This window comes from Haliotis cracherodii, unplaced genomic scaffold, assembly GCF_022045235.1.
Source record: "Haliotis cracherodii isolate W230 unplaced genomic scaffold, xgHalCrac1.p SCAF_6, whole genome shotgun sequence".
Classification (NCBI taxonomy): domain Eukaryota; kingdom Metazoa; phylum Mollusca; class Gastropoda; order Lepetellida; family Haliotidae; genus Haliotis; species Haliotis cracherodii.
The window spans coordinates 16,576,903-16,865,260 of NW_027266319.1; the positions used below are offsets into that span (position 1 = coordinate 16,576,903).

General features: G+C 40.9%; 11 protein-coding genes across 15 annotated transcripts; 4 read left to right on the forward strand and 7 right to left on the reverse strand.

Moving 5' to 3' along the window:
• Positions 1–19,272: 19,272 nt before the first annotated feature.
• Positions 19,273–22,588, reverse strand: LOC139445247 (serine/threonine-protein kinase pim-3-like). Its single transcript, XM_071226388.1, has 6 exons — positions 22,412–22,588; positions 22,187–22,293; positions 22,023–22,070; positions 21,447–21,810; positions 20,384–20,560; positions 19,273–20,158 (listed from the first exon to the last, which is right to left on the reverse strand). Exons 1-6 carry the CDS (start codon positions 22,464–22,466, stop codon positions 20,001–20,003), a joined length of 909 nt encoding a protein of 302 aa, XP_071082489.1. The 5' UTR covers positions 22,467–22,588; the 3' UTR covers positions 19,273–20,000.
• A 17,663-nt stretch (positions 22,589–40,251) lies between these two features.
• LOC139444696 (OTU domain-containing protein 5-B-like) lies at positions 40,252–62,852 on the reverse strand. Its single transcript, XM_071225624.1, has 9 exons — positions 62,243–62,852; positions 56,026–56,119; positions 54,342–54,406; positions 53,282–53,438; positions 52,112–52,260; positions 51,335–51,529; positions 48,568–48,772; positions 47,710–47,841; positions 40,252–46,168 (listed from the first exon to the last, which is right to left on the reverse strand). The coding sequence occupies exons 1-9, from the start codon at positions 62,705–62,707 to the stop codon at positions 45,978–45,980; spliced, it is 1,653 nt and encodes a 550-aa protein (XP_071081725.1). The 5' UTR covers positions 62,708–62,852; the 3' UTR covers positions 40,252–45,977.
• Positions 62,853–67,140: 4,288 nt separating this feature from the next.
• LOC139445325 (ras-related protein Rab-7a) lies at positions 67,141–76,442 on the reverse strand. The gene is made up of 5 exons (XM_071226448.1): positions 76,346–76,442; positions 72,408–72,476; positions 70,760–70,886; positions 68,758–68,976; positions 67,141–68,271 (listed from the first exon to the last, which is right to left on the reverse strand). Exons 2-5 carry the CDS (start codon positions 72,458–72,460, stop codon positions 68,053–68,055), a joined length of 618 nt encoding a protein of 205 aa, XP_071082549.1. The 5' UTR covers positions 72,461–72,476; positions 76,346–76,442; the 3' UTR covers positions 67,141–68,052.
• LOC139446280 (EEF1A lysine methyltransferase 2-like) lies at positions 73,737–90,463 on the forward strand. The gene is made up of 7 exons (XM_071227634.1): positions 73,737–73,802; positions 78,002–78,132; positions 82,270–82,335; positions 85,607–85,727; positions 86,251–86,358; positions 88,151–88,385; positions 90,293–90,463. Exons 1-7 carry the CDS (start codon positions 73,737–73,739, stop codon positions 90,388–90,390), a joined length of 825 nt encoding a protein of 274 aa, XP_071083735.1. The 3' UTR covers positions 90,391–90,463.
• Positions 90,464–92,997: 2,534 nt separating this feature from the next.
• Positions 92,998–135,519, reverse strand: LOC139446800 (constitutive coactivator of PPAR-gamma-like protein 1). 4 transcript variants are annotated; one of them, XM_071228132.1, is made up of 16 exons: positions 134,632–135,519; positions 115,828–115,907; positions 113,535–113,644; positions 113,232–113,338; positions 111,892–111,947; positions 109,526–109,607; positions 107,299–107,393; positions 106,237–106,356; positions 105,049–105,205; positions 103,970–104,234; positions 102,553–102,661; positions 101,442–101,648; positions 100,190–100,421; positions 99,262–99,497; positions 98,631–98,788; positions 92,998–96,915 (listed from the first exon to the last, which is right to left on the reverse strand). In XM_071228132.1, exons 1-16 carry the CDS (start codon positions 135,350–135,352, stop codon positions 96,903–96,905), a joined length of 2,748 nt encoding a protein of 915 aa, XP_071084233.1. In that variant the 5' UTR covers positions 135,353–135,519; the 3' UTR covers positions 92,998–96,902. The 4 variants fall into 4 exon arrangements, with proteins under 4 accessions (XP_071084233.1, XP_071084231.1, XP_071084232.1 ...); XM_071228130.1 differs by having other exon boundaries at positions 100,196–100,421; positions 109,451–109,607; XM_071228131.1 differs by having other exon boundaries at positions 99,262–99,482; positions 109,451–109,607.
• On the reverse strand, positions 122,173–123,400 carry LOC139445241 (postacrosomal sheath WW domain-binding protein-like). Its single transcript, XM_071226380.1, has 3 exons — positions 123,344–123,400; positions 122,734–122,931; positions 122,173–122,298 (listed from the first exon to the last, which is right to left on the reverse strand). Exons 1-3 carry the CDS (start codon positions 123,398–123,400, stop codon positions 122,173–122,175), a joined length of 381 nt encoding a protein of 126 aa, XP_071082481.1.
• Positions 135,520–139,454: 3,935 nt separating the features above from the next.
• Positions 139,455–190,029, forward strand: LOC139444814 (copine-8-like). Its single transcript, XM_071225778.1, has 21 exons — positions 139,455–139,552; positions 150,180–150,220; positions 155,314–155,357; positions 161,071–161,174; positions 161,636–161,675; positions 162,310–162,380; positions 167,976–168,007; positions 169,354–169,382; positions 169,503–169,606; positions 170,229–170,333; positions 173,307–173,348; positions 173,749–173,824; positions 176,080–176,136; positions 176,651–176,712; positions 177,668–177,820; positions 180,073–180,148; positions 180,889–181,016; positions 181,540–181,642; positions 182,858–182,915; positions 187,931–188,004; positions 188,289–190,029. Exons 1-21 carry the CDS (start codon positions 139,476–139,478, stop codon positions 188,487–188,489), a joined length of 1,677 nt encoding a protein of 558 aa, XP_071081879.1. The 5' UTR covers positions 139,455–139,475; the 3' UTR covers positions 188,490–190,029.
• Positions 190,030–206,890: 16,861 nt separating this feature from the next.
• On the forward strand, positions 206,891–218,175 carry LOC139445143 (tafazzin-like). The gene is made up of 8 exons (XM_071226243.1): positions 206,891–207,040; positions 208,855–208,983; positions 209,813–210,025; positions 211,908–211,949; positions 212,798–212,860; positions 215,113–215,165; positions 216,106–216,183; positions 218,019–218,175. Exons 1-8 carry the CDS (start codon positions 206,932–206,934, stop codon positions 218,121–218,123), a joined length of 792 nt encoding a protein of 263 aa, XP_071082344.1. The 5' UTR covers positions 206,891–206,931; the 3' UTR covers positions 218,124–218,175.
• Positions 218,176–230,826: 12,651 nt separating this feature from the next.
• Positions 230,827–240,047, reverse strand: LOC139446043 (uncharacterized). The gene is made up of 2 exons (XM_071227308.1): positions 239,957–240,047; positions 230,827–232,961 (listed from the first exon to the last, which is right to left on the reverse strand). The coding sequence occupies exon 2, from the start codon at positions 232,942–232,944 to the stop codon at positions 231,673–231,675; it is 1,272 nt and encodes a 423-aa protein (XP_071083409.1). The 5' UTR covers positions 232,945–232,961; positions 239,957–240,047; the 3' UTR covers positions 230,827–231,672.
• A 111-nt stretch (positions 240,048–240,158) lies between these two features.
• LOC139444640 (uncharacterized) lies at positions 240,159–275,839 on the forward strand. 2 transcript variants are annotated; one of them, XM_071225560.1, is made up of 4 exons: positions 240,159–240,181; positions 248,350–248,452; positions 254,098–257,049; positions 269,510–275,839. In XM_071225560.1, the coding sequence occupies exons 3-4, from the start codon at positions 254,178–254,180 to the stop codon at positions 272,893–272,895; spliced, it is 6,258 nt and encodes a 2,085-aa protein (XP_071081661.1). In that variant the 5' UTR covers positions 240,159–240,181; positions 248,350–248,452; positions 254,098–254,177; the 3' UTR covers positions 272,896–275,839. The 2 variants fall into 2 exon arrangements, with proteins under 2 accessions (XP_071081661.1, XP_071081662.1); XM_071225561.1 differs by lacking the exon at positions 240,159–240,181 and adding an exon at positions 240,360–240,426.
• A 5,691-nt stretch (positions 275,840–281,530) lies between these two features.
• Positions 281,531–288,185, reverse strand: LOC139444628 (NADH dehydrogenase [ubiquinone] 1 alpha subcomplex assembly factor 3-like). The gene is made up of 5 exons (XM_071225542.1): positions 288,027–288,185; positions 286,867–287,059; positions 284,997–285,063; positions 282,476–282,576; positions 281,531–282,116 (listed from the first exon to the last, which is right to left on the reverse strand). Exons 1-5 carry the CDS (start codon positions 288,083–288,085, stop codon positions 281,853–281,855), a joined length of 684 nt encoding a protein of 227 aa, XP_071081643.1. The 5' UTR covers positions 288,086–288,185; the 3' UTR covers positions 281,531–281,852.
• Between the last annotated feature and the right edge of the window lie 173 nt (positions 288,186–288,358).

Below are 288,358 nucleotides of genomic sequence, written 5' to 3' on the forward strand. Positions count from 1 at the left end.
ACTGATTAATGAAAGCAGAGAGGCAGACAGATTTATTGATGTGGACATGGAACTGAGACCCCCTCCTATTATAAAAGTGCAATCAATTTGACTCGCTTGCAATATATAATGAACTGTATTTGTATCATTTGCTTAATTGAACGCTGCTTTTCACATCCTTACATAACGAAACTGGTTGAGATACTCATCAGTGTTATACAAACATAACAAATCTACATATCCTTCTGCTGATTTCAATGTATGTTCTAAATAGTATGTATAGAGACCACCGCCCCATTTTAGCCTAGTGTAGATGTGGAATTTTACCTTTGTTTGTTGAGACAGGCAGATATTCCAAGCCTCCTATACCACTATCCGAGAGGTTATTTAAATATTGCAATTGTGACTTGGTGGAAGATGAATGTCACTTTTTACTACAATACAGTTTTTCATGAACATTTACGGTATGATATATATATTGTGCAGCTGAAGAAAACAACCGAAGTTTTAATGTCATATGTGAAGAAGAGAAATTTATTTACTTAATGAATTCAAACGTTTTACAAAAATTGCTTCCCACAACGCTTTTTAAAATGTTTAAATTGGTTTTCACAATCATCTACATAAAAGTTTTCGAAAAATTAATTCATTTTGTAGACATTGGCCTGCAAACTTCCAAGTTGTGTGATTGTCTACCAGTCGCCTCCAAGCTCCGCAGTGTCTGTGGACTACTGACCATTCGTGGTCACTCTGGTCAAACAACGAACAACTATCTAAATATACAGAACAGCTAACTTCGAACTTGAAGTTCTGAGATATATTTGTTAAAATTTTCACAGTTGCTAGATAAGAAATGTTGGTGATTGGTAAGGCGACCGTATGGTCGCCCATCGAGTCCCAGCTGGGTCGTTCTGGTCCCCCGAGTTATCTACTGTACGAACAACGTACATGTACTTACTATTTATACCTTTCCTGGATAGAATGTTTGCTGTGCTTACAAACAACATATAAGTATAAATACCTTCCTTGGAGAGAACGTTTGATGTTCTGTATCGGCGGATAATGAAGACGTTGATGTTTCATGTTTATATATTTATATTTTATTACATTTTTATTATATCAAATTTATATAATATTGAATGTTATTTTATTATGTGTTTATATTTGCCATTTTATGATTACGAACAACATAATTTTTTTTAAATTAATATCTATACATATAAGTCTATATCTTGCATCAAAACAACAAGGATCATAATACCTTCCCTTGAAAAAAATGTTTAATGATTTGTTTCGGCGGATAATCGAAACTGGTTATTCTCTGCGTTGACGTTTTATGTTTTACATTTACATTTTTTTAAATATTTTTATAATTATATTTGTATCATATCTATCATTAATTCATTAATGTTAATTATTATTTAATTTTATATTTATATTTACAAGAAAAATATTAACTATTCATAAGTTCTGGAGAGAATGTTCACTGCTAGAAGGAAGAACATATTTAGTGATCTACCCATGCGGGCACCCCTCCACGTCGGGTTGGAACAGACGGGTGGGATAGATGGGTCACACTTTTAACCCTGGGAAGCGAGCAGGATAGCCAAGTGGTTTAAGGCCCCGTTGTGAACAGTTGATTTTTAGCCTTGCCAGAAGGCGCTGATCGTGAGTTCGAATCCCAGGTTTGACCCGATTATGATCCTTGACTTGACAGCACCATACCTGGGCTTGTGGGGGGCGACAAAGTGGCAAACGTGTACGACAATGTGACTTTGGGATTTCCTCCCCCAATAGGTTGACGCCACGTGATATTACCCACAACGACCGGAGCGGAGTGCAAACGAACTCACAGATGGTAGGCGTGTTCATAAATGAGTGCATAGTTGTGAGAGTGTCTGATGGAGCGTATACGTGAGTGAGTGAGGGGGGGGGGGGAGTATTTGTCAATGTCTCATTGAGTGAATAAGTGAGTGAGTATGTGCGTGAAGAGCGGGAAAGCCAGTGGTGTGGACATGGAAGAGCCCACCATTACTCCAAGCACGCGTGCTTGGTATTCTCTCCCACGGTAAAAGGGTCCCCCGTATATAGGGACCAAGGATTTCCCGTGGGTGAGACAAGCATGAGGTATAGCGGGTACACGTTCTTCAGACTTCACACAGGAGGGAGCCGGGGACTGGAGATGTGTTCTGACCTGGAACGCTTATGGGGAGAGTGACGCATGAAGGATGGGGGGACTATACAATTCTGGAATCACGACGGGAGAGATAGTGAAGAGTACTGGTGACCCCACTTAAGTCCCCCTTGAAGGACATGACGTAGATAGACCAGCGACTCCCTTATAACTAATATGTCTATTTGTAGAAGCGCGCGATATCTTCAGTACTTGTACTCCAACATTAATCTCAGCCTATTGAAACCTAAAACTAGTCTGTCGCAAGATAGATAAAAATAACGGCAAACTATTTGTGTCAAAATAAACATAATGAGTTTCTCCGTGTAGGTCCATGTCTTATCTCAACGATGTGAATCTATGACGTATTTGTAACATTCACTCTTGAAATATCAATATCGTTTGATTAATGCCTTGAAATATAATTTCATTATTTTTCATAATAGAATCATGGCCTGTGACGTTAACCACTATGCCTAACCCTGTTGAATCAGAATAGAAACGTCTATTAAAAGTTTCTGAGGGTACATCTAAGTCAGTGATAACGTCCACACCCACTTCAAGTACGTCCCTTGGGAGGTCCTCGGGTGCAGCCTATACACTTCGTCACAGGGGCGGCGGGATAGCCTAGTGGTTAAAGCGTTCATAGGGGTGAAACGTCACGCCGAAGGCCCGGGTTCGATTGTACAATGTGCACAATGTGTATTCCCGCCGTGATATTTCTCGAATATTGCTAAAAGCGGCGTATAACCATACTCACTCACTCATTCTTATTATACAGCTGATGGGCGGTCGGGTAGCCTAGTGGTTAAAGCGTTCGCTCGTCACGCCGAAGACACGGGTTCGATTCCCGACATGGGTACAATGTGTGAAGCCCATTTCTGACGTCACCCGCCGTGATATTGATAGAATATTGCTAAAAGCGGCGTAAAAGCATACTCATTCATACAGCTGACTTTACCAATTTTAATTATCCGGTTTTGAACTTATAAATAAATTTGATTACTAAATGCAAATATTCCACAATAACAGTAAACCATCTCCCCCCTCCTGATCTGTCCCGGTGGGGGAGGAGCGGAGGGAAAAGACCCGTTGACAATATAAAAAATACCATTCACCCTGATGAAATGTGTGCGGCTGACTTCCCCGACGCAAACATCCCCATCTGTGACGCGGGTCGCGCCGGCTGCTGCTGCTGCTGCTGCTAATGTAATGCTAATACGCAGCTCATTGCCACTTGGCATTGTCACCTATGAACAAATCACCACTACAGCTGACACCTCTTTTTTCTCTGAGATTTTTTGAAAGGTCATTTGTAGTTGTTTATGACAACGCTGACTAGAGCCGTCCGTTACAACAACGACTGTTTCCTGGCTCGGAGAGCGACACACCTTCATCAATATATAGACCGGCCTGGTATCGTAAACATGTTTGCGTGTTTTGTATATTCACGTTCTAGTCATAGAGACAAACCTCTCTGTTTAAATGATCAGTGAAGGGAACTGCCATAACGCTAGGTCACGTGGTCCATATGAACGCCATGAAAAGTTCCTTCACCGTTCTGTTTTTCTCATAAAGTTATATTTGTGGTCCCAATAAATCATGCGTTCGGGATGCCTTGGAGACATACACGTCTATTTTGGTCCACTAGGGTTATTCTAAGACAACGCACCACCCCAGGCCAAACCCGTCCCCCCCAACGTAAACGTATTTTTACCTGAATACACGGGAGATTCGCGGTGCCTCGGTAGAGCAGGGGAATAGAATATAAAGAACAAATGCCCTCGGGGACGGACACTCCTGTATAATACATGCAAAATAACATTTGGCACCACGAAGTAGTACCGGTATCTTCAACAATGAACCGCACGAAAGTACCAAGCAATGTTCTTCATGGGATTTACAATATGTCTAAAATATGCATGTAGTTTTTAAACCAGGATTGTCAGGAAATCTGACATGTGATTAAAATGATTGATGTGAACATTTTTTATTAGTTTTGGATATTTCTTTTTCCGATGCTTATTACCAGTTTTGGAGCGGTGACCATATCTGTTACTTCTTCATAAAAAAGTGTAGGGCTTGTAAAATAATACGCCACGGTGACTGAGTGACATACAAAGGACATATTTGTAACACGTGCTTCCCATACTCAACTTATATTCAGAGTGGGTAAATCTAACTGTGGCTGGGTCGTTGTAGACCCCCACCCCACTCCTTCCCAATTTCCCACACATCTCAGTTTCAAGGCTGTGAACACGTTCACGAAGTTTCATTTAAGTCGCTAGATATTGAACTTGATTTTACTGTTGAGATACAGTCCGTCTAAAAGTCTGTAGCGCGAGTGGGTGCGGGTGTAGGGGTACGGGTGGATGTGCTGGGTGTGCTTAACGGTGACTGTGGGTGGGTTGTGTGAGAGATGGAGGAGATTGACAATCAGTCCATTCAGCCGGTTCATTTCTTTGAGGTCACGTGACACACCAGCTGTGAGGATGCGTGGTTGATGAATATATCAGGTCGTCGAACCCTGGTTCTACGGGGACTGGGTCGTTTTTTGTCTAGTATCACCGACGTGTGAGCATCAGTCTTGACGCAACAACTGTCATGGCTGCGCATCACACACTGGCTGTGAGTTGTCTGATGTCTGACGGCGGTGACATTACATCCACGGTTACATCACACAACAATAGGCGAACTGCGACGTGGCTGCAGGGGACTTAAATGATGAATGTCAGGTGAAAAAAACAGGAATACACTACGGTTTCATGTCAGATTATAGGGCCGGGATTGGGCTCTGTTTGCCTCAAGCAGCCTCAGTCAATTAATTCATAGTGCAAATCTGAAATACAATAATGAATTGTGTGTAAGTGTCGCCATTGACCTGAACACTGACCAGACAGTGCCCTCCAGCCAGTAATTAATGCGCAGAAATATGTGACACTTTTATGAATGATACCCATGACCATAGTTGCAGCATCCAGGCGCAGGAAGGATATATTCATATCATTCACATATCCATATATATAAGGAGAGGGGAGAGAGAGAGAGAGAGAGAGAGAGTCTTGAAATAAAGGTACTCGAGGGTTTCTTAATTCTCGTGGATTCACACATTAGTATCTTTATTTCAAGGACTCTGGCTGAGTTATAGGTACATCTGACTGACATTTGGTTGCAACTAGCTGAGTTGTAAGTTCATCTGGCGGAGAATATGGTTGCACCTAGCTCAGTTATAGGTACATCTGACTGACATATGGTTGCACCTAGCTGAGTTATAGGTACATCTGACTGACATATGGTTGCACCTACCTAGGTTATAGGTACATCTGACTGACATATGGTTGCACCTAGCTCAGTTATAGGTACATCTGACTGACATATGGTTGCACCTAGCTCAGTTATAGGTACATCTGACTGACATATGGTTGCACCTAGCTGAGTTATAGGTACATCTGACTGACATATGGTTGCACCTAGCTATGGTATAGGTACATCTGACTGACATATGGTTGCACCTAGCTCAGTTATAGGTACATCTGACTGACATATGGTTGCACCTAGCTCAGTTATAGGTACATCTGACTGACATATGGTTGCACCTAGCTAGGTTATAGGTACATCTGACTGACATATGGTTGCACCGAGCTCAGTTATAGGTACATCTGACTGACATATGGTTGCACCTAGCTAGGTTATAGGTACATCTGACTGACATATGGTTGCACCTAGCTAGGTTATAGGTACATCTGACTGACATATGGTTGCACCTAGCTAGGTTATAGGTACATCTGACTGACATATGGTTGCACCTACCTAGGTTATAGGTACATCTGACTGACATATGGTTGCACCTAGCTAGGTTATAGGTACATCTGACTGACATATGGTTGCACCTACCTAGGTTATAGGTACATCTGACTGACATATGGTTGCACCTAGCTATGGTATAGGTACATCTGACTGACATATGGTTGCACCTAGCTATGGTATAGGTACATCTGACTGACATATGGTTGCACCTAGCTAGGTTATAGGTACATCTGACTGACATATGGTTGCACCTAGCTAGGTTATAGGTACATCTGACTGACATATGGTTGCACCTAGCTAGGTTATAGGTACATCTGACTGACATATGGTTGCACCTAGCTGAGTTATAGGTACATCTGACTGACATATGGTTGCACCTAGCTGCGTTAGAGGTACATCTGACTGACATATGGTTGCACCTAGCTGCGTTAGAGGTACATCTGACTGACATATGGTTGCACCTAGCTCAGTTATAAGTACATCTGACTGACATATGGTTGCAACTAGCTGAGTTGTAAGTTCACCTGGCGGAGAATATGGTTGCACCTAGCTCAGTTATAGGTACATCTGACTGACATATGGTTGCACCTAGCTAGGTTATAGGTACATCTGACTGACATATGGTTGCACCTAGCTGAGTTAGAGGTACATCTGGCTCGTATATAGGTACACGTGACCGCGGTCTGCTAACACATAATACACGTGGCACAGATACGCCTGTACGTATGATTACAAAACTCAAGCACTATGGGTGTGCCTTGTTTAATGCAAGGCCAGTTATTGAATATGTATCGTGAGACCTCAGTGAGGGCTTTTGATCCAATCCTTATGACGTCATAATCTCATTTTCTCTATTTACATGTGTCCATCACAACATGCTACGCGCGCACCGCGTGACCCCGGCGTCGTGTCGCGGCACATTAACTACGATCTATTAAGGTATGTGTATAAGTAAAAAGTAATGGTATGGCTTTAATCTCCGTCTATTCATGCACCACGTTGAGCGGGATGGTCGCCATTGTTGTAAGTTGAGTTTTAATTTGATATGGCCGCAAGTCGGCATCCTTGATGTCTACTTATTATTACCAGTAGCTGGATTAAGGGGGTAATCTGGATTATCAGGGAGAAACGCGTACCGAAAATTAAACCTCGGATCACGTGATATACGATAGTGGCCCAAGGACAATCTGCTGGAATTACGATAATCTTATTAGCCTGGGTGCATCTGGCGGGAATCAAGGTACGGGGGGGATATAACAAAGGCCATTACTGGAAAACAATCACGTGGTGGTCAGCGAAGGCCATGGTGGTCTCGATGAAATCACGTGCCTCGGACACAGGAAATAATGGGCATGCAATTGATGATGAACTCTGTGATGGACTCTCTGATGACCTCTACTGTGACCTCTGTCTTCGCCAGGGCGGAGGTCCGTCTCCAGGTTCAGTGTCATCAGTAATGGAGACTCTGAAGTAATGAGGTTCACGCGAGACTTGAACGAGATTTTCTAAATATGCACACGGACAGTGGTTACACAATAATAACATGATATGTAAACATGGGTAACATGAGGTTTACACACAAATAACATGAAGTGTTACATGGTTCAACAATAATAACATAAACTGTCTTGTGTGCGTGCGTGCGTGTGTGTGTGTGTATGCGTGCGTGCGTGCGTGCGTGCGTGCGTGCGTGCGTGCGTGCGTGCGTGCGTGCGTGTGTGCGTGCAAACGCACCACAAAACAACAAAAAACCAAAGGGATGAACATCACAACATAGCAACATCCTCCCGGTCTTTCGCCCAGTCCCTTGAGAATATAATAGAAAACGAATAAAACTCAAGTCTAGAATGATTTGGCAGGTCTAGCATGCCTCAGTCTTTAAGCATTGTTCTGGGCTCCATTGGGATTTTTAGTTTTAGTTTGTTTATAAATTATATATAAATAAGAGTATTGAGACTAAATTAGTCTAACGTCCTCCCATGGTGTCACGGAGAATTACTGTAATATCTTAAGTATATATGTGTAGGTTCAGGGACAACACAGTTCCACAATAACTCGCCATTGTCAGAAGAGACCTAATATCGAATCACTTGATGTATAAAGTATCAATGTAAATACACAAATATATTTAAAACGATAAGAAGGCGGGCTGGCTGACTTTACATATTTCTAAGTGCCATAGTTTATTTTGCAATTGAAAATACATTATAGTTGTAAAAATGCCGATATCTGCGGGTACCTTTTGATGATGTGGGCAGTGTGGTGATGTAGGAGATTTTGAGAACGTAGAACAGGGGATTTTTTAAATTTTGTTTTAAACAATGACACTCATCACCTATATGAGGCATATTACAGTTTACACGTCTGCAAGTAGTGTCAGCAATTAGTCGCTATTGTCCACATATGCTGTCTACAGTAACTCCCTATTGTCTACTATTGGTGTCACAGTGACTCCCTATTGTCTACAGGTATCGTCACAATAACTCCCCATTGTCAAGATGTAAGGTTTCCCCGGCAATCGGGGATATAGACAGTTGACAACCTCCTGCTATCAAATAGAATACCGTTTACTTACTAATGACAATCAAGTTAAAATTCGGGATTTGAGCAATCAGGAGAGGAAGCTATTGTGATTTAATTTAGAGCCTTGTCACTGCATATAGCTGATACCTGTAAATTCAATTTGAAACCAAACGTATTAAGAGTATCAAACACGTTTAAAGAACTAATTAGAAGTATCAAACACGGTTAAGAACGCAATGGAGGTATCAAACAGGTTTACAGAACCAATTAGAGGTATCAAACGTGTTTAAAGAATCACAGACCAAGTGAATTTAACGTTTAACTTTGGCACCGGCTGATCAGTATCAAACAACACGCATCTATACAACTAATACAAGATATCATTGTATGGTCCACGTGTACAAGTCGCGGTCAGCGTGATACTGGACAGCTGGCACTCTTCGGCCACGAGGGACACACGTTATGTGTGATCGAGTAGCCATATACACTGGTCCCTGGGTGAATCATGCTGACTATTCTATAATCATTTATGCATTCTGGAAACGACGCCATATAATGATGTGGTCGAGTATAATGAGGTGACTGGAATGTATGATTGTTCTCGTGAATGAATAGTAATAGCTTATAGTTGAAATGATTCCAGCTTGAAGTGCTCCATATAGAGAAACTACACCGAAGCACGCAACCTTGAAACCTTCTGTTGAATAACAGTGACGTGATTGACGTCACGCGTGTCCTTTGATGGCTTCAGTTACCGCGGGTAAACAGTCCAGTGTATATTCTACACACAATGAAGCTCTCACGATATATCGGATCACGGTAGATAGAGCACATTAGGGAAAATCACTTTCTTTGCATGCACTTGTGTGCAGTTCACGATATTTGAAAACGTGGAAAACAATCGTGTCATTGTGAACGCCAGACAGAAGAGACGCGCGAAGATCATGTTAGAAATGGCCTTGGCAACCCATGCTTGTCGTAAGAGGCGACTAACGGGATCGGTGGTCGGGCTCGCTGACTTGGCTGATGCATGTCATCGCATTCCAATTGCGTAGATCGATGCTCATGACGTCAATCACTGGATTGTCTGGTCCCGACTCGATTATTTACAGACCGCCGTCATATAGCTGGAATATTGCTGAGTGCGGCGTTAAACAAACAAACAACTAGCCGGAACAATAGTAAAATACGTCACAGTGTATTTGAGAATACAATGTGACAGGCATTATCATTACCGTACAATAAAACACTACAGGGAGAATAAACAATGAGGTGAGCACTGTACGATAAACAAGGACCACTAGTCGTTTAATTCTTATATGATACCTTAACATTATGTACAGCCTCTCTAAGGATGTTAATAAAATGTACAAGTTATAAAAAATATTTACCCATATTTTAATAATGATGACTCCCTGAACAGAATCCGACCTCGGACATGTCGGACAAGTCCATTTTATGAACAGGTAGGTTTGGTATTGGCATTTCCCGCATGTTCTCACAATCCTCACGTCGACTACCTGTACCTTTTCTCCCAATACCGAGTGTCATATCTCTCCCACTTTTGGATGCGATCCTTCGACCATTGCGTTTATCTGCGTAGCCAATCAACATCTATGGGAACAACTCACTTGACACCTCCTTCACAAAAATAACGTCGTCCGATATATGACTTCATCAAGTTGCAAGCGCATATTCGAATCTCCAGAAATGACTTCATGGTAGAACAATGTTTTATCGTGAAATAAACCACGCTTCGTTCTTCATTGTTCATTGCGATATATCGATATCATATATATGCGAATACACAACGACAAAACTGTACACCACATTGCATATATGAATACATAATGACAACACTGTACACCACATTGTATATATGTGAATACATAAAGACAGCGCTGTACACCACATTGTATATATGTGAATACATAAAGACAGCGTTGTACACCACATTGTATATATGTGAATACATAAAGACAGCGCTGTACACCACATTGCATATATATGAATACATAAAGACAGCGCTGTACACCACATTGCACATGTGAATACATAAAGACAGCGCTGTACACCACATTGCATATATATGAATACATAAAGACAGCGCTGTACACCACATTGCACATGTGAATACATAAAGACAGCGCTGTACACCACATTGTATATATGTGAATACATAAAGACAGCGCTGTACACCACATTGCTTATGTGAATACATAAAGACAGCACTGTACACCACATTGCTTATGTGAATACATAAAGACAGCACTGTACACCACATTGTATATATGTGAATACATAAAGACAGCACTGTACACCACATTGCTTATGTGAATACATAAAGACAGCACTGTACACCACATTGCTTATGTGAATACATAAAGACAGCACTGTACACCACATTGCTTATGTGAATACATAAAGACAGCACTGTACACCACATTGTATATATGTGAATACATAAAGACAGCACTGTACACCACATTGTATATATGTGAATACATAAAGACAGCACTGTACACCACATTGTATATATGTGAATACATAAAGACAGCGTTGTACACCACATCGCATATGTGAATACATAAAGACAGCACTGTACACCACATTGTATATATGTGAATCCATAAAGACAGCGCTGTACACCACATTGTATATATGTGAATCCATAAAGACAGCGCTGTACACCACATTGTATATATATGAATACATAAAGACAACACTGTCCACCACATTGTATATGTGTGAATACATAAAGACAGCGCTGTACACCACATCGTATATATGTGAATACATAAAGACAGCGCTGTACACCACATTGTATATATATGAATACATAAAGACAGCGCTGTACACCACATTGTATATATATGAATACATAAAGACAGCACTGCACACCACATTGCATATATATGAATACATAAAGACAGCGCTGTACACCACATTGCATATATATGAATACATAAAGACAACACTGTCCACCACATTGTATATGTGTGAATACATAAAGACAGCGCTGTACACCACATTGTATATATATGAATACATAAAGACAGCACTGTACACCACATCGTATATATGTGAATACATAAAGACAGCACTGTACACCACATTGTATATATATGAATACATAAAGACAGCACTGTACACCACATTGCATATATATTAATACATAAAGACAGCGCTGTACACCACATTGCACATGTGAATACATAAAGACAGCGCTGTACACCACATCGCATATGTGAATACATAAAGACAGCACTGTCCACCACATCGTATACATGTGAATACATAAAGACAGCACTGTACACCGCATTGTATATATGTGAATACATAAAGACAGCACTGTACACCGCATTGTATATATGTGAATACATAAAGACAGTGCTGTATACCACATTGTATATATGTGTGAATACATAAAGACAGCACTGTACACCACATTGTATATATGTGAATACATAATGACAGCACTGTACACCGCATTGTATATATGTGAGTACATAAAGACAGCGCTGTATACCACATTGTATATATGTGTGAATACATAAAGACAGCACTGTATACCACATTGTATATATGTGAATACATAAAGACAGCACTGTACACCACATTGTATATATGTGAATACATAAAGACAGCGCTGTACACCACATTGTATATATGTGAATACATAAAGACAGCGCTGTACACCACATTGTATATATGTGAATACATAAAGACAGCACTGTACACCACATTGTATATATGTGAATACATAAAGACAGCGCTGTTTACCACATTGTATATATGTGAATACATAAAGACAGCACTGTACACCACATTGCATATGCGAATACAGTGGGACTAACAATATACAGCACATTATATTGGTGAACAGAGTGTGATATTCACCATCCGTCACATTTAATTGGTGAATACATGACAGTATGGCGTTTGCACAGTAATAAGTATGACTGTACTTGAAAACATTCGAAGATATGTTAATTATAGTTTCTCTTATATGTCGGTTTCCGTGACAGCAGTGGTATGCACGCTGTGTGTATTACAGTCCAACAGAGATGACCCACAGCAGGGCGCCATGCCGTAGGACGAGAGAGAGAGAGAGAGAGAGAGAGAGAGAGAGAGAGAGAGAGAGAGAGAGAGAGAGAGAGAGAGCGGGCTATGCGAGACAGTATAAAACCATATATGATCACGTGGTTGACCTCTGCATGTTTTTCTTTTGTTTTGTGTGTGTGTGTGTGTGTGTGTGTGTGTGTGTGTGTGTGTGTGTGTGTGTGTGTGTGTTTTCTTTTTCTCGCTTCTAGTGTCTTCTTTAAATCTATGAATAGTTTACGCATTTTAATATACGCTATAATATATATTATTTTTCTCCTCTTCTTCTTTCTATCATTGTGCATCACCCCAATATCACATCGTCTCTGCCCTACTCTTAATGTCAAACAGCTGAATCAAGGTCAGTTGGTGCTTAGTTTCAGTATCAAATTTCACTGAATACACTCAAAGAAGAGTAGAGAAAATGTGGGTTTGCAATTATCTTTTGAAATCCTTTACCGATAGGATTCGAACTCGTGTCCTATTTTCCACCCTTTGAGTGGGAGTAAGCTCCTTAACTACAGCGGCGGGTGTGAGTGCGCGTCAAAACAGCGATCGATTTCGTGTACATTGTGTTCTTAATGTCTATAATAATACTAATAATGTGTCGTGTTGTTAGCATACGTCCAGTGTTAAAGGGTTCATATCGAAGTAATTTAACATTTGGTTGAGATAGCCGATGTTATATGATTACAGTGTCCATTGATAATAGCGAACTCTTCACACACACGGTAATGTAGATAGAGTTAATGTCAGGGTACTCAAGCTCTCAACTTGACGTATTTACGCTGCCACCAACGCACGCTGTTGTCAGAGGAGTATTGAAATGAATCTTGGTGTCATAGCCGTGTAATGGACCCTGGGTGTTCAGAATGTCAATAAGGGTATCATATTTCAGCCGCTAATTGCTAGTTGGGTTAAATTGGCTGGTGGATTTCATTGATGACGTCATTCTCCAGGACATATCCCCCCACACGTACTTCAGGATCAGGGGTGTACATATCAAACTTGTCTGTTGACTCGGAAACAGAAAATCCAGCATGCAGACACCATTGTTACGTCATTTCCTGTTTGAACGTATCGAGGCAAATATACACATATGTGAATGGGGTTTAATGTGAAAATATCGTATTCTGTTTTGGGCTGGTTTTATTGTTCCTATGCGCAGCTATCCTTGAGTGCATAGCCTTCTATCAGACGGGAGCCCCGTCGAGAAATTGTCAGGATGTATTGAAGACCCGACTCTCCTTATGAAATCAAAAATAGTTTCTGAACTATAATTATGTATAAAAAGCAGCGGAAATTCCCGCTTAACCACAACGGATTGACGGTTCAAGTTATCTTACGGAATTAAAAAAGCACAGTGCCCCTTCCTGAAGTTTAAATGGTGGACCGCGAACCCCTCCCACGTGTTGTCATGACTTCCGCTCCCCATCCCTCCTCAACGCCTGCACGACACTCGCGACTTCGTACTCTACGACCTCGACTGATTCACAGCGCCATCTGCTGACTACTTCAAAACACGAAATTAAATTCAAATATTGCGACAAAGAGTCCTCGATACAGATTAGACATAAGTACTTTTGGCAACGCAAGTCAGTGCTCATGCGGAGGCAGTCATCTGGTTGGTAGGGTCACCCCTAGGGCATGCGCACCGGGACAAGTCTGTTCATTCATGCTCAGTGATGCTCAGCCCCGTGGGCGAGGGGCCCCGGATTAACATGCGCCGCTGGGTAGAGCTCGTCACTGGGTAGGGTGACGATGCTCCCTGTGTGTACCTGTTTCTGTCAATGCGGCACCCCCATCCCCTTGAAAACAGAACTACAGTCGGATAACCGGATCAAGGATATATATGCATATAAATAAATATGTTGTATACATCTGAAAAAAAAACGTTCCGAGTTTGAATTGAACGCTACTGGGATCGAGTTAGCCTTGCTCCAAGGCTGGACTGAAAGATAAGTCCATATATGTGTCGTAATGTGTCAAGATAAGCGGACTGTACATCTAAGGACGACAGTCTTTCACTTGTTCTTATTACTTATAAAATCTAGAATTATTATTAAAATTAATAATTCTAGGATCGAGTGAAAAAGCGAGGATGTCAACAAGGAGAAAATAGAACATCCTGCTTGGTCTACTTTATCTTTGTGTTGCCGACAAACACATACAGGATATGACGTCACGCATCCCGGTGCGGTCTTACTGTGACGTAACATGTGCGACTCATTTCTTCAACTACTGAAATGTATTAATTATCACTTATAATTCTGGCAAAACTGAAATGAGTCTAGATGGAAAGTCGTGGTGATGAGAACTAGCTCAGCTTCCTGAACATCTCCTGTCCTGGTTTCATATTTGTTTAAATGTGCAGGCGGGTTTCAATGGTGATCATTTTCGAGGAAAAGTGGCGTCACTTCCTTGTATTGGTTGGCAAAACCAAATATCAAACACCCACGATCACGATTGATAACACATTATAATGATTACATTTACCCATTGGAATAAAAATAATGATATCAATTTGAAAATGACTAATGCTTCCATTTGATACACAATCTCGGCCAATCAATATTGTTACAACTCGCAGAATACATGTCTGTGGTTCTATAAGGTGCTGGAACGCTAACTTCAAACCATACGTCTCATAATACAGATTTATACTGTTCAAAACAACTAGGGGATATGAAAAGTTAAATCCCCATACACAGAGATGGTCATGATCATAACTATATACTGAACGACAGAAATAAGGGAACGGTAAATACATATGTTAACAAGACATTTTGTACCCGCAGTTATCCTTGAGATTTATCAACAATGTAGAAAAGATACAATATACTTTACTTAGTGACTTATTTTATTTACTCAAAGCACTATTGTTTGTTTAGGGTTGTTTTTTGTTGTTGTTTAACGCCTTACTCGGCAATATTCCAGCTATATGACAGCGGCCTGTATATATTCGAGTCTGGCCAGACAAGCCAGTGATTGACATCATGAGCATCGGTCTACGGAGTTGGGGTACGATGACTTTGCCAAGACCACGTTCTAACTAGGCTGTTCACGTGTTTCGAAGCTCTATATTTTCGGGGAGTGGGGTAGTCTTGTTGTTTCGTTCCCTCGTCACGCTGAAGACTCAGGTTCGATTCCCGACATGGGTACAATGTGTGAAGCCCATTTTAGGCAACCCCCGCTGTGATGTTGCTGGAATATTGCTAAAAGCAGTGTAAAACCTATACTCACTCACTCGAAACACTATTACTGAACACAGTAGTAAACACTAATCAATGATATTTCTGCCCCATATTTGTAGCCATCAGTATTTTTGACGAATATTAGAATGCAAAAAACATCAAATCAAACACAATATACCTCGTGTAGGTTTACCCAAAACATGAAAGTTAGTCTGTCTTACAGACCCTGATACAAATATGTATCAAATACAGCCCATGCAAGTCTAAAATGTTTGGCAAGTCTAGATCACTGCAGTATCTGAAAATGAAGAGAGTCACTGGGCTCCTTTTTATTATATTTTTATTAAGATAACTGAACAACTGGTTTTTTTATGTACGATATGTTCATTTCAGAGACTAGATGTTAGTCTACATGAAAGTCAAGAGACAAAAATATCCTAATTTTCCTTTCGGGCGATAGCCCCTCGTCATTGCAGTCGCTAATTGTGGCGGTTTTATTGTGAAAGTTTACAATTTATGGTATTACCATTTATCTGTTTTCGTATTTGTACCCAAGTTGTCATTGTCGATTTATCGTTGATTTGCTAGAACAAGATTAGGAACAGATATTAGGCTTCATCACAACACGACTGAACAATTTCTCTCTCTCTCTCTCTCTCTCTCTCTCTCTCTCTCTCTCTCTCTCTCTCTCTCTCTCTCTCTCTCTCTCTCTCTCTCTCTCTCTCTCTCGTAGTGCTTCTTTGTTTGAGAGCATCGACTTTCGGCATCAGTTGCGCTGTTATTGACCGCAGGTGTACAGATCACTCACATTCAACGCTTAACAACCTGTATTTTCTGGAATCAACGAACTGGTACGCGGCTTTGAAATTTGCCTGAGGAAAATGGAAAACCATTCCATGTCTTATATTGATTCATGTTGATCTAGATCTTTTTCTGCATTGTGCGATTTTTCATGGGAGATTACGCTCACAATTCGTTGAATGCCGCTCTTATTTCACAAAACATTTAAGCTATGTCATATTGTTTATGACAAGTATACAGCGTTTCACCATTCACCAGCGACCCCACTGCAGTGTTATGGTTACAATGACCTACTTACGAACCACAACACAGGCTGTCGCCTACTGCGCAGGTCACCAAACGTCCTTGACCTAGCTGTGCATGTGACAAGCGAGTGATACATGTAGCTGTGACGTCACAGTTCTCCAGGATTCATTGATTTCTCACGATAGGAGTTGTACTACACGACATAGGGTTGAGGAAGAAATCATGTTTCATGCTGAATATGGTCAATACTGATTTCAAACAAAGATATACTTCCTTAATATGTTTTGTGCAACCAAATCACACAAGTAGTAGAGGTTGGGATAGAGTTTATCTTGGGGAATTTGATTTAGCAGTTAAAACATGACTGCATTGCAGCTCAATCACACGTCAACACATTGGATTGTTATTGTTCAGACTAGCTTACAATAACGCCGTGTGGTGTGTTTTATTGAAAATTATGAGGGAGTTTGTGCCAGAGTATTTTTTGTTTGTTTATAAATTAACTTCTTCTTAATCTACGTTGTTATTAACACGGAATGGTATCTTTACATATCATCTTTACCATTATATCACAAGTAACAGTCAGATCAGATTTCGAGAAAAATGGCGAAATATCCATGTCCTTCAGATTTGTGATCACAAAACATACATTTTAAAACAAAACACAAACCCATCACGTTATCATAAAGGACTTGTTACTTCTATGATGCTTTAGAAGTTGATTGTGGTTAACTTGTATGAACCGATCCGATTGTTTATTATTTATAACTATAACGCCTTTCTCAAAACATGTAAAGAAGAACGTAAACATTCAAAATTGCACAATAATATTTTAAAATAGTATAACAAGCAGGCTTAGAATGGTATGGAGTTTGGTCGGTTACCTAAAGATTGTTGGTTATCTATAGGTCGTGATAGCATCTCGGAGGGCGATGACATGGATCTCGCCTGCAGGTATGTAGGTATGTCAAAGATATGTTTAGAGTTATATATAGAGGAGCGCCTATCCCGAGCTGGTACATAACAGTACGACGGGTTCAGTCTAGACTTGCACAGGTCTCTAAGGCAATAATTAGTAGTTCAAATTTTAATTTCTAGATGACAGAAATATAAAGAACACGGTGTCCCTATAAAAGACCGTACTGTCCACTTATCTCGACGTGTCCGTTTTTAGGACAGAATTACTATATGTCCATTGAATTTAAATTCAGATGCGTCTCAAAGCAAGGCTAGGTTCAGCCTAGTTACCAGATATACGAGCAACACGCCTCACGAGGGTGACTGGGATGTCCCATATGGACTGTGGAAATATATCATTAAGTCCTCGGCTAAATATGCTGTCTCATTCACTTCACCTTTGGTCCACATACCACCGCCGACACTGGCCTCGGTCACCCATCCCACGTCAACATATGAATGTAGTACCACATGTGTGCTAGGCTTGTTATAAAACGGTTCGCTCTCCTGTGTTCACTTTTTATTAGATATTTGTCCTTTCCTGAGTATTGTTTTGAAATGTTCTTGGTAGGATCAAGGAACCATACACTGCACATCAGGCATAAATCTAGGGAGTGCCCTTGGGCGTTGGCCCCATAAATCTTTAAAAAAGATCCACACTTTTCAAAAGCAGTGGGTTGGTTGGTTGTTTTGTTGTTTTATGCTGCACTGAGCAATATTCCAGCTATATGACGGCGGTCTGTAATTAATCGAGTCTGGACCAGACAATCCAGTGATTCATATCATGAGCATCGATCCTCGCAATGCATCAACCAAGAAAGCGAGCCTGACCACCCGATCACGTTAGTCACCTTTTACGGCATGGGTTGCTGAAGACCTATTCTACCCCGGATCTTCACGGGTAGAAGTGGGGCTTTTTAACATATTATTTTGGCATTACAGAAATTGTTCCAAATTTCACTTAACATTTAAATGGGCCCACATCAGAAAATTCCCCGATGGTCCTTGATATATTGTATGCTGGGCATTTAAAAATGCACCTGTTTCTTAATGGAATTTTTTTCAGCACTAAATAGTATCAAGGTGAAAGGTTCGGGTGAACATTCTGTAACATTTCTTGAGTAGCATAATCCGCATGTTGTGATGCCCCTGTTTAATTATGCTACTGTTATGATTTCCAATATTGTAGTGTTGCAACTGTTTACCTCAAACTAGTTCACGTTCAGTTCATGTGAAACTGCTTGGTGTAATACAAATAAATGTTAATTGAGTAAACAGGTCCTTCCCGATATACACAATTCCTGTTATTGAGAATGTAGCAGGGTTAGACGTGATACTAGCTGTCCCCAAAATCTATCTACTACGTAGTTTGAAATGACCTGCAGACTAGTTAGATAAGATCAATGGCGCCCACACTTGCAGCTGTTGTGTAACCTCGCCCCATTTAAGGTGTTATTGTAGCAAAAGCCTCAGCTAAAACCAACACGTAAATAAATTCAAGTTCATTTATTTCTTTTCTCATTCTTTTTTCTATAAAAATACATTTATGTACATTTGGAACACAACCAAACCGACCATAGGCCGCTGAATAAATACAGATGTACACAGCACACATTCATTCACACTTAAATACATTCACTTCCCTCGTTACAAACAATAAATTATTTCCAATTGATGATAACTATGTACAATGAAAATCATGAAAATGATATGAGAAATAAGTTAAGAAACATTTGCATCTGGAAGAAGTGGTATTTCCCAAGCAATTGTCGGTAGATACATCCCGGCTCTCCACCATATGAAAGTCTGGTTACACCATGTCACTGACATGTACCCGTTTTAGATACATCCCTCACTGGGATGATAATAAGTTATTAAGTCACTGGTTCAGGTAAGGATGGAATGTAATGATCCATCTTTCCTTTGTCGTAATCTGCATTGTTCTTGCTGCCTTGCACCCCTTGAAGTCACCCGAAGTCAAGTGGAATTTGAAGAGGCAAAAAGCACCTTAGAATGTCTTCTTCTCCTCGTAAAGGAACGTTGCATTGAAATGGCAGTGTTGGATGGTCACTGTTGACCATTGACTCACAGTATGTTCATGGGCCAGCACAGGCAGGCATGGCGACCCAACCTCTCCTCATTTGGAAAATGTGAGGTGGGCGTGGCTGGTTGCCGTATTGGTTTATCACATTGCACTTGGACTAAGAAGGCAGCCTGCGTCATATACTCTCTTGGCTGCTCATAGAAGATACATCCATCTCTTTGTCGTTCTTCTGAGCATTTCCTTGCCTCATCCAGGGGTGGTCAAGGATCTGTTCAACTGTTGGACGTTCTGATGGCCGGATGGACAAACACCTTCTGATGAGATCTTTCACTTCTGTAAAACAGAACAAAATACTTAGCTATATATCTTAAATGAGTACACTTTATAAAATAACGCATGTACAACTACAAATATTGTTGTAACATTGGGTAACTAATTTCACTACAGATTTGTAAAAAATCTTTTTTTGTTGTTCAAAAAGCATTATTTTCAGTTAATTAAACCCTTTTTTACAATTTAACCGACAACACAAACACATTGAAATGTTTATATACACACCTTGAGAAATTCTGCCTTTAAATGTGAGCTCAGCTTTGATGATGTGTTCGTCAAGTTCAAATGGAATATCTCCGCAGACCATGTCGTAAAGGAGGATGCCGAGTGACCACACTGCTGCAGAACGCCCATGGTAACGATGGTAGCGAATCCATTCGGGTGGGCTGTATACACGTGTACCTGAAGGGCAAAGATGACGAGTTGAGTTTCATTCACATAAAATTCAAAGTCAACAGTCAAGAGACAAAACATGAAATAACCCCACCCAAAAACACGCCCGCACCTAGTGACCGCCCACAGATACGCGGCTTGTTAAGGTGACCCATTCGGTCGCTCAACCATAGCGAACATATGTGCTGTGAACCGAAGCCTTATAGTACTTTCAGACAAGTCAACCTTTTGAAATTGATAAGAAAAGGAAGGTCGGGGGACAAAAGGGGAGGTCACCTTGCCAGCGTGAAATTTAAACGATGACCGGACATGAACGCGGCACAGCCTACCAGGACGTGGGGGGAGGGGGCGAAGCAGGGGAGCCTTTCAAAACAAACGCCGCACCTACAGCCAATCACCGCGTCGCGGAAGACCCGTTGACTGCGAAATCTAGTTTTCCGAGAAAGCCCACTCACAACTGGGTCTTGGTACATTCCCCGCATGCCCCTTTTCAAACGTCTGTTTATTGAACCTCAACATATTCGCAGTTAGGAAATCGACCCACACACCCAAATGAATATAGTAACTGCACATACGGTAGCCCTAATTCTCATGTTTTTAAATATCCACATTTAAAACGAGACGCTGTAGGCCTATAACATATGGTAGCAGTGGTGTTACACATGGCGGCCCGCCCCACCCCCTGCTCTTGTGGAGGAGTGCAATACGATAGGCCTATCGGAATACACGCAAAGGTTTGTCCCAGCCATAGCGCTAGTTCACAACGACCCATATTTGGCGGTAGGACTACAAAGGGTATATATATATAAGTAAATCCAATATACATAGCCTAACATAATAACCGAATATTAGGTATCCAGGTTGAAACAATAAATCCAATTCGAGGAACACTCACCATCAAATTCACAATAAACAGTGTCTTTCAGGAATGCTCCGGAACCAAAGTCAATGAGTCGCAACTGTCCTGTTTTTAGGTCTACGAGAATATTTTCATCTTTGATATCACGATGTATAACTCCTGCACGATGTATACTGTTCAGAATTTCCACAATTTGTCTAAAGAAGTCTCTTGAACGATCCTCGTTGAGAGCACCCTTCTCAGTAATGTAATCAAACAAGTCTTTCACAGGCTCTGGTCGCTCCATAACTATGATAAAACTGTCCGGTCGCTCGTAATAATCCAGAATACGAATAACACCATTCACATGTTGAACCTTCCTCAGGAGGCAGATCTCCATGGGTACAGCATGTCCATTTATCTGTGAAAATAAACAAACATTCATATAGCAAAATGTAATTTATAACTATAAGAATGTATAAACATAGCAAAGTTAACGACTTACTAACAACATCGGGTTAGAATCATTGACCAAAAATGATCGTGACCACTGGTCTTCAAAACTGGCAACGAGCCAAGCACATGGGCTTTACTGAAAACATGTTTTAGTAAAAATATGTTTCATGTACATACCTGGCCCCATTCTGTTACTTTCTCCTTGTTGACGTGTTTAACAGCAACCTGAAGACAGAGAATCAAGTAGATATGAAGATCAAGCAAACACGAAGAGGCTGACATATGTCTGAATGCGGAGAGACAAATGGACGCGAAAATGGACAATGTTTTGCTACACTTACAGGCAAATTGTCTCTTCTTCGGATCCCTGCATACACTGTTCCAAATCCACCGCTACCAAGAACTTGGCCGATTGTGTATGCTTTCTCAAAGCTCTCCTTTTCTTTGACTGTAAACAGAAAATGAACACGTTATGTGGTGGTACACGCCTATCAACAGTGAAGCCCTAACAGAATAAGCTCCATCACTACGAACAAACTGAAATCGACATCACTTCAATGATTTACCTTGGCGATCTTTTTCTCCTGGGTATAAGTTAAATCCAAGTTTCCTCGATAACATTTTCACACCGTATGTAAACACGGCGGATATATGTCCGGTTAAAGTAATGTATCCAGAGAGAAACAGCACAGTGTTGCTCGATCGAGTCTCTGTTTTGATCTGTTCATGTAGCACACAAGGCTGTACTATGAACGTTGAACCCACTTGGGCGATGGCGCATTAATCCCGTACTACGATTGTCTGGGTACGGCCCACATTTGGCACATGTCCAAACAATTTTAGATGTTTTAGTGACTAACTAATTACACACAGTGATGTGTATGTAACCTTTCATATGCAAAAGTACTTTAAATTCGAATAATTATAACTGTACGTATATGTTTTGTCGAACCAGACAGGGAACTATATTGGTGCGCTTTCAAAACAAAGGTAGTGAAGCGGTTTCTTGGCCGAGCGCCAGCATGTCCTTAGATTGACGTACCACGTAGCTTGTACATTGCATTCACCAAATTCCTTTCCTTGTCGGCCAATCAAAATCGTTCCCGCCTTATAAAATAACCAATGGTTATGTGGGACTTACCACGCGGTAAAAGCCCAGCAGTAGTTGTAGTTCATCTGGCCAGTTGGTGCAAACAAACGTAACGTGGGTTTTCTTAGCGGGAAATCAGGCCCCAGACAGGGAATTCAATACTATTATGTACTCACAACAAATCGCCTAAATTTAAGTTATGCGCCATTTCACGTTTTCAAATCTAGAGAACTGAAATCATGTTTTACCTCAAAGTTTACTTTCCTTATAGATTTGTTTACATATTTGTATGGTATTTCAAAAAATATACATAAAACTATCCCCCACCGACACAAATGAACCGGTTAAAACAAAAACAAACAAACCCAAACATACAAAGGCTATTAATATATGATTTTATTTTGTGAGGAATTGGATATTGTGTAAATGTATGACATGTACTTTTGCACGTTAATTTCTAGATTTATATAATTAATTATTTAAACGTTAGAAAGGATATAACAAGGTCTCTCGTACCTGAAGCTACCGATGTGGAGAAAAAAACAGTTGACGAAAACAAAGAGCCGTTTGTACTTGTTTTGCCTACAATCAATGTAATTAGAATATTCATCCAAGCCCAAGCGGTCTCATTCATTAGGTACAGGATGAATTAACAGAATTATGCCATTAAGTGCAGTTTTCACAACAAAAGACGCTAGAGCCTCCAAACTGCACTGAGTGCTCTGAGCTGGGTGCTGGGTGAGCTTCAATTGTTAAAAAGGATCGATATATTACATCGATCGAATCTGGTGTTATGATAAGCTAGGACTGATGCGTTGCTAAGTGGGTTCCCTAGGAGCGGCCTAGTCGGGTGTTTGTTGTTTATCCTCTAAGCAGGAAGGCAGCGCTACCCTCTCCCTTCCCACGGTCGACTCAAACTCAAATGAAAGCAAGATTATACGCCGGGTAGATATATGTAGTAGCTAAATATAGACGTATAGACATGTCTATAGTACACAACTAGACGAGCGGGTTACGTTCATTCACGGGCAAAGAATATACATTCTTTCAATGGGTCATAAACTTAACCCTCTCCAGTGTACGTTCACATACTTGAAGAGTGAGTGTTTGGGATCTCGATACGCCTAAATTCAAACTACATCACGATCATGGGACGGTTAGAGTGTGGGGACGTGAATGATATCAAATATGGGGCTTTTATTATCTAAAAGAGTTGACATAAAGCATACCATTACCTTGTGACGTAGTTTTGGGTGCCATGTCGGGTACTTTCTTTGTCTTGAAAGGCATTATGGCGATCTGAAAGCCAAAATCGCATTTCTTTATTCATAAAAAAAATTAATGAACTGATTTTATCTTAAATAATTAACATGACTCAATAAAGATTTTAAGTACGCCTGTTACGACAAATCCTCTTCTCGATGGGCATTTGTAATAGGTATTTGTGATGAAAAGCATTCTCGAAACAAAAACACATGGCTTATTCATAAACCAAACATCGCACGAAAATACAACTGAAGTTATGATGTTGAGAATAAAAGTGTTTTAAACAATGTTATATTCTCAATAAATATTGAAAATTGGATTTGTCAACAGACCCGAAGTCCTCCCACAAATATTGTGTTAACAAGATGTCATAGTTAACCATTCACAACCCACTGTGGATGATAAATGGTTCATCATATTCATGTACATTTAGATGTACTTACGAAGTGTTATAATAATTAATAAATGTGATGCTATTAATTTATAATCATGTATTTCTGTAACGATGGAGGAAAATACGCATGTTGTATGTTGGTTTCTTTTATCATCAGGCAAATGTCAACACACTATCCAGTAATGTCGACACGTTTTCACACAGTGTGTGGGTAGTTCATATCTCTGGCTGATGCGCCGTTACCAGGAAGTTCGTGGTGCTATTCACAACTGCAGATACAAATTACGGAACATTTCCTGGTTTGTTACAACAGTTGTGATCATGTGTTATCTTCCTTCAGATGTTAAGAGAGTTGAACTACATTTTCGAATATACTTCCCAATGAAATGCGACAAGGACACAATCGTCTCATCGAAAAACACCAATCAATGAACAAGCACGACCTGTAGATAACGGCGTCAGTCAACTAGTAAAGGAAGGTAATTTAAATAATTTTATGGGAATGCATGTTTGAATTTGGATTCGATCCATTTCTTGTGTGGAATTACAAAGTTTCAGTAAATAGAACGAATGGCAGATATGCGCTAAATCAAATATTAAACAGTAAAGCTCAGCTTTGTTAGACAAACAGTTACACAACAGCAAGAGCGCGATCGTTCGTCTCACAATCAGCGTCACATTTAATTGACAGGTGTTATGTCAACACGGAATGTATATCACCGTGCAAGACATGATTCACTCGCTTGATGCGATGTTCTATCCTGTTTATGTACCAATTGTGACAACACCCGAGACTGTTAGTCAGTGTCAAAGTGCCTTTCTTGAGGGACATTTGCGACTCAGTTGGTTCGGCCGTGAGAATACAAACTATATGTATTGTAAGTAGCTGTCACCGTTTAAAATTGAAAATATATTAATATAAGAAAATAGAAATCATATCAATACAAAAACAGAAATTAGGGAGGGACAGGTCAGCCGAAATTGTTTAGGCAGAAGGCGACCTCTTAAATACTTAATGCAACACCAACAACATCATCGGCTGTCATTGAAATTATGAAATACGTGACACGGAAATACAACCTGTCTTCTGAATCATTAGTTTTTAATTGATATTGACGCATTTATATAACCACAGTTCAGGATATGAACTACTATTTAAGTCTGCATGTTTTACCTTACATAAATATTGAATTAGTTCTCTCTAAATTAGATCTTCAAGGTCACATATATATGTAAATTGAAAAATGACGTTTCGATTTCATTCAATGAGAGATTGCTTGTCACGGGCTTAAAATAACAAGTTGTAAGGATTAGATCCTAGTGCTATCCCCGAAACAAATAAAAACTGGGCATACGAATCGAATATGGCCGGAGGAGTTGCTTCCCCTTAACTGCAACATTATCTTATGACGGATTTCCCCCACATCAAATACATGTTTCCGAATTCTTACTTTTCCAAGAGACTGTAAACAGAATATGTAAATTACATTAGAAGATCATTAATATCTATCGGAAATAACGTGGACCTGTAACTGACCTGACAATACCGGATATGTATTTTTATTAATATAATAATACAATGCAATTTGTTACAAATGCAAATTTAACCCCTGAATCTTGCCTATTGAAATTCATTAACAGCCTATTTGAAATAAACACCTGTGTTTCAAAATCGCGCAAGTCGGGATACAGAAAGAGTTTGGCAGTAATCATTATCCAAAAAAAGATCTGCAAAATGTCTCCGGGTGAACGGACAACGGGAGACAACTCTTCCCTTTAAACTATCTTGCCTCGAATTTCTGCAAAAATACAATCATTTCTTGTTATACAAACCCGCCAAACCTAACTTTTAACAAATATGCGTTAATTGAACATGAGTGGGCGTTGTGTTTTCTCGCCCCATTCTGTTAACACATTTCAGCAATGATGAAACCACCAAAGGATAAAGACCGCCATCGTGGTCCAATGCATAGAGCGTCTGCATGGAGAGCGGAAGATCGGGCATTCGATAACCGGCCACGTCATGCCAAAAGACGTGAAGCGATGGTACTTGTTGTTACCCTGCCTGGTACTCGGCATTAAGGGGCTAAAATAAGGACTGGTCTGCTCGGAGTCGGTATACTATTTCTGAGTGGAATATTCATGTTAAACTGCAGCATGGTATCTCAGTGGGCTAGCTCTATAGCCCCGGGGGGTTCTGTGGATGTGATGGTTTTCACATATGTTTATCCACAATAAACAAATTAAACGATATGATCTTTAAAACTTGACGAACAGCATTAAAGGGGCTAAAACAAGGACTGGTCGGCTCGGAGTCAGTATACCGTGTCTGAGTGGGGTATTCATGTTAAACTGTGCCATGGTATCTCAGTGGGCTAAAACAAGGACTGGTCGGTTCGGAGTCAGTATACCGTGTCTGAGAGGGGTATTCATGTTAAACTGTGCCATGGTATCTCAGTGGGAACTAGTACATACAGCCACAGCCACAACTCCCATACTTAAACACTGGCTTACGATAGTCGTAGTGCTAAGATCGCTTTGTGGAACGACCCACTGCGCCCACTTGCACAAAGCAATCTTATCGCTAAGATGATCGTAACTCCAATACTTTAACACTGGCTAACGATAGTCGTAGTGCTAAGATCGCTTTGTGGAACGACCCACTGGGCCCACTTGTACAAAGCAATCTTATCGCTAAGATGATGGTAACTCCAATACTTTAACACTAGCTTACGATAGTCGTAGTGCTAAGATCGCTTTGTGGAACGACCCACTGGGCCCACTTGCACAAAGCAATCTTATCGCTAAGATGATGGTAACTCCAATACTTTAACACTAGCTTACGATAGTCGTAGTGCTAAGATGGCTTTGTGGAACGACCCACTGGGCCCACTTGCACAAAGCAATCTTATTGCTAAGATGATCGTAACTCCAATACTTTAACACTAGCTTACGATAGTCGTAGTGCTAAGATGGCTTTGTGGAACGACCCACTGGGCCCACTTGCACAAAGCAATCTTATCGCTAAGATGATCGTAACTCCAATACTTTAACACTAGCTTACGATAGTCGTAGTGCTAAGATCGCTTTGTGGAACGACCCACTGGGCCCACTTGCACGAAGCAATCTTATCGCTAAGATGATCGTAACTCCAATACTTTAACACTGGCTAACGATAGTCGTAGTGCTAAGATGGCTTTGTGGAACGACCCACTGGGCCCACTTGCACAAAGCAATCTTATCGCTAAGATGATCGTAACTCCAATACTTTAACACTAGCTTACGATAGTCGTAGTGCTAAGATCGCTTTGTGGAACGACCCACTGCGCCCACTTGCACAAAGCAATCTTATCGCTAAGATGATGGTAACTCCAATACTTTAACACTAGCTTACGATAGTCGTAGTGCTAAGATGGCTTTGTGGAACGACCCACTGGGCCCACTTGCACAAAGCAATCTTATCGCTAAGATGATCGTAACTCCAATACTTTAACACTAGCTTACGATAGTCGTAGTGCTAAGATGGCTTTGTGGAACGACCCACTGGGCCCACTTGCACGAAGCAATCTTATCGCTAAGATGATCGTAACTCCAATACTTTAACACTGGCTAACGATAGTCGTAGTGCTAAGATGGCTTTGTGGAACGACCCACTGGGCCCACTTGCACAAAGCAATCTTATTGCTAAGATTATCGTAACTCCAATACTTTAACACTGGCTAACGATAGTCGTAGTGCTAAGATCGCTTTGTGCAAGTGGGCCCTGGACTCTTATCAGTTACCTTATGCAATTGGATCTGCGTTTAATATTGAATGTTCAGCTTGTTTCACAAATACAATGTACTCATTATAATCTTTTAACTGACACACAAATTTGACCTTTTAATTTCAAAAGAAAACCTATGTTTCAACGTTGCTAAAACCCTCTGACATGCCATCTCTGGAAATTTATATTGTGTGCCTTATTATCTGGTGAATTATATTTTAAACATATTTTTACCTTTTATGTGAAGAAAGGCATTGTTTCATAATGTACACACTAGAGCCTCCTCTAAGAATGGCATATTACAAGAATATGCATTTTAACCCGTTAAAAATATTGCTGGACATAGAGACTTAAATAAACTAGCTGTCCTGAGATTTTCAAGTTCTCTATTTGTTACCATAAACTCCTCACAGTGGTACACATGTGAGGCAATGATACCGTAAAGGACAAATTATGGACATACATTATAATTCAACCTTTCGCGACAACCATTTCAACCACATCAAATATGCATTTGATAAATTTGTTCAGGAGACAAAATACCCTAGTGGTACTGGTTGTGAACAGACTATAAGGCCTAAACAAGCAGGAAAGACTCCGACAACAACTAGGTAAAAATAGGGAGTGAGGGAATGAGTATGGTTTACGCCGCTTTTAGCAATATTCCAGCAATATCACGGCGGGGGACACCAGAAATGGGCTTCACACATAGGTAAAAATAACATTCTTTCAGGTTATAAACAATTACACTAAAAAATGTAATGGAGTTCGTCGCCTACAACTCCAGATTTATCAGTCTTTCAGTGAGTGAGTGAGTGAGTTTGGTTTTACGCCGCTTTTAGCAATATTCCAGCAATATCACGGCGGGGGACACCATAAATGGGCTTTACACATTGTACCTATGTCGGGAATCGAACCCGGGTCTTCGGCGTGACGAGCGAACGCTTTAACCACTAGGCTACCCGAGTCTTTCACTGAAAGTATACTGTACCAACCGCCTACTTCAACAGGAAGTTTGGTATTACTGCACGGAAGTTTTAATATAATACGATATCTTATCGGTTAACCAAATACACAGAGCTCCAAACACTGGCGTTATGCAATCATACATCTTTACCTTAGAGGATAAAGTCGTATAATTACGCATCCTTGATATAAAATGAGCAGCCACTATTTGTTCAACCCTACTAAGTAGCCATGATTTATCAGTCAAGATTTGCTCTTTCCAAATTTATGACAAACCACACTCATTTAAAATACTTCTAACCTAAGTTAGCCAATGTGGTGGACAACTATTACTTACAAATTTGCCATACAAAGTATCCTACAAATGATGATAATAATAATAAAACAAGTAATTAAAAAGCAATTACATAATTGCACGCAGACGAACTGCATGTTGCACTGCAGTGATGTTTGGGCCAGGCGGTGGAGTGGCGTGATTAAATCATTAAACAGATGAATGCTGAGGTCAAAAGGGTACAGATGCTTTGGTTACATCAGAAAATCAAATACGTTCAAGTAATAAAACAGGGTTACATGAAGGGATTACATAAGTCAAGATTACACAGGATGTATGAGCTGTTAATGCCAAACCGGAAGATGGAAACCACCATTTTCTCTCTTGATCGTAAAAAATGTTATTTCACCCGAGCACATGAAACATCACCTACACATGTTTTTAGCCATTTTAATTCATATTTGTAACTAGATCTAACATACACCATGCACCGAAGAAGGGCTTCCGGAACATAATCGTCATATTGCAATTACTGATTACAGGAAATTCTTTTCACATGCAGTGAATCGTGATGCAGTAGATTTGATCGTCTTCCGACATGATTCACACAATAAACCATGTTTCTTTTTATGCGTGTGCTTGAAGCAAAGAAGCAGGTGTTAAATGGCACACATGACTAATTAATTGTCATGATTCAGAAAGAAAAAAAACAATAAAGTCAAATTGGTACTAGTTGGTTGGTTTGTCGTTTGACGCCGCACTCAGCAATATTCCTGCTATATGACGGCGGTCTGTAAATAATCGAGTCTGGACCAGACAATTCAGTGATTAATATCATGAGCATCGATCCACGCAATTGGGATCGATGACATGCATCAACCAAGTCAGCGAGCCTGACCACCCGATTCTGTCAGTGGCAGTCGCCTTTTACGGCAAGCATGGGTTGTTGAAAACCTATTCTACCCTGGATGTTAACGGGTCAAATTTCGCAAGTAACTTATAAGAACTGTTCATGATTGCGTCTACTGTTACAATGAGGCGACTACTAATTCGTTAGATCCGCATAATAAATCCAGAAATCTTGATAGATCCCACAGGCAGTGTGAGTGAATATGATTTTACATCGCTTTTGCCAATATTCCAGGAAGTACATCCAGTACGAGGCGTCACACATAGTGTGTGCATGCGAACTCTCAGCCTGACGAGCGAACACTGATTGTGATTGAAGGGGGTAGGTTTAACGCCAGTTTGAACATTGTGTCAACTTTTACAGCTTTGGTGACATCCACGACTATGGATATTGTTTCTATAAGGAAGGTAAAAATTCCAAAATGTGTAATATGACATAAAACGTACCTACATGTGATTGCAAGTTGTTTCATTAATTTATCGAAATCATTATACGATATATTAACTTATATTGCAATGCATTCTCGGCAACAAGCAGCTGATTTTAGGATACATCGAAACCCCTCACCTTGATTTCAACCTGAAGTGTACAACGATATCAGATCGACATGTAACATTCTACCGTATCTAACTTTCTGTTTGTTGTTTAACGCCACACTGCGTAATATTCCAGCTTGGAAACAGTATATTGACTCTAAGCCGACCAGTCCTTGTTTTATCCCCTTAATACCGTGCCGCAGGTTTTAAACCGCCTTGTGAGTTTTTAACAGTATTCCAGTTATATCACGGCGTGTCAGCTTAATGTGGGAGGAAAGCCCGAAGTGATGCAGGTCTCAGACACCACGAGCACGGGTATGGTGCTGACAAACCTAGAAACATAATCTGGCCGAACCGGGATTCGAACCCACATTCATAGGTTTCTGGCGTGCCCAAGGGACGCAACTCTGAAACTCAAGATTATATTGTTTAATTTGTATATTGTCGATAAACATATGTGAAAACCAACATCTACAGAACTCCCCGGACCTCAAGTGAGTTTGGTTTGACGCCGCTTTAAACAGTACTTTAGTTATATCACGACGTGTCTGCTTGATGTTTGTTTGTTTGATGTTTAAGGCCGCACTCCGTAATATTCCAGCTATATGACGGCGGTCTGTGAATAATCGAGTCTGTATCAGACAATCCAGTAATTGATATCATGATCATCGATCCACGCAATTGGGATACGATATCAACCAAGTCACCGAGCCTGACCACCCGATCTCGTGCGCGCATGGGTTGCTGAAGACCTATTCTACCCCGGATCTTCACGGGTCGTCTGCTTGATGACCCGTCTGATGGATGACCCGCATCAACCAAGTCGGCGAGCCTGACCACCCGATCCCGTTTGTCGCCTCTTACGACAAGCAGTGTTAAAAACAACAAACAAACCAAAAACATTCACAAATACACGTTTTTTTGGTCTACTTCGTGACGGCGCCAAATTGCAACGTAATATGTTTTGACCGGCTGGTTAAGGAGTCAGATACATACGTCAATGTCGACCAGCATAGTGACAAAGCAATTATCTTAGGTGAAAATATCACGCACGAACCGTCATTACATAACACGTGATTTTGACATTGTGTCTGGTTAAAAAGTGACAGGATCTACTTTCAAGGACTGTCGTTCTAATCATTGGATAGCTCAATACAAAACACAACCACCGAATGTCGTCAACGGCAATGTTAACGAATACACTGCAAGCGTATAGAAGTTGCATACAGAAGGGCAGCACTTGTACTACCAATGTAATAAGCACACTGGGTTATCCAGTATACAACATCGATAATTATCATATAGTGGAATAAAGAGGATTTAACGCCGCTTTTAACATTTTCCCAGTTATATCGCGGCGTGTCAGCTTAATGTGGGAGGAAAGCCCGAAGTGATGCAGGTCTCAGACGTTTACCACTTCGGTGAAACCCACGAGCACGGTATGGCGCTCACAATCCTAGAAACATAATCGAGGCAAACCGGGATTCGAACCCACGATCATAGGTTTCTGGCGTGCCCAAGGGACGCAAATCTCCACAGCGAATCGCGGCGCTTTAGACGACTAGGCCACCCATGCTCCCCCCACCCCACCCACCCGAGAATAAAGATAAAATCAATTGGATAATCGAGGTTGTTCATAAATGTGTTCAGTTTGATGTACACTGATACATTTGGTGAACAATTCCACGGATCAAGAAGTATTTTACTCATGCTCATTGGTCGTAATTAGTAAAGTTGTTTTGAGAACAGGTTATAACAGGTGTACTATCGCCTCAAAACCTCTCTAATCACCGCACAGTCTGGCCTTACCACTGCGAATAACTTGGGACAATTTGAGCCGATCACTGTGTTTGGCTTTTGGCCTCACCTCGAATCACGACCTCAATACATTAAAGTGATATATTTTTCAAAATATTCCTGTTCCATATGACACATATTTGCCAACGAAGATTGTTTTACGATTTTATCCCCGTTTCTTAGAAGTCCTTATCTTGGCTGTCCAAAGAGTTACCCAAACCTGCTCTATGACGCCATCGTTAGAGTCGAAATGGGATACGGCTAGAGCCATCGTCCTGTTGGAAGACTGGCGGAGCCAGATTAGGAGAATAAAGTGGATGCTAAAGGCAGTCAAAGCCACACTCGGGGATAGTATACGTAGCCATGGCAATGACTAATTTGTGCACTGGCGCCTTCATTTCATCCCGTATTGCCTCAGAAGTACAACATGACTTATTGTGGCCTTTTGGAAGATTACCCACCATGATGACACCCTCGGCATCCCAGAACATGGAGGCCATAGCCTTTCCAGCTGATGGAACAGTCTTTGCCTTCTTCGGTGGTGGTGATGTCAAATTCTGGATCTGCTTCCATGTATGTCCGTCAGAAGCTTTGGAACCAAACGAGCAGACGTTCTCCATTGTCAAAAGCCTACTAAATCTTGCACTATGACGATCAGCCATTCACCGTCGGTCATCACCATATAGAATGATACTGTGGATCATTTCTGGTGTTGCTGACGTGACAGGCGTTTCAAGACGGAGGTCGTCGTCAAGGCTGTCCCTGCCACACTTAAACTCTGCTGTCCACCTCCTAACGGTGGCATGGGAGGAGGCATCCTCCCTGGTGATATCTTCATGGACGGCTTTTGGTGCTAAGCCTTTTTTTCAGCACTTACTTGATCATTGCACGTTCCTCAAGTTTGACCATTTTCAAAAGGTCACAGATCCTTTGGGTTTTTTTACGGACTTGTCACAGCGACACAATTGGCTCAACTAACTCAAGTGTTTGTCCATGACGTCATGCTTGTACTGTCCACAACAAAAGATTTCACAATTCCGAAAGTTTTGTTTGAAGCAAAGTAGCAGGTGTTAAATGACACACATGACTAATTAATTGTCATGATTCAGAAAGAAAGAAAACAATAAAGTCAAATTGGTACTAGTTGGTACTAATCGAGTCTGGACCAGACAACCCAGTGATTGACATCATGAACATCGATCCGCGCAATAGGGATACAAAGACTTGCATCAACCAAGTCAGTGAGCCTGACCACCCGATCCCATCAGTCGCCTTTTACGATAAGCACAGTCGCCTTTTACGGCAAGAATGGGTTGCTGAAGACCTATTCTATCCCGGCTCAGAACATTATATAAATATATATATATATATATACATATATACCTTTCGTCAAAGTGGCTGCCTAAAATAGACGAATTCTTTTATAAGTGTTTGATGTCCTCAAAATTGCCAAAACTAATACGAATTGGTAGGTAATTCAACAACAATCATTCACGTAATATGCATCCCTGGTTGTGATTTCTTGTTTTGTTTGATGTTTAACGCCGCACTCTGCAATATTCCAGCTTTATTTAAATAATCGAGTCTGAACCAGACAATCCAGTGATTGACATGAGTATCGATCCACGCAATTGGGATACGATGTCAACCAAGTCAGCGAGCCTGACCACCCGATCCCGTTTGTCACCTTTTACGACAAGCATATTCACCCTTTACGGCAAGAATAGGTTGCTGAAAATCTATTTTACCCGGGATCTTCACGGGTCGGCTGCTGCATGTGGGGGGAATGCCGGGTATTATGTTTACCCCTTTGGTTGAACCCACAAACCTATAGAAACATAATCGGGGGAAATCGGGGATTCGAACCCATGTTCATAAGTTTCTGCGGGATGACACAAACCCTACCAGATCACATTTTTTAATCTCCCGATCCTGATAATTGTCTATCAATGAGTGAATGATTTTGGTTTGACACCGCTTTTAACAGTTTTCCAGTTATATCACGACGTGTCAGCTTGACGTGGGAGGAAAGCCGTAAGTGATGCAGATATTTGACGTTTACCACTTTGGTGAAACCCAGAAGCAAGGGTAGGGTGCTGACAAACCTTGATAGAGAGATTTTAAACCACGATCAATAGGGAAGTCTAGCGTGCCCAAGGGACGCAACTCTTAAAGGCAACTGAAAAGGAATACATGTATATCTGAATTGTATATGGTGTAAGATGAGTGGGAGTGCATGCTGTAATCTGATTCATACTTGATTGACATACTTCGTTAAAAGGGATTGTATCCCAAAAACCTTCTATAATTGTCTATCAAAGAGTGCATGGGCGGATACAGCTTTTTTGAAAAGGGATTGTATCCCAAAAACCTTCTATAATTGTCTATCAATGAGTGCATGGGCGGATACAGCTTTTTTGAAAAGGGATTGTATCCCGAAAAACCTTCTATAATTGTCTATCAAAGAGTGCATGGGCGGATACAGCTGTTTTGAAAAGGGATTGTATCCCGAAAAACCTTCTATAATTGTCTATCAATGTGTGCATGGACGGATACAGCTTTTTTTAAAAGGGGGGTGCACAATTAGGATCTATTTATTGTCTTTGGTGGTAATTTATATAATTTCTTTAATTTCACTGCGTATGAATATTTTTCTTAATGAATAACTAGATTTCTCAATCACAAATTTGAAACAAACCCGTCCCTTTCGACTTAGTGCAATGGAAAACACACGAACTGAATGTAAAGAGTGACCAATATGATCCCAAATCACGATTTGACATGTCAAACACGAGCAAAACTTCCTTGATTTCCAAATGTTTTGCATCGCGATTATTAGTTAGTGGGTATGATTTTACGACGCTTTTAGCAATATTCAAGCCATATCACGTAAAGGGGCAACAAGAACCCAGGTTGCGCTCCTGATGGGAAATAAAACTTGGCCAGATAGCGTTGTTAGCGTAATATTTGTATAGAAAAAAATTACACCTGTGTATATAGAGTGAACCGACGCCGTTATAAATATATCAAGGACTGCTTCTTACCTCTAAAATTCAAACAAACTGATTGCCGAAACGTGCTTCCTACACGCCTCCCACACAAATCTTATGTATTGCAAAACAGGATTACATACCTACCTGAGACAACGGTAACAGCAAATACTTTCTATGTAATATATATCTGTAACCAGCGACCAGGTACTGAAATATCCATCAAGTTTTCGTGCTCAGTATCCAACCAAACCTTGCCGCCACAACTTCAGATTAAGACATGTCACTAGTGTATAATAAGACCGACATTCCGTCGGGTGTCATGCACGTGCAATACGTGCCGCCCGCTTGGCATGCCGTGCGTTCAGCTGTTGACGGGCGAGCGCTTCAAGTTTTCAGTGGAATTATCCTCAGTGTGACGTCACATTGGGGGCACGTTCTGTTCAAGGTATCCGGTCAAGCTGTGGTAATTAAGTCCAAATGTCCTCTCTGTACCTACGCCTGCAGAAGACTGGTATCAGTCTCTGTTTTATTAATAAAGTTAGTGAGTGAGTTTGATTTTACACCGCTTTAAGAAATATTCAAGCAATATCTGGTGGGGGACACAAGAAATGGGCTTCACACATTGTACCCATGTCGGGTTGCCTAGTGGTTAAACCGCCAGTTACAGCCTTTCAGCACCCAAATCGGCTTCCCACTTTATGTTCTAAACATTACATTCCTCTGCCACATACAATTATGGATAAGGGGTCGTGTGGCCCTCTGCCTCACAGCTGGGGACAGCGGACAATTCTCAGGTCCAAGGCAGCATAACATATTAAAACACTTGAAATATAACAAAGCAGATCTCACTTCTAAATTATGTCTATGTATTTTTATATATATATATATATATATATATATATATATATATATATATATATATATATATATATATATATATGTGATGGCTATAGTGGCATGATCTCTTGTCAGGTCAAGTCAGAGCCAAATATCACAAAATCATACAAATACATTTAGAAGCTGAATACAAACAACATGTGTACCATCAGAGACCATATAATCTATTATATCGCAGTTCATTAGTGGTGAATATGTGTTATTGGTGCATATTGTACATATGGCTGCTACGGAACATCGCAGGACAACAGGTCTGTGGGCTACAAATTTGATAATAATGAAACAGTTACTGCATAATAAGAATATATCCAGTCAAAGTGCATATACTAATCAAATGACTTATATACATTAATCACGAAATAATGCTCCTTGTAAACCATGTCCGTTTATAGAACAGTTACATTCACTATATATACAATAACAAAAAATGTATTTACAAAACGTAAGGTATACAAATTGAAGTGGACTCCCCTATTCCCGGGGAACAGTACATTGCAAATCAGCCAGATCCCGAGGGTGACAATCGAATGGAGGAGGGCACATGCCCCTACTGTTTTATCAAACTCTGTGTAGCCACCAACAACGGAACAACCAGATGGATGGGACATGCGCTCCCACCAAGCCCTAATAACTGCACCATCAGAAAGGCTCTCTACTATAAATTCTGGAAAATAATTGACAACTGTAACGGGTGGAAAATACCAGAATATGTTCAAAAGAAGATGAGACTGGGAGATGGGGAGCATGTTGTCTTCCATCACAGACAAATAATGCCGGAATGTGTGTTGTCACTTGTGCGAACAAAATACCCAAATGGGATAAATGAGCCATATATGGGACACAAGTGGTGGCGAACTGACTTTGTTATTTTTCTCTTTGTATATATATTATCATTGATATTGAAAACACAATTAATTTCTTTGGGGAAAATCAAAATTTTGTAAAGCATAACACAGTAATGAAACTCTTGGCATCATGTAGCTGACTATGGCAATACAGAATCAGACAAGTGATTGTGATTTGTTTACATAAAGAGTGTAATTGCTCCTATGAGGTCAAATGTGTGACTTGTGCTGTGTCTCAAAGTTGACAGGCTTTCCGTTCCCTCCTGGAGGAAAAAGTGGCGGTTTAAAGCATTTGCTCATCACGCCCAAGACTCGGGTTCGATTCCTGACATGGGTACAATGTGTGAAGCCCATTTCTGGTAAAGCGGTGTAAACCCATACTCACTCGCTCACTCACTCACTCACTACAATGAGATAGAGGAATGCGGCCCAAATCGCTGTAAGGAGTTGCGTCCCTTGGGCACGCCAGGAACCTATGGTCGTGGCTTCGAATCACTGTTTCAAGGTATCTTAGCACAATAAACTTGCCCGTAGTTTCACCAAAAGTGGCAAACGTCTGAGACTTGAATCACTTAGGACATTCCTCACACATTGAACGGACACACCTTGATATAACTGAAATGCTGTTCAATGCGGCGTTAAACCCAACTCACACACTCTTAGCGCCACGACTATCGTTAGTTTGTGTTAAAGTATAGGAGCTACTATCGTCTTAGCGCTAAGATCGCTTTGTGGAACGAAGCCTACATGGTGGCTACCACCTGTGGCCTGTCATAATCACTTGCTGGTCGCAACGAGTTTCAGTGTTCGGATTTCTGAATGTGTTACAGAAGATTGAGTTCTGCGGCCAATCAAACGAACGCAGGATGACAAGCGAATACGCACATAGTGGGCCTATTTAGCATGTTGAGCCTACTTTTCTCAAAATGACCAAAAGTCAAAAGTAAAACCATACTCACCAACTCTGCCACTGCCCAAACGAAGCCTGAACACTGCCGGCTGCATTGAAAGATATTCACCCAGACGCTAGCCCCAACTGCCTGTTATATTTCTAGGGGGCAGTCTCCCTTATTTCAGGTGGACAATACCACATACGTCTGCTGGGCAATCTCACCAATTTCTGGTAGGCAATCTAACCTATTTTCGGTTGGCAATCTCACATACGTCTGGTAGGCAATCTCACCTTTCCATTGGGCACTTTCTCTTACTTGTAAATGACAATCTTACCTACTTGTGGTAGGCAATCTCTCCTACTCCTGGTTGAAAGGGGTTGGAATACACTTGCAGAAAGAATGATCGCAAGCTTTGCTTGTTTAATAAAATTAACTATGTAACCCCTCTTACTTGTGTGAACTTTAACCAAATACTGTTGATGAATTATCTGTGTACAAGCTATGAAATGAACGAAATATATCAATACCATTCAGTTGAAAACATATTTGGTCGGTCATTTGTTCCGTCTGCTATAAAAATATGGAATGATTTGCCCGTCAGTTAGACTCCACTTCTCTAAGCTCTTTTAAAAGCAAAACCAAAATCCAGACTAAATGTGCGCCTTCATATTTTCCTGTGGTTTGAGGAAGTACAATATGTTGCTTACAAACTTACACTACTCATGCTCTCAATAAAGACGTATTATTAGAATTGGTTAACATACAGCTCTACCTGTATCTGTAGTCCGTGTGAACAGGTTTATCACTACTTAACAGAACGTCCATTTTATCAAACTGCAAGAAATATGTTTCACTGCGTAACTGAAATTTGTAAAGACAAGCTAGTCCCTGATTTATTATTGTTTAACGGGAGCTCCCATCTCAGCTTCGACGACAACGTACACTTGTTTCACTGTCTATAAGTATAACAACTGCACTAAAAGATTTAAATAATTGTAAAGCTGTTTCCTGCTGCTTCTCTATGTATGTACTCTGTCCTATGTACATATTTAAATTGTAATACATGTATTATAAATCGCTAATCATGTAATGGGCTTTCTAAGTGGAATAAAATATGTTCAAATCAAAACGCTTCTGGTGAGCAATCTCACCTATTTCAGGAGGGCAATCTCACCTTCTTGTGATGAATGACCTCACCCATTTCAGGAGGGCAATCTCACCTACATGAAATGGACAATTTCACCCATTTCTGATGGGCAATCTCACCTACGTGAGATGAATAACCTCACCCATTTCAGGAGGGCAATCTCACCTTTTTTAAATGGGGGCGGTCGGGTAGCCTAGTGGTTAAAGCGTTCGCTCTTCACGCCGAAGACCCGGGTTCGATTCCACCATGGGTACAATGTGTGTAGCCCATTTCCGGTGTCCCCCACCGTGATATTCCTGGAATATTGCTAAAGGCGGTGTAAAACCGTTCTCACTCACTCACTCTTGAAATGGACAATCTCACCCATTTCTGGTGGGCAATCTCACTTACTTGTGATGAATAACCTCACCCATTTCAGGAGGGCAATCTCACCTACTTGAAATGGACAATCTCACCCATTTCTGGTGGGCAATCTCACCAACTTGTGATGGACAATGTCACCCATTTCCGGTGGGCAATCTCACCTATTTGTGATGGACAGTCTCACCCATTTTTGATGGGCAATCTCACCTACTGGTAAGAAATCCATCTACAAGCAACAATGACAACAGAAGAAATGGTAATTTGCAAGTCAATGTTTATTTGCAACTAAGGCTATGTTGACCTAGACAGTGAGAGACTGCCTGCCATATGCAGCAGCATGGCAGGAAGCAGTGGCACCTGGGCCACAGATAGACCAGGCTCCTCCTCCAGCAAGGGGCCGTCACTCCACCTGGCTGACCTGCTGCATGCCCATTGTCACAGGGAAATAACAACAAAACAAAGCAAGTCTCCCCTTAGTCACATCCCCCTTCCTCAGACAAGTGTCAACCATCATATGGTTAGTCCATCAATGGCAGAGATCCTTTTAGGTGCAAGATCAATTTCCAAATTTAGGTAAGAATTATTAATCATATCAGTTTTCTCCTTGACAAAGGATCATTTTCTGTCAGAATATGCACATAAACAAATAGAAAATCATAAATATGACACAATGCATTTTCTACGAAAACCAGGCTATACAAGAAGGACTTTGAGAAGGGCTTCGTCAGTCATGCAAACATTGGGCAAGTCTGCAACATAATTTGTGGATGTCGAAGTGTATTTCGCATTAAATTTAACATGCTTGGCAGTGAAAGGCATTTGCTAAAACATTTAGTGTGTAGAATGTTCATCATAATTCGTAAAACACAAACGTAGCTTTAAAAAACCCAAAGCAGCCCTGATCTTGCACCTTGAAGGGAATGGCTTTGTGTTTTGAAACATGGTGAGAATGGGTACCCTTCAGACACCTCCATGGATGTGTCTGGTGTTCATTCTTGGGTTTAAATTTCACCTGTTGCACTATGGCTATGCACAAAGTCATGTAAAACATCTTCAGCTGGTCTACGACTACAGTCTTTATCAGAAGGAGGATGAACTGTGGGCATGATGTGCAAACTAAAACTAATCATCTTTCTGATGCATAGCACTCATTTGAAATAAAATCACAGTTTATTGGGAAAATAATCCTTTATGAAAAAAAAGAGTATTCTTATATTTGATAGTAGTGAAACTTAGATAATTCGCTCAGTGGGAAATATCATTCATGAATCAACTATAATTACAATCAAACACTAAAAATCAAATCCACCTACACCCCACCATACATACAAGTGAAACAGATACACCTACTGCAAATGGTCGACTTTTGTTTACAGAAACTTGTACCATGTGTCTCATGGGAAATCCTTAGATTCCATATAAATATAAGATACAAACATTACAGAAAAAACACTTCAAAATTGACAGAAATTATACATAACACTTGAAATGAAGACAAATGTTTTCTAGAATGTGATTTAGCTGCTACAGTTATTCAACCTTGAGACACGAAGAAATCCCGGGCTGCTGAGACAACCTGCTTGCTCCTACTCGTGAGTCCTACTTCTGTCCAACTTTTTTGATTCCACCTTATAATCAATCTCATCACAATCACATCCACCATCTCCATCAGAAATTAACCCCCACACAATGCACACAAATGACCAGGCAAGTAGAACTGAGGTGACAGTGACAGAAGCTATGACCACAAAGAGTGAGTGAGTTTGGTCTCAGTATTTCAGTTATATCACTGTATATACGCTTAATGTGGGATGATAGCCCAGATGGGTGCAGGTTTCAACAATAACCATTATGGTGAAACCCCTAAGTATGGGTACAGTGCTGATGTAGAAACATAATCAGTCAGAAATCAGGATTGAAACCAACGATCATCAGATCCTTGTCTACTTCAGGATGAAAGTATGCTCCGCAAGTTGCCTCACCTTAAACGGCAGTGCCCCCTTGACCACCATGAACAAGGGTAGACAATTATTGTGATATGCTTCCTCTACTTGCCGCAGCACAGAAATACATCCATTTTTCATCCAATCAAAGGGCAACAATTTTCTGCTTTGCGTCCAGAACCCACCTTAAGAAAATTCTCTGTCATATCCCACATGCTTGTCATGTCACATATATTCGTTTTTGTGTAACTATCATCCAAACAAGAGCAGGAATAAGTGTCTTCCTTCAATTATTTGCATTTTGGCTAAAGCCCAGGGTTCATCTTCATTGGTTACTGCCCCTGGAGCATCTCTTTTACTGGATATTGCCTTAGTGAATGCCAGCTGTGTCTCTTCTCCACTGGCCTAAGCCTGGTCCACCTTCACTGACTAACTCATGCCTGTTGTGCATCTGCGCGATTGGCTGAGGGCTTTGGTGCATTAATTCCATTGGTTAATGCCAGGTGTGCATGACCTCCACAGATCACTACATATGATCCAGAGGATAAACAATGGCCGTGTGCGAAATACGCACCAGTCGGAAAGCGCACGTTAAATCTCCAAAGTAAGTAAGTAAGTTACAATGGCCATGTTGGAGGCACACATCACCTTTGGAATCCTAAGAGACAGGAATATGCTTTCATTTCATTTGGGGTAAAAGTCATTTCAGTGATGTTTATGAGACCAAGCAACAATCATCACAAACATTGTCAAAATGATCACCTTCTTCAGTGAAGACATGATACCAATGAAGTAAAGATCACACTGGCAGCCAGTAAGTTTTCCATGGTATTGCAAGGTGAGAAGGAGTAGGAGAACTTCTGGAGCAATAAGCTGTGAGATGCTAGCCTGTAAGCTGTGCTACATTGATTCAGAAGATGAGTGACAATGTGATGAACTGTTCCAAGGACATTTGAGAGTTCAGATGAAGCTTCTTAATGTGTGATGAACGGTGACAAGGACCTTTGTTAGGTCAGATGAGTAAGTGAGAGTTTGTCGCTTTGAACAGTATTTCATAAAATATGGCAAGTCAGCTTTCGGAATTGCGAAAATCATACAGGTCTTCGATTTTCACCACTTCGGTGAAACCCACAAGCAAGGGTATGGTGCTGACAAACCTAGAAACATGATCAGGGTGAATCTAAACCAAAGACCTTAGGTTTCTGATATACCCAAAGGATGCAACACTACACAGTGAATTGCAGCACCTTCGACCACTAGACACCCCTCTATCTTAGTTCACGTGAAGCTTCCTGATTAGGATGTATTATGAACAGATCTTTGACCTTAGTTGAGGTCAGATGACCTTGTCTGTATGCGTAGTGAATATATTCTTAAAAAAAACACAACATTTTGACAATCATCTCTACATACGAGCATACCAATGTGATCTTACACTTCTGAATAGGTTCTGTGGTTAACAAAGTTCAGACAATCATATCCTGTACACAAACATTAACAACCTCAACATATATAAAGGTGTAGAGCGAACAGTGTTTATTTATTTCAATGTCATTTCTTTGGAAATAAAATAAAAATATAATAAAAAGTTTTTCTTAGAAAATTATCAATATCACTATTTGGATGCATAGAATACAAAATTTTATGGCGATTATTAGCAGTAGCCATGTTTGTTCACAACTGAGAATGAATGATCAATTATGAATGTGTAGATTTCTTACACAGGAGTCCTGCTAAACAAAGCATCAGATGATGGTCTGACCTCGCAGTTCAACTAGAGCCAAGTAGAATGATATAACAAACCAAGGACAGGGTCCACTGCCCAATTGTTTATAGACATCTGACCCAAGGGCCATATAATGACTACTAACTGGTGAATACAATGGGTTATACAATACCCTCTGACTGTTGAATACAACGGGTTATACAATACCCACTGACGGTCGGGTGACCCATAAGTTCCTACAATATTTCACCCATTTAGTGGCATGATCTTCCCCATTTATTTGTAGGTGACCTAACAGGACATGACATCTCAGTTTTCTCCAGCTGGTCACTCCAAGGATCACTGACAAGAAGTCCTAAGGATCACTCAATGCTCAGGGACTGGTGACCCCATGGACCACTGACCTGTGACCTCAAGGACAACTAAATCTCACAGATTGGTGAAATTCTACATATCAAATCTAGTTACAGATCTTGTCCATTCCTGAAAATTTGGATTATGCAGTACAAATTATGTCTTGCAAAAGTTATTTTGAGACAGTAAGGATGTACAAACTCTAACCAACACAAGTACCAACTGACAGGATAGTTGTGTCCAATAAATGAGAGACCCTCAACATTAAGGCTTTTAAAACCATGGATACATGACATTCACAGCTTTTAGAATTCAGACTGTCGACGAACATTAAGTTGTTTTGACGCCTTTTAGCTATGGACATACACAACTACCCTGAATATGTACTTTATAGGTTTTCACAACACAGTTTTGGGATGTTGACTTCAGGCCAAAATAACACGGCTGAAAAAGCTATGTCTGTTTAACATGGCTGTTCCATGCACACTCTTCTACAATCAAATTCACTTTTTCATTTTCCGTAAATCAAATCAATGTTTCCTCCCATGTGGGCTGGTTGTGGTACCTTTCAGCTCATGAAAAGGGCAAATACTGAGTCATTGATATTGCCACTTTATAAAAACTATGTTGAGAAACTTGCATGAAAAGTTAACTGACAACGTACAAAAAAAAGACAACAATTGCATAAAGTTATTTAACTTAACATAAATATATTAGAAGGTAAGTGTGATGAATGTTGTACTGCAAGAGCTGACGTGAGTTGTAGAGTAGGGCAGGTGAGCTTGAGCAGTCTTCAAATTAGCTTGACATGTAAGCTCCATACACTGTTGCAGTTGAACCAACCACCAGGAACCAATGTTCCAAATGCAAGCTCGAAACACTGCTGCAGTCAGATCCAATTCTCTGGACCCACTTGAACAAAGTTAATTCAGCTTAACTTTGTAACCATCTAACATAGACCTACTACAGTTTAACGCTTAGATTTCTTTGTGCAAGTGGCCCAGACAACTTGCCTACAAATACAAGCTCCAAACACTGCTACTGTGTGAACACACACTCTGATACACACTCCAAACACTCTAGCATTCAGAACAACCATCTGGAACACATGTCCCCAACACAAGCTCCAAACACTGAAGCATTCAGAACAACCCTCAAGGGCACATGCTCCCAGTACAAGCTCCAAACACTGAAGTATTCAGAACAACCTTCAAGAACACATGCTCCCAGTACAAGCTCCAAACACAACAGGACTCAGAAACAACCATCAGGAATACATGCTTCCAGTACAAGCTCCAAACACTGCAGTACCCAAAATACAAGCTCCAAACACTGCAGCAGCCAGAACTACCCACCGCCAGGAACATGTCATTACAAGCTCCTGCACTTTAAGTTGTTCTTGTAGGGTACAAACAATTCCCACACTACCCTGCTGACCCTTAGAGATCCCCGTATACCTGGAACCTAGCAGGATTGCAATCCAATCTCAACATAGGTGAGCAAATTTATCAAACTTAATAACTGAAAAAAAAAAATGAAAACCTTGACAAAAACCTTCGTAACAGAAAAGAACATAAAGAGATAGCCTTCAGTTATGACAAATGCTCTGGTTGACACTGACATCAGCATCAGTTTATATAATGTGCGATAACACTCACATGTAAGAAAGTTCCATCTTTACATGTATGCACAAATCTTAAGGTTGAACAACACATACAGAGCAGAATCCACTGCAGTTTCACCCCGATACTTTCACAGAGTCAAGAACAGAGTTAACTCTTGCGGTTTTAAATGCATCAGTTCGACGTCCTCCCCTAACATTGGTACAAGGAATATGTAAATTACACAACAGAATACCCAGTTTCAAACCCCATGTCCCCACCACTCCAGCACTGAGTACTTCTGTGTTATGTATATATAGAGAGATAGAGTATAACAATAGGTTATATTATGATACAGGTGTGGGCGTGTGTTAGCTTGGGTCGTCGTAATGGAAGGATTCACTAAGACCAGGCGTGCTGCAGCTGGCGATGTCATCCAGTGGGGGAAGGATTGGGGACTGGCTGGCTGGGGTGTTGTGCTTCTTGAGACTATCCAGGTACTCCTGCTGGGACTGAGCCATCACCTGTGCCAGGATGTCGTCCTCGTCCCACTCCGACAGCCCTGCATCACAGCAATACAGATGGAAGATCAGACCAGGTTGATACGACAAGCAAGACGCATGGGGTACCAGAGTTTCTTGGAATCACCAAAAGTTTATCATTGAGGAATACAAGATGCAGGGAGTACTGGAGCCAATTATGTTCCTTGGAATCACCACAGGTTTATCAGGGAGGAATACAAGAAGCATGGAGCATGATTTCTGTGTTCCTTGGAAGGATCACACGTTTACCATTGAGGAATACAAGACACATGGGGTACAGGGGACTTTTGAGTTCCTTGGAATCATCACAGGGTTATCAGGGAAGAATACAAGAGACATGGGGTACAGGGGACTTTTGTGTGCCTTGGAATCCCCACAGGGTTATCAGGGAGGAATACAAGCATGGGGTACAGGGGCAATTTATGTTCCTTGGAATCACCGTGAGTTTATCAGGGAGGAATACAAGCATGGGGTACAGGGGACTATTTTGTTCCTTGGAATCACCACAGGTTTATCAGGAAGGAATACAAGAAGCATGGAGCATGATTTTTGTGTTCCTTGGAAGGATCACACGTTTACCATTGAGGAATACAAGACACATGGGGTACAGGGGACTTTTGAGTTCCTTGGAATCATCACAGGGTTATCAGGGAAGAATACAAGAGACATGGGGTACAGGAGACTTTTGTGTGCCTTGGAATCCCCACAGGTTTATCAGGGAAGAATACAAGAGACATGGGGTACAGGGGCCATTTGCGTGCCTTGGAATCATCACAGGTTTATCAGGGAGGAATACAAGACACATGGGGTACAGGGGCCATTTGTGTGCCTTGGAATCCCCACAGGTTTATCAGGGAGGAATACAACAATCAAAGGGTACTGGGACATTTTGTGCTTTAGAATCAGGTTTATCATTGAAAAATGCAACCATGAGGTACTGGAACTATTGAGCTTCTAGAATGACCACAGGGGCTTATCAGTGAGAAATATAAAAGTCTTGGGGGACTATTGAGCTTCTAGAATCACCACAGGGGCTTATCAGTGAGAAATATAAAAGTCTTGGGGGACTATTGAGCTTCTAGAATCACCACAGGGGCTTATCAGTGAGAAATATAAAAGTCTTGGGGGACTATTGGGCTTCTAGAATCACCACAGGGGCTTATCAGTGAGAAATATAAAAGTCTTGGGGGACTATTGAGCTTCTAGAATCACCACAGGGGCTTATCAGTGAGAAATATAAAAGTCTTGGGGGACTATTGGGCTTCTAGAATCACCACAGGGGCTTATCAGTGAGAAATATAAAAGTCTTGGGGGACTATTGAGCTTCTAGAATCACCACAGGGGCTTATCAGTGAGAAATATATAAGTCTTGGGGGACTATTGGGCTTCTAAAATGACCATACAGGTTATCGATGAAGTGTTTCATTCTATTTAACCCCTGGAAGCACCACATAGATCTATCATGAAGGTATTCCTTCATGACTTCTGGTCTGTGAAGCCAAGGCAAATAGCAAGAAGATATATGGATGAGCTATTGCTTACAGGCAGACAGAGAGCTCACCTAGCATGGAAGGGGGGATTTGATTCATGATGGAAGTAGTTTCCTCAAAGCTTCCTCCGACTGCGCCAGGCACCTCAATGTCTGCTATGTTAGGCAAGAGGGACTGCTCCACCTTTGGAGACTGGGAACAGCCTGTGAGAGAAAGAGGAAGAAACAAAGTCAGTCTCTCAATGTGTCTCCAGCAAACAGAAGTAGCTAGACTGATCTTGGTTTAAATTTGAGCTAATTCCCTAAAAAAAACGTCTAACTTTTGTTGAAACTGATTTGTCTGAGGATAAAAACAACTGATTTGTCCATAATTTCATTGATTAACAACATTCATGTTTTTTTCTTTATCATAAGGATATTCACAGAAGGGAAACAACTCTGCCTATTGCATTGTTTATACCATCTCAAGGCCCTTCTTATATAGCACAATACAATCAGTGAGTGAGTTGGGTTCAACACCTTTTTGAACAGTATTTCACTTATATTACAGCGATGTATTTTGGTGAAACCTACAGATGTGGTGCCGACATTCTTACAATGTACTGATAGATATTAAAAGAAGGAATTCTTGCCATAACAAATTGCTGCCCAAACTTTATGACGTGACAGTCATCTCTGTCAATGATAGAGTCTGATCCAGAAAATCCAGTGATTAACATCACATCAACACATTTGGAATAGGATCGCACGCATCAACCAAATGAAAAACAGGGAACACAACATCCTGATCCCGCTTTTCTCATCTTACAACAAGCGAGCATTTCTGAAGGCTAATTCTAACTTGGACACCACGGGTTTGATAACGGCTGAGTAGTCTTGTTTAGAAAAGACTTCGTAAATGTCTCCAATAGGGGAGATAACTACACACACCTGCAGTAGGCATGTTGGGACTGGCCATGTGAGGCAGGCTGTTGTCCACCCCATCCAGCCTCTGGGGACTGTTCTGGGTGGAGTTCTGTCCACTACGGACTCGTGGAGACCGTCCACCCCCACGTGTCTCAGGGGAGCCAGCCGACTCATAAAGGCTGTGGCTGTACTCGCTGGAGGAGCTGCATGTGGCACTGGCTGAACGGGCCTGCAACAGATGTTAGCGTCACATCACCTTATCATTCACAATAGAAACCAAAAAATAACAACAACAACAAGAAAACAGCCGAACTAGGCTGGAATTCCTGGGCTCGATCGTAGCGCCACCAGTGCCAATTACGGGTTATATCCTTTCTATGCCTCTCCTATTGACCAATCAGATTCCACCTCTCGTATCACTTACATTTGTTTCAAACAAAACGGTGGCGCCCAGTCAAGACGATCTGATCGATAATCAAGATCTATATTGTGATAAAACGGGTCTTATATCGCGAAGTGCATCACATCACGTGAGCACCTTGATTAAAAACATGAAAAGATTTAGAAAATATCTGTGACAGTTAGCGGTGCACATGCCTTACAAATCCTGCAGTCGACCAAACTCTGCATGACAGTTTATGAACCGGATTTCGATTTCGGTGCGAGATTTTGATTGGACTATGCATAGACTCGTTAGTCCAGCCAAAATGTAACTCCATAATACCAGCCTAGTTCGGCAAGGGTGGAAACTGGACTTTTATAGTCAGTTAACTCACTTGCCTCAGGAAGATGGTGTGAAACTGAAAGGCTAAGTCTTTGTATCAAATCTACATTTATATCAACTTGTTCCTAAACCTTGTCTTTATCTTATTTTTAGGCTTCATATATATCAATTCTCTCTCAAATAAACTGCCACAGCAGGTAGGACCCCCGCCCCACCCTCCTGTATGTCACTGTGGGGTATGTACCTCTCCCTGTCTGTTTCTCCTGTCCCCTGAACCACTGCAGAAAGGATCCCCCCTGCCCCCTGTGTGTCACTGTGGGGTATGTCACCTCTCCCTGTCTGTTTCTCCTGTCCCCTGAACCACTGCAGAAAGGATCCCCCCCGCCCCCTGTATGTCACTGTGGGGTATGTCACCTCTCCCTGTCTGTTTCTCCTGTCCCCTGAACCACTGCAGAAAGGATCCCCCCCGCCCCCTGTATGTCACTGTGGGGTATGTCACCTCTCCCTGTCTGTTTCCCCTTTCCCCTGTGCCACTGCAGAAAGGATCCCCCCCGCCCCCTGTATGTCACTGTGGGGTATGTCACCTCTCCCTGTCTGTTTCCCCTTTCCCCTGTGCCACTGCAGAAAGGATCCCCCCCGCCCCCTGTATGTCACTGTGGGGTATGTCACCTCTCCCTGCCTGTTTCCCCTTTCCCCTGTGCCACTGCAGAAAGGATCCCCCCCCCGCCCCCTGTATGTCACTGTGGGGTATGTACCTCTCCCTGCCTGTTTCCCCTTTCCCCTGTGCCACTGCAGAAAGGATCCCCCCCACCGCCTGTATGTCACTGTGGTTGTGACCAGGGGTCCGGAAAATTTAAAATCCCAATCGGACATTTACATTTATGCCACGCCCCCTTCAAACAGCGTGTTTTAGTACGACTTTTTACACACAAATTACAAGTTGTTACGTATTCATAATATGATGAATTATGAATTGTTTCAATTTAAATTGTTTAATTCACCGGACAATTAATAACAAATAATATCATTTTAGATATATATGGAAAGCATACGTTTGTTTCTGTTATAATAACGATCTGTCAACGTAGTGAACGGTCTAATTAATATTCATGAGTCTGCTCAAGTGTACGCGTTGTAACATTTGGATCGAGACTATTATCCCATATTTGGTTATCACGTGACCTCACGGGAAAAGTTTTTTTTTAAGCTAAAGATTATTTAAAAACAAGACAGATAATATAATCATAAATCCTAAACTATCGTTGATAGCAATAGTTATTTGAATACTTTTTCATCTGTACTTAATTATTGACCATAAACAAATTTGATATCGATCGTCACAGAAAGCAAAATGGCGGTCAATCAAGATTCAATATACGACTAGCTACTGAAAACAATAAAATCTGCAAATCCTCGTTGTATGTCAACCAAGTGAAAGTCGTTAGCCACGACTTACAAAATGATCATTCAGACTTTGAGGGTTTGGCAGATCCGCTCGACTGATCTGCATCGGTCGACTGGCTGTCGTCACGCTTTCGCTTCTTGACTGAGGTTACGTATCGTAGCATTGTGAGGATAATGAGGTACATCGATGATGCAAGGTATTTGTGTACAGTTGTAAACACATTTAACTCAAATTAACAAGATGTTCTCAGTAATAAATCCTCGATTAATCAGTGTCAACTCAGTTTATTGCCTATTACAGTGATTGACCGATTGGACTATCATTCTAGGTACGATGTATTTACAGCAATCAAAACAAACAAAGCTTGTCAGTGTAGATAATCTTCATTGTGTTACAACTGCAGACAGAAATTGCTCAGTCCTAACTGTTGATCATGTCCGGTCAAATTTAAGAATGTCCGGACAATACTTTTTAAAATGTCCGGTAAGCAATATTTTAGACCGTACATTTGAGATTCCCAATCGGACATGTCCGGCGCATATGACGGTTTCCGGACCCCTGGTTGTGACTCACCCCTCCCTGCCTGTTTCCCCTTTCCCCTGTGCCACTGCAGAAAGGATCCCCCCCGCCCCTGTATGTCACTGTGATTGTGACTCACTCACCCCTCCCTGCCTGTTAGCCTGTTTTTCCTGTTCCTTGAGCCACTGAAGATATGACTCCCGCGCCACCTGTTCCTCAATGGTCTCCTGTGTCAGCTCCCAGTCTGTTTCACGAATCTTATCCTCCAGCATTGTCTTCTCTATATGGGTGTTCTCAGACATCTTCACTGCATCTTTCATCTGGTTCTTGTCAGCAAGCTAGAAAAAAGACGTAACAATCAAGTCTCTATAAGATAAACCAGAGAACCTTTCAGATTTGTGACTAATTGCTAAAATCTCCCTTGTTCATTGAACAATAATATTGAGGGTCATCAATACACATACTTAACTCATACTTTTTAAACAAAGACCAAATCCAAAACATTAATTGCAGACACAAAGCTTGAGTACGTCCAACCCACCCTACAATACTCACCCTAACACCCCCACCCTACAATACTCACCCTAACAGTCCCACCCTACAATACTCACCCTCACAGTCCCACCCTACAATACTCACCCCAACAGTTCCACCCTACAATACTCACCCCAACAGTTCCACCCTACAATACTCACCCTTACAGTCCCACCCTACAAAACTCACCCCAACAGCCCCATCCTTCACTACCCAACCCAACAGCCCCATCCTTCACTACCCAACCCAACAGCCCTATCCTTCACTACTCACCCCAACCTTCACTACTCACCCCACCCTTCACTACTCACCCTGACAGTCCCACCCTTCACTACTCACCCTGACAGTCCCACCCTACAATATTCACCCCACCCTTCACTACTCACTCCTGGTTGCAGTCCTGGCAGCCCCAAGCCAACACCAATTGTAGCTTTGTATGGATCAACGACCGAGTTGTAGTGAACACCACCATGGTAGCTGATCTTGATTGGCTCATTGTCTGTCTTGTAGGCACTGTGAAACGTGTTGATTGGTTCTGCAAACATGAAACATCAAGCATACCCCTTCAAGTATCACATAGTCTGATCTTTAATTGCATGAGAATCCGTGAAGATCCTGGTTAGAATAGGTCTTCAGCAAACCATGCTTGTTGTAAAAGGTGACTATGCTTGTCGTAAGAGGCGACTAACGGGATTGTGTGGTCAGGCTCGCTGACTTGGTTGATGCATGTCTTCGTAATTGTGTAGATCAGTGCTCATTATGTCAATAACTGGATTGTCTGGTCCAAACTAAAATTATTTACAGTAAGCCATCATAGAGTGGGAATATTGCTGAGTGCGGCGTTAAACATCAAACAAACAAATAATAGTGTGAGAGTGAGTGAATTAGATTTCACGCTGCTTTTAGCAATATTCCAGTAACATCAGAACACCAGAAATGGGCTTGACATGCTGTACCTATGTCGGGAACAACCACTATTGAGTGAATTAGTAGGTTTGGTTTAACTTCTTTTTTTGTTGTTTGTTTGTTGTTGTAACGTCGCACTCAGCAATATTCCTGCTATATGATGGAGGTCTGTAAATAATCAAGTCTGGACCAGACAATCCAGTGATTGACATCATGAGCATCGATCCACGCAATTGGGATACGATGACATGCATCAACCAAGTCAGCGAGTCTGACCCCACAATCACGTTAGTCGCCTCTTACGATAAGCATTGTCACCTTTTACAGCAAGCATGGGTTGCTGAAGGTCTATTCTACTCCGGATCTTCACAGGTCGTTTGGTTCAACTCTGAAGTTTGAACAGTATCACAGTTATATCACAGTTCTATTACAGCATGTAAGCATCATGTGGGAAGAATGCCTGAAGTGAAGTAGGCCTTAAACGTTTATCAATTTGGTTAAACCCACGAGCTTGAATATGACACTGACAAACATAAAAACATCAGGGCAAACCAGGATTCAAACCCACAAGCATAGGTTTCTGCCACACAGAAAGGGATGCAACTCTGCAACAACCACTAAAACACAAGTTAGATGCTTTAACTCCTTACCAATACTGTACTGGTAGACCTCTATTGGTCGGTTGAACAGTTCACACATGGCCTGCATTTCAAGGTGGTTGCCATGGCAACTTTCTATCCTCTTTCTGTTCAAGTATGTTGTAAAGTCTTCAGTAACATACTGAGAAAAGAACTCAGCATTTTTTTTCTGAAATGTAATCATTCATCATGTTCATGTCAGAATACATTCGCCATTTATTTCATTGGATTTTCAAAAACAATCTGATATTAATGAGACCTTTCACTCCAAAACCATACCTCTCTGCATGAGGATCTCCACAGGTTGCAAACTGTATACATCCTTTATTATTCTATAGTGTTTCACTTATCACATAATCTACAGTGTTTGATTCAACATATAATCTATACAGTGTTTGACTCACCATATAATCTATAGTGTTTCACTTATATAATTTACAGTGTTTGATTCAACATATACTCAGTAGTGTTTGATTCACCACATAGTCTATAGTATGTGACTCATCATGGAACCTACACAGTTTATGACTTCCCAAATAATCTTGTGTTGGACTCCCCATATAATCTACATTGTTTGACTCACCATATAATTTATAGTGTTTGACTCCCCATAAAATCTATAGTGTCTGACTCACCATATAATCTAGTGTTTGACTCACCATATAATCTATACAGCATTTGACTCACCCAATAATCTGTTTGACTCACCATATAATCTGTACAGTGTTTGTCTCACTAGATAATCTAATGTTTGACTCACCATATAATCTATACAGCATTTGACTCACCCAATAATCTAATGTTTGACTCACCATATAATCTATACAGTGTTTGTCTCACTAGATAATCTAATGTTTGACTCACCATATAATCTATACAGTGTTCCTCTCACTAGATAATCTAATGTTTGACTCACCATATAATCTATACAGTGTTCCTCTCACTAGATAATCTAATGTTTGACTCACCATATAATCTATACAGTGTTTGTCTCACTAGATAATCTAATGTTTGACTCACCATATAATCTATACAGTGTTTGTCTCACTAGATAATCTAATGTTTGACTCACCATATAATCTATACAGTGTTTGCGTAGACAAGAATGCATCTCCTGGTCTCCATACACCTGGTCCGCTGAAACACAACAAATACCTTCTGAATTAGATTTCCATGTGCACGAAGTAATCAAGTCCAAACACACAAATGTAATGATAGAACCAAGAATACAGACAAATGTCTCAATAATATCACTAATCTTTCTCATATTATCACCCTGCATGAGTGAGTGAATGTCAGTAATAATCATGATAATATTCTCCTATTATACAGCCAACATGATTTGTTTGTTTGTTTGTTTCTTTGTTATTTAATGTCGCACTCGGAAATATTACAACTATATGACGGTGGCCAAAAAATAATCAAGTTTGGGCCTGACAATCCTGTGATGAATAATGATAGCAACAATTCATGCCATCCGGTAACGCTGACATGAAACCAAACAAGTCACTGAGGTTAACTGCCCAATTTATTTGATCACCTCTTACAACCAACATAGGTTGCTGGACAGGTATTTTTCTTGGATTCCAATCTAAGTGGCAAACCATGAAAAAGTCATCATTTTATCAAAATTGGGACTTCTGTGAAAAGTTCTTTTTCAGATTAGGAGGTATTTTAAATTGCTTAAATTGCTCAATGTGATAGTGCAAAACTGAGCACTGAAGCCTTCTCGGTCCTCTTTAATGGTCCTCTTATCAGTGAAATACAAGACACCCCAACAAAGCCATAATATTGGGAATCACTGGGAATTAGTATTGATATTGGCCGATGACTTGGGGGCACATATTGTTCTCTGAGATGGTCCAGGTAAATCCCTGCTACGACCTATTGTAACCCGGAATCCCATGCCAGGAGCCAGGCACACAGTGGTTGACAGTATGAGCAAAATACTGTCAGGGTACAGCCGATAACACATTGTGACGAGCTGCTCATCATTTCAGTTGTCTCTCGCAGCTCACACTGGGTGCTGGGGGCCTAGACTTGGTCGGGTGACAATGTGGAGCAGCATGAGAACATAGCTATGATTACCCTGTAAGTTTGTTTGTTGTTTAACGCCGCACTCAGCAATATTCCAGCTATATGACGGCGGTCTGTAAATAATCGAGTCTGGACCAGACAATCCAGTGATAAACATCATGAGCATCAATCGACACACTTGGGATTGATGACATGCATCAACCAAGTCAGCGAGCCTGACCACCCGATCCCGTTGTTTATGTAACAACTAGGATGGGTTGCTGAAGACCTGTTCTTCCCCGGATCTTGACGACAGTGTGTGATCTCCTGCATGCATGGGAGTGAACTTGACACTCCATACTGTCACATGTGGGGCTTTCAGAACAGTACATAATATATGACGGATCAGTAAAGCTCCTAACAAACAGCATAAATAAAAAACCTATTAAGATCCCACTTAGAACTGGTCTTCGTCAAACCAGGCATGCTGTAAGAGGCGACTAATGGGATCGGGTGGTCAGGCTCGCTGACTTTGTTTATGCATGTCAACATATCCCATTTGTGTAGACGGATGCTCATGATGTCAATGACTGGAGTGTCTGGTCCATATTCAATCATTTACAGATCACCATCGTGTAGCCGTAATTTTGCTGAGTGTGGCATTAAACAACAAACATACGAAGCATGAATAACAAACCAAAGGTCCACACCGATGTACAGGAATATATAAAGTTTCTTACCGACTGCCCTGAATAAACAAGCACCATCCTCCTTCATCTTCTTTATAAGAAAACCTTTCTTTTCTTTCATAGCATTTTCAAACCATCTCTCCAGCTGAAACAGTAGATAGACAGTTCAGCATGTAATTGTTTCTCCTGAATTTTACCTATCAGTGTGTGTTGCATGGATCAACAGATCAAGGTAAATGTATCATATTAATTCAAATTGTTACAATAATTTGTGTTTCTTAATTTCTCAAATGTTAGTCCTAAATATGACGGGCAATTCCACCTACAAAAAAGAAATTATAATAAAAAAATAAAAAAACGATATACAGTGATACCAGTGCATATTCTACCAGTTGACAATAAAACATACCTACTAAAATGAGTACAATGATAACTACAAGCTTAACCTATACCAATGGTAACATTATCATGGCAAATTAACTGCTTTTCTTAAATAAAAAGGTTGTCATGGTTATGAATTCAAAACAGAGTCGCAAAACAGTCATGTATCATCAGGATCATTGCACTTCCAAAATAATACAGAGAGCTGGCTGTGACAAACAGTTACAGTATCGCCAGACTTGTCAGAGGCCTGTGTTATGCTGACATACAATCGTTTAGAGTTCTTGCACATTCGGTTTACCAGCTTCTGGGAAAGGTTACAAAAACAGTTTGTCACATAATCTGAAGCAGCTAGCTGTTGCTGTTACGATGCCAATTGCTATGCCTTGAAAACAGTGGAATACATTTATCATTACCATAGGAAGCTTTTAGTGAAAAAGATGCTGCAACTTTCTAATGACGAACTTAGTTTATTATTTCTTAAATGACAAACACACTGGTGTCATCACTGGTGAGAAGATGCATGCCAAGTTTCAGCTTCATCAATACCGCTGTATCTTTCAAAGGTGATGATCAGAGGTACAGATAAGCAGCATATTTGCGTAAAATCTTAAAATGTTTACTAATTTTGAGAAAAACCCAATAGAGTGATGAACAGATGAGTGAAAAAATATTGGTTACCCAATGAAAAATGTTTAAAACCAATTAAAATAGAAACCCTAGAGTAAAAACTCAACTGCTCAAAAAGTTATCTGGAGCTCTGGATGATGGATGTCACAACAGACAGACATGCATTGACATCAGCTCATTTGGGCTTCTAGCCAACAACAGCAAAACACTGTCTCAGGTGTTGCTTGGTGTTCTTTCCAAATCTAATCAACTTACACAACATTCCATGAAACGAGGAATTTCCCATCTGAAGACTAGTTGATAACAGTGAGTCACTTATAGTCAGAGAGAGTGAGTTTGGTTTTACGCCACTTTTAGCAATATTCCAGCAATATCAAAACGGGGACACCAGAACTTGGCTTCATACATTGTACCCATGTCGGGAATCGAACCCGGGTCTTCGGCGTGACAAGCGAACACTTTAACCACTAGGCTACCCGACTGCCCCTACACTTATAATCAGTACAAGGCATGTATTACTATGGATCAGAGTTACACACGGCCACTAGTCTATCAGCCTTAAAATCTTGAAGGACGGCTGTTTTTTCAAAAAATCTGGTTATGTTACATAAACATATAGCATACACCATATCTATACCAATTGAATATTTCACAAGATATGAACAATTTTGTTTGTTTCACAGACTTTATCACTCTAAATGCCAAGATGCTGAAGGCCAAAAAACTGAGTTGAAGATTTATTTGGACCCGTTGAGGTCAGTCAGGAAGTAAGATCCCCATCCCCAAAAGAAGAATTTCTAAAATTCATTTTGAAATTATAATAAACCTACTTGTGTCATTCTGACAACAATGTTCAAGTGAAAGTTAAAACACAAGTTACAAGTAGATGTTAAAAGTAATCATTCTTTCCACATGTCCTGTCAAAATCTGTATGTTATTTTTTTTCCCTATTTTCAAAAACATTCAACAAGGGATATCACCGGCCTCACCTAATGACGAATGAGCATTCAGTCCAAGCAATCTGAGCTAAGGTATTTCTGAGTTACCTGTAGTTTCATTGTTTCCTATCAGCAATTACTGTCTCATGTTATACTACGGTGTATATATATACATGATTTCAAAGATTCATTGATGAATGTTCTTTAAATTTGCAGTCAGCAACTATCCAACTATATAAAGGACTCATGGATGTCTATGAATAATTGAGCGTTGATCACACAAACCAGTGGCCAGACAAGCAATTTGAAGACAGTATTTTTCTGCAAAAATGCAGCAATGCTGGCAAAATGTACAGCGGACTTTGTTGGATTAAGATTATGTTGTAATAAAATTTTAACAAAATTCTAGGGATGTGTATTGCCTGCAATTTTATATTGTTTAAAATGCAACAACTAGGTGTATATTGTTAATACAATATCATTGCCAATAGTATACTGCTATGTTTTCTTTCACTTTCAAACTGCCCTTTATTCTTTAAAAGACCAAAATAACATGATACATTGTCATTTCCACTATTGTCACTGTTAGAGGCTCGGCTGCCCCAAGTAACGCTTAATCAAGGGAGGTAACACAGTATGTGCGTTCAATTATCAAAAGTTGAGTGATCTGACTCAATCAAGATTACCACATGTCTGGCAACCATGGTTGATTAGATTCAACCTGAGTTAACCTGTGTTAATCAAGGATAACTTATGGCAGTACCCGATTTAAAACTCATAAAATAACCCTTAGATGCAATATATATTACAATACAATTGTCTGCCAGGAGAAGGAGAAACAACAGCCATGTGTATTGCTATAGCACACAACTATGGGAGGTTAACAAGTGCTGCATTGCTTGACAAAGCTGTCATTGTACCTTTCCTGTATAATGCAAGCATAACAACATGAAAGGTCAAAATGACGAGTAGAACATCAAACAGAGATGCAAGATCATCATGAACTTGCATTATTGATTCTAAAGTTAGATCAGCAATCAAAAGTTTAAACCATTACGCATATCAGAATAAATATATACTATCAATACAGTGATCCCTCGCTTCAGAACTGCCGTTGGAGTCCAAATAATTGTAGAGCGCTATAGACGATCAGTGGTTTAACTGAGATGGAGTCGTAGGGGGTAGATAATCAACACAACGGTACATGCTCTGCCTACCTAACACGATCTATGCCACACGTTTCAGAGATTGAAAAAAAATATGAATAGTAGTTGTTTACGAGTCATAGTGTAAAAATAGATTTAAAAGAGTGTTATGCACAGTAAAAAAACACATATCCATTCACCAAATTCAGGTGAACCAACAGGCATAACAAACTTGGTCAATAAATATATGAAATTTAAAATGAAACATCACTTGACATACTTACCATCTAAATTGTATTTCCTGCACTCCAAAGCATTTTATATATGCAGAGATTAAGATTACCGTGTGTAGTTAGTTTCTCGTAAACTAAGCCAGAAATAGCTATCTGCTATACACACAATTTCTCCCAATCTACTGGTGATACAGTAAAAAACTAGCCAATGACACAACTTCAAAGCATTTTGATGCATATGGTTGGAAGAAATTGTGTCTGAAATTATAATTTTATCAGGAATAATATATTCCAATATCATGTTATTTTAGTTGCAGCTTTTACTATATATATTTAAAATTATAAGAAACATAAATGTACCACTTAAGTTCAGTTGATTGCCATTGCAGGATATTTTTTACATTATCGGCTTGGCCGGATAACCGGCCTACAGTGTCTGGGGATTCGATGCTTCTTGGCCGGATAACTGGCCTACGGTGTTGAAAGAGTTAATAATTTGAACAGTCATCGTTGGGACTTCCCACATTACATAGTCAAAATGCCATAAATATAACTGTTAACAAGTCATGGCATTTATGATATATGTATCCATCCCTAGTCAACAAGTTCATTTCAAGGCGTCAGTAGCGGTATTCTGACTGTGGTTGCTGTAAATGACGACGAGTTGCATGATCTACGGATCACTTCACACACAATATTTTAATGCAATTTTTAATAACATTAATAAACTAACATAAAAACTAATTCCAAACATAAGTCCAGACACACAATGAACATGTCTTTATAACAATAATAATAGGATGAAATTGTGTACTTCAGATAAAAAAAACTTCACAAATATTTCCGGTGTAAAGCGCTCTTGGTGATCAACTGGTGATGTTTTTTGGCGATGGAGAAAGAACATTGTGTTAGTGTAAAACTTGAGCTCATTAAAAAAGTTTGTAAATTTGTGAAGCCATGTGTTACCGCTTGCTATTACCGAGTTACTGCTGTATCAAAGAGTGCAATCGCGAGAGCACATTGTACCTAGTTGATTAATTTTCTTGATTGAATCAATAAATGGAACTAGTTGGCCATAACGATGACAACACTTGGGGGCTGCTATCACACCCCAGGCCGGTCCAGGGGTTCAGTAGGTGTGGATAACTTGGACAATCAGTTAATGTGTAAACATTAGGAAAACATGTTTAACGTGGGTTATACCTTGGTCAACACAAGTTCACCTGGGTCATCCAGGATTTTCAAACCAAACACAAGTTGTGACTATTTATAAGTGCATACAAGAACTATTACTCTGAGATTAGCTATAACAGGATGATTATAATACACATTCATCCAAGGAAATACATTTTTTTCAGTCTGTGCCAAATACTCTTTTACTTGCCCCGACTCATATTTTGGCATTATTTTCAGTAGCCTTCATGGTTTAAGATCAGTTTGTTTTCTAGGACATTTGACTGATGGTCATCCAGAATGTCCACAAGATTTTTTTCAATTTTGTTAATAATATACATGTGAGTGAGTTAGAATTTTGCATCGCATCAGCATTATTTCAGCCATATAGCAACTAATGATATACAAGAATGACAAGGGATCGGTATTGGAGGTTTCAAGTGTTTCACAATATTTTACTATGCACAAGGCTGTATTATGATACATATCACAATATATTGTATAATTCTAAATTTTGAATTCTGAGACAATTTGAAATACCAGAGTATGAATTGAAGTTTATAAATGGAACAGAACAAAACACTGGTACAACATAATATTTACTCATAGTCATTCAATAAACATGCATGGATTTACGCTCCGGGTATTTGGCAAGTGTATAACAATGAACACACGATAAAAATCGTTATTTGAAATCACCCAAATACCGAGCATTAAAACATGATATTGTGATACATATCATTGAAAGAATGAAGTTCAATTTAACGAAATAGTGATAATAGCGTGCACCCTAAGCATGCTAAGAATGATCGAACCAAATTTTAAAGTTAGAAGACTCAGGCTTGGGAAATATTGGCTTAAATCGCAGACTGTGATCATGGTTATTAACATAATTTTTCAATATACCAAGCCCTCTAATTCCTATTGCAATAAGTATTGTGGAAGGTTTGTTATCACGACTGATCAGTAATACCATGCAGTCTGACAAAATACTTTTCATATCAAGTGCTTATCACAGTGCTGGCAAAATAACCCAGATCCTGTTTTCATTAAATGAAATGTATCTATGCATGCGAGTCATATCAACATTAGCGTCATGACAACTGCCACAGCTGGGAAATGGTGATTTCTATTGTATCCTTGCCATACAGTAAAACCTACATTGACCAAAGGTATTAACGTTTGAAATATCCCATTTAAATCTCATTGACATTGATTTGAATACATACCATAACTCTTACTTTGAACAATGTTGAAGTCTGGAGATTCTATGTTCATCAACTTACAAAAGTTATAACATTTAATTGAACCTGATGTGCAGTGAGGTAAATCATTCCGGTATCTTGCAATATGGCTACAAATAACATGTAACAGTGAACTCATATATTCATTGGTTGTCACCATTACCATACATGTTATTTCATCATGATTCACATATTGATCGACATCGACCACAGCTAAACGGCTTAACTTGTATATGTAGTAAACCCTTAGAACTTTCATATATGCATGTTATCGTTATTATTAGGCATACATCATGTTCACTGTACCATACCATATGATAACCCAAGCATTATAATTGTTGAATAGATTCTATGCTGATGTTTGTTTACTTTACAATTTCGGTCAAATACATCACTATTTTCATCTTATTACCAAAAAAATAATTGTACTCTTGCCCGGCTTGTAAACAACTCATAAGACACGAAAAAAATTAAAATATTTTAACATCTTCCTGATCAACAGCATTTTTTAAACATAAGGCTACCTCCTTGATGTCCTCCGGCAAAGTGGGTGGACTGTGTTCATCTTCACTATTGTACGGGTCCTCACATTCCTGGGAGGGTCCTTCAGTTGGACTGTGTGGGGACAGAGGGGGTACATTCGCGGAATGACCCCTGTGCTTCCTGACAGTCCTGTGTGGCGACGACCGATGACGCCGTTTATTATGCGACGATGTCAACGACGAACTTTCATGGTTCTCGAATGTCCCACCACCAGGATCGTGAGTTGGAACTTTTTCTTCCCTTGACGTTGAAGGAAGCCATCTTGTAGGTGAAGTTCTTCCTCTAGCACCTTTCTCGTGTCTTGTTTCACTGGCGTTAGCGTGATGGTAGTGAGAATGTGAATGGTTGTGGCTGTGAGAATGGTTGTGTGTTGCTGTATGCGAATGGTCGGTTGTTTCCGTATCAGACTTATCTTTTGACTGTTTCTTCTTTGGCAGAATAGTCATCTTATCGCTTGAAAAACACCAAAGACGTTTCTCTGATAAAAGCAGTGCCTGCCTGGTCTATGTGTAAAGTTGGCATTTACCGATATCCTTCAAATATTGTACATTTGTGAAACATAAACGACAACTCCTCACCTAAAATGGCGTCCACACGTGACGTCATTTATTTTCATGAAAACTGCCATCTGGCGAGAAAGCAGAGTGTGCAACACGAACGTTGAGGGTTCGTATCCCGCCCTGAACCATTTTTCATTTTTTTAAAACAATTTCACTTTTTGCCTATTTTCAAACGTATAGTATAATGTTTCTGCTATAAAATATTAACTTTGGATGTTACATAACAATTTTCGTGGTTCTAAATGCAAATCAAAAATATATTATCGATCGCTGAAAACGAAATCGGTATATGGCCTCTGCTGAAAATTACAGGCATCATTCATGGCATGATTCTGTAATCCTTGAAAAATTACATTGTAAATGCAAATGATTGACAGATATAACTATATCCGGACCATCAGTAATTGAAATCAGATCTCAAAATCAAACACACAAAGAAAGTCCTTCAGCATTTTTACTTTTCACAGAGATCAAGACATTTAAATATTGTTAAGACTATGATATACTTCTTTTGAGTTTAATCTTTAATAGCAAATTTCTCAGTATAGTGTATGTCCAAAAAGACCATTCAAAAGTTGATGTAAAATAATGGATGATCATTTCTGAAGTGCAATGATATCCCCAAGATGTGACCAATCCACAAACAAGTTCTACATAATGGATGTCAGTTTTGATCTTTGCCTATGTGTAGAATTATCAAATAAGAGGTAACTAATAAACATTAATCATTTGAATAAACATACAGTCTTCAGTGTTGGTGGTTGGGTAAAATATGTTTGACATGTTCATCACATATAAATACACTGAAGTTTTATTCCCCACATGTACAAGAAACTGAACTCGGGTAACCCCCCCCCCCCCCCCCCCCCCTACCCGGGTACCCGCTGCAGGTCTCAAGAGATAGGTACAAAATGTCTGATTGGGAAAAGTTTGACCGCAGCCCAGGAAAAAATGTACTAAGATACACGTATGAAACTATCTGGTTATGCGTACACGGAAGTTGACTGAAGTTTTATCTTTATTCAAACATAAAAGTCAGAAGGATTGGTTGCAAAGTCAGAAAGAAATGCGAACATTAGTGACTTGTAGCGTAACCATATACAGCTGTAGATCATTTTTGTCATTTAACAGTATATCACATGACTAAACACGCGTCCGGGATAGTCCTGTGGGTAACCGGTCTCTTCTCAGTACCCACCCGACCCGAGTACCCGAGTTACCCGTACCAGCCCTACTAGAATCTGTACTTTGCTAAGAAAGTGTTATCCCAAATATTTGATACATCATGTCATCTCTGAGTGCCATGACCTCTACATCCAAATGGGACATCCACCGAAGGAACGTGTGCACTGTGTGGGTTTTCTTTCCTTGAAAGCCAAATTTACAAATTTAGGTGGAAAAGGAATGAAATTGAATTGGCCTTGGCGATCTGGCATCCGATTGGCTCTTCATTCATCGCCTTGACAGTCAAAGTTAGCTCGGGGATCACCTCACCCGACATTCTATGAGTGTGTCCTCCGATCTACATGAAGTAGAGGTAAGGAATGGGAGTGCAAGATCTGATTACATTGAGATAAATTATTTCACCATGAAAACAATATGTGGAGTTTTATTACCCATGAAAACAATATGTGGAGCATTATTCCCCATGAAAACAATATGCAGAGTTCAGTTTCTCACGAATACAGTATGTGTAGTTGTAGTCCTCATGAATACAGTATGTGTAGTTTTATTCCTCATGAATACAGTATGTGTAGTTTTATTCCTCATGAGTACACTATGTGGAGTTTTATTCCTTATGAGTACACTAAGAGGAATTTTATTCCTCATGAGTATAGTATCTGTAGTTTTATTCCTCGTGAGTACATTGTGTGTAGTTTTATTTCTCAGGAGTACACTATGTGGAGTATTATTCCTCATGAGTACAGTATGTGTTTTATTCCTCATGAGTACACTGTGTAGTTTTATTGCTCATGAGTACACTATGTGGAGTTTTATTCCTGATGAGTATAGTATCTGTAGTTTTAATCCTAGTGAGTACATTATGTGTAGTTTTATTCCTCATGAGTACAGTATGTGTTTTATTCCTCATGAGTACATTATGTGTAGTTTTATTCCTCGTGAGTACATTATGTGTAGTTTTATTCCTCATGAGTACACTATGTGTAGTTTTATTGCTCATGAGTACACTATGTGGGGTTTTATTGCTCATGAGTACACTATGTGGAGTTTTATTGCTCATGAGTACACTATGTGGAGTTTTATTCCTCATGAGTATACTAAGAGGAATTTTATTCCTCATGAGTATAGTATCTGTAGTTTTATTCCTCGTGAGTACATTGTGTGTAGTTTTATTTCTCAGGAGTACACTATGTGGAGTATTATTCCTCATGAGTACAGTATGTGTTTTATTCCTCATGAGTACACTTTGTGGAGTTTTATTGCTCATGAGTACACTTTGTGGAGTTTTATTCCTCATGAGTACACTATGTGGAGTTTTATTCCTGATGAGTATAGTATCTGTAGTTTTATTCCTCGTGAGTACATTGTGTGTAGTTTTATTTCTCAGGAGTACACTATGTGTAGTTTTATTCCTCATGAGTACAGTATGTGTTTTATTCCTCATGAGTACATTATGTGTAGTTTTATTCCTCGTGTGTACATTATGTGTAGTTTTATTCCTCATGAGTACACTAAGTGTAGTTTTACTCCTCATGAGTACACTATGTGTAGTTTTATTGCTCATGAGTAAACTATGTGGAGTTTTATTCCTCATGAGTACACTATGTGTAGTTTTATTGCTCATGAGTACACTATGTGTAGTTTTATTCCTCATGAGTACACTAAGTGTAGTTTTATTCCTCATGAGTACACTATGTGTAGTTTTATTGCTCATGAGTAAACTATGTGGAGTTTTATTCCTCATGAGTACACTATGTGTAGTTTTATTGCTCATGAGTAAACTATGTGGAGTTTTATTGCTCATGAGTACACTATGTGTAGTTTTATTCCTCATGAGTACACTATGTGTAGTTTTATTCCTCATGAGTACATTATGTGGAGTTTTATAACTCATGAGTACACTATGTGTAGTTTTATTCCTAGTGAGTACATTATGTGTAGTTTTATTCCTAGTGAGTACATTATGTGGAGTTTTATTCCTCATGAGTACATTATGTGGAGTTTTATACCTCATGAGTACACTGTGTAGTTTTATTCCTCATGAGTACACTATGTGTAGTTTTATTCCTGATGAGTACACTATGTGGAGTTTTATTCCTGATGAGTATAGTATCTGTAGTTTTAATCCTCATGAGTATAGTATCTGTAGTTTTAATCCTCGTGAGTACACTATGTGGAACGATAGTTACGGGTTTAACGACTGAATCCATACAATCTAGTCCCATCTATTAGCCATTCCAGAATGTTCTTTTGTTTAGGTTTCAAATTTGTAATAGAGAATTTGTCAAAATACGTTGCAAAGCGTAGACGCCAATTTTAAATAAGTGCCGTAAAGCAAGAGAAAACTGCCTTCTGATTGGTAATTCCATTGGTCAGTCAAATTTCGTGCAAGGTCGGTTTGACGTGACCCGTAATGAGATGTCCTCCGATCTTTGTTTAGCGGCAGCGAGATTGTACCATGCCACAGTTTAACATGAATACCCCACTCAGACACAGTATACTGACTCTGAGCCACCAGTACTGGTTATATCCCCTTCATGTCCAGCACCAGGCAGGTCAATAAAAAGTACCATGTTTTCAAGGGCCAGTAAAGTGAAAGAAATAATTGTGATATTTTTGCAAATATAAAATTTCCGAAAAAGTCAATTTCCCAGAGAAAAAACCTCATTATATTCGTAAAAAGTAGGCAAACAACAAACTTCTCATCAAAATTATTGTGTATCTCTAGCTTCAATGGGATAAGGCTCTTCACAGCCACTAGGAAGTACTGCCCTACACCTCCGCCATCTCGTAGACATTTCAATATTTAAGTTCACTTTTTAAATTTTGAATTGAAAATTTATCAAAATAATTTTCAAAGGTAGTCTGGAATGGAAGTTGCCATTTTGAAACTAGTACCACAAAGCTTGAAAAAGTTGCTCTCTGATTGGCTAATATCGACTTCCTGTTAGTCATTTCATTGGTTGGTCTAAGTTTGTGAAAGGTTGTTCTGACCTGACCTGTAATGGGGTGTCTAAGATCATTGTAATGTGGTAGCAAGCACTAATATCTATTTTAACAAGATTGCCTATAGAGACACACAGTACTCTATCATACACACCACACTCCCACTGAAAAAAACCACACGAACACAGACGGATGTAGAAAGGTTTCCTTTATTTTGAATGTAGTAAACTATCAACAAAAGAGAAAGTAAAGTTGGGGAGTTCTGTAAAGAGACTGATTAGTCAACTGGCTGACCATGATATATTGTGTTTTGTGATGCATCCAGCAGATATTCATCCAGCTGAAGGAAGGGAGATAACTCTAACCAAAGCTCACAGATATTGAAGGAAAATGTACAACTGGTCATGCGGCATGTCTTACAAATGAAGCAGCAAAATAAATACATATGATACATAAAATTTCTCTAAGTTCAGTAATCCTACCTATATAATCACATTGCATGTACAACATGGAAAATATTTCTATATTTTCTCATTGCCTTGCCCCGAGCCAATCCACAAAAGGATTGGTCAGTGGCAGCCTTGACCTTGATGTAAAACATGCAGATAAGCAATATTATCAATGGATGATTTGTACAGTTCCGTTTTTTTAGTCAACAGAGTGTCATTATTAAAATCACTGAAACGTGCAAGATGACAGTCATGTCACATTCGGAGGTATCATAAGCATATCCATACACATTTACTCGTATGCACAAAGGCCAAAACCACCTCACAGAAACGTGTGAAGCCGTTTTACACAGGACACAATAGTGCGCAGTATTGTCAAAGTTGCCTTTCTCTTGCTGATCGGAAATACTCACGTAGAAATGGGGGATTAAATAATATATATATATATATATTTCCTAAATGATAAAATTCTTTGAGGATTCCTACCAAAGTATTTCTGAAACCTGGACAAGAGAGAGAGAACTTTGACAATTGGTCAGTCATCCCATTGTATTGGGCTGTATGGTACCTCGGCAACCAACATCACTATCCTGTAGCTGGCCGGCTGACCGAGCCACCGAGTATCGGATCAAGTCACTAGATTGCCAGTTGTTATTAACATCCACATCCTTCCCTTGGTTTGTTCTGTTCTTTTGTTAACACGATCTGGTCGGGGAACTCGTTGTACAGCTCCACCTCGGACTCCTGCATCAGTGCGTTCTTGGCCACTGTCTGGAATGCCTGTTCCACGTTGATAGCCTCCTTTGCACTTGTCTCAAAATATGGTATGTCGTTCTTGCTGCTGCACCAGCTCTGGGCCCGTTTTGCCGACACCTGAAACATCCACATACCCCTTGAACAGACAATTTAACAAGCAACACCCAGCCCAACGTGACCATCAAAGGATCACATCAGAATCAACAGAGTGACTGTCTGATAGTCAGAGAGTGGAGTGAGAGAGTTGGGTTTAACGCCGCTTTTAACATTATTCCAGTTATCACGGCGTGTCAGCTTAATGGGAGGAAAGCCCGAAGTGACGCAGGTCCCAGACGTTTACCACTTTAGTGAAACCCCAAAGCACAGATGTGGTGCCGACAAACCTTGAAACATAAATCAGGGCGAACCAGGATTCGGACCCACGATCATAGGTTTCTGGTGTGCCAAAAGGAGTCATGCCCTCATCAAAGAGTGGAAGTTCTGGTACTCTATGAATTGAAGGAAACTTGTTGATGGCCAGGTATAATACTTGTGTCAAGAGGGAGAGCTCTACATGCACCGAAGATCACACTTTCATACATTTCTCGGTCCCTGTGAACTTACCGCTCTGTTTTCCAAGTCTATCTTGTTGCCAATGACTACGAAGGGGAAGTGTTCTGGGTCGCGAGGACTTGCTTGTATGAGGAACTCATCTCGCCAGCCGTCCAGATTCTTGAACGTGTTTGGCATGGTGACATCAAAGACGAGCACACAGCAGTCAGCGCCGCGGTAAAATGCTACCCCTAAGCTCTGGAATCTCTCTTGACCAGCTGTGTCCCATATCTACAGCAAAAGACAAAAAGACACTTTTTGGAGGATTGACTAAACCGGATCCAACAACATAATCTGCAGAAGTGACTTTCATGTTATCTACCTTGACAGTAGATATCCCATAGATCACTGCTCATGATCTACCTGCATACGTACCCTTCCCAATCTATCTACTTATTACTAATCTCATTATATACACCCCTGGATACCATCTTGCCACACACCTCTTTCCAACTTTCCCTTCCCCATCTACCTGCATCTCATCCACCCCTTCATCAAACATCATCCACCCCTGCATCCGACCTCATCACATTCACCTGTATCCAATCTCATCACATATACCTGTATCCAATCTCATATCTACCTGTATCCAATATCATCACATCTACCTGTATCCCATCACTCACATCTACCTGCATCCAACCTCATTCCCCATGCATGCCATCACATCTACCTCTGCATCACATTACCTGCATCCCATCTCATCTACCTGCATCCCATCTCATCTACCTCTACATCACATCTACCTGCATCCCATCTCATCTACCTGCATCCCATCTCATCTACCTGCATCCCATCTCATCTACCTGCATCACATCGCATCTACCTGCATCCCATCTCTTCTACCTGCATCACTTCTCATCTACCTGCATCCCATCTCATCTACCTGCATCACATCTCATCTACCTGCATCACATCTCATCTACCTGCATCCCACCACATCTACCTGCATCCAATCTCATCTACCTGCATCCCATCTCATCTACCTACATCCCATCTCATTTACCTGCATCCCATCTCATTTACCTGCATCCCATCTCATCTACCTGCATCACTTCTCATCTACCTGCATCACTTCTCATCTACCTGCATCACATCTCATCTACCTGCATCACATCACATCTACCTGCATCACATCTCTTCTACCTGCATCACTTCTCATCTACCTGCATCCCATCTCATCTACCTGCATCCCATCTCATCTACCTCTACATCACATCTACCTGCATCCCATCTCATCTACCTGCATCCCATCTCATCTACCTGCATCACTTCTCATCTACCTGCATCACATCTCTTCTACCTGCATCCCATCTCATCTACCTGCATCACATCTCATCTACCTGCATCCCATCTCATCTACCTGCATCCCATCTCTTCTACCTGCATCCCATCTCATCTACCTGCATCCCATCTCATCTACCTGCATCCCATCTCATCTACCTGCATCACATCTCTTCTACCTGCATCACATCTCATCTACCTGCATCCCATCTCATCTACCTGCATCCCATCTCATCTACCTGCATCCCATCTCTTCTACCTGCATCCCATCTCTTCTACCTGCATCCCATCTCATCTACCTGCATCACATCTCTTCTACCTGCATCCCATCTCATCTACCTGCATCACTTCTCATCTACCTGCATCCCATCACATCTACCTGCATCCCATCACATCTACCTGCATCCCATCCCATCTCATCTACCTGCATCCCATCTCATCTACCTCTACATCACATCTACCTGCATCCCATCTCATCTACCTGCATCACATCACATCTACCTGCATCACATCTCCTCTACCTCTACATCACATCTACCTGCATTTAAACTTGCTACGTGCATCCAAACTCATCTGCTAACCTGCATCCCATTTTATCAACATGTTTCCTATCCCATCTTCTGGCTGCACAACCATCTGTTCCAAATCCACCTACCTGCATCTCCTTCATCTCCATGATTAATTGCCTATCCATTCCAAATCCACCTACTGCCCACAGAGGCTGACCTACCTGCATTGTGACCAGCCTATCGTCCACCATCACCTCCTTTGTCAGAAAGTCAGCCCCAATTGTAGCCTTGTACTGGTTACTGAACTTTTTGTTCACATATTGATTCATGAGCGACGTCTTGCCAACACTGAAACAAACACCACAGAAAGTTAATGTGTGAATGAGTGGGATTTTCCAGCAGCACCATTGCATATAGGCTTGTTTGTTTGTTTGTTCTTTAGCACCTCACACAGAAATATTCCAGCCATATGATGGCGGTCTGTAAATAATCAAGTCAGGACCAGACAATCCAGTGATTGACCTCATGAGCATCAATCCACGCAATTGGGATACGATGACATGGATCAACCAAGTCAGCAAGCCTGATGACAAGCACTAGATTGCAAGCACAGTCACCTTTTACAGCAAGAATGGGTTTCTGAAGACCTGTTCTACCACTTTTACACAAATAATTTTATCTAACGAGTGATGTTTATGTTAAAGAACAAAAACATATGTCATAGTTAAATGTAATAATTTTGGTTTTCTAGTGGACTGTGGAACCATACATGGGTAAAGACTTTACGACAAGAATGGGTTGCTGAAGACCTATTCTACCCCGGATCTTCACGGGTCCATTGCATATATTGGAGTCAGAGGGATGAATATGAATATTGGTACATACAACCTCAGTACTCATGTTGCTTTAAGAACATCTCTATGCCTGATGTTCAAAACTGTTACACAAATGTCAGCACACAATATCAATGTATGAAACTGCAAGATAACGGAGACAAGACACAGTCCCAGTACTGACCTGCCTTTTCCCGGGCAAGATACTGATATCTGACAAGACACAGTACTGACCTGCCTTTTCCCGGGCAAGATACTGATATCTGACAAGACACAGTACTGACCTGCCTTTTCCCCGGGAAGATACTGATATCTGACAAGACACAGTACTGATCTGCCTTTTCCCCGGGAAGATACTGATATCTGACAAGACACAGTACTGACCTGCCTTTTCCCCGGGAAGATACTGATATCTGACAAGACACAGTACTGATCTGCCTTTTCCCCGGGAGATACTGATATCTGACAAGACATAGTACTGATCTGCAATGCCCAGGAAGATACTGATATCTGACAAGACACAGTACTGATCTGCATTCCCCAGGAAGATACTGATATCTGACAAGACACAGTACTGATCTGCATTCCCCAGGAAGATACCGACATCTGACAAGAAACAGTACTGATCTGCATTCCCCAGGAAGATACTGATATCTGACAAGACACAGTACTGATCTGCATTCCCCAGGAAGATACTGATATCTGACAAGACACAGTACTGATCTGTATTCCCCAGGAAGATACTGATAACTGACAAGACACAGTACTGATCTGCATTCCCCAGGAAGATACTGATATCTGACAAGACACAGTACTGATCTGCATTCCCCAGAAAGATACCGACATCTGACAAGAAACAGTACAATACCCAGCAGCATCCGACCCATCCCCAGGAAGACTGACAACCAGCCCCAAAACTTTCAGGCTTCATTTCAATAATTCATATCTACCAAGAGTTAGAACAGTACAAATATTGACTTGCTTTCCCAAGGCAAATGTTAATAACTGACAAAGAAGAAGCAGTATTAATACTGACCCGCTATCCCCCAGGATGATAACCTTCAGGAGAACCTTCTTCCGGGATGTCATTTTGGTACGTGGCTACCTGAAAAATAATAAAAACTAGTTATGATATTTCAAAAAGATCAGCCTTGGGCAACAGCTTAGTTATAAATCAGTGATATTTGACATTGATGCACTGTCCCCCCCCAAAAAAAACATCAGGACAAATCTCCAATTGAAAAATCCATACTTGAAACTATCAAGGAATGTCGAAGTATTCAGATCTGCACACCTACCCCAGTGAACAGGCAGGTACGTAACACCACAAAATTCACCTGCACGCAATGAACCAGAGAGAACAAATCCCAAAATACATAAACCTTAATTTTATCAAAAAGATTCCATTATGTCAACTTAAGTTCAATGTCTTTCCAGAAAGTGGATAACTATTCCAGCCCTTTTAGCTCATTTCCTGGCAAAAGAAAAGAATAATTTGATGGCAAATCTTCACTTGATTGATGACATGTTGACAACCCCATCTCAGAAAGTGCCATGTTGGCAACAGGTACTGCACAAACTCACATCTACCAGCAACATAGCGCCATGTCTAACAGAGATAGTCACCATGGTCAGTGCCCAAACTTTTAGAGTGTGAGTGTGTATGGTTTTACGCTGCTTTTAGCAATATTCCAGCAATATCACGGCGGGGGACACCAGAAATGGGCTTCACCCATTGTACCCATGTCGGGAATCGAACCCGGGTCTTCGGCGTGACGAGCGAATGCTTTAACCACTAGGCTACCCGACCGCCCCCGAACTTTTAGAGGCTACTAGCCCAAACATGGCTCTTAGCATCATTTTCAGAAGACTGGTGTTATTATATGGATTATTATTAGCCCAAATAGAATTTAACTAGACACTGGCTTCATAGTGGCTAAATCGCAGAATGGGGATACATACTGGGTATGAGTCCCGACACTTGTATCTATCTGGAAGGATCACTTGTTTTACATAAAAAAAGCTGTATTCAACTCAAAATGTCCCCTCCACCATGTCATGATACAATATTTCACATCATACCCAGAACATACATATGCAGACAAAATACTGTCAACTGGGTAGCAATAGGATCAGTCTGCAACTTTAGCAGCTAATCTGAACTCTAACTAGTCTTAGTCTGATAAGAGACAATTTGGGGCTGCTAGACATGTTAGACCCAGTATAGACTGCAGACGATGTTCACACTACAAGGATGCTGATCAACTGTGCAGCACCAACCTATGATTATTGTGACAGAATTAATCCCTAATCACAGCTCTCAGAGATGATTTATTGATTGGGACTTTATGTCTTGTCACAAAACATGCAGCGACTGTCTTGTAGCTGGTATGAGGAGACTGAGTGCAAAGCTCTGCTGACTGCAGCAGAAGTCAGTGACATTCCCAAAATGGAATAAAAAAATGTCCCAATCCATGTTGATATAGTTATTCAAGCGTGATGGCTTTGTAGAGGTGACTTGCATTTCACAGATAACAGGACCTATAAACAGGAAGATTCGTAATGCTTAGCCTGACCACCCGATCACGTTACTCGCATATTAGGACAGGCATGGGTAGTTTGAAGACCAATTATAACAGAATTTTCCAGGGTTAAGAACCTTGCAATCATCTGACTATACCTACCATTTCAGTCAAATTAACAAGGTCAAAGATCACTTAATAATGACCCAAAGAGACTGCCGGGGACCGGTTTCTTGATTATAACTTTTTAGATAGAAACATTTACATAGAAGACAATGTTTACACTTTGCAGGGCTCGATTTAGCTATATAAAACATGCACCAGTGCAACCTATTATTGAAAAATGCAACATAATATTTACCACATGCATGTCAAACAATTTAAAAGTTTGTGTTTGACTAACCCTTGCTTGTCACACACAATCAATTTTGAACAAACTCAATTCCTCTAAAATGTATTTACTATACTACATCACTAATCCCTGTGTCATGTGTAATTTGTCATACTTTCTTGGGCTTGACATCATCAAACAGTGGGTACTTCAAGATTGTGTGCTTATGTTCCTATTATGTTTTACAGCAATGCATCATGAATGTAAATGATTCTGGCAGCAGACCAGACTACGTTTGACAACTTGATGGTTTTGTTTGGTGCAACTTGGTTTGGATGTCAACATGCACCTGGTGCAACTTAAATAAGTTCCATTAATTGAGCCCTGATTTGTTTCTAGGATGCATTCAACACATTCAGCAAAATAGCATGGCCTGTAAAAATTAACACCATCTGACACTGCCTTGGTCTTATATCATCAGCCAGGTCACAGAGCCTGACACCTGATCCAAGTCAACTGCCTCTTACAACAAGCGCTGGGGACTTTCTCTTATCCATGTTCCAACAGAGTTGAATAATGTCTAAAAAAACCAACAACTCTTAATGCAGTGTCATTGTGATGACAGCATAACCATATTGCAATAAAATTGATAATGATCGTGATGACAACACAATATGCAGGGGACACATGCATGTATAACGATACCAATTTAATTTGTAACCATGGTAACTGTCCACAAAAGAAACCTCTATAAAAAATCTACTTCACATTATAATGAAAGACATTTCAAGATAAATGTAGGAAAAGAACAAAAATCTCAACCACTTTCTATAACATCAGATATTTCATTGTAACCCTTGTGTCAGGATCTTGAGTACCCACTATGACATTTTGTTTATCAAACATTTTCTTTTGACTAAAGTCTACTCCTAACATTTAACATCAATAATTAACATAAACAAAAATAGGGTCATCACCTATCGTTCCATTAAGCAACAACATACAAACTAGGGGTGTCACTGATTGGAAATTTTAGTATTGATATATCGGCTCAAGAGTAGTAGTATGTATCAATTAATAATAAAATTAGCTATTCTGTATGTGTATCTATAAAACATTCCTATCCATTTATGCAGAGCTGCAATTATTGACTTAATGTGAAATATGAACTAGGTTGATCCATTAACATGATTAACTGACTAAAAGTTTAAAATTTAATTTTCTGCCTCTTCATAGTCCATCTGAACCATTGCAACCTTGATAAATGTAAACATTTCTGTTGCAATAAAATATCAATCTAGCTTTGATATTCATAAATTTGTATCGACACAGATTCAATATTTGAAATTTACCATGTGGTAGTAATATTATATAAATGGACATCACCACAGTACAGTTTAAAGTCATCCAAATAGGAAGTAAGTCCAAGCCCATTAGTAAGAGCAAGTCACTGACTGCCTGAAAGTAATTTATGAACCTGATGAAGATAATGTTAATTGTCTGGTCTACAATACAGTCAACAATTAAGAGTAACCAAAACATTTTTCAGTTTTATTTCAGATATTATTTTTTCAGCCTCGGTTCATATAAGTCACATGATGAAGCTCACGTTAATCAAAGAAAATGGAACAGATAACAATACACACTTTGACAACCTTATCACCATACCATACTGCTACGGAAACATCAAAATCTTTCCGAAGACTCTGATGAGTATGTGTGTGATTGGCACCATTTTTTTTCTTTATAAACAACGCATTATGTAGGCCACAATACAAGGTTGAGTTGTCTGTTTCAAGAAGTGCCCGGAGTCGTATTTGAAACATACGCAAACTATATCCTCGTCGACTACTGCCACTAAGCAGTTAAAATCGGCACAAATACATTCACCTCTCGATACAGAGTTGCCAATATTAGTGGTCATTTCTGTTGACAGGTCATGATAACCACCTCATATCAGAAATATTACATTCAGTGGTTCACAAATCTCTATCAAAACCTCCCACTTTTTAAATCAAACACTAAATCGTTATGTGTCAAAAATACAAACTGATTCAGCCCATTTTCATAAGAATTATGGAATCATCACAAACTACAGAGTCTATAAATCAACACCCTTACCACAAGATCTCCGCAGTGTAATTTAGATCAGAACTTCATCCACAGAAATAAACACCCTCCACAAAATGGCGAGAAGTCTCGTGATCATTTACGTCATTTACCCACAACTCCGTTATATGCTACATTCATACGACAAATCCTATACGCCAGTCACCATCACGAGTTATCTATTGATTTCATTGTGTGAAGGCGACAAAAGTTGATACACGACGTAGTAAAACTGGCAAACAACAATATGGTGCTAGGATAATAACCAACACATTGAAAGCATCTTTTAAATATATTGTCGAGCGTTATATCATGAAAAAAAACCCAACTGTCCCGAAATTCCTGTATAAATACAACAGAGTCGGTCACTATAGATAATGATGCACTGATAACGGCTTCAATGAAATAATATTTTTTTAAATATTAAAACCGATTTTATCTTTTACTTTTTTCCCATTTCGGGAAATACCACCCTGGACATCACCGGATTCCGTGAGAACGGGTACATAACACCACTGTTTTAAGTTATTTTGTAACAAAGGACGTCAATATTCGTGAGTGAGTGAGTTGGGTTTAACGCCGCTTTTAACAGTATTCCAGTTATATCACGGCGTGTCAGCTTAACGTGCGGGGAAAGCCCGAAGTGATGCAGGTCTCAGACGTTTACCACTTCGGTGAAACCCACGAGCACGGGTATGCTGCTGACAAACCTAGAAACATAATCAGGCTGAACCGGGATTCGAACCCACAATCATAGATTTCTGGCGTGCCCAAGGGACGCAACTCCCAATATTCATGAACTTACCATCTGTACCAATGATTGAAGATGTAAAACGTTTATGGTTAACGTTTTGTTATTGTGTGAAACAGACATATATTTTATTTTCAAACAATACAGAATTTAATATGTTATCAATAAAAGTGTTATGTCTTCATGCTCTTCTAACTATCCGTCAAAGACTTTTGACAACAAATGTTCCCATATTTATTCATTGTGAAATACCATCTTTAGCTTCACCAACCTATTTACTTTTGTACGTTTTTTAAACTAACGACTTCAACACGCACTCAAACGCCTCACTGCACGGCCAAACGTTCCTTCAGCTGCTGGTAACAGCAGAAATAAACAGGCAATCAACACCATGCATGATCTGATCTAGAAGTAGATTATATAATCCCTGGATTGTTTGAGAGTATACGTTATAGACTCGGCGTTTTAACAAGCCGCAACGCACGAAGAAAGACTGATGAACGGCTTTCTTCGCACGTGCACTTTGTAGGAGAAAGTTTGAGGGGTGGAGGGTGATGGGGAGGGGTGATTGGAGATTGGCCTCTAAGGACTGTATCAGTCTCCCCGGCTGACTACGGCACTGAAGATAGAACTCTGTAATTGTTCATCTCTGCCAACCCCCTTACCCCTTGTGAAAATCTTTGGCGACTTTTTCATGACAATGACATCCCCACACACCCCCAATAAATTACCAGTTCCTAATTAATCTCATAAAAGAGAACCCGATGCCCCGTGGAATAATATATAACAAGTATGTATATGGCCTCTGATATAATTTAATATTGTTGATTGAATAAACGGAAAGCAGCGGTAAAAAGGTAACCAGATGAATTTGTCTGATGGTTGTTGAGTATTAGAATGAGTTGCCTACCAGCTAGTACACTGCTGTCTGCTACTTCCGTTTCTCTGTAATTATCTTCAACATGGAACCAAACACTGGGACGCAGGCTAGTGATGTCACGGGCGATGACAGAGACTTTCAGTCTTCAGAACTTGGAACAAAACAATTGTAATAACTTCTAACGCGCTCTATGAATATTTGTGACGCACAACACCCCGCGGCTTCAGTTAAAAATAGATTAACCATGTGGTCGATCACATGGTACGCTATGTGTGGAGGTGAAGTCATCTTGTCATTGTCACACGTGGTACTTTTGTGATAGGTAGAGACTCGACGTCGACGGGCATGTGATGTGCTGCACCCTGCACGCTGTTACTGTAGTGTATTCTCATAATCTGAGAAAACAGAATACGATATGAACACAGAGGTATGCCCAACACGAACTTGAATGTGGGCGGGGCAGATGCAGTTCTATTTGTTATAGTCCTCTATTAAAGTGAATGGAATTTTATTTTACGTCAGTGTAACCAAATCAAAACTACAGTTGCAAGTATCCATGTTGTTGGGTGTATCGGGACTACATTGTCACCAGCTGATCACAGCTCCATATTGCTCCTATAGTCCTAATTGGGGTGCGCTTTGACCTATTCTACTGTAGAATTCCCTAGAGTCAATTTACAGGACTTTCTCATGTAAAACACATTTTCAATCTACAGATTTGGTGTATCCCCGTATTATGGGTTTTTGGACGCTTAAGAAACATTTATAAATTTCTATTTAATCACAAGAACAACTGTAAAACATCTCACTTATAAAAGACGACTCTATCTAAAAAACAGGCCATCATCTGGTGTGTGTCTGTATGACACCACACCCCTTGTTATGGCACGAGTAATCGCGATAAACATTGCCATCCGAAAACATATTCCATCTGAAAACGTATGATCCAACAATACTAAAAGGCAAATGGCTTGGGAACTTGTGGGTACGTTAATTTTAAGTATTAGTGAAACTGTTTATGATCTTAACACAATCATGTCTTTCATAAACCTGTCTATGGTATCACATTGTTCACATGTACTGGTGAATCATCATTGTCATTGTCGATGACATTCCTAACTTATCAGGCCTTGTCACATCTACCATGCTTCCTCCAATAAAACACCTGTCACAATGGAAATGGGAAGTTTCTATCTGAGACATTCAGTCAATAATAGCCATGGTTTCCAATTAATTGGATATATTTTTGAAGTACTGGTCAGTTCCTCTAGGTCCTGTCCCTTTTATTAATATCAAACACATAGTTCAAGGTATAACATAGATTCAGAATTGCAATTCTGACAATGCTGTTTCAGAAAAACTATAATTGTTCCATTTGTACTCCCACATGGTATCTAAAGGTCACTTCCACATGATATCGACAGGTTGCTCAACATGATATCAACAGGGTCACTTCCACATGATATCGACAGGTCGCTCAACATGATATCAACAGGGTCACTTCCACATGATATCGACTGGTCACTTCCATATGATATCCACGGGGTTACTCCCACATGAAAGGGGCAGTCGGGTAGCCTAGTGGTTAAAGCATTCACTCGTCACTCTGAAGACCTGGGTTCAACAGGGTCGCTCGCACATGATATCAACAGGGTAACTTCCACATGATATCGACAGGTCGCTCAACATGATATCAACAGGGTTACTCCCACATGATATCGACTGGTCACTTCCACATGATATCCACGGGGTTACTCACACATGACAGGGGCAGTCGGGTAGCCTAGTGGTTAAAGCGTTCACTCGTCACTCTGAAGACCTGGGTTCAACAGGGTTGCTACCACATGTTTTCAACATGGTCACTCCCACATGATATCTTCAGGGTCACTCCACATGATATCAACAGGCAACTCCAACATGATATCAATAGTCTGTCTCTCTCCTTCCCTCACTCCGTCCCTAGCGGTCGGCTTTCAGGGGCTAAAACAAGGACAGGTTGTCTTGGAGTGGGGTATTCATCTTAAACTGTGGCACTAATGCACTAATCTTGAATACAACGTTAAACCCCATTTCAATCACTGTTATGTTGAAGACCAGTTTACTTTGATTGATGTCCGCCTGTTCCATGTGTCTGATGTGTAAAGGCATTGTTTGGCGAGTGGTGTCTGGGCGACAGTGGTGAGGAACAAGGAAAGACAGGAACGACTTCCTCAGTTGATTAACACACTGTGTCCTGAGTCTGTGCCATGGTTGCTGAACTAGAGGCATATACATATTTATATATAGAATGTAAATCTGGAAATTAATGTATCTCCAAATTATGATGACCCCTAACCTAAAATATGACTCGACATCAATGCGACTCCCCACACCCCATCCCCAGTGGAATGATTCATATCCTTACCTTAATCCCATCAAAAAGCAAATAGCACCACCTATTAACACTGAGTAGAGCACTTCCATAAAAAACAATAAACAGTGTTTTCATAAAAACAACATACAGTTTATATGTTTACTCGGTTGACTGGCATTAAGGAAGTTCAAAGGCAATAAAATAATTGAACCAACAACAATTCACTGATTGGTATGCGGAGAAAGTGTCAACAATCTTGTCTCGAGTGGGTAGAACTCTTGACCCCAGCAGTGATAACTCACCGGATGCCCATTGTGTAATTCTTATTCTGTGAATGACATTGCAATATACCTGTTATAACTGCTGCTCAATAAGCTGTGTTTGGACATCCCAAGGATATACCCTCAGAATGGTTTTGACACATTGACTAGTCATTAAAGGTCAAGTTCATCCTTAAGGTCATCCTCAAGAACTCAAGAAGCATTTACAATATGTCAGTGAAACTTGGTACTTAGGACGTGGCTATGATCTGAATAGGTTGTTAGTGACCTATATAAGAGGTCAAGGTCACAGTGAAGGGTTCATGAAGCATGTTTGCCATTTTCACTACAACACCTTTTAATGTCTTATGGCTGTAGGGGTTATTTTGTTTGAATACTTACGTATGACATGCTTTTGATATCAAAAGTAGGTCACTGGAGATATCTCGGGGATATCACATCATGTGGGAAATTTGGCTTAGTGATATGTGAAAGGTCAAGGTCATCCTCTAATTCAAAGCCTGAAAAAAGTTTGTTTACTGCCTCCACTTGAGAATGGACCCATGGTTGTTGTAAAAGGCGACTAACGGGATCGGGTGGTCAGGCTTGCTGACTTGGTTGATGCATGTCATCGATCCCAATTGCGTGGATGGATGATCATGATATTAATCACTGGATTGTCTGGTCCAGAATCAATTATTTACAGAATGCTGTCATATAGCTGGAATATTGCTGAGTGTGGCGTTAAACAACAAACCAACCAACCACTTGAGAATGGTGTACTGTAGGTGAATGAAACTTAGTACATGTCATCCTAAGGCCAGACTCCAGATCTGAATAGGTTGTGGGTGTCATAGAGTTTGGTTGTCATTTTTACTAAATGCCTTCTTCTGCAGAATTGTTTTCAGTTTCATGTACGTCGAGTGGTCATATCATTTGAATACTTATTTATGACAGAATGTGGCAGTCTAATGATCATAAGATGATAGTAATCAGTGAGTTAAAATTTATCGTCGCATCAGAATTATTTCAGCCATATAGCGACCAATCTAATGATATCAGTGGTAGGTCACTGTGACCTACTTTCAATGAGATGCATGTGCCACATATAGTGTATATGCTGGATAGCCCTTTGAAATGTTTTTTCCTTGAAATACTTTAAACTGATGTTCAAGATCAAATTCACAAGGTTATAAACTCACAATTATGTTATGTTCACTGTAGTAGGATGAGTGAGTGAGTATGGTTTTATGCCGCTTTTCGCAACATTCCAGCGATATCACGGTGGGGGACACCAGAAATGAGCTTCACACATTGTACCCATGTCGGGAATCGAACCCGGGTACTAGGCGTGACGAGCGAACACTTTAACCACTAGGCTACCCGACCGCCCCGTAGTTGGATGAAATGTGGGGCGTATCCTTTGGGTGGGGCATTGAATTGGTAAGGTTCTTAGAAAGTCAAGGACTCTGGAATGGTCTACAACTATATTTCAATGGAAAAGAAATCAGTTCTGTAAATAGTCATACTTGGAAGGGGCAGTGGTTAATCGCCTAGTGGTTAAAGTGTTCCCCCGTCATGCCAAATGCCTGGCTTCGATTCCCCACATGGTTATTATGTGTGAAGCCCATTTCTGGTGTCCCTTGCCATGATATTGCTGAAATATTGATAATTCTGTTCCTTCTGTTCCAGCTGGGATGATGTCTACATTCGAGACTTGGACAACTATAACGACTCGGCAGAAGTGGGTGATATATGGTGAGAACAAGTGTTGATATATATGGTGAGGACAAGTGTGTGATATATATGGTGAGAACAAGTTTGTGATATATATGGTGAGGACAAGTGTGTGATATATATGGTGAGGACAAGTGTGTGATATATATAGTGAGAACAAGTGTGTGATATATATGGTGAGAACAAGTGTTTGATATATATGGTGAGGACAAGTGTGTGATATATATGGTAAGGACAAGTGTGTGATATATATGGTGAGAACAAGTGTGTGATATATGGTGAGGACAAGTGTGTGATATATATGGTGAGAATAAGTGTGTGATATATATGGTGAGAACAAGTGTGTGATATATATGGTGAGGACAAGTGTGTGATATATATGGTGAGGACAAGTGTGTGATATATATGGTGAGAACAAGTGTGTGATATATATGGTGAGGACAAGTGTGTGATATATATGGTGAGGACAAGTGTGTGATATATATGGTGAGAACAAGTGTGTGATATATATAGTGAGAACAAGTGTGTGATATATATTGTGAGGACAAGTGTGTGATATATATGGTGAGGACAAGTGTGTGATATATATGGTGAGAACAAGTGGGTGATATATGGTGAGAACAAGTGTGTGATATATATGGTGAGAACAAGTGTGTGATATATATGGTGAGGACAAGTGTGTGATATATATGGTGAGGACAGTTGTGTGATATATATGGTGAGAACAAGTGTGTGATATATATGGTGAGAACAAGTGTGTGATATATATTGTGAGGACAGTTGTGTGATATATTTGGTGAGGACAGTTATGTGATAAGAATTAATCATGCAACTGTTGGTGACAAATCCCCCAGGTTAAAAAGTTATGTTTTTTTGTTTTTTTTGTTGGTCTTCGAACACAGGAGTCCATCAGTGGGTGGGTTTTATTGCGTTATGTCAAATTAAATACAACTACATTATAATGATGAAATAGCGCTGACCAGGCGGTATCTGTGAGGCGTAAGTCAGCGAACCTGCATTGATGCTGTCCCTGACCTCTACAAGGCATTCCACATTTAATCATATGGCCTCTATCAGTCTGCCACATACACAAGCCATACCTGTATGGTCAGCCTGCTGTACTCCTCATCTCATCCACAATGCCATGCTTCAGTAGCCAACTCTAACTTGTATCACAGGCAGCTGACCTGCACAGGACTCTTTGCTGCTGGCCATGGCAATTATCTCAGCTGCTGTTGTCTAATTTGTGTTGACAGCTCTGAGACTTTAGCCACTAGTCCGTAGCCTGAGTCTGGTAAATTGTCTTTCAGTCTGGTAAGCTTTGACATTCAAGTCTGTACATTAATATTGAGATCTACTGAAAAAATAGCATCATTAGACAGGTTTGGGCTAATCGACTCAACAGCTTTCAGCAAAGACTGCTGTGATTATTTGGATATATATATTTAACTTACTTAATCTGGGAATATAAGAACTCCCTTTTAAAACCTGTGTCCCACCAAAATACCAGTGATAGATCCAAAACTTCTGTTCACATATCGCTGCTGTTGTTATTCTGTGTTCACGTATCGCTGCTGTTGTTATTCTGTGTTCACATATCGCTGCTGTTGTTATTCTGTGTTCACATGTTGCTGCTGTTGTTATGTGTTCACATGTCACTGCTGTTATTCTGTGTTCACATATCGCTGCTGTTATTCTTTGTTCACATGTTGCTGCTGTTAATCTGTGTTCACATATCGCTGTTATTCTGTGTTCACATGTTGCTGCTGTTGTTATTATGTGTTCACATGTCACTGCTGTTATTCTGTGTTCACATATCGCTGCTGTTATTCTGTGTTCACATGTTGCTGTTAATCTGTGTTCACATATTGCTGCTGTTATTCTGTGTTCACATGTTGCTGTTATCCTTTGTTCATGTGTCCCTGCTGTTCTGTGTTCACGTGTCGCTGCTGTTCTGTGTTCACATGTCGCTGCTGTTGTCCACATGCTGCTGCTGCTGTTAATCTGTGTTCACACGTTGCTGCTGTGTGTTCACATGTTGCTGCTGTTATTCTGTGATCACATGTCGCTGTTGTTATTCTGTGTTCATGTGTTGCTGCTGTTATTCTGTGTTCACATGTTGCTGTTGTTGTTATTCTGTGTTCTTATGTTGTTGCTGTTATTCTGTGATCACATGTCGCTGCTGTTGTTCTGTTTTCATGTGTTGCTTTTGTTATTCTGTGTTCAGGTGTCGCTGCTGTTATTCTGTGTTCAGGTGTTGTTGCTGTTATTCCGTGTTCACATGTCGCTGCTGTTATTCCGTGTTCACATGTCGCTGCTGTTATTCTGTGTATTCTGGTGTCACTGCTGTTATTCTGTGTTCAGGTGTTGCTGCTGTTATTCTAAGTTCTTATGTTGTTGTTGTTATTCTGTGTTAAGGTGTCGCTGCTGTTATTCTGTGTTCAGGTGTCGCTGCTGTTATTCTGTGTTCAGGTGTTGCTGCTGTTATTCTGTGTTGACATGTCGCTGCTGTTATTCTGTGTTCAGGTGTTGTTGCTGTTATTCTGTGTTCTTATGTTGTTGCTGTTATTCTGTGTTCACATGTTGCTGTTGTTGTTATTCTGTGTTCTTATGTTGTTGCTGTTATTCTGTGTTCAGGTGTCGCAGCTGTTATTCTGTGTTCACATGTCGCTGTTGTTATTCTGTGTTCAGGTGTCGCTGCTGTTATTCTGTGTTCAGGTGTCACTGCTGTTATTCTGTGTTCAGGTGTCGCTGTTGTTATTATGTGTTCCGGTGTCGCTGCTGTTATTCTGTGTTCACATATCGCTGCTGTTATTCTGTGTTCACATGTTGTTGCTTTTATTCTGTGTTCACATGTTGCTGCTGTTGTTATTCTTTGTTCAGATGTTGCTACATTTCTTGCTGCTGTTGTTATTCCATGTTCACATATTTCTGCTGTTGTTCTTCCATGTTCACATGTTGCTGCTGTAGTGTTATTCTGTTTTCACATGTCGCTGTTGTTGTGTTATTTCATGCTCACATAGTGCCGCTTTTAATCTGTGTTTACATAGTTCTGCTGTTGTTATTCCATTTTTACATGTCACTGCTGTTACTACGTGTTCACATCGCTGCAGTTGTTTTTCCTTGTTCACGTGGCATTTCTCTTTATATTCCGTTATCAAATGGCGCTGCTCTTTTTATTCACGTTTACTTTGGGCTGCTGTTGCGTTATCCTGTGTTCACGTGGTAATTCTCTTGTTTTTCTGTGTTCACAAACCTCTACTGTTGTGTTACATGTTCACTTCGTGTGCAGGTTCGGCGAGGAGAGTCAGACGCGGGTTGTCCAATGGCTGGAGGAGGACTGCGAGGATGTGGACACACAGGACGCCATCTTGGACTTGGGTTGTGGCAACGGCATGATGCTGGTTGAGCTGGTAGGTGGAGACTCCATGCAAGAGTGAGTGAGTCAATCTGGCTTGGTAATATTCCATCCATAACAGGCGACACCTAGACGAAGTTTCACACATTGTATTCATAGGATTTAACAAACCCCATGTGTACAATAGGATAAATGTTTTTGTTTGTCTGTTTGTTGTTTAACAAACTCAGCCATATTCCAGCTATATGACAGCGATCTGTAAATAATCGAGTCTCGACCAGACAATCCAGTGATTGACATCATGAGCATTGATCCACGCAATGACATGCATCAACCGAGTCAGAGCCTGAACACCCCATCCCGTTAGTCCTCTTACGACAATCAAAGTCGCTTTTTATAGCAAGCGTGGGTTGCTGAAGATCTATTCTACCCCGGATCTTCACGGGACCTGATGAAAACAACGGTCCTTGAAGTAGACTAAGCCTGTGTATGCTGAATATAATGGAACTTTTTCTCAATGTCGATACCAGGGTCTTATGTTGAGTTATTTCCACCAACATGAAGGTTTGGTGTTTCAGCACAGAGAGGGGTACAGGGACCTGACTGGTGTTGACTACTCTGAGACTGCAGTACAACTCGCTCGCAACATCGCAGACAAAGAAGGAATGGCGGACATCAAATATGAGGTTAGTTTACCTACAGTTGTAATACTGGGCTACTGGCCACCTACAGCTGTTGTTATATTGAGGTATGGCACACCTACAGCTGTTGTTATATTGAGGTACGGCACACCTACAGCTGTTGTTATATTGAGGTATGGCACACCTACAGCTGTTGTTATATTGAGGTACGGCTCACCTACAGCTGTTGTTATATTGAGATACAGCACACCTACAGCTGTTGTTATATTGAGGTATGGCACACCTACAGCTGTTGTTATATAAAGGTATGGCACACCTACAGCTGTTATTATTTTGAGGTAAGGCACACCTACAGCTGTTGTTATATAGAGGTACAGCATACCTACAGCTGTTGTTATATTGAGGTACGGCACACATACAGCTGTTGTTATATTGAGGTACGGCACACCTACAGCTGTTGTTATATTGAGGTACGGCACACCGACAGCTGTTGTTATATTGAGGTATGGCACACCTACAGCTGTTGTTAGATTGAGGTATGGCACACCTACAGCTGTTGTTATATTGAGGTATGGCACACCTACAGCTGTTGTTATATTGAGGTACGGCACACCTACAGCTGTTGTTATATTGAGGTACGGCACACCTACAGCTGTTGTTATATTGAGGTACGGCACACCTACAGCTGTTATATTGAGGTACAGAACACCTACAGCTGTTATTGTCAGGTAAAGAACACCTATTCCTGTTATATTGATGTAAAGAACACCTACACCTGTTATATTGAGGTAAAGAACACCTACACCTGTTATATTGAGGTAAAGAACACCAACAGCTGTTATATTGAGGTAAAGAACACCTACACCTGTTATATTGAGGTAAAGAACACCAACAGGTGTTCAGGACAGAAACAGAACAGTACAACAATAGACACCTACACCTGTTATATTGAGGTAAAGGACACCTACACCTGTTATATTGAGGTAAAGAACACCTACACCTGTTATATCGAGGTAAAGAACACCTACACCTGTTATATTGAGGTAAAGAACACCTACACCTGTTATATCAAGGTAAAGAACACCTACACCTGTTATATCGAGGTAAAGAACACCTACACCTGTTATATCGAGGTAAAGGACACCTACACCTGTTATATCGAGGTAAAGGACACCTACACCTGTTATATTGAGGTAAAGAACACCTACACCTGTTATATTGAGGTAAAGAACACCTACACCTGTTATATTGAGGTAAAGAACACCTACACCTGTTAAATCGAGGTAAAGGACACCTACACCTGTTATATTGAGGTAAAGAACACCTACACCTGTTATATTGATGTAAAGAACACCTACACCTGTTATATCGAGGTTAAGGACATCTACACCTGATATATTGAGGTACAGAACACCTACACCTGTTATATTGATGTAAAGAACACCTACACCTGTTATATTGAGGTAAAGGACATTTACACCTGATATATTGAGGTAAAGAACACCTACACCTGTTATATCGAGGTAAAGAACACCTACACCTGTTATATCGAGGTAAAGGACATCTACAACTGATATATTGAGGTACAGAACACCAACAGCTGTTGTTATGTTGAGGTACAGAACACCAACAGCTGTTGTTATATTGAGGTACAGAACACCAACAGCTGTTCAGGACAGAAACAGAACAGTACAACAATAGTCACAAATCTATCAGTATTGTTCTATTTTCCCCCCTCTCAGTAACCCTTGATAATCTCCCTCATAAAATTTGCAAAGTTTGTTTTGGACAAGTTGCTGTGTATGTAGACATGTGCAAATGTCCACTGTGATTCCAGACAGCTGACCTGACCACTGATGTACGAGAGGGGGCGCTGACATGTCGGTGTGGTCACTACAAGATGTGTGTGGACAAGGGCACGTATGATGCCATCAGCCTCATGCCGGACAATGCACTGACGGCACGGCGGACGTACCGGGCCAACATCAAGCATCTCCTCCGGGCAGATGGTTTGTTTGTGATCACGTCGTGTAACTGGACCTGTGAACAATTGGAGGAATTTTTCTCTACAGGTACAGCTTGTTAAGGACACTGTTTGAGGTTGATCATGTACAGGACAGTTGGGGTAACTGTCGGTGTTGGCTTGCATTGCCAGTTATCTGAGGTGCTGGAATCTGCTTTGCAGAGTTGCATCCCTTTGTGTACCAGAATCCAGTGGTCGTGGGTTGAATCCCTGATCATCCTAATTCTGATCCTCGGTTGTCGGCACCATATCCTTCCTTGTGGGTTTCATCAAGTTCATCAACATCTGAGACCTGCATCACTGTGGGCTTTTCTCCCTTGATTGTTGTAATTTAGCTGAAATAGTGTTCTCACTGACAGTAGGTAGCCCCAGTTAATATCCAGGTCTAGTGGTAAAAGGGTTCGCTTGTCACTCACTCACTTGTCGCTACACACTCTCTCACTAATATCAAGGTTAGAATTAGTCTTCACCAATCCATGCCTGTCGTAAGAGGTGACTAATGGGATCAGGTGGTCAGTCTCGCGGACTTGGTCACGTCATCAAATCCCATTTGCGTGGAACGATGCTCATGATGTCAATCACTAGATTGTCTAGTCCAGACTCAATAATATATGGACTGCCGTGATATAGCTGGACTGTTGCTGAGCATGGTGTTGCATATATGTCATCTTACTGGGATGCAAAGTATACATTGATACTACTGGAGCACGCCAGAAGCCAAAGATTGTGGGTTCGAATCCCGGTTCGCCCAGATAATATTCCCAGGTTTGTCAGCACCATACCCGTGCTTGTGGGTTTCACTAGAGTGGTAAACATCGGAGACCTGCATCACTTCGGGTTTGCTTCCCACACAAAGCTGACACACTGTGATATAACTGGAATATTACTCAAAGCAGCGTTAAATCAAACTCACTCACTCAATCATATATGCTACTCACTAAAAGTTAAAGAACACCGAACGCTTTCATATTACAATAGTTAATCTGTCATTCATATGAGTAATATATGAACACTGTCAAGTACTTACAAGGTTATTCCCAATCACCTGTTTTATTGTTTTATTCTCTTCATGAGGTTTTATTTCCTTGATTCCAGAGATTGTTTGGTAGGAAGATATGAAATACAGATACTGTATTTTATTACTTGCCCGTGAAGAGATCACCCGTTTAAACATACAGCTGCATTACACATTGTGTAATACCAAAATGCGTGCTTATGTACTCTCGGAACACGTTTCACGAACAAATATTGAAAGCTCTCAACATCCCTTTGCTTATTCAACGACATTGCGTGTGGAGATGATAGATCTCTGAGAGGAGCTTATGCACACTCGATGACCCCAGCAACCTTGTTGCTAGGTTGACGTCACATGGTATTGTTTCGCCGAAGGATCTTGCAACACAATTCCACAAATTACGTCATCGGGTATTGTGACGTCATTGTAAACTTTGAGGTGCAAGGCCCCGTTCCACAAGGCGATCGTACGGTAGCGCAACGACCGTTGGTGTAAGTTAAAGTATATGAGTTGCGATAACCTTAACGCTACGATAATTTTGTGGAATGGACGCCTGAATTCTAAAGGTGGACCGTTGGATGGTATTAAAGTCATACGTTTCAACTTTTGACGTATTTGAAGTATTACTGTGTTAAACTCAGTTGGATTATGCCGTGGATCGTGTAGGTGTCAGCATATTTACACTCAACAGTATAATTCTAAAAACGTTATAAATAGCAAGTAATAAATAAAATACTAAACTCGCTCCCGTGTAAAACCAATTTTATGAAACTCGTGAATAGCTGTGGTATCTGACTCACTTTCGCTCGTCAGATACCAGAACTATTCACTCGTTTCATAAAATTGGTATTACACGGGAGCTTGTTTAGTATTCTATATTTATTACCTTCTTTGGTGAAGACCTAAGTTACCAGTACAAGACAACTCTGTTTTTGTTTCAGATTTCTCTCTTGAGTCTGTGATACCCACACCAACATTTCAGTTTGGGGGCAAAACAGGGAACACTTTCACCTCTCTTGTCTTCAAACCCAAGTCATGATGTACCATGTAACATTTATTTGTATTAAAGAAATCTATTTGTAATCAGGGCTTTGTCATGAGGTACAATAGAGTTGGTTGGTTTGTTGTTTAACGCCGCACTCAGCAATATTCCAGCAATATTCCAGCGGTCTGTAAATACTCGAGTCTGGACCAGACAGCCCAGTGAGTGATATCATGAGCATTGATCCACGCAATTTGGATCGATGACATGTATCAACAAGTCAGCGAGTCCGACCACCTGATCCCGTTAGTCGCTTTTTACGACAAGCATAGTCACCCTTAAGGTGCAATAGAGCAACCGTATTTTAATATCTGTTGTGTGAATGGATTCATCCAATAGGAGTTGTGTGACGCTTGTGAATTGAGAAGCTACAGTGTGTCATTATACCGACGGCATGAATCTTTGCTCTTGCTTTTGACCACTGGGTCGTTTGGACCAGACTGGAGTATTTACAGGCTCCTACACTGTGTAGTGAGGAATTTGGATCAAAATTAGTCCCCAGAAACCTATGATTGCAAGAGGATGTTAATTGCATTGGATGGTCGGACTCGCACTGATGACATGGTGTGTTTCTCATAACATATTTGGGTAGAAGGGTCTTACCTTGACCTACAATAATAGGGGTCCAAAGAACACCCAGTTACAAATTTCACAATCTCATTTAAATCAGATCTTAGTTCTCGCTATCGCCAAACAAAGATCTGAGGACATCCCATTAGGGTTACGTCAGAACGACCTTTCGCGAACTTTGACCAACCAATGAAATGACAAACAAGAACTCGACATCAGCCAATTAGAAAGCAGCTTTCTCGAGCTTTACGGCACTCGTTTCAACTTGGCGACTTCCATTTCAGACTACGCTTGAAAAGTATGTTGACACAGTTCTTGATTAAAATTTTGAAAAAAGAACAAACAAACATTCCGAATGTCTAATATATGGTTGAGAGTGAATGGCAGTGCTTCCCACGTACTGTGCAACGCATCCGCCGTTCAAATGTTTATCCCACTGAAGCGAGAGATAGACGATAATTTTGAAGGGATCAGTCGTACAGGCCTTAAGTGTCATTTGGATTACCCTGTGTTAAACGTTTTCGAGGTTGCAAAACAAGACAACACATTCAGACTGTCACTTTCATGATCTGGTAAACGATGCTTTGATTGGTTGGATGAAAGGTCGTTCTGATGTGACCCGTCATGGGATCTCCTCAGATCTTTGTTTAGCTGCAGCAAGAACTCAGATCCGATTTTAATAAGATTGCAAATTCTCAAAGGTTATTGTAGGAAATGAGGGTCCTGTAAAGTTATGAAATGGTGTAGTTACTGGAAGTTGTGTACTAGTTTTTCTTGTCAAGAATTTGGTACAATGAATAACGCAAATATATATTTTTTTCTGCCTCCATTCTATAATTTGTGCGTGTAAAACTCTGGGTAGAACGAGGCCGATGCCAGGATGTGTACAACCTTCCCTTCCATGGGTGCCAAATGTTAGTGTAGTTTGTATGGCCATCTGTCAGAGGTGGATTTTTTTAGAAGTCGGTGTGGTGCATCACTGATCAACGCCTTGGGTGATGCTTTTACATGATAGGAAGTTGTGTTTGGATGCTTCCCAACCTATCTTAAGGTCAACTTTGCACCCTCCTTGGGGGATTTTTGGTACATACATTTGAGTTTGTTGTTGTAGCAGCACCATTGTCTTGTGAAAGTTGGAACTTGCATTGATAAAAGTTATCGAACAACATATTTTGTGTTCATTCTTTGTGATGAGTATTTCTTACTAATCAGAAATCTTTACTCCCATGAGAAATTTCAGAAATATTACACTGTCAGCCTAATGTGTGTTTTTGTTCTTAGACGCCAAACTCCACAATATTCCAGTAGTATTGCAGCTGCCTGATAATAATGAGTGTTTAATATTGTGAACAATGGTCCACGATGTCCAACCAGGTCAGCATGACTGATCACTCGATCCAGTAAATCGTCTCTTACGACCAGCACAGGTTGATGGGTACCAGTTCTATCCCAGAATCCCCACAGGGGTGTGAGGAAAGCCCAAGAGACACTGGACATAGATCTTACCACCCTGGGGAAACACACAGGCACCGTCATAACTGGTTCGGATTGGAGAAAAAAGTACCATAACCTGCTCATGACAGGTTAACGAAACACACAAGTTGCATAGCAAATTGCCACACCTTCGATCACTAGACCATTGGTTTCAATGTGTCATGGCTCAATCGGATGTTTGCTGCTTAAAGCCATGCTCAGCCTTATTGCAGCTGTGACGACAGCCCATAAATAATCACATCTAGACCAGACAATCCAGTGCAAATCACAAAGCCTGAACATCCAATCCATTAGGTTGCCTCGTACAACCACCATAGGTTGCTGGGGTCAATTGTAACCCGGAATAACAGGGGTGTCCCAGTGTAGATCATAGCTCATGCCCTCGACCATTTGTGTGCCCGATACAGAGATTATTTACAGGCATAAATTATTTTTCACTTCAACACTGTATTGTGGTGTGAAACATCCACAAACTATCCCTCCCGTATGCAATAGGCGGCGATTCACAGCATCAGCACAAGATAACACTTGTTTTCACCACAAAACAACATTTATTCAGTAACAGACAAAACCGTACCACTGTTTTCGACAACCCTGGGCTAACAGTTCCCTGGCCTGGTCCAAGCCTTTGCCGTTTTTTCTTAAATATTTCACAGATACAGATTTCTAGCTGTAAGGAATCAATAAAATACCTCTATACCGGACCTGTCGGGCAGTCCCTGGCTCAGCCTATGTAGCATGTGTCGGACACATAGACACCCTACCACATTAGGACAGGGCTTAAGGTTTTGTCAGGGGAGATAATCCTTAAGGTCATTACACCACCGGGTGTTAACTCTGCCTGCTTGTCAGTATCCCGAGGAAACAACGTGGGAGGGAGTTCCTCGAGACAGACAAGGACTGCCCAGAATCTTAGTCCAATAACCTTCAGACAATTCATAAACTTCAAAAAGTGCTCTGCTGTAGTGTACTTTGTTGACTTGGAAGATCTCAGGAAAATCAAACATCACAATATATGCTACAAAGTCCCTAAAGTTACCAGCTTATATCAATATTCTATCTAGGTGAAGCAAAAGTCAAACTTGATACAGTGGAGAGAAAAAATCATGACAATTGAATACAATCTCCTTAAGTTCTTCAATGTAATGTAGTAAGGAAACACCCTTGCATTAACACAGCCAAACAGTTGTCATAGTTGGGCAAAGAACTGGTTTCTATAGCAACCATACAAGTAACGAGTACGAAGAACTGTTTCAAAGGATACCCCCGTTATTGTTATCAAGAGTGAGTATAAACAAAATGAAATATTTAATATATTTTCCTCATAATCATCATTATTAGCATTATGATTATTCACATATTCCTATAATAATAAAATTCAGAAATACAAACATAATGGCCACACATGCAACATCTGGGACAGGCATTTTAATTGTCACCACTACACGGAAAGTCCAACATTGTGCAATTTGACTTAAAAACAATAATCAGAAAAGCAAGCATGGTTATATGCAAGATCAAATTAGAAACTCACACAATATGTCAAGAAATTAAAAAATATTAGCATCATGGAATTACAGGTTAAGACTTACTCCATTAGGATTATCAGGCAAAAAGACAATCTGACTTGCATCAAAGTTCAACTACAAAGACATTGAAATATTACATCGTACCCTTAATATGTTGTCCTCAACTATTTATCATGCAGTTTAGTCATTTCAATCTTAAAAATTGGATCCATCTCTCTCCTCTTGGTATCCAGAAAAAAACCTTGAATCAGGTGGAACAATGACATAACACATTAGGGTACTGAGAAAAATCAATCAATTTAACACAAGAATATATGTAGTTCATGACCAATAGCTAAGTTCACATGCACATTACATTATTCAAATTCCATGATGCTTGAATAATTATTCAAATATTTTCACATTATCTAAGTCCTGGGCTATCTTATTTCCACACTAGGTGTACATAAAGTTACTGTCACAATGAGTTCTAGGGCTACAAAGCTTAATGATATAAGTTTGAAAAGATTACAATTCAGAGTATATGGGGTATAGTTTTCATGATGTACTAAAATCCTCGGCATGATACAAGTATCAGCACCCCGATATGTGGTTCAACCTTCACCTTTACTCATTAACATTTTAAAATATTCAACTCGTACATCAATAGTATATCGTGTAAGATATGAAAACACAACTTGAATATTCCAATTATTTTATCGCATAATAAACTTGACATGAGAATAATAAGTTTGAAAAGATCCCCTTTTTCATTCTTAATCCTCTCTAGGGGCACATCTCTGCTTAAAAGACATCTTTCAACAAAAACTAAATTACTTCGTCCAAAACCCATTGGAGGCTGGGTCGAGCCTGATTTAGACATCTGAGAGGAGGGCAAGTGTGTTTTCGCCTAGCATTTATCTCTCATTAGACGTCTTATCAAAACATTTTGTCTTGCGACAATCTTACAATTATCTTGTAATTCGAAAGTAGGAAAATCCGCTCCTAACCTTTAGCCCTTGGGCCAGATATCAACAGCAACAAGAATAATCATTCGCGGTGCTCGTCGAGGCACCCATAGTAAAGATGGTGTTGTGTCTCCGCAGAACAGAAGCTCACCTTACAAGGAACCTTGTGGTCGAGTCTATTCTGGGCAGGCTTACATTTTTCATCAATGTCTTAAGTTTTATAGATTCCTCCATCCCTTCGGAGGCACTGTAGCTTTGTTGGCACGTGGCCGGTGAACTTGCTTCCTTAGTTTAATCTTGTCCATAAGACCTGATCTATGTTTGTATGTTTGTCTCAGTACAGAGCAACTCTGCATGTTTCACGCAATCTTCGAAGTACTAACACATTTCTTTCTCACCTTAATAGACCTAGCAATCACTGTTCCTGTCTGTTGTGGAACACTTTGACCCGATATCTGAGAAAACTGGAAAATTTGAGGACCAACAATAAGATGAAATCTTACACCTTGCTTGCTTGACAGAGAGCTGGAATCTTCATTGAAATCATTTCTTGTAGAAATTGTCAAGATAGCCATCTGTACCAAGGACACATCAGTGTCGGTGGGTATTGAAAGAAAGAAAACATCTTGAATCAACCTGTCCATAGAGACAAACCTGTATGTTAAGCGTTTGATATTATGAGTTTAACCACGGCTTATGACCAATTTTAACCTGATTTTCTTCAGAGATCAGAGCAATGCCCACATTAACCTTTTCTTTTCCTCTCAGGGAGAAGTCCTTGCATCAACCTGTTGTTCCCTCACACATGGAGAAGTCCTTGCATAAAAAGCATGAAAGGAACATTTCCTTGTGGGGGAACTTCTTTCCTTCTGTTGTCCGTCCTCCTTCGGTAAACACTGCCAGATTGTACAAAAACAAATATGAAATGTACAAAAATAATACATTTCTCTGTATAAAAGTCAGTCAAAAATAAATCCGCATCAGTCACTCCTCTCCATCCATACAGTTGCTTGTCTGTCCACCCCTTGCAAGATTCCATTTGGCGTTCACGCTTCTTACAGCGCTTCCAACATTGGTAAAAATGTAAATGCATATATTGGGCAAAAACACCCAAAAAAAGTTGTCCATAAAGTTGATAGCACTGACTTTCCTGACGATAGTCTCATAGCTGATGACGGTTCGTCAAATGCTGCTGTGACTCAATCGAGCATCGTCACTGTCGCGGCGGCGGCACACTCTTCCTCAATGACTGCTCCGTTTAGAGCACTTGTACAGTGTCCTTCAATGGCCGTGGGTTTCTGTCTGCTTCAGCAGCCAACCATTGGTATGTGGAGATAACCCTCTCCGTAACATGTTCCCGTTACACGAGACAAATAGGTGGTGATGAGGCCACGCTGAATCACAAGTACCCTGATCAGCTGCGACCGGCTTCTCGGCTTCGACAGATGCTTGTGTTTGTGGAGGTACAGGTTTTTTATCAATAAGAGTCAAATCCATCATAAAAATTCAATATAACATAACAACAGAAATATAAAGTAACAATTACTGAACTTGACTCAGATTGAGGCTATGGTCTTGTCGGACTGAGAACTTTCTCAACAAGCCATCAGAACGTCTTCACACTGATCATCTCAGATTCCAAGAAAATACTTTCCATTTCAAATTCATTTCTTTGAGAATCAATATAACTACAGATGGCTTGTCAGTTTCCTGGTCAGACAAGACAGAATGTAGCTCCACAAATACCGGCCGTCGTAGGGGTTGGGGGTTTGGGAAAGAAAAGACTGTTTGGGCAGTGTTGTTAGGCTGGGGTATAGATCGCAGTGTCGCCAGGCGGTTCAAGAGGCAGGTCAGCTTCAGTGGTTTTATTGTCCTGCTTGGTGGTGTGAGCAGTGTGGGACGAACTGGCTGCCATGGTAACATCGTCCCTGCCACTGCAACCTCCTGGCGTCCCCATGGTGGAAAGTGACTAATCCACATATCTGAAAGAACAAAACAGACTTAAACTAATCTATCAACAGAAAGAGAGAGAGAGAGTGGACAGTTCAACACCTTTTTTAACAGTATTTCAGGCATGTCAAGGCATGTCCGCTTGAGGTGGGAGAATTGTCTAAATGATGCAGGTCTTAAGGCATTTACCACCTCATTCTACCATGAATTTCGAATTTACTCGATTCTGATTGGTCAATCAGAGGCTTTTAAATAACAATAAACCCCCTCTGATTGAAACAGCTGGTTTGACGGCGGCATCACCGCGGAAGCTAATATTCATAGAATAGTACTTTTTTCAGTCATTGTCGGTAGGCATATTTAAATAATTATATCTACAATTACAGGTTACAAAATGCACAGATGCGGTTACTACAATATTCAAAGGATGTGTGGCAATACATTTCATGCAGAAAAAACACGACAGAAATCTACAAAGGGAATGTATTTACGTTTTGAAGACAACAGAGAGCTTGGAATTTTGGCACTTTTCTATATACGACTGTGATGTCATATCTTTTGCGTCACAATGAGCGATATGACGTCATAATGGTGACGCCCGATTTAGAGCGAAAGCCTTCCAAAGCTTGCTTTGTTTTCTTTAGGATGCCCACCTCATGTTAGCTCACCAAGTTGCAATGGTTATATATATGCTTTCAATGCCTGTCATATGTTCGAGTGAAGTATTATGGTGTAAACAAACTGCTTTAGGAAATACTGCGCCATATTTTGTTTGGTGATTCCTTAATTCAGATCGATAACCCACTCAAAACACTGGACTCAACCCATGCCTCTTCGCTCAGTTCAGCTCACCAAAGAGTTCCCGCTTTATTTAGTCATGGTAGAATGGATATAAACATACTGTGTTTTCAATGTAGAGCTTGGTTACCTGTAGATTTAACTGCGCTAAATTTAACATTTGAAACCTCACGCTGCGTGTTCGGTTCCAAATTCAATTTAGTGTGGTTAAACATACTGTAAGAGCTAGGTTACCTGTAGATTTATCTCCTAAGTGAAACCCACAAGCATGGGTATGGTGCTGACAAAACTAGAAACAAACAGGGTGAATCTGGGATTCAAACCCACAATGATTGTAGGCATCTTTCACTGGGCTACACATGGGTTCTTCTGCTGCCACAGTTGACCACAGGGACCTCAAACAGGTCCTGATCTGCAGACACAGCGGACTACAGGGTCTTTAGACACTTTTTGAATTTGATATCAGACCTTATGCAAATCCATATCAATTTCTGGAAAGATTCTTCTATTACATGAAATACATTGATATCTTACTGTCATCAAAGCTCCAAGTAGAATATATTTCGCAGGGTCCACATGTACAAAGCGATCTTACAAAAGCAGGACTTTGTCGCTTAGTCGTGTTAGTGCAAGTACCTATCTTTATGCACCGTAGGAATAATCAGATCAGTTTGATCAGTTATTTATTTTACAACAGGGATGCTCAAGAGTGAGTGAGTGAGTGAGTGAGTGATGTGTGCTGCCGCTTGTAGCAATATTGCAGCACAATCAAGGCGGGGTAACAACACTAATGGGCTTCACACCTTGCAACCTACGAGAGGAATCAAAACTAGGCCTTCAGTGTGACGAGCTAATGCCTTATGCACTTGGCAAGCCTACTGCCCCAAAAAGATGTGAAGGAGGGTTTCCTTCCCATACACACAAAAGCTCTGTTGCCGACAACACTCACCCCGAGGAGTCAACAGTAACTCCTCTTCCACGCCCCGGCCCTGGCATCGTCATGGGTTTCCCAGCACGCCCACGCCCACTGATGCGGGGTCGGACCCGGAGGGGTGCACGGCGGACTGCTCGGAAACCACGACCTGTGCCCCGTGCAGCATACATACCCTGAAACAGAAGCAAGCATCTTGCTGAACTGCTCTACACGTCTACAGTTACTGACCTCCTAGCTCAACAAAATATGGTCCAACATTCCCAACAAGTTTCAAAAAGAGTTTCCCAATAAGCAATGTTTCAAACTGCGTCATTTGTTGATGATTAATAACAAAACTGATAACTTTATGGATAATAAATTCTAGATTACTGCATTTAGCAACGTTTTGATGTAGATTATTACTCCAGCTTGATAACAGAGTAAGAATCTACATCGAAACATTGTTAAAAGCAATAAATCAGAAGTTGTTGCCCATAAAGTTAAACGTTTTCTTACTTATGTGATGTTTTGGTAAACAAATGTCTAGTTTAGTTTGGAACCATATAATAAATGGAACACATATGGGAACACACTAAAAGGCAAACATATGTACCGACATATTTTTACATAATATTTACGAAACTGAACTACAAAATAAATGTCTCACCGGTCTGTACGTGGGTCTGAGGCCACGCCCCATACTGTAAAGGGCTGGACTGCGGCCTCTGATAGGTCTGCTTGGGAGGTAGCCCCGCCCTGGCATGCCGCGGCGGCCCACAGACATGACCTGCGGGCTCATGCCGCCCCGACCCCCGCGTCCGGCGGACAGGTTCGGACCCCAGCTGCCCACCACAACTCCAGCAATCTCTAATTGGCCTCCTCGGGAATCTATTGGTGAACGGCCTGCAGGCAAAAAGAAAATATCAAGTTTCATCGACATTGATTTTTCCTTTAATAAACTGACAGGTTGGATTGCTCAAAACTATACTAAGACTATCGTCAAGGTCAAGTATCATCTACAGCTGTTTGCTCTCAGCTAAATTTAACAGCTTATTTTTCGTCAATAATTGCTCACGGTTTCATACTCTCATTAAGGTGGATTACAATGCAATGATGTACATTAGTCAGTGAATGTAGGGAATTTAAGCAACGTCTTTATCTCAGACAGTGAGTGAGTGTGTGAGTATGGTTTTACGCCGCTTTAAGCAATATTCCAGCAATATCACGGCGGGGGACACCACAATTGGGCTTCACACATTGTATCCATGTCGGGAATCGAACCCGGGTCTTCGGCGTGACGAGCGAACGCTTTAACCACTAGGCTACCCCACCGCCCCTTATCTCAGACAGACTGCTCATCTCCCCATTATGTTTTTGGGTCCATAAAAGGACAACACACAAATACAACATTACTTTAATAATTAGTAGGACTGCTAAGAGAGAACAGGGAGAAACTATTAAGATGAACAAAGGTGGTATATTAATTCATCATGCAAGAATGTGGCTACGCATACTCAACTAAATGAAAATGTGGATAAAAGAATAAAAAGAAAGAAAAGCCAACTAAACCCGGGAGGATGGCTAAGTGATATCACCATTACCAAGGATGCCTCTTCCTCTGCCCTTCTGAGACTGTGGGCCCGCCCCGTGGGGCGGGGCACCACGCCCACCTGGTCTGTATGCCATGTGGCCTGGGTGGCCTGGGTAAGGGGGGAAGGGGTAGTGGGCATACATTGCTGCATTTGGCAGCAGGGGCTTGGCAAACTCCACTCTCAGGTTCTCCATGATGGCTTGCCGCATCCTCTCTACTCGGAGCACCTGGTCCACCTGAAACACCACAATGTGAAGGTCATCAACTCGCTCTACTTGCTAAATACCCGAGGAGGAGCCTCTGCCCCAGTTTGAATCAAGGAGGAATATTAACATCATCCAAATATTTTTCTCAAACACATACTTGACACACTTCAGGAAAAAGGATGTGATTAGCTATAGCTTGCTTATGATTCCTCCCACGACAGGTCAGTTCCAGGAATAAGCATGAGGTACTATTCCAGGAGGGATTACTCCAGGCCGGGAATTAATGTGACCTATCGCTTCAGAAGTCATTTGGAAGTATTTGACATTACCATGGAATTTGCAGTTTCACATTTATTTCTATACAACTCAAAAGAAGTTAAGGATCATCCGATTCTTTCACATTGGTAAAGTTAATCTGTCATGGCATGAGAGTAACTATTGTAATATGAAAGAATCAGGTGATCCTTAACTTCTTTTGAGTAGTATAGTTAAATTACAGTACATGTTTCCCATGGCACGTCATGTCTGATACTGCAAATATGAAATATTTAACTATCTGCACAAAATTAGCAAAAATATAAACTGAACCACTGAAACAATTTTGTGACAAAAAAAACACAAAACCCAATGAGGTGTATTAACTAAAAACGCAAAAAGTGAGCAGGGCTCACATATGCCCCAGACCTTAACAAACTATGAAAACGCACCATGGAATTGGGGAAATATTTTTCACCAAACCAACAGAAAACAAAGAAATTTGTAGGTGGTAGTGAGGCCTGAACGCATGTAACATTGCAAAAATGTTGTCTGAGTTTGAATCCTCATTCATGTTGTCATACATGGACATTAGCTTCCAGTCACTTGATACTTATCATGAGTCAATATACACTTTGCATTTCGAAAGTGTTTCAGTTTCAACGTTCAAGTCTGGACTCACAACAGTCTTTGCTCGAAAGTTTGCTAAATTAATAAGTGCAAAAGTCTGGAAGTCTCCAGGTTGTGCTTGATGATAACCTTCACCAGCACATAAGAACAAACCCGCCGTCTCACCTGTCCGTCGCACATGTCAATGAGTGGAGTGTTGTTGTTGGCCTTGAGAAGTTTGAAGTGGAAGAGTTTCCCGTCAAAGAACAGCCAGGGACAGCACATGGTCCAGGGAATGGGGGCGCCGCACACGTCATTGGCAAAGATGGCTGTCTCGACGCCAGCCATGAAGAGCGAGGCAAGCTGGGCTCCCCGGGGCTGGATGGTGGGGAGCTGCAGAATGAACACATCCATATAGAAGAGGACAACACTTTGTTGTTTAATGCCAACTCAGCAATATTCCAGCCAAACAACAGAGGCCTGTAAATAAGCAAGTCCCGACCAGACAAACCTGTAATTGATATGGGCAATGATTCATGCCGTCGAGCAAGATGAAAGCAATCAGGCTCAGCAAGTCTGACCATTGTCCAATCCACTAAATAGCCTCTTACGACCTGTAAAGGCTGCTGGGGTTTAATTCTAACACCGAATCCCCACAGGGAACATAACCTTCACTCACAGGGGTTATTATTAATAAGTATCACGATACCTGTGTTAACTGGTGAAATATCTAGATTGATCCCCCGGTCATAGAACTGGAATATTGCTGAGTACGGCGGTACAAGGCAAACAAAACAAATAATGTAAATAACAATTTCCGATTGGGTAACTAGTTTGAGATCTTGTTTATTTCCTTGTTACTATCACAAAGTTTTGGTTTGGTTTGTTGTTTAACGCCGGACTCAGCAATATTCCAGCTATATGATGGCGGTCTGTAAATAATTGAGTCTGGACCAGACAATACAGTGATTAATATCATGAGCATCCATCCACGCAATTGGGATCGATGACATGCATCAACCAAGTCAGCGAGCCTGACCACCCGATCCCGTTAGTCGCCTTTTACGACAAGCATAGTCACCTTTTACGGCAAGCATGGGTTGCTGAAGACCTATTCTACCCCGGAATCTTTACGGTACACTATCACTAAGTATGCATCGTGATAACGTCGTCATGATACTGATTGTATCATACAAAGATCATCTGGGCTTACTACTTTACTCCCAAACCACAAGTCCAAAAGAAGTTGTGGACAAGTTGGATATTTAACTGTGTCCACCTGTGAATGGTGTCTCACCTTGAGGTCCTGCATGGTCTGCACATCGTGGAGCAATGGAGAGACGGCCATTGCCAGGAATGCATCTAGCTCCTGTCGCTGGAGAACTCGACCGAACTGGAGGGTGTATCTATAAAAAGCACAACAAAATATGTCACTTAGGTTTAAGGCCTAAATTTAAAACAAAAGCATTGGTTCTCAGGCAATGACTTTTGAAAATATAGTGCATGGTGGGCGGTAGTTGTTTGTTTTAGCGTGTTCAAACTAGTATGTAACCAAATAAGCAGTTGTGTACTATCAACCTGGGAAACTGCGTCCCTAGATAATCAAACATACAAACTCCTATTGCTGCCATGAAAATAACACGAGATGCGCAGTAAAGCAGTTCGCAAAATACTTCACATGTAAAGGGAAGTAACTCTGATATATTGGATCACATTGTTTTTAAGCATTAGGACTTTTATGTTTTGAAAATGGAAATAAAAACGAAATGTGCGACAGACTTTATGATGATGTGCTTGAGAACCAAGCCTAAATGAACCCTTCACCTGTTGTCACATCATACATATAGGCCTCTAATTGTCTATCACATGCCTTATGGATTTATTAAATAAATATAAACAAGACAAGAAATCCCGTGTTTTTATAGAGTCTGATCAAACGATTTTCCAAGTGAATGAAATGAAAACTTTAATAAATGTTTTCTTTTCATTGAGAGGAACATGGTTACCTCCCTTCCAACACTGACGAACTTAGAAATATTTTTGTCATAACTGGAATAACACCAACTGTGGTAAAAAATCCCAGTCCATATTTGCTAAGTTTCCTTACAGTACAATGTATGTCTATATCACACTCCGGCGCAGTGGGGACTCAGCATAACACCACTGCCACAGGCTAATTTGCATATCTCGTGACCGGACTTTTCTCTTGTTTGTAAACAAATGCGCTTTTTCAGAAATCAGTATAGCGCGGACTAATGCAAGTTTTGGGGGCACTTTACATATTGTTTTGCATAATTATATAGATATGCTACTACAGCTGCGACAGCGAGTTGCATGACAATACATATTTACCAGGTACACATCAAAGTGACCGTATCGCTAGCTCTACGTAGGGCTTCGATGACAGCACGTGGAGCCGTACAACCAATGTAAACAAACGATAACTATGCAAAAACAAGTAGATTTTCACGTATTAGTATCCTTTCTTAATGAACCGTAACCATTCTTTGACATATGTTTATGAAAATGTGTAGACTTGTCAAACATGAAACGGATGAAAAGCATATGCAATATCTTGAATGAACTGTGAAAGATGTGACGAATCGTGACATGGCGCTGGCCTGTGGCAGAGGTACTATGCTGGCTGGCTGGCTGCTGGCCGCATGGAACTCTGGGTAGGAGAGTGTGTCTCTATGTCGTTACTTGTGTCATACCTGAGAACACAGCACATGATGAGGAGGTGCTGTGGTACATAATTGGTGTTCAGCATCAAGGGGGAGTCACTCTGCATGCAGGTGAGGAAGGCGCGGAGTCTGCGGTTCTTATCGTCGGCTTGTTGGCCCAACCACATGCGCTCGATGCTTGGTGTCTTCCATTCCACAGGCTTTGCTATAACAATCTCAAATGATGGTCGGTTGGTGCCTCGACGGACGATCCATTCTTTTACTAACACATCGAAGGATCTTGGGGGTGCCTCACCTGTGATAAGATTACGAGGGAAAGATTTTGAATAAATTTGTGCAGCAGTCAATATTTTCGCTGCAGTACATAACCTCAAACTTTTCTCAAGAATCATCAATACTTCATAGGTTCGTACACACAACATTCCTCCATCACGTGTGAGAGGACAGAATGAGGTGTAGCAGTCACAAGTCTACTGAAGACGGGGAACGAAAAGAGGCCACGCATAACTCATGAAAGTCAAATGTGTTCTTCTCTTACTGTACATGCAAACCTACATTAGAGCCCTACATTTGCCTGCTACATACACAATGGGCAGGGCAGGGCAGGGCAGGGCAGGGCAGGGCAGGGCAGGGCAGGGCAGAGGTGATGGTGGAACAAAAAGTTAACATAATGAATTGATGATGTTTCTCATAGGAAAAATATTTTATAGTCAGTGGATTTCACAAAAACTAAACCAAACACTCTGGAGAAGTTCCCGAGTGCCATAAGAAAGTATGGAAGAGATCCCCACTGCCCTAAGTGGGAGAATTTTCAGGAACTTCCCTACTGCAAAAGTATGAGTTCTCTGATGAAGGTCACCACGGTTAAGTTGGAGCTCTCTGGAGAAGTACCCCACTGCTAAGTTGGAGCTCTCTGGAGAAGTACCCCACCTCTAAGTTTGAGCTCTCTGGAGAAGTACCCCACCGCTAAGTTGGAGCTCTGTGGAGAAGTACCCCCCCGCTAAGTTGGAGCTCTCTGGAGAAGTACCCCACTGCTAAGCTGGTGCTGTCTGGCCAAGATGCTAATTGCCTAAGTTAGATCTCTGTGGATCAACATTAACAGCACTCACCCTGTTCCTTGCTTTGGTTTTCATGGATGATCTTGAGTTTGTTAAGATTAAATAGAACAGAGTACACAGTCTGTCTTATGGGGCGGTAGAGGTCGATGTAGGACGGCAGCTCACGGTTGGTGTCGTCCTCGAGGATCACAGGCAGCTTGATTTCACACTGCAACGAGGAAACATCCACCACCTGATCTCACTTTCATTATGAGAAATACATGAAATACCCTGGACCTGCTCCCTCCCATTGCTTCATTTCTGAAGTGTTGTCAGTTGCCAATTTTTCTCACATTTAATAAATGAAGATTCGCTGGATAATGGAGGATGATTCTTGCAGGTGACCATGTTAATTACCAGCAAACCCGGTGGGAAGTCTTATAATAAGAAACATTGGCAAACTGTGCAACTAAGTATTTGTTTTGCATTAGATCATAGTACAATATCAGTGTCCTCATCTAAATCCACACCTCTGTTTTACAAGTTTGGGCTTCTGTTTCACCCTCATTTGCAACAATGGTAGCCACTCTGGCTTCTGTTTCTGCCCTCTCTGGCTAGTTTCCCCCACTCTTTCTGCCTTTCAACATCACTCTGGCTACTGTTTCCCATCATCTGGCTACTGTTTCCCATGTTCTGGCTACTGTTTCCATGTTCTGGCTACTGTTTCCTTGTTCTGGCTACTGTTTCCCATGTTCTGGCTACTGTTTCCCATGTTCTGGCTACTGTTTCCATGTTCTGGCTACTGTTTCCCATGTTCTGGCTATTGTTTCCTTGTTCTGGCTACTGTTCCCCATGTTCTGGCTACTTGTATACCTTTCTGGCTGCTTTTATACCTTTCTGGCTACTGTTTCCCATGTTCTGGCTACTGTTTCCCATCATGTGGCTACTGTTTCCCATGTTCTGGCTACTGTTTCCCATCATGTGGCTACTGTTTCCCATGTTCTGGCTACTGTTTCCCATGTTCTGGCTACTGTTTCCCATGTTCTGGCTACTGTTTCTCATGTTCTGGCTACTGTTCCCCATGTTCTTGCTACTTGTATACCTTTCTGGCTGCTTTTATACCTTTCTGGCTACTGTTTCCCATGTTCTGGCTATGGTTTCAAACATTCAGAATACTGCTTCACCTGCTCAAGCTACTGTTCCACTGATTGTGGCTACTGTCTCAACCAGGCAGGCTACAATTTTTTCTGTGCAACTCACTTGTGTAAGTAGCTGGTATATCCAGGAAGACATCAGCCCTTTCTGATGGCGCTCACTGGCAATACGGACGATCTCTGGTGTCACAGGGGGGCCCTTGTTATCAACATCATTTGTTCGTCCCTGAAGACAAATTTCAGCATATGAGACTTCATTCATCATCAGTGAAATTACGGAAACACAATTTGATAAAAAATTTCCCCAGCCATAAAGGTGTGTCATTTGGATTCTGGAAGTCTTTCCTTAGTGAGTTAGTTTGGTTTTTACACAGACTTTAACAATATTCCTGCAATATCATGGCAACCATTGTACTAGAGTGGGCAACCGGGCCTTCCTTGTTGCAAGTGAACACTTGAAGCACTAGGACTCCCTTCTTTCACTATCCCATAACATTCCTAAGTCGTGCTGCAACACCAACCATCCTTGGTACAATTCAGATATGGTGTTTGGCTACATACTCCACTTTTGGTTCATTGCCAATGGATACCTTCAGTTTAGCAAAGAAAGATATAATGCTATTCAGTATTTTTCAATATCCCAAATTATCAAATCGCACCAGTTCACCACTTGACTGATCTGTATAGCAAGTTTCATCCTGAAATAAGTAATCTTTTTTTAGTTCTGCCCTGAAACGACCACTAGTCTCATTTTCAGTAAATCCAACTTGTCATTGTAAAGCATAAATAAAAAAAAAAACACACACACACACAAAAAAAAAATCATTAAAAGGCACCAGTTCATGGAAGACTGATCAGTATAGCAAGTTTCATCGAGAAACATTTAACGGTTTGGGAGTTCTGCTCCGGAAACAAGCACTACTCTCATTTGCGGTACAAGTCCAACTTGTCTTCATGAAAGAAAAAAACTAAACATTACAAAAATACAATAATAAAAATCCCAAATCATCAAAAGGCACCAGTTCACCACTAGACTGACATGTATAGCAAGTCTGGACAAGAAATATTCAACGGTTTAGGAGTTCCCCTCCGGAAACGGAAAACGAGCAGCTGACAGGCACCATGCTGAACCACTCCCTGCTTGTAGGTGTAAGTATGGGGGATGTACCTTGTTTGGCCACCCTCCTTCTGGGCTGAGTCGACAGGTGGGGCTAGAGCCACTGCTGGAGGAAGACGAACCCAACTTGTCGTTGCTGTCTACACCTGTGTCAGAAACACTCAATAAAAGTACAGTTGAGAATTGTTAACCTGCACAGGGAGGTTTCTGTCCACTCCCCGGTTAGTTCTGTTGGGTCCTTCAGTCCCATCCTACGCAGAGCTAGTGTGTTGGGGACCCACTTCCAACATAACAACTGACCATTTGTTCTGGTGAAACAACATTTCTTTTCTTGCTGTATTAACTTAACAGTACAATTAATCCATAAACTAAAAATATATCTTCAGTTGATTTTACCAAAATTAAAGACAAAATGAGTTGAATAGATCAAGAAGAAAAGTATATACATCTTGGTGACGAAAAGCTACTTTCCACAGGAAGCAGAAAAAAGCGGGTCAATTTCTTTAAAATTCATAAGACACTAATGATCAAGAATAGGAGATAAAAAGTGGCATGCTCAAAAACTGAATTCAACTACAAAAGCATGCTCTTATATAAAAGATGAATAAAAACAGTGGGGGGGGATGCAGGGATCAGCATTGAAGGCAGAGTGAGTGAGTGAGTGAGTGAGTGAGTGAGTGAGTGAGTGAGTGAGTGAGTGAGTGAGTGAGTGAGTGAGTGATGTTCAGCAGTATTGCAGCCATATCAGGGTAAGTAACCTAGACCGGGCCAGGCAGGTGATGGCAGCACAGACCAGCTGCTAGGATACAATGTTACACAACCAACCAGATCCCTGATCCCAAATGTGGACGGTTCGGCACTTACAAGTGTTTCTGCTCAGATGTTGCCATGGAATTTGGGAAAAAACTCAACAGACGAAATAAACAGCAAAACAACCTTGAAACCAGGCAACTTTCCTTCAGAGCTCCATCAAAAGTAATTTAACAGATTTACTAGCCCAGATAGTGATAACAAAGAGAGACCTCCACTATAAAGTTTACCGGGGTCGACACCATACGTCATATACAACTAGTCCAAACTTCCACTTCGAACTAGTGGATAAACAAAATGACAAGATTTGGGGAGTATACAACTAGACCCTCCAGATTTTAAACAAGTCCCAGACTAGTGGTGTGTTGTATACTGCAAAGTCTGAAATTCTACTATCCCCAGACAAACTAGCGAACACACGTGAAGTTGCATCCTCCCAAAATTCAAAGGACTGGTCACTGATTACAGCGTAAAAACAGCCTACTCCTCCTCGACATCCTTCCTCTGCACAGGACACAGGCATCGAGAGAACCAGGTGTATCTGTAGCCAGTGCATGTTCCGGTAGATGGTGCATTTACTTCAACACTTGTTTGGTTTACTGTGGAGCTATGAAGAGCCTGGCTTTCTAGGACGTCAAACAATATGCCAAAAAAATAGAATCTCACACTCACACACACAGACACAGACACACATATGCATTATATGCCTATGCAGAGCAGAGTACATTAATTAGTCAAGAACAATCCATGTACTGAAGATTTAGTCATTGAATACTGCTTACTTTTACATCAGCATAACTTCTTAAAAGGTTCAAGAATAGACATTGTCCTTATCAGAAGTATTTGCAAAGTGACTTGGCCAAGGATCACGATGAAGAATCCCACTTTTCCTTCGAGCCTCACATTACACTAACAACTTTATCCTTTACGATAATTGCCATGACAACAACTGTCTGCATGAGGAACTACACAGATGGTTAGGATGGAAGACAAACTGTATGAGGAACAGTGAAGGTTATGTACAAGCAGCAGTCTGAGAACTGTACCAGCCGTCCTGCCCCACTTGGGGAAACAAGCTTAGTATTCCCATTGTGTCAACTACAAATAGGAATACACAATGCCTTTAGTAATGTTCGAATTTTGGATGGGACTCAACCCATAAAGTACTAGAATTTGTCGTTTACTGAGAAAATGTTATCATAAATATAACATTTGTTAAATGTGTCAACTAAGCCTTCTCTACCAATCCATAACTTTTCTCTTGTACTTAGTTAGAAACATCTGAATTTACTCGGCTGAGCTGTGACGCATGTTTCTCCATACAGTAGGCTCGGAGGCCATAGTGGTCAGACTGCTGCCGTGGACATTAGTTAGGATGCACTGCGACTATTACCATTGAACTGTAGATGGCGATTGTTCATGCTTGCATCTCCGCTACTTCCGTAGCCATGCCTCCGTCCCAACTCACCGAGCGCGTTGTGATGTGGGGGATCTATCACTATTTGAGGGGCAGGCTGCTGGCCAAGACTGTCCCCATAACCAGATATTTCCTGTTTCACAAACATAGATCAGATCATCATAAACATGGCCACATTATCATAAACAAGGACCGTATCACTATAAACATGAACAATGCCATTGTAAACATTGAAAGTTTATTACAATCTGTGACAAAACCTTTTGAGACTACCAGCTTCATTTTCGGTAGATTTTACTGATAAAATAGACGAGCTTACTTTTTGTTTTTGTTTGTTATTAAAAAAACGCACTCAGCAATATTCTAGCTATATGACGGCGGCCTGTAAATAATCGAGTCTGGACCAGACAATCCAGTGATTGACATCATGAGCATCAATCCACACAATTGTGATACAATGACATGCATTAACCAAATCAGCGAGTCTGATCACCTGATCCCGTTATGCACCTCTTACGACAAGCACAGTCGCCTTTTGTAGCAAGCATGGGTCGAAGAAGACTTATTCTACCCTGGATATTCTCGGGAGCTGAGCCTACTAGTCTTCACAGAATATTACTGGACTTGGGCTTCAGACTAGTGGCTAAAGTCACAGACTATTATCATAAATATAGATTAAATATAATAACTAAATTTATTTATCACAGCTCTAATGAGCAGTATGTATCATACTGATGATGTGGAGGTGGTGGAGATAGGGATTGCACTGTTTCGCAAGGATATTTTGGTAACATGCTCTCTGTAAATATCTTCATTCAGGCTTTTAAATTTATCATATTTCAAATGCAAGTTTAAAGCATGTATTTTGTCGCTGCATGTCATTAATGAACAAGGGAGAAGGGTGGGACCGATATGTGCCACGCCATATTCGTACGCTAACACGGACCTTTGGTTCCTGCAAGCTAACAATTCCACAATAGCAAAAGGTATCATGAGAGTGATATAGATGTTTTTTTAGTAAATCTCTGAGGGGTAAAAAAACTCATCTAGAACATACATATAGAGTTTGAGGTAGTTCTTTGCCAGTGCGTTCAAAATCTATTTTATAGTTTCAACAAAATCTTTTGCATGCACTGTTGTCTTTTCATAGTGAGTCAATGGGGTATCGAGCATAGTATGCACTTTTTATCACCAACAATTACAGCTGAGTGCGCATAATACACACCTACAAACTTTTGATGTTTTTAAGTAATAGTGAAAACACAAAACACAAAATTGGAATTTGCTGATCAATGATAGTTTCAGATACAATTTCTTCCGAATATTGCATCAAAATTCTATTAACTTATATTATTGGGTATGTTTTAACTGAATCACCGTGGATCAGGGAGAAAATGTGCGTACAGCTGCTTGCTGTTTCCAGCTTAGTTTACGAGAAAATACACTCAGTAATCTTAATCTCTGCATATAAACCAATGCCTAGCAGGACAGGCAATACAATTTAAATGGTTTACAGCCAGTATACATATCACAAACTGGAGATCATGTAATTATAATGGCTGCATTCAATAAGCAAGAATGTTGGCTGGAGGCAACCATATGAGTACATGATATCAGTATGGACTGCTGATAATATGGACAACTGTATTGTCACAAAACTAAGCTGGTTTTTGCTGTTTCTTCGACATGATGACTAGACTAGTCTACCCTGCAGACGAGGGACACATTGCATGATTTGAACCTACTAGCCAATCACTGTTCGGAGTTGTGAGCGCAATTTAGCTCAAATCCATTTGTAACAATTGTGAATTCCAAATTTTGATTCATCATTTTTGTCTGTAAACTTTAATGAGTTTCTTATATCATTGTGATGCACTGTTAAAAGCAGACAAAAAGCATTGTGTGCAAAACACGGAAGCAAAATATATTGTGCGTGTTTGTTGTGTTTTATGAGTGAAACAGGCACATTTCTGCACAAACGCGAACACTGATATATGCCAAATGTCTCCATATTTAAATAGTCTCGCACACAATGACATACAGTTTGTTTTGAGGTTTGACCTTGTTGAGGTAAGACTACAAAAACAGGCTTCCAAGTCCAATATTTTCCAAAGGAACAAACTGGCTCCTAATATTGTAGTTTCCTTGCAGCCAAGTATTTTAAGAGTCAACAATTTCCAAACCAAAAGAAGAAGAACTGCCGGGCTTCAAATTCACGTTTCACTCCTATATGAGTAAAATAATCAATACAAATGAGCATGTCCTTCAATGGGCAATGCCCACTTCAGCAAAACAGAACACAGGTGAAGAAAGTGGGACAAAAGTGACGTGTCTAGGTTTTTGACATGGGGTGGGAACCACACAACTGCACATTATAAATCATGAGAGCTGAGATGTTGAGTGTTGCGTCTAGTTACCGCATGTCCGTTCTGTGTCCCGGGATAACTGCCCTGCTGCCGGGGAGAGCCAGGCACTGCAACACAAACACACAAACTCCATGTTCGGCCACAACTTCATCATCATTACATAAACACACTGTGAAGTCACTGCCCCAGGCTGTCACATGTCTTTCCATGGACTTATCTTAGTTAAAGTGTTTATGATGGGCAAATTGGGACAAGTTCCATATTCTAACAGTGCATTCAGCGTTAGAAATTGGCACTAGTCCTGTAGTCCTTACCAAACTGCCCAATAGTAAAGGTATCCTAAGGACTAGTAGAAATTGGTCCATTTTAAGGGTTTTGATGTATGTTATAATTATAAGGACTAGTGGACAAAAACTGTTAGTTTCTAACCCTGACTGCATTCAAGGCCATATTGTCCCACATGCACAGCCATAAAATATTCAGATAAAACTTATGATAACCTGACAGAGGGAATCATTAATTCCAATTTAGGATTTGTTATTACATTTGCTGCAGACTTGGTGGGAATGTCTACAGAAATCCCTGCTGTCTCTAGTGGTCTGGATCCAGAGGAACACAGTGGTGAAGCAGATCCACATGATGCTGTCTGTAGCTACCGCATCCTTACAATGCCAACACAACACAGTGAAATTGATAACATCAAGCTGTAATTATTCAGTGCTGCGTCAGGTTTGTAAATGGATAATCTAATTACGGTAACACCTTTTTTGGCCCAAAATGTCATCATCTGCCCACCCACCATAATTGAGCCATCATGACTTCGCACAGGCAAACTACAGGTCAAACTGGTGTTCCACAAATGAAGGCTATAAAGTACTCGATCTATAAATCAACCTATTTCTCTAGAATATATGCATTTCTGTGGGCAGTGTGCCAGCTGGCTTGTGCAGGATATTGGCCCACTGGCGTACACTTGATCACGATACAGCTGCCTAGTGCACAGCAGCGCAACTAATATTCTTCTTATTTTGGATTGGGCTAGTACCATGAAGAACGAGCACACTGGTGTCTGGTGGGCAGGGCAGGGCTGGCGCGAGCTAGGGTAGGGTAAAGTAGAGGAGGGTGGGGTGTAACAGGGTGGGGTGTAAAAGGGCAGGGTGGGGTAGGGCAGGGTAAAGTAGGGAAGGGTGGGGTGGGGCAGGATAGGATGGGACAGGGCAGGGTGGGGCAGGGCAGGGCAGGGCAGGGCAGGGCAGGGCAGGGCAGGGCAGGGCAGGGCAAAGTAGGGTGGAGTGGGTTGGGTTGGGGCAGGGTAGGATGGGACAGGGTGGGGCGGGGGCGGGGAGGGGCAGGGCAGGGCAGGGCAGGGCAGGGGACACTTGTCTACTTACTCTTCAGCCTGGGTCTATACTTGAGGAAACCCTCCTGTGTTCCATTCAGGTAGTACTGGACACTCTGCTTGAAGCGGTTGATCAACTCAGCCTTATTCTTAGTCCCCCTGCAACACATCAAGCAAGTAACAAACATGTAATTAATTAATCTCCGAGGGAAGTGACATCATACATCAATAACAGGGAATCATGACAACCAATTTGTGACCTGCAACCCCCACCATCCTGTTATACAACTCCTATTGTAAATCAGTTATTTCAAACCTGTCACAAGGACACAGTGAAAGAATGAAATCCACTCACTTAAAGACGACTTCCCCAACACTGTCAAGATTGTCAGTAGCAGGAAGATTGCGGATGAAGTCCACTGTATATTTGATGGTGGAATTTTCAAGGCGGTTGTTCTGTCCACGCTGAAAACATCAGATCAGATCAGATTGAGAGACCAAACACACACAGACCCGACACATTTTATAACACCCACAGATCTGACACATTGCAGCGGTAGAATTACTAGAAATTGGCACTTGTCCTATAGTCCTTGTCAAACTGCCCAAAAGTTAACGTATCATAAGGACTAGTAGAAATTTGCCCTTTTTAAGGGTTTCGCTACATGTTATCATTATAAGGACTAGTGGTTGAAAATTAACAACCCTCACAGATATGACACATTGTATAACACAGAGAGACCTGACACATTGTATAATAGACCCGACACATTGTATAATACAGATCTGATACATTATATAACACAGACCTGACAATGTATAACCCACACAGACCTGACACACTGTATAACCCACACAGATCTGACACTGTATAACACACAAACCTGACACATTGCACAACCCTCACACATTGTATAACACACAAACCTGACACATTGCACAACCTTCACAAACCTGACACATTGTATAACACACAAACCTGACACATTGCACAACCTTCACAAACCTGACACATTGTATAACACACAAACCTGACACATTGCACAACCTTCACAAACCTGACACATTGTATAACACACAATCCTGACACATTGCACAACCCTCACAAACCTGACACATTGAATAACACACAAACCTGACACACTGTATAACCCTTACAAACCTGACATTGTATAACACACAAACCTGACACATTGTATAACACACAAACCTGACACATTGCACAACCCTCACAAACCTGACACATTGTATAACACACATACCTGACACATTGTATAACACACAAACCTGACACATTGCACAACCCTCACAAACCTGACACATTGTATAACACACAAACCTGACACATTGTATAACACACAAACCTGACACACTGTATAACCCTTACAGACCGGACACATAGCGTAACTCACAGCCAGCAGTAACCATGTGCGTCACACCTACAGCCAGAAGTACCCATGTGCGACACACCCACAGCCAGTAGTTCCCATGTGAGACACACCCACGGCCAGCAGTAACCATGTTCGACACACCCACAGCCAGCAGTTACCATGTGCGACACACCCACAGCCAGCAGTTACCATGTGCGACACACCCACAGCCAGCAGTAACCATGTGCGACACACCCACAGCCAGCAGTAACCATAAGTGACACACCCACAGCCAGAAGTTACCATGTGCGACACACCCACAGCCAGGGGTAAACATGTGTGACACACCCACAGCTGGCAGTAACCATGTGTGACACACCCACAGCTGGCAGTAACCATGTGTGACACACCCACAGCCAGCAGTAACCATGTGTGACACACCCACAGCCAGCAGTAACCATGTGCAACACACACAGCTTGCAGTAACCATGTGCGAAACACCCACAGCTGGCAGTAACCATGTGCGACACACCCACAGCTGGCAGTAACCATGTGCGACACACAGCTGGCAGTAACCATGTGCGACACACCCACAGCTGGCAGTAACCACACCCACACACGTACGTCAGACACACCCACACACGTACGTCAGACACACCCACACATATGTCAGACACACCCACAGCCAGCAGTAACCATGTGCGACACACCCACAGCCAGCAGTAACCATGTGCGTCACACCCACAGCCAGCAGTAACCATGTGCGACACACCCACGGCCAGCAGTAACCATGTGCGACACACCCACGGCCAGCAGTAACCATGTGCGACACACCCACGGCCAGCAGTTACCATATGCGACACACCCACGGCCAGCAGTAACCATGTGCAACACACCCACAGCTGGCAGTAACCATGTGCGACACACCCACAACTGGCGAACGTCAGACACACCCAGACGTACGTCAGACACACCCACACGTACGTCAGACACACCCACAAGTACGTCAGACACACTCACAAGTACGTCAGACACACCCACAGCCAGCAGTGTGTGAAACAGGGTTTCAGATTGGTTCATTTTCTGATTGTCATCCAAAATGTCCTCATTATTTTTTTTAAAAATTAGGTAATGACACAGTCGAAAGTCATGAAAATGTCCTGGAGTCATTTATCTCTTGCAAACCATTGACACAAACCTACAGCCAAAAGAAACCCATGTAGACATCCCCACAGCAGTAACCATGTCAGACACACCCCCAACGTCACCTACGCTCACCTTGACCGGCTTCCCTCCCTCAGCAGCGGCCAGCTGACACCGGAAGTCATACAGGTCATCATCAGTCAGAATGTGATTTCCTGTAACATAGAAACACATCCTGATTTTAGTATGCCATGGTCATCATACGACGAACAAATCTTTTCAGAAATATTTTACATGCAGAGATTAAGATTACTGCAACTGTCTACCAGTGATTCCTTTAAAAAATACCCACTATCATAACTGAAAAGAATTGTAATGCAATGATCAGAAAAAAAATTGCACCTGAAACTACTACAGTACAAGAAAGTATATATTTAAATATTGTGCTAGTTCAGATGCCGCTTTTACTGCATATATTTTACATCAGTAATAACCTGAACTGCTGAAGAGCAGCACTTGGGCAAAAAACAGCAACAATTTTTTACACATGGAACAGTTTGAGGCTTCTCATGGCTTTGCTATTTTGATCACAAAAACAATGTAGTGACACATAATAGTCAAAACTACAACTAATGACTTTATATAAGCCAAAGTATCACAAATGAATGAATGAGTATGGTTTTACGCCGCTTTTAGCAATATTCCAGCAATATCACGACGGGGGACACCAGAAATGGGCTTCACACATTGTACCCATCTTGAAAATCGAACCCAGGTCTTCGGCGTGACGAGCGAACACTTTAACCACTAGGCTACCCGACCCCCCTCCAAAGTATGACAAGTATGATATTTCTCTGGAATAAAACATTTGTTGATTTTACGCTGCTTTTAGCAACGTTCCAGCTATATTACAGAGGAGGGGACACCAGAAATGGGCTTTACACATTGTACCCACATGGGGAATCGAATCCAGGCCTTCAGTGTGACAAGCACATGCTCTGACCACTAGGCTACACCACCGCCCAAACACTTTTCATAAACCGACAGTGTATTAACAGGACTAACATGTGTATTTCAGGTGTTACATGCTCAAGGTAATGTATTGGAATTGGGAAAAATAATCAAGTCATTCATTGTCTTTGTGCACCTAGCACATCCCCATCTATACAGCTGCATTTTGTACACAAGAAATATGTTAAAGCAAAAGGTCATTCTTGTCATGAATGATTGCAGAGCTCGAGATAAGCTGCGTATCTGCGTGAAATACGCATCAGAAATGCAGAAATACACAGTAAAATATAATCTAAGCATATCAAATACGCAACAAACATTACAGATACGCTACAAAAATCAAACTTGTGCGTATCATCAAAATATTGTGAAGTAACCCTGCGTATTCGATTAGCAAATCAGCAACTTATTTTGAAATTATAACGGGCATTCCGTCAACCTTGCCAAACTCCACGATGACCGTTACATCATGATCATTTGCCATCACACTTTCTTGTGGAAGTATCGTGGTATTTTTTAGTCCTATAAAGCTCTCGAACCCACACGACACCAGTTTGTAGGGACTAGATGAATAGTGTTTTTAAATATTTAACTTAAATACCCACATGTGTAAAAACTAGTGGGTAACAGAAATTTGAATACGCAGATAGAATTACTGATACCAAATGATTTTAAAATGCATGGGTAAAATACCCACAACACCAACACACATCTGGAGCTCTGTGATTGGTTGGTTGGTTGGTTTGATCTTCAACGCCTCACTCAGCAATATTCGGTGGTCTGTAAACAATCGAGTCTGGACCAGACAATACAGTGATTAATATCATGAGTATCGCTCCACAACATCGGGATCGATGACATGCTGCACATTGCATCAACCAAGTCAGCGAGCCTGACCACCCAATCCCGTTAGTTGCCTCTTACGACAAGCATAGTTGCCTTTTACGGCAAGCATGGGTTGCTGAAGACCTATTCAACCCGGATCTTCAAGAGTTTGTCATAAATGAAAGTGATAGGGTCCTTATGGTCAAACTTTCACATCAATGAGATCCTTAAGCAGAAAACCTGTATTCCTGATACAGCATCTATCAAATTAGTAGAAACTTTTCGAGACTAGAAGGTTTGCCAGTGTACATCAAAACAAGGACTAGCAGTCTGTGGCAAACACATCTGAGTCCAGCCCAAACTTGTAACTCCAGATTCTTCTGAAGATTTGACTATACTCATGCCTCAGACTAATGGCAAAATCTGCAGACTGCAACAGTGACTTAAACAAGCCAGTTCAAATTGAAGGGAGTTGTCCAAAAGCAAGCCTTCCACATACATTTCTGCAGAATCCAATTATTCCAATCAAGCCAGCCTTGACTAAAAATAGTCCCTACGTAACAGTGTTAACTCTGAAGATCCAGAGTGACTGATTCAGAATAGTCCATGGAAAGCTTTCTACTGGAGCCAGAGTATCTGGTGCAGTCTGAGGCATAGAGCATTTAAATCCACTGTGTGACAACCAGATGAATGACAGTAGCCATAACGCTAATTGTCCTTTTAAGTCTGCAACCAAGCTCCTCTTCTGGAGGTCACCATGACCTTGATGTCAGATCTGGGAGGATTGTAATCAATTTTGACAAGGTCGTCAGGACAAGTAAGGGACAGGCAGGCAGCAAGATGACCCCAGATCCTAAACAGAACCTATCAGTGAACCAGAAAATGTCACATCTACCACCATCCCTTTCTTCTGTAATAGCTGCCTTATTATACAAAACATTAACGAGGTTTTTTTCTCATTTTCGGACATGTGTACATCTTATTTGAGAATATTAAACACGCAAATACAGCAGAAGATTCTGTATTCAAATATTTCCATTTCTCCAAACAATCAAAGCCAATTTGGTCATGTCCATTTCTGATCAAGATTTTCTATATGTGTGTCGATTATCTACACTTTACATATTTAGTAACGTTCACAAGCAATAAATTAGAACCATGAAGCCAGATGAGGCTGCAAAACTAAACAGCCAGCCACAAAGCGAGTTTGACATTAGTGCAGCTTCACTCTATCTTTAAATAGAACACAGCAGTCAACCATTCCATTATTCCAAGATGGCGGACAGTGTCTGCTGCCGGCCTGGCCCAGGCTTGATTGCTCTCACAGATTTCTACTTCTTGCTGTTCTGTCCCTCAAATCAATAGCTGGGAGAATCAATGGATGATGCTATCATTAACACACTGCGATTAAGATGGGGGATGAGGAGAACTCAAGTTGGGCTCAGAGAGTGCCAGCTGGCCTCTTGGCAGACGGGATATATACAGGCATAGGCAGTCATGAGCACTGTATTTAAATACTGGATAATGCAACACTAGAACTGATAATTACCAACTGTATGCCCAAGGGGGTTCTAAACCTGGTCCAAATGTCCCACCATATACTGATGAACACAATTGAACATTTCATAGGAACTGGGACAGAAAAAATTACCCTACAGTGACCACAGATCATACTTGGCAATAGACTGATCAATGACGCTGCAAATTACGTAAATCAAATGAATGTTAAGTAAGTATTCCTGGACATGGACTCTAAAAAAAAGTGTACAGAAATCAGATAAGGAATATGTACAAAAGATATCTGGGACTCTCTAAACAGTACACACTCAAGGGTAGACACTATTAGTCATTTCCAACTTGTCCAGAGCTCATTTTGGACGTGTGGTATATGCAAAATAGAAAACAATCATTCCCTCTCTATTTGCAATAGACTCAGATTAACGGACCAGTGGCCATGTCTAACCCTGCATACTGGGGTTCTGGAGGTGTTCCACTTGGGCACAGCCAAAATTATATACATTTAACAGTAGGGCCATGACAAGGGCTTCTGATATTCAATCTTAAGTCAACCCACTGCTGGTGCTGTAGTATGGTAGCGATACTGGACAATTGACAACAGTGTTACTTTTTCAAATACTGTATCCAATTGCGTGAAATCTTTGCACGTAACTACAACTACAAGCCAGACTAGTGGCAGAATATTGGCCTCTGAGTGGTTCAAGATAAATCCCTGATGCTGCCCACTGCTGTGATGGACGGTACACACTGGTTTGGTGGATGGTGGATGTTGCCCACTGCTGTGATCGACGGTGAGGTGAGGTGAAATTGGGTTTAACGTCGCGTCAAAGATTATCGCACTTATATAGCGACGTGCATGTACATGTGTGTGTTTGTGTGGCTGCTTGTGCTAGTCCGGACAGATGCCGATTTATAGTGCTAGCTCACTGAGATACCATGCCGCAGTTTAAAGTGAATATCCCACTCAGACACAGTATACTGACTCCGAGCCGACCAGTCCTTGTTTTAGCCCCTTAATGCTGAGCGCAAGACAGGGTAACAACAAGTACCATCTTTTAACGTCTTTTGGTATGAAGCGGCCGGTCGGACGTTCTACCAATAGACCACAGAGGCGGTCTGTGATTGACGGTACACACTGGTGTGGTGGATGGTGGATGTTGCAAACTGGTGTGATGGTGTGGTGGACAGTGAACACTGGCATGATGGACGGTGCACACTGGTGAGGTGGATGTTGCACATGGGTGTGGTGTAGTGGATGTTGCACACTGGTGTAGTGGATGTTGCACACAGGTGTAGTGGATGTTGCACACTGGTGTGATGGTGTGGTGGACGGTGAACACTGGCATGGTGGACGGTGCATGCTGGTGTGATGGTGTGGTGGACGGTGAAAACTGGTGTAGTGGATGTTGCACACTGGTGTGGTGGTCGGTGCACACTGGTGTAGTGGATGTTGCGCACTGATGTGGTAGACGTTGCACACTGGCGTGGTGGATGGTGCACACTGGCGTGGTGGATGGTGGACACTGGCATGGTGGACGGTGCACACTGGCGTGGTGGATGGTGGACACTGGCGTGGTGGACGGTGCACACTGGCGTGGTGGACGGTGCACACTGGCCTGGTGGACGGTGCACACTGGCCTGGTGGACGGTGCACACTGGGGTGGTGGATGGTGCACACTGGCGTGGTGGACGGTGCACACTGGCGTGGTGGACGGTGCACACTGGCGTGGTGAATGGTGCACACTGGCGTGGTGGACGGTGCACACTGGCGTGGTGGAGGGTGCACGGTGCACACTGGCGTGGTGGACGGTGCACACTGGCGTGGTGGAGGGTGCACACTGGCGTGGTGGAGGGTGGACACTGGCGTGGTGGACGGTGCACACTGGCGTGGTGGACGGTGCACACTGGCGTGGTGGACGGTGGACACTGGCGTGGTGGACGGTGCACACTGGCGTGGTGGACGGTGCACACTGGCGTGGTGGACGGTGGAGGGACCCATGTACTGTTGACTTCCACCCATTGTGTGAGGTTGAATCACCAAACATTTGTAAAGGACATGTACCCTTGTACTATGAAAAGACAGATTACCTCCCCAGCAGTATCAAGGAATTTCAGCTATTTCAGCCACAACTTCTAATCAATCAAGAGACTGGCAGTGTTGTCAGCATAGATCCAGTCTAGTGTGTTGTGGGTGGGGAGGGACACAAAGCTAGCCTCCTGAGGCCCAGAGAGGTAAGGTAGTTGGGGCACATCTATCTCCAACCTGAAGTGACAGGATCAGGTTACACATTCTCCAGCAAGTAGCTGCTCACCTCCCAGGACAGTCCTGTGTCGGGCAGAGCATTACCTGCCAGCGCACACAGGCTGCACATACATACAGCACCCACGAGTATTGCATCACCAGTGAACCATTTCTTCTGCCTCTGCCAAATGGAGGACAATCTGTGGGAATGTTGCTCCTTCACCACAAACTCCTATCAATGAAATCTGCCATCAACACAATCTTGTCGCCTCCATTAATGCAATCTCTTTATCTGTAAGACTGCAACACTACATTTCCCCTCAGCATGCTCAGTGTGATCTCACTGCCTCCCACTCTTCCAGCATGGCTCCACACTGCTTCTGCATTATCTCTCCCACCTTTGATCTCTCAATCATTGAGATCCCAACCATATCACTAGATTTCTAATAGGAATACCTAATCCTGCAAAGGTCTCCCAATCCCTGTAATGTGTCTCCCCATCCCTGTGGTGTGGCTCCCCATCCCTATAGTGTGGCTCCCCATCCCTTTATTGTGGCTCCCCATCCCAATAGTGTGGCTCCCCATCCCTGTGGTGTGGCTCCCCAATCCTAATAGTGTGGCTTCCCATTCCAATAGTGTGGCTCCCCATCCCTGTGGTGTGGCTCCCCATCCCCATAGTGTGGCTCCCCATCCCTTTATTGTGGCTGCCCATCCCAATAGTGTGGCTCCCCATCCCTGTGGTGTGGCTCCCCAATCCTAAAAGTGTGGTTCCCCATCCCTGAGGTGTGGCTCCCCATCCCTGTGTTATGGCTCCCCATCCCTGTGTTGTGGCTCCCCCATCCCTGTGGTGTGGTTCCCCATCCCTTTAGTGTGGCTCCCGAACCCTATAGTGTGGCTCCCCATCCCTTTATTGTGGCTCCCCATCCCCATAGTGTGGCTCCCCATCCCTGTGGTGTGGCTCCCCATCCCTGTGGTGAGGCTCCCCATCCCTGTGGTGTGGCTCCCCAATCCTAATAGTGTGGCTTCCCATTCCAATAGTGTGGCTCCCCATCCCTGTGGTGTGGCTCCCCATCCCTTTATTGAGGCTGCCCATCCCAATAGTGTGGCTCCCCATCCCTGTGGTGTGGCTCCCCAATCCTAAAAGTGTGGTTCCCCATCCCTGAGGTGTGGCTCCCCATCCCTGTGTTATGGCTCCCCATCCCTGTGTTGTGGCTCCCCCATCCCTGTGGTGTGGTTCCCCATCCCTTTAGTGTGGCTCCCGAACCCTATAGTGTGGCTCCCCATCCCTTTATTGTGGCTCCCCATCCCCATAGTGTGGCTCCCCTTCCCCGTGGTGTGGCTCCCCATCCCTATAGTATGGCTCCCCATCACTATAGTGTGGCTCCCCATCACTATAGTGTGGCTCCCCATCACTATAGTGTGGCTCCCCAACCATATGGTTTGGCTCTCCATCCCTGTGGTGAGGCTCCCCATCCCTGTGGTGAGGCTCCCCATCCCTGTGGTGTGGCTCCCCATCCCTGTAGTGTGGCTCCCCAGCCCTGTGGTGTGGCTCCCCAGCCCTGTGGTGTGGCTCTCCATCCCCATAGTGTGGCTCCCCATCCCCATAGTGTGGCTCTCCATCCCAATAGTGTGGCCCCTAATCCCTATAGTGTGGCTCCCCATCCCAATAGTGTGGCCCCTAATCCCTATAGTGTGGCTCCCCATCCCAATAGTGTGGCCCCTAATCCCTATAGTGTGGCTCCCCATCCCAATAGTGTGGCCCCCAATCCCTATAGTGTGGCCCCCCATCCCTGTGTTCCAGCTCTCTACCTAATCACCAAATCCTGCAGCAGGCTCCCCATCCCGATAGTGTGGCCCCCCCATCCCAATAGTGTGGCTCCCAATCCCTGTGTTCCAGCACGGTACCTAATCACCAGATCCAGCAGCAAGTTCCCTAACCTAATAGTGTAGCTCCCCATCCATGTGGTGTGGCTCCCAAGCTCAACAGAGAGTGGCGGCTCTCTACCTAACCACAGATCTCCATCTACCCGATCCTGCAGTGTTTGTCTCAGCTACAGTTGCCAGACGGCCCAGACAGGAATGCTGCAGCTCCCCTGCTCCTCCAGCTTTCATTGTTGCAGATACAGTGAGAGCATTGCAAGGGTAGGCTCGCCAGTAATGAGCACTAGGTCAATGCATCGCAACCTTCACCTTTGGTATTTGGGTTTAGGACCTTGCTGTGTACATTTAAGTTAAACAGATGTTAAAACTGTCTTTCAGACAAAGATGAACTAAAGGGAAAGCAAAGTAGAAACACTTTTCATTTGGAAAATCTTCAGTTTGGAAGCAATAACCCTGAGAATTTATCATGTTACGCAACCTGGAATCTGAGATAAATTAGTTGGTACATCCACGTGCCGAAGCTGTCCTGAGGCTGGCGATGTCACGGAGAAGCCTGGAGTTCGCATTGTGTTTGTACTGTTACTTTCAGTTATCGTCATCACAAACATACACAAGATGTTACCAGTACCCGATATCATGTTGTTCTACACTTCCTTTCTCAACCTGAACACGCAAAACAATTCCATAATTTCATCTGCATATGAAACGAGAGCTGGTGGATAAAATTTCCATAATTTTAAGCATCAAAGTGGTTTTTTTTGTCTACCAAGAATTCATCGTTAGTGGCAATTTTTCATATTTGAAAAAGTCAGATTTACATTTTGACACATTTGACTATGATCTCACTGGCATATCAGATTGTTTGTTTGACGTTTAACGCCACACTAAGCAATATTCCAGCTATGACGGCGGTCTGGACCAGACAATCCGGTGATTTACATCATGAGCATCGATCTATGCAATTGAGATACGATGACATACATCAACCAAGTCAGCAAGCCTGACCACCAGATTCCGTTAGTCGCCTCTTACAGCAAGGATGGGTTGCTGAAGACCTTTTCTACCCCGGATCTTCATGGGTCCATATTACATTTAATATGATCACAAAAATACAGGGATTCAATATAATACCAGTCAAGGACCCTGACTTTCATGCTTAACTTAACACTGTTAAAGATGTCCCAAGGACGAGTAGAATTTCAGGCTTTTCAAGGGGTTTCTGACTTTTCAGGCTTGTAAATGTTTCAGGGATCATAACATTAGTTAATGCTATGGTTTCCATATTGTAATGTACGAATACCCACAAGGTACAAAGTCCCTACAAACCACTGTAGTGAATGAGGTTTTGAGAGAGGTGAGCCTCATACCGCTTTTAACAGCATTCCAGTTATATCACCGCATGTCAGTTTAATGTGGGAGGAAAGCCCAAAGTGATGCAGGTCTCAGATGTTTACCACTTTGGTGAAACCCACTAGCACAGGTATTGTGCTGACAAACAAAATCAGGGGCAAATCCGAATTCAAAGCCACACTTATAGGTTTCTGGTATGCCCAAAGTAAGCAGTTCTACACAGCGAATTGTGGCCCCAGAGAAGACAAACAAACTTCATCACATCAAGTTATACACATGATGTACATGGAGGATATATCTGCAGAAATACACGACATGCATAGAGGTAAGGTGTTATTGGGTTTAACGTCGCGTCCAAGGTTATTGCACTTATATAGCGAAGTGCACGTACGTGTGTGTGCGTTTGTGTGGCTGCTTGTGCTAGTCCGACACTAGCTTGACACTGAGATACCACGCTGCAGTTTAACATGAATACCCCACTCAGACACAGCATACTGACTCCGTGACGACCAGTCCTTGTTTTAGCCCCTCAATGCCGAGCGCCAGACAGGGTAACAACAAGTACCATCTTTTAACGTCTTTTGGTATGACGCAGCTGGGGATCTAACCCCGGTCCTTCCGCTCTCCAGGCAGATGCTCTACCACTAGACCACAGAGGGGGTCCCATACATAGAGGCTATATCTGTAGAAATACATAGGATGAACACACAGGATATATATGTAGAAATACATAGGATGTACATACAGGATATATCTGTAGAAATACATCGGATGTACACACAGGATATATCTGTAGAAATATATAGGATGTACATACAGGATATATCTGTGTAAATACATAGGATGTACATACAGGATATATCTGTAGAAATACATAGGATGTACATGCAGGATATATCTGTAGAAATACATAGGATGTACACACAGGATATATCTGTAGAAATACATAGGATGTACATACAGGATATATCTGTAGAAATACATAGGATGTACACACAGGATATATCTGTAGAAATACATAGGATGTACATACAGGAAATATCTGTAGAAATACATAATATGTACACACAGGATATATCTGTAGAAATACATAGGATGTACACACAGGATATATCTGTAGAAATACATAGGATGTACACACAGGATATATCTGTAGAAATACATAGGATGTACATACAGGATATATCTGTAGAAATACATAGGATGTACATACAGGATATATCTGTAGAAATACATAGGATGTACACACAGGATATATCTGTAGAACTACATAGGATGTACATACAGGATATATCTGTAGAAATACATAGGATGTACACACAGGATATATCTGTAGAAATACATAGGATGTACACACAGGATATATCTGTAGAACTACATAGGATGTACACACAGGATATATCTGTAAAAATACATAGGATGTACACACAGGATATATCTGTAGAAATACATAGGATGTACACACAGGATATATCTGTAGAAATACATAAGATGTACACACAGGATATATCTGTAGAAATACATAGGATGTACACACAGGATATATCTGTGGAAATACATAGGATGTACACACAGGATATATCTGTGGAAATACATAGGATGTACACACAGGATATATCTGTAGAAATACATAGGATGTACACACAGGATATATCTGTAGAAATACATAGGATGTACATACAGGATATATCTGTAGAAATACATCGGATGTACACACAGGATATATCTGTAGAAATATATAGGATGTACATACAGGATATATCTGTGTAAATACATAGGATGTACATACAGGATATATCTGTAGAAATACATAGGATGTACATGCAGGATATATCTGTAGAAATACATAGGATGTACACACAGGATATATCTGTAGAAATACATAGGATGTACATACAGGAAATATCTGTAGAAATACATAATATGTACACACAGGATATATCTGTAGAAATACATAGGATGTACACACAGGATATATCTGTAGAAATACACAGGATGTACACACAGGATATATCTGTAGAAATACATAGGATGTACACACAGGATATATCTGTAGAAATACATAGGATGTACATACAGGATATATCTGTAGAAATACATAGGATGTACACACAGGATATATCTGTAGAAATACATAGGATGTACACACAGGATATATCTGTAGAACTACATAGGATGTACATACAGGATATATCTGTAGAAATACATATGCCGTACATACAGGATATATCTGTAGATATACATAGGATGTACACACAGGATATATCTGTAGAAATACATAGGATGTACACACAGGATATATCTGTAGAAATACATAGGATGTACATACAGGATATATCTGTAGAAATACATAGGATGTACATACAAGATATATCTGTAGAAATACATAGGATGTACATACAGGATATATCTGTAGAAATACATAGGATGTACATATAGGATACATTCCCGTACTGGGCTTCATGGAAGGGGTAGAGAGGGCTAGGACTACGGGGCTTATCATGCTCATTTGAAGAGTGTTAATGAGTGAATGTTGTAACATCAGCCATCACTATTCTGGCCACATCGTGGCAACCAAAAGGTTTCCAGTCTTGGCCAAACAAACCTTGGACCAGAGCATAAACAAATCACTAACAAACGAGCCACAATGACCACTACGTCAAACATGTCATCTTAACTATCCAATATGTTTCTGTGATAAGCTTTTACTTGCTTATTGTTAAACACAACACAGATATATTGTGCCTGACAATACCTCCAGACAAGGGTTCCATTCCACAAACCGATCTTAGCACAACAGTCGCAATGCAGTGTTAAGTGATTGATTTGGCGCTAAGATGTGTTTGTGGCGCAAGACCCATAGGACGCCTCTTCTGACAAGCGTAGCGCCTCTTCTGACAAGCATAGCGCCTCTTATGACAAGCATAGAGCCTCTTGTGACAAGCATGGGTTGCTGAAGACCTATTCTCTACCCGGATCTTTAGGTTTCTCACCCAACAAAGACTTGTAATCTCCAAGTACCTACAGACAAGATAATTCGCACTGTTCCCCACTTCACTATGTAAACCTTAAACTAGTCCTACCCAGCATGTAAATCTCACCAAGCAACATTATATATCCAGACGCCTTGAAAAGTTGGTTTCACAGAAAAGTTTGACCTATCCAGGGTTCGACTAATCCGGCTCAACCTTATTACCACCTGAGCTATGCACCAAACAGGTACCACATATTATATAAATGTTATTTACATAACATGTACGAAGAAATAATAACAGAAGCATGTCATATCTTCCTTTATGAATCCATATGCATTTTATTCAAATGATACAAACACTAATTTTTGCAGAGTTGTGTTTTTTGTAAAATTGAGTTTGACTTATCAGGATAAGTTAAAACTTATATACAACAGCTCTTGGGGCTATAAACATGATACATAGAGACGGGGACAACCAGGAATTTGACACATCTACTTTGGTCATATAGGTTGCATACAGTAAAAGTTTGCCAGGACCAGACATAGTTCGACTTAACCGGGAATTTGGCCGCTCCGAGTTCGAGACACTGGCATTTGACAGTATATAAAAATAAAAATGCCCTCTCACCTCAATTTTGAAAAAATTGGATGAAGATCTAATTCTTTTATTTTGCCCTTATTTCCAGTTTTCAATCGGGTTGGTCACAGTCAAAAGTATTTGATCAGACTCACACAGATCCATACAGGACCTACGTACATGTATATCTAAAGGCTCAACTTGTTTCCTAACAAAACTGAAACCAATCTAGTGATAAGATAGCTAATGAGACTATGTGCCTACCACACTGATTTTGTAGTTGTATATATCACAAATACACAACATTTGCAGACCATATAAATATACTACTTCAGGGTTACACCTTGACTTACGAAACCAATATTTTTGTTTGTTTGTTGTTTAACGCCGCACTTAGCAATATTCCAGCTACATGACGGCAGTCTGTAAATAATCAAGTCCAAACCAGACAATCCCGTGATTGACATCATGCGCATCGATCCATGCAATTGGGATACAATGACTTGCATCAACTAAGTCAGCGAGCCTGACCAACCGATTCCGAAAACCAATATTTAATTTTAGGGGTCTTTGCAGGCAGTTTGGTAATCGTGTAAAGTAATGACAGGGTGTAGTATACTGTAAATATTGTTAATTACTTTAGAGCCTGGAATGAATCAATGATCATGTGGACAGAGGTTATTGGATGAAATAACAGACACCCATCACCATGATCACTGTTTTGATGAACAGTAGGTACAAAGACTATTACTGTGCATCCTTCGGGACGCAGCATTTTTTTTTCTGCCTCCATTCTCTACATTTGTGAGAACTGACGCATATGTGCGTCGCGTAAAACCCTGCCACTTAAAAGTTGAGCGAGTGAGTTAGGCTTAACACCACTTCAACAGTATTCCAGTTATATCATGGCATGTCAGCTTAATGTAGGAGTAAAGTCTGAAGTGATGCAGGTCTCAGATGTTTACCACTTTGGTGAAACCCACAAGCATGGGTATGGTGCCGACAAACTTAGAAACATCATCGGGGCGAACCGGGATCTCCCCCAGGATTCCCCTAACATTATAGAAAATAAACTTGGACTAGCTGGCTAGTGTCAATTCCTAATAAATAATCTAATAGCTTTGCATAAGGGACTTTTATTTTGCCAATTACAGAATCAATAAATGGGAAATGGCTTTTATACATAGCTCACATTATTTGATTGAATACAATCATAGAATACTTCTGAACATAAGAAAAATAATTGTGTTTCCCTGCTCTGCCTGCAAGAGGCATTTGGTTTGGAATTCTACATAAATCCCTGACAAGACACTAGCTGGTTTAGGACATAATGTCACATCAGAAGTATTGCGTCACACAGAGTGGCCACGACAAGGCCCCATGGCAATCAGAAGCATTGCAACAAGGCCCATGGCAATCGGAAGCATTGCAACACAGTTACCACTGAGGCCTTCATTACTGCAATATCAATTTGATCATGCTCATTTGTATCGATGTAAATAAACATGTATTATCATACACAGATGACTTTGGTCAGCAAGAGACTTGGTTCTCTAGCTCACAGCAGCGTAATCCCATCGTTACCGAAGCGACGGAAACAGTGATGTAATCAGATTGGATTTCCCATATACCACCGCATGTTGTGGATGCAGCTTGTAAATGTAGATGATGGCCATGCCGATAGTACAAGAATAATATCAGTGCATAAAATTCCCCCAAATGGACTGACAACTTTGCAAAGTTACCGGACCAGACAAAATGTTGCCAATATAGAATTTTCTGTACAAATGAACACAAGTAACAAAAGGGTAAATGTAAGAATAGTACCGTTTAATGTTAGTTCTCAGAAAATAAACTGGTGGATTGTCAACTTAGTTACTTTAACTCGTTGAAAATTTTATTCATCAAGTTCCAAGTCTGATTCATCCATATCTGAAAACTCGGATCTATAACTACAGAACAGCTGATAACCCAACGATATAGAACATATGCCCATTGCTAGGGCATTGCCATTTGGAAACATTACCCAGAGCTCCATTTACACAGGAAGCATCGCACTTTTATAGAATACTAGTTCATGCACTGTAATATTTAGCAATATTCCAGCAATATCACAGCGGGGGGACACCAGAAATTGGGCTTCACACATTTTACCCATGTCGGGAATCGAACCCTGGTTTTCGACGTGACTAGCTAATGCTTTTAACTACTAGGCTACCTGACCGCCCCTTACAATGATCCAAGTTACCTGTCATGACTACTATGGATGGCTAAAACGATTGATAATCAGAATTATCATCAATAGGAAGAAATATTAACAATTATTGATATGAAAATTGTGTCATCGATAATATCTTACACAAACTATTGTGATGAAATAAATTAAAAAAGTTTTTTACCAAAGCAAACTTGCTTATGACAATTGCCGAAAGACTTTTTATTATATCTTAAATGTCCATGAAGTAATCCATACATAAATGTGTCACCACATACCTGTGACGTGAAATATGTTGTTTTGTCTGAGCTTTTTGCATATTTGGTCATACTTCTGATATTTATCGATAATTATGGTTATTTAGTTCACAATGATTGATCTGTAAGATTTATATCGATAGCCAGCCCTAATGACTACCCAATCCAGTGAGCCGCCTCTTACGACAAGCATGAGTTGCTGGGCACCAATTCTAACCAGGAATTTTCACACGGCTAGTCTGAAATAGACTCATAAATAAAAGTAAACATATCAATTCAATTACATAATCCATCTGTTTACTTGCTTGAAAGAGACATTAGCACATTCCCCAAAACATGGCTTCATAAGATTAAACAAAATGGTGAAATCCATTAGTCAGTTCTATTTTTATCGACACTCGAGTTCTCATCACCTAAAGATTTTGTCATGGATCTATAAACCCCTCAAATTGTAACTTATTACATTACCCATATTATAAGGACTTCTGTCCTTATGTGCCCAATTTCAAACACTGAAGTGAATAGCATTTTCAGGTTTGTTCTGTTGAAGTCTGGTGGCCACTGCAATCTTCAATTGACATAATTTGAACAAACCTCAACAACCACCTCAGACATATTATATCTAATAGGTGTACATCCCCAGATCACATTGTACAAGCACTAACGATGCTTGTCTTGGCTTCCTTCACGTATGGCAATGTACTTAGGATGTCCTCTGCAATCGTGTCGCTCTACTGGGATGGAAGCTATCTATAGATGTAGCCCAGCTCATAATCAATATCAGTTATCATAAGCTCCATCTGCCATCAATGTAGTGCATATCAGGACATCGACTGATATAGTGTTAATAATTAGATCCTCAACACTCGATGATAGACATTCCAGAATGAGCGTGTTACATGTGATCAGTTTTGCAATTGTAATATACGACACAAGGACCACTCGATTCTTTCATATTACCATAGTGATGGCATGAGAGTAACTATTGCGATAATACTAATATGAAAGGATAGGGTGGTCATTAGCTTCTTTTGAGAAGTATGTCATGGGAGGAAAACCATAAGTGATGCAAGATGTACATGTTTACCACACAATTATCAAGTTTATTGAAAGTCTTCAGTCAAAGGATCATAATCCAGGTGCTTCAGTGGTTGACAGTGAGTGAGTATGGTTTTACAGCGCTTTTAGCAATCTTCCAACAATATCCCGGCGGGGGACACCAGAAACAGGCTTCACACATTGTAACCATGTCGGGAATCGGGAATCGAACCCTGGCGTCTACGGTGTGCAAGCGAACATTTTAATCACTAGGCTACCCGACCGCCCCCAGTGGTTGACAGTATGAGTAAACTGCCACAGTCCTGGTATTCTGACACGATCAGCCAGTGCATGCATTGTAACTTGCCGATGCTCTTGGTTGGCTCTTATGACTGAGCATTCCATGTCTTATCTCCACTGAGGTCAAGTTTTAACCTCCGACATAAAGCTGGAGTGTTAATAATAATATATTTGCTTTCAGCTCAGCTCATTACAAGGGCTGGGACGCTGGGTAGACACCATTATTATTATTAAATTATACATTTATATACCCCAATTATCCAGGTACTTATATCTGTTAAAATGCGGTTTTATTTGTTCATACAAATATCATCATGATCATATCCAACTAGTCCGGAACTCATTTTGGACGAGTGGTTTATGCAAAATATCTAGATTTTGGCAAAAAAGAACTAGTCCCCCTGGACTTTCAATAGTCTCGGACCAACTGACTTGTAGCTGTGTCTATGCCTGAGTCACAAAATGATCTGTATCATCTCTGTATCATGATACAAAATCTGTCTGCACCTTTGACCACTTATCCAAAGCCCAAATTTATAATAATTCTGTTCGTTCAAGTAAGCTAAGCTTAAGCGAAAAAGATGTCACGTTGGGTTATGTAGACTCCAAAGCATTTTTCACAGACAGCAGCACGACTAACACGAGCTGCTGATAAAATGTCAACAAGACATGAGAACAACTAAACTTGTTTCTAGAGGAACATCGCCAATCTAAGGGGCATGGCCCCCTCCCTCAATAACAATTTAAATGGAGAATTAAATAAGTGCATTTAACATCAGTCTGAGAAGAAAAATCCTTGAATTCCGGGAATCCAAGGAAAATTCCCATGTCTGGTTAACAAATATTATTTTGGTCCAGTATCATTCATTAAGCCAATCACTGAAAAATGCTGTACAACCACAATACTGATTACATAGTTACTACTTATTGTATAAACATATCAGTAGCAACATTCTACCTGTATGCCACTGCTGCCTATAAATCATAATGACTAGACCTGGCAAACCAGTGACTGAAAGCATGAGCATGGATCCATACATTGGAGCATAATGACAGGTAATTGGCCAGGTCACTGAGGCTGGACAAATGATCCATTTTAGCTTACCTTAATTAGGACAGACTACAGAGGACAGACCAGTTCTACCCGGGAATCCCCACTGGTCCAAGTTGGATAATCAGACTTACCGTATTCGACGTAATAAGCGCCCAGGGCGCTCTCAAAATTAGCAATAGGAGGCTCTCATTAGAATATCACTCTAGTGAAAAAAAACAGAGTTGAAAGATAGATTTCGTGGTTTATGCTGACAGCCTGAAATGTTTATATACGACAGATATATTTTTCCAAAATTTAATTGCCCATAATTGAGGGTGAATATTGCACACGAGTGGGTATTATACACGAATAAATAGGTCTTGTGTACATTGATCAATCGGAAGGGGTGCTAATTGTGATTGTTCACTAGCCAATATATTAGCAAATATCGCCGTGGGCGCTTATTACGTCGACTACGGTAAATGGTATATGTAGCTATGGATCCCTTAAATTCTGTTTAACATTAGGGTTATGACAAGGAAACAGAATTTTACTATAGGCTTCGGCTTTGGACTAGTGGCTAAAGTTGCAAAATGTTTTGTAGCATATACTTAAGTTCTTCAGATTTCGGGCAACCACAATCACCCTTTTAATATTAATCACAGACACACATGACATACAGCCACTGGAGCAGGAAAAACACACAATGACTAAATGGCCACGCCAATTAATCAGTGTTCTATGGGGGTCAATGATTCAGAGCTCCACAATGAGGATGACCTTGGGTGCCTGTCACAATTCTAATGGTTTTAAACATCTTAGATTTAGGGAGGGTTTTTCTGGGCTGTCCTTGCATCCTTTAAGTATGAGTCTATTGTATGACGTGGGCCCAATAATTTGGACAGCTATGACAAAAAGTAACTGTCACCATAGTCACTGTTCACACATGTGATCATAGACTACAGGCTTTGACGCTGGACACAGCCTGTGATTTTAGGCGCCAGTCCAAAGGCCGATTCTTGTACAATATTCTTCACTCAACTAAGCTTAGCTCACAATATTTCATATATGTTTATCATTGACAGTAAAACTCATAAAGCTTAGAGACAGTTTCAGCCTAGTAAGTCTTTGGGACAGTCTGAAAGATACTTCAGATGGGTTATGTATCTGATGAGTTTAGTTCATAAGGTGATCACCTATTCATGTATTACCTACAAGTATCTCTCTACAGGGTGCATCATCACACTGTCAGTGTCCCCTCTCTTTAAGCAAAGTATACTCTCCATTCAAGAATCAGTGGTCAGAGAATTTATAGGAACAATTCAGTTTTATGTCCAAAAACGGTGTGGGTAAGTATAATATTCTTGAAGCACAAAAGTGGTAGTAATGAAAAACTTCCTGTCTAGTGGGTAAAAGATAACATCAGCTCTCTTTCTGTCATACCACTTTGGGTTTTTCAAAGTTGGAATGCAGCATGCAGCAATCTCAAGGACACAATTCTAACCCAGCGCAATGCAAACATCAATGATGCTGGAGGAATGAACAAGATGCATGTGTGTCATTTACGGTGTGCGCCTGTTCGCAATCACCCATTTCCTACTTCCAGCTTTGACAGTCATGACATTAATCTGGAGAGCATGTTAATCAGGCACAGTTCATATAGCATTAATACAAAAGGTCAGAGGTAAATATTAGTAGCCGACATTAGTTTAGCTTACCCAGCAGTGCAGCGAATATGCAGAATCGGTTCGGGTTGAGGTTGAGACACTTTGCAATCTCGTCCATGATGTATTCTTTGGTCTCCAGGGAGCCCTTGTACGTGAGCTTGAGGTTGTTTGAAGAAAAGTAGCGTGGTGGGTCGAAGATGGTGTACACTGACTCCTGAGCAACGATGCCCTGAAGATTGTGTTCTCTGCAGAAGCCTATGACCTCTTGGTGATGATCGTCCATAGAACACGCGACAGCGACTCCTAGATGGCGAAGGGCCATCTTCAAAGCACCCCTGAGGAAGACGGGCTGCGACCACCATACTTTAGGAGGGGGCGTGCCTTTGTTGTTAATGTGCCGCAAGACCAGGCGAACCTTTTCCTTTTGTGCAAGTTGTTGTGTCAACCATTCGGGTAGTTTCTGACTTTCAAGACAACCATCGAAGAAGACGACTAACTCCATGTTGGCGTTGTGACATGCTTGAATCAAGCTTGTGAGAAATGCTGTCATCCGGTTCCACTGACCCCCACATACCCAATCGGAGAAGAAGCCACCGTATAATCTGTCCAAACAACTTTCAGCATCAACGACTAAACAAAATCGTCCTGAGCCGCCATAACGGGGACCACGCCTTTTCGGTACGAACCCTCTCGATATCTTTAGCAAGTCGACCGAGACACAGGCACTGGAACACTCTGATTCTAAAAATTCCTGGAAATCCTTAATGCCCATTTTGTATTGCAGCGTGTGAACAAGGGATTACATAATAAGATGGCAGTAGAGGAAAGTGGACAGTCCACAAGAATTCCGATTATAAAGAAGCTAAAATAGACAAATTCTACCTACAATCCGCCATGTGCTCAGCCTGTCGATCGCAGCCAAGATACTTGGCAGGTCACGTGACGGTGCCCGGATTGCATCCCATAGTTCAGCTAACTAATGCGCTACAGTTTTCCATAAGACAACTCGCAAACACGAACGTGCAAATAGTCGTCTGTTGTCTGAAAAATAAACATAATGTTTGCTTTGCAGAAATAACTGTTCGAAACAATTACACCCTCTAATCAATGTACATTATCACCATCCTGACGACGCCGGAGTTAGTGAGAGGTGTGTTGAGATAAAACGCGACAGTGTTCCTCCTCTCTCCACACGAAAGAATCGATTACAAGCAGTTTGTTATCAGAATGTAGAACCACACCACCATGGTGGTGACACACACCGACGCACGTGTCATTAGAATACACCGGTAATCCCCTCGTTAGCATGCTGGGGCAATTTTACAGCAATGTTGCGGCGTTCGAAGTTAGAGCCATGAAGGAAATCGAACTGGGGTTTTCGACATGACGATTAATGCTGTCTCTACTTTGCTACCCTGATTAACCTCTGCTGATTGTAACCCTTACCAGTCGCCGCAAATAGCTGAAAGATTGCTGATGGGGCGTTGATAATCACTCACTATGAATTCTATAATCAGATATGTGATTGTGCTGCTACAGTTGTTTGTTTGTGTGTTATGTAAAGCCGCACTCAACAATATTCCAGCTACAGACGTCGGCCTGTAAATTATCGAGTCTGGAGCAGTCAATTCAGTGATGGTGGCACGTGGTCCTGTGCACAGCGCGCAGGTCACAAACCATTAGACTAAAATCTAGTCTCTGAAATGAACATATCGTACATAAAAAACAGTTGCTCAGTTATCTTAATAAAAACATCATAAAAAGGAGCCCAGTGACTCTCTTCATTTTCAGATACTGCAGTGATCTAGACTTGCCAAACACTATAGACTTGCATGGGCTGTATTTGATATATATTTGTATCAGGGTCTGTAAGACAGACTAACAAACCATGTGAAGTCAAACAACGTCGGAATCCGCGTTTCGGCAGCTTGGGTTCCGGTCTTGCCCCACACCGAAGCACATGCAACACGTGTCTCGTCTCTTTGGACAATGTTCGAAATGTGCCTCTGTTCACCAAGCAGTGAATGGGTACCCGGTAGATTGATATGGCATTGTGGTTGTTCACCTAGCGCCAAACAGGCAGCTTAGAATGTATACTTCCCAGGCAGATGAGAATGTATACTCCCCAGGCAGATGAGAATGTATACTCCCCAGGCAGATGAGAATGTATACTCCCCAGGGAGATGAGAATGATTCTTGAGTGTTCATTGATCCAGTGACCAGGGTAATAATAGCGCTTTGAGCATGCCCCTGAGTGGTGTGGAAATATGCGCAATATAAATAGCCTATTGTTATAAAACTGTGAACAACGAACCACGGCGTCGGGTACGATGACATGCATCAACCAAGTTAAAGGGGTTTCATAATTCGTTCGTTCGTTTCTTGATAACTCCACACTCAGCAATATTCAGAACACTGTTCCTATGAGAGGCGACCCCTTGCAGAGACACAACATAATGGACAGAACATTGTGCCTATCGGAGAACCCTTTATATTCAGTTAACAGAACTATGATAGATGGTACATTGTTGGACACAAACCGTAGATTGTTTGTTTGTTGTTTAACGCCGCACTCAGCAATATTCCAGCAATATGAAGGCGGTCTGCAAAATAATCGAGTCTGGACCAGACAATACAGTAATGGACATCATCAGCATCGATCCACGCAATTGGGATATAATGACATGCATCAACCAAGTTACCACCTGATCACCTGATGGAATCTAACACACAGCATAGGTTGCTGCAAAATGAGAGTGAAAGGGGTTTCATAATTCGTTCGTTTGTGTGTTGTTTAACGCCGAACTCAGCAATATTCCAGCTATATGACGGCGGTCTGTAAATAATAGAGTCTGGACCAGACAATCCAGCGATGGACATCATGAGCATCGATCTACACAGTTGGGATGCGATGACATGCATCAACCAGGTCAGCGAGCCTGACCACACAATCCCGTTAGTCGCCTCTTACAACAAGCATGTCGCCTTTTACGGCAGGCATGGGTTGCTGAAGACCTATGCTACCCCGGATCTTCACGGGTCGGTTTCATGCAGATATTCAAGCAATATCATCAAGAATAGACTTAGCACGTTGTGCCCATTCTTACACGTGAACGTTAAAAAGCAGATGTAAATAGGAACGGCTTCAATCAGGTTTAAATGTAAACTTTCTTCAGCAAATGTAAATGTTTGAACATCGTCCAGGTTTAAATGCAAACATTCTTCAGCAAATGTAACTATGAACGTGGTTCAGGTTAGGTGTAAATCTAAACATTCTTCAGCAAATGTAACTATGAACGAGGTTCAGGTTAGGTGTAAATTTAAACATTCTTCAGCAAATGTAACTATGAACGAGGTTCAGGTTAGGTGTAAATTTAAACATTCTTCAGCAAATGTAACTATGAACGAGGTTCAGGTTAGGTGTAAATTTAAACATTCTTCAGCAAATGTAACTATGAACGAGGTTCAGGTTAGGTGTAAATTTAAACATTCTTCAGCAAATGTAACTGTGAACGAGGTTCAGGTTAGGTGTAAATTTAAACATTCTTCAGCAAATGTAACTGTGAACGAGGTTCAGGTTAGGTGTAAATTTAAACATTCTTCAGCAAATGTAACTGTGAACGAGGTTCAGGTTAGGTGTAAATTTAAACATTCTTCAGCAAATGTAACTGTGAACGAGGTTCAGGTTAGGTGTAAATTTAAACATTCTTCAGCAAATGTAACTATGAACGAGGTTCAGGTTAGTTGTAAATTTAAACATTCTTCAGCAAATGTAACTGTGAACGTGGTTCAGGTTAGGTGTAAATGTAAACATTCTTCAGCAAATGCATCTATGAACGAGGTTCAGACGTAAATGTAAACTTTCTTCTAGAACAGAACAAAACAGAACAGAACAGAATAGATGCCCTCGTGGGACAAGATACAAGCATGATGAATTTTGCAGATTTTAACAGCACATTATAGTGTTTATATATACACACACGTACACAAATACGACGAGATGTGAGATGCGCCCTTGTTTTTGATAGTATAGTTGTTATGCATATGAAGAAGATTGGTTTTTAAAGTATTAGCTAGGTTCATTTTATCGGTATGTTATTATCACCATATAACTACATTATTGTGCGTTTTCACATTGCCTCTGCCCGACAACGAAGCTGGGGTTTTAAAAAAAAAAATTAAAAGTTTGAACTGTTTTGGAAGAGCGCTGTTACATTCCGATGAGTTAATGAACGTTTTCACCCCCACCCTGATATGTGATGGCGAAGGCTTGTAAACAGTCGCACCTGGCGAGTGGTTGATATTATGAACAACGATTCCGCCCGTCTTGTTACAAGTGACCTGATCAAACAGGTTACGCTCTGTTATCCCGCTGATCCTCATTTTAGTTGCGATGGAAGATTAATTTCACGTGTACTGGGGACCTATTCTCCCGTCTATCAACACAAAGATGTGGTTGTTTTAACGGATTTATCGGCGTCAAACATTTTTGAAAATAAATATTGTTTTTAAATGTATAAACAGTCGTAAAGTGGAGAGCAGGTGTTGCATCAAGGACATTTCGTTTTCGCGAGCACAAAACCTTTTTATTGCATGCATAAATATGGTAGCGAGTGGGTGAGTTGGTTTCGAAGCAGCTTTATGTTTATTACTTTTGACGCGGAAGACTAGACAAAATGCATTTATAAAAGACATTGCTCAACATTCACTGTTCATCGCAAAGAAAGGCATCTTATAATTACCACGATGTCACATCAGTTTGGTGTCTTCAGCTGTCATTGTAAGTTGTGGATAGTTGTGTTGAGAACAGTCTCCAGAAATGTCCGGGTCCGAGAAATGCTGCTTGATCACGTGACGCAGTGCTATTACAGCAATCCCGTCAGACAACGTGAAACATGGCGGAGGCGGCAACATTTCAACCTGGGACTGGTGCTGCACCAGCTACCCTTGTGGAATTATCAGTGGCATGTCGGTATGTATGTTCTGTTTCACGTCAAGTCGATAACACCGAGTTACAAGTGGAAGACATCCACCTGCACTTCACATTTGACGATCGAAAGTCAGAAAAATCGTCTGCTTGAGGATTTGTTTACAAATTTTTTGACACTGACTGACTGAGCCCAGATATCTAGTTGTATTTCAAGTTATTTGCCATAAGAGGTCAGGATTTGACAACCCAAATGTAGTTATTAATTCTATTTGTTTTAAGACGTAGTTACAGAAGTTTCCAAGTAGGTTGCTAATGTCAGACTCCAAAGAAAATTTCCATTCGATCACGTCACCTAATTTCGCAATGCACTTCCGTGTTATTGTTGTGAAACTCTTGAAGCTGGTCCGTTGTGGTGTAATGGCATATGGTGTGTGCCAAGAAGTAAGCACACCAATACAGAGAAATGACCCAACACTAACAAACTAGCTACCGTATAGTGACGGCAGCACACCTGTGCCATGAAATTCAGAATATCATCATGTGGTTATGTCAGATTTCAACCTGTCACAGTCCTTTTTTGTCTACGTATCAGTCAGAAATCATGTGTGTACATAGTGTAGCTGTACTGTATTCCTTCTGGGAAGCTCATTACTCTCAGATTGATTCTGGTGTTGTTGATATAAGCACAGATGTGGATGTCATATCAATAGTATGGTTTTGTACAGCTTGAAAGATGGAACATGTATCTAAACATGAGAGACTGGTCATTTATTATGGTAGGGGTTGGGGTTGTCAGGGGTTTTTGATGCTCAAAAGTACTACAAATAATTGTACTTGCTTGTACTTGTAAACTATTGTACACTATTTTCACGACCCTCCTTGAAAAGTCAAATTGCAAAAGCTTGTTCTATTTTATTCTATACGGTCCAGTTTTTCATTTCCTCCCCAAATATGTTTATGAAGTTTTGGAGCCCTCTCCTAGAGACTGTCATATTTTGTTGTGACCCTCCCTGATTCACTCACATCATTACATACCTCCTTCAGGAAGAAACAGGGATCAAATTAAAAAAAGTATTTAAAACGGTTTCTGATTCTGTATTTATGAGGGGCGGTTAGGAAGCCTAGTGGTTAAAGCATTCGCTTGTCACGCCGAAGACCCTGGTTCGATTCCTGACATGGGTACAATGCGTGAAGCCCATCTCTGGTGTCCCCCGCCGTGATATTGCTGGAATATTGCTAAAAGCGGCTTAAAACCAAACTCACTCACTCACTCTGTATTTACGAGACAGCCTCCGTGGTCTAGTGGTAGAACATCCGCCAAGAGAGCGGAAGGTCCGGGATTCGATGCTAAGACAAGGACTGCTCGGCTCGGAGTCAGTATACTGTGTCTGAGTGGGGTATTCATATGAAACTGCGGCATGGTATCTCAGTGAGCTAGAACTATTAATCGGCATCAGTTCGGACTAGTACAAGCAGCCACACAAACACACACATGTACATGCACATCGCTATGTAAGTGCAATAATCTTGGACGCGACATTAAACTCCATTTCATTTCACCTCACCTGTATTTATGAGGTATATGAGGCACTTTAAAGCCCTTTAAACTAATGCTGCAATTGGGATGTGTTTTAATAATGACAGCTATTATTTGTTGAATCAGCTGCTTGGACTTACTCAATATTTGTAAAGCACTGGGAATGTAAGTTGAGGGGTGCTTGTCATAATTATTATGTTGAAAAATGGTAACATTAGATGTACAGTCATGACAACTCTGGTTTTGTGATGATGCAACTGATAAATACATGTAGTCATGGTGATGCAAGTACATACCTGATAAAGCACTGCTTACTGTAAAGTTCCTTATTGAATAACCATTTCAAACCTAACCCTGCATTAGTTTCCTGATGAAATGTCTTATTTACAAAATTAACTTTTCAAATTGAAATATAGAAACCGAAATAAAGTTAATTTTTCTTTGAACATGTTTTGCAACTGTTCTATGCCAGGAGTTATTTGTGTACTTTATTTCATCTGCTGCCTTGCATCACATTACTCTGTTCTTGCAACCATCCAGGGCAGTGTTCTTGTTGACCTGTGAAGATTCGGGTAGAATTGGTCTTCAGCAACCCATGCTTGTTGTTAAAGGCGACTATGCTTGTCGTAACAGGTGACTAATGGTGTTGTCAGTTGAGGCTTGCTGACTTGGTTGATGTATGTCATTGACTCATAGTATTCAAATTGAGTAGATCGATGCCCATAATGTCAATCACAAGATTGTCTGGTCCACTCTTGATTATTTACTGCCATCATATGGCTGAGTACAGTGTTAAACAACAAAGACAATGTTCTGGTCCCAACATATCAGCAGGTATTGGTCAGTGCTACAGATAATTTTTTAAGGTATATACTCCTTGTTCTTGATCTAATTGGGTATTTGCATTTTCATTGAGTAACCCATTAACATGATTAACCGGTGTCCTACCTCGGGTCCAGCAGAAGATAACGTCTACCATTGACGTTTGGTCGTGCCCTATTGGCCAACTCGAGTTGGTTCGCCATGATCATCCAACTTGCAGACAGACGAATTCATGGTCTACCTCTAAGGGTTGACGTTCTTCTTTAACATCACATCCAGCTGCACCACCCGTGACTAATGCGCTTACGAATGGCGCTGCACAGGTCGCGAACTAGTCTAGATTTCTGCTATACATCTGGGTACTCACTGAGAAAAAACAATAACAAAGTCCCTTTAATTAACCCACAATTTGTGCTTCTGGTGCATTACAGAAATCCTTTGTTGCCAAGGGTTACTCCAGAAGGGTGGTAAAGACCATTTCAGAGTATCTGAGATCGTCAACAAAGTCCTTGTACGACCATAAGCATGATAAGTGGAAGGCTTTTGAGGCCTACTGACATGCGTGTGATAGCACACTCACCTGCTTCTTCACAACAAATTGCTGAATACCGTCATCATCTCCGGTTGTCACGTTAGCTTAAGGATTCTACCTTAGCTACGTATCTTGCTGAGTTCAATTCTGTTGTCGCTACTACAACAGGTGCAAGGTCTCTGTGGGTGATGAACTACAATCCTTAATTTAGTCTTACAAGTCATCTCGGCTCTGACCACAACCCTGGTATCTTAACGTCATACTGCGTCATCTAACTTCTACTGATTGCGAACCACTTTCCGACACTTAAAGCTGTCTTTCTTCTGGCTCTTGTGACAGCTGCTCCAGTGATTAAGATTCATGCATTAGACGTCAACAGAGTTTGCTTCGAACATACTCTGCATGGGCTTGCAATCGGATTTCATTGCCAAAAATCAATTTCCCTGTCAAACTAATCGGTAGTTTAATATCCCGCCTTAGAATTCCATCTTGAATCCTGTGTCCCCTATGCGAGCTTCTGATCTATCTTGATGCAGAAAAATCTCTTCGAGTTCCTGTGAGAGACTTTTTATCCCTCTTTCTACAACAGTTGTTATGGAAGTTTCCCGTGCCACGATTTTGTTTGGGATTCGTTTGGTTAATAATAATATCTATGCTTTTGCTGACCTTCCTGCTCTAGTTGCTTCCAACCCTCATGAAATTTGCACTGTCTCCTCTAATATGGCTTTACTATCGTTGCACTTCGGCTGCAATTATGGAAGAATGTTTCTGGAAATCTGAGATGGTTTTCACGTCCCACTACCTCTGAGACATCTTTGTGGCTGACGTCAAAGGCCCGCATCAATTTGGGCCATTGGTACTGGCACAGCAAATCTCCAGGACACATCTGTGCAGGTTGGGTGACACGTTTACCCGATCCAGTTCCTTGTACCTCTAGACACAGTTAACCTTGGCATGATTCTTTGAGTTTATTATTTTTCGGGTTCTCTCAAAGTATATAAGGATATGGGTAGCCGAGTGAGGATAAGGATATAAATGCACTATTTCTTGTAAAATTTACAATTTTACTTTGACATTTTCTCTACCTTAGAAAATTTTATATACCTGTGGACTAAACGTTTATAATATAATTTGTTCAAATGCTATGCATATTTCAGGAAAACCTGAGTCGTCTAATAGGATCACCAAACAAGAATGATAAAAGAATGATTAATGGAACAGGAAAAGTTTCTATGATAAAAGGTTGATCTATTTCAGTTCCTAAAGGATTTATATCTTGTGGCATTCCGTACACAAACAGTTAATGATCAATATGAAGGTAAATATTACATGTATAAATTGTTCTCACCTTAGACGAGGAAAGAAAACTTGAGAAACAAGTTATTGTCATGGTGAAAATTGGTTTGGGATAACCTAAACAGAATTTACTTACCACAGTTCAGGAGATATTAACAGTAGGGCTGGGACCGGTAACTCGGGTATCCTGGTCGGGTGGGTACTGAAAAGGGCCCGGGTACCCACAGGACTACCCGGACTCATGGTTAGTCACGTGATATATTGTTTAATGACAAAAATTATCTAGAACTCTATGATTACACTAAAGTCACTAGTGTTCGCATTTCTTTCTGACTATGCACCCATTCCTTCTGATTTTTCATATAAGTTGAATAAAGATATAACTTAATTCAACTTCAGTGTATGAATGACCAGATTGTTTAATACATGTATCTAAATACGTTTTGCCAGAGCTATGCTAGAAATGTTCCCAATCGGACATTTTGAAACATCTCCTGAGATCTACAGTGGGCCCCCGGGTAGGGTCGGGTAATAGCGGGGCGGGTACCTGGGTAGTAAATTTGGACTCGTCCCAGCCCTAATTAACAGTGATTAACAGAAGAGAAGATGACCTGGACAATCCATTAGTTGATTGGCATTCTACTCATTTGACCATGACAACTTCTGAAATCTGTAGGGAAACTGGAGGCTATTGCTCACAAGAGCATGATTCGCATCAGATACAACCTCCAGATTTGTGACTTTTCAGCTCATTAAAGGGAACATTGCAGTAGTTTGTGCAAAACTTTCAAATAGAACCTGTTGGTAATTGCGTGATAAACACTTACTTGAAGTTCTCCATGACACATGGGAGAAGTCTACCACTGTCGACATTGTTATAGGGTTTTAGGGATACGAGCTATTCATGTTCAATCCATCTATACCCCTATCAACTGGCACAATGGCTCCAAGCAGCATCTATGACCTGTCCTCACCTCCTGGTCCTCACCGCCAGGTCCTCACCTCCTGGTCCTCACCTCCAGGTCCTCACCCCACGGTCCTCACCTCCTGTTCCTCACCTCCCTGTCCTCACATCTGGTCCTCACCTCCCGTTCCTCACATCTGGTCCTCACATCTGGTCCTCACCTCCCGGACCTCACCTCCTGGTCCACATCTGGTCCTCACCTCCTGGTCCTCACCTCCCGGTCCTCACCTCCTGGTCCTCACCTCCCGGACTTCACCTCCCGGTCCTCACCTCCAGGTCCTCACCTCCCGGACCTCACCTCCCGGTGCTCACCCCTCGGTCCTCAACTCCTGGTCCTCACCTCCCGGTCCTCACCCAGTGTTCACGGTAGGTTTTTGTACAGTGCGTGCAGAAATGAAATAATAAATTTTCAATTCAAATATTTCGTGTGTGAAGTTTATATTTAAATAAAATCAGTACTAGTACAGCTAATTATTATGACCAAACTTGAACTTACGGTCCAGTTTTGATATAATGAACGTTCAATCATTAATAAAATAAATATGACTGTTGTTAGCATATGCCCATGTGTGGAAGTTTTCTTCCGTCACTCTGTTTATGATCGTTCGTATTACCGACTACAGTATTCCCTCGTTATTGCGCCCTTCAATATAGCACTAACTCGATTATAGCGTGCGGTAAAGCATGGCTCCCAAAAGTTACTAACATTTTCATTAAACTCAAGTTTTCCAATGACACGATGTTTTCCAATCTCAGAAAACATTATCAGCTGATCACCGCGATCACGTAACACCGGAAATACCTGTCAACAAATCCGAACAGAAGTTATCGCAATTTAATCCTGTTATTATAATATCTGGTAATACAAAAAAATGTTTGCAATATATATTTTTTAATTATATTCAAAATTTCATTCAATAATGTTTTCAATAATTTCGGCAAAATCGTATGCGAAGTGATGGGTAGATCGCACAACTCACCGTTATTAACAGCAACCACGGTCAGATTACCGCTATTGACGCTTTGAAAAGAACTTTAGTTGCAAGAGAATGGATACACATATCATATATGCCGCACCATGACCCGTTAAATGTCATATTTGAGGCAGTTTTACAATTAAATGTCAACATAACGGTTTCGCAATCGAAATAAATGTTGCGCGGGAAGTCCCTTCAGTGACTGGTCAAAATCGTTACATGCGTCCAAAAATATCCTGCATACAATCTGTACCAAAGTGCTATGCTTGTGGTTCCTATAATTTTAAGAATATATGGCGGAAGCTGCAACTAAAATAACATGATATTGGAATATATTATTCCTGATAAAATAATAATTTTGGATTCAATTTCTTCCGACTATTGCATCAAATTTCTTTAAAGTGCTACCACTGGGTACGTTTTAACTGAATCCTGGTTGATTGGGAGGAAACGTGTGCACAGCTGATTTCTATTTCCGGCTTAGTTTACGAGAAAATACACACGGTAATCTTAATATCTGCATATAAAACAATGCCTTTGAGAGCAGGAAATACATTTTAAATGGTAGATCATCAAGTCTAGTGATGTTTTATATCAAATTTCATACTTTTATTGACCAAGTTTGTTACAGATATATCTGCTGAAGGGATTCAATGTGTTTGTTTTTTTTAAGGGCAAATTATGCTCGATAAATCGATAAATAAATGTATTACTTGTAGGCTGGGCTCTGATTGTATGAAACGAACGACTTCTGGTGAATTCCGTCGATAGTAACGAAGCACGTCCTGTGTCTGAGATTAGTTATTCCGTTGCCCAAAGACCATATATGGAAATTTTTTAGCAATGGGAATTTCCAGGTTTGGATTTATTTTCGTCTGAACATCGTCCTCACCTCCCGGGCCTCATCGTCCTCACCTCCCGGTCCTCACTTCCCGGTCCTCACCTCCTGGTCCTCACCTCCTGGTCCTCACCTCCTGGTACTCACCTCCTGGTCCTCACCTCCCGGTCCTCACTTCATGATCCTCACCTCATAGTACTCACCTCATGGTCCTCACCTTCCGGTCCTCACCTCCCGGTCCTGGTCTCATGGTACTCACCTCATGGTACTCACCTCATGGTCCTCACCTTCTGGTCCTCACCTCCTGGTCCTCACCTCATGGTTCTCACCTCATGGTTCTCACCTCCTGGTCCTCACCTCCCGGTCCTCACCTCCTGGTACTCACCTCATGGTCCTCACCTCCCGGTCCTCACCTCCCAGTCCTCGTCTCTTGGCCCTCGTCTCCTGGTCCTCACCTCCCGGTCCTCACCTTTCGGTCCTCACCTCCCGGTCCTCACCTCCCGGTCCTCACCTCCTGGTCCTCACCTCCTGGTCCTCACCTTCTGGTCCTCACCTCCTGGTCCTCACCTCCTGGTCCTCACCTTCTGGTCCTCACCTCCTGGTCCTCACTTCCTGTTCCTCACTTCCTGTTCCTCACCTCCCGGTCCTCACCTCCTGGTCCTCGTCTCTTGGTCCTCGTCTCCTGGTCCTCACCTCCCGGTCCTCACCTTCCGGTCCTCACCTCCTGGTCCTCACCTCCTGGTCCTCACCTCCTGGTCCTCACCTCCCGGTCCTCACCTTCTGGTCCTCACCTCCTGGTCCTCACCTCCCGGTCCTCACCTCCCGGTCCTCACCTGGTCCGGTTTTGAATTCAGCCATTCCTAATTTCCTGCATTTTAGATTTTAGTCTTGAATCTTCATGTTGTTCTTCCTTTACTGTGTGACCACCATGTTGTATCCATTCACAACAATGAATGGAACTTGGTTTGGCAGAATGATTACACAGAATGATTAGTATTTCCCCAAGTTTTAAATGGCACACTTTTGTTTTGGGCCGTGTTGACTCTTTAAGGCTCTCTGCCAGGATACACAATGTTTTGTGTTGTTTGTTGTTTAATGCTGCACTCAGCATTATTCCAGCTACAGGACAGCAAGTCTGGACCAGACAATCCAGTAATTGGTATCATGAGCTATCATCTACGCAAATGGGATACAATGACATGCATCTACCAAGTCTGCTAGCCTGACCACTCGATCCTGTTAGTCACCTCTTATGACAAGCATGGGTTGCTGAAGACGTATTCTAACTCGGGTCTTCATGGGTCGGTACACTATGTACAAAACTATTACAGCTTGGTTGTTTTCAAGATTATAGAAATACTTTCAAAACTTTCCTTGTAATTTAATACTCGCTCTTACTTTTCATTCACTGTTTGAAAACAAGACCATGTACACAAGGATGTGGTTAAAAGATAGAAGAGAACCAGGTCACATGCCATTTTTAAAAACTGGAATTCAGGAGAAACCTTTTCTTTTTTTGTTGTCTTCGAAGCACAAGCAAAGCAAAAGAACGATCGGGAACTGAAAAAGAAAGAGGAACAGAATGAAAAGACAAAATTATCAACAAAATGATCAAAGAAACCTGAACAAGAAACAAAGAAAAGGGAGAAAGAATTTAAAAGGCCTCAAAGTTGCGACTAAAATGGTCGCCAATGTGACCTAAATTTCAGTTTGTCTACTATCTAAAATTCAGAGGTAGCCAAATGACTATCTAGAAAAATATCTTGTGGCAACTAAATTCTATTGCTACACATCTGTACACAAAAATAAATAACAGCTGATATTGGAAAACATGTCTGCTAATAATTGTACTCGCAAATAATTCCTCCTAAATGAACCAAAATACATAAGAATGAATGTAATTAGTACTTTATTTTAGTTGACAATGCTCATTGTATAAGCAAGGATATACCTATATAATCTAGTAACATAAAATGCATCATTGTTCAAGTCACAAGTAGCAAAATTCAAGTACAGTTTCCATTATGATACAATTTCAAGACCAGTGCTGTAACTTCTACATATAATAATAGTTACAGTATTTGATAAAGATAATTTCAAATGCTTTTGGCTACCAACAATATTGGCTTGACTTCTTGATTTTACCACTGGCTACCTGGAAAAAAATACTTGTAGACATATGGCTACTTTGTAAAAATTTAAACTTTGAGGCCTTGTGGTTCCACACTTGTGTGAATGCAACTTGGACAACAATTCAGATGATGTCTATAGCGATGACATGATGACAGGATTGGATTGGGCCTAACCACTGTCCTCTGTGGTTCCACAAACTTGTGTGAATGCAACTTGGACAACAGTTCAGATGATGTCTATAGCGATGACATAATGACAGGATTGGATTGGGTCTAACCACTGTCCTCCGTGGTTCCCAAAAACTTGTGTTGATGCAACTTTTGTTTGAATGACTGATAATAGAAAATAAGAAAAAGATGGTGCTTTACATTTTTCCAGATGTTTATTTGAACTACTATCAACTGACTATGCTATGCATTGTTTAACAAAATGGTTTATTTTTGGCGCATGCTATTCATATTCCAAAATAAATTCCCCTTCTCACACACAGTTCCCTGACATACCCTTCACTTCATTTACATCCCCGGAACTCTTGTGACATCTGTAACCACACATGATCCCCATTGTTATCCCCAACCCAATTCTGTTATAATTTCACCCAGTGTTCCTACTGGCTTTTGAAACTGCCAGTCATGGTGGACTGGCAACTCTCAAAATTAGCAGTCCCCACTAATTCCCAACTTTCAACAAATAAAAAATGTATGAAAATTAGCTGGTTTGAATTCTTTCAACATCATGTACAGTGCAATGAGTTATCTCTGAAATAACTTAGATCAACATGTCATTCACACAAACTTCAGTCACAATTTTCTCTATCTTTTTTTAATATTTCGAGACAAAGTTACTACAAATGGATATTTAACCTCGAAGCAAAGTGAAATGGTATTTCCTTGCACTAAAAAAGACAAGGGGATGACCTGATGGTAACAGACAAGCTGACTTTTAAATTTTTTTTTATTTCTATGAATATCACTGATGTTTTGTTCAATAACAAAGATTTATAAGGATCTTTATTTGCCGGCCCAGAGGGACTGGCAGTCACCTGAATTACCAGTCCAAGCCTAAATTTACCGGTAAAAAACTGGTAATTACCGGTAAACGGGAACACTGTCACCTAACACATTGTAAATACAAGTAAAATATAGGTCAGCCTCAGAGCCTCTTGGTTCTTTTTCTGTAAGGTGGACGTGTTGATTATGTTTCTGGTGCTAATTTGAAACCATTCATGTTTCTTCTGCCTGTTGAGTCAGTCTGTTAAATCATCAAATTCAGGGGTACTATGAAGTCTGCATCATGGGGTGGTTATGAAGAAGTCTTGTGTCCCTGCTAATTACCCAGAAGATACTTCTATCCAGAATCATGCATATTACGTTGACAATACTGCATCATCTAGCAAGGTTTACATGTCAGTCTTTGACTAATCAAGTCATAACTTTGGCTGAGCAGGGGTCAGGATCGGGGGGGGGGGAGTTTAGGGTACTCGGGTTTCTAGACAAATACCTTATCATCCAATTCAGGATCACTCTTGTTTCTGAACAAATACCTAATCATGCCTTATTTTTTTTTACAGGAAACTGATAGATGCTGATGTATTTTCGAAGTCAGATCCAAGTAAGTTTAACTGGTTATTACCATTATTATCCCCTGCCACAAAGTGGAAGGGGGATATAGGAATGGGTGCTGCCCGTCCATCCATCCGTTACGTTTCGTTTCCAGACCAGAACTCAAAAACCGCGAGAGATATCTTAACCAAACTTTGCACATAGATAGGTCAAGTGCTGAACTGGTGCCTTTGATAGTTTGGGATTTAAAAAAAATCTATTTCCATGGCAACGACTTTGACTAAGATGGAAAATGGCAGCAGTGCTCCTTTCCAGAGTTAGTCTCGAAAACCATACAGTGTTTCTTGCCATGCACACAACTGGACATGTCACATTGGCGGGGGATATGAATATTTCATGCTTGTTTAGAGAAAGACTGACGAGGTACTCAAGGTTACAGATTATATGTAACTTGAAATTACTAGTGTCCACTGTCCAGTGGGTTATTTTTATTATTACCCAAATAGTGTTTGTCAACTGTTAGAGAGACGAACCCCTTTGCCATTACAAGTATCCATCGGCTTGTAAATAGTCACCTCTTCTACACAGTATATCTTCTCACTTATGTACGCGACTGATGAGCACATAGGCTTGTAAATAATGTAATCGCAAATAAACAAAACACAGAACTGCAAATAATCCTGTTTGACCATACAATACATAAACACTTGAGGATGATATATAAGAAATACATCGCCCTTAGTAGGCTTACTGTTATTGTGTTAGTCCTTCAGCAACCCATGCTTGCCATAAAAGGTGACTTTGCTTGTTGTATGAGGCCACTAACCGGATTGGGTGATCAGACTCGCTGACTTGGTTAATGCATGTCATTGTATCCCAATTGTGTGGATCCATGCTTGTGATGTCAATCACTGGATTGCCCGGTCCAGACTTGATTATTTACAGACCGCCGTCATATAGCTGGAATATTGCCTAGTGCGGCGTTAAACCAACAAACAAACAAACAAACAGTCAAACTAAAACAGAATTATGACTACCAAAACTGTTAAGGTGGATTTTGGACAGGTTCCAAGCAGCGTGCATTATATTATGTTTCAAGAATCTAATGCCACAAGTTGGTGTCAACACCAGTGAATTACAGCAGTTTGGACTTGAATAAATACAATTTCGTAGTACAAATGAAAGTGATCTGACGTGACCAGTTTTGGACAGCCTTACAGCCTATTAGTGACAGGCGATGTGTTCGTATAGGGACACTGGCACTATCATTTGATGGCAGTCATTTAATTTGGGATTATGTGATGCAATGCTGTGATGACTGTTCTGTCGTTTTACGAAATGTCATGAAAAGAGTCACAAAAATAGTACCGTAGATCGGTTGTATCAGTGTGATAATGTACTGGCGTGGGGTAGCCATCTTAAAACATTGTGGCAAGGGGTCTTACAAGCAGCCAAACATACAAATGTATATGCACATCGCTTTATAAGTGCAATAATCTTAAGCGTAACATAAAGCCCCATGTCACCTCATCTCACCTCCAGCGTGACAAGCAAATACTGCACCACTGAGATACACCACAGCCCCTACAATGCATACCGGTACACAACTATCAGTCTCCTCCAACATGCCCAAGGGAAAATCATGACACTGTCTGAAATGATTTTTGCTCCCAATAAACTCGTCTCTTTACTGTTGGCCTGACTAGAGGTGGGGTGTGTTAGATCACAGGGCCTCAAGTTACATGTTTTGTTATTTCAGTCAGTGTGTCGGGTCACAGTGACACAGCTCCTGTCATCACTGCTGTAATCCCTGTATACTCTGCCATATATACGTGGCAAGCCAACTAGTGACCTGTATGGCTCAGGTCTAATGTTGTAACCTCTATCTGAAGGGTATATGGCCCATTACGACTTCATACTATTTTGTCAGTATGCTAATGCAAACACTTTTATGTTTAGTGGAGTCGACGTTGTCACGCTTTGTCCTTCGTCTTTTCGTTGTATGTGTGGCAAGAAATGTTAACAAAGAAATATTTTTTAGGGGAAAAATCTTAATGCTAAGTGAACCTTTCCGTTTTACCTCACCAAACTGAAAGTCAAGTGAACTTCTGTTGTGGCACATTGTCCGATGTCCATTTGTTTGTTCGTCTGTCGCTAACTGTTACATTGTCTGCTCTGAGACTGTAGCGGCCATTTTGAAAATGTCATTTTTGGCCACAATTCTACAACTCGTGCTCTGTCAGACCTCTTGACAAATGTGCACCTTTGGCATTTATAACCGTGCAGGTCAAGTCAAACGCACAGTGGTACTCAGATGAGATTTGCACTGCTAAACCGAAATGACATGCATCTGAATGAATGTGGCGGAAAACCTAACTGACTGTTCATAGAGAAGTATACAAAAGACAAAGAAAGCTAACCACAATAAAAGAATCCATGCTAATCAAGATGAACCCCAAGGCATTGTGGTCGCACATGTTCATGCTTCTCCATCATGTTCTTCCTAAGACAAAATGTGACCTAGTCTAGCAACATCTTTCAATAACTTTTTTATGGACAAGACCACCAACTTTATGCCATGCACTGATGAGTCGCCTTATTCTGATAAATTCAGTGGATCAAAGCTACAGCAATTAAAACCAGTTACTACGTCTCTGTTGAAAAAAAATAACCTTGGACTGAGATTTACTCAAAAACTATAGGCTAGTTTCAAATTTATATTTTTATCCATACTACTAGAAAAAGGTCAGCAAACAATATCTTCAAAATCACTAGCTTCTTGCTAAGGAAACCGCTTTACTTCCTGTCCTCAACAATCTTCAGACTGCTGTGGACGATGGAAGAATTGCCATTATTTTGCTCCTTTTCCTCTAGATGGTGTTTGACACGACTGACCATGACTACGGTGTGAGTATGGAGTATGGATTGAGTTAAATAAACCTGTTATGGTTTGATTCCTATATTATTGATAATCGGTCATCATGAGAGGTTCCAATTCTGGTCAGGTCAATCTGGATTACAGAGGTCCACAGTGCTCGGCCCTATACTGTTTACTCTCTACACCAAACAGCTGGAAGAACTTGTTCAGGCATGTAAGGCTCTACACCGTTAGCACTCTGGCGACACCCAGTTGATAGACATCTTCTGTTCAGACAGCAACAAGGCAACCGCTCTGAACAAACTTGAGCATTTCTGTAAAGACCTCAAAGCCTAGTTGAACAGAAACATGATGCAGCTGAATGTAATGGTTGTTGGTAATGGTTGTTGGTAATGGTTGTTGGTAATGCTTGTCGGTAATGCTTGTCGGTAATGCTTGTTGGTAATACTTTTTGGTAATCCTTGTTGGTAATGCTGGTTGGTAATGCTGGTTGGTAATCCTTGTTGGTAATCCTAGTTGGTAATGCTTGTTGGTAATGCTGGTTGGTAATCCTTATTGGTAATGCTGGTTGGTAATCCTTATTGGTAATCCTTGTTAGTAATGCTTGTTGGTAATGCGTGTTGGTCATGCTTGTTGGTAATACTTGTTGGACCAGCCTCAAATTGGCAAAGCTGACTATGAAGTGATGTCACTTGAAGAAGAACATGTCCATTTCCCACCTTCAGTCAAGAATCTCGGTATGTACTTACTGTCAGACCTGTCAAGGAATAAGACAAGTCGCTGAAGTTCGCTAATCATGCTATAATAATCTTTGGAACATCGGAACAAACTGACTGAAGACACATCAGCAGCCCTTAAGAAAGCACTCATACTATCGCGACTGGATTATTGCAACAGCTTCTGAACATCATCTCACAGGAATAGATCCAACGACTCCAGCCCATCCAGAGCAAAGCTGCCTGCATTGGCACCAAAACACTGAAGTTTGACAGCATCACACCTGCACTACAATGCCTTCACTGACTCTCAGTAAGTGCATGAGTGGAATTCAGTGTCTTGTGTCTTGCCTACCATTGCAGTAAAAAAATAGCCCCACCCTATCTGATCGAACTTTTCAAGCCTCAAAAAATCTTGATCCATCCATGAAAACCTGCCAGATGTCACCAAATGGAAGCTGAAAACCTATAGTTATCGATCCTTCAGAATATCTGCTGCTACCAAACGGAACGCTCTACCATTGCATCTGAAAACAGCTCCAACACTTGCTATTTGCAGAAGCAAGCTAAAGACGCACAAAAACTGTCTTCCATAAGCATTTATGTGTAATCTCAAATCTAACTATTAAAGCGATAGACATGGCTGTGATCTATTGTGTAATATGGACACAGGTACAAACAATCACCCTGCTACATTTTAAGTGTCAGTATGATCTATCAAAATGGATCTAAGATTATGTACACCTGTGTTTTGAACAGCCATATTGATAGTGATTTGTCGCATTGTAACAAAACGTGTGATCTCTTCAAAGCTGCCGACTTGACAGTGCAAACATCCGACATTGGGTCCATGTGTTATGACAGGTTTACAGTACATTATCATTCAGAAGTTTGGTGCCCGTGTTAAGATGACAAGAAAGAGTAAAATGGTCATATCAATACATATTTTGTGAATAGGTTTCTAAGTTTCATTTATTTTTTTAGTTAATGCTGAGCTGAAAGGATTATGTGCGCCTAAACATGGCTGTTCATTCATGGAAACCCTGCGAAAGTACTAACCAATCACGTGTTCCAAAACAGGTGACGTCACTCGAGTGCAGCAAACGTTTACAGACAAGGCAGTGGTGATCACGACTATTGACGATGATTTTGGGACTAAACTCCTTGTTCAATCAATGAAGATAGCTGCATGTGTTATACTTATGAATTGAAAACAAGCCATTCCCCCGATAAGGAATATTACTAACAGTAATCACAAAAATATCAAAGTGCACATTTCACGTACTATCCATTTTGTTTTTCAAGAACTATCCACCACTGAGCTTTGATTCGGCAGTCAGGTGACTGCGAGTGGTTATATTTAGCAGTGAGCTTGGTCAGTAGTGCTTAAAATACTACTTCTGCATGTTTTTTTCTTTCAGTTTGTGCTGGTAACGTACATACACTGCACATGCTGCACGTGCTGCACAGGCTGCTAAATATATCTATATAGTATATATACCGGAGAATGGAACAACTGTGTAACTGTTGTGTGTTACTGTGTTTCAGTGTGTGTGTTGTTCATTCAAGATGGAAGGAAGGCCTGGAAAGAGGTGAGTGTGCCCAACATCATGCTGTTTGTACCCTGTTCTTGTACGGCTGACTAACTGTATGCAGTTTGTGCAATCTTGTTAAAGTCGCATCTCAGTTCTCACTACTGCTAAACAAAGATCTGAGGACATCCCATTACGGCTGATGTCAGAACGACCTTTTGCGAACTTTGACCGATCAATGAAATGACTAATAAGAATTCGTCATTTGCAATCAGAAAACACCTTTCTTGAGCTTTATGGTGCTTGTTTCAAACTTGCGCCTTCTGTACAGTTTGTGGTGCTGCCACCTCTCTGTGTGCTGTTTGTTGATCTGCTCCCTCACTGTACAGTTTGTAGTGCACCTGCCCGTCCCCACCCTGTTGGTTGATTTGCTCCCTCACTGTACAGTTTGTAGTGCACCTGCCATCTGTACCCTGTTGGTGGATCTGCTTCCTCACTCTACAGTTTGTAGTGCACCTGCCATCTGTACCGTGTTGGTGGATCTGCTCCCTCACTGTACAGTTTATAGTGCACCTGCCATCTGTACCCTGTTGGTGGATCTGCTCCCTCACTGTACAGTTTGTAGTGCACCTGCCATCTGTACTCTGTTGGTGGATCTGCTCCCTCACTGTACAGTTTATAGTGCACCTGCCATCTGTACCCTGTTGGTGGATCTGCTCCCTCACTGTACAGTTTGTAGTGCACCTGCCATCTGTACCCTGTTGGTGGATCTGCTCCCTCACTGTACAGTTTGTAGTGAACCTGCCATCTGTACCCTGTTGGTGGATCTGCTCCCTCACTGTACAGTTTGTAGTGCACCTACCATCTGTACCCTGTTGGTGGATCTGCTCCCTCACTGTACAGTTTGTAGTGCACCTGCCATCTGTACCCTGTTGTTGGATCTGCTCCCTCACTGTACAGTTTGTAGTGCACCTGCCATCTGTACCGTGTTGGTGGATCTGCTCCCTCACTGTACAGTTTGTAGTGCACCTGCCCATCTGTACCCTGTTGGTGGATCTGCTCCCTCACTGTACAGTTTGTAGTGCACCTGCCATCTGTACCCTGTTGGTGGATCTGCTCCCTCCCTGTACAGTTTGTAGTGCACCTGCCATCTGTACCCTGTTGGTGGATCTGCTCCCTCACTGTACAGTTTGTAGTGCACCTGCCATCTGTACCCTGTTGTTGGATCTGCTCCCTCACTGTACAGTTTGTAGTGCACCTGCCATCTGTACCCTGTTGGTGGATCTGCTCCCTCCCTGTACAGTTTGTAGTGCACCTGCCATCTGTACCCTGTTGGTGGATCTGCTCCCTCACTGTACAGTTTGTAGTGCACCTGCCATCTGTACCCTGTTGTTGGATCTGCTCCCTCACTGTACAGTTTGTAGTGCACCTGCCATCTGTACCGTGTTGGTGGATCTGCTCCCTCACTGTACAGTTTGTAGTGCACCTGCCCATCTGTACCCTGTTGGTGGATCTGCTCCCTCACTGTACAGTTTGTAGTGCACCTGCCATCTGTACCCTGTTGGTGGATCTGCTCCCTCCCTGTACAGTTTGTAGTGCACCTGCCATCTGTACCCTGTTGGTGGATCTGCTCCCTCACTGTACAGTTTGTAGTGCACCTGCCCATCTGTACCCTGTTGGTGGATCTGCTCCCTCACTGTACAGTTTGTAGTGCACCTGCCGTCTGTACCCTGTTGGTTGATCTGCTCCCTCCCTGTACAGTTTGTAGTGCACCTGCCATCTGTACCCTGTTTGTTGATCTGCTCCCTCCCTGTACAGTTTGTAGTGCACCTGCCATCTGTACCCTGTTTGTTGATCTGCTCCCTCACTGTACAGTCCAAGTGCACCTGCCATCTGTACCATGTTTGTTGATTTGCCTCCTCCCTGTACAGTTTGTAGTGCACCTGCCATCTGTACCCTGTTGGTGGATCTGCTCCCTCACTGTACAGTTTGTAGTGCACCTGCCATCTGTACCCTGTTGGTGGATCTGCTCCCTCACTGTACAGTTTGTAGTGAACCTGCCATCTGTACCCTGTTGGTGGATCTGCTCCCTCACTGTACAGTTTGTAGTGCACCTGCCATCTGTACCCTGTTGGTGGATCTGCTCCCTCACTGTACAGTTTGTAGTGCACCTGCCATCTGTACCCTGTTGGTGGATCTGCTCCCTCACTGTACAGTTTGTAGTGCACCTGCCACCTGTACCCTGTTGGTGGATTTGCTCCCTCACTGTACAGTTTGTAGTGCACCTGCCATCTGTACCCTGTTGGTGGATCTGCTCCCTCCCTGTACACTTTATAGTGCACCTGCCATCTGTACCCTGTTGGTGGATCTGCTCCCTCCCTGTACACTTTATAGTGCACCTGCCATCTGTACCCTGTTGGTGGGTCTGCTCCCTCACTGTACAGTTTATAGTGCACCTGCCATCTGTACCCTGTTGGTGGATCTGCTCCCTCACTGTACAGTTTATAGTGCACCTGCCATCTGTACCCTGTTTGTTGATCTGCTCCCTCACTGTAAAGTTTATAGTGCACCTGCCATCTGTACCGTGTTGGTGGATTTGCTCCCTCACTGTACAGTTTATAGTGCACCTGCCATCTGTACCCTGTTGGTGGATCTGCTCCCTCACTGTACAGTTTATAGTGCACCTGCCATCTGTACCCTGTTTGTTGATCTGCTCTCTCACTGTACAGTTTATAGTGCACCTGCCATCTGTACCCTGTTGGTGGATCAGCTCCCTCACTGTACAGTTTATAGTGCACCTGCCATCTGTACCCTGTTGATGGATCTGCTCCCTCACTCTACAGTTTATAGTGCACCTGCCATCTGTACCGTGTTCGTGGATCTGCTCCCTCACTGTACAGTTTATAGTGCACCTGCCTGTCCCCACCCTGTTGGTCGATCTGCTGCCTTACCATTGCTAACTGCACAGTATGTGTACCCACCCCCACCCACGTTGTCATGTGGTCATTGACCTACAGCTGTGGTCTACAGTCAGTCTCGCTCGGCCTGGAGCATCTTCTGCTCCTCGTTATCTATGTCCAGCATCTTCAGCTCCTCGTTATCTATGTCCAGCATCTTCAGCTCCTCGTTATCTATGTCCAGCATCTTCAGCTCCTCGTTATCTATGTCCAGCATCTTCAGCTCCTCGTTATCTATGTCCAGCATCTTCAGCTCCTCGTTATCTATGTCCAGCATCTTCAGCTCCTCGTTATCTATGTCCAGCATCTTCAGCTCCTCATTATCTATGTCCAGCATCTTCAGCTCCTCGTTATCTATGTCCAGCATCTTCAGCTCCTCGTTATCTATGTCCAGCATCTTCAGCTCCTCGTTATCTATGTCCAGCATCTTCAGCTCCTCGTTATCTATGTCCAGCATCTTCAGCTCCTTGTTATCTATGTCCAGCATCTTCAGCTCCTCGTTATCTATGTCCAGCATCTTCAGCTCCTCGTTATCTATGTCCAGCATCTTCAGCTCCTCGTTATCTATGTCCAGCATCTTCAGCTCCTCATTATCTATGTCCAGCATCTTCAGCTCCTCGTTATCTATGTCCAGCATCTTCAGCTCCTCGTTATCTATGTCCAGCATCTTCTGCTCCTCGTTATCTATGTCCAGCATCTTCAGCTCCTCGTTATCTATGTCCAGCATCTTCAGCTCCTCGTTATCTATGTCCAGCATCTTCAGCTCCTCGTTATCTATGTCCAGCATCTTCAGCTCCTCGTTATCTATGTCCAGCATCTTCAGCTCCTCGTTATCTATGTCCAGCATCTTCAGCTCCTCATTATCTATGTCCAGCATCTTCAGCTCCTCGTTATCTATGTCCAGCATCTTCAGCTCCTCGTTATCTATGTCCAGCATCTTCAGCTCCTCGTTATCTATGTCCAGCATCTTCAGCTCCTCGTTATCTATGTCCAGCATCTTCAGCTCCTCGTTATCTATGTCCAGCATCTTCAGCTCCTCGTTATCTATGTCCAGCATCTTCAGCTCCTCGTTATCTATGTCCAGCATCTTCAGCTCCTCGTTATCTATGTCCAGCATCTTCAGCTCCTCGTTATCTATGTCCAGCATCTTCAGCTCCTCATTATCTATGTCCAGCATCTTCAGCTCCTCGTTATCTATGTCCAGCATCTTCAGCTCCTCGTTATCTATGTCCAGCATCTTCAGCTCCTCGTTATCTATGTCCAGCATCTTCAGCTCCTCGTTATCTATGTCCAGCATCTTCAGCTCCTTGTTATCTATGTCCAGCATCTTCAGCTCCTCGTTATCTATGTCCAGCATCTTCAGCTCCTCGTTATCTATGTCCAGCATCTTCAGCTCCTCGTTATCTATGTCCAGCATCTTCAGCTCCTCATTATCTATGTCCAGCATCTTCAGCTCCTCGTTATCTATGTCCAGCATCTTCAGCTCCTCGTTATCTATGTCCAGCATCTTCAGCTCCTCGTTATCTATGTCCAGCATCTTCAGCTCCTCATTATCTATGTCCAGCATCTTCAGCTCCTCGTTATCTATGTCCAGCATCTTCAGCTCCTCGTTATCTATGTCCAGCATCTTCAGCTCCTCGTTATCTATGTCCAGCATCTTCAGCTCCTCGTTATCTATGTCCAGCATCTTCAGCTCCTCGTTATCTATGTCCAGCATCTTCAGCTCCTTGTTATCTATGTCCAGCATCTTCAGCTCCTCGTTATCTATGTCCAGCATCTTCAGCTCCTCGTTATCTATGTCCAGCATCTTCAGCTCCTCGTTATCTATGTCCAGCATCTTCAGCTCCTCGTTATCTATGTCCAGCATCTTCAGCTCCTCGTTATCTATGTCCAGCATCTTCAGCTCCTCGTTATCTATGTCCAGCATCTTCTGCTCCTCGTTATCTATGTCCAGCATCTTCAGCTCCTCGTTATCTATGTCCAGCATCTTCAGCTCCTCGTTATCTATGTCCAGCATCTTCAGCTCCTCGTTATCTATGTCCAGCATCTTCAGCTCCTCGTTATCTATGTCCAGCATCTTCAGCTCCTCGTTATCTATGTCCAGCATCTTCAGCTCCTCATTATCTATGTCCAGCATCTTCAGCTCCTCGTTATCTATGTCCAGCATCTTCAGCTCCTCGTTATCTATGTCCAGCATCTTCAGCTCCTCGTTATCTATGTCCAGCATCTTCAGCTCCTCGTTATCTATGTCCAGCATCTTCAGCTCCTCGTTATCTATGTCCAGCATCTTCAGCTCCTCGTTATCTATGTCCAGCATCTTCAGCTCCTCGTTATCTATGTCCAGCATCTTCAGCTCCTCGTTATCTATGTCCAGCATCTTCAGCTCCTCATTATCTATGTCCAGCATCTTCAGCTCCTCGTTATCTATGTCCAGCATCTTCAGCTCCTCGTTATCTATGTCCAGCATCTTCAGCTCCTCGTTATCTATGTCCACCTGCTAGAAGTATCAGATCAACATTTCTAAGTGGGACGTTGCTCACAATATCAATCAATTAATTGTCTCGTCCAAAATTGATTATGTACAGGGTGCCGTCATATCCCTGCTGTTGGAATATTGTTGAGTATGGGCATTGTACAACGAATAAAGAAAATGTTCTTTGCTTTAATATATTAGCTATGACAAGAAATTTCTATGACGTTTGTTGAGCTCAACACTTAAAAATTGTGGTTACAAAACTCACAAAAGATGTCCTCTACAAATATGCCTGTGGTGTATCATCCTCCTCCTCTGTAACAGAGACATAATTGTGTTTCAGTTTGGACGAACAGAAATTGTGTGGAATAACCTGAATCCAGACTTCGTCCACAAGTTTGTCATGCAGTATTACTTTGAGCAGTCACAGAAACTCAAGTTTGAAATGTGAGAACTTTCATGAAACTTGGTATCTAGCTGGTGTAGGTGTGAGTTTGCCAAAGAAGAAAGTGTTATTTTAAACGAGATCATATTTGGGTTTAAAATTCCTTTTTTGGAGCTTTTGCAAAATAATGTCATGAAACAGAGATACTGTATGTATATAACAGAACTGTTAGATTTGAGAAATTTAGAACATCACGGTTTGTTTGTATATCTAATTCTGTGACAGGATTTGGTAAAATATTCATAATACAGTGTAGAAATTAAACTGTTCTTTCTTCAAAATGAATTGCTCCTTGTCAGAATGTTTTGAAATTCACTGTATTTGAACATGTGAACTTTCTTTTATTTGAAAAACCCTGCACTGTTCTATTTTCCTTATTTGAGCCTACATTAACATCCTGCAATAACCATGGTGATGAAGTTACCGGTACAATGCTTTAATGCCATATTTGTGTTTTCTTTAGCTATGATGTGGACTCGGCCAGTGCTGATCTCAAGAAGCATGTATGTACACCTGCTATTCCTATAAGTGTGTTATATATCTGTGTTATCATGGGTCATATCACACCCGGGGCGGTAGGGTAGCCTAGTGGTTAAAGTGTTCCCTCATCACGCCTAAGACATGTGTTTGATTACTCACATGGGTACAATGTGTGGGCCCATTTCTGGGGTCCCCAGACGTGATTTTTGTGGAATATTGCTAAAAAGCGTCGTCAAACCATACACACTCTATATATCTAGTAATAAATGTGGGTTTTTTTGCATTTCATTTGATGTTTTACCTTGTAGAAATGATTTAAACTTTGATAAGTTTCTTGAATCTTGTGACATGTCTTGTGAACAATTTGGGTTTTGAAATGTATTACCTGTTTCTAGCTCTGCTTGTCACAGATAGCTGTACAAAGTGGTCATAATTAAGTATTTTCAAAGATCGACCGTAGGTTTTTTGTGACTGAGGCAGATTCAATTTGTCAGAAGTATCTAGGATGTTAGATATATGGATAAAAAGTGTAGTTGTAATTTCAACTTGATCATGGTTGGACTACTGTTCTCATGCTAGTTTCTGATTGGTTACTCAAAAAAGTTCAAACATAATTTTCAGCACAAAGTTGAGTTTAAGTTCTATTGTTGTTGACAGGACTTTCTGGGCAGATTTGAATGTAGTCTTGGGGAGATTGTCTCTTCCAACCGTCTCGTCAAGAATCTCATGTAAGTATCTGAAGACAGCTGAAACTCAACCGAGGTGAGGTGAAATGGGGTTATTGGACTTATATAGTTTCAACATGAATACCCAATACAGACACAGTAAACTTACTCTGAGCCAACCAGTCCGTGTTTTAGCCCCTCACTGCTGAGCGCCAGGCAAGGTAACAGCAAGTACCATCTTTTAACGTCTTTTGGTATAACATGGCCGGGGATCGAACACCGAATCTTTCTCTTTATGGGCTCTACCACTAGACCACAGAGGCGGTTGAAACTCAACTGACGTTTGATTACCCCAGAGTGATGACATGTGGTCTTTCTATTCCAAAGTCTAATTGATAAAGAACCGTCTCTGTGGTCCAGTTTATAGAGCGTCTGCCCAGAGAGTGGAAGGTTTGGTGGCATGCACGTCGAAATATGAGTGCAGTAATTTTGGATGTGACGTTAAACCCCATTTTACCTCACCTCACAGTAATAAAGATGGATCGATATGTCAATAATTTCCGTACAATTCAACAATATCACAAAACAATAAAATAGCCATACTAGATGCATTTCCTGGTAATATCAGTAACAATGACGTATTTTAGTTATATTCATTCATGTTATTAGAATAACCTAACAGAATATATTCCAACATATATAACACAAAGCCTACTGCAGCACAATATACTGTGTTCAATGTAATAAGCTTCGCTCTAATAACCGCCCACAGCAATATTTGCTAATATATTGGCTTGTAAACGTTCGCCAATTAGCATCCCTTCCGATTGATGAATGTACACAAGAGTTATTTATTAGTTTATAATATGCACTCATGTGTTATATGCACCCTTAATTAAGGGCAATTAAATTCTGGAAAATATATCTACGCACATACTTTTCTTTTGTATCATTTCAGGCTGTCAGCATAAACTACAAACTTTACAATGTTTCAACTCTGTTTTTTTTCTTACCAAAATTATATTGTAACAAGAGCCCCCTATTTCTAAGGTTGAGAGTTCCCCAGGCGCTTATTACGTCAAATACGGTATCACAATATCACCTGAACTGGCACTAGTCATCCCTCATTAGCTGATCTGTCACTGCCTGCAGGTGCATCCAGGATCTGCTTTGTAACACGTATTTCGTTTAATAAAATCAGCCTAGTATTAGAACCATATTGTACCCTTACTGAAGTTTTTAAATACTGAAAAGTAAACTAAATATTCTTTTGTTGCATTTTAACCCTGTAGAGACCCAGGCATTTATGCAGAAGGGTGAGTGTGTTTGTCTGCCTCCGTATCCTCCATACTGAAATGTGTACATGAAACAGTTATAGGGATGATTTCTGCATTGTAGAAGTCTCTGACTACTTTGTACTACCCTATACTAAGTCATATTGTGAAGTCTCTTGCTTAACTCCTTAGAAAACAGAATAGTTTAGATTTACCAATATTGTACTAAACTGTTTCTGTCCTACACCATATTGATATTAGATTTTCCCTTATCTATATCATCTGAATGTTGTGTCAAACTCTATTGAAAGAATAGTTAGTTTGCTGGAGAGACTCTAGATGATCTGCATCAAATATTAATTGTCCGAACATTTCTTCTCCCTCCTCCTGATTGACCTTTCCCAATATACAGTCAAGTCTCGTTAATCTGACAATTGGCTTTATCCGACACAAATGAGGGGAACCAATCAAATCAGTGCTATTTAGACCCTTCAATCTGACAGTCTTGAACTCCGACTCCGACAAACTAATTTGCAATGAATTACAGAAATCACTCATTAATCAGTCTTGTTAATCCGACTCAGTGGTCACCTGCCCACGGGTAAACAGCCCGTGTTTTGATGCAAGACAACAAATTTGTCAGTCCAAATAACCAAACCAACCACAGTTGACACTTCTCTTCTTTATTCTTCTTTTTCTTCACATCCATCCTCACAAACCAACCTGTCACAGACGATTAAAAATATTAATATTGTGTTTTCTTTCATAAAAATGTTCAGATGTGACCTTTGGTATTGACATGTGCTGATGATATGAACAAGAGCAACACTTTGATCTGTCTGTAAATGTCATTTTACCATGAGCTAGTTTGACCTTTCCTGTCTTTGAAAATTAGAATACCCTTTTTAGTTTCTGAATTACCAGGATTAGTTTGTAAATCATACTGTCCATTAAGCATGTACATTGTCCATGACTGCTCTGGGGTAGAATAGGTCTTCAGCAACCCATGCTGGCCGTATAAGGCGACTATGCTTGTCATAAAAGGCGACTAACGGGATCAAGTGGTCAGGCTGGTTGAATTGGTTGATACATGTCATTGATCCCAATTGCGTCAAATCACTGTATGGTCTGGTCCAGACTCGAATATTTACAGACCGCCGTCATATAGCGTGAATATTGCTGAGTGTGGCTTTAAATAACAAACAACAAACTTTTGTGAAAGTACGTTTATCACTGGTTTCATATAATAAACATGTTTGCTCAAATAAAATGATTTCTACATGTGCCATTTCCGGCAATCAGGAATTTGTTTTAACCATGCCATTTGCAGTACAGTATAGGGAATTTTGAACCCTGCACTCACTCCCTCACTCCTCACTCGCTCACTCACTCCCAAGTATACATACACCGAACACACTTCCGCTTCCCTCTGGGTACAGCTGTGATAAGACTAGGGCTGTAGCCACACACTGTTTTGCATGTTAACATCTAGACAGTCATGACTCGTGATAGTTAGCTGGTCATAATAATGATTTGTTGCATGATTAAAAGCATAAATGATCACTAGAATGTTGATTAAGGCGTTGTATTCTTTATTGAAGGGGATTTCTTGACAAAAAAAGTTCATTTGAACAGTATACTTCAGTGTTATATGTGCAGGTGAAAATAATATTATGAAATAAATTTGGTTAATATAAGGCAAATATGAGTTATTCTTATGTGAGCTTACTAGACGAAACATAATTTTGCTAGACTCGAGTTTCAGGCTAGTGGATAAAGTTGCTGACATTTATGACTCATCACAACCCCCTTCCCCTCTGCTTCAGTCACTTCCAACAACAGTGGCATTAATTTAGAAACATTGTGTTCCAATTGTGCCATTGTAGTCTTTCCATTGTGCCATTATCATAAACAACAATGTAGTTCTATTATCATAAACTGTAATGTAGTCTTTCCATTGTGCCATTATCAAAAACAACAATGTAGTCTTTTCATTGGCCCATTATCATAAACAACAATGTAGTTGTTCCATTATCATAAACAATGATGTAGTCTTTCCATTGTGCCATTATCATAAACAACAATGTAGTTGTGCCATTATCATAAACAATAATGTAGTCTTTTCATTGGCCCATTATCATAAACAACAATGTAGTCTTTTCATTGGCCCATTATCATAAACAACAATGTAGTTGTGCCATTATCATAAACAACAATGTAGTCTTTTCATTGGCCCATTATCATAAACAACAATGTAGTTGTTCCATGATCATAAACAATAATGTAGTCTTTCCATTGTGCCATTATCATAAACAACAATGTAGTTGTGCCATTATCATAAACAACAATGTAGTCTTTTCATTGGCCCATTATCATAAACAACAATGTAGTTGTTCCATTATCATAAACAACAATGTAGTCTTTTCATTGGCCCATTATCATAAACAACAATGTAGTTGTGCCATTATCATAAACAACAATGTAGTCTTTCCATTGTGCCATTATCATAAACAACAATGTAGTTGTTCCATGATCATAAACAATAATGTAGTCTTTCCATTATCATAAACAACAATATAGTTGTGCCATTATCATAAACAACAATGTAGTCTTTTCATTGGCCCATTATCATAAACAACAATGTAGTTGTGCCATTATCATAAACAACAATGTAGTCTTTCCATTGTGCCATTATCATAAACAACAATGTAGTTGTTCCATGATCATAAACAATAATGTAGTCTTTCCATTATCATAAACAACAATATAGTTGTGCCATTATCATAAACAACAATGTAGTCTTTCCATTGTGCCATTATCATAAACAACAATGTAGTCTTTCCATTGTGGCATTATCATAAACAACAATGTAGTCTTTCCATTGTGCCATTATCATAAACAACAATGTAGTTGTGCCATTATCATAAACAATAATGTAGTCTTTCCATTATCATAAACAACAATATAGTTGTGCCATTATCATAAACAACAATGTAGTCTTTTCATTGGCCCATTATCATAAACAACAATGTAGTTGTGCCATTATCATAAACAACAATGTAGTCTTTCCATTGTGCCATTATCATAAACAACAATGTAGTCTTTCCATTGTGGCATTATCATAAACAACAATGTAGTCTTTCCATTGTGCCATTATCATAAACAATAATGTAGTTGTGCCATTATCATAAACAATAATGTAGTCTTTCCATGATCATAAACAACAATGTAATGTTTCCATTGTGCCATGATCATAAACAACAGGTAGAGTTTCTATTGCAGGATTGTTAAAAACAGTGCAGTATTTTGTTGTGGAATTATTGCAAAAATAAACAATAAACACTCTGCAAGTATCATGACATCATAAAAAGTGGTATATTTTGGCATCATTAACAGTAGTGGTTTATGTTCTGACATGATCATATGTTGGTTTTTTCACTCCACTCTAGACTTGATCCTGTTGTCAGTTGTAAGGAAGACAAATGACAAGTTGGCAATCATAGATCATTTTCCATAGGGGGGCACGGGTGGCCCAGTCGTCTAAGGCGCCACGATTTGCTGTGCAGAGTTGCGTCCCTTGGGCACGCCAGAAACCTATGATTGTGGGTTCGAATCCCGGTTCGCCCTGATTATGTTTCTAGGTTTGTCAGCACCATACCTGTGCTCGTGGGTTTCACCGAATTGGTAAACGTCTGAGACCTGCATCACCTCGGGCTTTCCTCCCACATTAAGCTGACACGCCGTGATATAACTTGAATAATGTTAAAAGCGCTTTAAACCAAACTCACTCACTCACTCATTTTCCATTATTTTCATCAGAATTTCAAGTGGTAAAAATAGACCCTTGTCATGCATCATCTGTTATTTATAAAATAAGATACTATGTATATCTGAAAAAGATATATGATATATACCTAGAATTGTTGGTGGTCAGATCCTCTTCAGCCTTCTGCACAATGCTAGTGTGTTGTTGTGGCTCTTGGCTGGGTGGTGTATATGTGGAGACCCTGTGGGGTTGTAGGTATGTCTCATTACTTCATGCTTGTTGGAAGACATCACTACAATTGGAATCTGATGATCTGGCTCTGTGACTTGGCTATGTCATTCGGCCCGGACACCTCTAGTTACAGGGTGTTTTTGCTGGAGTAATGCTGACTAACATTAAACTGCTTTTACTCACTCACTTTCTCACTCACTCATTTCTGTTTGTGTCTCTAAGCTTCCATTGTCTTTCACATTGTCAAGGGACCCTTTTCATAACCATGGTATAAAAGTTAGAGCTTTAGGTGTCCTTAGATTGAAATATTATAGAAACAAATGTAAAATAAACTTTCAGAGTTCCTTTCATTGCCACAGTGTTTTCATGCTGTTTTTCCTTCCACAGCGGGCCTAAGAAGAAAAGTGGCTCAATTGCTAGTGAGTACTTTAGTAATGAATAAATGAAGTGATATGTCTTTCCCTCTATTAGCTTGATTAGGGAACAAGGGAGTAATGGATGACCCAGTCGCCGAAGCAGTAGCAGTTTGCTGTTCAGAGTTGCATCATTTGTAATGCAAGAATCCTTTGATCAAACCCCAGATTCACCCTGAATAATGATTCTTGATTTGTCAGGGGGCATGGGTGGCCCAGTCGTCTAAGGCGTCGCGATTCACTGTGCAGAGTTGCATCTCTTGGGCACGCCAGAAACCTATGATTGTGGGTTCGAATCCCGGTTCGCCCCGATTATGTTTCTAGGTTTGTCAGCACCATACCCGTGCTCGTGGGTTTCACCGAAGTGGTAAACGTCTGAGACCTGCATCACTTCGGGCTTTCCTCCCACATTAAGCTGACACGCCGTGATATAACTGGAATACTGTTAAAAGCGGCGTTAAACCCAACTCACTCACTCATTCACTTGATTTGTCAGCACCATACCGATGCCAGTTGGATAATGTCCAGGGCTTTACGTGATGCACACACATGCATTCAGTTCTTCCAAATGTAGCGAATGGATGAAGAAAAGTAATATACAGTAGCACAATAATATTCATTGTACCAAGAGCAGTTATGGGTGGGTTATTTCATGATCAATCATGACCACTGTCCACATGATCACTGATTCATTCAAGACTCTTTACACAGAGCTCCAGATAACTTTTGGAGCAATTGAGTTTTTACTCTCGGGTTTCTATTTTAATTGGGTTATTACATTTTTCATTGGGTAACCAATATTTTTTCACTCATCTATTCATCACTCTTTTGTGTTTTTCCCAAAATGAGTGAACATTTTATGATTTACAAAAAATGAAAAATGTTTCAGGTGTGTATAACTGTTCTAAATATATAGGCTTGACTCGGAAAGTAAATTAGCTCGTATTTGTGTTTAGGAAATAAGCTCCTTTGTACGCATGCTGAAAAAGCTTCATTGGGTATTGACGGGTGCTGTTTTTATACATTTGATTTTTTTAATGCAATGTGTTTCTGTACGCAAGTTAATTGAAAGTAATTGGGTTTTGGATATTTTTGGGGGGTATTTTACACAAATACTCTGCTTATCTGTAGTTCTATTTACAGGAAATTAAAGACCATTAAATTAACTAAAACTTGTATCATTTGGGGATTTGCTACAATATTAAGCTGACACACTGATAAAACTGAAAACGTATTCCATGTTGTGTTCAACCCAACTCAGTCACTCACAATATTACTAAACAGTGTTGTTTTACGACCCCTTATAAAGAAAATGTCACAGTGTTTAATAATAATAATTTGCTTGATTGCAGTTACTGCTGAGGAGCTAAGCAGCTGTAAGGTAGGTTTAAAAATTCTGGTCTTGAAAAATCTGTTGGTAATTTTTTCTGAAACCTTCCAGCTGTTATTGACCAAGGGGAGGCAACTCTATGATGAATAACAAATGCCTCTCTATCTCCAGGAACAAGCAACCATGCAGTTCTGTGCTCATAAACTAGACAAGAAGGACTTCTTTGGCAAATCAGATCCATTCCTGACATTTAGCAGATCCAATGAGGATGGCAGGTAGGAATGGCCATGAATCTTCCTCAAAGACTTTGGACCTGTAAATCCAGTGTAGAATAGTCCTTCAGCAACCCATGCTTGCCATACAAGGCGATTGTGCTTGTTGTTAGAGGCGACTTACGGGATCGGTTGGTCAGGCTCGCTGATTTGGTTGATGCGTGTCATCATATCCCATTTGAATATATCAATGCTCATGATGTCAATCACTGGATTGTCTGGTCCAAACTTGATTATTTACAGGCCGCCTTCATATAGCTGGCATATTGCTGAGTGTGGCGTAAAACAACAAACAAACAAACAAACAAACATCAAAGGCTTTGATGAACTTGTATTGGGACTGAGTACAATTCAGTGTTAAGTATTAAGATGATGAATCCTATGTGTGACTGGACTTGAAGTGACTGTGACAGGACCTCAAGATAGACAGACTTGGATAGATACATACCACTAGTCCCTAGCTCCTAGTAACATGAACTAATGAAGGAAGTTATGACGATCCATAGAATGGAGTAACATATACTGAACATTTAGGAAGTGAGAGTTTTGGGTATATAACATCAGTCACTCAGTCACTGGCATGATTGAACTATTGGTTGATTTATTACTTGCTACATTGTTCCAGTTTCACCATCGTACACCGAACGGAGGTGATCAAGAAGACATTGAACCCCACCTGGAAGCCATTTGTCATCCCTGTGCGGTCGCTATGTAATGGGGACTATGACAGGTAGGCCTCTCAATGACCATCATAGAAAAACACCAGGTAGGCCTCTCAATGACCATCACAGAAACACCAGGTAGGCCTCTCAATGACCATCATAGAAAAACACTAGGTAGGCCTCTCAATGACCATAATAGAAACCCCAGGTAGACCTCTCAGTGACCTCGTAGAAACACCAGGTAGGCCTCTCAATGACCATCATAGAAACACCAGGTAGGCCTCTCAATGACCATCATAGAAACACCAGGTAGGCCTCTCAATGACCGTCATAGAAACACCAGGTAGGCCTCTCAATGACCATCATAGAAACACCAGGTAGGCCTCTCAATGACCATCATAGAAACACCAGGTAGGCCTCTCAATGACCGTCATAGAAACACCAGGTAGGCCTCTCAATGACCATCATAGAAACACCAGGTAGGCCTCTCAATGACCATCATAGCAACACTAGGTAGGCCTCTCAATGACCAGCATAGAAACACCAGGTAGGCCTCTCAATGACCGTCATAGCAACACTAGGTAGGCCTCTCAATGACCATCATAGAAACACTAGGTAGGCCTCTCAATGACCATCATAGAAACACCAGGTAGGCCTCTCTGTGACCATCATAGAAACACCAGGTAGGCCTCTCAATGACCGTCATAGCAACACTAGGTAGGCCTCTCAATGACCATCATAGAAACTCTAGGTAGGCCTCTCAATGACCATCATAGAAACACCAGGTAGGCCTCTCAATGACCGTCATAGAAACACCAGGTAGGCCTCTCAATGACCGTCATAGAAAAACACCAGGTAGGCCTCTCAATGATCTCGTAGAAACACCAGGTAGGCCTCTCAATGATCTCATAGAAAAACACCAGGTAGGCCTCTCAATGACCTCAAAGAAACACCTGGTAGGCCTCTCAATGACCTCAAAGAAACACCAGGTAGGCCTCTCAATGACCATCACAGAAACACCAGGTAGACCTCTCAATGACCATCATAGAAACACCAGGTAGGCCTCTCAATGACCGTCACAGAAACACCAGGTAGACCTCTCAATGACCATCATAGAAACACCAGGTAGGCCTCTCAATGATCTCGTAGAAACACCAGGTAGACCTCTCAATGACCATCATAGAAACACCAGGTAGGCCTCTCAATGACCTCGTAGAAACACCAGGTAGGCCTCTCAATGACCATCACAGAAACACCAGGTAGGCCTCTCAATGACCATCATAGAAACACCAGGTAGGCCTCTCAATGACCGTCACAGAAACACCAGGTAGACCTCTCAATGACCATCATAGAAACACCAGGTAGGCCTCTCAATGATCTCGTAGAAACACCAGGTAGACCTCTCAATGACCATCATAGAAACACCAGGTAGGCCTCTCAATGACCTCGTAGAAACACCAGGTAGGCCTCTCAATGACCATCATAGAAACACCAGGTAGGCCTCTCAATGATCTCGTAGAAACACCAGGTAGACCTCTCAATGACCATCATAGAAACACCAGGTAGGCCTCTCAATGACCATCACAGAAACACCAGGTAGGCCTCTCAATGACCTCGTAGAAACACCAGGTAGACCTCTCAATGACCATCATAGAAACACCAGGTAGGCCTCTCAGTGACCTCGTAGAAACACCAGGTAGGCCTCTCAATGACCGTCATAGAAACACCAGGTAGGCCTCTCAATGACCTCAAAGAAACACCAGGTAGGCCTCTCAATGACCGTCATAGAAACACCAGGTAGGCCTCTCAATGACCATCATAGAAACCCCAGGTAGGCCTCTCAATGACCGTCATAGAACCACCAGGTAGGCCTCTCAATGACCTCATAGAAACACCAGGTAGACCTCTCAATGACCATCATAGAAACACCAGGTAGGCCTCTCAATAACATACCATATTTTCGTGAGTATAGTGTGCACCAAAGTATAATGCACTACCCACTCTAGCGGATTCAGTATTTGGAAAAAAGAAAATCGAATATTATGTGCAGAAAAAAATTACACCTTTCCTCTTCAGCGAATTCTGGTAAACAAAAGGGTGATCAGAAACTCGGTCAGTACAAATGTGAAATTTGAGATAAAAAAAATCACAGATATGTTGATTTAAGGTTTAAAATTGTATTTTTTGTTCTGCTAGGCATTGTTTTACATCCAGGGATTAAGATTACCTAGTGTATTTTCTCGTAAACTAAGCTGGAAACAGCAATCAGTTATACACATGTTTTCTTGGAATCTACCGGTGATTTGGTTAAAACTTACCCAATGATATAACTTTAGAGGATTTTGATACAAGGATCAGGAAAAATTGTATCTGAAACTATTTTTTTATCATGAATAATATATTCCAATATCTTGTTATTTTAGTTGCAGCTTTTACTAAATATATTTCACATAATAATAACCCTAAGAGTAGCACTTTGATGCAGCTGATCGCTACTGCCGGTTATTATTTTTTACATGGAACAATTTGACCAGTCACCGTGCACGTGATAGCGAGAACTACATGTTAACATAGAATCTTCAAACTACAACAAATATGACTTTTAACGAGTCAAAGTATGGCATTTATGATATATGTATCCATTCTCTGTCAACTAAAGTTTGTTTCAAGGCGTCAATAGTGGTAATCTGACCGTGGTTGCTGGTAATAATGGTGAGATGTGCGATCTTCCGATCGCTTCACACACGATTTCGCTGAAATTAATTAAAACAATATTAAAAGGAATTTTGAATTTTGAAGTCACTTGCAACAGTTATCCACTGTTGTCTACCTCCATTACCATGGACCCCATCACCGTCAAAGCTTCATTTATGAAGCGACATCACCATCCCCTTCTCTCTCGCTGGGGTAAGAAATAATCTTATGTTAAATTTACATGGGCAAGTCCTGGAAATGTTTCCCCTGTACAACACTAGGTAGTTTGACCCCAGCGAGAAATAGTGGCTGTAAGATGGACTTATGTTACCTGTCTCTGTCCCCAGATCCATCAAGATCCAGTGCTATGACTGGGATGCAGATGGAGGGTAAGTGTGTGACCGCCATTCAGGTTTGATGTAGTTACATTTGATGTTTCACAGTCAACAATACTACTGAATGTCCACTGTGGAGATGCAGGTTAAAATAATCCTTTAGTAACCCATGCTTGTCGTGAGAGGCGACAAATTGGATCGTGTGGTCTGGCTCGCTGACTTGGTTGATGCATGTCATTGTATCCAAATTGCATAGATCAATGCTCATGATGTCAATCACTGGATTGTCTGGTCCGGACTCAGGTATTTACAGACTGATGTCATAGAGCTGAAATATTGCTGAGTGCGGCGTTGAAACAAACAAACAAAGTGAATGCCCAATATTAGATCTATTGATACACACACAGGTTTGTTGAATGTGATGTCATCAGTGGTTCCTCTGTGTTGGTTGCAGACATGACTTTATTGGGGAATTCACCTCCTCACTTCGGGAGCTGTCAAGGGGCAGGATAGAGCAGAATAGATATGAGGTGAGTAGGGTAGTTCACTCAGTATCCTCTATATACCACTACTTTATTTCTATGTACCCTGTACAGATTTGCTGGTTTTATTGAATATTTGATTCTTGGAAGTTTAGCTTGGAACCGTTGGCATTATGTAGTGGTCTCGAACAGTGTGTTTCAGAGTACCAATATGTGAATGACATCGCGTTACAGTGTACAATATATGAATGCCATTGTGTTAAATGTACAATACATGAATGACATTGTGTTAAATGTACAACACATGAATGACATTGTGTTAAATGTACAACACATGAATGACATTGTGTTAAATGTACAATACATGAATGCCATTGTGTTACAGTGTACAATACATGAATGCCATTGTGTTGCAGTGTACAATACATGAATGCCATTGTGTTAAATGTACAATACATGAATGACATTGTGTTAAATGTACAATACATGAATGACATTGTGTTGCAGTGTACAATACATGAATGACATTGTGTTACAGTGTACAATACATGAATGCCATTGTGTTACAATGTACAATACATGAATGACATTGTGTTGCAGTGTACAATACATGAATGACATTGTGTTACAGTGTACAATACATGAATGCCATTGTGTTACAGTGTACAATACATGAATGCCATTGTGTTACAGTCTACAATACATGAATGACATTGTGTTGCGGTGTACAATACATGAATGACAAGATGTTACAATGTACAATACATGAATGACATTGTGTTACAGTGTACAATACATGAATGACATTGTGTTACAGTGTACAATACATGAATGACATTGTGTTGCGGTGTACAATACAAGAATGACATTGTGTTGCGGTGTACAATACATGAATGACATGATGTTTCAATGTACAATACATGAATGACATTGTGTTACAGTGTACAATACATGAATGACATTGTGTTGCGGTGTACAATACATGAATGACATTGTGTTACAGTGTACAATCTATGAATGACATTGTGTTGCGGTGTACAATACATGAATGACAAGATGTTACAATGTACAATACATGAATGACATTGTGTTAAATGTACAATACATGAATTACATTGTGTTGCGGTGTACAATACATGAATGACATTGTGTTGCGGTGTACAATACATGAATGACATTGTGTTACAGTGTACAACACATGAATGACATTGTGTTACAGTGTACAATACATGAATGACATTGTGTTACAATGTACAATACATAAATGACATTGTGTTGCGGTGTACAATACATGAATGACATTGTGTTGCGGTGTACAATACATGAATGACATGATGTTACAATGTACAATACATGAATGACATTGTGTTACAGTGTACAATACATGAATGACATTGTGTTGCGGTGTACAATACATGAATGACATTGTGTTACAGTGTACAATCTATGAATGACATTGTGTTGCGGTGTACAATACATGAATGACAAGATGTTACAATGTACAATACATGAATGACATTGTGTTAAATGTACAATACATGAATTACATTGTGTTGCGGTGTACAATACATGAATGACATTGTGTTGCGGTGTACAATACATGAATGACATTGTGTTACAGTGTACAACACATGAATGACATTGTGTTACAGTGTACAATACATGAATGACATTGTGTTACAATGTACAATACATAAATGACATTGTGTTGCGGTGTACAATACATGAATGACATTGTGTTGCGGTGTACAATACATGAATGACATGATGTTACAATGTACAATACATGAATGACATTGTGTTACAGTGTACAATACATGAATGACATTGTGTTGCGGTGTACAATACATGAATGACATTGTGTTACAGTGTACAATCTATGAATGACATTGTGTTGCGGTGTACAATACATGAATGACATTGTGTTACAGTGTACAACACATGAATGACATTGTGTTACAGTGTACAATACATGAATGACATTGTGTTACAATGTACAATACATAAATGACATTGTGTTGCGGTGTACAATACATGAATGACATTGTGTTGCGGTGTACAATACATGAATGACATGATGTTACAATGTACAATACATGAATGACATTGTGTTACAGTGTACAATACATGAATGACATTGTGTTGCGGTGTACAATACATGAATGACATTGTGTTACAGTGTACAATCTATGAATGACATTGTGTTGCGGTGTACAATACATGAATGACAAGATGTTACAGTGTACAATACATGAATGACATTGCGTTGCAGTGTACAATACATGAATGACATTATGTTACAGTGTATAAATCCAAAGAAGAAGGCAAAGAAAGGGAACAAGTATCAGAATTCAGGAGTTGTAAGTTTCTAGTGATTTAATTCCTCACATCATCCATCAAACAAACTATTTGACACTGTCTTCCTATGAAGGTTTGAGCACAGGAAAATCCCCAGTACACAATGCATGTAAGGACTGACTACACTAAGGAATACCTGGGTGCCTAACATTACAGTAAATGCATTCAGCATTTTATAAGGTCCAGGGACCCATTCCACTTACGATTGCCGTACATGTTAGTTATTAAAGTCTAGTTATATAAGTCTCTTTCTGTTGTTTCCTGTGCTGCCTTATTGACAATACTGATCTGATCCAGTTGGTTTAAGTTAGTATTTATGTGGAATGTCACAGTCCAGACTAGATTAAAAATTAGAAGTCTTTTGAATTGAAGTGTTATATGCTCTTGACTTTGGTTGAGTTTTTGTGAGTTTATGCTTCACGTCTCATCGGCAATATTTCAGCCATATTGTAAGGCTTTGGTTGATGTTTTCTTGTGTTCTGGGCTTTTGTTGATGGAATATTCTTGCTGCTTCAGGTGGAGCTGATGTCGTGCCAGGTTGCTAAGGTCTTTACTTTCCTGGATTACATCAGAGGAGGGTAAGTTACCTGGGTGATTACAGTGTGTGATGTCACTGACTTTTTGTCATCCTTTTTATGATGGGGTTTGCTCATGTTATCATCCACTGGGTTATGAGCTACTTGTGTCAATGCGAATTTAGTCAGTCACCTGAATGGGCTTGTGCACTACAAGGTACATATATGTGTACATGAATGTTCAGCTTGTAAGATCCTGTTCACAGTGTTATGGATGCAAGTAATGTATTTGTCCTTTTAGTTTACATGTTCCAAAGAATTCTTGTATGTGAACTCTATGCCTGTGACAATAAGATTTATCTTGTGACCCGTGAAGATCCAGGGTAGAATCGGTCTTCTCCAACGCATAGGCTTGTCGTAAGAGGCAACGAACGAGATCGGGTGGTCAGGCTGGCTGACTTGGTTGATATATGTCATCGTATCCCAATTGTGTGGATCGATGCTGATGATGTCAATCACTTGATTGTCTGGTCGAGACTTGATTATTTACAGACTGCCATCATATAGCAGGAATATTGCTGAGTGTGGCATTAAACAACACACAAACAAACCAATCTCCCTTGGTCTCTCAGTGTGGTACCATGAAGTGCCAACAATCAGTTGTGACCAGCTAGTGTTTCACTGTCAAGCATGATCAGGTCATATCTGTACTAGCTGGCCAGCTGACTTGTATGGGTGCTCACAAGACGGCAACTAGCCTATCAGTTAGCTAGATTCCTTAACAAGTACTGATAATGTCTGGCTCATGGGAACTATTATCGCGATATAGCAGAATTATTGCTAACTGACAGCTTTTGTTAATTATGAGGTTCAATTAACATTATGGAAGTAAAAGTATTTTTATCATGTTTATCCTACTATATTTTAAATATGTTTTGAGTATTATTTGAATCAATTTTTAAAACAATATTCAGTGTTCTCACAAAGTAAGTTTTCTAAATCTATTACCACATTTCAGAACCCGACTACACTGTACCTTTGCTGTTGATTTTACTGCCTCGAATGGCGACCCGAAAACCCCTACCTCTCTGCACTACTTGAACCCCTACAGACCAAACCCATATGCCACCGCCGTCCGCGCTGTTGGCGACATCATCCAGGATTATGATACGTGAGTCTTCGTAGCTATGTAAACAGGTGGCCTACAGCACAGAGTTGTGTCCCCTGTCGGTTGGTCATGGGTTTGCATCCTAGTCTTGCCTTTATTATGATCCATGGTCGGTGCAACATAGACTTGCTCTTGGGTTTTACCAAAGTGGTTGATGATTCTAACCGGCGTCATTTCCCTCCTACGTTAGCCTGACATACCGTAATATTACAGATATACTGAGTTCATTCAGTCAGTGTAGGGTTTCTGAAGCAGAATGTCACACTGAAGACTTTGTTACTGCAGTCATGTACATAGGGCTGTTAAGATTCACTCACGTATTCGGTGAATCGAACCGTATCCATTTATGAATTGAATTCGTTATTCGTTGCCATTAGAATCGAATATTTATGAATATGCAAGTATGTGGATTTACACACCCTGTACCTAAAATATCCATGAGAACATGTTATATGTATAGATTTCTACAAAGACAACACTCTTATGATATTTAATTTAACAGTTATGTGGTCACAGGTCATTGTTGCATTTGAGCAGATACTAGTACCTGGATAAGTGCAGTATATAAATATATTTATAATTAACAAACCATGTCAAAATATTTATGTTAATGTTTCACTGAATATAACAAATAATACATCAACAGCTGACTTGTTATTGTATTCGTGAATTAATATTCATATTAATTACTCTATATTCATGATACGAATCGTATTCACCTCATAGTGTATTCGTTGCAGCCCTAGTACCTATACACTTTTACAGATATATATTTTCCAATCATGTGAATCTGAAAGGCATTCTCAAAATTTCCCAATAATGTGCATTTGAAAGGCATTGTACAAGATGACATGTTTGTTTAACTTTATAGGAGAGTAATGACACCCTTGAATATGGCCAAAGGTTAAGATCGTGAATAGGAGGGATGGTGTGTTTGAATTTACATTGATTACATTTCAGTTGAAGGAAGTATGCTTGAAGTAGTTTGTCATGAGAACTGTTGTCATGGTGATGATGTTCACATTCAGTTTGAAGTTCAGCATTTTTGAAAACATTTGATTTAGATTTGTAGGTAGTGTTTGGTTTCCGGTGTTTTGGTTGAAAGAATATTGCTATGCTCTGACTGAAGTTAAGGTGGGGCTTTGTGTCTTGGAGGGCACTATTTGCTGCTATAGATTTGAATCTAGGTACCCCCATGTCATTTTACATCACGTTAATGACAAAGGCTGCTTTACATCCATGCTTGATTTTGAACAGGGGTATGGAACTAAGAGGGTCCATATGTCCCGGGGGTGGTCTATCTTACAGACCCTGATACAAATATATATCAAATACAGCCCATGCAAGTCTATAATGTTTGGCAAGTCTAGATCACTGCAGTATTGGGAGAGAGTCACTGGGCTCCTTTTTATAATATTTTTATTAAGATAACTGAACAACTGTTCTTTTTCTGTATGATATGTTCATTTCAGAGACGAGATGTTAGTCTAGTCCTGGGGGGTGTTGGGTTTGCTGCTATGGTATCTCTATTTGAATCTGGGGACCCCTGACAGTTATGACTTTCGTCTTTAGTGAAATAACAGACAGACAGACAGACAGACATGTTTATTCAGTATAAGGCCAATGGCCCAAAATACAGACGTGAGCATGACATTTACAGGGCACAGAATTTATCATTAATTATTTTGTAAGCATAGTATAAGAGTTTACAAACTAGAAATAATGTTTGCTAATTATAATTACTAAGAATATTTATTACATGAGAATTACTGTAATGAGTAGGCATAGGAAGATTAACAAGGTATTTTTGTCTTAGGGCAGAATATAAATTACAATTAAAGAGTACATGAAATTCATCCTGAATGACATTGACTCCCTTACTACAACAATAGTTACAAAATCTGAGAGAACGGTCTGTTTTACTATATCTGCCAGTTTCTAAAGCTATTTTAAATTTTGAACATCTGAATTTTGTCAAAAAAATTCTTAAATGGGTAGGGAGTGGACATGACAAGTTTCTCAGTTTTGGACACTGCCAGGCCATTGATATGCTAGAGATAAATGGCATCAGGACATTTTGATACTTTTGATGGGACATTCTTCTCAGTCATTACTAAGTTTGAATAGATCTTGGAAGACTGGTATGGTCAGTCATTGTTCTAGAAAATGACTATAATTGAAAACCTGCAGGCATGTTGTCGTAAGTTACAGTAATGAGGTCAGGCTTGTGTTGATATGCTGCTTCCTTCTTGTAGTGACAAACTGTTCCCTGCGCTTGGGTTCGGTGCCAGACTACCTCCAGATGGCGTTGTATCTCACGAGTTCGCATTGGTAAGTACCTAGCCCTTAGCTTGTTATGCTTGATGTATTGAGACGTGGCAGGTGGAACTAGTCACAGTGGAGGACACACATGTTTATAGGAAGGAATAAGGAGGTTGGAACCAATAACGCAGGCTTATTGGGTGTTATAGGAGTATGGTGTAAGCAGTGATAGATACCAACATTTTTAGTCCTCAAAGTGATAACATATAGCAAACCCCTTAAAAATGGCATTTTTCTTCTCATCTTTATGATACCTTAACTATTGGGCAGATTTGGTAACGACTATAGGACAAGTGCCAATTTCTATCTGTGTAAGGGAGATAACCCTGATTTGGCACAGATAGGCCAACATGTGGAAAATGTTTATCCTGGTGCTACTTCAACTACTACTAATACTAATAATGCTACTGTTTCTACTCGGAAAGGGCTGTGATTGTTATAATGATATTGTCAAAGGTCAAGGTCATTCACATACTAGTGAGTGAGTGAGTTAAATTTATCATCACTTCTGCATTATTTCAACAAGAACAACTATATATTTATGTACAATTGAGTCAAGAATATATCATTATATTTAGAACCAAATTTGTGAAATATATTTTATCGTAACAATCACTTATTTGAGGCTGATAAAGTTGCAATATCTAATATAGTATGTGCACATGGTCCAATTTTCTTTAAATTTTAGTCCAAGTTAGAAGAGAAATATCCTTACTCCATGAAGTAGTACATGAACATGTTTATTTCAGAATGGAAACCCCAACAACCCATACTGTGAAGGGGTGCAGGGGGTGCTGGACGCCTACCACAGGACTCTCCACTCTGTCCAGCTGTACGGACCCACAAACTTTGCTCCGGTCGTCAACCATGTGGCCAGGTAATCCCGCCTCCTGAAGCTGATGATCTGTATTGTTAATAACGCCTGTGGGGTTTCTGTTCTGGCTTACAATTGGTCCACAGCAGCCTGTGCTGTGGTTGAGTGCAGGTTATTGTACCGTGAAAGTGTAAATTGTTGCTCATGATATCGGTGATTGTTTTGTTGTTGTTTTTAGGGGGGGGGGGGGGGCATGCCTTCAAGATATTGCTACATGTTGATGAATCTGTGAAAGAGCAATACCCAGAGTCTATAATATGAGTGAGACTGATACATTAGAATGTTCCCTACCATGTTCCTATCAAAAGATTTCAAATTAATGTGACATTGATTTTCAGAAATGGAATATTTTATTGTTACATTGTCTATCTCAAGTCTTATTAGACATTGCAATCCACATTTAAATTGCCATAGATACATGGCCTATGGCCTCAATATTTCTTCAGTCACACATAGATCTCCTTTTACTGAACTATGTTTTCACTCACAAGCAGATGTCTTGAGTTATTTTGCTTGTTCATTTCAGCTTTGCACAGACCTCACAGCAAGGGGCCGACTACTTCATCCTTCTTATAATAACTGATGGAATCATCACCGACATGCCCCAGACCACCGAGGCCATCGTTAAGGTGAGTAGTGTTGGAGTCATCACCGATATGCCCCAGACCACCGAGGCCATCGTTAAGGTGAGTAGTGTTGGAATCATCACCGACATGCCCCAGACCACCGAGGCCATCGTTAATGTGTGTAGTGTTGGAATCATCACTGACATGCCCCAGACCACTGAGGCCATCGTTAAGGTGAGTAGTGTTGGAATCATCACTGACATGCCCCAGACCACCGAGGCCATCGTTAAGGTCAGTTGTGCTGGAGTCATCACCGACATGCCCCAGACCACCGAGGCCATCGTTAAGGTGAGTAGTGTTGGAATCATCACTGACATGCCCCAGACTATCTTCCCGAGCCAAGGGCGTTAACTTACTATAATAGCCCAGTTTCCACGCTTTGCTGAACTAGGCTGAAATTCCAGAATTAAATTTTGGCAGGACTAACAAGTCTATGCATAGTACACTCAAAATCGTGTATCAAACTAGAAGTCTGGTTTGTAAGCAACATGGATTTCAACTCATGGCCCAAGTTGTTGCATAACAGCAGTTGGACCTTGCCAAAATGATTCCATGAATATAATAAAAAATAATTTTCTATGAATTATTCAAAATCGTTGCTCCTTCAAAAACATTTGTGACTTATGATTAACAGCAACTGACAAATCAATTTATATTGCCACCTGGGTCCTTTTTTTTTCAACCCTTGGGTCATTGTAACGAGTTGTGTGTCATAGAATCCAAACAGCTTTGAGTGGTGCTCTTGCTTTCAACCACTTGTTTGTCAGGTCCAGAGATGGGTACCTACACACTGTCTTGATATAGCAGTAGTATTGCTCAGTAAAGTGAGATAGCTTTCACCAAGTGGCTGAAAGGTTTGAACTACCTATACCACCTCAATTTATGGAGACTGACACATACATCAGCTGGGGCTGTGGTGGTTAAAGCAATTGTTCATCACGACAAAGACCCTGGGATCGATTACCCTCAATTTCGGGTGTCCCCCTCCATGTTGCTGTTGGAATATTACTAATGGTTCTTATGGCCATATGCAGTATGCATCAGGTGATCAACTAGTGCTCATAGAATATAGTATATCCCGGGCCAATGCTGTCTGCTATTGAGATTAGGGAATAGGTGTTTATTGCTCCAGAAGGCAATACAAATGGATTTATCAGTTGCTGTCAGTCATACTTGAATGATTAAAGCTGTACTTAATTGATGATGGTGTGTTTCCAGGCTGCCAGTTTGCCAATGTCAATCATCATCATCGGTGTCGGGGATGCAGACTTCGAAGGTAAAGTAATATCTATCAATTGACCTTTTTCACACTTTCGCCATCTTGGATCGAAATTGAGGCTTGGAGAGCATAGCTTCATGCAGTGAGAGTCGCATCAGCTCATAGGGAACAGACAGCACGTTGTGCATTTCACTGATGGACATTTCAAACAAACAAAAAATGGTATCCTCTGTATCTAATACATTAAATCATAAGGTCCAACTAAAATATGCCTGTAATACACTGGAATTAGCATTTTGCTGTCAGGATCCCGGAAGTGAATCGAAAGGTGCATTTCTAGATCCGTTTTTCAGAAATAGATTGTTAACCTCGTCGGCATATAGGTACAGTGTGACAGTACATTCAATGACAGAAGTTTTGTATCGTAAATAAACCGCATGACATGAAACACGTCAGTGTACTTTTGCAAAATTGCTGTCAATGCGTGGCTTGGCGAACTCTAGATCAAGATTGAGATCATGTATATTTCACGTTTCATAGTGGTGTTTGCTGCACAATGCACTATCGTTTTGCCATGAGTCCAGTTGACAAAAGACACTTTTTCTGCTATGATTTTCATTTTAACATATCACAATGTTAATTATGAAAATAATTCGTGTGTCAAAATAAATATTCAGAAGGGGCGATAACTCTATTCAGTGTGTACAATGACAGATGATACTTTACTTGTTCTTCAAACATCACTTATTTAACTAATTATTGCCGATTGAGATTGCACCGTGCACGACAAAAGTAATAATGTGTGAACTGTTTAAAATAAGTTAAAAGGAAACCAAAAATTGATAAATATAAATAATGCATGAACTTCTTGAACACCCTCACCTAATCCTGTATGATGATAGGTAATTGTATATCAAAAGGAAGCTACTAATACATTTATCCTGAATAGTTTTAAAATGTCTTGATCAGATATGAGTACAGATAAAATAACAAAAGGAATCAACTTCAATTGGTAATCAAGCCAAGATACAATATATGTATCGGTACAAAATATGTTGATGGAAAAATCTGGATTTCTCATATTTAACAAAGAAAAACAAACCAAAATTTTCATATCTTTATTTCTCACAATATAAGTTTTCAAAACTTAACATGGACTGGGTGTCTTTGTCAGTCAAAAGCACCTAATTAAATACCAGGAGAAAATAATTTTCTTGCTTGTAAACAAATGGTACAATGTGCTTTTTCAGTGTCCAATAAATATTGGCCATGTTGATTTGTGAGTGAATAAGGCTTTTCACTTCCTCATCCTATTTAAGTGTGACAGGAAGCACATTTGTTGATTGAATGAATATTGCTTTTCACTTCCTTGTCCTTTGACAGGACGCACATTGTAACCATTGTGTTACTGTCAGCAGAAAGCTCCTGCAGACATCCGTCACCCGGATACTAGTACTTCATTGTGTTGACTCGCTGTCCTGAAATGAATAATTCAATAATATTATAATAATATTCCTACTTCAATAACATTTTTTATAAACAATGCATATTCACCTTCTCTCATAATATTGCTTATTTAAAAAACAACATTCTTCTGAAATAGAGATGTTTAAGGAAAATTAATGTGTAACATTACATGCTACTTTAGAACAATCTTGAAGGCATCAATTCATCTGATATGTCGAAAACTCAAACAGTATATATTCTGTGTAAAGATACATCAATTTAATGACAGTGTACTACAGCTCTTTATATCAATGTCACACTGAAATTCACTCTTGTTGTAATGAAACACGTTTTGATATTTGTATTACCGGTATATATTGAATCATGAAAAACTTTATTTAGACTGACCATGCTGAAAACATACTTTCGCTAGAGTAAAATAAATAAGATTTTTATTAAAATCAGGTGAAATATCACGTTTTGTCACACCTACAGTCAGTCTGCCTCATTGAAACTATGGTTTTCTGAGTAAGGTCATGAAGATCACAAAGAAAATATAAGTCTTAATTTATTATGTCAAATGCAATGTTTATCTCTTCATGTGGTTTACTAAAGTTGATATCTTGACTTGAAAATATTAACTTTGTCAGATCACAGGATGAAATATTATTAAATATATTTTATTGTCCAAAATGACAAAGGGCAGCACTTATTACCGCCTTCTCCCTATATACAGTTATACATAATGAAAATGAACAATTTACAGTTGAAGCTTCACATTGCTGAAACATAGTGCGCAATATATATACAGTGCTCATATGAAGGATATGTACAATGTGCTGGAAAGTGAAGACAGTGTGCATCTCATACATATCCTAATATTATACATTTTAGTGTTGAATATAGATTTAACAATATTAATGATTAACAGTTTGGAAACAATAATATGCTAGCTACTGAATCTGTTAGTTGTTTCTATAAATTTGTGTACAGACAAGAATATTTTTGTATTCAGGAAAACATCTAAGTTTGGATCACCAAAAAGAATACTATGTAGAGTTTTTTGTACTCCAAGTTTATCGATAGCTGTCAGTATTGTCTCCCTAAAATCATCATGTAAGGTACATTCGAAGAAGAAATGGAATGAATTTTCACAAGGTGCATGCTATACAAGGAGCATGAGATAAATTCATGCTATCATCGTTATTTGACAAGGAAAACATATTTCTTCTATGTATTTATATTTTTTTATTTTTCTCGTTTTGATTGAATTATAAAAAAATATCAAAAAGATCACACCACTTGACTTGATTGAAATAAACTAAAGTTCTAAAGATTGTTAACAATAGTAAAATATTACATCATAACAATATAATTATTGCAAAATGACACAGTAAGCACAACTATATTCTTATATATAAATTGATATGATTAATAATCAATAATACATGGCAATTGCTTGCACAAAAGAAATCTTTTTGTTTTAAAAGTTTCAAAACATGTTTGTGGACATAAAACCAGATGGGTTTCACAATTAAACAAAGGGAATAAATGAGTTATGATTGCAATACACATGGGAATTAAAAATAATTCTTTTTATACTTTAAGTTTTTAGTTATGTCAATATCAATTTATGCATTTGAAATATTTGAATACAAACTTTTAAAGAGTTATCTGTTTCTGTAAATTATATAAAAATCACATGTAGATTGAACATTTACTGGACATTAATTAGTTGGGTTTTTGTTCATTTCATGACATGATTAAATTGGTACAGTAAAGTAAATATCATTTTGGTAGAAATATTAATTGTTACCAAAATTGCAGATCAAACTGTACTGTACTAATCTGTCAATATTGACAATCAAAATAACAACTGTTCACAATCACAACAGCACAAGTAGATCTAGAGGTCTAATATTTTATTGGAATGCATTTTAGTCCATTACAATTTACATCAAATACGCAACTGATGCAAACTTCTGATTTGTTACGATTGTAAATTCTCAGTTGGTTACAATTTGATACATTAGCCTATATCAACATATCAATTTAGTTAGTTTCTGACATATATCTAAATATGGTCAAAAGGTCAATATTTCAACTTCAAATACAACCCGCAAAGTTTTAAACTCACAATAAATAGTTTGGCTTAATGGTGTGTAAACAATGAATTATTCTTTACAAGATTTCAGTAGCATTTGTATTAAGTCTGTTCAGCTACCATAAACTGCACTGGGAGTTACCAGGTGGTCATGGATATTTTAAATTGAAATCACAACAGAACGGCCAGACTCAAATTTATATTGGTAAGGAGACCAGATAACAGTAGAATAGTTTGTCAATAAGAATAATGTTCAATACTTACGATAAATGTACCGGGATGGTTAAATTGTCAGAGTTTGTCCCGATTGCATGCCTTGTTGACATCTCCATGTGTTTCATGTGCTATCCAGCCTTCACCTTCTGCTCTCCAAGCCTCGCTTTCAAACCGGAAGTAGTGAAGTGTGAAAAAGGTCAATAAATCTATATCTCTGATTTGTGATTTTCTGGAGGGAGATAGACTATGTGAGAAATGCGTTTGTTCAGTATTACTTGACTTAGTTAGGGACTGATCTAGGCATTCTCAGTGCCCAAGGTCTTTGTTAAAAAAACAGGTAAAAATCAAGTTATTTAAATGTAACTTATTGTTTACTTTTGCAAAGATGACATGTGATTCATTGATAACCCGATCAATTTAGTTTTGTTTGCTCAACCACAGGCTCATGACAGATGTTATTGAATTTTACCTGATATACATCCTGTATCATCCCAGGGAGTATTGGGGACATATGACTGGATGACATTGATGGTCAAGGTCACTAAGTGTGAACTAGGTGTCAAAAAAGCTTGTGCTAACTTAAATATTTATGAATGGAATTTGATGAAACTTAAGTATTTTTGAATAGAACTTATGAAACTTAGAATGCATGATCTCTAATGTGTGGGTGACCTCTGTATAAGTTTAAGGTAAAAGTTTCACAAAAATTCTGATTCATTCAGACCGCATCTGTGGTCTAGTGGTAGAGCGTCCGCCCGGAGAGCGGAAAGTCAGGGGTTCGATCCCCGGCCGCGTCATACCAAAAGACGTTAAAAGATGGTACTTGTTGTTACCCTGCCTGGCGCTCGTCATTAAGGGGCTAAAACGAGGACAGGTCGGCTCGGAGTCAGTATACTGTGTCTGAGTGGGGTATTCATGTTTAACTGCGGCAGGGTATCTCAGTGGGCTAGCACTATAAATCGGCATCAGTCCGGACTAGTACAAGCAGACACACACACACACATGCATGCACGTCGCTATATAAGTGCAATAATCTTGGACGCGACGTTAAACCACATTTCACCTCACCTCACTTCTGCTTGATTGATGAACATTTGTAGCATTTTCCAGTCACTTATGACTCCCAATAATGAACTCAATACTTGTCATATGTGATAATTGTGTCAAATTTAATGGTCACTTTGAAGGTCATTCACTCTTGAAATAACTTGTAAAAAGTTACATTCAGGAAGATTTGCCGCCCACATGCATTTCTTTGAAGTCCCTGTACGTGGACAAATGATTGACATTTGTTTCTTGCTTGCAGCCATGGAGGTGCTGGATGGCGATGATGTGCGGCTGTCGTCACGAGGACGGTATGCTGAGAGAGACATTGTACAGGTAATACCTGAAATGTAGTAGCTTCTTTAACTTACTTGGCCCAAAGGTTACATCATAATTCCCTTCTCAGACATGATTGAATGATAAAACAGTTGGAGAAATATTTGTTTTGTTCCTGGCTAAAGATTCCATGACTCAAATGTCAGGAGCAAATTTAATTTTATCTTCTGCTATTAGGATTATCATAACCAATGTCTTTTTCAGTATAACAATATAAAAATTTGAATGGTTGAAATTTGAACTATATCTCAAATATACATGTGGTTGTTTGTATCTTGTTTTAGTTTGTCCCCCTGCGTGACTTCCTTGGTCGTAATGGCACGGACCCCCAGTCTGTCCAGGCCAGACTAGCCAAGGAAGTGTTGGAGGAGATCCCCGACCAGTTCCTGTCATACATGCAGCGCCACAACGTCAAGCCCAAACCCCCCCTGGAGAGACGCCTCACCATCACCTCAGTCAGCTCTCTCCCGGTCTCCCAGCAGTGAGGGGGGAGGGGAGAGGCTCTGACAGGACAAATTCCTAGGCTGAGAAGAGACCCTTCTTGTGGAACACTGCCCTTGTGTGGTCATTGTAGAACAGACTTTTCTTATTTGAGGAGAAACACGAACAAAATATTGTTTATCATTATTGGGTGCCCCAAGACAGAAAACTCTTTTGTAGAGTGAAGGCCAGTGTAGAGATTATGACAGACATGGCAGCTGCTCTTGTGTCTGGGCATGGACGTTGTTTTACAGGGTACGTGTAGCAGGTTGACATACACCATGCCAGTTAGTGATTTAGTGCAATATGTATTGGAACCACTAGGAGAAGATCCAACTGAACTTCACTGATGACTTTACTTGTTTATTACCATTAGGCATGGGACAAAAAACCCAAACATATTCTACCCCCGGTACTCAAAGAAGGTGAAGGACCACCCTATTCTTTCACCTTACTATAGTTAATCTGTCATTGACTTGAAACGAATGATAAAGAATTGACTTATTTTATAGTTTCTGTGCAAGCCTCCGTACAGTTGTTTTTGCTGTAAACAAGCATATAGAGTTGCTGGATAAAGGGATCATCATCAGTAGGTTGACTATTAATAACTGTACTTTGACGTTGCATTGATAGAATGTTAGAAGCTTCATTGATACTAGAGTGATGCTTCTTCCAGATATTGGCTGGTATGGTATGAGTTATAGTCTTGTCATCCACAAGAAGCTACTGGTACTAGTAAAGTGTGATGCCTTAGACCATGTCAATGTCCTGCTCACATACTTAACACAGGAAATTAGGTTGATGTTATATTTTCAAATACGTATTGGCTTGTCTTCCAGTAGTACTTTCAAGAAAAATGTCACGAATGATGTTGGTTCAGAGGAGTAATCAGTAATCAGAAAAGTTTTCATGTCAATAGGGGGGCACGGGTGGCCCAGTCGTGGCGCCGCGATTCGCTTTGCAGAATTGCGTCCCTTGGGCACGCCAGAAACCTATGATTGTGGGTTTAAATCCCAGTTCGCCCCAATTATGTTTCTAGGTTTGTCAGCACCATACCCGTGCTCGTTGGTTTCACCGAAGTGGTAAACGTCTGAGACCTGCATCACTTCAGGCTTTCCTCCCACATCAAGCTGACACGCCGTGATACAACTGGAATACTGTTAAAAGCGGCATTAAACCCAACTCACTCACTGACTCATGTCAATAATGGCCGTTAGTGGGTGTGTCAGTGTGACAAAGCCTTTTCTGTGCTACCTGAGGAATACAAGGTCCTATCAGAAGCATCAACATTGATTAATTTACAAGCATAACTTACCAAATTGGCCATGTAACCACAAGTTCAAACAATGGTAGCATATTTGGGGGAAATATATTTTGCATATATAATGTTTCAGATGTGAACATCCCGTTTTGTTTGGTTCGGTAACGCGAGAAGATCTTCTAACACCACATGTAACTTGAACTGGAAATGTTAAATGATTTTGAAATTGTATGTGCAGATGTATGTAAGGGACCTACCATTTCATATTCTTGGGGTTGGGGGATGGGGGTTGGGGGTTGGGGGTGCGATTTTGTGTGGGGACAATCAATTGTTGGTCCTGGAGTGCCAGTATTTCTGTCATTTGGGATATAGAAACCACAAATGTTAATCACCTTTATGTCATCACATGGTGTATTATTGACATCCATCATCACAGATTAGGTGACTCGTTCCTACATCCTTCTCAGGTCTTGCTAGAGGTTCTGTGCTGACCGGGTCAATACATTTCATAAGGCTTCAGTCATTGCAGCTTTATGAAGATGAATTATGAAGAATAAACTTCAAGATTGTTGTGAATGTCAGAATATACAAGTCACAGTCCACATGTTGTTATTGTTATTCAAGACTGTATATGGTCAATTGTTGCAAAAATGAATGCAATGTTGTCTTTGAGGGTCAATGCTGTATCAACGTCTATGATGGCATCGACCTTGTTGTCCAAGGTCAGACGATGTGTGTTTTGTGCAGTATTGTATTGTAGCAGCTAATTTTGTATACAACTGTGATGGCCTTGACCTCATTGTTAGGCTTGACCCTGATAAACTTAGTCAGGTCATGTGTGTTTCATTGATTTTCTCTGTCAATTTAAATTGACATCAATTTGAATGTTTTTTAAGCCTTAACATGACTTTATACTTTTTTAAATTTTTGAAACAAATGTATTGGTAAGGAACTGCCTCTTGAAAAAAAGAGTTTATGATTGCTGATGCGTAGAACAGAAAAATTCTATTAACAAATCTTATACTCATTTAAAGTTCTTATTCTTATAATGTTGTTTTAATATAGATAGTGAAGAGCATATTATTGTTTTCTGATATTCTAGAGATTTTAGCATGTGTGAAATCTGCTGTTTATATTTTCATTTATAATTTTAGCATGTGTATATATGTAACAGTGATAAAGTATAAGGCAGTGTTCAGTAGGACTTGTTGGGAGGGGTCATCACACTGCTGGTTGCGATGTGGGTAGTTTGTTGCAAGAGTCCGTGCTGTTACTAGCTGACACTGTCGCCAGGTGGAAACAGTTGACACTGATATTGGAGTGAGGTACTGCGTCTTCCCTTTGTTGTTCAGAGACACAGGTTGAGTGTTCAAATGCCAGTATTATCAGTGCCTGGCACTTCTTTTTAACTGTACGGTCAGGTAGCCCAGTGGTTAAAGCATTCACTTGTCATGCCGAAGACCCGGGTTCGATTCCCGACATGGGGGACAATGTGTGAAGTCCATTACTTGTGTCCCCCGCCGTGATATTGCTGGAATATTGCTAAAAGCGGCGTAAAACCATACTCACTCACTCACTACAAAGTAATAAACATGCCATTTTGCGGGTTTTTTACACAATGACATTACTTGTATCGCGTTAAAGTCATTGTTATATCCTACAGAGTGAGAAGGATAAATCTTGGTTTTATTCCTCACTAGTCATAGGCGGATCCCTTTTTGAAAAGCAAATGTAGTAGTATGTTGTAGGCAGTAAAATTGATGTATTGGACCCCTCCCTTTTAGAAATGTGGCATCCGCCCTTGCCAGTGATGGGTTTGTCCTGTGACCTGACCCAGGCCCCAGTACCTCATGCATATTATGAACAACAGAGCCTGGTTGATTGTTTGTCATTGTAACCTGATGCAGTGGATCATGCTTCAAGACTCTCAGTTTGTTGTCAGACTCAGTTATTTACTGGCTGCTAGGATATGGCTGAAATGCTACTGACTGAGTTAAACAACCTTCACTTACTCATCCCACTGTTATTGCTGTTGTTACGTATGGGCTAACAGCACTTGTGTTCAGGAATAATCCGACTTTTTTAGGCCAGGACAAAATATGTACAGACTACATTTTCAATGTAAAATGAAAAGCTGTCAGGTCTTTTTTTTTATAAATACTAAAGAAATTGCTTGTGCTCAAAATTCTGATTCAATGTGAATTGCATTTTGTCTATTTTACTATATGTAATTCTAAAAAAAATATTGTTGAAATTTTTGACAATATTCAAGCATCAATTCTTTTTTCAGGCAGTGTTTGGGTGACAAGTCTTTGGCGTTACAGTACTCTGGCCTTTGTGCTGTGAGGTCATAATTCATTAGTTTTTGTAGAAATATGTGGATTATTTGCGAATCAGTCGCAACTTCTTTGCTGATGATGCCACCAAGGACATCACTGTAATATCTCAGCCCTGCTTTGTGAGTCTCAACCTTGCTTTGTGAGTCTCAGCCCTGCTTTGTGAGTCTCAACCCTGCTTTGTGAGTCTCAGCCCTGCTTTGTGAGTCTCAACCCTGCTTCTTGTGTGCACTGTGCAAGTCTACCAACCCTTGTTATTATTTACCCAAGTGAGGTGTATCGTTTTAGATAGCTTTGTTGTATTCTATATCAGAGATTTCAAAGAATTATAACAGATGCGTTTAAGGGTTCTTGCAGTGCAGTTAACATGGCAACTTGTATAATTTTAACCTGAATTAACAGATTCCCAGGAACCCTCTTGATCCACCAATGTTGCCTGTTGATAGTGTATCATGGGTTAACTCTACAGTGTTTATATATGTTGCATGTTTGACAGCAATGTTTATATATGTTGCATAATTGACAGCAGTGTTTTTATATAGTGCATGTATGATATGGCAAATGTGATGACTACCTATGTCTTTGGTCACAGGATATATGAATAGCTGTAAGATTGGTATGAGACCTCAAGAAGTATATTGTTACGCAATTAGTGATATCTTGTGTTTTTGCATGATTATTTTATGATTGAAAACCGAACATGTTTACACAATAAAATATACTAACGTCTCCTCAATGACTTTTTATCTCCCACAAATTTACAAAGTTGTTCAAGAGTCAATATGATTTATGAAACGCAGTTCATCTATCTGTACTGTTCATTGACAAACGACCGCCACCGTGGTCTAGTGGTAGAGCGTCCGCCTGGAGAGCAGAAGGTCTGGGGTTCGATCCCCGACAACGTCATACCAAAAGACGTTAAAAGATGGTACTTGTTGTTACCCTGTCTGGCGCTTGGCATTAAGGGGCTAAAACAAGGACTGGTCGGCTCGGAGTCAGTATACTGTGTCTGAGTGGGGTATTCATGTTAAACTGGGGCATGGTATCTCAGTGAGCTAGCACTATAAATCGGCATCAGTCCGGACTAGTACAAGCAGCCACACAAACACACACACGTACGTGCACGTCGCTTTATAAGTGCAATAATCTTGGACGCGACGTTAAACCCCATTTCACCTCACCTCACCTCATTGACAAACATGGCCACATGTGGCCCAGTTGTCTAACCTGCTGCAATTTGCTGTGCAGAGTTGCATCCCATGGGCATGCCAGGAACATGATTGTGGGTTCAAATCACTGTCCGCCCCGATTATGTTTCTAGGTTTGTCGGCACAATACCCTTGGTCATGGGTTTCACCAAAGTGGTTGAAGTCTGTCAGCTGCATCACTTTGGGCTTTCCTCCTACATTAAACTGACTCAAGTGATATTACTGGAATACTGTTCAAAGCCACCGCAAATCCAACTCACTCAATTACAACTCACTCAATTACGAACACAATCCAGGGAAGGCTCCAGTGCTTGGTGGCATCTAAAACAATTACATCATTGTACTTATGTTTCTGTGGAATACCCCTTTCTCCTCTACGTTTATGAAGGGGCACCAATGGCCCTCAAGTCTGTACAGAGCCGTGTCCATATGCTGTGTGAGAATCATGGTTTTTCCATGATTGTGATCTTTGGCTTGTCAGCACCCCAGGTGGTTGCTTTCTGGGTTTCAAGTGGTTAACCTGTAGAAACTCTGTTTTGGACTTGCCACCCATAGGCTAGTACCTGTGACATAACGTGAATACTGTTACTGTCTGGTAAAATCGCTTACTTTTAAAGATTGCACTATGCATTTATTGACCATGTGCACAGCTTTGGACAACTGGGCCACCCATGGTTTGTGAGACACATAAAGACGGTCATATACAGTTTCTGTTTTCTTTCACAAAATGATATATAAATACAGATTTCTGATGATTCCGGACACAATATAGAAAAGTCGGACACAATATTGAAAAGTCGGACACAATATAGAAAAGTCGGGCTAATGTGTGAGGCAAGCCTAAGGCGACGGATGTAGGCTATCTGTATTTGTATCACAAGGATACAGTGTACATGAGCCGTTTTCAAGTGTTAAAGTCTTTACCAACGATGTTGCTTTGGCATTTCTGCCCACAATAAGCTCTCATATTAACCACAGGGCGGTGTTTCGATCCCTGGCCGCGTCATACCAAAAGACATTAAAAGATGGTACTTGTTGTTTCCCCGTCTGTTGTTAAACTGTGGCATGGTATCCCAGTGGGCTATCACTTTAAATATGCCATTAGACCCGTAAAAGTACAGGCAGTGAAAGTACATCACATACGCGCATGGACTGTGAGTGCATGGTGGTGGCGTGAAATGATGTTTTGTCACGTTCAAGATTATTGCACTTATATAGTGGTGCGTGCGTGCGTGCGTGCGTGCGTGCGTGCGTGTGTGTGTGTGGTCGTGTCCGTGTCCGTGTCCGTGTCCGAGCTGACCAGTCCTTGTTTTAGCTCCTTAATACCGAGCACCATATGCAGGGTATAAACAACAGTATCTCACTTTACATTAAAACACTATCTTCTGATTGGTTAAGAAGCGGGCATTTATTTTCCATATATTTACTCTCTCATCAACCAAGTGACCGAGCCCGACCACCCGATCCCTTAGTCGCCTCTTACAACAAACATGGGTTGTTGACGACCAATTGAAACCGAATCTTTATAGGACGGGGTTTGTATGAATGAACTTCGGTGCGATAAATTCGTTGTCAACTTATTATGTCTTTTGGTATGACACGGCCAGGGATTGAACCTGCGAACTTCAGCTTTCCGCGGGCGGACGCTCTACCCACAAAACCATGGAGGCGGTCCCGTCGCTATTCAAGTGCACTAGTCTTTAAAGTTAAACCCCATTTCACCATCTCTGTCGGTCTGGTCGGGTAAAATTAGCCACGTCCGCGCTTGGGAGTTGCAAGATCTTGGCGCAAGATCATGCACACACACACGCACACACGCACGCACGCACACACATACATTATAGAAACAGATGACGCCAGACCCACTAGACTCCCTTTCTATGAGCAAAACGCAGACATTAGCAAAGAATGTTCCAGACAGGTGCAAGAAATGTTAGAAGCCAATATCAATCAGCCCAGTTCCTCTGAATGGCAGTCTCCCGTTATCATGGTTAAAACACGGGATAGCTCTTATATATCGCTTTGGGGTAGATTATAGACGCCTCAATGCAGTTACCAAGCCAATAATTTCTCCTCTGTCATTGATTCCATACATAGTCGACAGCCATGCGAGTGGCTTTTGGCAAATACCAATCCATCCAGATCCAAAACAAAACTCGGCCTTCATTACACCCGATGGTGTTTTTGAATGGAATCGCCCCCCTTTCGGCCTCAAAAATGCTCCTATGGCATTTTAGCAAACCATTTCAGGCACTAAAAGAAATGAATTGGCTTTACATATTAATATATAAAGATGACATCATAATATTTACTAAAACATTTTCAGAACATTTGAAAAACCAAGCAAATGTAAATTCGCGACAAGTCATCTACTTAAGGCATATCTTCGGCAAAGATGGCATCCATGTCGATCCTTTAAAAATAGATTCAGTCACACAGATCCCAGCCCCTAAAAATGTCCATGACATGCGTCATTTCTTAGGTTTGGCCTCGTATTAACGCAAATTTGTAGCAAACTTTTCTGGCATCGTCTCCCCTCTACACAACCGTCTGAAATAAATGCGTGTTTCCAATGGTCCAACAATTGCCAACAGGCCATCGAAAAGCTAAAACAAGCCCTAACAACAGCTACCATCCTTGAATATCCCGTCAAAAACAAACCCTTCATCCTCACAACTGATGCATCTCAAACTGCAACAAGGTACATTTTAAACCAACTTGATTCTCATGGCGTAAATTGTAATGATGTTAATTCATGTCTTTTGACCATGCAAGTATCTTCCTGTTCTCCTTTTAGAAACAATGTTGATTGGTAACATTCCTTTTGCTCCTCATTTTAAGTTATTGCAATAAACTATTTGTATTCCTTTATATGTTTATATCGGGGTTTTTTCAAGTAATGCTTAATGGTCATCACAGTCAACAGCTTTTATTGCCTCTTGAAATGGAAGATTTTTAAATGATTATTTATAAAAAGGGTTACAGGCATACTGTCTCTCATGCCCATGTCTCTCTGTCAAAGATTATGGCTCATTCTGGGTGAGCTATTATTCTTCAAGCAGATGGAGAGAGCGTTTTTTTATTTACACATAGTTACGAGCTGTTTGTAACATAAGTCATCTGCTTATCATTTTATGTTCATTATAGAACACTGCAGAACACATGTTCTGGGAGAGCTGCCCGAATTAGAACATTCGTATTCTGTGACAGAACGTGTGGACGCGTCCAGTGTTCAGTATTAGAACACATAGATTTAGAGTGTGGCACACTTGCTGTCGTCACTACATTGTTTGAATGCTGATGTAAAATACTACCATTCACTTTCAGATCACAGATTTGTCCCATACGGAAGCCTTTTGGGGCCATTTGTTTTTAAAAAAAATTTCGATACTATCTAGAAATTTCAAGATACTAAGTTGAAATTTCAAGATACAGAAGTTGAACTTTCAAGGTATATTTCAAGATTATTCACTTCAAAAGCATTTTTACATCTTTATTTTCTTGAAATTTCAGCTTAGTATCTTGAAATTTCAACTTCTGTATCTTGAAATTTCAACATAGTATCTTGAAATTTCAACTTAGCATCTTGAAATTTCAACTTTAGTATCTTGAAATTTCAACGTAGTTTCTTGAAATTTCAAGATAGTATCGGAAAAAAATTAAAAAACAAATGGCCCTAAAATGCTTCCGTAGTCCCATGACCTGGCCTGCCAGTTTGTTGGTATAGAATACTAGGTTACATGTACACGGTCCTGTGCTAGAACCACACAATAATCGAGGATGTGTTCAAACAGACGTTAAACCTCATTCTCCCAACATATTTAACAACGATCACCTAGGACACGGTTTCCAAGAACTTTAAGACGCCTCGCTCGTACCGTAACACTGTTGTCCGTCGATACCGTTCACGTGACTTCGTTATGCTGATTAGGCACAAACATGAGGGTATATAAAGTAAATCTTCCCTGTCTGCGTCACAGTCGCTTTGAACCAGGGAGACGCAGAAGCTTGTAGGTGACCCAGTCCTTGCTGTCGGCGAGGTGGGACGCCATGGCGAGCTGATGTTGTCTTCGTGGGGAGGGTGACAGGACGCCGCTTACTTCGAATTACCAACAACGGCTCACACAGCCGTTAGATAACAGTAAGGGCCCGGGGTGCGTTCGTATGCCTCGGGCCCAGGGGCTGAGCCGCATACCTACCGGACGGAGGGCGGGTCGGTAACCCTGTTACCGATGTAGACAGATCAAGTGAATTCAGCTCGGTCCTTGGGGTGACGTGCCCGATAAAGCGGCCTCGCAATCGCGCCTTAGGGTGTGCTATGAGCGTCGGGTACTGATCCCTGGGGACCCCCAGGGGGACAGAGTCTGTGGGTGTTGTCAGATGGTGTCGGCACCCCAGCGCTGTGTTCGTGGGGGATTGTTTTCGACGGTGGAGCGTGATGCCACGCCCAGTGATGCCAAGTGATGCCAACTAGGCTGTTGTTTCAGTGATGTATGTAATTGGGGTGTCACGATAAATCGAAATATCGATATATTACTGTTTGTAAGCACTAAAAGTCAATAAATCGATTGTTAAATCAGTTTCCGATCAATGTATGTATGTATGTATGTATGTATGTATGTTATGTTATGTATGTATGTATGTATGTATGTATGTATGTATGTATGTATGTATTTTGATATAGACTTGCATGGGCTTGCCACTTGCCAAATATTATAGACTTGCATGGGCTTTATTGGATATATATTTTTCGGGGTATGTATGGCTAGGGAAATAGTGTTAATAAAGTATGTAGAATGACGTATTGTGTGTGCATGTAACGATTAATTTCGAATGTACTGTAAGACATTGGGTAATATATATACATGTATAATGTGACATATCTGTCCCATAGTCTACAAGGTGCTGAGTAAAAGGCGACGATGCTTGTCGTAAGAGGCGTCCAACGGGATCGAGTGGTCAGGCTGGCTGACTTGGTTGATGTGTCATTGTATCCCAATTGCGTAGATCGATGCTGATGATGTCAACCACTGGATTGTCTGGTCCTGACTTAATTATTCGCAGACCGCCGTCATATAGCTGGAATATTGCGGCGTTAAACAAAAAAAGAAAGAAAAAGAAATATACAATGTGCGAGAAGCAAATGTTGTAAATGTTGTAGACAGTGCCATTATTTGTGCAGGGGTAAACGTATACGTCCCTCAGGCGTTCCAGGTTTCTATGTTCATAGGTTCCAGTTCCAAATTCTAATAATGATTGTTTGTTTGTCAGCATCATACCCGTGGGTTTCACAATGTGGGTGAATGTCCTGAGGAGTGGTACAGCCCACTTAGTCTGTGGTGTATGTTAGGGAATGGAATAGCCCACTCAGTCTGTGGTGCCTGTTGGGGAATGGTATAGCCCAATCGTCCTGTGGTGCCTGTACGGGAATGTTCTAGCCCATTCGGTTTGTAGTGCCTGTTGGGAATGACGCCAATGACGCCGTAGGAAGCGGTCCCGGTCCATTCGCTGCCCCGCGAGGTCGGTCACGTGACGTGTTAAGGTTAATAATTTTGCACCAATATGTATATAAATATATTGTGATGGGACTCTCCCACACTCTTCAAAAACCATACACTGTCAAGTCTCGTTAATCCGACAAACGGCTTTATCCGACACTAATTATTGAAACCGATTAAATCAGTGCTGTTTAGACCCGTTAATCCGACAGTTTCGCAATCCGACTCCGAAACACCTAATTTGCAAAGAATTACCGAAATCCCTCATTAATCAGTCTCGTTAATCCGACACAGTGATCAGCGTACTCCGTGGTCACCTGCCCGCGAGTTCACAGCCCGTGTTTTGATGCGAGACGAGTCGGCTGGTAGCTGTATATTACAACGGCTGCAGAGAAAAACTTGCTTAACAATAAACAATGAATGCTTTAAAAAACCAAAACAGGATTAGTCACATGCTTAGATTACCTCAATCTCATTAAAATCAGATACAAGTTCTCGCTACCGCAGAGGACATCCCATTACGGCCCGGGTCACGTTAGAACAACTGTTATAGTGCAAACCATTTCAATACTTATATTTGAAATAGTGCAAACCATTTCAATACTTATTTAACATTTCATTTATCGAAATACCTAACTGGTTCAATATGTTTCCAAGTGCACCGAAATTCTATGCCCTTTGTCTGTTTAATATATTCAGCAAACATTCGGCGTATTCCCTCTTATCATAAGCCCCTCATGAGATTAAGGGTCCTGCCCGGAGGGGCTTATGATAAGAGGGAATACGCAGAAATGAACAGAAATGGACACCAGAAATGGACTTCACACATGTCGGGATTCGAACCCGGGTCTTCGGCGTGACGAGCGAATGCTTTAACCACTAGGCTACCCGGCCGCCCAAGAACATTAAGAGCCTGGAGACGAAGGCACAGACTTTGAAGCACTAGGAAACTGCGATACATAAATCCACTTTTGTAAATAAAGAACCGTCAGGAAACTCAACGGTTTAAACTAACTGGGGCGAGAAATGATCTAAGATTGTTTTGAAAACTTTAAAAGCAAGGCAACCTGTAGCAAATATATATCAAGCACTATTCTTTATGAAAATTGGGTTAAACATTCTTCACGTGTATTACTCATAGACACAGAAGCCTTAACAACAAATCACTCCAATAATGACCTTTCTGTTTAATAGAATATTGATGATGGAGAAATCCCAAGTGAATGGGGATAAAGTACCGGTATACTATGTCCTTTATTTAAGTCTGGTGATACAAATAATCCAGATAATTATAGAGGTGTATCTTTATAAATATTATTCGTAAAATATGTTGTATGTTTTAAATTGTAGGTTGCTGTAGTGGTGTGATATCTATATTAAGGATTAACCCGATTTAGAGTCATTTATTCAACAGGTGATAACACGTTCTGTCTATAGGTGTTATTGCTCATAAGTACGCAGGCAAAGGTTATTAAAGTTTTTATGCATTTACTTTTTAAAGGAGTTTGATTCCTTTAAGCTTGAGATTCTGTTGGATGGGTTGCATGTGGTGGGTGTCCGTGGTAAATATTTAGATATTATAGTTTCAATGCATTCAATCCTCAGTACTTGTGCTAGAGCTATACGAACAGTTGTTTTGTTTGAGTCCTTTGTTTTTAATGGTCATAAAATGGAGGTAGACTCTTGTTGCAGATATTTGGTACTTGTATTTACGTCCAAACTTGTTGGAAGTGAGACACAGTTTTGTTTACCTTTACAAGCCAATAAAGGGATATGTACTATCAAAACAAAAACAACTCAAAGGGGAACTGGTGATATTCCCTGTTCAGATATCAAAGTTATCGAAAGGTTGTGTTATAGTGCAAACCATTTCTGGTGTCCCCCCGCCGTGATATTGCTGGAATATTGCTAAAAGCGGCGTAAAACCAAACTCACTCACTCACTTAATGTTCTATACTTTTCACACTTTATTTCTTCAAGCTCCCCGTCCCACCATGGCGTGTGTAGGTCAATAGCTTGTGAAGGCTGCTTGTAGAGTCTTCTTGCCTGGACTGCAGCTAGTTGGTACAGATTAAGGATGTATAATGCTGCCTGGTTCAATCAGTTCCTATGTATCTATACATATATCAGTCACATTGGTACATATTGACTGGAATTTATACATGAAAGTCTGCAATTCACTCCCTTCCCACTTAATTATTTTTAACTTCACTGTTAGTATTCTTATAATTATGCTTATATGCCTGTGTTTAGGCTCGATAGATGGATGAATTCTGAATGAACAGTTCAGTGGAAAATAATTTGATTCATTCCGGAAACTTGTGAGTGAAGAAAAGCTGTTGAAGCGCTCATAAAATCCACCATACTGTGGCCATGATGTATAGCAAGTGAGCTGACCCTGCATATCATCCAATGGACCAGTTAACACATGGGTACCCAACATCCGGCATACTTCACCAAGCTTAATGTCATAGCTCCCGACATCAGATCTGAACACACAGCACTTCAGTAGGTTTCACCACGTCTAAAATATACCAAGAAAGCTGCGATTGGCGTCCTATTTATTCCTATTATCGACATCAACACTCATTTCCATGCAGCAGTGAATGTTCGTACAAATCTACGTGAAGTCAAGGGAGCAGTTAATGATACCACAAATTAAATTGATTGATTTTTAAACATCACCGATATTATGACATAAAAAATAAATAATTGAAAAAATCGAATTAGTCTAGGGATATCATAAAATACATGTTTAGATATCTCATAATATATTTTTAGATATTAAAAATATAATTTGTGATCAACGTATGTACCTATACTGACTAATATGGAGATGTTTCAACGTTTCCTTAACATTGCATCACATGATTGTAGCGGATTGCACAACATCGCGGAAATCGCCAAACTTATCTGGGTTGCGTTTTGACGACTGGCTTCTACCCGCGAACTGTTCCACTGTAGTGAAAACGCACCCCGCACGTTGCATTGACAACCGTCCTCAGATGCATTCGTCACCACTCGCCTCTTTCCGTAACCTGCTTTTCGGCTTGTCCTGGAATAACATGAGTTGGTCACGAATGCCTCTGATGATCAAATATTGAACATTCTGGCACACTAGTGATAGTGTGTGTGTGTGTGTGTGTGTGTGTGTGTGTGTGTTAGTTAACGATAGTGTGTGTGTGCTTCAACGTAAGGGATAAATACAAAATTACAAAAATATTAAAGTATGCATTACAAAAGGTATCACCCAGTTGTCTATACCATCCCAGTTCGCTGTGAAGCGTTGCGTCACTTATGCAGACAGAACCCATGATCGTAGGTTCGAATCCCAGATTCGCTCTAATATTGTTTCTTGGTTTGTCATCACCATGCACTTGAGCTTGGGTTGCATCAAGAGGTAAATGTCAAACTCCTGCATCCCTTCGGGCTTACATCCTCCACAAACTGTGACGCCGTGATAAAGAACTGTTCAAATGATTCTGAACTACCAAGTGCACTCTATCTCCATTCTATTATGATAAGGTGTGATCGGATAGCCTAGTTGTTAAAGCGTTCGCCACCACACCTTCGTTTGGGGTCTTCAGAATCCAGTCCAAATGATACAGCTGTAACAGAGCACCTAAATGAATTCATACTGTTCTTCCGTGATAGAATACATCTGAATGTGTTCAAACAGGCGTTAAGCCTAATCATCTCAACACAGTTAACAACGATCACCTAGAACACGGTTTCCAAGAACATTAAGACGCCTCGCTCGTACCGTAACACTGTTTCCCGTCGATACCGTTCACGTGACTTCGTTATGCTGATTAGGCACAAACATGAGGGTATATAAAGTAAATCTTCCCTGTCTGCGTCACAGTCGCTTTGAACCAGGGAGACGCAGAAGCTTGTAGGTGACCCAGTCCTTGCTGTCGGCGAGGTGGGACGCCATGGCGAGCTGATGTTGTCTTCGTGGGGATGGTGACATGACGCCGCTTACTTCGAACTACCAACAATGACCGACACAGCCGTGAGATAACAGTATGGGCCCGGGGTGCGTTCGTGTGCCTCGGGCCCAGGGGCTGAGCCGCATACCTACCGGACGGAGGTCGGGCGGGTCGGTAACCCTGTTACCGATGTAGACAGATCAAGTGAATTCAGCTCGGTCCTTGGGGTGACGTGCCCGATAAAGCGGCCTCGCAATCGCGCCTCAGGGTGTGCTATGAGCGTCGGGTACTGATCCCTGGGGACCCCCAGGGGGACAGAGTCTGTGGGTGTTGTCAGATGGTGTCGGCACCCCAGCGCTGTGTTCCTGGGGGATTGATTTCGACGGGGAGCGTGATGCCACGCCCAGTGATCCGACCAGCCAGCCAGGCTGTTGTTGCAGTGATATACATGTATGAACCTCAATGTCTACCTGACACGGGTTTAACCTTCACGAGTCTAAGTTGTACAGGTAATAATGTTGACATGGTAAGTAGAATTGACATATTGTGTGTGCATGTAAGGAATAATGGTGGCTGGACATAGTTTATGGTATGTGTCTGACGTGTCTACAAGGTGAGAAAGCGAATGATGTTTTGACCCGTATTCAGCATCGGTTGATGAATACCGATCAACGCTTTGGCGTGTGTGAGAGTGTGTGTGCATGAGTGCGTGTAGGTGTGCCTCTGTGTGTTGTGGGGTGGGGGGTAGCGTGGCTGTTTGTAAGTGTGTGTGGTGGGGTTGGTTTGGGTGGTGTGTGTGTGTGTGTGTGTGTGCGCGTGTGTACTAGTGTGTGTGTAGAGCTATGGCGCAGAGCTAGCAAAAAGCCGACGACGTATTCAGGTGAGATAGGCCTCAACAGCCAGCTAATAATGGTTTCACACTTTGAGTATTCACTTGGTGAATGGAATCTTGCGCATTTTAAATGGATGTATTATTGCAGGGCGCCAAACGCCGTGTCTTATTCGTTTTTGGTTTGAGGACGGTACATGGGGATGAGTAATCGTTGGAAAGTTAGCGATAGTGTACACAATTTTAAAAGAAACACAATCTTTGTCTCCATATTTGTTTGTGTGTTTGTTGTTTTACGCCGCACTCAGCAATATTCAAGCTATATGACGGCGGTCTGTAAATAATCGAGTCTGGATCAGACAATCCAGTGATTGATATCATGAGCATCGACCTACGCAACTGGGATTCGATGACATGCATCAACCAAGTCAGCGAGCCTGACCACCCGATCCCGACAATGTCTCGCTTTTGAATAATGATATGCGTACGAACAAAATACGTAAATATTTATGATAATATTTTTTATAACATTCCTATCCTATCTGGTAACTATAAACTATTACACTAAACATGTTTGTGTTTATCGGCACAATCATAAGAGGTCACGTTCTGTCCTAGACTGGTTTGTCTGTCGAGGGGGTCGGGGATAGCCCTACAGCATATCGCTATGCGGGAATCATTGACCCAATAGCGGGATATTAGCGCCTTTGGACAGTGTGCATAATAATTGACGTGTAAAACTACAGGAGTAAACATTTTAGCATTACTCTAATAGAGAAGTATGGTTCATGGTTAAAACAAACCCCGCACTCACAAGGTTGTGGATTTTCGATTTTGACAATATCTACATGTCTCCACAGATCTACTTCATTATAAAATAATATTACAACAATAGCTATTGCTTTAAAAAGACTAATTATGAAAAAATATTAATATCTTTACCTCTGAAGATATACATGTAGACATAACAAATGTTCAGGAAGTGAGATGAGGTGAAATTGGGTTTAACATCGCGTCCAAGATTATTGCATTTATCAAGCGACGTGCATGCACATGGGTGTGTGGCTGCTTGAACTAGTCCGGACTGATGCCGATTTATAGTGCATGCTAGCCTACTGAGATACCATCCCGCAGTTTAACATGAATACCCCACTCAGACACAGTATACTGACTCTGAGCCGACCAGTCCTTGTTTTAGCCCCTTAATGCCGAGCGCCAGGCAGGGTAACAACAAGTACCATCTTTTAACGTCTTTTGGTAGTACGCAGCCGGGGATCGAGCCCCGGACCTTCCGCTCTCCGGGCCGACACTCTACTTCTAGGCCACGGAGGCGGTCGTTTCAGGAAGTCATTGTTGTGAAAACATAATATAGGTTTTACTAAAAGAAATTTCATTGTATTATTACATAAATATTTTAACTGAAAAGTGCCTTATAATCAATCCTGATTCGGAAGGTACCACATGCAAGTTACAATTTGTTTTACCTTCTGGGTTACATATATGCGCTTTATGAGTGAGTGAGTTGGGTTTAACGCCGCTTTTAACAGTATTCCAGTTATATCACGGCGTGTCAGCTTAATGTGGGAGGAAAGCCCGAAGTAATGCAGGTCTCAGACGTTTACCACTTCGGTGAAACCCACGAGCACGGGTATGGTGCTGACAAACCTAGAAACATAATCGGGGCGACCTGGGATTCGAACCCACAATCATAGGTTTCTGGCGTGCCCAAGGGACGCAAATCTGCACAGCGAAACGCGTCGCCATAGACGACTGGGCCACCCGTGCCCCCAGCGCTTTATGACAGTACAGATACTTGCATCAGTAGGTTGGTATGTTACAAAATACCTCTGCGCAGTGTTGATCCTCTGGGTCAAAGTTACCGTATATTTCTTATTAGACAAGGTACAGTATGATACAGTGAACAATGAAACACGCGAATAAAATGGGGCATTATGAAAAGATTATTCAAAGAATAATATGGTAATAAATTATACAGAAAAAGGTAAATAATGCAAACAAAATTCATGGCTCGCTTTCACAAAACATTGGCATGCAAATTGTAAAAATGGCGCATATTTTTTTAAGTGACAGCTCGAATATATTCTTTTCGGAATACCAGAGTTTGGGTTTCATCATTTATCTTCCCTAAAATATACTAGGAAAGCAGCGATTAACATCCCAATTATTCAAATGCATCTAACTCAACACTCAATTCAGTGCAGCAGTGAGGTGAGGTGAGGTGAAATTGGGTTTAACGTCGCGTCCAAGATTATTGCACTTATATAGCGACGTGCATGCACGTGTGTTTGTGTGTGTGGCTGCTTGTACTAGTCCGGACTGATGCCGATTTATAGTGCTAGCTCACTGAGATACCATGCCGCAGTTTAACATGGATACCCCACTCAGACACAGTATACTGACTCCGAGCGGACCAGTCCTTGTTTTAGCCCCTTAATGCCGAGCGCCAGACAGGGTAACAACAAATACCATCTTTTAACGTCTTTTGGTATGACGCGGCCGGGGATCGAAACCCGGACCTTCCGCTCTCCGGACACTCTACCACTAGACCACGGAGGCTGTAGTGCAGCAGTGAAAATTCGTTAAAATCGATCTGAAGTCAAAAGGAGCAGTTATTGTGCAATGGGGAATTAATCACATTCAATTTACTGATATCTAAAATTGAATAAATGACAAATTCGATTTAGTGATAAAAAACCCAAACATTTAAGATATCACAGATTTATATATGATATATAAAATTCCAGTTTGTGATATCAGTAATTATTTTACATCATAAATTCGATTTTGTGAGATCAATATATTTATTATTTATATAATAAAATCAGGAATATATAATAAAACGGCTCCTCATATATATGTGCAACATAGATTATTAATAAAACGAATTAATCATGTGGAGATCTGCATCGAAATGAGATCATTTTAATATGATGCTGATATTGCAAATGGACGGGTCTATGAAAAAGGATTGTTTAATATTTTCTCATGACTATAAAATTCATTGCGGAAAGTCCAAGGTTCGGTACAAGATTGAGTGCTAATAAGATGCTGTATTGTGCATCTGCTAACTGAAGGCTATACAATTTTAAGATTCAGTGCTTTAGGGGCACACAGAATATCCCGGCCTGACAACGGCGTATTATGCTAAAATCATGTTTAGTCACACTGTGATAAATGGGACTATTTGACATAACGCGCATCTTAACGTAACTAACAAGAAGGTCTCCATTCGATTTGTCCCGGAACAACGCTGAGTTAACTCCCTTAGTCACTCTTGTGTGTACAGAAGTGAAGAAAAGCCCTATTTCCGGTTGTTAATGTTTTCATAGACGCACGTTTCAAGTTTTACAAAGTACACCACGATGCCTCTTGGAAACAGTTGGTTGTTTCCAAGTAAACCAACTTTTACTTGGAATGTTTCCAGCAGGCTTACAGTTGCGATGGTTGGAACGTTGAGCAAATTTTGGTTGGGTACGACTTTCTTTAATTCTGTTGGCTTGTGGCATGTCAAACACGTGTGAACTTCGAACATGTTCTACCTGTCAAGACAGTACGGCATTGCTCCACTTTACCATTGTGACACGTAGTGTGCCTTACCAACACATAAGACGTAGTTGTTTTAACCCCACATGAGTCACATCACTCAACAAACTAAGTCCTATTTACTCTTTTGCACGTGTTTAGGCTTGTCCTGGTTTTGTAAACATGATAAGGTCATGACCTGAGCAGATTTCGTTGATTGTGCTTGTGAGTCACTGACAAATACTAGTTATCCCTGTTCAGATACCAATTAGATGAACTAACAGTAATGTGGTTTTAAGATTTCAATTTATTATTTATAACATTCAACTGCTAACTCCAGATTTGATCAGTTCAGGCAATTTTGGCCTAACATTTAATAAGATTATGCTTACAATAAGGAGAGTATCTCAGTATACGCATATGATTATTAGTCTTAAAAAATTATGCAGCATTTAACAGGAGCACCGAGCTGTTCCTTAAAACATTATGAAGGCGTGAATTGTAGCTATGCCATTGCGACCAGTTGATGTCAGATAGTAAAGGAATGCAGTACATGATTTCATGTCTACCCTAGTCAGTGCATTCTAGATTAACTTTTCTTTCTCTTGTTGGGGCCTAAACACACTCAATAGTTAAAATATTGACCAGGCTTGCTGACTTGGTTGATGCATATCATCGATCCCAAATGCGTGGATCGATGCTCATGATATTAATCACTGTATTGTCTGGTCCAGACTCTATTATTTACAGACCGCCGTCATATAGCTGGAATATTGCTGAGTGCGGCGTTTAACAACCATAAGCATATCATGGCATATAGTTGGTTCCATCAGTGCAAAGAACCCTTTATGAAGAACCGGTACACTGTACCAAATTCTTGACAAGAAATATAAAGGTCTTGTAATCAAAGTAATTATCAATCTTATAGTACATTCTTATATGCTTCGGTAAAAGATCAAAGGTACCGACAGTACTTTATCCTGTGATAAAGTAAACGTTTTGAGTTATGGCATTGTTCAAATTACCTCCCCTGTTATCTAATGTATCCTAATGTATCACTGTTCTTTCATTATTGTCAAGCAAGATGGCGATTCGACATCAGTTATTGGTGAAATAGTATTTTTTAATATGTCAAACATGTCGATATTATTACCTGGGAAAAATATGGCGAGAGGATATTAACTATCTCTCATACTGCAAGGTTTTCCCCAACATATTCAAACCACTGTGTCTGTGCCACAGTAGCCACACAGATGCCTGAGGGGGCGCTGGTGCCCTAGGAATTATGTCTGTCTCTGGACACGATAATGAGCAATCCTTGAAGAGTTATGTAACCGGGGTGGACCCTTTTTCTTCTTTTACTCACTGAAATGGTTACTTGAACATACATGTACTTTTGTGAGTAAGTGATGTGCCAGAATTGCAAAGGCTACAGTTTGGACATGAGTAGCATGTATGGTTGGCAAGACAAGCCAGTGATATCATTCCATAGTTCTGGACATTTATCAGTTCAAATTTATTCTATGAGGTTATGAAATATTCTGGTGTTGCAATACATTTTTCCAGATATATATGCAAATTAAACACAACAAAAAATCTTATTTCATCACAATGATTTATTTCTACAATGTTGAGATATTAATGACCAGTTATACATTTGGTTATTTAGACCAAGCACATTGAGTGAGAACCGTGTGATTAGACAGTCTTACTTTCTCTGTTTCTTTTAGATGTTCTAGCTTTGTGTCATTGTGTTCTTACAGAATGGTTGAATACACTCAAAGTGCACAACAGGACACAACTGTATGATGCCATAGAGAACCGTCCGAAAGAACAAGGCCTAGTTACAGTTACTAATCACCACAGCTGTCTGGACGACCCTATTCTGTGGGGTAAGTTTCCCCAGAACCCTGTTCCACTTACGACGTAGTATGATACCACCATCCATATCAACTGTGCCTACTTATCACCCATACCACTTTGCCCACTTATCAACTATTCCACTATGCCCACTTATCAACTATTCCACTATGCCCACTTATCACCCATACCACTATGCCCACTTATCACCCATACCACTATGCCAATTTATCAACCATTCTACAATGCAAAATTATCCCCATACCACTATGCTCACTTATCAACTATTCCACTATTTCCACTTATCACCCATATTACCAGGCCAACTTATCAACTATTCCACTTTGCCAACTTATCAACTATTCCACTTTGCCAACTTATCAACTATTCCACTTTGCCAACTTATCAACTATTCCACTTTGCCCATTTATCAACTATTCCACGATGCCCACTTATTGCCCATACCACTATGCCCACTTATCAACTGTTACACTATCCCACTTATCAACTATTCCACAATGCCAAATTATCACCCATACCATTATGCTCACTTATTAACTATTACACTATTCCCACTTATCACCCATACTACCATGCCAACTTATCAACTATTCCACTTTGCCCATTTATCAACTATTTCACTATGCCCACTGACCATCCATACCACTATGCCCACTTATCAATTTTTCCACAATGCCTACTTATCAACTATTCAACTACGCCTACTTTTTACACATGCTATTATGCCTACTTTTTACACATGCCACTGTGCCCAATTACCACCTGTGCCGCTATTTGCCACTATTCTCACTTAAAACACACGCCACTACCCCCCAAAATAACCCATTGTGTCTGTTTCAGGAATGCTAAAGATTCGGTATGTGATGGACCAGAGTACGTTACGCTGGACATTAGCGGCTGAAGACGTTTGCTTCACCAAGTACTGGCATGCGCTGTTCTTCAGTCTGGGTAAAACTGTGCCGGTAGTGAGGGGTGCAGGGGTGTACCAGCGCAGTGTCGATTACATGCTGGAAAAGTTGCACCTGGGAGAGTGGGTACACATGTTCCCGGAAGGTGGGTGCTGTCAGTCAGGGCTATGTCTTGGGGTGTAATGGATTCTTTGTTCTGAGATGATAGATGCAATGACATGCTTCAACCAAGCCAGCGAGCCTGACCACCCGATCCCGTTCATCGGCTTATACAACAAGCATAGTCGTGTTTTACGGCAAGCATGGCTTCCAGAAGATCTATTCTACCCCGGATCTTCTATGGTCCGATATTTCTTTAAATAATGCTGGCTGGCATGACACATTTCATCTTCCTGAGGCAAGGGGGTCACAAAAATACTCTGCTACAGAGTTGCCATCTTGTAAAATTGGAAGTCCACAAGGAAATGTCACGAGTCTCTCTGAATTCTGCAGGCAGACATGTTAGTTCAAAATATTGTGCTGGTTAGTCTTATTCAGAGTTGAATCTTCACCAGACACCACGATAGAGCTTTAATCCTGCAGCCTAAAGACAACTTTGTCTGTGTAGCCTGGTTCTTCCAAGTTTTGCATTTGGTCATGAAGACCTGCTTTCAGTCCCCCACATATATCCCCATCTTCCCGAGGCAAGGGAGTTAACTGACTGTAAAAGTCCAGTATCCACCCTTGCCGAACTAGGCTGGTATTATGGAGTTACAGTTTGGCTAGTTTGCATAATGAAATCAACATTCGGTTCGTAAACAAAATTTCAGACGATTGTATGATTTGCAGAGGATGTGTACAGTCAACTGGGTGTCGACAAGATATTTTACAAATCATTTCATGTTTTTAAACAAGGTGCTCATGTGATTTGATGCATTTTGCGAGGTAAGACCCGTTTTATTACAATATATATCTTGATCATCGATCAGATCGTCTTGCCTGGGTACCACCATTTTGTTTGAAGCAAATGCAAATGATATGAGAGGTGGAATAATATGATTACCGGTAGTCAATAGGAGAGACATAGAAGGGACATAACTCGTAAAAGCCACTGGTGGTGCTACGATCGAACCGAGAAATTCCAGCCTAGTTCGGCAAGGCTGGAAACTGAACATTTACAGTCAGTTAACTCCCATGCCTTGGGAAGACGGACACATTGACTCTCTCCCTTACTGGTGATATCCCCAGGTTGGTCATGATGCCATGCCCAGATACTGTCTCAATTAGATAGAACTGGTTAAAGGCTACAGCTATCAGTTGTCCACTCACAGGGAATTGTTACTGAGCTGGGTTATCTTCTTCAAAGGGTTGAAGCATGTTCTCCCTATGTGTGTATGTATTTTATCGCCACAATTTGTGTATAATGCAGATTTCTTTCTTTCTTACTTTTTCTTTTTTCTTCTTCTCCAGCATTTCTTCCATGAATGGTTGATAGATAGTTAACATATTGATCTTCCTCCTGAGGCAAGGGTGTTAACTGCCCATAGCAGTCCAGTTTCCACCCTTCCTGAACTAGGTTTGAATTTCTGAATAATATTTTGTTTGAGTAACAAGTCTATGCAGTGTAGTCAAAATTGCGTAACAAGGTCGATATCTGGTTTGTAAATAACATTGCAAGTGCCGTGCAGATTTTGGTCGATTGCAGGATTTGCAAAGCATGCGTACCTTCAACTGGGTATCAACAGATATTTTACAAACATTTTCATGTTTTTAATTAATGTGCTCAAGTGATTTTATGCACTTTGCTAGGTAAGACCTGTTTTATTACTATGTAGATCTTGATTATTGATCTGATCTTCTTTCAGCAAGGTTGAAAGTTAACTCTCTTGCCTCAGGAAGATGTATATTATTACTCATAGGTACTTCAGCAGACTAGAAAATACAACAAAGCACATGTTGCATAATAATTTTTCCCATAACTTAAGGTAAAGATTACTTTTCAATTTTACTTAGATTATTAAGTTATATTGTGTTTTTTATTTTGACAGGCAAAGTTAATGAAACCCATCAACAGATGAGGCTGAAATGGGGTGAGTGACTCACTTTGTTCATGACTCATTCAAAGTGTTGCTTCGCTTGAAATATGGCTAAAACAGATATTGTATATTAAAAGAACCATTAGATATAAACATGATGAGTATAAAGACAAATATTTTTTGTCATATTTCTTCCACGATCTTATGACTGTTTTGGGTTAATTTGCACTTGTATAACTGTTCAGATTTGGTATTCTACAAATTCTCCCTTTTGAAACAATTTCTGAAGTACTCTGATCTTTAAGCCACTGTAAGTTGCTGGTGATGTATACTATTCAAAAGAAGTTAAAGAACACCCACAGCTGGAAGGCTGTGTGTTGCAATACCCACCAGCCTTGACAGATTATCTAGAGGCATTAAACAATGGGGTGTTCTTTAATTTCTTCTGAGTAGTAGATATCCTGTGAAAGTATAAATGACCTATTCCACCTTGCTTTGTAAGGGGAATGTATTTTCTGTCTGTTTCTGTCAGTATTTGTGTGTGAGTGAGCCGATGTTTACCCTGTATGTTTCGGTCAATATTTGCGTATGAGAGAGCCGATGTTTACCCTGTATGTTTCTGTCAATATTTGCGTATGAGTGAGCAAAAGTTTACCCTGTCTGTTTCTGTCAATATTTGCGTATGAGTGAGCCGAGGTTTACCCTGTCTGTTTCTGTCAATATTTGCGTGTGAGTGAGCCGAGGTTTACCCTGTCTGTTTCTGTCAATATTTGCGCTTGAGTGAGTGAGCCCTTTTTAAGGGTTTTGCTATGTTATCATTATAAGGACTAGTCGATGAAAACTGTTAGTTTTCTAACCCAGGACTATGAGTGAGCCGAGGTTTACCCTGTCTGTTGTTGCAGGTGTTGGGCGTCTCATCAGCGAGAGTAACATCACACCGTTAGTCCTGCCCATGTTCCATTTTGGTGAGTTGCACTGAGATGCTGCCATGTTACACTTGTCTTGTCCTCGTCTCATTGTCTCTGTGTGGATGTCGAGGCAGCGGAGGTCTCCAGCACCCGCTTTTACGAATTGAAATGAAGGATCGGTTGGTGGCTGTGGGTTACCTGACTGATTGTGTATCCTCATAACTCATGCAATCCATCGTCTGTCGCATCACAAAGACATCCTCCAGTAAAAGCATTTACTTTTGCTTAAAAAGGTAGACAAACTTCTGACCCAAATGCAGCCTTCGAAATTCCCTCAAGCCTACTAAATGAGACTACGAAATTGGGATGAGGGTAAGTAAGGTGCAAACTCTGAGGACTAGGGAAATAATGTAAACTCTAGCCCTTTGCACTAGTTTAAAAAGAACAAAAATTTCAAAGGCTGTGAATGTGTCCCTATTTAACAGCCAAGAGGAATTCCTGGGCAGAGTAGGTCCAATAACATGCCTGTTGTAAGAGGCGACTGAATTATGAGCATCAGGTGACTTGGTTTATTGTATGTCATAATGCCTCTATTATGGGGTTTGCTGCTTATGCTATCATCCACTGGTTTCCCTGGCCAAGGCCTCTAGGATAAAGCTGGAATATTGCTGACTGCCGTGATATGGCGGGAAGCGTTAAAATTGCTCATCTCTGTCATGTAGCTGGAATCTTGCTGACTGCTGTGATATAGCTGGAATATTGCTGACTGCCGTGATATAGCGTTAAAATTGCTCATCTCTGTCATGTAGCTGGAATCTGCTGACCTCTAGGATATAGCTGGAATATTGCTGACTGCCGTGATATAGCGTTAAAATTGCTCATCTCTGTCATGTAGCTGGAATCTGCTGACCTCTAGGATATAGCTGGAATATTGCTGACTGCCGTGATATAGCATTAAAATTGCTCATCTCTGTCATGTAGCTGGAATCTTGCTGACCTCTGTGATATAGATGGAATATTGCCTACTGCTGTGATATAGCGTTAATAATGCTCATCTCTGTCATGTAGCTGGAATCTTGCTGACCTCTGTGATATAGATGGAATATTGCTGACTGCCGTGATATAGCGTTAAAATTGCTCATCTCTGTCATGTAGCTGGAATCTGCTGACCTCTAGGATATAGCTGGAATATTGCTGACTGCCGTGATATAGCGTTAATAATGCTCATCTCTGTCATGTAGCTGGAATATTGCCGACTGGAGCATGATATAGCTGGAATATTGCCGACTGGAGCATGATGTAGCTGGAATATTGCCGACTGCAGCATGATGTAGCTGGAATATTGCCGACTGGAGCATGATGTAGCTGGAATATTGCCGACTGCAGCATGATGTAGCTGGAATATTGCCGACTGGAGCATGATGTAGCTGGAATATTGCCGACTGCAGCGTGATGTAGCTGGAATATTGCCGACTGGAGCATGATGTAGCTGGAATATTGCCGACTGCAGCATGATGTAGCTGGAATATTGCCGACTGCAGCATGATGTAGCTGGAATATTGCCGACTGCAGCATGATGTAGCTGGAATATTGCCGACTGGAGCATGATATAGCTGGAATATTGCCGACTGCAGCATGATATAGCTGGAATATTGCCGACTGCAGCATGATATAGCTGGAATATTGCAGACTGCAGCATGATATAGCTGGAATATTGCCAACTGCCGCATGATATAGCGGGAATATTGCTGACTGCAGCATGATATAGCTGGAATATTGCCAACTGCAGCAAGATATAGCTGGAATATTGCAGACTGCAGCATGATATAGCTGGAATATAGCTGACTGCAGCATGATATAGCTGGAATATTGCTGACTGCAGCATGATGTAGCTTGAATATTGCTGACTGCTGTGATATAGCTTGAATATTGATGACTGTTGCGGTAAAGCGGGAATATTGCTGACTGCCGTGATATTGCTTGAATATTGCTGACTGCTGTGATACAGCTGGAATATTGATGACTGTTGCGATAAAGCGGGAATAATGCCGACTGACGTGATATATCTGTAATATTGCTGACTGAAAAATTCTTAATAAATATAATTACGTTTCAGACTTTTGGAAAAAGAAAGAAATTGCCTGCATCAAAAATTACATTGTTGCAAGGTGTTTTCCTGAAAAAAGACATGTCTTATCTTGATGCCTAATCCCAGACTCAAATGGTCGGTCCCTTACTAGCAAGTCATTTCATTTCTAGTGGTTCCTCTCTCATGTTGGTCGACACGTCTACAGTTGAGTTTGTTGTAGGAATGGATGATGTGCTGCCCAACAAGACGCCCTATATTCCACTCATTAAGAAGGTCAGTAGTCGCCTCGAACTGACCATTATTGGTCAACATGCACTATCCAATCTAAGACTACTTCTTTCACTATCATCAGTGTAATAATCAAAGTCTTTTTCGTGTATGACCTTCATGATATGTTTGTTCTGTCTGTTAAAGATTTGATTTTCTCAGATTATTGTTTTATGTCAAATATTCAGATTGTATGACATGATAAGGTTACGTAATGTTAATGATGTGATGATATATCTGAAGGAGTTGATTTGCATTGTTCAGTTTAACATCTTGGTGCACAGTACTATCTTTGGGTTGATTTAGTTTCTTAGTCTTGTATTCTGGCATTCGTCACCACTCGCCCCTTTCTGTAACCTGCAAGAAGACTCGTCCCCATATCGATGAATGTTATGTGCGAAAATACGACAAACCAGTCAGAATGCACGTATGATTTCAAGTTCTTCGTCAAAGAATCCCTCAGAAATAATTTTTGATTTCACATAATATACCCAAGACACAGTTTCATGTGTTCAATCATATGGTATAATTCCGCATGTCCCGATGTGCTTTAAATTGCATCTGAAATATATTATATATGGGGAAATATATGTGAACCATTACGCAACGAGTTGACAGTTGTTTTTGGTATGCCTGTTTGCGCTAAGACGGATCCAGGTAGCAAAAATGGCCATGTAAGGGCACAAGTCGCTATTCGGCTTGTCCCGGAATAACACGAGTTGGTCACGAATGGTAGTCTGGGGGAATAAAACGGTTTGATGAAATGGTGAGGGAAAGCAAGTACTGGTCAAAGGGAGGTAATCTCAGTGTGGCCACATTACTGTTGCTGGTCAAGGGAACATAACTCTATTCTTTGCACACTGAAAGTCTACCTCCATACAGTAGTTGACTTCAGAACTATTCAGGATCTTTTTCAGTGATATGATTTGCTGGGTTTGTTTTTCAGAAAGTCACAGTGCTTATTGGTAAACCCATCGACTTTCAGGAGGAATTAGCCAAACTCCGTGAGCTAAAGAAAACGCCTGTAAGTATCACTTTGAAGATTAAATTAGTCTTCGTTTTTCAATGACAGGTTTCATTTATCTTACATACATGAGGGGCGGTCGGGTAGCCTGGTGGTTAAAGCGTTCGCTTGTCATGCCGAAGACTTGGGTTTGATTCTCGACATGGGTATAATGTGTGAAGCCCATTTCTGGTGTCCCCTGCCGTGATATTGCTGGAATATTGCTAAATGCGGTGAAAAACCATACTCACTCACTCACTCTTACATACACACCTTTGTTAAAGGCATTTATAAGCTGACTAAGTTTGTATTCAACTTAAAATGATCCAAACTGATTCTGACAAAAATAGTTATTTTCTCAAATGGTGTTTAGAGTTATTTCAGTTTAATCTTAGCTGTTCAATGAATAAATGGATAAATGATATAATGATTGGGAAATGTTGGTGCTTTGTCTCTGTCTCGTGTCATACTTTTGTGTATGTCTTAGAATTGTTATGATAGTTTGCCTCAAACTACAGGGAGGGGCGGTTGGGTAGCCTAGGAGTTAAAGCGTTCGCTCGTCACACCGAAGACCCGGTTTCAATTCCCAACATGGGTACAGTGTGTGAAGCCCATTTCTGGTGTCCCCCGCCGTGATATTGCTGGAATATTGCTAAAAGCGGGGTAAGATCAAACTCACTCATTAAAACACAGGGAAAGTTTGAATAATTGTTTACTTTAGAGTTCTAATGACCTCAATATGCTGGTTGGTTAGGGATGGAATTTAGCACAGCAAGTTTGTGCTTATATATAATAATATATATAATATAATCATGAAAACAGCCTTACTGCATGATAAGAACAAAGTTGGCATGTAAGGGTGGACATTTACCTGGAGTAGAAACACCAAAAGTCTACCAGTGCTTGAGGATCCGCTCGTCACAAAGCTGATTGTGTGTCCCTGTTCCCAGACAGCGTGAAGCATCGTTTACACACTCGACTACTTACAGGATACAAGTGTGATGAAGCTGTAGTGTTGTAGTGATGGAAACAGTGACGGAAACCAGTGACAAAAGTCAAACAGATCAGTTTCTGTCGGTCTAGTCAGTTTGACTCAGATGGCTATGTGTTTTGAGTGCTACTTCACTGAAAACCTTGAGGGAAAACAGGTTCTTTGGTCGACACTAATTTTAGACAGCTACTATTCTTAACATGGTCAAGCAAGGGACTATTTCCTGTTGACCTGGTCAGCTCCATGTCCGGGCTCTGGTCAGAATTGGTCCCCAACAACCTATCCTGGTTGTGAGAGGTGATTTCAGGTCTGTACTCAATTATTTGGCTGCCATCTTAGTGTTGCTGGGTGTGGCATGAAACAAAAAAAATCGGCCGTCAGGATCTTGTACTGTTTCGTCAAATTACATGATGGCTGACGTCACACCAACAGTACCTTCATGAACTACAATCAATTATGCTCTGCTTGTACAAAATGGCCTTAGTGCTACAACAGTTGTAATTCTATGTTCAGGTTTGTTTGTTGTTTAATGCTGCTCTCGGCAATATTCCAGCTATATGCCGGTGGGATGTAAATAATTGAGTCTGGACCAGACAATTCAGTGATTGACATCATGAGCATCAATCCACGCAATTGGGATAAGATGCATCCATCAAGTCAGCAAGCTTGACCACCTGATCCCGTTGGTCGCATAGTCAATTTCCATGGTGCTGTTGTACAAAGCGATCTTAGCACTTTGATGATCTTAACATATGGGAGTTGTGATCATCTTAGCGCTAAGATCGTTTTGTACAACAGCACCCTGGATTTGAAATAATGATACAGAAGTAGTTGTGAAGATAACATTTGGTTTGCTTCTTTTCAGCGAGAGATACGTAAACGACTGACAGACTTGATACAAGAGGAGCTGTCGGTGTTGAAGGACAAGGCCCACATACTTCATAACCAGCATATACACCGGGGAAGATAGTGTGTGTGTGTGTTTGTAGAATGTGTGTTCAGTATGTGTGTGTGTGTGTGTGTGTGTGTGTGTGTGTGTGTTTGAGAAATGACCACTCACATGATCACCTCATCTTCAGTCATCTTCATTGAATTTATTGACAGGATTGCGGATCTGTGTGTGTCCAGAGACCCATGTGTCGCAGCAGTCTCATCGCTGGGACCAAATCAAGTCTGTTACACTACGGGAGTTTTCACAGTCATAGCGTTGCGATTGCTTTTTGAACCATGGCCCTGTTTCACAAAGCGATTGTACCTTTACGACTGTCGTAAGTGTATGTTACTTACGATAGTCGTAGCATTATGATTGTTTTGTGAAACAGGGCCCCGGGAATCTAGTTTGGGTCCAATGAGTTTATTTAGAAAAATATTTATATTGTTAGTATTGACTGTTATTAAGGTGAAGTATTCTTACCTCTAATGTACCATAAATAAAAGTGTTGTGAAACAAATTGTCATCATTGTGTGACTATGGCAAGACATACCGTTAAACATTTTCTCAACTGAATTGCCTTGAATACCACATATTTCAATACAGGAAACAACGTTCATAATGAACATGCTTATAATGAACTGACGGATAAAACAAACTGCTTTTTCAGTCCTGGATATTCGCTGTATATCTTATGATATAAAATTGATGGATATGACGAACATGCTTATAGCAAAATAACGGATATGGTGAACTCAGTTTGTGGTCCTGTGTGCACTCTTTCACCGACAAGGTTTATGTTTATGATGAGCTGTTAATCCCTGAGCTTGGGGCACAGGTGGCCCAGTCGTCTAAGGCGCCATGATTCGCTGTGCAGAGTTGTGTCCCTTGGGCAAGCCAGAAACCTATGATTGTGGGTTCGAATCCTGGTTTGCCCCGATTATATTTCTAGGTATATCCGTGCTCGTGGGTTTCACCGAAGTGGTAAATGTCTGAGACCTGCATCACTTCGGGCCTTCCTCCAACATTAATCTGACACGCTGTGATATAACGGGAATACTGTTAAAAGCGGCGTTAAACCCAACTCACTCACTCACTCACTCTCTTTTATGTGACACCCTTATTTACATAATAAAAGTACTGGTTACATGTTCTTGTTTCAAAAAGGGAAATTTACTAAATGTAAACACAATTGGTACAATGCCAATGTTGTTCGTGTAATGTGACGTGTAATGGGCTGTTCAGATATTTGGTGTTGTGGACAGTAAACGATAAACAAGGATGCCCTCTCTCCAATGTTTCCCAGTTGTCGGTGCTCTCAAGTGATGTGCAGAAGCAGCCTGTCAGTGTTAGATTCTACCTGTGTTTGGGCCTCAGGCCACACTGTGTAACTTTTAGGTTTCACAGATTTATTCCAGCTTTCCTACACAAGGTCGGTCAAAATGAAAATAAAAATAAATAACTATGTCAATCATTTATTCATATGAAAGTCATACTACACTTGTGTTCATTGTACTTCAAAAGTGTTGATTTATTAAAATTGAATGAAATAGAATCTATAGTCATGCTTGTATATTTGTTGTATTAGCCCAGGGATTAATTTTGGATGAAATATTTGGTCCTAAATCCTGATGAAACCCGTAATTCGGCCTTGGGCTTAAATACATGCTTTCCCAGTACATTTTTTTGAAGTTCTGTTATCCATATGATCCACTCATGATTAAGTTTTTTGGTTGTGATGATATTTTTGATTGGTTGGTTGGTTTGTTGTTTTACGCCTCACTCGGCAATATTCCAGCTATATGATGGTGGTCTGTAAATAATCGAGTCTGGACCAGACAATCCAGTGGTTGACATCATGAGCATGGATCCACGCAATTGGGATCGATGGCATGCATCAACCAAGTCAGCGAGCCTGACCGCCTGATCCTGTCAGCTGCCTCTTGCGACAAGTATAGTCGCCTTTTAAGGAAAGCATGGGTTGCTGAAGACCTGTTCTACCCCGAATCTTCACGGGTCACAGATTGTACAGGTCACCAGATGTCTGACCAGGTGGCCTGACCTGTCATGACCCACCCACTCTAGTCAGCCTGACTTTGTGCCCACCTGCAGTGACACGCCCACTCTAGTCAGCTTGACTTTGTGCCCACCTGCAGTGACACGCCCACTCTAGTCAGCTTGACTTTGTGCCCACCTGCAGTGACACGCCCACTCTAGTCAGCCTGACTTTGTGCCCACCTGCAGTGACACGCCCACTCTAGTCAGCTTGACTTTGTGCCCACCTGCAGTGACACGCCCACTCTAGTCAGCTTGACTTTGTGCCCACCTGCAGTGACACGCCCACTCTAGTCAGCTTGACTTTGTGCCCACCTGCAGTGACACGCCCACTCTAGTCAGCTTGACTTTGTGCCCACCTGCAGTGACACGCCCACTCTAGTCAGCCTGACTTTGTGCCCACCTGCAGTGACACGCCCACTCTAGTCAGCTTGACTTTGTGCCCACCTGCAGTGACACGCCCACTCTAGTCAGCTTGACTTTGTGCCCACCTGCAGTGACACGCCCACTCTAGTCAGCTTGACTTTGTGCCCACCTGCAGTGACACGCCCACTCTAGTCAGCTTGACTTTGTGCCCACCTGCAGTGACACGCCCACTCTAGTCAGCTTGACTTTGTGCCCACCTGCAGTGACACGCCCACTCTAGTCAGCCTGACTTTGTGCCCACCTGCAGTGACACGCCCACTCTAGTCAGCTTGACTTTGTGCCCACCTGCAGTGACACGCCCACTCTAGTCAGCTTGACTTTGTGCCCACCTGCAGTGACACGACCACTCTAGTCTGCCTGACTTTGTGCTGACCTGCAGTGACACGCCCACTCTAGTCAGCTTGACTTTGTGCTGACCTGCAGTGACCCACCCACTCTAGTCAGCCTGACTTTGTGCCCACCTGCAGTGACACGCCCACTCTAGTCAGCCTGACTTTGTGCCCACCTGCAGTGACACGCCCACTCTAGTCAGCTTGACTTTGTGCTGACCTGCAGTGACACGCCCACTCTAGTCAGCCTGACTTTGTGCCCACCTGCAGTGACATGCCCACTCTAGTCGGCTTGACTTTGTGCTGACCTGCAGTGACACGCCCACTCTAGTCAGCCTGACTTTGTGCCCACCTGCAGTGACACGCCCACTCTAGTCAGCTTGACTTTGTGCCCACCTGCAGTGACACGCCGGCTCTAGTCAGCTTGACTTTGTGCTGACCTGCAGTGACCCACCCACTCTAGTCAGTATTCCCGGATCATGTGCTGACCTGCATTGACACGCCCACTCTGGTCAGTATTCCCAGATCATGTGCTGACCTGCAGTGACACACCCACCCTGGTCAGTATTCCCGGATCATGTGCTGACCTGCATTGACACGCCCACTCTGGTCAGTATTATCGGATCATGTGCTGACCTGCATTGACACACCAGGTTTCCCGGACCTGCATTGACACGCCCACTCTGGTCAGTATTCCCAGACCATGTGCTGACCTGCAGTGACACACCCACTCTGGTCAGGTTTCCCGGACCTGCATTGACACACCATCTCTGGTCAGTATTACCGGACCATGTGCTGACCTGCATTGACACACCCACTCTGGTCATTTTTCCCGGACCTGCAGTGACACACCCACTCTGGTCAGTATTCCCGGACCATGTGCTGACCTGCATTGACACACCCATCAAAGACGTCAGAACTTTTTAGTATTTCCAATATATTTGTATTTAACTAATGTTGGTAATAAACTGAAACTAAAAACCCAAGAATTTTGTTGTGAGTCATGTCCAGTGATGAACATGAAATAACAGATGTCCAGCTTCCTATGAGTTGAATAACAAGGTAAACCAGTTCCAGGACGTTATGTGTGTATCCATCATATACCACAGTGAATTATGCCATGTCATTCCATCATGTCCGCTTCCTAGAAAATATATCGGACAGAGATCTTCATTGTCCAGGCAAGCAAATGTGTTGTGAAATGACATTATTTCCATCTACTGAGGATTTACATTTTTTATAGACGTAACAGAAAAAGGTAACTGTGCTGACCGTTTAACTCAAGTTACCTGGTGTTTTGCCAACATTTGGGATGTTGTTAAGACTTCTGGTGATGCTCATGTCCAAAGACACTGCCAAGACATTATCCCTACAAGCACATGGTCAGCAACCGTCAGAACTGAAACCCTGTGGGAAGTCTAGTTCCACTGGTGGCAGGACAATGAGTGAGTGAGTGAGTTTGGTTTTACGCCGCTTTTAGCAATGTACCAGCAATATCACACATTGTACCCATGTCGGGAATCGAACCCGGATCTTTGGCATGACGAGCGAACGCTTTAACCACCAGGCTACCCGACTGCCCGGCAGGACAATGAAATGTCCTGACTTATTACTGGATGTTGGTTAAGAACAGATATTATCCCTACAAGCACATGGACAGCGACCTTCAGAACTGACACCCTTTTGGAAGTCTAGTTCCAGTGGTGGCAGGACAATGAGTCAGTGAGTGTGTGAGTATGGTTTTAGCGATCTGCAGAACTGACACTCTGTGGGAAGTCTAGTTCCAAGGGTGGCAGGACAATGAGTGAGTGAGTGAGTGTGTGAGTATGGTTTTAGCGATCTGCAGAACTGACACTCTGTGGGAAGTCTAGTTCCAAGGGTGGCAGGACAATGAGTGAGTGAGTGAGTGTGTGAGTATGGTTTTAGCGATCTGCAGAACTGACGCTCTGTGGGAAGTCTAGTTCCAGTTGTGGCAGGACAATGAGTGAGTGAGTGTGTGAGTATGGTTTTAGCGACCTTCAGAACTGACACCCTGTGGGAAGTCTAGTTCCAAGGTTGGCAGGACAATGAGTGAGTGAGTGAGAGTGTGAGTATGGTTTTAGCGATCTGCAGAACTGACGCTCTGTGGGAAGTCTAGTTCCAGTTGTGGCAGGACAATGAGTGAGTGAGTGTGTGAGTATGGTTTTAGCGACCTTCAGAACTGACACCCTGTGGGAAGTCTAGTTCCAAGGTTGGCAGGACAATGAGTGAGTGAGTGAGTGTGTGAGTATGGTTTTAGCGATCTGCAGAACTGACGCTCTGTGGGAAGTCTAGTTCCAGTGGTGGCAGGACAATGAGTGAGTGAGTGTGTGAGTATGGTTTTAGCGACCTTCAGAACTGACACTCTGTGGGAAGTCTAGTTCCAGTGGTGGCAGGACAATGAGTGAGTGAGTGTGTGAGTATGGTTTTAGCGACCTTCAGAACTGACACTCTGTGGGAAGTCTAGTTCCAGTGGTGGCAGGACAATGAGTGAGTGAGTGTGTGAGTATGGTTTTAGCAACCTTCAGAACTGACACTCTGTGGGAAGTCTAGTTCCAGTGGTGGCAGGACAATGAGTGAGTGTGTGAGTATGGTTTTAGCGACCTTCAGAACTGACACCCTTTTGGAAGTCTAGTTCCAGTGGTGGCAGGACAATGAGTGAGTGAGTGAGTGTGTGAGTATGGTTTTAGCGACCTTCAGAACTGAAACCCTTTTGGAAGTCTAGTTCCAGTGGTGGCAGGACAATGAGTGAGTGAGTGTGTGAGTATGGTTTTAGCGACCTTCAGAACTGACACCCTTTTGGAAGTCTAGTTCCAAGGGTGGCAGGACAATGAGTGAGTGAGTGTGTGAGTATGGTTTTAGCGACCTTCAGAACTGACACCCTTTTGGAATTCTAGTTCCAGTGGTGGCAGGACAATGAAATTTCTACATACAGACGTTGCCAGCACAAAGTAACTACTGTAAAATGTGAAATTAATGCGTCTCCCAAAGAATGCGACCGTTGGCCCCTAGCCAAAAATGCGACTCAATGTGAATGTGACACCCCCCTCCCCTCAAGCATCAGTGGATTTATATCTAAACAAAATGTCCTCTGTCAGGTTTACAGGAGAATCCTCACCTTAATCCAACCACACACCAAATAGCACCGCTTATTAGCGCTGAGTAGAGTACTTCAGCTAAAACAATACGTGCGCGCTGGCTCATGTCGGCCTTTAATGCAGTCACAAAGAGCAAAGACACTGTGTTGGGTGGCGTCTGTCTGGACTTGCAGGTGTGATCAGTGATGACATGAGTGAGTAGAACGCTTGTCTTGACCCCAGCAGTGACAATTCACAGGATGTAATTATGTTTGAATGACATTGTTTATATACTTGTAACAAGTGCTGCTCAATAAACAGAGATGTGGAATACATAGTTGTTTGTTTTCAGCGTATGTCTAAGTTGGTATTTCTGCTATCCAAAATGTCTTATTGTTGATATAAATGCGATGTTTAATAATGCGAGCAAAGACCACTCACATTTTTCGCATTTAATTCACGCTTGCGTTAATATCAAGATTTACAGTATCAAATGAAAACACAACAAAACTTATTGAAGTATTTTTGAGTTTTTATTTTGCTGGCTAGTGGTGGCATAGCAGCAAATAAGGACTGCTATAGATACAGCACTGTTTGAACATGGAGAAAGTTGGCAATACAAACTAGTAGTAATCATGGTCAACATGCAGACACAGTTAACATCAATAGAAATACCTCGCCATGCATCAAACTGAAGCACACGAAATAATATAATAATTCATATCAAAATATCTTTGTAAATTTCATCAAAAGTGTTGTTTGAACGACAGTAGTAGCCACCGAAAATATATTTTGAGAATGCATATTTGCAGTGGCTATATCTTTCTAGGTCAAAATACAACCTCTGGTGCGAGGTGTATGAATTTCGTTTTCGTATAAGGCAATTATACCCTTCTCAAAACAAGTTAACTCGTTATACTTTCCTGCACACCAACATGACAACATCTATGTTACATGTACACAGCACACAATCTGTAAAAAAAGTTTTTTTTTCAAAAACACAAGCACAAATATTTCTAAATTTCAAAAAATTAAAAGCACTTTGAGTAATCTATGTGATCATAAATTTACAAACAGATCAATAAATAATCCCCTAATAAGCTGTACACATACATATCTACAAATGGACTGCTAATATATACACACATCTTCTTGGATCCAGTATAAAACTCGGCCCTCTCTGTGGCCTGTCTACCTAAGAACAAAAGACTAGTCCAGGCCAACACAATCCCAACAAGCAAGGCCAACCTCCTGCCAGGTACTACCATATGTCAGTCATTAACATCAGCCAATTCTTCAAGTCCTAGCTTCCGGTCAGTGTGATATAACAGGCTTTGAACAGTATTTCAGTTATATCATGACATGTATTTCAGTTTAATCACGCGTCAACTTAACATGGGTGTAAAGTTGGAAGTGATGTGAGTTGGATGTTTACACGTATTGTTTTGGTGCTGACAAACCTGGAAACTTTACCAGGGAGAATCTGAGATTTAAACCATGATCATAGGTTTCTGGCATGCCTAAGGGGCATAACTCTGCACAGTGAATTAGACGACTGGGCCCCCCCAAGTTCTAACTTCTTACAATAGGCTGAAGGAGTAAGGGTTGTGAGTGAGTGAGTGAGTTGGGTTTAACGCCGCTTTTAACAGTATTCCAGTCATATCACGGCGTGTCAGATTAATGTGGGAGGAAAGCCCGAAGTGATTCAGGTCTTAGACATTTACCACTTCACTGAAACCCACGAGCACAGGTATGGTGCTGACAAACCTAGAAAAATAATCGGGGCGAACCGGGATTCAAACCCACAATCATAGGTTTCTGGCGTGCCCAAGGGACGCAACTCTGTACAGCGAATCGCGGCGCCTTAGACGACTGGGCCACCCCTGACCCCTGAAGGAGTAAGATCCAACATGAAGACCTGAAACTTTTCATGGACAAGTTTTTTTTGTTTGTCAGTATATTTCAGGGCTATGCTGCCCCTTCAACAGGTGAAGTGGCAGGTTATAGACCGAAAATGTTTTATCCACACATAGAGATTATTTGTCAAATGTGTTTTGCGTATAGTAAATGTCATATATCAGGAATAAAAATCGTATTATGTGAACCCTTGGCGAGCATAATACATACTTTTTATTCTTAATATTTATTTATGATATGGAAGTACACAAGGGAAATAATCCCTTTCCCACATAAAGTCAGTCCTAAAATAATCAAATATTAAGACATTTACATTCACAAATGTAACTACAGAAATTGTGTAGGAATACAAAGACAAGAGTGAACTGCCCTATTCATAACAGTGTCAAATGATTTGCAGCCATGTTAATTTATATAAGCGCTCACACATCCGGGAACTTCTAAACAATTTTGTGAACCGTATAGAAAGGGTTTTCAGAAAGCAGACATTGGATCAATGTACTGACATTATTATAAAGTAGTTCCTGCTCAGTGACCTCATTTACATATTTATCAGATTGTGATACCAATGTTATCTGACTGATTTATCACATCGATCACATCGATCACAGCAGCCATATATGATAAAGCGTTTTGATGTCTTCATGTTCAACCATCTTCTGAATGCCTACAAATTTATTATCAGGCTTGTCCACATCTCACTTTGGACGACATCTTCCTGAGGCAAGGGAGTTAACTGACTGTTATAGTCCAGTTTCCATCCTTGCCGAACCAGGCTTGAATTTCTGGGCTCGTAGCTATCATGCATAACCAGTGGCTATTATAAGATATGTCCCTTCCATGTTCCTCCTATTGACCAATCAGATTCCATTGTTCATATTACTTGCATTTGCTTCAAACAAAATGGCGATAAAATTCATGATCTATATTGTAACAAAACAGGTCTTACTTCACGAAGTCCATCAAATCACGTGAGCACCTTGATTTAAAACATGAAAAGATTTGGAAAATATCTTTTGACACTAAATTGACAGTACACATGCTTTGCAAAACCTGCAATCAACCTAACTCCACACGTCAGTTTACGAACCGGATGACGATTTCGTTACACGATTTTGATTGGACTATACATAGTCGCGTTAGTCCAGCCAAAACATAACTACATAATTACAGCCTAATTTGGTAAGGGGGGAAACTTGACTTTTATAGTCAGGTAACTCCCTTGCCTCGGGAAGATGATTTGTGTAACATAACCAGATTTTGGAATATAACATGACGTGACATCAAACTTTCAATAATCAAGGGGAACTACCCAAGATTTACCAAGTCTTCAGTTTAATCAGGTATGTATAACATATAGAAGTGTGATAAGTCAAGAAAGACTTCAAACTTTCATGCATGATATATAGGCACAATAAGTACATCATGTGTTGTTTAGTTGAGAGTCCAAAAAAAAAGAAAAAAAAAGAAAATAATAGTTGAGTGTCGTCCACTGATCGTCTTGGGCTTAATTAAATGTTGCTACTACAGAATCGCAAAGTGAAATGAAAATGCTGTACAGTCTACACCTCCAGAAGCCTGCCATAAATGTCAGTATCAAAACGACAACGATATACACATGTCTTGAAGTCATGCCCAGCATGCAGAAGTGAACAGAAACGGACATTATCACTTGCCAGTTTTATGCAGGTTAGTTCTGCATAGGAGATACTGAAAAATCGCTTCCAGGCATTTTACAGCTTCAAAATATTCTCATGAAACTATAAACCTACCTACCTAGGTTCAAAAATAGTGATTAAAAAACCCCAAGGTCTACTAGTGCATGGGCATTGTGTTGAATACAGTCCAGGGCTGTACAACAAGAAAAACATCAGAAAGTCGAAACATAAATATCATTACTTTGTCAGAGTAATTCTTTCAAATTTGTGCCAGGAAGAACTTCATTGCCAACATACTATTTCTTTTCTGAAATGGACCTTCCTGGACAGCCATCATACTAATAACAGCTTTAGATGTTGTGGCTAAGGCTTTAGATTTTATTAAGTTGGTTTACGAGACCGACCGGCCGACCAAAAGACATTGAAATTAGAAAAATTTAATTAAAATGACTTTTGACAATTATTGTTTTGTTCAACTCTGTTTTACAACTAATAAAATTAAAAAGCTACAAGATTGCTGTTTGTAAGAAATGGTGAATAATACAGCAATCTTTATTCTAACAAAAATTACCCCCAAAAAAAACCCCAAACCTAAACAATTATCTTTCAGTAGCTTGCTATGTTAAAACATGTTTGTTTTTCATTTATTGCTAGCAGTACTAATCTGGAAGGTAAAACGTCGGCCACCTACTACCTTTGAATTCGAGGCCAATCATTTTGTAAACCAACTACTGTATTCGATGTAATAAGCGCCCTGCTCCAATAAGTGCCCACAGCGATATTTGCTAATATATTGGCAAGTGAACAATCCCAATTAGAACCCCTTCCAATTTAATTCTGGAACAATATATCTGTCGTACTTAAACATTTCAGGCTGTCAGCATAAATCACAAAATTTATCTTTCAACTGTTTTTTTCACACCCGAATAATATTCTAATAACAGCCCCCTATTCCTAAATTTGAGAGCACCCAGGGCGCTTATTACGTCGACTACGGTAATAAACCCCCCCCACCCTCCTCCAAAAAAAACAATGAAGCTAATGTTTATTTATGATATTTGAACTCCTCTTAAGATATTCAGCTTGTTTACCTGAAGCAAGGCGAAAAGGGGAAACTTCAATTTCCATAGTTAAATGACTGTTTAAATGTGGCGGCCACTCACAACAGTCCCAGCAAGCCTAGATAAAACACAAGCCATCATGTCAGTCAGGATTAAATTCCCACTACAAAATTACCATGGTTACTGTATAATTAAGACAGTAGGTAACTATGGATACACATATTAGTGGTTATTCCAAAGAATGGTACATGCCTATATCGATACAAAATGAATGTTATCCTCATGGTTGATACATTTTTGCATCATGTATCGATACCAAACAAATGTCAACCCTATGAATGGTATCCCTGTATCGATACAATATGGATGTTATCGTCACACGATACAATATGGATGTTATCGCCACACGATACATTGCTGTATCATGTATCAGGACTAAACAGATGTCAACCCTATGCGTGGTATCCCTGTATCGATACAATATGGATGTTATCGCCACACGATACATTGCTGTATCATGTATCAAGACTAAACAGATGTAAACCCTATGCATGGTATCCCTGTATCGATACAATATGGATGTTATCACCACACGATACATTGCTGTATCATGTATCAATACTAAACAGATGTCATCACAACACAAGTCAATAAATACCCGTTAAAAACACACGTATCACAGACAACATCCAGCAAACATGACTGAAAGACAATCTTCGTCAAACATCACTTCTTACAACAAAGTACACAGCAAGCCTGGTCATCACCAGTCCCCATAAAAACCTGTTCCTCAACAATCAACGATGACAAGTCTAGATTGACTGCGCTTATGCTAATTTGTGTATCTAACCAGAACAGTTATACAGGCTGATGTCCTATTTTGGGGTTAAACTTCGGGTGGTTGAAGAGCTTTGAGGAGGTTGGAGTGGAGGTTTTGAGGTGAGGGGGTAGGGTTGTGGAGGTCAGAGGGGGTTGGGTAGGCCTGTGAAAGGGGTGGGGTGGATCTGAGAGGGGGTTGGGTAGATCTACGAAGTGGTGGGGTGGAGTTGAGAGGGGGTTGGGTAGATCTACGAAGTGGTGGGTTGGAGTTGAGAGGAGTTAGATAGACCTACCGCGTGGTGGGGTGGATCTGAGAGGGGTTGGGTAGATCTACAAAGTGGTGGGGTGGAGTTGAGAGGGGGTTGAGTAGATCTACGAAGTGGTGGGTTGGAGTTGAGAAGGCTTAGATAGACCTACCACATGGTGGGTTGGAGCTGAGCGGGGGTTGGGTAGATCTACGAAGTGGTGGGGTGGAGCTGAGAGGGGGTTGGGTAGATCTACGAAGTGGTGGGGTGGAACTGAGAGGGGGTTGGGTAGATCTACGAAGTGGTGGGGTGGAGTTGAGAGTGGGTTGGGTAGACCTACCCAGTGGTGGGGTGGATCTGAGAGGGGGTTGGGTAGATCTACCGCATGGTGGGGTTGGGTTGAGTTGAGTAGACCTCTGAAGTGGTGGGGTGGAGTTGAGAGTGGGTTGGGTAGACCTACCGCGTGGTGGGTGGATCTGAGAGGGGGTTGGGTAGACCTACCGCGTGGTGGGTGGATCTGAGAGGGGGTTGGGTAGACCTACCGCGTGGTGGGTGGATCTGAGAGGGGGTTGGGTAGACCTACCGAGTGGTGGGATGGATCTGAGAGGGGGTTGGGTAGACCTATGAAGTGGTGGGGAGGAGCTGAAGAAAATTATTACTAGAAATAGTCACAAACTATTATTTTGATATGTAGCATTTGACAATACTCTTAAAACATACGTTTATAACTGTCAATCAGATTCTCACTGTACACGGAACCTGCCCAATGGTCAAAGGGGGACAACTTTTGTCATGATACGATCGCCATCACTTAACCGCTATGTATATCACAAGGACCTATATACTTCATGCATATCTTGAGTCATATCAGGGTAATTATTATCATTACTACAATTATTATTTATGTCTGTAAATAAACCATAATATAGTGAATTAATACAGCTATGTTGTTGATACATATCATGCACTGGTGATGTGAACCAATCAGATGTCCAGCATTCAGCTTCACAGTCTTAGTCCGGACCAATTTGTTATTTTTGACTTGCAGATTTTTTCGGCCAATAGGCACAAACTGAGAAATCAAAATGGCAAATTTTGTAGGAAATTGTGTACGATCATCTAAAAAAAAGAAAAATTTGGTCTGGTCTACGTTCATTAAACAATATTATTCACAAACAAGGACTACCGTATTCGACGTAATAAGCGCCCCGCTCCAATAAGCGCCCACGGCAATATTTGCTAATATACTGGCTAGTGAACAATCCCAATTAGCACCCCTTCTAATTGATAAATGTACACAAGGCTATTTATTCGAGCATGATACGTTTGTTATATGCACCCGTAGTTATGGGCAATAAAATTCTGGAAAAATATATCTGTCGTTTATAAACATTACAGCATAAACCACGAAATTTACGCTCTTTGAACTCAAAAATATCTATTCTAATGAGAGCCCCCTATTTCTAATTTTGAGAGTGTCCTGGGCGCTTATTATGTCGTATACGGTATGTCATATTTACATAAAAATTGTTCTTTTAAGGCAATAACCTCTAGAAACGTCTGGTGACCCTTCAGTATACGCTTCTGTGTGTTTAACAGGAACCTGCAATAAGCTTTCAAGATGTAATTATTTGATCAAGATTACCATGGTTACTGGTGTGACTGTAATGAAAACAAGATCTATGTATAATACACACAAACTCGATTAGACCTAAATAAAACAGTGCGTTTACTATTCAATCAGATTATAACATACCCTTATGTATGTTTCAGTCTGGGGGCAATAAACATACACACACACAATAAAACTTGTTATAATAATTTTTTTGGTGTATTTGAAGAAAGGAAATAGCCTGGAAATGCAAAAAATAATTAGGGTAGATACAGTGAGAAATGCTGCAGAGGAGTAAAAAATATAATATTTTTCATGTGTCAGACATTGGATAACAAAAGCAAAAATATTCACAAGCGACGTAAAGCTGATCATCTCCTTCTCTTGCGAATTACAACTTTACACTCTGACTGGGGCTCAACTTCGTATGCCCCCACCTCGGTGCAACTCCCTCCAAGCCAAGAACTCGGGATTTCTGCATCTTCCTCCAGGTAGGGGTTGCCCTGGGCAGAGCTGGGGACGCCGGGGGTGGGGCTGGAGGTCCCCACCCCATCACTGGACACCCCCAGAGGGGGACTAGGAGCTGTATCACTGCTGGGCATGGACAGAGCTTTAGACAGCTGAGGGTACTGGTCGGACTTGCGATGCAGCCCCCTGGATGCCGCTGTCTCCATAGCCTTCTCCAGCGAAAGTCTAAAATTGGCACGGGCTAGTTGCAGTTTCTGGCGGGACATGCAAGGAGCACTGTTTTCTTTGGTTTTTCGGATCTGCTTTGGATTTGTACAAGACTTAGAGTCCAATCTGATACGCTTTTGTGCAGTGGGGCCACCAATATTTGTCAACGGGATGCCAACATACGTGTTGCTTGGTTTGTTCTCGGACGCTGACAAAACTCCTGCCCCCAGAACATTCGTTGTCATGGTTTCCGCTGGCATGACCTTTGACATGACCTGATGCTGACCTCCATGAAGTCCCGACTGGACAAATGAGACCCCATCAAACTGTCTCCTCGTAGGGTCATACCCATGTCCGTTAGTCTCCACCGACACAACCCTCTTGCGGGGCACATCACTCATCTTACGAGGACTTGGAATAAAATGGCTCTTGTAAGGACTCCTGGAGACCGCCATCTTGTAGGGACTCGTGCTGGAGGTCAGACCTCTTTTGCCTGGACTCAGAATCCTTAGCGGACTCTTTAAAGGACTCTTGAAAAGACCTTCAAGCAAACCAATGTCAACTTCGTTATCTAAACTAAAAAGGTTTTCTTCAAAATTTTCAATGAAGTTTTTGTCCCAGTCATCCAGCAGGGGCAGGTCATGATTTGTGGGTCTGGGAGAAGTGAGGTCATCGATCACCGACGCCATCATAGCGATCTTGGATGGACTCTGCTGCACAAGGCTGGATGTGTACAATGGTGGTGGTGGCTGCTGCTGCCGCTGCTGTTGTTGCATCAAGTGGGGGAAACTAGAGGGTCCGGTGGCCGGAGGAGAGAAGTAACCACTGTCAAAGGACGTCTCGCTCTCCAAACTCTGGCGTTTGGGCGTGTTGTCTGTGTAGTAGACATGTTGTGTCGGTGTGATGGAAGATGTGGAATCGGTCCCAGGGTCTGCTATGCTATCCACACTGTCAGGGACATACAGCATTGTTCTACACCCGTGCTCTGCAACAAACAAGCACATTCCTTAGCAAGAGATCAACAGGAGAGCAGGCATTATCTAGGATTTTAAACTAAGTGTCCTGGGCAGGCAAATTGGATAAAAAAAACCACTTTATTTTTTTCCTAAATACTGGGGTATTTTAACATTGCATTCAATCAGTCTGATAATGTAAAAGTATTACCGTATTCGACGTAATAAGCGCCCAGGGCGCTCTCAAAATTAGAAATAGGAGGCTCTTTTTAGAATATTATTTTGGTGAAAATAAACCAGGGTTGAAAGATAAATTTTGTGGTTTAAGCTGACAGCCTGAAATGTTTATAAACGAGAGATACATTTTTCCAGAATTTAATTGCTCATAATTAAGGGTGCATATAAAACACGAGTGCGTATTTTAAGTGAAAAAATAAGTATTGTGTACAATGATCAATCGGAAGGGATGCTTATTGGGATAGTTCTGTAGCCAATATATTAGCAAATAGCGCCGTGGGCGCTTATTACGTCGAATACGGTAAAACTAATCATTAAATACTCTTTCTCTTTGTTGGTCCTGTTATCAGTTATATATACATGTATAAGTTAAATCTACAAATACAATATACGTAACTCATCCCTGTTCAAAATTATCCTAAAACTATTTGTCTTAACATAACGCCATAGTATGTAAGCATGTATGATCTACATTAGGTTAACATGTATTATGGGCTGGAGGCCTGATTACTGAATAAATCTGTCTGTCTGTCTAAATCTACAAATCTGTATAACAATTGGCCACACTTTTTTAATTTAATGTTTTATGGATTTATTTCAGCTTTTCCATGCAAGGTCGGTCAAATTTATGAAAATATATAGCTACCAGGATGTCAATCATTTATTGATTCTACAATGGAGTTAAAACTACAGCTGGCTTCTTGAATAAATGACAGTAAGAAGGACATTTATACAACATTTTCTTTTGTACACAAGAGTCATCAGAAAGATGACATATCCCCCTGGCAGCTGTCTGTAAAGTAACCACAAGTAAATGTGCAATTCTGTATGTAATGAGTCAACAGTTGAATGTTCTTGAAGAAGCATACATTGTTTACTCACAAAAGATCCACCATGGTTGCATGCATATGAAATGGAAAGTAAAAGGTGTGTTTCTGTGGTTTTTTTTATGCAAACAAATGACAAGAAACAATAACTAAACACGCGTATAGTCAACGAAGTCATCTATATCCCCCGCCCATTTTAACACGTTATGGTCCCAAACCAGGTAACTGACCCAACATTTCTCTTAGCCCATGTCAAAATAGCTGCAATGGAAATTCTAAAATAAACATTTCTAAAACTCCTTAATATCAAATGGCACCAGTTCAGTATGTACTTTATACTTAAATCCATCTTGTTGCCTTGGAAACGTAAAAAATAAAAATTACTAAAATTTCTAAATAGCAAAAGGCACCAGTTCAACATGTACCTGACAGACCTGCAAAGTTTGATGAAAAAATATTGAACGGTTTATGAGTTATGCTCCGGAAACGAACCCTACCCTCACAGAACCTAATTCCATCTTGTTGCCATGGAAACGTAAAAAATAAAAATTTCTAAAATTTCTAAATAGCAAAAGGCACCAGTTCACCATGTACTTGACAGACCTGCAAAGCTTCATGAAAAAATCTTGAACGGTTTCTGAGTGATGCCAAACCAAACCACAGACATAGGTAGTGTAGAAAATATATTTTACGCAACAGACAAAAACCTTCCATATTTAAATTAGCTATTATACTACAATTTCAAAAATATAATTTAACAATAACATTATCTATTATACAAAACAGAAACTGTTAGTTTTTAAAGACAATCTTGAAATTTCCTAATGTACAGAAATTCATTTCAAAATTGGCTTTGACTTCACATTGATAAACACCCCTGCACGAATGTTTTGTGCTTTTGAACATTGTTGAATGTTTCAGTAGTTTCTTTAAAACTGAGATGTGCCATTGAGGACTCCACTTCTGACAACTAACCTAGGAAACCTGGAACAGTAATCTCAGTTCATTACTGCTTGTCAGATGACAGCCACAGAGACTCGGTCAACCAGTATTCTTGTTTTATCTTTCACTTAATTACTCTTTTTTTCAGGTTTGTCCCCACCCGGTATTTGATATCTTTCACTTGTTAGTAAAACCCTCAAACTATTTCACCACTGGCATTTTGTCTTGAAACTATGAGATACTCACTGTATGGTTTTACGCCGCTTTTAGCAATATTCCAGCAATATCACGGCGGGGGACACCAGAAATGGGCTTCACACATTGTACCCATGTCGGGAATCGAACCGGGGTCTTTGGCGTGACGAGCGAACGCTTTAACCGATAGACAACCTGACCTCCCCCTTGAAACTATGAACAGTGCACACGACAGGATGTAATATAGTAAACTCAAAACATTGCGTGACATCGCTTGCTGCAGACTAATGGCCTCGTTATTGCTGTAATGTAGGTCGTAACAGTATCGCACATGCACAAAAGGGAGGTAACTGGGTATTAACCTTTATCTTTGCGAACCTTAACTTTTCAATTATGGAAATATTTCGAAGGAATTTGCTGCGTATCATAAAAATCGCTACTTGAAATAGCCCGATATACTGCACATAAAAATAATAATATTGTGAGTGAGTACCATGAAAAGAATTAACCTCAAATTACCGATGTAGTGGTAATACCGCTCATCCCTAAATAAAATACTGTATATATGTTTGACACTTGTTCAGTAATTTCAGCAACACTAAATTTCACATTGAAAAGTTTGTGCATAAATGGGCAAGAAAGGGTTTTTTTCTCAATAAGGCTTCCAATTAAGAAATTTAGATTGGAACTGAGGAAATCGGGGACACACCACTGAGGTGGTCGATAAGGAAGTTCATCAGTACGGAGGTGTCTTTGGAAACACAGAAAACACAAATGCCATACTATGTCAACTAGCCTTCATTTGGCCAGTGCTCCTTCACAATAGTCATTTGTACTAGATATTGATTCATATGTTGATACATCAATACCTGCTCGAGTTCACCCTGAAGTCACATCATGGCTGCCACTGCACATGTACTGGAGTATCAGAATGAAGCTGAGTGGACCAGTATTCACGCTACCGTATTACGACCATAAGAGGCACCTTTTATATTTGCTGATATATTGGCCAGTGAACAATCCCAATTAGCAACCCTTCCAACTGATCAATGTACACAAGTCTTATTTATTCACGTATAATACACACTTGTTTGTTATATGTGCCCTTAATTATGGGCAATTAAGTTCTGGACAAATATATCTATTGTAAATGAACATTTCAGGCTGTCAAAATAAATTCTGAAATCTAGCTTTCACCCAAATAATTTTCAAATAAGAGCTCCCTGTTTCTAATTTTGAGAGCGCCCTGGGCGCTTATTTCGTCGAACACGGTAGTTGCTAACATGGGGAAGAAGCCATGGTGGGGTGTGTGGGAGGGGAAACAATGCCTGCCAATGTGTCATTGATTTGCTCTTTGATGTTCACCTCATTGACATTCATTCATATAATTTGCTTTCAAATATCAATAATTTAAGTTGTCTTACATGCTTAACACTCTTACATCCTCGTACCTATTTGCACCTTTACTTCTTCTTCAGAGTTTTAATGACATGACCCCCCAAAAATGGAATAAATGTCAAATAATATCACAATATTCTTCCATCATTTAAACAAGCCAAGTTAACTTTTGTGTGCCATTGCAAAAAAACGGAACTACTTTGTTGTTGACTTCATGTTCCTGAGTGAGAGAAATTCTGTGTTAATTTCTAAGTTTGTGATAGGAGAGACCACACTCCTTCCCAGTGTGTGACACCTTCGTTACACTCTAGGTAACATCGCTGCCACCATTGTGGGCGCGGCCATTACAGGAATCTTGAAATTTGCCCTCTAACCCCAAATGTAGTAATGTTTATTTTTTTGTTTATGTCTTAGGGAATGCTATCATAGTGAATTTTGAAACGGTTTACGAACAACCACATTTCCCAGATGAATTTACCTTTTTGTTTGTTTGATCACTTTGGTTTGAGATTGCAGACGGACGGACAATCAACCAACTTCCCCCTTACATTCTTACTATACCAATAACATGATAGTTGTAATGAAACAGAAATTCAAATGGACAAACAAAGAAAAGGGGGAAGAGAGTTTGACACCACAGCAGTCATCACTTGTTTGTCAACATAATGGTCAGTCGGCTGCTAGTTGAACCTCAAGCATGTAGTCACGTATCACAGTGGGGAGCTTTCACAGGTGGCAGCGACAGTATAGAGAACTCCGCGAACGGGATATCGTTGTGAGGAGCTTGAAGAGACACATCACTGGTGACATCACTTCCAAAATGGAGTGATGGTTAATGAATAGGTCCTGGGTATTGATCACAACAGAATGGAGGTGTAATACACTGGATAGGTGAGGATGACATCGGATGTTATCCATGTTGATGAAAGTCATTCGTAACCACAATCAACACACTGACTTCACAGCTTTACGACAAAGCCTCATAGTGAACACTGATGAATATAGCTCTGTTGACTCTCACCTGGGAGGTTAATGAGGAAGTCATGCAATGGGATGGAGTTTGTGTCGTCATGTTGTTTGCATTGTTTGTGAGTGACACTGCCCACATATTTCCATCTTCATAAGTACTACAGCGATAGAAACTAACAATTCTGGCTCACTAGTCCTTTATAAAAAAAACACACTTAAGAAGTGCAAATTTCTACTTGTCCTTATGATACCTTAACTCTTAGGCATTTTGGCAAGGACTATAACTAGTGCCAATTTCTAACACTGTACTATGAATTTATTAATCAAATAGTTTGCCTGGCCTCAATTTCACTACTTTACCAGAGCAAACAATTCAAATATTTCTGTCAAAACACCAATTAAAACCTAATCAGATTTCAAGATTAATTCTCTAAGTTTACGATCCATGCCAGAAGTTTGCAATGTTATCAAAGCTATGCATGCATTAACCGGGTTTTACGTGACTCACAAATGACGTGAATGGACACAGAAAAAGAATAAACTGCATCCCAAGGGAAGCACAATAATATTCATTGTACCTACAGCTCATCAAGAGCAGTTTTAGGTGCCTGTCATGTGATCCATCAATCATGACCACTGTCCACATGAGCTTTGATTCATTCCCGGCTCCACAGAAATCAAAAGGTTGACCGTACTGAAATGGTGACCTTGGATTAGAAAAGTGAATCTCCACTACCATCTTTCTGATGCAAGAGCATCCGCTAGCCTTTTTATCACACTTGTCACACTGTTTCACTACCTTACAGCACCCTCATAGTCATATTGCTTGCAAGGACCCTTAAATATGGGGGGGGGCATCTGGACTTCCATGTTTGTATATATGTTTGTATGTCCTGCTATATGACAGCAGTCTGAAAATAATTGAGTCTGGACCAGAGAATCCAGTGATCGACATCATGAGCATTGATTTACGCAATTGGGATGCGATGACATGCATCAACCAAGTCAGCAAGCCTGACCACCCGATCATGTTAGTTGCCTCTTACAAAAAGCATGGTCTGCTGAAGACCTATTTTAACCCGGATCTTCATGGGTGAAGACAGTTATATTCCAGGTATGTGATCAAAAACTGTAAAAGACCAAATCTGGTCCAAAAATACAAGTGACTGATATCATGAGCAATGTCCCATGATGTAAGGGTATGATGACATCATTGATTATTGGACCACCCAATCCATTTAATAAGTTGCCTGGGGATCAATTTCAACCCGTAATCCAAATGGGGTGAGAGAATGCATGTTGTTTACATGGTAATAAGACCTTTATCACATCACCAAGTCTGCACCAGAATAACCAGTGGTTGACTGATGAGGCAACATCCAATGCCTCAGGGGGTCCACTGACACAAAATTAATCCTGTCACATATTGTGAACACCAAATCATCTGTTTGATGGAGATCTTGGATAAACATGATCCTAAATTTCTCTCAACATGCTTAATTAATCCATGAAAAGTTCAAGACCAAAAGGCAGTCACAAAGTTCAAGACCTTTTCAACATGCCCAAGGTTCTCTCAGAAACATTGAAGGCCATGCAAAGCAAGTTTCCCCAATGCTGACTGGCAAAATTCATGTCACACTTGAATATAACCAATGAAAATGTTATCTACAACATGATGCTGATAAAGATTTGCAAAACATTAATCATCCATATGAAAAGCTATAATGTACTTTGTACTCTAGTTTGTCCAAATTTTCATGTTATTAAGACTCAATGGTAAATTTAGTTACAAATTAGAAGTAAACATATTTTTAAGGAAACGCCGACCGTGAAGTTTACATATATGTTACAATACCCTAAGAAGCAATTTGTGAAATGCTGTGGTACTGAATTCTAAAGATACATTATATTGTCTGAACAAGATGCGTCTGTGCTTGTAACCTTGTCATGTTACACCACCCATATAATTTCCTTACAGTGGTGTTATTTCTTAATAACTTACCGACTACATGAGGTGGGTTCGACCATATTGAGAAATATTTGTTTCCCAATTGTTGATTGTAAGCAGAAGTAAAATGAGCCACACTGAAGTCTGTCTATACATAGCAGGGTGTTGACAATTCCGCCCCAGACATTAGGATGCTTAACGAAAACAATACAGACTTGGCTTATCTGATCCTACATGAAACAAATGCAAATTAGATTTTGTACCATAAATGAACACATGCCTTGGATAAATTACACCTACATCGTCACATATATCAACATATAGTGGCACACAATAACGTCAATTGTGGTACAACATGATTCTCCTTGTCTAAAATCCTGACACCTGAACTTGCAACTGACAAACTTGTAGGCTTTAGTGTGGTAGACTTCTCTAGCAGTGTAAATCAGGCTGAAAATATGGCAGGCTTCTGACACTGTTGGCAATAGCGTATATTGTATGAAATACTTACGCTTGTCTATATGTCACGACGTTAGATGTGCACATATAAGTTAAAAGGTTGCACAATTAAAGTGGTCGAAATATATCGCCGATCGATCACCATTCACAACTTGGCGCCATGGCCGAACCGGAAGTAAAAGTGATTGGCGCGATTTTTCTGCGCTTCAGCCAATGAAATCACGAAGTCACATTAACTGCTGTCTTGTATGCTACTAAAATTAGATACAGGGAGAAGGTATGTGTTCTATTTGTGTACTTATTTCCTGACAAATAGGCCTTTATTGTCTTTGCTATTGCTTAAACTTTAATGCATGCTAAACTTTAACAAGACTGCTAACTGCCCTGCTCAACGGCTTCCCCCAAAGCAGCCCTGATGCCACGTTATGTGTGTGCAAAATGTAGGTCTAGTCTCTCTTGAAGGCCTATTTTCCCGTCATGGTCGAAGACGAGCAAATTTGATACCATGCCGCCGCTAAAAAGGTCGTATTTTCATCGACTTAATAGATCGGCCACCATTTTAGCTGTATGTGTATTTATCATAGTGCAGATTTAAATAAGGATGCTCTCCGAATTGAGCGATCCGTTTCCAATTTGACAGGTTGTGAGTGTAAATAGAACGGGAACGGCGTGGCTGAGCTATGAAATTGACATTTGGTTTCCTGTCCCGATCGATTCGAAGTAAATAATCAATATTAAGCAAATGATGAAATATATAATTTTATTTAACAGACGGTGTATTTCAAAATGAATTCAGCATGTATATTGTGAGTTTTCAGTGTGCGGATAATCCACCGAGACCGCGTTCTCGCTATTGACACATTTGTAAACATAAACTAGACCATGATAACTGGGTCTAGGCAAGGTGCTGTCATTCATTGATTCACACCTGTTTGTGGTGTGTACCAGTAGATCTCCACATCATTTCACAATCTGACATATAAGTTAGTATTTACACTAATTTTCTTAAGACCAATTTGATATTATTCCCCCCCCAGTCCATGCTTTAAAACCTGTCTGCAAACTGAAGAGTTTAGAAGGTTTTGTTTGTTTTCTCACTCAGCTTATCTACATGGCCCTTTTGTCTGAGAAATGTCTGACCTCCATATCAAAACCGAACCCAGTAACCTGTTTACATATACAAGTTTCAGTTCATGACCAGATTATGATTAAGAAATCCTAAAATCCCAGTTCAGGTATGAAATAATATGAATCCTAGATATATTATTCTCAATTTTGTTTATGGCTTACCCCTATATATTTTAAAAAAGGTTTACAGTTACAAAATAAGTATTTCAGATTGAAAAGTGTTTGTTATTTAGAATAAAGGATTATCCTACACATCACTAATCATGTGGATGTCTGTAATATTTATGAAAATATAGAATCATTTACCGGTTCGACATGTGCTTGTAATTAGGTAAATATATGTGATACATTCCCTAATTGGATGTTACATAATGAGGATTGCATTGTTTCGATGGTAAACATTTTTCACATGGGGTCATACCCCCATAAAGTCACTGAAGCAGAACTGCATTCAAGCATGAAATAGGTTCTTCCCCTCACACAACAGAAAGTCAGACATAAAAGAAAGTTGAGAGTATTTTATAATTGGGTTAAAAGTGACAGTTGGAATGTGTTTTGTTCAATCTGATAAGCCAGTCGAAGGCAATACGTAGATCTTAACAGACCCTCAGTATATGCACCATTGAATCACAACTAGGTGAGTACAAAATTAATGTTAATGTTTCTTTAGATATTTACCTTCAAGTAAAATTCATTTGTAGGTCATCTCTCTGTGAGGGAAGTGTGTACCTCTGATACCTTTTTCCTTAAGAATGACATTCCAGGTTTTATACCTGTACTCTGTACATGCCATGTCTGATGATCCTTACAATGTCACAACTAGATCATCATACACAGGGGCAGAAATCGACAAATTTACTTGAAGTTTGGAGCGATTTTTATAGTCTATCCTTGATTGCTGATTTTCTCCACGTATTTCATTTGGATCTTTTTAGGAAATATTTACAAAAAGACATCTTACTGACTGTCATGACTCTTAGTGCTTTACTTGGGGATTGGGGCAAGTGTTTGTTTGTTGTTGTGTGATTCCTCACTATATTATGAGCGACATCCAACACGGAGTCACCAGGCTTGACCACCTGATTCATTTAGTCACCTACTACAACTAAAAAAAACCCTTATAAAGTTAAATAAAACTCTGCTGATTAAATTCACATAGCAAATGTGTTGAAATGCATTATATCTCTGTGTTATCACATGTATAGTGTATCTAATATATTGACTGTCCTATCTGGGGCGGACGGGTAGCCTAGTGGTTAAAGCATTCGCTCGTTACGCCGAAGACCCAGGTTTGATTCCCGACAAGGGTACAATGTGTGAAGCCCATTTCTGGTGTCCCCCGCCGTGATATTGCTGGAATATTGCTAAAAGTGGCGTAAAATCAAACTCACTCACTCACTGTCCTATCTAGCATGTCTGCTAGCTTATCTAGCATATCGCAGTCTGCGACTTTAGCCACTAATCCGAAGCCCAAGTCTTGTAAAACTCAGTTCGATCTGGTGAACTTAGCTAAGAAAAGTCTATTTAACACTGAATTGTGTTAAATGAGTCAAGTTCCGGCAAGTAGACTCAAAAGTTTATAGCACAGACTGATATCGGCTACATCTCTTGCATATCAATTTTTGTATCTAGCATATTGACTATCATATGTAGCATATTGACTATTGCATCTAGCATATGAACTATCATATCTAGCATATCGACTATCATATTAATTGAAGTATCTTTCATATCTAGCAAACCGACTTATCATACCGAGGATATTTTGCCTATCATATCAATTATATCTAGCATCTCGACTGTTGTATCTAGAATATTGATTATCATATAAAGCAGCGATTATCATATCTAGCATAAGGTCTGTTGTATCTAGCATATCAACTATCATATCTAGCATATCGACTGTTGTATCTATCATATCTAGCATTTTGACTATCATATCTAGCATATTGACTGTTATGTCTAACATTAACTTTTGTATCTGGTAGTGGTAGGACGATACACTGATGTCTTGGTGGATATTTTGCGCCTCGATACGAAGTAAACAATATCAATACTTACTGTAAACATTTGCTTTAGTTACTGTTACACCAAACACTATTTCGTAGTGAAAACATGGATAAATATGAATATTTTCATCCATTGCACCATACTTGACACTGCCAACTGTAAATCGTTACTGTGCCAGGTAATTGGCCATCCTTTCTATGAAAAAGATGGCTAACACACCACTGATAAGAGCACCTAGAAGTATCGTGATACATATCAGATTGTGAGCAAGAAATTGTGATATGTATCAAATCGCACAGTAGGTTTATCATCCCAGCCCTAGAATCTAGCATTTTGACTATCGTATCACGAATATCAACTATAATATCTAGCATATTGTCTATTGTATCTTGCATATCGACTATCATATCTAACATATCGACTGTCATAGCAGCATATCGGCTATACTATCTAGCATATTGACTGTTGTGTATATCATATTGACTGTCGTACCTAACATATTTAATATGTCCAGCATATCGACTATTGTATATAGCATATTGACTATCATATCTAGCATATTGTCTATCATATTGACTGTCATAGCAGATTATCTGCTATCCTATCTAGCATATTGACTGTTGTGTATATGATACTGACTGTCGTGCCTAACATATTTAATATGTCCAGCATATCAACTATCGTATATAGTATATTGACTATCATATCTAGCATGTTGACTGTCATATCTAAAATATAGACTGTCGTATCTAGCAGGTAACTTACATCTTCATTGAAGTCACCAGGAGACTATATTCTCAAGCTGATCCAAGAAAAAATAGTTTTTTTCTGTTGGGGACACAATTCTTTGGAGCATAAGAAGTTTTCTGTAGTGAAAATATGTAAGGATTTCAACAGTGATTGGATCCGTTTTGTCAATTGTACATTGGTTATTACTGGCTACTAAAATAGTATTTTCTTCCAGTAATATCACAGTATCTCTTTTTATCAAAGAAAAACGTTTCCTGTTCAGTTTCATTATCAGTGATTATATATTGATATCATGAGATGAACATCAAGCATTTTATGTGAATGGTGTATACCAATAACATTTTCCTGAACAATTGATTATCATAATTATGGGCATCTACTATCGATCATTGCACCATTACACAATATCTAGTCAGTCACCAATTATGGGCATTCATTCGGAACACTGGCTAATACAGTCCTCAGAACTAACAGTCTACAGCAACCACCTCTCTATGTTTACTCCAATTTGTAAATGTGTTTTGGTCCACAATCTGGCCAATTATTCAGGTGTCGGTGCGTTTATGCAGTATGTGTGCTGTTTAGTAATTTTGAGCTTTTTAAAAAATATTTTATTGACCTTTTGGTGACCTGTAACAATAGCAGTAACAAAAAATCACTGATAATGTCTGGTTGGTCAAAAAGAATTTTTAGGAAAATCTGAATTATCCCCTAAATTCTTGTCCCTCCGACAATATAATATCGTTTTATCCGAGATGGAACTTGTCACCCTTCAACATCCTACTAGCCCTAGCCATGTGCCAAAATACATAGCGATGAGGTATTCATAGGACTAGTAGAAATTCATTACTAAAATTAATTGACTTGTGACAAAAATCACTTAGTTTCTACAGGTGAGTTTTGTGATTTGGATACTGATTGATAAGTAACGACAGGCTTGTCACATCATTCACACTCAGGGTAAGACACACGTCACACAGCTGTGTTAGTGCAGACTGTCCGGAAGGACTAAGGTATCCTCCCAAAATGTATATATTTTTTATTAACCACTGAGAATTGAGCTGTTGACTAGCTGTCCGTGGCCACAGTGTCGTAATGGTCTGTGACTTTCACAGTAGACGGAAGCCCTAGTCCAGGGCCCCTTTCCACAAAGTGATCTTAGCGCTAAGTCGGTCGTAACTCCCACTCTTTAACACTGATTTACGACAGTCGTAGCACTAAGATCGCTTTGTGGAACGGTTCCCTGGAACTTTTCTGTCTGGTAGAATCAGCTTACTACCTGTGTCAGTCTGCGACTTCAACCACTAGTCTGAAGCCAGAGTCTAGTAAAATTCATTGTGGTCTAGTTAGCTTAAAAGTCCATATAATAACATTAAGAATTACCAAAAGTTCATGGCACAGACTGTTGTGTATATATTAACAGTAAACAGTAGCAAAATAACGAGGGATGAAACAATACATCAGTGCACCGGTGCAACATGAGTTTTCATGTGATGATACGATACATGATACATTCTTTTCTGTATCGATACAAGACGATACACTTGCTTAAATATATTAGTTACTACTTGTTTAATGACCTCCAGCATTTTCCTAGTCAAATATTGCAAAATGTGTTGTAATATGCATTTCAAGTTCACAAAACAAAATGGCCGCTGTGAACATGTCTGCCTTTTCTATTTGAACTTGCTCTGAAATTTTAAAAGACAAGAAATTTCCTTGAAATATTTGTAAATATGTGTATCTCAATGCATATAGAATTGTGGCCTATGTATCGTGATACGTATCGTATCGTATCGTGACCTTGCTGTATCGTTTCATCCAAGAAATAACGATAAAATCCACTGAAAATGATGCCAATAGGCAAGTTCAGACTAACTTTTGAAATTCAATACACTCCACAGTTATCATATTTGTTTACCTAGTGGTCCTTGGGAATAGCTTGGGACATCCCTGTCCTGTGTGCTTCAGACCCACCAGGGACACAAAACATGCAAAAGTAGGAACGTTTTCAAAAGGGGAAAAGGGTCATTGTTAACAAGTTTTCACAAACTTGTTGGCACTTGATCAACTCTTATTTATGATTTTGATTTTCATGATTCATATAATCATTTCAACTTGATGTTTGGTACCTGGGTGTGTTACCCTGCCATAACCATGTGTATAGGGAAGTGATGAAACAATCAAACAGCATCTTTTACGTGCCAGGTACACTTGTTAGCATATCTTCAAGTCTCACCAAAACTCTCACAGTGATTCCTTGTTCCTACACGTAGATGGAGCTTGCTTCACAGCACATAAACGCACATCACGTTCTTCATATTAATCGGTAAACAGGTTCATTTTGATGAATGATATGTTGAATAAGAGATGTTATTGTATGTTGTGATAATGCTATGTCAGTAAATTTTTAATGTTCATGATGTATAGATCACGAATATATGAATATCAATGTTGAATTATTTATTCACTCCCACAGATATGTTTACGTTTGTTAAGATTACCATAGTTGGACAGTGAGATGGTATTTTTCTCTATATACATACATAATAATGAACATTTGTATTAATCAATATATAGAAAATGTCACTCAAGTGTCTTTGGATATCAAATATATCGACCCAAGTTGATAAAACTAGATGAGAAGAGGCTTCAAGTCTAAAGTAAAAGTTGTTTAAAATGCCAAATAAGAATTTCGAATTCCCTACTTCATATTGTTAAGTAATAAGTGACTAATGTGATGAACTAATGACTTCATCGCGATGCCGTGTTCCAAATTAAGCACACAATTCAAGAGATCTTGTCATTGGCCTATTGTTAAGATTTAAAGATCATGGTCACACGATTCAAATACTGTAGGAGCACGACTCAAGGACACCAGGACCCCATCAAGTTTAACTAACTAGCTGTTCGCTGAAGTTATGATGATGTTGTCAAATAACTTAATTAAAATTTTAATTTTTGTTTACCTTGGCTGGGGCACAGGCACACTAATCGTCTGAGGCGTTGCAATTTGCTGTGAAGAGTTGCATCCCTTGGGCATATCAGCTTCGTGGGTTTGAATCCCAGTTTGCCCCAATTATGTTTCCAGGTTTGTCAGCACCATATTCGTGCTTGTGAGTTTCATTAAAATGGTAAATGGCTAAGACCTGCCTCACATATGGCTTTCCTGCTGCATTAAGCTGGCACAATATATATATACCATATTTGACGTAATAAGCGCCCACAGCGATGTTTTGCTATTATATTGGCTAGTGAACAATTAGCCCCCCTTCCGATTGATCAATGTAGACTTATTTATTCGTGTATAATACACACTCATGTTTATATGCACCCTTAATTATAGTCAATTAAATTCTGGAAAGTATATCTGTCATGTATAATACGCACAGACTTTTATTTTGCATCTTTTCAGGCTGTCAGCATAAACCATGAAATTAACGATCTTTCAACTCCATGTTTTTTTCTTTCACTTAAATTATGTTCTAATAAGAGCCCCCTATTTCTGATATTGAGAGCGCCTGGGCGCTTATTACGTTGGATACGGTAACTGAAATACTGTTCAAAGTGGCATCACTCACCCCCTCACTACCAGAGGCCTGTTCAACAAAGCATTCTTAGCACTAAGATGATCATAACTCCCATACTTGACATAGACCGCCAATGAATGACAGCCAAGACTAGGGCTGTAACTATTCACCGATACCTACGATATCATCGATACTTACTTGAACACGATACTTGAATCGACAGTGTGCGAGATCACAATGTGCTAAAAATAGAAGAGGAACTAATAGAGTTACTTCCAATAATGTCAGAAGTAGCATAGCACCGCCTGTAAGCATGGCAGAACACGAGGACGTGGTGACTGAGGACACGCCGACTGACTGTTACATTTAAAAACCATCCCTTCATTAAAACTTTTTTCTTGTGGTTTTCATTGTTAAAGTGTTTGTGATAACAATAAATGTATGAATCAATTGGTTTTGGAGCTGTTTATCGGTGATTTCATCATTTCTTACTCTTTGATGTGATGTATTGTGTAGAAGTGGGACGATACCTCAATTTTCTTACTTCGCACGCTAAGTGCACAATCGCACACTAAGTAAAAGATATTGATTCTTACCTTAATGGATTCTTTGATAAATGTTACACCAAACACTAATTACACGTGAAAATTAGATGCGAAAACGTTAATATTTTCATCCATTGCACCATACTTGACAGTACCAACTGTAAATCATCAGTGTGCCAGGCATTTGGCCATCCTGTCTATGAAAAAGATACTATCAGATCGCACAGTTGGTGTACGGTCCCAGCCCTAGTATAGTGACACCTGTAGTATCATCAGTCTGAATTGTGATACAGTTCATATCGCAAGATACCAAGTGATACACAGCCAGGACCCCAAAAGTTCATTTTCAGTCACCAGAACCAAATGTCCAATATTCTGAAAATCAGACTGCAGTTCCACTCTTGATATTTTTGTGTTTTTGTACTCTGTGGTGTTTCTTGATGATGGTGGTCTGTGTTTGACTGTGTGTTTCTCTGTTTCAGCTCAAGCTCACCGTGAGTGGCGGTAGTGTGTTCATGGTACAAGCCACATCACCAGCAGCAACTATGTGACTGATGATTAACTGTAATTTTAATTTCAATTATGGTAAGTTTATACAACACATACAGTAGCATTTGATACTGCTCAGGTGATGATGTCCTTATCGACAGGTGTCTGTGAAGCAAGTGGAATATGTTAAACTATCAGTTGGGATCTTGTTTTGCTTGGTTGTAGTCTTAATCCAGCTATGTCACGTCTGCCTTGATTTACTGAACAACAAAAGTTCCAGTGACATTGAATAAGATTTAATGCAAAGTTATGTTTTTTACCAAATCTGAAACAATTTCGGTTTGCACTAGATAAAAAACTCCTGTAAGTGTTCAGATGGTTTGATTTGCCATACTGACTTCAGAAAATGTGTGATTTCATAAAAAAACCATGAACATGCCAAAATGTCAATTTACAAATCCACCTCTGGTTGCGATGCAAGCAACACATCATCGTCTCATGGAATGGACCAGGCATCTCACAAAGTCCTGTGGGATATCTGTCCATATCTGCTGGAGCATGTTTTGAAGTTCCTGGAGTGCCTGTGGAACACATGGTTGACGTTGAAGGTGCCGTGCCATCTCATCTCACATGTGCTCGATTGGTGAGAGATCAGGGGGGCGAGCCGGCCAGGGGATGCCATTCACGTTGTTTTGTTGAAGAGATCCTGAACAAGACGAGCAATATGAGGCCGGGCAATATGAGGCCGGGCGTTGTCATGTTGAAAGATAATGCCTGGGCCATGACGACGCAAATACGGTAGAACAACAGGGCCCATGATCTCGTCAAACGGATCCTCTGTCTTGCTGTAATCCCACCCCATACCATAACTCTGCCGCTCTCGAACCGATCTTCTTCCATGACACAATGATTGACGTAACGTTCGCCTTGACGTCGGTACACTCGAATCTGTCCATCGCTGTGGCTGAGGTGAAAACGAGACTTGTCAGTGAATAGAACTTGTCCCCACTGCATGGCTGTCCAGCATAGACCTGTCTGCACCACTGTAGACATGCTTGATGGGGGTTTCCTGTCAAAATGGGACGCCTGGCGGGTCTTCTGGCGACAATCCCTGCACATCTGATGCGACGACGTACGGTTTGTGAAGATATTCGTCGAAGGCCAGGGATGCTTCTTCCAGTCACTGTTGGAATCGATTTCGTAGGTGTGTTGTTCAAATCCAGTTGTCTTGTCGATTATTGGTTTCGCGTGGCCTGCCACTCTGAGGATGGTCTTTGACTGCATTCGGCTGTTGCCAACGTTGCCATAAACACCAAATGGTGTTTCTGTGGACGTTAAATTGTCTTGCAACATCACGTTCACTCGATCCTGCTTCAAGCATACCAATGGCTCGCAGACGCTCATTTTCGGACAGGCGTGGCATTTCGTAATGTTGAATAGTTGCATAATTTTGTTGTTTTTCTGAGTGGTTGTTGTCAGCACAATGCTAAACAATGCATATGGAATCCCGTTAACGCACATGGTTTTATACCCATTCTTGGGTTGTGAAATAAATGGGGCTTATATAAACGTCAACTTTTGCATGGAATGCATGCTTTTCTGTAGCAGTTGTGTTTTTGTGTCTTGATTCCATACATGTACTACAATATTGAAAACCAAACTTTACTTGTTTGAAAAATACGCTTAAATATTGGTGTCACAGGAACTTTTGTTTCGAGTATATTCAAACCAGTTAACAAGGGATAAGATGTCTCTGTGTGTGAAGGTCTGACAGTGCCTCCATATTGGTCTGTTTCTTTCAAGTCATCCAATCAGTGTTGAGGCTTCTAAATTCTTGGTACAAGTGAGTGATGCATCTTGATCACCATCATATTTTTCTGTAATCAAAAAACAAAGTTTAACGAACAGTTCGGAATGTAAATAATTATGGTCAGGCCATCATTATGGTGTAAATATTTTATATGCCCTGTCATTTTCTGCCATGGCAACAACACCCAAATGGGAGTACCATCGACGGAATATTTGTTTTCTGTAATGGCTTTCTTTTGATAACATTGAAATGTCTGAGTCAAAATGAAGCGGGATTTTTTTATATAAAGCTGTTATACACCCAAGAACACACATCTTTCATTCAGATTGGGTGTTCTACAATATTCATGATGTTCATGCAAAGAGGTATCTTATCAGTCTAAAATATCTGGTTGCAATGACATGGCAAACCAGTGGCTGAAAGCATGAGCATCAATGCCATTGGGATACAGTGATAGACAAATGAGTCTGACAACAAGATGATCTTTAGTTGCCCTTACGAAATGTCATACTTGAGAACAGTTCTACCCTGGAAAGCCCATGGGGTAGTTAGGATCTACAACACAGGATCTGAGAACATAACTCCGCTGCTCATTTTGTTAAGCACTGGTCCAGGGTTAGAAATTAATTTTGATTTCACAAGTCACAAAAATACTCTTCTTCAGGGTTGCCATCTTGTACAATTTGAAGTCCACAAGGAAATGTCACTAGTCTCTCTGAATTCTGCAGGCAGACATGTTAGTTCAAAATATTGCACTGGAATCTTCACTGGGCACCATGATAGAGCTTAAATCCTGCAGCATAAACAACTACTTTGTCTGTGTAGCCTGGTTCTTCAAGGTTTGCATTTGGTCATGAAGACCTGCTTTCAGTCCCCCACATATATCCCCATCTTCCCGAGGCAAGGGAGTTAACTGACAGTAAAAGTCCAGTTTCCACCCTTGCCGAACTAGGCTGCAATTATGGAGTTATGTTTTGGCTGGACTAATGAGTCTATGTATAGTCCAATCAAAATTGTGTAGCGAAATCGACATCTGGTTCGTAAACAACATGGATTTCAACATGCAAATTTTGGTTATCTGCAGGATTTACAAAAAATACTGTCAACAGAAATTTTGCAAATCTGTTCATGTTTTTGATCAAGGTGCTCAAGTGATTTGCTGCACTTTGCGAGGCAAGACCCGTTTTATTACAATGTATATCTTGATCATCGATCAGATCATCTTGCCTTGGCGCTGCCGTTTTGTTTGAAGCAAATGCAAGTGATATGAGAGGTGGAATCTGATCGGTCAATAGAAGGGACATAACTCATAATAGCCTCTGGTGGCGCTACGATCGAGCCCAGAAAATCCAGCCGAGTTCAGCAAGGGTGGAAACTTGACTTTTTGTCAGTTAACCCCCTTGCCTTGGGAAGATGGGGATATATGTGGGGGACATATGTTGGGGACTGGAAGCAGGTCTTCATGACCAAAAGCAAAACTTGAAGAACCAGGCTACACAAACAAAGTTGTTGTTTTCGCTGCTGATGTATCTCATGCTTATCGAAAGAGTTGACCAAAATATTGATTTGATGCTTATGATGTTGGTCAGGCTAAGCAGCTACTATATCAGGAAGTCACACTAGCTTCTGAGGCTCACCTTCAATTATTTAATGCAGGCCTGATATATCACTTCATCAGTCTGAAATTGCAAACCTTGCATGAAACTCGGTGCACTCAGCTGCAGACTACCAAAGAAATTTGGCATGTCAACTGAGATGGATTGTTCTCTCCTTGGTTATTTCCATAGGTAACAAAAGCATACGTCTTCGTTGGCGTGATGTCCAATCTTTCTAACACTGCAAAAGAGTAGCTTAATCATGAAGATCTCCTCTTTTATGAAGATAGTAAAATTTGTGTACAAAGTCCTCAAATAAAATAGCATTTTACAATTCTTCTTGACAATATCATCAATTATTGTGGACATATTGTATATTTTTTATCCATATGGTAATTTGTCAGTTTTCCTTTTGAATCATGTGAACATGTTTGAATATTTGTATTTCATGGTGAATGTTTTGAAATGTTGATGAATATTACAAATTATCATGGAATTCAAGAGTTAAAACTAGTGAAACTGTATACATGGTAAGACTGGTTACTGATGAACAGTCACCAAATTCAAGCCGATGTATGTACCATGTCTGCATGTTGCTAGGAAACCAGTCAGTCAATTTTAAGGTCCTGCTGTCTGAATTACTTCCATGTGGACATGTCATCAGTTAGGTTTAATGGTAGTTGTGAGGGGTATTACGGATATATCAGTAAATTGAGGTTCAATCTCTCCATGATATGTATCACCATATCATTTTTTAATGTTCGGTATATAACATGATTTCCAATGGCGATGTTTATCATGTGTTTCATGATGTTCTTGCCAAATTCCCGGAGTGTTCATGTATTGATTGTTTTTATATATAGTCTGGAAGTTTGTTTCACAATCCTTGATAAAATCTTAGCTCATCAATATGATTTGCATCTGATTGATAACACTTCTATATGTGTTGGGTTGATAAACAAAGAGCAAATATTGATCAAGGAACATCTTCCTGAGGCAAGGGAGTTAACTGACTATAAAAGTCAAGTATCCTCCCTTGACAAACTAGGCTGGACTTATTGAGGTATATTTTGGCTGAACTGACGTATCTATGCATAGTCTAATCAAAATTGCGTAACGAAATTGACATCTGGTTCGTAAACTGCCTTTCAGATTTCGGTCGATTGCAGAATTGGCAAAGCATGTTTTTGATCAAGATGCTCAAATGATTTGATGCACTTCTCAAAGTTTGACCCGTTTTATCATAATATAGATTTTAACTATTGATTATTGACTTGGCTCCACCATTTTGTACGAAGCAAATACAAGTGATATGAGAGGTGGAATCTGATTTGTCAATAGGAGGGACATAACTCGTAATAGCCACTGGTGGTGCTACAATCGAGCCCAGAAATTCCAGCCTAGTTTGGCAAGGGTAGAAACAGGGCTTTTACAGTCAGTTAACTCCCCTGCTTCAGGAAGATGTCAAGGAATGACTTGACAAGTCAGAAAGAATACATATGCAGCAAGTAAAAGTGATTGATCTTGTTCCGCTATGTTAACTTAGTATTCAGCTTGTTGTGGTCAGTGGATGTTTGGCTGGGTAAAGGTTGAGTGACCAGTCAGGGATTTATCTAGGCGTTCTCAGTGGCCAATATTCATCCCCAGGTCAAACGTTTACATCTGCAGCTAGAGGTTTCTCATTAGTCCTTTTAATGATAATAAAAAAATTAAAAATGGTAAATTTCTAATAGTTCTTATGATACCTTAACTATTCTGCAGTTTGGCAAGGGCTTTAGGACTAGTGCCACTTTCTATTGCTGGGCCTTTTGCTGACACTGTGTTCAGGTTCAGTTGGTTCCAGACAAAATTAATTATGATTTTTGGGGCACAGTGAAAAAAGCCTCACCCTGTAAACTAACTCTTCCTTTGTTTCTCCTTTCCTTTCTTACCCCCACTCCCACCCCCAATAGGCATGAAGCTTCATCACATTAGAGAGGGTACAGTGCATTGATATCCAACAGTGTAACCCTATTAATGAAGACAAGTATCCCTTGAAGATTTGTGTTAGAATAGGTCTTCAGAGAGGCAATTAACTGGATCAGGTGGTCAGGCTTCGCTGACTTGGCTGATACATATCATCGTATCCCAGTTGTGTAGATTGATGCTCATGATTTCAATTATTGGATTGTCTGTTCCCGGTTATTTACAGACAATGGTCCTATAGATGGAATTAGCTTGAGTGCAGCGTAAACAAACAAATACATTTCATTTTACTGGGTGTGCTGCCTGAAACATGTTGTTAATGAAGGTCCTTTTTGAATATTGTGATTAATATCTGGCTCCCATTGTTTCAGATGGACTCTATTGGTGAAGGGTGATTGTGCTGAATGTGAAGGTCATCTGCTGGTCATGAGAGAGAGAGAAGTCCAGGATAATGAGGACTAAAATTGATAAGGACGTGAAGAAAAAGGACATCGTTGAGCGGGACAGGGAGGATGTGGAGAAGGTCGTCCCCCCTAAAACGGTCAAGAAAGTAAAGAAGTCGAAGAAGGTCGAGACTGCAGGGGATGGTCAGAACTGTCACCCTACTACTGCTTCTACTGATGTCCCAACGCCCGTTGTGGATGAAGGGGCAGTAGAGGTCGCCAACGAGGGTCCTGATGAGATAGCAGCAGCTGTGAATTCTATAACAGAATGTTTGGATTTCAATAATGCTGTGCCGGAGGTGTGTGAAGATGTACCTACAATAGAAAACCATGTGGAAAGTGACAACTGTAACCCTGAACCTATTGTTTCAACCTCAAATCCAATTCCTGAACAATCTGAACTGAAGGAAGCGGAGGAACAGGAGTGCCCAGCAAAGAAACCTGTGACTCCTGAAACCCCGACAAAGGTACCAGCAGCAAGTGTGTGTTCATATGAAAGCATCATTGATGAGGTTGCTCGGGGTGATATCATTGTTAAAACACCTCCAAGGAAACCGCCTAAGAAAAGACGTAACGATGATGTTAAAATGAAGGAAAAACTTAATTTTGATGATAGTGAGAAAGTGAAAAAGAATGTGGAAAAGAAAACTTCAGAAAATGGAGATGTGAAAAAAGAGAGTGTGTCTGAGACATCTGGTGCGCAGTTGAAGGATGACGGTCCTTCAGCAGGGGGTCAGACGGATTCAAAACCCTGTGAGGCAGGGGCCAAGTCGCGGTCGAAGCGGACGCCGAAGAAGAGGAAATTTCACGATGAACAGGAAGATGAGAAAACACTGCCAGTTTCAAAACCCAAAGTTACAAAGAAGCCACAAGGTTCAAAGTCAAAGGGAAACTCTGCAACAGAGAAGCCATCTGATACTCCAGCAGAAAAGACAGAGACTCCTAAGACCAAGAAGTCTCCAAAAAGTAAAGGTGTGAAGGGTAAAGCCAAGGAGTCTAAAGAGACTAAAGATGCACAAAGCAAAACAGACATTAAAGAGCCTGTGAAGAAAGCAAAGGAGAAAAAAGCAGCAAAGAAAACCAAGAAGGATGCTACCAGCAAGACAACAGAGCAGGCTGTGTCAAAGGCTGCCTGCGAGCAGATGGCAAGTCCTGAAAACCATGAGAATGCTCAGTGTTCTAGCGACAGCGGTATTGGTGGAACTGACTCTGAGATGAAGGTTGAGAGTGCAGTCAAACCAGCAGCATCTGGTGCTGCCATGGATGCACATCAAACAACTGTTCAAACTGTCACATCTGATGTGCCGGAGAAAATGGAAATTTCCGAATTGACATTAAAATCAGAATCGGCAGAAGCTGAGGGCAAAAGTGCAGCAAAACCAGAAGCTAAAAAGAAAGCTAAAAGTTCCAAACCCAAAAAGCCGAAAGAGAAAGGAAAAGAGAAAGTGAATGGTTTGACAAAGTCAGACACCATAGATGAAAAGGAAATGTCAGACAAAACCAAACCACTGAAAAAGGCAAAAGCGAAGAAGAGGAAATCGGGGGAAGGTGAGAATGCAGAGAAGTCAGAGAAGAATGTTACAGATGGTGAGCCATCTGCTTCTAAGGAGCAGACGGACGAACCTTCACCTCAAAAGAAAAAGAAGAAAAACGTTGCAAATGGTGATGGTGAAGTGAAAAAAGTTGTGAAAAAGAAGAAAAAAGTTGTGAAGAAGCCATTAGCAGATGGTGAGGGTAAAGAAAATGTAGAGAACAATGGCGTTGGTGCTTCGTCTGAACTTGTGGCGAGTGTACCTGAGAATGGTACAATAGGTGTTGGTGTGAAAAGTGATATGGGGGATGATGATATCGATGATGATGGTGAGGACCTAGGAGGAGAGAACGATAAAGACGGCGAAGTCAAAGATGACAGTGTTGCAGCAGAGGGCGACAGTCCGGCCAGTACAAGTGAAAGCAAATTAGTAAATTCAAAGCTTTACAAAGAAAAGAAGATTTTAGAGACTCGAGAGTGTTCTATGTGTGGTCACAAGACTCGGGGGTTGGCAGCATTAACCAGACATATGAAACGTGCTCATCAAATCATAAGGAAACCACCCAAGTTTAAGTGTGATAGATGTGATTTTGATGCTGCCAAACGGGTTGTGTTTGCGAAACACATGCTGCTTCATGATGTCATAATGTGTTTTAAATGTCCATTTGTCTGTACGACACAGGAAGCGCTGGAAGAACATGTCACAGAGGAGCATAAAAACAAGGGGGACCTTAAGTTGTGCCGCCTGTGTTCACGATATATTCGATGCCCTGAGGGCGAGGACACTCTGGAGAAACACATGGAGGAGTGCAAGGGTAAAGTGCCGCTTGTTTGTAAGGAGTGCAACAAAGAGTTTAAGTATGAATCAGGACTAAAGGTTCACATAAGTACACATTTCCCCGATCAACCCAAACTTTATACGTGTGAACTGTGTAGCTATCAGTCCAATTACAAGGCGAACTTACACAAACATATCCAGAACATTCACCAGGAGCGGCAGAAGACAATCAAATGTCGGGAATGTGATAAGATGTTTTACAAAGAGGAGCACATGAGACGCCACTTACGTCTTCACGCTGAAAGTAGGCCGTTCCAGTGTGAGAAATGTGAGAAAGCGTTCAAGACGGTGAACGCAATGAGGTGTCACATGGAGAGCCACAACACAGGGCGGCCATTTAAGTGTGACATCGATGGCTGCAGTAAGACTTTCCGTACAGCCAAATTCCTAAAAAACCACGCTGAGGAGTTGCACCAGCTGGGGGAGAAAAAGTATCACTGCTCGGCCGAGGGATGCAGCTTCTCATTCTTCAAGAAAAGTCATCTGAAGCGTCATGAAATCACACATACAGGTTAGTCATCAAGGGGGATATGTGGTAAAATGACAACTGTTGACATCTTGTTTCTCCTTGGATAAACAGCCAACTATTCACATTCAATTTTCCCAGTGGTCAAATGCAATCTGGTTACATCTAGGTTTTTACGTGGTAAAATGCAAACTGAAAACATCTTAAAAATGCACACTGTTTTGGAGAAGGCGACCAACTGTAATTAAACTCAAACGTATTTGAGATTTATGTGATATTTCTCTTCTGATAAGAAATACAATCAATAGTTTGGACAGTTAATGTCAGATCTTTTTTATGCAATCACTAGGTTTCGATTTAATCAAGGAAATCTCCATATACTCTGTACTGTATGCACTGTTGGTAGAGTGGTCTCTGTTCTATGTCTAGGAGCCTCATAATTTAGTACCAAGAGTCCTCAGGACTGAATATTCAGACCAAGATAAGGCCCTGGAAGGTTGGTAGGGATGTAAGAGAAAATCCTCCTGATAGTTAAATGATAACAAACAGACATGCGTTTTTAGAGTAATGTCACTCTTAACTGGGTGAAAAAGTACTGTAGAATCTTGTTTCCATTTAGGTAGAAAGCTACATTAGTTTTAAAGTATGCAAGGCCTCACTGGTCTATATGTGTCAAGGTCGACAAGGTTTAGGTAATGCATTTTGGACACACTGCTATCCGATATATCCTACGTGGTCTAGTGGTACAGTGTTTGCTCGGATAGCGGAAGGTCAGAGGTTTGATCCCCGGCTGGGTCGTACCAAAAGAAGCTAAAAGATGGTACATGTTGTTACCCTGCCTGAGAGTTGGCATTAAGGAACCAAAACAAGGACTGGTTGGTTTGAAGTCAGTATATTGTGTCTGAGTGGGTGATTCATGTTAAATTGCAGCATGGTATCTCAGTGGGTTCGCACTAAAAAAATCGGCATTAGTCTGGACTAGCACAAACAGCCAAACACACGCAAAAACACACACACAAACACACACACAACACACATGCATGCACATTGCTGTTATGAGTGCAACAAGTGAAACTTCATTTCACCTCCCCTCATATGTCCTGATATGGTGCTGGCAATACTATAACATACCACTATCCTCATGTGCCAGGGAGGCTACTATATCAGAGAGTGATAATAAAGTAAATTTGAACAAACTAGTTACCAGGGATAGTTAGTTACCAGGGATAGTTACCAGGGATAGTTACCAGGGAAAGTTACCAGGGATAGTTACCAGGGAAAGTTACCAGGGATAGTTACCAGGGATAGTTTTGCGCTTTGGATCGGTTGCCTAGTAATCATCCAGGTCTAAATGTTTATGATTATATTGTGTATTTTCCTGAAATTTATTTACTATGTGTCATTGATTATTTCAAATTAAGCAAAACGTTATTAGTCATGTAAAATAAATTCCTGATGTGAAGCCTGTTCTATTTAATCATTCATGGATTTTATGAATGACTGAACATCCAACATGAATAATCCATATCAAATAACATTCTAAACAAAAACGGATTAGGTGCATTTACAATTGATCACAGGATCATTATATTAGGTAACCGATCTGGCATCAAGCAGTCACTGGAACCGGAGTCATCTGGTATAGGCTGGGACACAGAACATATTGTTTGTCATGTTGGTTGTTTTTACATTCATGTGGACATGATGACCTTTTGGATGACAAGTCCCTCGCCTGGATCATTGTCCCTTGACAAGCCAAAAAAGGTCCCCAAGTCAGGAATTCAAGTCAATTTGATTCCCTTGATGATAGTGTTTGTGTTGACTGTGACAGCTGTGCCTGAGGTTACCAGGGTGACGGTGTTGACTGTGGCAGCTGTGCCTGTGGTTACCAGGGTGACAGTGTTGACTGTAGCTGTTAAACCTGTGGTTACCAGGGTGACTGTGTTGACTGGCTATTGTACCTGTGGTTACCAGGGTGACTGTGTTGACTGGCTATTGTGCCTGTCATTACCAGGGTGACAGTTTTGACTGGCTGTAGTACCTGTGGTTACCAGGGTGACAGTGTTGACTGAAGGTGTTACCTGTGGTTACCAGGGTGACAGTGTTGACTGTCGGTGTTATCTCTGGTTACCAGGCTACTGTTGACCTGGTTACCAAGTACAGTTTCTTTTAATATGGTAGCTTCCTTTTCAATAGTTCATATAAAAATAGTGAACAGATTTTTGCTGAGGCCTCTGTATTTTATTCCATTGTAGTGGTGTGCCGGTACCTTCACTCTCTACATGAGTCTGGGTTTGATGCCCTTGTAGTGGTGTGCAGGTACCTCCACTGTCTACACGAGTCTGGGTTTGATGCCCTTGTAGTGGTGTGCAGGTACCTTCACTGTCTACACGAGTCTGGGTTTGATGCCCTTGTAGTGGTGTGCAGGTACCTTCACTGTCTACACGAGTCTGGGTTTGATGCCCTTGTAGTGGTGTGCCGGTACCTTCACCATCTACATGAGTCTGGGTTTGATGCCCCTGTAGTGGTGTGCAGGTACCTTCACTGTCTGCATGAGTCTGGGTTTGATGCCCCTGTAGTGGTGTGCAGGTACCTTCACTGTCTACATGAGTCTGGGTTTGATGCCCTTGTAGTGGTGTGCAGGTACCTTCACTGTCTACACGAGTCTGGGTTTGATGCCCCTGTAGTGGTGTGCCGGTACCTTCACTGTCTACACGAGTCTGGGTTTGATGCCCTTGTAGTGGTGTGCAGGTACCTTCACCATCTACATGAGTCTGGGTTTGATGCCCCTGTAGTGGTGTGCAGGTACCTTCACTGTCTGCATGAGTCTGGGTTTGATGCCCTTGTAGTGGTGTGCAGGTACCTTTACTGTCTACACGAGTCTGGGTTTGATGCCCTTGTAGTGATGTACCGGTACCTTCACTGTCTACACGAGTCTGGGTTTGATGCCCTTGTAGTGGTGTGCAGGTACCTCCACTGTCTACACGAGTTTGTGTTTGATGCCCTTGTAGTGGTGTGCAGGTACCTTCACTGTCTACACGAGTCTGGGTTTGATGCCCTTGTAGTGGTGTGCCGGTACCTTTACTGTCTACACGAGTCTGGGTTTGATGCCCTTGTAGTGGTGTACCGGTACCTTCACTGTCTACACGAGTCTGGGTTTGATGCCCTTGTAGTGGTGTGCAGGTACTTTCACTGTCTACACAAGTTTGGGTTTGATGCCCTTATTGTGAACCATGATAATGACTTGTAGGGGAACATTTTGCTGAACAAATATGTCTGAATTCTGAATCTGTGAAGAACACCTGTAGTGTCGTTGGCTGAGTTTTAGGTTGCTATGAGCTGTCAACAAGTCTGGATTTTGGTGTACTATTGTATGACAGCCGATATGCTTTACTTTACTTTCAAAAGATATCTCTCACTCATCTCTGTACATTACCAGAATAAGTCAATATATATGTGTATGTTTTTTCAGTCTGTGACTTATCCACTAATCCCATGCACCTGTTTTGTAAAATTTCTTTTTGGTCTCGTAAGATCAGCTTGTACTTGTCCATACAGCACTAAGACCAACATGTTCTGAAAATAATGCCAAAATACAAGTTCGGTGTTGTAGAATGAAAAGTGTTTGACACTGACTGGGTTTGCTGTAGTATCAACTGGCATAACCCATATTGTGCAAGCAGTGGCCCACGGGGTCTGGCAGCACGGTTCCTTCGCGCCTGGGGCGTTGCAGATCTCACGGGCCATCACGTCAGCAGTATTGATTACCTCAGGATCTCCACACCTGGTTTGTGACAGGTTTCACTTGACTGCACTCCGCTCCACCTGGTATTGGGCCTGGGATTTGCTGATGGGAATAAGCCAATCAGATTGATGCTGTTTTTTACATGAATGACATTGTCTCCACCAAACTTTTATTGATTTCCTTCCACAGCATGATGAGAAGAATTTGTTTTTAAACTGTAATCAATTGAGTTTCGAATTAGCTCCATTCACAGTCATTTCAACAAACCTGCCCAGGTAATAAGTTAAATCCGTATTTGTGTAGCTAATTCAACAATTGCATGCCAGTGCTGTAATGAGAAAAACTCATTTAGTAAGACGGAATGGAACCAGTGGAAATTGTTTGATTAACAGTATATCTGAAGCATGGGAGCAATTACAGCCAGACCTCACCTGCAGCCACTGAACCCATGGATCAATACAGGCATGAATCATGGTGCCAGTAATGATGTGTTTGTTGTGGAAGGTATCAGTCACAGCTTGTGGTTGATGGCAGGTGAGGGAGGGCTTGCTGACTTCATTAGGATGCAGATTTGTCCATGGAGATAGCGAATTCTCAAGTGGATCTGAAGTGGAATTGGATTTTTTGGGGGGTACATCAATGTTGTGTTCTTGTCGTTTGAATTGGAGTCAAAAGGAAGGTGATGTGCCAATGATTATGGAGGATGGTTATCATGTAGGGATTATATAAAGGAGGATTGTTACATATAGATTATGCAATGGAAGCATAGTTTTATCATGTAGGGATTATACGAGGAAAGATTGTTATATATGGATTGTGAAATGGAAGCTGGTTTTATCATGTAGGGATTGACATATGATTGTTATGTAGTAATTATTAAACAAAAGATTTTTATGTTTGGGTTATATAATGGAAGATTGTTATGTTGGGGTTATATAATGGAAGATAGTTTTGTAGTAATTATTAAACAGAAGATTGTTATGTTGGGGTTATGTAATGGCAGATTGTTATGTAGTAATTATTAAATGGAAGGTTGGTATGTTGGGATATATAATTGAAGGTTGTTATGTAGTAATTATTAAACAGAAGATTGTTATGTTGGGGTTATGTAATGGAAGATTGTTATGTAGTAATTATTAAACAGAAGATTGTTATGTTGGGATATATAATGGAAGATAGTTATGTAGTAATTATTAAACAGAAGATTGTTTTGTTGGTGTTATGTAATGGAAGATTGTTAGGTAGTAATTATTAAATGGAAGGTTGTTATGTTGGGATATATAATCGAAGGTTGTTATGTAGTAATTATTAAAAAGAAGAATGTTATGTTGAGAATATAAAATGGAAAATTGTTATGTAGTAATTATTGAACAGAAGATTGTTTATGTTGGGATTATATAATGGAAGATTGTTATGTAGTAATTATTAAACGGATGGTTGTCTATGTTGGTATTATAAAATGGAAGATTGTTTTGTAGTAATTATTAAACAGAAGGTTGTTTGTGTTGGTATTATAAATTGGAAGATTGTTATGTAGTAATTATTAAACGGAAGGTTGTTATGTTGGGATTATAGAAAGATGTTTGTCATGTTGGGATCACGTAATGAGGTTAATTTAATGGAGGATGGTTATCATGTTGTTTGTTTGTTGTTTAACGCCACACTCAGCAATATGCCAGCTATTTTACGATGGTCTGTAAATAATCGAGTCTGAACCAGACAAGTCAGTGATACATAGCAAGCGCATCGATCCATGCAATTGGGATACAACGACATGCATCAACCAAGTCAGCAAGCCTGACCACCCGATCCCGTTAATCGCCTCTTGTGACAAGCATAGTCGCCTTTTACAGCAAGCATGGGATGCTGAAGACCAATTCCTTCCCCGATCTTCATGGGCCGACTATCATGTAATCGCAGGAAGGGGATTTTATGATGGAAGATTGTTTTCATGTAGGGAATATATAATGGAAGCTTGTTATGTAGGGAATATATAATGTAGGGAATATATAATGGAAGATTGTTATCAGGTAGGGAATATGTAATAAAAGATTGTAATCATTCAGGGCATATATAATGGAAGATTGTTATGTTGGGAATATATTATGGAAGATAGTAATCATTCAGGGCATATATAATGGAAGATTGTTATGTAGTGAATATATAATGTAGGGCATATATAATGAAGATTGTTATGTTGGGAATATATAATGTAGAGCATATATAATAGAAGATTGTTATGTTGGGAATATATTATGGAAGATTTTAACCATTCAGGGCATATATAATGGAAGATTGTTATGAAGGAAATATATAATGTAGGGAATATATAATGTAGGATTGTTATCAGGTAGGGAATATATAATGGAAGATTGTTATGTAGGAAATATATAATGTAGGGAATATATAATGGAGGATTGTTATCAGGTAGGGAATATATAATGAAAGATTGTTATGTTGGGAATATATAATGTAGGGAATATATAATGGAAGATTGTTATGTTGGGAATATATAATGAAAGATTGTAATCATTCAGGGCATATATAATGGAAGATGGTAATGTTGGGCATATATTATGGAAGATTGTTATCAATTAGGGAATAAAATAATTGAACATTGTTATGTTGGGAATATATTATGGAAGATGGTTATCATGTAAGGAATATATTATGGAAGATGGTTATCAGTTAGGGAATATATTATTGAAGATTGTTATGTAGAGAATATATAATGGAATATTTTTATCATGTAGGGAATATATAATATATTATGTAATGGAGGATGTCATCCTTTAGTGATTACGTAATGGAGGATGTTGTCTTGTGTGGATTATGTAATGGAAGATGGTAATAATGTGAGGAATACAATTTGTGTAATGAAGTACTGTTACCTTGTAGGGGTTATATGAGGAATATATGATGGAATGTGGTTATTGTGTAGGCATGATATAGAAGATTGTTATCATGAAGGGTGATGTCATGGAAGATTGTTATCAAGTAGGGATTAGATCATGGACGATTGTGATGTAGTTATTATGCTATGGAAGATGTTATCATGTAAGGATTATTTATCGTGAGACAACCCAGTTGTTAGGGTGGCTGCTGATGCCTGTGTAACTCTGGGTTCCCTACCCATATGGAACACATCTCATCACTGCCTAGCTTCTACAGCTCGAGCCACTGTCTCGCAGGACAAACACAGAGCTTCTTCTTTCATCAGCTGTGTTGAGATATTCCACTTTCTACCAATCCATGCCACGTGACAGAGAAGGACCTTGATATATTTGCATGAGTGCTGGTGCCCCTAGATATGAAATGGCATATCCCATTATGTTTGATTACTGTTAGGAGTGGGACAGCTTAATGAGGCAAACACAGCCACAGTAATTAAATTGGAGTGATAGAGACTGCTTCTGTAACGCTTGGAATAAACCGCTTAATCCTGGGGTGAGCTGACGAATCAGGAGTGGCCATGCTGCAGACACACCAATATACTGCTGGAATCAATAAATGATTGTTGGTTGGCATCTCTCTTACAGTTGAGAATTTGCATCCGACTGCTGAGTATTGAGTCAGGAAAGCTCAACTAGCCACAGTCAAAGGCAGCCCATGTTCCCTGGTTCTACTTGGTCCTAATTATTGGCGGAGGTGGAGAGAGGCAATTGATGCACTCACAAATGGAGCAACGCTTTTTCTCCACTATCTTCCCCCGAATCCCAGGCTGTATGTCATAAGTGAATCAGGGTGACGGGATGGACTGTGGGTGGGGGTTACTGGTGGAGGTGGGGATGGGTTTAGCTTTAGGCAGGCTAATTAGGAAGCTGATCCTAGAAATGGTAAGCTTCACACAGGGTTTGGGGTTGGGTGATCCAAGACATTGTAGGCTTAAGTCAGGCTTTGGGGTTGGGTGATCTCAGAAATGTTTGGCTTCACGCGTAGTTTTGAGTTGGGCGATCCTAGAAATGGTAGGCTTCACACAGGGCCATTGGTTTGGTGATCCTAGAAATGGTAGGCTTCTGATGGGGTTTGGGTTGGGTAATATTAGATATGGTAGGCTTCACACAGGGTTTAGGGTTGGGGGATCCTAGAAATTGTAGGCTTCAGACAGGGTTTGGGGTTTGGTTATCCAAGAAATTGTAGGCGTAAGTCAGGGTTTGGGTTTGGGTGACCCTAGAAATGGTAGGCTTCAGATTGGGTTGGGAATCAGTCAATGGTTTTGATGGCTAATCACAAGAATAGTAGATACCAGACAGGGTTTGGGGTAGGGCTGGGATAAGTCCAAATTTACTACCCGGGTACCCACCCATCTATTACCCAACCCTACCCGGGTACCCACTGTAGGTCTGAAGAGATACAAAATATCTGATTGGGATTTTTTTTACAGCAGCACTTACAAAACGTATTTAGATACATGTACTAAACGATCTGGTCATGCATACACTGAAGTTGACTTACATTACTCATGGTTGTATCTTTATTCAGCCATATGGAAGGAATGGGTGCATAGTCAGAAAGAAATGCGAACATTAGTGACTTTTAGTGTAACCATAGAGTTCTAATTTTTGTCATTAAACAATACATCACGTGACTAACCATGGGTCTGGGTAGTCCTGTGGGTACCAGACTCTGACTCAGTAACCTACTGAACCGGGTACCCGAGATACCCGTCCCAGCCCTAGTTTGGGGTTGGGTACTATGTGGGTGATGGATGAAGGCTGTGCATTGATCAGCTTTATCAGACTATGATTTTTATAATTGAAAACAAAATATAGGAAATAAAAAAGATATGTTTCTGATGAGTAACACATACATGATATAATTCTATCAAGTCCTGGGCATGTTTTTCAGCTCAAGTAATTTGTTTGTGAAATATCGACATTGTCTTGTTAACGGTCCAACTAAAGTAAGCCTTCTGCTGCTGTGCCTGCACAGCTTGCTGTGTATACAACATTAGGAAGATGGGCCAACTGAACATGTAACTGAAGGAAAATCAATATCAAAAATTGCAAAATAAGTCATTTTTGGCTGGAGGATTAATAATTTGGTCTGCCTAATAGTGTTTTAAGCACAAAAGGTTTAAAATCTGTACCTTAATGTGGAATTAATTTGAGTGTGTTTTCATTCTTCCCTGGTCTCCGACCTCCAAAATGCATCAAAACCTCAGAATTATTGTTCTAGGATTGATTTTCATTCCTTGTACAAATTAAATATGATTATCTTCAGATGGGAATGGTGCATCTGTTTCTGTGCAGGTTGCTATTGGGAGGTTGGGCTGGAGTAGTGTGTCTTAGGGATGCTAGATACGGCAGTCTGTGTCAATGTCAACAGTGGAATTGACTTGCTCCTTGAGGTCTGGTTATTACGTGTTATTAGTTTACCTGTACAAAACAACAGCACTCTGAACATTTAACCACTGCCATGTACACACACACTAGAGATGTATCTTGCAGAAAATCACCTTTAGTGCAGAATTTGTGCAGAATTTTGCATTTTGCTGCAGTGTAATTGGTCAAATACACATTTTCCATGCAAATTAGAAACTGGTCCTCAGTAAGTAAAAGTTGCATAGGATTTCGCAAACAAATCATCAACATGTGAATGAATTGTTTTTGTATTAAAGAACATTCTACTGTAGATTGTTTAAGATTTTAACATTATTGAAGTGTTTATTTCAAGTGAATCCAACTTTTGTATTGTGACACGCGAAATACATGTCTTCATGTATCATGCTCTGACTGTTAGTTCATAATTCATGGATACATTTATCCAAAAAGGCTTTTATTCATGGAAACAAACCAACTTACCATATGAGGTTGTAGGGCTGTGTGCAGAATTCATGAAAATTGGTTGTAGAATATATCAGAATTTACTTCAGAAGATTTATATTTTTGTTTGGCTGTGGAATTCAGCAGGGACTGGTACTTTATGGTTTAGGAACAGCTTGAGTTTTATGTCCTTTGGAAGCAAGACACAAAGGTTAAAGGATTGGAAACTTTTTCTTAAAGTGAACTACACTAGGATTATGAAGATTCTCTTTGTTGATAGACTTCCACATGTAGCGAATCCATTACCTAATAAAGTTAAATAATTTGTTTGTCGAACATAAACAGTCTTTGATGATGATATCATTGGAGTGAGCATCTGTGAATATTTTCACCAGTCTATTGAAATTCACGTTTTGTGCAGACTAAGTGTCTACAGTTTTGAGTTTATTTCATAATAGTTGAAGGTGCCAGCAATATATATATACTCACCAAAACATGAATATCATACATGTTAATTAATATAAGAAGAATTACTCATATTCAAGAGATATTAGATTGGTTCGATGCACAAAGGAACATACTGTTATGTTGTGTGAATGCATCACATGTGACGTCATAGACTTGAGAAGCGTCATTTGTCTCGTGCAGGATTAGCATGTAAAGTTTTGGTAATCACGTGGAGGATATCATGATAAGAATAAAAACTCTCTGTAGTAACACTTGACTTATTGTTAATTGGTACACATTGGAAACATTTCTTTGTAATGGACATACTTCTCTATATGTTTCTATGGTTTGTGTATGTATATGTGCATGCATGCATGCATTACCATGAAGGACTGCTTCAAGTCCTTTAAAGCTTGGTTAACTACATAGTTCCCTGATTTGTTTTGCCAAACCATGTTTTGTGTTATGATTGTAAACAATATTATCATCTAAATACGGAAAGTCGAATGTGTAAATTAATGTGGTTTGGCATCTACCAATGGTTCTCATCATATAGCAGCCATCGCTCTGTCTTGTTACTAGGATCATGGATGTAGACGAATGTAAGAATGTGATTCGGTTGCTTAAGTTAGTACTTGAGTGTGGGGCGGTCGGGTAGCCTAGTGGTTAAAGCGTTCGCTCGTCACGCCGAAGACATGGGTTCGATTCCCGACATGGGTACAATGTGTGGAGCCCATTTCTGGTGTCCCCCGCCGTGATATTGCTGGAATATTGCTAAAAGCGGCGTAAGACCATACTCACTCACTAGTACTTAAGTGTTTGTAGGTACAATTAACATATTTTAGCCAACAATGCTGTACCACCCTGATAGGTTTCCATTTGTTGACTGAAAGTGAAAATTGTTTCAGAGTGAAGTCCCTTTCTTATTCTTTCAACACTTGCAACCCATGTGTGTCATAGGAGGCGACTAACAGGATCGGGTGGTCAGGATTGGTGTCTTGTAATGTCACTTGTTATGTATATCATCGTATTCCCAATTGCATAGATTGATGCTCACGATGTCAATCACTGGATTGTCTGGTCCAGACTCTATTATTTACAGACCGCCATAATTTAATTGGAATATTGCTGAGTGTGGCGTAAAACAATAAACAATCACAACAGAACAGCTAGTCAGCATTTGAAGTAAAGGGGGGGCACGGGTGGCCCAGTCGTCTAAGGCGCCGCCATTCTGGATCCATCCATTTAAAGGAGTCATTGATTTTCAAATCATGGCAACTTCCCTCTTGATAAGAAAATTAGAAGAATATTATATGATATTGTTCTGTGTTGAAAAGAGCAGTTCACTAAATATGTCGAAAATGGAAACTGGTTCATGTGTTAGCACTCTGCATATTTCTCTGATGTAAAGGGGGGCACGGGTGGCCCAGTCGTCTAAGGCGCCACGATTCGCTGTGCAGAGTTGCGTCCCTTGTGCACGCCAGAAACCAATGATTGTGGGTTCGAATCCCGTGTTGCCCCGATTATGTTTCTAGGTTTGTCAGCACCATACCATGCTCGTGGGTTTCACCGAAGTGGTAAACGTCTAAGACCTGCATCACTTCGTGCTTTCCTCCAACATTAAGCTGTCACGCCGCGATATAACTGTAATACTGTTAAAAGCGGCGTTTAACCCAACTCACTCACTCACTTGAAGTAAAGGCGTGGCAGGTCCATGATGTCTTCTCCATTTGACTACGGGACTCCTAAATCTTATAATGTAATCATTTAACATTAGGTTTATGACAGGGACTTCCCCACTTAATTTTGAAGACTGTTGGTTGTATAAGTTGTATCTGAATGATATGTGGACAATAACATGTCTTGTTGAAATCTGATGTCATATGTTTTTCTATATTTTACCTGGCAAAATGAAAACTGCATGCGTGTTAGATCCTTTTTTCGCACAAAGTCCGCAAGAAGTGCTTCATAATCAAAACGTGCTTTGGATCTCATTATTTCTTCTTTATATGTTTTCAACAGTGATTTTCTCACCACCATACTGCCATCATTACATTAATTTTGCCAATATCTATGCATCCTAACATGTCAAATGACTTTGACATCATGCCTAAACAGTTTCGAAGGTGATGTGTAGTTGGTGGTTTTCATGTAATGCTGACGGCATGGGTTCAACTCCCAACACAGATGAGATCTGAATATTGTAACTCCTGCCATTGATATGATGTCATCAAGGTACACAATTCCTCAGCCCCTCACCCACCGATTTTTGAGGGTCACAACACACCCTTTGTCAGATGCCCTTAACTATACCAAGCGTACATATCTAAGTCCTGCCATGAAGCGATCATGTTATATAGTTAAGTTTAGAAAAATTTTACTTATAACAACTTCCTTTCAAAATGTCATCCCTAAACAAAAGCCATGAGACATTGCTACTATTGATTTAAAAAAACAACCCAAAACCTTTCTTTCTAAATATCTCTACCTGATTTGAAATGTATACATATTTTTAAAACTGCTTGACACTGACTCTTGTGTGTTGCAGGAGAGAGGAACTATCACTGCACATGGCCGGAATGTGGCAAGTCCTTCCGGCACTCGGACAACTTGAAGGTGCATCAAAGGCAGCATACCAATGAGAAACCCATCAAATGTACAATGTGCAGCTTCTCCTGTCGACAGAGGAACTCCTTACAGTGGCATATCAAGAGGCATCACACACAAAAGCCAGGAGAAGATTCAGAACAGCCACGCGAGCCCCCCGTTTCGGGGAGTAGTGAAAACAGCAATGAACCGAAAGTGAATGGTGTGGCTCTTACTCCTCCTACAGCCCCTGCTGCTGCTGCTGCTTCTGGTGCTGCTGTTGCTGATGCTGCTGCTGCTGCTGCTGCTGCTGCTGCAGCCACCACAAGTGAACAGTCTACCAGTGGAAAGCCTGAAAAGGGAATTGATCTGTATGACTTCAATGATGATGATTCTGGTGATGACCTTCCAGTTGTATTCCGAAGGGACAAGCCAAGAGTTCATACCCTAACACGAGAAGCTCTTGATCAGCTTCATGAAGCTGCCAAACTTGAGCCTAAACCCAACCCTCTGCCAGAGTGGGTGAAATCTAATGGAGATGCACCAAAGGAGGAAACAGAGAAGGCAGAGGCAGAGAAAGAGAAAGAGAAAGAGAAAGAGAAAGAATCTGTAAAGACACCTCCTAAAAAGAAGAAGAAAAAAGTTGTGTCTAGCAAAAAGGTTTCTCCGAAATCTGTTAAAAAGGTGAAGTCACCTAAAGCAACTAAAGCATTGAAATCAACCAAGTCATCCACTCCTCCTAAATCTCCTAAAGCAACAGCAGCTCCGAAAACTCCAAAGTCACCCAAGTCGCCCAAGTCTCAGGGAATGAAGAAGAAAGTTAGTCCAGAAGTAGCCAAGAAGAAAACATCAGTATCAAAGAAGAAAGTCTCTCCACAAAGCAAGAAGGCAGCAAAGAAGAAGTCTCCTACTAAGAAGAAGGAAACAAAGCCTAAGGGTAAAGCATCTGTGAAGAAAACAAAGACTAAAAAGGCAGCTGCTGTTGAAGAAGATAAACCCGAGGAACCGGTGGAAGAGAAGGAAGCAAGTGATGAGCAAGAGAAAAAACCTGAAGCTGAACCACAACCTGAAGCTGAACCTGAAGCTGAAGCTGAAGTAGAAATCCCAGTTGAACCTGAGGTTGTTCCAGAACCTCAACCTCAGCCTCTATCTCCACAGACTCTCCATAAACCACAAAGTCCAGAGAGTGATGACAGCTCACCAAGTCCACATAGCCCCCACAGTGACCGCAGTGTGTGTAGTCCACTCCTCAGTGACAATGAGAGTGAGGGTCAGCCTCAGCCTCTTCCTGTTGAGCAGGAGGAACGAGAAGAGGAACACGTTGAGGAGAAGCAGCAGAATCTGGAGGAAGCCTTCCAGGAACTTGAAGTTCCTCCTGTTATTGAAGTTCCCAAAGAAGAGGCCATGTCTCCTGGACAAGCTCAACAAGAGGCAATTGATAGATCACTAGAGGAGAATCCTATCATTGATGATTCTACTCTGAAAGATCTGAACTCACAACAAGATGTGAGGCAGTACTCACCAGCATTGGTTGAGGAACCTGAGGAAAAGATTGAAGAACAACAAGGAGACGATGAAGAACAGAGGGTCTCCTCTGATGATGAAGTCCCCAATGATATTCTCCTGACTCCACCTCGAGCACCTGCTCCTCCTCCACCTCAGAGCCCATCAGAGGAGGAAGAGGAGGTGGAGGAAGTGATGCAGCCTGTGCAATCTCCTCTCCCTGCGCCTGTCTCTGTTCCTGTTCCTATTCAAGAACCACTCTCTCATCCTGAACCTATGTCCAACCAACCCTTGTCCAATCAACCTTTGTCCCAAGTGTCGCAAGATCAGCAGCAACCATTGCCTAGCGTGGAACCTCCGAAAGATGATGCTCAGCCACCACCACCACCACCACCTCCTCCTCAACCAAGTGCTCAATTCCCTCATCAGGCACCCGAATGTGACAAGGATTACTTGGGGCAGTATCTCCAGGACCTAAATGTACCTGGCAACACCCCAAGAGAAGCTGTTCCAGATGAGCCCAACCGTCTCCAGAGGCTGGAAGAACTGGCGGAGAAGCCTCATGAAGACAGTAGAGATATCCCAAGAGCAGCATCTGTGGCCAGTAATGTTATCACTCACACAAGTATGCAACCATTTCATGACATGTCCCATAAACGCATGGAAATCTTGGCCTGTGATCGTTCTCAAGAACAACACTTCCAGAGGGACACAGCATCTGCGCTTCCACGACTGCCAGACCCTGCCCCATTCGAAACATTTAACCCACTCAACTCAATTCATAGTGTATCTAGAGAGAATAATTTCTTGCGTCAAAATGAAAATATCTTTTCTGCACAAACCACAGGTAGTAGTTTCATGAGGCTGGGCGAGAGTGAGGCCATGAGGCAGAGAATGACCACACCTTTCTTGCCTCAAAATGACAGAACTGCCATCTCACGTCTCCCAGACACAGCGCTGAGACCAACAAACCCAGCTCTTCTTCGCCGACCAACAACCATGCCAAGTACGGACATGTTTCCTACGCCTGCCATGTCTCAGACCATGCAGAGGAACCCCTTCACCAACACATGGTCGGGGCAGGAGGTCCGGCCCCCTCACTGGCCACAGGCTCCATACTTGCAGCGCACAATAGATAGACAGCCGAACACCACACCTGCAACGCTCTTTGCCAAAGACAACTACCTCGCCAGTCGCGACTTTATGTTTGACCCCTCTAGGACAATGACAGAGCGTAATATGTTTGCCAGTCTCTCATCTCCGCAGCCCCAGAGAGAACTGGCACCAGAGACGTTTCCACTTGAATTGAGTTATTTCGGAAGTCATCCGTACTCAGGAACTGCTACATTAGACTATAGTAGGCCACCGTGTGGAACTGCCACTAAAACTTTCGACGAGCGTTATCGTCAGACTGCTGGTACAGCCATGAGTGACTTCCGAGGTTTGCCCCAAACTTCTTCCACTGATGTGTTCAGTGGAATTGGTGTAAATAGCAGTTTCAATTTAGACAAATATATGTACCCCAGAGACCCTGTGTATCATCCGCAACATGTTGGTGACAATACTAATAGTGCTTTCCTAACGCATAGTACACCCACTCAACATTCTGTGTTTGACAGGGAATACCCCCATCGTAGCCTTTACCCTCATCAAAACCCCCCGTATCCATTTCTAGAAGAGAGGCAGTACTCGACGGCAGCCAAACTGACTCATTCAGCGGGCCCCACGGTCAACCAAGACCGGGACTTTATGGCCCGACCCAACACAGCGGAGAGCCAGATGCCCCCGGATCCATACCGATGTGGGGTGCTCTACAATGTCATGAATAGATATTCATTTGAATAGACGAGTGTTTGTTAAGTTTTGTTTATGTATCTCATTGCCTTTTCATATGTATCAAGTTCAAACTGTTTTGCTGTGCCTCCTTCACTGAAGACAGTAGTCTGATAAGTTGGGTGATAGTGTGTTAACCTATTAGGAATACCTTTGAAAATATATCGTCTTCAATGAATCAACTGAACTTATAATTTGTTTGGTTCCATTTAAGAACTATTTTTCTCTGGTATTGCAGGATTTAGATGTGCTTAGAACGTTTTATGCTAATGAATCTAAAAAATTCCTTCCTTTTTGTATATTTGAGGAATTTTTCTGTAATTTAGCATCAATGGATGTATTAGAAGCACAGTATTTGGTTGCAGAAGACTATCATCTTCAGTGAAGATTGCATCAGGATAATTGTCTATTCAAGGATCACACTTGAAAGTTCAATTGTTTAAATTTTAATTACTTAAGGTGTTGTTAATTTCAGGAGGAAAACATTGAGGTGGTTAATGCTTAATACTATGTAGACTACATGTCACTGATTCTACCAGTTTGTTTTCTATGTACGGTCATTTCCGAAGTAACTGAGCATGCAGGGATGACAGGGACAATGTGAAATTTTAGGAAGAAATAAGGCGGGATGGCTTTTTTTCCAAATCTGCCAATGTACTTAAATAATGAATACTTACCTGTACATTGTACTATCAATATTCATATATTCATCACGTCAGGTTTACGATCTAAGTCCTAACATTATCTGTGGCCCATAGGTGTTCAATGGTCACATCAGTTCCGTTTGTGAAGCCTACATCGAGTCACACTGTTATGATTCACTAACCCTTGATTCTGAGAAAAAAATAGGTCATACTTATGATGTTATCAAGGGGAGGTAACTCTGAATAGTCAGTTTGTCTGTTCCTGCTATCCAAGCAGTGGTGAGTGAGAGAGTGTGGTTTTACACCGCTTTTAGAAATATTCCAGCAATATCACGGGCGGGGACGCCAGAAATGAGAAGAAACGCCAAGAAGTAGAAGTAGGATTTTCATACAGTAACGCTGAATGACCATGTATGCTCTCTTACTTCAAAATAGACCTGTACTGAATGCATAAAGTATTTCACAAGTGTTATTGAAGTGTACTTAATGGATTCAGTAAATTAATCCAGCTGCGTCTTTAGATCCATTCAAACAGCTTTATGAAATAATGAGACATTACTTACTTACTTGTGAAGTGATTGGTTTGCTTTGCCTTGAAAATGTTTACAAATCTCAGCATATGTGCAATGTAGGCAATAGCATCTTGTGAAGATACTTGACCTGTTTCCTCTGTTAATCCTGTTGCTCAAGAACAAGATCTGAGTGCCATCTTAGTGAACATCTGTTTTCCGTAAACACAAGATAAAGAAATAGGATGGGAAAGGTGGGATGGAATCTTTGATTGCCTCTCTGAACACCTACGTTTCCTTCCTGACGTTGCTGGGGCGGTCGGGTAGCCTAGTGGTTAAAGCGTTCGCTCGTCACGCTAAAGACCTTGGTTTGATTCCCGACATGGGTACAATTTGTGAAGCCCATTTCTGATGTCCCCCGCCGTGATATTGCTGGAATATTGCTAAAAGTGGCGTAAAACCATACTTACTCACTCACTCTGTTGTTGCTGTCCCCAGCATTAATGTAAGTTGGATAATGATATCAGTATTGTGAAGCCTCTTTTGAAGGGTGAATCAGGTTGCTTGTGTAGGCGTGGCATGGACGTGGTCACTTTGTATCCCATGGCAACAGTAGCTGGTGCCTTGTCTTTTACCATTATTTTCATTATGTGGTCCAACAAAAGATCCTTTTAAAATAAATTCACATTTTTATCCCCAAATATTAACATAAAAGATTCTCAGCATTTACCTTAACATTATTGTTAAGATATTTTTACATCAGCAGACCAGAATCAGTAACCAGAAAATGTCTTTGGCACGTCCCGATAGATCATTATACGAGCTATATTAAGCATTTTCTATGCCTAGTTCACCATTAAAACGGCCACATGTCCAAGAGTCTCGTTAAATTGTAATTGGTCTTTTAATCCCATGGATAATAGTCCACAGTATGTTACGGAAGAAAGACAAGTTTGGGTTGATTACAATGTTTGGCTGGGTTGGTTTGTTGGTTTGTTGTTTAACGCCACACTCAGCAATACTCCAGCTATATGACGGCGGTCTGTAAATAATCGAGTCTGGGCCAGACAATCCAGTGATTGACATCATGAGCATCGATCCACGCAGTTGGGATTGATGACATGCATCAACCAAGTCAGCAAGCCTGATCACCCAATCCCGTTAGTCGCCTTTTACGACAAGCATAGTCGCCTTTTATGGCAAGCATGGGTTGCTGAAGACCTACTCTACCCCGGATCTTCACGGGTCATGTTTGGCTGGGACTCTGTACACTTCATGGTACTGGACACAGCAGATATGTCCAAGCTGTTCTGTATTGTCCTTGATGCTGAGCAGTGTTTGCCTACAGGTGTTTACTGTGATGGTGTCCCAGGTCTTGTCGGAGTAGATGGCTAGCCTGCACTGGTAATTAGGTTGAGTCACAACTGTTAGTTCTAGCACTGCTGACACAATCAAATGAGTTGCTGATACAGATCCGATGCATGATAATCAATATCATTATTTGCATGTTATTGTCAAGAACAATATATTAATTTACCTTCGTATGTGTGATTTCCTTGTTTAACGAGTTATTTTGTACCTGATTCAGACAAGTTACCATATTTGACATATTTAGTGACATGGGCAGTTTTTTAGTGATGGAATAGTTTGACAAGAGAGAGATCGGTCATTTCTGATTTTTTTTTTTTGGTCATAAGAAGAGGATTATTAACAATTAGGAAGGACATGTTGGAAAGGGCCTGATCTCTGCTTCACACGATGTGGAAGCTACTGCTGATTTTGAAATTGGGAATTGACAATGCAGTCAGTGAAGGTATGTTCAGTTTCACTCACGGACTTGTTGGGTATTATCTGAGTGCTTCCACTACTGCTGATATTGCACTTGAGTAGATTCAATCTCCATTTCAAGCACAGTGGGTAGCCACATTAGGAGGGTGGGGTTGCAAGTGAAGGGAGGGTGGGAAGGGCATGGGATAGTTGGGGAGGTGAAGTTTTTGTGGTTTTGGGGTGGGGTGGGGGGGGGGGGGGGGTGGTATAGTTGGAGAGGGGAAGTTATATTTTTGGGGGAAGGTGGGGATGGTTGGTGAGTGAAAGTTGTGGTTTTGGAGTGGAGAGGGGTAGTTCGGGATGGGAAGTTGGGATCTTTTGGGGGATGAGGAGGTGGGGGAGGCAAAGTTTGAGACGGGGTGTGGGGTGTGAAGGTTGTGGATGGGATGGTTACGCTGGAGAAGTTGGGGTGGGATAGTTGTTGTGGGGATGTTGGTGTTCGGGTAAGGGTCAGGGATGCCTCCCTTTTGAAAATTTAAGATTTGTGTTCACCTGTCGATGAATGTCTCGCTCCAAATGATATATACTGAAATATTTTTATCTAGATCGTCATTGTGAAATTTCTGGATCCATCCATTTAAAGGAGTCATTGATTTTCAAATCATGGCAACTTCCCTCTTGATAAGAAAATTAGAAGAATATTATATAATATTGTTGTGTGTTGAATAGAGCAGTTCACTAAATATGTCGAAAATGGAAACATGTTCATGTGTTAGCACATGTGTTATTTCTCTGATGTAAAGACTTACATCTTCTCTTTGCTGAATTGTCTGTAGGGAATCAAGTACTTAGCCAAAAAATTTGCCATCAGCTGCTTATTCAGGGACATTATGGATGAAGAAAAGGTTAACTGGTTTGATACATGTGTAAAAAAATGTGTGTATTATAGAAATCCTGTGTATTATGTATCCTTGTGTGTGAGAGGAGGGACGGTAGAGGGGGGTAGCTGGAAGGGCGGAGGATGAGGATGAGGATGGTGCAAGACAGCCGGAGCTTGACACTGAAGTGCAGTGACACGAAACCAGTCATTTTTGGGAACATTGGGGACAATGATACTTACTGTAATATAGGGGTATCAATATCGTACATATTGAAAACAAAACATAAAAGTTGAATTGATTTGTCAAATGTTAAAAATCTTTAAAGTTCAAATGATGTTTATCATCGGCAGCTGAATATTTTCAAATGATTTTAGTTTTAGAGTACATACTTAATAATGAGACCACTATGTTTTTAAAAAAACGTCATATGATATCTTACACTTTGCCTTGGAGAAATAAGGATTAGTTCCATCCACATTTATGCCAGGTATTGACATTGAGATATGAGTTCAGAATCAAACTGTTTTACTCTATTAATAACTTGTAGTAGGCAGAGGACCGTAGTTTGAAGACTGACATTTTACATTTAGGCTTAATAGTTAATTTAAGTTAAACTTTGTGACCACAGCATGTTGGTCAAACATCTTGCTCAAGAACTGGTGTGTCAAGCTTCTTGCACAGGATCCTGGTGTGTCAAGCTTCTCACACAGGATCCTGGTGTGTCAAGCTTCTTGGACAGGATCCTGGTGTGTCAAGCTTCTTGGACAGGATCCTGGTGTGTCAAGCTTCTCACACAGGATCCTGGTGTGTCAAGCTTCTTGGACAGGATCCTGGTGTGTCAAGTTTCTCACACTGGATCCTGGTGTGTCAAACTTCCCACACAGGATCCTTGTGTGTCAAACTTCTCACGCTGGATCCTGGTGTGTCAAGCTCTGTACTGGATCCTTGTATGTCAAACTTCTCACACTGGATCCTGGCGTGTCAAACTTCCCACACAGGATCCTTGTGTGTCAAACTTCTCACACTGGATCCTGGTGTGTCAAGCTCTGTACTGAATTCTTGTATGTCAAACTTCTCACACTGGATCCTGGCGTGTCAAACTTCCCACACAGGTTCCTGGCGTGTCAAGCTTGTCACTCAGGATCTTGGTGTGTCAAGCTCCTTGTACAGAGAGCTGGCACGTCAAGCTTGTCACTCAGGATCCTGGTGTATCAAGCTCCTTGTACAGAGAGCTGGCACAGCAAGCTTCTCATGCAGGATCATAGTGTCAAGCTTCTTGTACAGAGAGCTTGTCATGTAGGATCCTAGTGTCAAGCTCCTTGTATTGGAAGGTAGTGTGCCCAGCTATGGCTGTGCAGACGAAGTGAAGGGGGGAGGAACATACAGTGTTATAATGTGATGAGTAAGTGTTCAATATTGTTTGTGTTGTTAACTTATGACTTTATTATGAAAAAGATGATATAAAATATGAAAAAAAGTCAAATTCATAATACAATTATAATATATAAAACAAAGCTCACAAAAACCAAGTATTCATCTATGATGTTTTGACGTTATTGTGTTCATTTTCAATCTCTATTTGTGTATATGTCCATGAGAACAAATATCCTGAAGTCACATTTTATGTAGCTTATTAAAATGAGTTTATATATTATTATTATATATATATTAACACATGTTGTTGGTTTGTATTTTAATAATACTATAGTTGTGTTGTAGAAACAAATTGTGTAAAATAAATACAAACCAAATGCAAATATGTTGATTTTAAACATTTGTACTGGTGGGAATGAATATATACATATATGTCCTGTGTATGTTTTTGAGCAGAATAGTTTTAGATTTTTATCTTTTCTTTTCATCAACAATAAGTGTTTTTATCAGTTATACATGTTTTATCAGGTATATATTTAAACCTGTTTGCTTGAATTGACGCTATGTTAATCCACAAACTGATATGTATGTCAAATGTAAATAAGATTTTTATTGTAGAAAGTCATCCTTCAATGTCTGAATCATCGTTGTATACAATCATCTCATGAAACACCCCTTGGCAATTTCACATGCTGAACTTACTCAAGGGGAGATAACTCCATCAACTTGACTAGTGTACACTGTTTTTACAAGATCTATGTTCATATTTGGTCTCCTTGTAACTAGAGTTATCTACCCTTACCCCGACTGCAACATTCAAAGCATAATAGATAACTGGTCTCAATTAGAGTGCCGTCACTTTCACACATCAATATCATCAGTTGAGTTGTTTTGTCAAGTAGGCATGGTAGCGTGTTCTGATATCTGTGCCGATGAATGGAAGGCTGCGTTTGAATGAGTGCTAATCACAGCTACACGACCACATTCGTCAACCGGATGTCGTTCATCTTTCCAAGGAGGAACATACCAAAGATGAAAGATACCCCGTTATCCTTCACGTAACCATGGTAACCACCCTAGATGACATCCGTCATAATTCTCGATACATACTAACAACAGTTGGCCTTAATACGGGGAAGGGGTGGGCGGAAACTGACCTTGGACAAATGGGTAAAGATTTAGTTAAATGGCTTGAAGGCAATACATGATCTTTCGTAAGAACAATTTGTGGCAGTTTTGTTGTTGTGAAATTTTAATAAGATGTTATAAGTGTATTACTGCTTAGCTTTACCAACCATCCTTTGTAAAATTTCTGTACCATGTTGTAAGCCTAGACAGGAATGGCCGCCTTAACAAAAACAGGATGTATTTTCACATAGTTACTTTGCGAAGGAGTAATTTGCCTAGCTCGGATATTCTAAATGAACATTTAAACTCTTGCACATATATTTTTATATGAATTCATACTTCATCATACACCAATTACCTTTGTATTGATTAACATTCTCCTTCATCTCGCACACATTGGGCACCTGCGATGCAGTAGATGGATTACCTCCCCTGGTTCCGAAATCTGACATTGGACTGCAGTAGGTTATGAGCAAAATTTGTTTCTCGAACAAATCAGAGCGATGTTCAGGTTGAACTTTTGTTGGACTAGTGGTGTAAGTGCACTTTTAGTTATGAATGGATAAATGGAAGATAGTGGAAAGAATATTTATCTGATAATAGTTTAAAATCTCGTTGCCATCGCGAAAAGATTGCGCTTTTGTGACCAAATTGGACCACAATATCAGGAGAAGATAAATATCACAGTAATGGTATGTGAATAATTACGTAACTTTTTTGAGAAAGCAGTGAAGAAATATTTGAATATGATTTAGTGGTTTGAGGGAAATGCTATCACATTGCTGACACTTTGTCGGGTACAGGTCTGAGAGTCATATAATCCAGGAGTTAGGTGGTGCCGAAACATGATTCAGAAATAGAAATCCCATTTATTTTAAGTTTTCATCTGACTCTGGTGCTTCACTATTGTGTAGAATTGAAAACTTGCTACTTTACTAAAGGTTCTGTGGATATCAGGTATGAAAGCTATGGAACTAATTTGATGGCTGAAATTATATTTCATTGGTGGTGCTAAATATGGGTCATATACCTGATTACCCTCAGTCCATGATGGACTCTTCCAAATGTATTAGTAGGGTAGTGCTGATTTTGTTAAAATTGGTATTAGAATTTTCAAAGGTTTTTGGTGGTAATGTGAGAAGCTGTTTTTATGTTTCTGCCTTTAGTGCAGCCTCATGTGGCCAGGTGTCTGCATGGCTGGTACACTGTGAGATGGAACAATTGTCCTGTGCAGTCCTTGTTCATACAATCTATGCTTTATACATCTTGTTATTACATTTATTAATGTAAGTGATTAGTTCTCAATTAAAAGTGTCTCTTGTAAATTATACACACACAGTAGGCTTGTTTTGTGTATTGTTTGATATACATAGAAACGTGAGGCAATAATAAATGAATTATGTGAATTTGGTCGCCGTTGTTTATTTCCTGGACTACAGACACGGGTCAGGTTACAGTGTTGTGTGCCTTATTACCTGGGTGTCTTTGTACCTTAGCGCTACGACTGTCGTAAGTTTATGTTAAGGAATGGGAGTTACGATCACCTTAGAGCTGAGATAGGTTTGAACAACGGCACCCCGGACCTGAGGTCAGGTTACAGTGTTGTTGGTTTGTTGTTTAACGCCGCACTCAGCAATATTCCTGCTGTTGGACAGTGGTCTGTAGATAATCGAGTCTGGACCAGACAATCCAGTGATTGATATCATAAGCATCAATTGGGGCGGTTGGGTAGCCTAGTGGTTAAAGCGTTCGCTCGACACGCTGAAGACCCGGGTTCGATTCCCGACGGGTACAATATGTGAAGCCCATTTCTGGTGTCCCCCCGCCGTGATATTGCTGGAATATTGCTACAAGGGGCGTAAAACCAAACTCACTCACTCACTTCCTAAGCATCAATTCATGCAATTGGAATCAGTGACATGCATCAACCAAGTCAGCGAGCCGGACCACCTGATCCTGTCAGTCACCTCAGATGACAAGCAAAGCCGCCTTTTAAGGCAAGCATGGGTTGCTGAAGACCTATTCTACTACAGTATTGTGCGACTGTTTATTACCTGGACCAGAGATATGGTCAGGTTACAGTGTTGTGTGACTGTTTATAACATGGACCAGAGATAGGGTCAGGTTACAGTGTTGTCTGACTATATTACATGGACCTAAGATAGGGTCAGGTTACAGTATTGTGTGACTGTTTATTACCTGGACCAGAGATAGGGTCAGGTTACAGTGTTGTCTGACTGTTTAGTACATGGATCAGAGATATGAGACACAAATTGTCATACACTTGACATACATGACAAATGTAACCTTTTCTAAACACAAAACACGAACTTGCAGTTTTTGGTATACAGAGTCAGTCTTGGTTTATTTCTCCACTATACAACACAGTCTAGTAAAAACAACCTAAGTTTCATAACAACGTTTCTTGCCCAGAAACAAAGTAGTTCCCTTAACCAACAGCAGGGGATGTGACTCTCTATCAATGAAGTGGCAAAAACATGAATCCTTCATAGGACACCAATTATGGTCTGTATTCCCCTTCGAGTCTGTACCAGGAATAAACCTGATTCCTCTGAAGGACATTACCTTGTAACACAAATGTCTTTTTTCACAGCTTGTGAAGTTCTTCCTGAGTAATATCGACTCTCCATGGAAGTTATAAAGAATTACTTTCTCTTGGAGGGGTCATCCTCATCTCTGGAGACATATTTGGACATCCTCTGTTTGATGTCCTTGACCTCCTCCTCGAACTCCCCCGGGGTATCAGGGGTCCGGTTGTACTCCATCTCGTACAAACCTCGTCTCTCCAGCTGTGTGCGGACCAGTGCATCCTCGTCGTGCTGCATGTGAACGTATGTGGGAGGAATCAAAGCGCCGGCCACGTACCTCCGCTCAGAGTTGAGGAAATTGAAGGTCGAACACGCCTGGTCCTGAAATGATACAAGGGTAGATCCAGCATTTTCAAAAGAGAGGGGTTCAAAATATCAAAGTCAGTTTTACTGTCTACAACATACTACATATTGTGTGTGTGCGTGCGTGCGTGCATGCATGATTAACAAAAATATTGTACATAATTATGCAAACAAAACATGCAGATAAGACCCTACATTCTCTAAGTGCCCGTGTAAGTCACGTGGATATCTGACATAGTATAGTGACTCCGAGCCAATCAGGCCTTGTTTTATCCTCGTAAATGCTGAGCGCCAAGCAGGGCCACCTATATTGTATATGCCCTGTTTCCATGTCGTAACACAGGAACCACACCTGGCACCCGACCTGATGAACTCACCGTGGGCAGGACTTCCACGTTGATCTTGTTGCTACGGAGATACTTGATGATACCTGTGTCATACTTTGCACCTTTGTCCCCGATGCCAAGAACCAAGATGTCTGAAAGGTGAAGGATGAGTGAGTGGATTGGGTGGATGTTATTCATGGTCTGCTCAGTGAGGATGAAATAGTCAGGGATGTTTCTTGTGCTCTGGCACAGCCTACATACTTAAACTGTCTACACACTGGCACAGCCTACACACTGAGACTGTCTACACACTGGCACAGCCTACATACTGAGACGGTCTACACACTGGCACAGCCTACACACTGAGACTGTCTACACACTGGTACAGCCTACATACTTAGACTGTCTACACACTGGTACAGCCTACATACTGAGACTGTCTACACACTGGCACAGCCTACATACTGAGACTGTCTACACTATGGTACAGCCTACATACTGAGACTGTCCACACTATGGTACAGCCTACATACTGAGACTGTCTACACACTGGCACAGCCTACATACTGAGACGGTCTACACACTGGCACAGCCTACACACTGAGACTGTCTACACACTGGTACAGCCTACATACTTAGACTGTCTACACACTGGTACAGCCTACATACTGAGACTGTCTACACACTGGCACAGCCTACATACTGAGACTGTCTACACTATGGTACAGCCTACATACTGAGACTGTCCACACTATGGTACAGCCTACATACTGAGACTGTCTACACACTGGCACAGCCTAAATACTGAGACTGTCTACACACTGGTACAGCCTACATACTGAGACTGTCCACACTATGGCACAGCCTACATACTGAGACTGTCTACACACTGGTACAGCCTACATACTGAGACTGTCTACACACTGGTACAGCCTACATACTGAGACTGTCTACACACTGGCACAGCCTACATACTGAGACTGTCTACACACTGGCACAGCCTACATACTGAGACTGTCTACACACTGGCACAGCCTACATACTGAGACTGTCTACACTATGGCACTGCCTACATACTGAGACTGTCTACACACTGGCACAGCCTACATACTGAGACTGTCTACACACTGGCACAGCCTACATACTGAGACTGTCTACACACTGGCACAGCCTACATACTGAGACTGTCTACACACTGGCACAGCCTACATACTGAGACTGTCTACACTATGGTACAGCCTACATACTGAGACTGTCTACACACTGGCACAGCCTACATACTGAGACTGTCTACACACTGGCACAGCCTACATACTGAGACTGTCTACACTATGGCACAGCCTACATACTGAGACTGTCTACACTATGGTACAGCCTACATACTGAGACTGTCTACACTATGGCACAGCCTACATACTGAGACTGTCTACACTATGGTACAGCCTACATACTGAGACTGTCTACACTATGGTACAGCCTACACACTGAGACTGTCTACACACTGGCACAGCCTACATACTGAGACTGTCTACACACTGGCACAGCCTACATACTGAGACTGTCTACACACTGGCACAGCCTACATACTGAGACTGTCTACACACTGGCACAGCCTACATACTGAGACTGTCTACACCCTGGCACAGCCTACATACTGAGACTGTCTACACACTGGCACTGCCTACATACTGAGACTGTCTACACACTGGTACAGCCTACATACTGAGACTGTCTACACACTGGCACTGCCTACATACTGAGACTGTCTACACACTGGTACAGCCTACATACTGAGACTGTCTACACTATGGTACAGCCTACATACTGAGACTGTCTACACACTGGCACAGCCTACATACTGAGACTGTCTACACACTGGCACAGCCTACATACTGAGACTGTCTACACTATAGCACAGCCTACATACTGAGACTGTCTACACACTGGCACAGCCTACATACTGAGACTGTCTACACACTGGCACAGCCTACATACTGAGACTGTCTACACACTGGCACTGCCTACATACTGAGACGGTATACACCCTGGCACAGCCTACACACTGTCTAAACACTTACATAGTCAACACACCGACACTGCACACTGGCAGAGTCTACACACCGACACTGTCTGCACACTAACATAGTCTACACACCGACACTGTCTGCACACTAACATAGTCTACACACCGACACTGCCTGCACACTAACATAGTCTACACACCGACACTACACACTGGCACAGTCTACACACTGACGCTGTGTGCACACTAACATAGTCTACACACAGACACTGCACACTAACATAGTCTACACACCAACACTGTCTGCACACTAACATAGTCTACACACCGACACTGTCTGCACACTAACATAGTCTACACATCAAAACTGTCTGCACACTAATATAGTCTTCACACCGACACTGTCTGCACACTAACATAGTCAACACACCAACACTACACACTAACATAGTCAACACACCAACACTGTCTGCACACTAACATAGTCAACACACCGACACTGCACACTGACAGCCTACACACTGGCACTGTCTACATTCTGACACATACCTATCTTTGGTTCTAAGATGGTGAAAAGTGAAAGAGAATCCACGCTGATGTCCTCCGGGCCGCTCACCTGTGTATGAACATACATGTCAGTATTGAACAACAGATTCCTCACAGACGACAGTGTCACACTCTCAAAATATCAACATGTATGATAAACATAACTTTCAACATGACATATATGAATACCTTCAATAACTGTCAACATGTCTAACTTAGCATATTTACCCTGATCTGTCATATTAGGCCAAAAAAGAAAAGTCTTGGTTCTCAGGCACCGCCCACATCATCATAAAGTTCACCGCATGTTTCGTTTTTATTTCAACTTTTTAAAAATATACATAAATAATCCTTAAATATTCCAAGTCCATCTTGTATTCCAGTATTTTACTCATCAAGGAATGCATTTATGAAGGGAGGCCCTTACCCAGTTTGATTGTATACAATTATTTTATTGATTACACAACTGTTTATTGGTAACAGACTAGTTTGGACAACACCACCCCACCACTCCCCCCCCCAAAAAAAGACACCGCCCGCCCGCACTATATTTTCAAAAACCATTGCCTGAAAACCAATTCTTTTATTTTTTTAAGCCTTATGCAAACACAAACATATTCATAGCAGATGACGTTTGAAGTATGGTCAAAGGGACACAACTCATGTATGGATTCAGTGAAGTCCTGTAATTGCAGAGAGTGGAGTTCAAAGTTTAACAAATTACTGGCTTAATGAATCAACCCCTCGATTATCCTGCATAACATAGCGTTGCTTTGTTGATAAATATCCATGGCCCTACACTTACAATTTTGTTTAGAATGTTGACAATGAGGTGTTTTCAGGAATATGCATATATTTTTCATCATAGAAAAAACCCAAAGAAATACACTTGATTACATATTTTCTCAATATACTGAACCATTTTGATTGTACCGCGAGACCCGACCCGACCGCCCCCCGAGGAGGAATGAATCACTGGTACAGAGTAATGTCCCTTTATATACACTGCTTGTGTACAACTGATTGTCTGTAGTATAACACCGCATTCAGCACTATTCCAGCCACATGATGGCTGTCTGTCAATAATAGTCTGGAGTTTCATGAACATCGATCTACCCAATTGGGATCAATGACATGCATCAACCAAGTCAGCGAGACTGACCATCCGATCCCGTTAGTCGCCTCTCATGACCCAGATCTACATGGGAGACTCAATCTCATTAAAATCAGATCTTAGTTCTCGCTACCACTCAACAAAGATCTGAGGACATCCCATAATGGATCACGTCTGACCGACCTTGCGAACTTTGTCGACCAATGGAACGACCAATCGGAAGGCAGCTTTCTCGTGCATTAAGGCACTAATTTCAAATTGTTGACTACGCTTCGAAACATATTTTGACAAATTCTCGATTACAAATTTGAAACCTGAACAAAAAAATATTCTGGAATGGCTCATAGATGGTCATAGAATGGCTCATTGTATGGATTCAGTCGTTAAACCCGTAATTATAGTTCAGAATACCGCATGTTAAAGTTTTCAAGGTTGCATGATTAGAAATCACATTCCATCTGTCACTTTCATAATCTGGTAAGCGACGCTCTGATTGGTCGGATGAAAGGTCGTTCTGATGTGACCCCTAATGGGATGTCTTCAGATGTGATTTTAATGAGATTGATGGGCGACTTGTCTTGACACTGAGGTTTCTGGATTAATAGCATTCTGGATTAATAGCATTCCATTTTTGGACATCAACACATTGAACCTTCTTTAGCGTGTTGAAGTTACATGCATGTATTCAGGTCAAACTGTCATCTTGGAAGTATACTGATCCCTCAATATATTATTATTTTTGTATACGGAGAAACGTACATTCCAATGAAGAACTGATCGCGGAAACACAGCACATGGCCCAAATATCCGGAAACCATTGTTGAGTTTGAATCCAACAGAGCTGTAGGCATCTATAAATGTTACTGTGTCGTCTTCCTTGCTGAGGATGGTGACTGTGGTTGCTGTAGCGTTGACGTTGCCATCAATGTTGTGATGTCGAACAGGTGTCGCGCTGAAAGATATAGGTATTAATCAATTTCTTCAAGGTGAGGTGAGGTGAGGTGAGGTGAGGTGAGGTGAGGTGAGGTAAAATGTGTGTGTGTGTGTTTGTTTGTCTGCTTGCATTAGTCTTGACTAGTTTTATAGTGCCACCTCTGGAGATACCAAGCAGCAGCTATACTGACTCCGAGCCGACCAGTCCTTGTTCTATCCCCTTACTGCTGAGTGTCAGGCAGGTTTAAATGTCTTTTGGTACGACATAGCTGGGGATCAAATCAAAAACCTTCCATTGTAAGGGCACACGCTCTATCCACTAGGCCCACACGCTCTATCCACTAGGCCCACGCGCTCTATCCACTAGGCCCACACGCTCTATCCACTAGGCCCACACGCTCTATCCACTAGGCTCACACGCTCTATCCACTAGGCCCACACGCTCTATCCACTAGGCCCACATGCTCTATCCACTAGGCTCACATGCTCTATCCACTAGGCCCACACGCTCTATCCACTAGGCCCACACGCTCTATCCACTAGGCCATGGTGGTAGTCCAGCCTGTTAGTGCTGTTGTCTGCACAGATAGCCAAAATATACACAAACGTAACTCAGCGTGTCAAAATAACCCTTCTGAAGTCAGTATTGTTGAGGAAGAAGGTAAACAGGTAAACAACACACGGGATATTGCACATGCGAGTTTACCTGACAGCCTAATTGAACCGGTTTCGTACATATATTTTCAAAATAGACAGTGACCAAAGGCCCTGAAACAGGAAAACTATGAATGAAACATCAGACCTAATAATATTCAAGCTTATTTACTTATATACATAGGCCCGATATTTCAGTGACATCACTATCCTGCTTCAGGAGCTCGTGACAGTGCCGTAAAATGCGCCCAATGTGCGTAGATACGGAGAGGAGTACCTGGTCGTTACCCAACACTCACGAAAATATGTGACATTCGTTACCATACAGTTACCTAAACTGTGGGTGCAATCTGCGAAGTAAACAACGAGAAATATTCCTTATAAGCATCATGGAGTCAGTGCTGTATTCCACGTTGTGACTCAGAAATGGACTTTATCATCGTTTTCAATGCACCCAGTGAGCCATTCCCACAAGAAAGTCAAACCAATGTGACTACGTTTAGTATAGAGTTATCTCCCTTGGCGGCATTAGAAGCGAGCTTTCCTAAATTTAGACAACAATCACCAAACTTGTTGAAACATTCCTTGTGACTCACTTTAACAATAATAACATGCCAAAAAATGATATATGTAGAAAATGCAACATGTTATAACAAAGGCTGGG

What these genes read in the sequence shown, in the direction of transcription:
- LOC139445325 (XM_071226448.1), bottom strand. Translation starts at nt 72,460, where the DNA reads ATGACATCCCGGAAGAAGGTTCTCCTGAAGGTTATCATCCTGGGGGAT. An exon ending in ATCATCCTGGGGGATAGCGG is followed by an intron (nt 70,887 to 72,407) that starts GTCAGTATTAAT and finishes TGTTTGTTTCAG; the next exon opens with TGTTGGCAAGACGTCGCTCA. An exon ending in ATAGGCTGGTCACAATGCAG is followed by an intron (nt 68,977 to 70,759) that starts GTAGGTCAGCCT and finishes CTTTTGCTGTAG; the next exon opens with ATATGGGACACAGCTGGTCA.
- LOC139444628 (XM_071225542.1), bottom strand. Translation starts at nt 288,085, where the DNA reads ATGATGCTTATAAGGAATATTTCTCGTTGTTTACTTCGCAGATTGCAC. An exon ending in GATCAGTTCTTCATTGGAAT is followed by an intron (nt 285,064 to 286,866) that starts GTACGTTTCTCC and finishes GTTCATACACAG; the next exon opens with GTGAGCGGCCCGGAGGACAT. An exon ending in CATCTTAGAACCAAAGATAG is followed by an intron (nt 282,577 to 284,996) that starts GTATGTGTCAGA and finishes TTCACCTTTCAG; the next exon opens with ACATCTTGGTTCTTGGCATC.
- LOC139444696 (XM_071225624.1), bottom strand. Translation starts at nt 62,707, where the DNA reads ATGACTATTCTGCCAAAGAAGAAACAGTCAAAAGATAAGTCTGATACG. An exon ending in TTGTTTATTCAGGGCAGTCG is followed by an intron (nt 54,407 to 56,025) that starts GTAAGAAACTTT and finishes GTTGTGTTTCAG; the next exon opens with CGGACCAGGTGTATGGAGAC. An exon ending in AATCCCCCCTTCCATGCTAG is followed by an intron (nt 46,169 to 47,709) that starts GTGAGCTCTCTG and finishes GCTGTGATGCAG; the next exon opens with GGCTGTCGGAGTGGGACGAG.
- LOC139444640 (XM_071225560.1), top strand. Translation starts at nt 254,178, where the DNA reads ATGAGGACTAAAATTGATAAGGACGTGAAGAAAAAGGACATCGTTGAG. An exon ending in TCATGAAATCACACATACAG is followed by an intron (nt 257,050 to 269,509) that starts GTTAGTCATCAA and finishes TGTGTGTTGCAG; the next exon opens with GAGAGAGGAACTATCACTGC.
- LOC139445247 (XM_071226388.1), bottom strand. Translation starts at nt 22,466, where the DNA reads ATGTTATCGAGGAAACTTGGATTTAACTTATACCCAGGAGAAAAAGAT. An exon ending in AAGTAACAGAATGGGGCCAG is followed by an intron (nt 21,811 to 22,022) that starts GTATGTACATGA and finishes TTATTTTCACAG; the next exon opens with ATAAATGGACATGCTGTACC. An exon ending in TAAAGGCAGAATTTCTCAAG is followed by an intron (nt 20,159 to 20,383) that starts GTGTGTATATAA and finishes TCTGTTTTACAG; the next exon opens with AAGTGAAAGATCTCATCAGA.
- LOC139444814 (XM_071225778.1), top strand. Translation starts at nt 139,476, where the DNA reads ATGGCGGAGGCGGCAACATTTCAACCTGGGACTGGTGCTGCACCAGCT. An exon ending in CAGAAACTCAAGTTTGAAAT is followed by an intron (nt 161,175 to 161,635) that starts GTGAGAACTTTC and finishes TGTTTTCTTTAG; the next exon opens with CTATGATGTGGACTCGGCCA. An exon ending in CGGGGATGCAGACTTCGAAG is followed by an intron (nt 182,916 to 187,930) that starts GTAAAGTAATAT and finishes TCTTGCTTGCAG; the next exon opens with CCATGGAGGTGCTGGATGGC.
- LOC139445143 (XM_071226243.1), top strand. Translation starts at nt 206,932, where the DNA reads ATGCCTCTTGGAAACAGTTGGTTGTTTCCAAGTAAACCAACTTTTACT. An exon ending in ACAGATGAGGCTGAAATGGG is followed by an intron (nt 211,950 to 212,797) that starts GTGAGTGACTCA and finishes CTGTTGTTGCAG; the next exon opens with GTGTTGGGCGTCTCATCAGC. An exon ending in GTGAGCTAAAGAAAACGCCT is followed by an intron (nt 216,184 to 218,018) that starts GTAAGTATCACT and finishes GCTTCTTTTCAG; the next exon opens with CGAGAGATACGTAAACGACT.
- LOC139446280 (XM_071227634.1), top strand. Translation starts at nt 73,737, where the DNA reads ATGCAGCGACTGTCTTGTAGCTGGTATGAGGAGACTGAGTGCAAAGCT. An exon ending in GCAGAAGTGGGTGATATATG is followed by an intron (nt 82,336 to 85,606) that starts GTGAGAACAAGT and finishes CTTCGTGTGCAG; the next exon opens with GTTCGGCGAGGAGAGTCAGA. An exon ending in TGGCGGACATCAAATATGAG is followed by an intron (nt 86,359 to 88,150) that starts GTTAGTTTACCT and finishes CTGTGATTCCAG; the next exon opens with ACAGCTGACCTGACCACTGA.
- LOC139445241 (XM_071226380.1), bottom strand. Translation starts at nt 123,400, where the DNA reads ATGAAAGCTGGAGGAGCAGGGGAGCTGCAGCATTCCTGTCTGGGCCGT. An exon ending in GTCTGGGCCGTCTGGCAACT is followed by an intron (nt 122,932 to 123,343) that starts GTAGCTGAGACA and finishes GCCACACTATAG; the next exon opens with GGATTAGGGGCCACACTATT. An exon ending in CCTCACCACAGGGATGGAGA is followed by an intron (nt 122,299 to 122,733) that starts GCCAAACCATAT and finishes CCACACTATTAG; the next exon opens with GATTGGGGAGCCACACCACA.
- LOC139446800 (XM_071228129.1), bottom strand. Translation starts at nt 135,352, where the DNA reads ATGGGCATTAAGGATTTCCAGGAATTTTTAGAATCAGAGTGTTCCAGT. An exon ending in GGACACAGAACGGACATGCG is followed by an intron (nt 109,608 to 111,891) that starts GTAACTAGACGC and finishes TTTGTGAAACAG; the next exon opens with GAAATATCTGGTTATGGGGA. An exon ending in TCGCCATCTACAGTTCAATG is followed by an intron (nt 107,394 to 109,450) that starts GTAATAGTCGCA and finishes TTTCTGACACAG; the next exon opens with GTGTAGACAGCAACGACAAG.
- LOC139446043 (XM_071227308.1), bottom strand. Translation starts at nt 232,944, where the DNA reads ATGCTGTATGTCCCTGACAGTGTGGATAGCATAGCAGACCCTGGGACC.